Source organism: Narcine bancroftii, chromosome 8 (genome assembly GCF_036971445.1).
Source record: "Narcine bancroftii isolate sNarBan1 chromosome 8, sNarBan1.hap1, whole genome shotgun sequence".
Lineage (NCBI taxonomy): Eukaryota > Metazoa > Chordata > Chondrichthyes > Torpediniformes > Narcinidae > Narcine > Narcine bancroftii.
The window spans coordinates 173,303,261-173,568,260 of record NC_091476.1 but is presented as its reverse complement, the minus strand read 5'-3'; the positions used below and the strand labels follow the sequence as shown (position 1 = coordinate 173,568,260).

The window sequence follows — 265,000 nt, the reverse complement described above, 5'->3', positions numbered from 1 at the left end:
TTGTATATCATTTTGTATTGTTTTTATTACATTGTATTGTTAGATGAAGATTTATATTTATGTATTAATGTAAATGAAAAATAAAATTTTCCAAAAAAATCTGTTCTTAAATCGAGAGGTGCTTGTCTGCAGATGTCTGTACCTTCTCTCTGAAGGTAGTAATGAGAAGAGAGCATGCCAGTGGTGGAGTTTTTTTTGTGTGATGTTGGCTGCCTTCTTGACCAGGTCCAGCTGAAGTAGATGTCTTCAGTGGATGGGAGGCTGGACCTGCGATGGATATTTGGACACAGTCTTACACACTGGGTAAGGCACTACATACTGACCGGGGGCCCCCCGCTCCACACCAGGGTCCGCCGACTCCCTCCCAAAAAGCTCAGCCTGGCAAAGGAGGAGTTTAAGAAAATGGAGGAGCTGGGGCTTATGCAGTGCTCTGACGGTGTCCGGGCCTCTCCCCTCCACATGTTGCCCAAATCAGCAAGGGGTTAGAGACCATGCAGTGACTACTGGTACGTCATTGAGGCCACCACACCCGACAGAAATCCTGTGTCCCACATCCAATACTTTGCCGCTAACCTGCATGGGTATGGGTGTTTTCCAAGGTGGACCTCATCCAGGGTACCACCAAATCCCAGTACCCCCCCCCCCCCCACCCCAGGACATTCCGAAGACTGCAATCATAACCCCCTTTGGCTTGTTTGAATTTCTCCACATGCCCTTCGGTCTAAAAAAAGATGGCACAAACTTTCCAACGTCTGATGGACGCAGTGGCCCAGGACCTCTCATTTGCGTTCATCTATTTGGACGATATCCTCATCGCCAGCCGCAGCTGCAAAGATCATGCTGCTAACCTGAGACTACCATGCACCCGTCTGAGTGAGTTTAGGCTGACCATCAACCCCGCTAAGGGCCAGTTCAGTCTGGACACCATCGATTTCCTGGGACACAGGATTAACAGGCACGGGTCCACGTCCCTCCTCGAGAAGGTTGAGGCAGTCTGGCATGTTGCTAAACTATGCACGATGAAAGGACTGCAGGAATTTGCTGGTATGATAAACTTTTACCACAGGTTCATACCAGCATCATGTGCCCCCCTCTTCATGCTGAAAAAGACATGAACTGGGACAATGAATCTTCCGGGGTTTTCCAGAATGCCAAAGACGTGCTGGCCAACACCACCCTCCTGGTCCACCCGAGACTGGAGGTACCTACTGCTCTCTCTGTCGGTGCCTCCAGCACGGCAGTAGGGGGCATGCTAGAACAACTCATCGAGGGCCAGTGGCAACTCCTGGCCTTTTCCAGCAGGAACCTCTACCCCCCCCCAGAGCTCAAATAGAGCTCTTTTGGCCAGCAGCTGTTAGCGCTCTACCTGGTGGTAAGACATTTCCATTACTTTTTGGAAGGCCAGCAATTCAGGATCTTCACCAATCACAAGCCGCTGACTTTCACTTTCCATAAGGTATCGGACCCATGGTCGGCCTGACAACAGAGTCATTTGTCCTACGTGTCCGAGTTTACTACTGACACTCAGTATATCACGAGGAAAAACAACATGGTAGCCAATGCTCTGTCCCGCCCCATGATCGAGTTGATACACGGCCTGTCCGAAGGGGTCAATTGCGTGTCCCACACTGAAGCACAACAGCAAGATCCTGAGATCCCCGCTTATAGGACAGCTGTCTCCAGTCTCAGGGAGGAGGATGTCCTGGTCGGCCGAGGTAACCTGACACTGTGTGTGACATTTCTACCAGCAGCCCCCGCCCTATCTTCTTGGCTGCATGGAGGCACCAGGTTTTTGAAGCCATCCACAACCTGGCGCACCCTGCCATCCATGCCACAGTTTCCATAAACAGGTCAGCCAGTGGGCTGAGACCTGCACAAACTGTCAGTCTTCCAAAGTGCAGGTTCATACCAGAGCACCCACACAGACATTTGAGCTGGTGCAGCGCAGGTTCAGCCACGTGCACATTGACTAAGTGGGGCTATTACCATTTTCCCGTGGGGCGAGACACCTCTTTACCATGGTGGACCGCTCCATGAGGTGGCTGGAGGTGGTCCCACTGGCTGATACCACCACAGAAACCTGCACTAGTGGACTCAGTGACACATGGGTGACCTGATTTGGGGTCCAAGAGCACCTCACCTCGGACAGGGGGGCATAATTCACCACTGGACTCTGGGCAGCACTGGCTAACTTTCTGGGGACACAGGCCCAATATACCACAGCGTATCACCCACAGGCCAACAGGTTGGTGGAGTGCTTCCACAGGTACCTTAAGGCAGCCTTGGTAGCCCAGCTCAAGGGTCCCAACTGGGTGGACAAACTGCCTTGGGTCCCGTTGGGAATTCGTACCACTCCGAAAGAGGTCTTCAATGCCTCGGTGGTGGAGATGGTCCCAGGGAGTTTTTGGCCCCCAATAAACACCCGGAAGACCACGTGGTGACCCTCGAGAACTAGGGTCCTTGGTCCCATGGCAACCCCCACCACATGGCCAGCCAAAGCATAGCATCCCAGAGGACCTAAAGACTTGTCAGAACGTGTTTGTGAGAAGGGACATACATAAACCACCCTTACAATGATCCAACAAGATCGTTAGGGACAATGGTTCCACCTTCATCCTCAACGTCGGCGGTAAAGAGAAGACTTTTACGAACGACTGACTGAAACTGGCATCTCTGGTCTGTAACAAGTCAGTCTCCACTCCTCCCCCGTGATGGAGGGGCAGGCCACCACAGGTTATGGGGCCCTGACATCAGCCCCAGGGGCCCACATAAGCGCGACGGCCAGAGTAATAAATCAGTTTTCTTTTCAAAGGCTTTGGTGTGCCTGTCATTCTTCTCCAAGCTCATGTAGCGTGAACACTACACTATTACTATTTTTGGACTGTGACCAGACTGATGAGATGAAAATTTCCATTAGTTCAACATCACTTGGAATGTTTGAGGAGGTTAAGTCATTTCCCAAAGGGCATAGCTCCAGAGTAGTGGTTCCCAACCTTTTTCTTTCCCCCCCACATCCCACTTTAAGTAATCCCTCTGCCATCAGTGCTCTGTGATTAGTGATTATAAGGGATTGCTTAAGGAGGTATGTGAGTGGAAATGGAAGATAGAGAGCCACTGTTTTAATTGTACCTCATTGACTCGTTATGTGCACGGTTTCAGAACTCCAAAGGAAATGGGCCAATGACAATTTTTCTCAAGCAAAATATTTCAGTAACAATTGGGTCTAGAGCAGTGGTTCTCAACCTTCCCTTCCCACTTACAATGAGCATGATGGCATAGGGATTACTTAAAGTGGGATGTGAGTGGAAAAAGGTTGAGAACCACTGTTTTAATCTGAGAACACAGTACATGAAATTTGTCACAACAGGAAAATGAAAGCTGTGCACCTTAATGGCTGTATGGACTGTACATGGTATCAGACACGATATATTCCATAGAGGAAATCTAGGCCAAGAGATTGGATAACATCTCGTTTTGAGGGGCACCAACAGTGTCAGACATAGTGAGGGATAATTTTACTCTGGGGAAATCTTGTACAAAACTCAATACATTTGATCATTGCAGTTCAGTAAAATTCCTCAAATCATTTTTTTTTCCATCACAAAGGGTGGCACGGTGGGTGAAAGGTGGCACAGTTGGCGTAATGGTTAGCACAATGCCTTTACAGCACCAGTGATCAGGACTGGATGGGGGTTCGAATCCCACGCTGTCTGTAAGGAGTTTGTACGTTTTCCTCGTGTCTAGATGGGTTTTCTCCAGGGGCTCCGGTTTCCTAGCACTGTTCAAAATGAACCAGGGGTGTAGGTTAATGGAGTGTAAATTTGGCAGCACAGACTCATGGGCCAAAATGGCCTGTTACCATGCTGTATGTCATAATTTTTAAAATTGAAAATTGAACTTTTACAAAATTTAAGCCATTTCCAAGTTATCTGTTGAACAGTGATTTCAGCCCCTGAGCCTGAGATTTATGATCTTCTCTGAAAGCTTCAATAAGAGTTTGGAAGTTTGACTATTTGACTTCTTGGTCCTTTCAATCGGAAAGATTTGGATTTCATGCACACTTCCACCTCAATATTTACGTATCAAAGTGAAAAATCTCAGAAATAATTTGGTGAAAGGTCAGTTCTGCTCAAAAAGACAAATCCGTTCCTCTTGAGTACCTTCCTACACCAGGCCCCCAGCGTTTCTTAATCCTGACCACTGCAGTTCTCTTTGATAAGAATCAGCTTCACTCAGCTTGTCTCTCTTCTTATGAGGGTGTATTCCAGCACATGTGAAGCCAGAGGCACATCTTATCATGAGATCGATGGTAAAATCCTTACAGCAGCTTTAAAAATCAGAACCACAAATTAGTAACTCAGTAAGAAGACGAAATAACTATTGCTGAATGACAATCTTTCGTTCTTTGGCTTGGCTTCGCGGACGAAGATTTATGGAGGGGGTAAAAAGTCCACGTCAGCTGCAGGCTCGTTTGTGGCTGACAAGTCCGATGCGGGACAGGCAGACACGATTGCAGCGGTTGCAGGGGAAAATTGGTTGGTTGGGGTTGGGTGTTGGGTTTTTCCTCCTTTGCCTTTTGTCAGTGAGGTGGGCTCTGAGGTCTTCTTCAAAGGAGGTTGCTGCCCGCCAAACTGTGAGGCGCCAAGATGCACGGTTTGAGGCGTTATCAGCCCACTGGCGGTGGTCAATGTGGCAGGCACCAAGAGATTTCTTTAGGCAGTCCTTGTACCTTTTCTTTGGTGCACCTCTGTCACGATGGCCAGTGGAGAGCTCGCCATATAACACGATCTTGGGAAGGCGATGGTCCTCCATTCTGGAGACGTGACCCATCCAGCGCAGCTGGATCTTCAGCAGCGTGGACTCGATGCTGTCGACCTCTGCCATCTCAAGTACTTCGACGTTAGGGATGTAAGCGCTCCAATGGATGTTGAGGATGGAGCGGAGACAACGCTGGTGGAAGCGTTCTAGGAGCCGTAGGTGGTGCCGGTAGAGGACCCATGATTCGGAGCCGAACAGGAGTGTGGGTATGACAACGGCTCTGTATACGCTTATCTTTGTGAGGTTTTTCAGTTGGTTGTTTTTCCAGACTCTTTTGTGTAGTCTTCCAAAGGCGCTATTTGCCTTGGCGAGTCTGTTGTCTATCTCATTGTCGATCCTTGCATCTGATGAAATGGTGCAGCCGAGATAGGTAAACTGGTTGACCGTTTTGAGTTTTGTGTGCCCGATGGAGATGTGGGGGGGCTGGTAGTCATGGTGGGGAGCTGGCTGATGGAGGACCTCAGTTTTCTTCTGGCTGACTTCCAGGCCAAACATTTTGGCAGTTTCCGCAAAGCAGGACGTCAAGCGCTGAAGAGCTGGCTCTGAATGGGCAACTAAAGCAGCATCGTCTGCAAAGAGTAGTTCACGGACAAGTTTCTCTTGTGTCTTGGTGTGAGCTTGCAGGCGCCTCAGATTGAAGAGACTGCCATCCGTGCGGTACCGGATGTAAACAGCGTCTTCATTGTTGGGGTCTTTCATGGCTTGGTTCAGCATCATGCTGAAGAAGATTGAAAAGAGGGTTGGTGCGAGAACACAGCCTTGCTTCACGCCATTGTTAATGGAGAAGGGTTCAGAGAGCTCATTGCTGTATCTGACCCGACCTTGTTGGTTTTCGTGCAGTTGGATAATCATGTTGAGGAACTTTGGGGGACATCTGATGCGCTCTAGTATTTGCCAAAGCCCTTTACTAAATTCTACTAAATAGAATAATACCTAGTGTCGCCGAGAATATTCTCCCAGAATCACAGTGCGGCTTTCGCGCAAACAGTGGAACCACTGACATGGTCTTTGCCCTCAGACAGCTCCAAGAAAAGTGCAGAGAACAAAACAAAGGACTCTACATCACCTTTGTTGACCTCACCAAAGCCTTCGACTGAATGACATTATGGTTTTAAATAAACAACATGAACAGAATGCTCCATCCTAATACACTTTATTGAACAGTACAAGTGTGGGATGCACCCGAGATACTTTGTGCACCCACCACCGTTTATTCTAACATAAATGGCTCATCAACCACACTTCAGTTTTCATTTAGTTATCATGAACTTACAAATTAGAGCAAACCATGTCGTCTCTGTACTGCCCTAGCACTTGATACAATTGTGGCTGCTCTTGTACTAACCTCAACTCTGCATTGCTTCCCATCTCTGGTTACCTCCCACACCATGCTCATCAAGTAACTGCCAAACTCTGATCATGTTGAATGTTTCTAACTGCTCTACAATAACTTCTTTGGTCATAGTTTCCGACACATTTTTCCAATAAAGATATTAAGCCAACTGGCCAATAATTTCCTGCTTTCTGTCTCTCTCTGCTTTTGAACATTTGCTATTTTCAAATTGAATGGAGTGAAACACGAACATCTGCGGACATTGAGATTGTGGTAAAAACACAGAAATGCTGGAGGTCTCTCTTCATCCATAGGAAGTAAAGGCCAAAACGTCGGTACCTCCGATGGATGGTGCAAGTTCCTCCAGCATTTCTGTGTTTTTACTGCAGTCAAATGGTACCTTCCTTGGATCTCAGGGTTTTGAAAAATTAAACCACAGCTCCTTGATTAAGAAAGTTAAGAGAGAAAATCCTTAGAATTATAGACTAGTGAGTCTTGTGTCAAAGGTGAGGATTCTTAGGGTCAGGATGTTTAGCATTTAGAGAAGTATAGATTTCTCAGGAATGGTCAACATGGCTTTGTAAGGGGAAGGTCCAGCCTCTAGAGCCTAAATTAGTTTTTTTGAAGATGTGTCAAAAGAAATTGACGAAGGTAGCACAGAGGATGTCACGAACGTGAATTTTAGTAAGGAGTTTGACAATGGCAGGCTCATTCAGAGACATGGAATCCAAGGACCTATGCCCGAAGGATCCTCGACACAGAGCCTTCCGTTGGCCACATCAAGCCTCAGTGTGTCTCAGCACATAACCCTGCAGCCGAGAAGGTGCCAGTTAGCAGCATTCCATCACTGATATCTCACTGTGCTGGAAGACCAACAAGCCTCAAGCAGACCAAAAAGCATCTTTCACTGAGTTGATGGTCTTTCAGCATCTCCTGGAACAGCCCATAGCTCAGAGAGTCCTCTGCAGCTGGGGATGAAGTGCGACAAAGACCTTTGCATCCTTCTCCACACGTTCTCAGCAAACCCACAGCCTGTGTCAACTAGTTGTCTGAAGTTCAGAACATTGTGTCCTGGACTCCCAAAGCAAAACCCAAATATGTGAAAGTGAATTGGTAATCTAGTTTAATTTGGTGCTGACAGAGACATCCTCAATTTATGAAATACTACCCCTGGGATCTTTATTTGCCACGCAGATCAAATGGCCTCTCTCATGAGCTCCCACTTGATGTCTCTCCCTCACATTGTTTGGCCACCATAGCAGAGATTTCTCTGTAGTCACAAGCTCAATGGCCAGCAGCCACCGATGAGAGTTGTTTAACCATGTTGATGTCTCCAGACCATCTCATCCAAAAGAAGGAGGGGGGAATGACTGCAGGGCTGAGACACTCCCATACTCACGGTGCCAGTGAATGATCCACACTGATCCCCCAGCAATCGTGGGCAGCCTCTCCATGCCCACCCCAGGGTAATTCACTGCTGCAGGATCACCCACTGAAGGCAGGGGTTTGCACAACTCCCGGCGGGAATGTGGGATAGTCATTGACATGAAGAGCATTGAACCCCAACAGATCAAAACCATTCTAATGAATCCTCATTTTGCAGGAGACCACGAAGTGAGATGCTCAGGGAACAGAAAACGAGTGACAGGGAATATTGTGGAAACTGTAATGATGCCATGTAACTTTGAAAAGCTTAGAGAAAACAAAAAGTCAATATAAGTTTATGAAAAGTCAATTGTCTTTGATTGTTCTGTTCAAATTCTTTGAGGGCGTAATAGTAGAATAGATAATAGGGAACCAGCAGATGTTAAGCATTCGGATTTCTGAAAGGATTTCAATGAGGACTCACATGAGGTGAGACGACATGGAATTCAGGGTAATATACTGACTTGACTCAAGAACTGGTTGTGACAAGTGGGGCTGTGATGAGCCCAACTATTCACTATCCCTGCCCTTGATGCAGCACCCCTTGACTGCATTCACTGCCTATATGAAACTAGGTAGGATTGAGAGTATGGAGAATGTGAAAAGGCCTCATGCAAGGAGGACAAGCTGGGAGGGCAAGGACATGGGGAAGCCTGGGCTCCATCCAGACTGGTACACGTGAAATTGGAGGGGCTGTTAAATGGTGAGAGATTGGTGTTGTGGGTGTCAGGTAGGGAAGGATTAGATTGATGTGGAATTGTGCACTGAAGGGCATGTCTTGGGCTGTGACTGGTACGCTGCTACATATCACGGAAGGCCCACACGCAAGAGGTGTCACAAATTATTGTAGCTGCACTGATTTACCCAGTTTACACACAATTAAAGAATACTCTCCCTCGTTTCTGTCTACACAAAATGGAGTCGACTCTCTTTATTCCACAGAAACAATTCTTCGTCCCACCAAACAGCACCCAGCCAAACACTTCTGACCTTCTCATTGGCTCTCTGCCACACAGATGATCCTGACGCTCTCACTCTCCTCCTCCTCCTCCTCCTCCTGCATCTGAGATCCATCACAACGTATACAGCCTTCTGAACTAACCCGTGCATGCACGCGATTACTGTCGCGCATCACCTCGGTTATGCCATCAGCGGCATCCGGCACCTTTCCTGACGCACGCAAGCACATGACCACGACAACCGCCACCCCAACCATGCAAGGCAACAACTGAATGAATCTGTCCCACTGCATAACAGTCTGGAGGGCTGACTGGACCAGGAGGCAGCACCAAATCTCCGATGCTTCCAACAAAAACACCGTCCGTCCTTCAACCAGTTGATGGAAGGGATTCTGTTGCATGCCCAAAGTCAGGACCTGCGTAGTCAGTGCTGCTCCAGCTCAGTTATCTCCGATTGATACCTGGCGCCATCTTCCATTGATGAGGTGCTGGTGCTACCCTCGATTGATAAGGTGCTGGCATTTCACAAGGTGCAGTAAGCACTTTCTCCAACTCGTTTGCTCCTGTTGACTAGGGGAAGTAACCAATCCTTCTATCTTCATTGTGGAGGTCCTGGACATAATGAGGTCGGCCAACTCTTCGAGGGTAGAAGCTCAAAAAATAAACTCACCAACTTGACGAGGTAAATACTGAAGGAACTTCTGCTTCCAAAAATCCCCTGCACCACTGTCCCAGCTGGTCTGTGCCATCTCTTTAGCCTCTGTGATGGTTGCCTATTACCTAGGCTGGCATCAGCCAGTAACTCGGCAATACGAGTCTCCCTAGATGGCTGAGTACGCCTCAGAATAGTACGTCGTATGGGAGATAACCATCCAGATTCACTCAAACATCCTCCACTTCGCAGGTAATCTGCTCTGGAGGATGAGCCACACGTAAACCATACTTCATCTTCTGACTTGTCACACTGAAGGTGGAGAAATGTGCCTTGAAGATTGTGAACCACGCTGGTCCATTATTAATAAAGGGGGGGGGGGATGTCCAGTTTGACCTTCCCAACTGCTCCCTGTAAGGGGTTTCTCCTCATCATTCTCCATTTTAAACTAGAAGCTGCTGAGAACCTCACAGGGTCACCACTTGTAACATTGATTTGCCCAGTTTTCACACAGTTAAAGAATACACTCACTTGATTCTTTCAGCACAAAGTGGAGTTGACTTTCTTTGTTCCTCCCAGAGACAACACTACATTTTTCATCTCTCCAAACATCACCCAATCAAACCCCTCTGACCTTCTCATTGGCTGATCCTGACACTCTCCTCCTGCTATGTCCAAGACCCATCCCACATAAGCCTAACACAACCATGCATGTGCCCTACTCCTCCTGCGTGGCACCTCAGCAGTGATCGGCTCCGCTCCCGTCGCAGGTAAGCCCATGACCACGACAAGATAAAGAGTGTAAATTGTATGTTAGCCTTCATTACAGGAGGTCTAATTACAGGAGTAACTGAAGTCTTATCTTAGGGACTAGGTGAGACAGTGCCTGTGTTACTGTGCACAGTTATGGACTTCTTACCTCACAGAAGGAGGCTATTTGGCCATCAAGTCGATGCCAACTCTCAGAACATTCCCATTAGTCCCATTCCCCTCCTGATTTCTCTACAGCCTATTCTCTCGTCTAAACACAGGCATACTTGCAATTTTCATTTTGAATTTCAGATTATTGATTCTCCTGGGGAGAGATTCACCTTCCTGACACATGCAAAATCAATTTACAACTATCACGGACTCTTTGAAGGATCACGCGAGTCAGCCAGGAACAAGCGCACACACACAAAAGTTGGGCCCGTGCCCTGCACTCTCAAAGCAACTTCAGCAGCTCCGATTTAAGGCACATTTAAACACATGCTTGAGCTGTAAACTATAATAAGTAAACTGGCTTCACAGGAATTTCCTTCCCCTTGGGTTATTATGTTTGTGAGCAGATGGAGATAGCTCAACTTCAAACACCTTCGAATACTGCGATCTTATTTCTTAAATTCTAGGTTATTTTTTCCAATGGAATACATTCATTTCTATGTACCATTGCTGTATTCTCAGGCTATCGAACAAATTTGGGAACCGTACATGGAACACAACAGAGAAGTCCTACCGTGGACCCCCACCCCCTAAAATGACAGAAGAAGAAGACGAAATGAACCGACCCAGTGTGTAAAAGTAGAGGACACCATTTTCTTGTTTATTTTCATTGTGTGATGTCATGGTTTAATGGGTTTAATGTATCATCTAGGTTGAACGTTGAGTGGGTGGGTGGGAAGGAGGGAGGGAAGGGAGGGGGGAAAAGGGGAGAAAATGACACTGTGTATATTCAAGAGGGAAAAGTTTATGTGTATTTTGGTCAATATGGTTCATAGTGTGAAAAATAATTTTTTAAAAAAAAACACTACACCTTGAGAGGGAAGGAAAGTGAGAGCCAGTGAGAACTGAATTCCTTTCATGGAGAATATTTCATACAGTGCCTTTGATGCGTGATGCATGTGGATTATAAAGGGACTGCAGAAGAGTATGCACACATGGAGAGACAATGGGATAAGTGAAGTGTGTCGGGTTCCATCACTGTAAAACATCCGAGCTGAAAGAAATGCACCAAAATGCTGGAGGAACTCAGCAGGTCAACCAGGAAACATTGTTTCAGGCCTGATCCCTTCATTAAGGATTGAGCAAAAAGCAGGCAAGTGCCTGAGTAAAGAGAGAGGAGAGGACAGGAGGGAGGAAGGGTGGTGGGGAAGGACCACAGGTAGAAATGGGTGGGACGGCAGAGTGAAAAAAGCTGAGAACTGATAGCAGTGGGGAGGGGGGGGTGGTTCTCTGAACAGAGGTGGGGAATTGGAGGAAAAGAGAGATGGGGAGGAGCTGAATGGAAAATGGAGAAGTGAATGTGAAAGTCATCTGGTGGGAGAGTGCCAAAACAGAATATTAGGCATTCCTCCAATTTGAGAGTAGCCTCGGTTTGACAATGCATGAGACCATGGACAGACATGTCAGTGTGGGTTGAAAAATCAGTAAGAAATTCAAATTACTTTCACCCAAGTGTGTATCAAGCCCAGGATTTCATGCACAGATATGTAGAATACAAAATGAATTCGTACATTCTCCCTGTGTCTGCATGGGTTTTCCCTGGGAGCTCTGGTTTTCTCCCACTGTTTGAAACGTACCAGGGGTTGTTGGTCAATTGGGTGTAATTGGGCAGCATGAGTTCATGGGCCAAAATATTTTTAAAAATTTTAATTTAAAAGCAAGGAAGTTCGGTCCACAGGATTGAGATAACAAATTAATGCATAAAGAGTTCATAAAAGTTGTAATAAAGATATTTTCTGGCTGTTGGACTGTTCCAAGTGGCATGCTGTAAGGATCACTACAGGTCTATTAACGATTTAGAATTAATCAAAGGTCAGAGTGGCCTGGATGTTGTAGTTTCCTGGTGCAGCTGCACCACGTGGGCACACAGCATCAGTGGTGCATAGGCATATCTAGGGTAAGGCAGCCAGGGCACATGCCCTGGGTGACACTAGAAGGGGGAGTGGGGTGCCACTGCCGACATAGCCTGGAAATGATTCACCCCCTCACCCCGCCCCAAGCCTCTTGTCTGATTTATTTCAAACCAGCCTCTGAATTATTCAGACCAGTGAGAGAATAATTGGCATTAGAACTTTGACTATAACTGCCGAGGGAAGGTGACCGGAACTTCTGACGCCCGACTCTGAACCCTCCCCTTCCCCTATTGGAGCCAGGGCCGAGGAGGGTACATGCTGAAGGAAGAGTTCGAACATGGGCTTCGGCATCTTTCTACTTTCTACTTCTCTCCCACTGGGTGCTTGGCTCCAAGAGTCACCTTTCCACTGAAGGGAAGAGAGGGCACCCACGGAGACGGCGACAGCCATTCAACACCTTTAACTTTGACCACTCTGTTCCAGCCCAGGGAATGCTGCTTTCTACTTTCATTCAGTGAATGGTGGGCTTTGAAGTAGGCAGAGGGTTTTTTTTTCCATTGAAATGATTGCCATGCTTTTAAAGGTGTAGATTATTTTCCAATATCTCAATATATCCAACATAAAGTTGGATATAACTATTAGGGTTCTACAGCGGTGAAGACAGGTAAGGAAGGGAAAATGAATGGCAGCAGTGAGGGATAGTTATAGGGTGAAGGGTTGAAGTAAGTTTTAACGAGGGGGCACTATTTTCACTAGATATGTCACTGCAGGGGTGGGCTCACCGACAAACCTTGTCAGTGGACTTCATTACAGGACCTGCCTATTGGCGGGTCTTAAAGGGTTGCTCCTTGCCAGACCGACACGTGATATGCTCCAGTCTTCTAGTTAATAAAAGCCTTGGTTTGGATCAACAAGCCTTTGATTCTTTCGACACGCTCTACAATACCAAACCTCCGCAAACTCCTGAGGAATTAGAGGTGCTGTCGTGCTTTCTTCTCGATGCCATGAGTGTGTTGGGTCCAGGAAAGATCATCCAAGATGGTGACTCCCAAGAACCCAAATTTGTTCACCTTCTCCAACTCTGATCCCCCAATGATCACTGGATTGTCCACCTCTGGCTTTCCCTTCCAGTCCCCCCCCTCCCCCCGTCACCTTTCCCTCAGATCTCTCTCTCTCTCTCTCTCTCTGTCTTTTCCATTTCCCTTTGTCTCCTTTCAGAGCCAAAATCAATTCTCACCTCTCCTCTTATCATTTCTAATGAACACCTTTTGCTGGTCTGGACTCAGTACCCCTCTCCCTCCCTCCCACCCCCAACTAGTATTCAGTATTTATTTTTACACCTTCCTGCTTTTTTGCTTATTCCTTGAAGAAGGGCTCATACCGACACATCGGTAATCTAGCGTTGCCTCCTATGGACGCTGTAAGTTTTTATTACAACTGCACCGTCCACAGACTTTGGTGTTTCATTAAATTAGAATATGATGAAGGAGCTGGGGATAGATTCTTATCCAACACCTTCCACAATAACTATTAAACAAAGTCTCAAGGCTATTTAACAGAAATGTTTAAAGTCACACAATTCTGATTTTATAGCTGCACTCCCAGAACATTATAATCAGACACGTGATGCATAGTTAGGCCATGCAGAACAGTTTGAAGACTGCCAGGCCCAGGTTATATTTACCAGTGCAGGATCTTGCTGCACCATGGTCCTGATGCCCATCACAGATTCTGGGACAAATGCAACCCTGGCGCAGAGGGGCACTTGATACCCTCGTACTTTGGTTCCACATACAGCCACACCCAAAAGTGGTCATCAGGATGAGGACAGTATTGAGTACAGGTGCTCCTCAACTTACGCCCGTTCTGACCAACCGGTCGTATCTCAAAGTGGATGTATGTTGGAAATGCACTGTATCACGTGTTATCATTTGTCAAATAAAACATGGCATAGGGAGTACTTAAAGTGGTATAACCATATAACCGTTTTCTTTTCTTTGGCTTGGCTTCGCGGACGAAGATTTATGGAGGGGGTAAATGTCCACGTCAGCTGCAGGCTCGTTTGTGGCTGACAAGTCCGATGCGGGACAGGCAGACACGGTTGCAGTGGTTGCAGGGGAAAATTGGTTGGTTGGGGTTGGGTGTTGGGTTTTTCCTCCTTTGTCTTTTGTCAGTGAGGTGGGCTCTGCGGTCTTCTTCAAAGGAGGTTGCTGCCCGCCAAACTGTGAGGCGCCAAGATGCACGGTTTGAGGCAATATCAGCCCACTGGCAGTGGTCAATGTGGCAGGCACCAAGAGATTTCTTTAGGCAGTCCTTGTACCTTTTCTTTGGTGCACCTCTGTCACGGTGGCCAGTGGAGAGCTCGCCATATAACACGATCTTGGGAAGGCGATGGTCCTCCATTCTGGAGACGTGACCCACCCAGCGCAGCTGGATCTTCAGCAGCGTGGACTCGATGCTGTCGACCTCTGCCATCTCGAGTACTTCGACGTTAGGGATGAAAGCGCTCCAATGAATGTTGAGGATGGAGCGGAGACAACGCTGGTGGAAGCGTCCTAGGAGCCGTAGGTGATGCCGGTAAAGGACCCATGATTCGGAGCCGAACAGGAGTGTGGGTCTGACAACGGCTCTGTCTACGCTTATCTTTGTGAGGTTTTTCAGTTGGTTGTTTTTCCAGACTGTTTTGTGTAGTCTTCCAAAGGCGCTATTTGCCTTGGCGAGTCTGTTGTCTATCTCATTGTCGATCCTTGCATCTGATGAAATGGTGCAGCCGAGATAGGTAAACTGGTTGACCGTTTTGAGTTTTGTGTGCCCGATGGAGATGTGGGGGGGCTGGTAGTCATGGTGGGGAGCTGGCTGTTTACAGCGTAGAAAAAGGGCATGTCGGCTCTTCGAGTGGAATGATAAAGGTTGAGACCCACTGTACCAGTGTGAAGATCTATCAGCATTGCTTAATAGCCAATCCCTAAAACTATTTTAGAACTGGCCTCTTTGGGGGATACAGGCATTTCAGATGGAAGAACTTTAAATCCATAATGTTGTACAAACAAAAGTCAATGTTTTATAAAGGTGTCCTTTCTAGATTTACATCTAGAAGTGTTTATTGCTCATTACCAAGTGGTGAACCAACTTGGAGGGGAACGTGAGATTGTGGTGTTTCTGTGCCCATGCTGGCTTGTCCTCCTTGATGGTCATTGTCACAGGTCTGAGAGATTGGCAGAATAGTCCAGGCAAGTCGTTGTGGGTCGTAAATCTACATTTCAGCCACAGTGTGCCAGTGGTGTTCAGAACGAAAATTCAGCAACTGATGGGGTACCAAGCATCCATCTGGCATGTTATTGGAGCTGCACCCGTCCATTCAAGTGGAGAGCATTCCATCATGTTTCTGTCATCCCACGGAGATACTGGAAAAGCCTTGGGGAGTGGAGGAATGAAGCAGTCGCCATGGGATAGCCAGCCCATTAGCCGTCACGTATTTCTGCAGCCGGACCAGATGAGTTTCTGGTCACTGATGAACCTCAGGATGTTGATGGTGAGTCGGTGATGGTAATGCAAGGATAGGTGGCTGGATACTCTGACTGGAAAATCTCATCGCACGAGAGTTCTGCGGCAGGAATCATACTTGCCATTCATCAGCTCATGTTCAAATATTGTGAGTCCAGAGTCATGAAGCAGAGAAACAAGGCCTTCAGCCCATCAAGTCCGTGCCAATCATGAAACACCATTTACACTCATCCCAACTGATTTCACATTTATTGTCACTTACAACCCTGAGATTTTTTTTTCCTGTGGGCCAGGCAGAATTAACACTAATTAAACCTTCCTCAATGTACACATGTAAACAAATAAAGAGATGTAAATAAACTGACTGTGCAATACAGAGAGAGAAAAAAATTGATAAAGTGCAAAAATAAGAGTCCTTAAATGAATCTCTGATTGAGTTTGTTGTTGAGGATATTGCAATTACCCTCCCCCAGAATATTTTACTCACCTACACAACTTAGGGCAATTTACAGCAAGCAATTAACCTACCAGCCCAGTCATCTCTGGGAAGAGAACACAATGCTTTGAGGAGATTCAGGCACTCACGGGGAAAATGGCTTAACTTCACACAGGCAGCACGCGGGGTTAATATTGACCATGAGTCACTGGAGCTATGAGGCATCCTTTCCGCTCGATGTGGCACTGTGCCCATTTTGTTCAATGCTGGCTTGCTGAGAAACCGAGGAATTTGTGCCATCATCGTGAACGTTCCCAACTTCTGACCATGGATGAGCCGATGATTCTGTCCTGAGGAACCCCTGCAGTGATGTCCCAGGGCTGGGGTGATTGACCTCCAACAACCACAACCATCTCTGGAGGTGTCAGGTGTGTAAATGCCACAATAGCATGGTTACCAATCTTCCATCATTATACACTGATGACAGAGTAAACTGATCGAATGTCAAGTTGGTCCTAATTTAGCAACGGCAAAGAACAAACTACAGAAAGTTTTAAAACTCTGTTGAGTTGATTGCTCTTTAAAAATGCATCAGCCTTGTTTCTTCTCAAAAGATTGACCAGAAGTCACTCCAGGAATCTTCATCCATGTGGGATCTTTGACAGATGAACCTATTCACAGACCAGCCTCTTGATTTATGTTACAGAAGAAGCATCTGCCAAATGTAAATGGCTGGCGCCAAGGGGGAGGGTGGATTCGTGGGCATTGCCCCTTGAAATGTGTTACTGTGCCCCCCACACCTGCAGAACTAGTGTCACTAACGCCCACGTGATAGAAATGTGTCAGAGGGAAGTGTGACGGCGGCACGGGGAGGAGGTTCATGTTACGTACGGCACCCGCCTCCACCCCCACTGCTGAGTGAGCTTTTGAATGCCAGTTTGTGCCCCCCTGCACTTACCCTAATTTTCCCCCTCCCCCCAATCAGACTTGTTCAGATGCCGATTCTGCATATGATAGACAGTCACCACAAACCAGTATCGGGACTGGTGAGGGTGCCGATGGTGAACAAGGCTCCCAAAGAACTTTGGGCTTTAACAGTTTCCTAATCATATCAGGGGTTCAGAACCAGGAGCTGAGGAGGGTGACTCAGATGCCTGGAGTTCCATTTCACCACTGGACTGGACAGGAGGCAGTGCCAGCGGAGGAGGTGACACTGGACACTCGATGGCTCTGAAGGGACTCTCTTTTGCTTCTCCTTCTCTTTCTCATAGGGTGCTGGGCTAGTGGTGCCACTTTATGTGCCTTCCCGGGCAAGGAAAAGTCAACAAAGTTTGTACATTTATCTACATGACAATAAAGGAAACTCTAATCTTACCTGAATACTTCTCTCAATTGTTTTCTCCAAAGAACAAGACTGGGGTCAGCCAATAGTTTGTGGCACTAAACCCAGGCCCAGTGAGAGGTGGCACTGGTAGAGGAGGAGAGAACAGGGGCAGTGAGGTAGAGAAACACCAGTACTGTAGATCCTGGAGCAACACACAAAAGTGCTGGAGAACTTCTGTGGGCCAGGCAGCGTCCTTGCAAAGCAATATATGGTCAACGTTTCAAGCTGGACCCCTTCATCAGGAATATATTCTTCATATTCCAGTTCCTGTCTGAGCGGCGACATGGATCCATTCAAATTTTCCTATTGTAGTAATAGGTCCACAGTAGATGCCATCTCATTAGCTCCAAACTAACCTAGAACACCTGGACAGCAAAGATGCACACCTCAGGATGTTCTTTATCGACAACAGTTCACCATTCAACACCATCATCCCCTCAAAACTGATCATCTCCACGGCCTGAGCCTCAACAGCCCACTATGCAAATGGATCAACGTGGATTGGCAAGAACATCTCCTCTGCAATCTCCATCTGCTCTGGAGCACTGCTTGCTCTACTCGCTTTACACCCATTGCTTAGTACGACAGCACCATTTACAAATTTGCTGATGGTACCACCATTGTGGGCTGTTTAAGAAGGGGTGTTGAGTCAGAATACAGGAGGGAGACTGAAAACTTGGCTGAATGGTGGACTGACAACAACCTTGCACTCAATGTCACCAAGACCAAGGAGATGATTGTGAACATTTGGGGGGGAAATCAGAGGTAGAGAGGGTGAGCAAATTTAAATTCCTGGGAGTCACTATCTTGGAGTGCCTTTCCTGGCCCAACATACTAATGTTGTCGTGAAGAAAGCACGTAGTGCCTCAGGAGTTTGCAGAGGTTCAGTATGTCATCGGAAACTTTGCCAGACAAATGTGTAGTGGCAATTGAGCTAACCAGGTGCATCACGGCCTGGTATGGAGGCACCAATAATTCTGAGCAGAAAGCCTTGCAACGGGTAATGGACACAGCCTAGGAAATTAGAGGCAAAATTCTCCCCAACATTGAAAACTTCTACATGGAACGCTGCCATCAGAGAGCAGCAGTAATCAGCAAAGATTTACATTATCTGTATTGTCAAAACAACAGCTGACAACCATTGGGACAGCAGAAAGTATTCACCAATTTCACCTGAAAATCAGGTTTGGTGGGGGGAGGAAATTAAAGCAACAATCTAATTTGGTTTAAGTATTCTCACAAGTTAAAATCAAGGAATATTCTCTGTTGCAACTTGAAACTGAGATTGCTCGTTAATATTGCTGGAAGCACAGAATCTCATAACTTTAAAGTTATATTATAACCATAGTTTACAAGTTCCCCAAGCCCCTCACTGATTCACAGCTGCCAAATTACCATGTTCCTCGCTGACACTTTCCAACACCACTGCTTTCTCTCTCTCTCTACCTTCCCACATCCCTTCCTGTTATTTACCATCATATACATCACCTGGCCCAGTCCATCAGACGTCCTCTCCTCCCTTCCCTCCCCTCCTCTCACCAGACATTCACCTGGCTGCTTTCTGCTCTCTCTTCAAGTTGCGTCTTGCAGTAGCTGAAACGTGCTTTGTGAGCCGATCGACTCTGTACACTGAAGGTTTAACTGCTGTACCCGAGGCTCTCTGCTGCTCCACCTCCTACCTCACGCGAGATGCCACCTTGTTTGAAAGTGCAAAGATTATAGCAGTGGTCTTGCTGTCAGGATATCAATGAGGGCCCTGTCCTCACCATAATTGACCAGAAGAGCGTACATCTGACCACCTCAACCTCAGAAGCCTTGCTATTATTGCCAGCATCATATCAAATTTCTGGTAAATGATTAATCAAACTCAGAGCCTCACATTCCCCAACACAAGTTCAATGCTTTTTGTTTTCAAAATGAGATGTTGACAATGGCTCAATCCTATCGACAGCACACTTGCCTGCAGGTAGTACCTGCTCGACTCAAGGCAAAGAATGTACTCTGTTAACAGGAAACAAAGAATCACTGAAACCCACACAAGAGGAATTCACTCCAAATACTATGTCAGGGGACCACCTCATGTGATTTGCATGCATGTGATTTTGTAAACGTTCTCAGGTGGAGGACACGGTGCAATCATGAAAGTGCCTTGTGCAAGTGACCATCTATTTGGGGTATTTAGATCAAATGTGGTCTGTGCTTAAATGGAGTGCACTGTTGTTCATGAAGTTATTCTTTCTATGAAGATGATGTGGTCTTAAAAACTTCCAAGCAGTATTTTGTCCAGTTCTGTAACTAGTAACCGCTTAATTTAGCCAGAGAGATCACCACATGTTCCTGAGCCAATTAAGTTTGTTGATGATTCAAGCATCGGTGGAGTAATGGATAGTGGAGAAATATGACAGCAGATCATAGATTAGCTGGAAAGTTCAGTAGCGAAATGAAAGTTCAATTTCAAGTGTATCATCACGTTATACCTGGTTCAGTGAGGATTTGTTTTGCGAGCAGTCCAGCAAGTCAAATGAAGCATGTGAACTGCAGTACAAAGTAGAAGAGCAAGAATATACAGTTCAACAATCTGTAGTTTAACAGCAAAAGATCAATGAGCATCGAGCAAGGGCAGCATGAAAGCATCTCTGTGAGGTCCATTCAGGAGCCTCATGAGCGCAGGAAGAAACTGTCCTTGAACCTGCTGGAGTGCGATGTCAGTCTGGAATCTTCTAACCGGTATGAGGATGTGAGAGGAGTGGGATGGATCCTTCAGTATGTTGGCTCATGGAGGGGAGAGAGGTTTGTGTGACGCTCTGAGCTTCGTTCAACATCTTCCACAGCTTCTTCTGATCTTGGGCAGAGCAGATCCTGTGCCATCCTGCGATGCATCCAGCAGGAAGCCTTTTGATGGTGCACCAGTAGAGGATGTTAGGAGACACAAGGGACACACTGAACCCGTAGCCTTTTAAGTAGAGGTGTTGGAAATGCTATCTACTGTCTCCGCTTCAGTGTCCTTGATGAGGATGGGAGAGTGGACTCCACCCTGAAGTCTACGATCAGATCAAACACAGACACAGAAAATACATGGCTAGAGGAACTCAGGGGGTGGGGCTGTATCTAGGGTGAGAAAGGAATTGTCAGCACTTTGGATGGAGTCCCTGCATCCAGATTGCAACATCTGCAGCCTCCTGTGTCTCCAGACACAAATCATTATGTAACCACACGAATCATTACGTAACCACACAAAAGTGCTCAGATGTGCTGATGGACAAGTATTTACAGATAGGCACTTGTTTAACATGTCCATATGCTCTTTTTATAGTCTTCTCTCAACTTACTTTTGGATAAATTGAGGGACTGGGCAGATACATGGCAAATGCACTACAATGTGGATAAATGTGAGGTTCTCCACTTTGGTCATACAAACTGGAGGGCAGATTACTATTTTAATGGCAATAGATTAAGAGATGGGGAAGTGCAGAGAGACCTAGGGGTACTTGTACACCAGTCTCTGAAGGCGAGCATGCAGGTACAGAAGGCGGTTAAAAAGGCAAATGGTATGTTGGCCTTCATATCAAGAGGGTTTGAGTCTAGGAACAAGGATACCTTACTGCAGCTGTACAGGGCCTCGGTGAGACCCCACCTGGAGTATTGTGTGCAGTTTTGGTCACCTTATCTAAGGAAGGATGTTCTTGCAATGGAGGGAGGGCAGAGGCGATTCACCAGGCTGATACCTGGAATGGCAGGAATGACTTAGGAGGAAAGATTGCGCAAATTGGGATTGTACTGGCTGGAGTTTAGAAGATTGAGAGGGGATCTCATAGAGACCTATAAAATTCTGGCAGGACTGGACAGAATGGATGGAGATGGGATGTTTCCAAGGATGGGAAAATCCAGAACCCGGGGCCATGGTTTGAGGATAATAGGCAAACCATTTAGGACCGAGATGAGGAGGAATTTCTTGACCCAGAGGGTGGTGAATCTGTGGAATTCATTGCCACAGAGGACAGTAGAGGCAGGTTCATTAAATCTATTTAAGAGGGAATTAGATCTCTTTCTTCAGTATAAGGGTATTAAAGGTTACGGAGAGAAGGCGGGGACGGGGTACTGAACTTTAAGATCAGCCATGATCTCGTTGAATGGCGGAGCAGGCTCGAAGGGTCGAATGACCTACTCCTGCTCCTATCTTCTATGTTTCTATGTTTTTTTACTTTCTTTCCTTCCTTTTTCCATCAGCAAATTGGCAATCATAACTTTGGTGCTTTCACCTGTGTCATTTATAGAAATTGTTAAAATTTGGGGGCCCAGGACTGATCACAGAGGCTCACCACTTGTTTGCCAAGTGGACACATTTATGCCTGTGTGAAACACGAAAGCTGCAGACACTGTCATCTTGAGGATACAAAGAATTGCTGGAGAAACTCAGCAGGTTAGGCAGGCAGCATCCGTAGGTAAAAATGGTCAGTCAACATTTGAGGTCTTGATAAGAGGTTCAGACGTGACATGTTAATAGACCATTTCCACCCATGGATATAAACAAGGGAGACTCCAGGTGCTGGAAAACTGGAGCAAAACGCAAGATGCTGAAGGAACTCGGCAGGCCAGGCAACAGCCATTGTTGCCGATGGACAGTCGACATTTCAGGCCAAAACATTCCCAATCTATTACCTTCCATGAATCCTGTCTAACCCACTGAGTTCCTCCAGCAGTTCTTTATGCCTGTCCTCTGTTTCCAGTTAGCCAACCAATCATCTGTGCCAATATGCCATCTCCTACACAATAAGATTTTATTTTCAAACATTATTTCTTTCACAAAAGCATGTATGCTTTGCCTTATTACTTTAAAATCTCTAAGTTTGTCCTGCTACAACAATTTTAACGATAGCTTCTCCATGTTGGACCTACCTACCTACCTACATTTTCTTGCTGTCAAAACACAGAAATGTTGAAGGAATCAGTCAGTCTCTCAGCATTGAAAGGAGGTAAAGATATAAGATTGAATTTTCAGGCCTGAGCCCTTTCTCAAGGCTGGACTCTCCTATGGATGCTGCGAGACCAGTTGAATTCTCCCAGTATTTCTGTGTTTTGACTACAATCACAGCGTCTGCAGACTTTTGTGTTTCACCCACTAATTTTCCTTGCTTTCTGGTTCTCTCCTTTTTTGAATGAAAGAACTTCTCTTGATCATTTCCAAGCGAATGGAACCTTCCCTGAATCTAGAAATTTGACAAATTAAAACTATTTCTCATTGGAGAATTAATGAAGAATTTTCCATCACGTTCCTGATTTGAACCTTTTAGATGGTGGATGAAACTTTGGGAAGTCCAAAGGTGAGTCATTGGCCCCAGCACGCTCCGCCTTTGACTCAGATATGGGAAGGTGATTGATTGACAAAGGTATGTGACCAGACTCTCTATGGTTCGAGATAGTCATCGCCTGGCACCTTGCTGGATTGGATGGTGCCTGTCATTTATCAGCCCTGGCCTGGATGACGTCAAGGTTCTGCTGCTACAATTAGTGGACCATTTCATTTGCTGATTAGTTAAGTTTGGAATTGGCTGTTGTGACATCATCAGTGGAGATCCCCACTTCTCAACTCAAGAAGGAAGGAAGACCATTGATGAAGCAGAAGGAAGACCATTGATGAAGCAGCTAACTAATGCTGAATTGAAAATTAATCTGAGGGACTCATGCAGCGATATCCTGGAACTGGAATGGTTGAACTCCAGCAACTACAGCCATCTTCCCACCTGCTATGACTCCTAACGTAGGAATACTTTCCCCCTGATGCCACATTGACCTCGATATGACTGTATGAATGATGACTTTCTGTTCCTATGTAGCCAGGTAATGCAGATATTTCAGGTTGACATTTTGATAAAGGGTCCTGACCTGCGTCAGCGACCGAGTTCCCCCCAGCAAAACTTTGACTGACCCTGTCTACCCATGGACGCTGGCAGTCCCGCTCAGTTCCTCCACCAGCTCCATTGTTTGCTCACGTTTATGTTTTGCCTGCTTTGTATTTTTTCGTAATGGAGGGGTGGGTTTCTACGACAACCTACTTGAGTTGCTCCATTCGAATGTTCATCTGATGATCTGTGCGGGACAATGTGCATCCTTCCCAGAAAGGAAAAGAAGCAAAGAAATCTGAGGGAAGTCAGTCATTGGATTCAAGGCAAGTTTGGCCTTTTAGTGTGTTAAAAATGTATGAATTTAAGAGTGAAGTTGAGGAAAGAATAAATTGGAATGGGTAGTTATCAGATGAACTTTGATCAAAATAAGTTTGAGAGACCAACATTTTGAAATCATGATGTCTTCACCATTGTCTCTGAATGAAATGCCTTTAGCAACCAGGGCACACGTGACTTAATCTCTCTGTATCACTCCAACTTAAAAGATTTGAAATATATAAAGACATTTGGTTCTGGCTGTGCTGACAATAACCATAACTGCAGTGCGAGTATAAGTCAGCTTTAATAAACTAATATGTACACTAAGAGGCCTTGTCTCTCTGCAAGACGAACCTGGAAGGCTAGACTGTAGCTCTGGACTGCTTTATAGACAAGGTCACTGGGATGACCCATGGTGACCTAGTGGTGCAATTACATATCACCACACTGGCATCCCTGTTACAGAAACCACATCAATAGCTCTTTAGATTCTCCAAAACTGTTTTCCTTTCTGCAAAATCTCCCAATCAACCATCCTGCATTAGTGAAATATCCCACAAGCAATTGATGCATGGATACCCGCCCGCTCAACCATCCCAGCTCAGCTCAACTGTCGAGGGAGGAATGCCTCAGGATTTGTGAGCCTTCCGTCTGGTCAAGTCAGAGCTAGCCGACAAACAATTCCAATTAAGAGTAACGGGAATTCCTGAAATTCTTCGGAGTCACGAGGTTAAGTACTCTATTCACTTCAAGTGGTAAATCAAAGAATGTGGCTGAGGGTAAACAAAACGTGAAGCAAGATGTGGCTCTGAGATTAAACCAGGAGGTGGCTGTGGTGTCAACGTGCCCGAAGAGCTAACAGTGGTAGGCACAAGTTAAAACGAGAACCTGATATTACAGTATCAAGATCAGGCCAGCTGCAATACAACAGCACATGTGAACCATAAACTAAATGTATTTTTCTTACAAAATGGGTCAGCAGACATTCTCCGCTCACTTTGCAAAAGTCAGCCCAGTTAAAATTCTGGGTGTTCTCCCGTGGTGGGGACTAGAAGGTGTCAGTGGCCAAACAGATCACTTCCTTGTTGCCTCAACAACAACAAAAAACAAACTGCTGGAGGAACTTAGCAGGTCGAACAGCTTCAGTGGGAGAAAAAGAATGGGTTGGAGCCCCTCATCGAGATTGAGTGAGGGGCAGAGAGCCAGTATAATGAGAACGGGCTGGAAAGGGGCCAGTTGGGTGAACCAGGGAGGGCTTGTGGATGATGGATGGATGCAGTTAATTGGCAGGTGCCAGACAAATGGAGAGAGAAGCAAGGGAATGAAAAGGGGTTTAAGTGGACACAGATGAGCCATGCAGGGTGAAGCTGAAGATGACCAGACAGCATGGTGGAGTTGAGTTGAAACAAAGGCAATCAGTGCTGGAATCTGATGTAGAGAAGGTGATTATAATGGAAGCCATCAAGGAAGTGGTAAAGGACACATTGGACGTGGATGGAACTGAAGGGTTGGGGGGGGGGGGGGGGGAGTTGCTGGAACCTCTGTTGGTGAAATGTGGGTGGAAGAGGATGGAAACAGGAGGGGGGGGGTGAGAACATATGTTGGCCGGGGGAGGGGCATGTGAAAAAGTGGACAAAAGTGAAGGAGGGAAAAGGGAAAGATCAGAGGAGCTCATTCCCTGATAGAGGAAAATTCAATGTTCATACCATTGGCTGTACACTTCCCAGGTAGAAGATGTGTTGCTGGCCCTCTAGTTTGTGTTGGGCCTCACTCTGGCAGTGGAGACAGCCAAGGTTGAACATGTTTTTGTGGGAATGGGAACTGAAATGACAGCAACTGGGAGCTCAGGATGGCCACTGTGGACAGAGCATAGAAGCTTTGCAAAATGGTCCCAGAATCTGCACTTGGTCTCATCAACAAGGAAGAGGCCACATTGGGAGCACTTCAATGAGGTTGAAGGAGATACACTGAATCTTTGCCTCACTTGGAAGGCTGTTTATGTCCCTGGATGGCGGTGAGAGAGGCGTAAGAGAAGGGTTACAGGGGAAAGTACCAAGGTCACAGAGAGGTGGATAGCGAGGAATCAAATCCTTCAGGAAGCAAAAGCAGAAAGGAGTAGGGAGAGGTAGATGTGTCTAATGGTGGCATCAAGTTGCAACTGGTGGAAATGATGGAGGATGATGTGCTGAATGCAGCGGCTGGTTGGGTGAAAGGTGTGGACAAGAGGAACCCTATCCCTGTTCTCTGTGGACGGGTGGATAGTGAGAGCGGAACTTCAAGAAACAGGGGAAAAGTGGGAGATGGCTCTATTGACCACAGTAATGTCAGTAGATAGCTCCTGAGATGGAGAAAGAAAGATCTAGAAAGGGGAGAATAGTGTCAGAAAATGCCCAGGTAAATTGGAGGGCAGTAGCGAGGGCACTAGATTATCGCTCCTGATTTCAGCATCTGCAGTCTCACGTTTCCCTTCTTTCATCTGCTTTCTCTTCTCAATGCTTTCTCTTTATCTTTGTGGAGCCGGAGTGACTGAGGGGTTCTCTGCATCTCTGTGGAGAGTGAGAGGCATCATGAATTTCCAAGGAATCCTGACATTCCTGTTTGGTCGGCAACAGAATATGTGGTCCATCAAAGCTCTGGTCCACTTTTGTAAACAGACAGCTCTCAATATTGGGATGATCCATCTTTCACAATGTTTATACCTTCCTTTCAGTGAAACATGCAGTTGAACATGGAACAGGATTGTATGGCATCCGCTGAGAGGTGTTAAGGAATTTCTTTAGCCAGAGGGTAGTTGTGGAGGCCAGATCGTTTCAGGCAGAGACTTATAGATGTTTTTACTTCAACAACGATGTCTGAAGACTTTCATGGTTTACTTCTTAATAGGTTCTTCATTTTCATCAAAGGTTATGGGGAGAAGACCGGGGAGGTGGGATGAGCGGGAAAATGGAGTAGCTCATGATTAAATGGCAGTCAGACTCGATGGGCTGAATGGCCAATTTCCGCTCCTTTGTCCTATGGAAAAGTAAGTTAGTATGTTTTGGATCTTCACATGAAATTACTCCAGTTCTCTTCACAGGTGATACCAGCAGGCAACTTTGTGATGTGGAAAAATCAGTTCCACATGCCCACAAAGAATTGAAAAGTTTACTCCTGCTTGATCCGCCATTTCCACCAACTGTAATTCAACACCAACCACCAGACACATCTACTCCTTCCCTCCCACTTCCAACTGTAACTCAACCCCACCACCAGACACATCTACCCCATCCCACCCACCAGCATCTGTAACTCAACCCCACCACCAGAAACATCTACCCCATCCAACCCACCAGCATCTGTAACTCAACCCCACCACCAGAAACATCTACCCTTCACTCCCACCAGCAACTGTAATTCAACCCCACCACCAGACACATCTATCCCTTCCCTCCCACCAGCAACTGTAACTCAACCCCACCACCAGAAACATCTACCCCTTCCCTCCAACCAGCAACTGTAACTCAACACCCGCCACCAGAAACATCTACCCTTTCCCTCCCAGCAGCAACTGTAACTCAACACCAACCACCAGACATATATACCCCTTCTCTCCCACTTCCAACTGTAACTCACCCACCACCAGACACAACTACCCCTTCTCTCCCACCAGCAACTGTAACTCAACCCCACCACCAGACAGAACTACCCCTTCCCTCCCACCAGCAACTGTACCTCAACCCCACCACCAGAAACATCTACCTCTTCCCTCTCACTGACAACCACTAACTGTAACTCAACACCATCTCCAGAATCATCTACCCCTTACCTGCCACCACCAACTGTAACTCAACACCCACCACCAGACACATTGATCCCTCATCAATTTGTTGCCAAACTCTCTTCTCTCCTTGCTGTCTTTTTATTCATTTTTGTCCCATGGGCATCGATGGCAAGGCTGACACTTATAACCCAGTCTTATGTACACTGCTATGTTCCAATAGCAAGCTCTAGGCTTTTGACCAAGTGATAGGGAAGAAAGAGAGGAGTTCCACAATACTCCTTGTGAGATCTCAGTTGGGCTTCAATTGACGACAACACAACATACAGTATATCCCTTTGTATTCAAGTCTACTATATATAATGGTCACAGTTCTATTAACATTATCATTTACCTTCTGCATCCATTCTTTCTAGCTGTTTATAAATTCTAGTGATGCATTTTGATCCAAACTGGATGATCTCACTCATATTTACAGTAAAAACCATAGACTATAGTTATAACATCTTTTGGATCACCACCTTCTTCATGGATCAATTGAACTATAAAGGGAGGCATTGTTCTACATATATGTGATCTTCGAATGGAACCAACTCTTGCGACGTTATCCATGTGGCACTGCATTTTTTTCACCTGAGGTGCATATTTCGATCTTTTCGAAAATAGCTACTTTATTTTGCACAGTTGTAGAACACTGTGCATGTTGCAATGCTCTTTCTTAGAATAGGACCACTTTTATGGGAAAAGGAGCTAGTCCAGAAAAAGTTAGACTTGGTGACTAGCTAAATGGAATGGAGCTCCCTCTGATACCTTTCTCCCCTGCAGGAGATACACTTTTCTCAGATGCTTTCTTCACAATGTAGAAATATCTCTCAGAGGTGACACATGAAGATCAGTATAGATACTGTGGTTGAAGTAAAAACCAATGCTGGAGAAACTTAGCAGGTACTTTGTTCTTCTTTGGCTTGGGTTCACGGATGAAGATTTATGGAGGGGTATATGTCCACGTCTGCTGCAGGCTCGTTGATGACTGACAAGTCTGATGTGGGACAGGCAGGCACGGTTGCAAGGGAAAATCGGTTGGTTGGGGTTGGGTGTTGGGTTTTTCCTCCTTTGTCTTTTGTCAGTGAGGTGGGCTCTGCAGTCTTCTTCTTCACAGTCTTCTTCAGCCTGTTCGGCTGCCCGCCGAACTGTGAGGCGCCAAGATGCACGGTTGGAGGCGATATCAGCACACTGGCGTTGGTCAATGTGGCAGGCACCAAGAGATTTCTTTAAACAGTCCTTGTTCCTCTTCTTTGGTGCACCTCTGTCTCAGTGGCCAGGGTGGAGAGCTCGCCATATAACACGATCTTGGGAAGGCGATGGTCCTCCATTCTGGAGACGTGACCAACCCAGCGCAGTTGGGTCTTCAGCAGCGTGGATTCGATGCTTGCAGACCCTGCCAGCTCGAGTACTTCGATGTTGGTGATGAAGTCACTCCAATGAATGCACACAGAACTCAAAACGGTCAACCAGTTTACCTACCTCAGCTGCACCATTTCATCTGATGCAAGGATCGACAACGAGATAGACAACAGACTCGCCAAGGCAAATAGCACCTTTGGAAGACTACACAAAAGAGTCTGGAAAAACAACCACCTGAAGAAACACACAAAGATCAGCGTGTACAGAGCCGTTGTCATACCCACGCTCCTGTTCGGCTCCGAATCATGGGTTCTCTACCGGCATCACCTACGGCTCCTAGAACGCTTCCATCAGCGCTGTCTCCACTCCATCCTCAAGATTCATTGGTACTTTATGTAGCAAAGGTAAAAATACATTACCGACGTATCGGGTTTGAGCCTTTCATCGAGGTATGGAAAAATGTTGGCAGACATCCAAACAAAAGAGTAGGGGAATGGGTGGGGTGGGGGAGGCAGGAGGTGATGAGTGGAGAAAGAAGGGAGGGGACAGCAGTGATCAAGGGTAGGTAGGAAGTCTAGGTGAATAGAGAGGGAAGGGAGGAGGAAAAGTGGAAAGAGGAAGGGAAGGGGGATGGGGAAGAGGAGGGCAGGTCAACAGAAATCAGAAAAGTCAATGTTAATGCCAACTGGCTAGAAAGTGCCCAGATGGAAAATCAGGTATTGTTTCTCCAATTTACGGGCGGTCTTGGTGGGACAGTACAACATAGAGTACCACATTGAGTACAACATAGAGTACTACATAGAGTACTACATGGAGTACAACATAGAGCACGACACAGAGCACATGTGAATGTGGATGTGCGATACAGACTGAAATGGCTGCCTACTGGGAGGTCTCTGTAACTGGTGCAGATGGAGCGAAGGTATTGGCCAAGTGATCTGCCAGTCTGCGCCCAGTCTCTCCAATGTAGAGAAGGCCACGAAGGGAGAACTGGATACAGTAAATCAGTCCTGCGGATACACAAATGGAGTGTTGCTTCACTTGAAAGGCCTGTTTGGGGGCCTGGACTGTGGTGAGAAAGGAGGTGTGGATGCAAGTGTTGCATCTCGTGTGGATACAGAGGGAGCGGTCCGTTTGGAAGGCAGAGAGGGCAGATGAGTGGGAGATGGAGGAGATGCAGGTGAGGACTGAATTGATTGTGGTGGAGGGGAAGCTATGTTTATGAAAGAAGGCAGACATTTCAGAAGATCTAGACTGGAGAACCTCAAATTGGGAACAGATGCGGCAGAGATGGAGAAATTGAGAGAAGGGGATAGAATCATTGCAGGGAACAGGGTGTGAGGACATGTAGTCAAGGTAGTTGTGGGGGTTATTGGGTTTGTAATATATATCGATGGAAACCTTATCTCCCGTAATGGAGACAGAGAGATCCAGGAAGGGGAGAGAGTTGTTGGAGATGGACCAGGTGAGTTTGAAATCAGGGTGGAAATTGGCCACAAGGTGAATGAAGTTAACAAGCTCACCATGAGTCCATGAGGCAGCCCTGATGTCATCAATATATCAGAGGAAGAGTTGGGTGGCCTTGCCTGTGTCGGCTTGCAGGTTGGATTGCTCCACAAAGCTCATAAACAGGTAGGCATAGCTGGGACCCATGTCTTCTTCTTTGATTTGGAGGAAGTGAGACAAGTTAAAGGAGAAGTTGTTTAAAGTGAGGATAAGTTCTGCAAGGCAGAGGAGGGTGGTGGTAGCAGTCCAAGCACTGGTGACCTTTTGCCTTCTTCAGTAACCATCTCTGAACACCAGAGCTCAAATACAGCGCATTAGACCGTGAACTGCTGGGCTTGTACCTGGCTATGGCACTTCCACTTCGTGCTAGAGGGGAGTGAGTTCACTGTCTATACAGACCAAAAATCATTGACCTATGTGCCAAGCAAGTCTCGGACCTGTGATCAGCAAGACAACAACAGCACCTCTCCTTCGTATCGGATTTCACCACAGATATCCACCATGTCACCGGCAAGGCCAACATAGCAGCCAACACACTGTCCCGACCTTCTGTCACTGCAACCCGCAGTGGCCTCAACGTCGCCCAGCTCGCCAAGAACCAGAGGGAGGACGCAGATGTCCATGCGTATCGGACAACTATCACCAGCCTGAAGGTCAGAGATTTCTACCCTGCACACGGAGAACCGACCCTGCGGCCCGACATCTCTACCGGGTCTCCGAGGAAGAACCTGCCCACGACCTGGCAATGGCAGCTTTTTGACCAGATACTCCTCCATAAGATCCACGGTCTGCCTGCTCTTAGATAAGTTTGTGTGGCATTGGCTCCACCGAGACATTACCCTGTGGGCTCGAACCTGCTTACAGTGCCACCGGTCCAAGGTGCACTGGCACACCAAAGGCCCTCTACAGACTTTTGAGCCGGTTTAACGCAGGTTTGAACATGTTCACATCGACATCGTCAGCCCCCTCCCAGTGAGCCAAGGTATGAGATATCTGTTCACGACCATTGACAGATTCACCCGCTGGCCAGAGGCAATACCCATGGCTGCATGCGACACAGAGACGTGCACCGGGGCTTTCCACGCCATCTGGGTCACATGTTTCGGAGTCCAGACCCACATCACATTGGATTGAGGAGTGCAGTTCACCTCCTCCCTCCAGACCAACCTCGCAAAATTCTGCAGCGCCAAGTCCACCATACGATGGCCAACCATCCCCAAGCAAATGGACTGGTCGAATGGTTTCACCGTCACCTGAAGGCCACATTAAAAGCCTGACTTACCGGGCCGAACAGGATGGACGAGCTCCCATGGGTACTGCTTGGGGTCCGCACGGAACAGGAGGACCTGCCAGCATTGTCCGCAGAGATGGTGTACGACGCAGCGCTCTCCATTCCAGGGAACCTACATTTCAATAACCCCCGGCCCACAGACCAGCACATTAGATGTCCTGCACAGGCTGAGAGAGCAAGCAGGTGGACGACCACCCCCTCCCCCAGCCACTGTCCAGACACGGCTCGCCACCCAGCCACATTCCAGAGGATCTGCAGTTCACCCACTACGTTTTTGTACGCAGAGGAAAGCAAGGGAACCCCCTACAGTGCCCGTACAAAGGCCCCTTCAAGGTAGTACAGAGAGACGGTGTCGTGTTCACATTGGACATTGGAAGCTGACAGGACAGATTCACAGTCGACCACCTCAAAGTTGCGCACCTGGACTCCGACCTGCTGGCCCCAGACCCCCGGGTGAAGCACAGAGGTAGACTGCCCAGTGACTGTAAGTCAGACTGCTCATAGCACGGTGGCCATTCTGGGGAGGAGTGGGGCTGGTGTAGCAGGCCGAGCGACTGCACGAGTAAACGGGCCAAATCACCACAACACGTGGTCGGTCGAAGATGGCGCGGGTTCCCCTTCACTGCTGATGAGCCTGTGCCTAGTGCCACGTGCAGGCTAAGGAGCCTTCCACTTCTGTGATGTGAAAACATCACTTCTGGAAGCCGGAGGGTACTTCACCAGTAATGGACGGGCCAGCGCGGAGACGTGATGAATTCAAATCAATAAAGCCATTCTTTGGTTCACCCTCACTCTGTGCGGACGTCTCTTTACTTGGTAGCAGTCGCTACAGAGGCAAAAAGGGATTGGACATCCCTCGTGAAGATTTAGATGTTTACAAGATTCTGAGAGGAATAGACAGAGTGGATGCAAGTAGGTTTTTTTCCACTTAGATTGGGGGAGATAAATGCGTGAGGTCATAGCTTCATGCTGAAAGGGGAAAGGTTTAGGGGGAACATTAGGGAGAAGTTCTTCACTCCGAGAGTGGTGGGAGTGTGGAATGAGCTGTCATCTGGTGTGGTGAATGTGGCTCCATCTTGTGTTTTAAGAATAAATTGGATAAATACATGGATGGGAGTGGTCTTCAGGGTTATGTAATGGGAGCAGGTCAGTGGGGCAAGTGAAACGATGGTCAGCACAGATGAGAAGGGCCAAATGGCCTGTTTTCTGTGCTGTAGTGTTCTATGCTTCAAGATGAGGTGGTCCAATTCAGGAAATTTATTGAAGTTATTGAGGAGATTGAGGGCATGTGAGGTGGGAGGGATTGGACCATGGGAGAAAAGATAGAGTCAAGGTAAGATGAAACTAGTTTGGTGAAGCAAAAGCAAGCAGAAACAATGGATCTATCTGGATGGTTGGCTTTGTGTGTCTTGGGGAGAAGGTAGAAACAAGCAGGGCAGGGCTGATGTTGGCGGCTGTGGTGGGGAGGTGACCAGAGGTGATGAGGTTGGAGATAACGTTAGAGACCTGAGTGAATACAGACTAGCCGCGTTAGTCAGATGAATCAGAATGTACACGAGCCTGGCACCAAACACAGCTCTATTTTGACTTCAGTCTGGGAATCCACCCCATTCCAGAAAGGATCAGGCATCAAGCCAAATAGACAGCCCTGCTAATTACATTGAGCCAGTCAAATTTTCAAGATTCATGGAATAAACACGGAGATAGCTCAGTACATGCCTAAGCAACCTTATCTTTAATTCTTTCACATCTCTCTGATGTTTAAATTAGTAAGCACCCTTATTGGTATTTTAACATAAGCGACTCAAGCATACAGATTACGCTCATTTGATCCAACTAAAGTGTATCTGGTTATGCTCCATATTAAAAAGCCTACGCTCTGTCCTGTCTTCCTATTGGTTAATCTTCCTGGTCATTTCAGGTCTCCTGGATTTAATAAACATTTGTCAGAAAATCCAAGAAGCATCAGTCTAAGTTTCTCCCGTTGCAGGGCGTTGAGGAGCTGAGACCAAGAAAAGCCCCTTCAAACCACAGGAGGTGGGGGGGAAGTAACAACAAGGTCCCACGGGGGAGGTAATGGTGTAAATAGAAACTAATGTAACAACGAACAGAGAAGGAAATGTACAGGCATAACACTAAAGGGTGGGAAAAGACTTTCTACAGTTTCCTTGGGTAAATAATTTATCACAAATAAAGTCTATCTTTGTATTAAAATGATTCTCACTTGGCCTGGGGTAAAGAATTAAATCCTGAAACAAGGTGAAGAAGTGATAACTCAGCGCAACTACCAACTCACCTCCTATTACATTTCAAAGTTACAATATTATCAATCAATAAAACCAGTGTCATCACATGTCGAAAATGAAGAGCTCACGGTGGGGGAAAACGCTGTATAAAACAAACTCTGACTTACTTGGCACCTCCCCTCACAACCAATGGCACAGCTCGAAAACCACTCGCTCACAGACCTGGTGACCTGGACTGCCTATATTTTGATCATGCCTGGATGAAGGGCTCAGACCTGAAACATTGGTTATGTATCTTTATCTTTGCTGTATAAAGTACGCTCTGTGGTCTGTTGAATTTCCCCAGCATTATATTTTTATTTCTCTGCACATGAACTGTGCTTGCACCAGAAACCAGAATAAAGTTCTAGCCCAAACTTTGGTTGGCAGGGCAGGGTGGGATGCAAGAGAGTTCCAGCAGTTACACTCACCCAACAACCTTACCAAACCCAGCTCGTGCAAAGGGTGACACTGGCAAATTTAACCCCAACCACATATCAAACACGACAGGAACTGAGGTGTCAAGTTTTCATCCAGGCTGAGGATACTGGAGAACCTTCACAAGTTCAATTCCTCCCAAGGGAATTAGCTGAAGACCAAATAGGGGACGAGAAGTCAGTAGCCTCTTTTAAACTGCAGCACCTGGGTGGTTCTCCTAGGACCCAGGTGCAATTACTGAGTCAAAGGAGCTGGAAGCACCTTTTAAATTGCTGGGTGATGGACCCATTAAATCGCCAACCCAGCATTTAAGGGAGATTCCACCCCTGCAATGATGTGTCATGCATTCACTGTAAGTACCGCCGGATGTTCGGATGCTGGCTGCCCGGTGATGCATGCATGCAAGCGCTGATGTCACCAGAATAAGCGAGTCGGCCATTTTAATTTTCAAATCGCCTGTGGATATGACCGAGGTAAATATAACTGGGTTCTCTGACTACCTCTGAGGGAGGTCAGGGACCCGGTTGGCTTCCGACAGGGCTGACCGGATCAGACCCTTTCTAACTGCCGCGTAACTGGGCACTAACCAGGCAGTTAACTCCATTTGAAAGAGCCTATTGGCTCACCTTGATGTTAATAGGGATAAGTTTCCCCTTCACATCCAGATGAGGTGGAATTGAAGAATGGTGGATGGGGAAGGGTCGGAGATAGAATGCATGCCCCACATCCCATGATCTATGCTGGGTCATCAATAAGGAAGTAGGTATACCCACATTGGTGCCTCTCTCATTCCTGCTCACATTATATTCCTCCAATAATTTCACCTTCCCGTTCTTACTTGATGTGCCCTTGTATGGAAACTTCAGCTGAGGAGAACATTTTTTTAAAAAAATCTGTAAATAGTTTAATGCAAAAATCCTTGGCTCTGTGCTGGGAATCTTGTTTCCCATCAAACTTCTTTCAGTCTGGCTGCATTTCGGAGATGTGAACCAGATGTTCAATCCCCCCGAGCAACTGCTGTTCCTCTTCACAGCCTCTCTAAGGTTAATGGCAAAGTGCACAGCTTGGATTTACAGCAGGAAAAGGGTCAGAGACTATTTCTGGAATAGGAGGAACATATTCCTCCCTCTTGGCACGCACACTGATCACAGCTGATGAATGCAGTGTTTTTATAAACTCTTGCCCATTTCCTGCAATATTGCTTCTAACAAGCTTCCTGCATTTGAACTGCCTTACCAAGGTTATTAAGAGATTTACAAGAACTTCTTTTCACCAAAGGTGATTAGAATCATAGAAATTCCCCCAAGGAGAATTTACCCAATGAAAAATAAACGATTGTAGAACAGTGAGCAGAAGGCCTGCATTGGTTTGTGCAGGACACAGAGCTTGAGTCCATGTCTCCACCACGAAGTTGAGGCTGTCCCAAGCAGTAGTAAATACAGGCACGGTGGTTATAAACATCACCAGGCAATCCCAGATCTCCGGCTGGACAATAGCCTCCAATTCTGGCCATTGACCACCCATTTATTTAAAAAAATATAGACTTTATTCACAATAAATTATTTATAAAAAGAAAATCATTCAAAGTCTCTTTCTTCCCTTAGTTTTGCATCCACACATTTTACATCAGATTTCACCTGAATCAAATTATTTTATTTCCACCCATCATATTCTTATCAATTTCTCCAGATTCTACTACTTACCTATAGATCAGGGTAATTTACAACAGTCAATTAATCTATGTCAGTGGTTCTCAACCTTTTTCTTTCCACTCACATCCCACTTTAAGTAATCCCTATGCCATCGGTGCTCTGTGATTAGTAAGGGATGCGACTGGGAAGAAAAGGTTTGAAAAACCACCATTTTAATTGTACCTCATTGACTCGTTATGTGCATGGTTTCATAACTCAAAGGAAATGGGCCAATGAGAATTTTTCTCAAGCCAAATATTTCAGTAACAATTGGGTCTCGAGCAGTGTTTCTCAACCTTCCCTTCCCATAGATAACAGCACACACTCTCGACTGGAGGGAGAAGTAACGCTTTTACTAGCTTACAACACAGGTAGGGATCAGGTCCAGGCTTCAGAGGGGGTTCTGGGTTTAGGCGGGAAACCAGGGTTATATACAGGGTCCCAGGGACGGAACCGAGAGGTGGGACCAGTTGTTAGTCTAGTACACCTCTAGTGAATCCCAGTTCACTACACCTATGTCCTTGGGATAAAATCTAAGCACCCAGGGGAAACACACACAGCCACAGGAAGAACCTGCAAACTCCACACAGGTGGCAGCTGAGGTCAGGATTGAACTGGAGTCTCTGGAGATTTCAGACTGTGGCTTTACCAGCTACGCTACTGTGTCACTCCGTGGGAAAGACATTTACCTTTGTTCAGCTGTTTACTCTGGGTGCTTGAGGCTTCAGATAAATTGAGAATGAGGAATTAATCAAATGAGGTGAATGTTGGATTAGTCCACAAGGGTGGCTAATGAACAGCATGACGGGCCAAAGGGCCTGATTCATGCTTCCACCTTGTCGTCAGCTAAGAATTCTCCCCATTTGCTCAGCTGAGATCTGTTACCTTCTCCTCCCAGCACCTACAACATGTGGTGGATAGTCTAAAGGTGACATCTCCGAGACTCCAAATACACTCCAAAACCCAGGACAACTCTCAGCGTGTATTCATAGATGATGGAATTTCCTTACAGAAAAACTTTTTTTTTCCTCTGTAGCGCATTCCATAATTGTACTGTACAAACTTTTTTTAAAAAGTTAAAAATAAAGATGATCTTTCCTCACACAGTAATAGATCTTCCCACCTGCAAGTTGATGATGGTTGATCATTTTGGAATGCTGCAATATCAGAGAGTCCCCTGCAGCACGGTCAAGTTGACTGTTTGAAAGCTCTAGTTTGAACATGTCACCAGCTAAAGAAATGACACAACAAGCAGGCTGGGAACACCCTAAACCAAACACCCATCGACCAGACTCGTCCTACTCTTTGGTCTGACTGATCTGCCATCCCCTTCACAGACAGATCTGATGGCCTGAAGGTGTTGGGGATCTGGATTGGAGGGGCCGAGGCATGCATCAAAAATTGTTTGGAGTGGATTGCAAAGATCCACCAGAAAATGGGTCTGTGGGTGCGGCGCTCCCTTTCAATAACAGGGAAGAACCTGGTCATCAGGTGCGAGATCTGATGGGTGCTGCTGTACATGGCACATGCATGGCCTATGCCCCGCACCCCCACTCTGGGGGTCACTAGAGGAGTCTTCCGGTTCACATGGGGATCCAAAATGGAAAGGATCTGAAGGGTCACCACGTACAAGGTGCCAGGCAATGGGAGCAAGGGCGTAACCAGCGTGGCCCTCATCCTGATGACTACCTTCATGTGTGGCCGCATCAGGCTGTGCATGGATCCAAAGTACGAGGGCACCAAGTGCTGCTATGTGCTGAGGTTGTGAAGGATGGGCTGACATCGTTGCCGCGCAATGTCCCAGATAGTTGAACTTGGACACACTACCCATCCTTTGTCAAAAGGTCTTTCCAGACATACACCTTTGGCCAGAGGTCCATCAGGCAGTGGCCAACATTTTGCAGACACTGAAGGGCAATGATTCAATAGATATTGGGGGGATCGTTCCCTGTCCAGACCGTCTTGGTCTTCTACCACAGCCAGTCTCAACCTTTTCTCGGCTGTGGCTCCCCAAGGACTCTGCTTACAGTTTATGGGCCCTCTTCCCAACGAAGCAGTCAAATTTTGGTTTCTTCCCTACTTCTACAAACTACATAAAAAACATTAAAAATATTTATGTTATGTGAAGTGAAAAGAAAACAAGGTTTTTACTTAAATGTACTGTAGTCCCCACTGGGAGTGGGGAGATAGACCTCTCATTGAGAATGGCCAGGCATTGAGAGGCTGAGACTGAGCGGTACTCCCTCAAACCGAGGTGAAAGTAACTACCAGGTGCCAATGGATTCAAGATTCATTGTGCTAAATAGAGAAGGAGTGCAGGGTCGGCACCAAGGGGTCGTCCATGGGCACTGCCTCCCCAATCAAGGTGCTGTGCTCTGGGGGGCGTGGCAAGATGGCATAAGGATCAGACGTGCCTTCCAGTTCTCTCCTGACTCTATCTTATTGTTTTGTCTAGAAATGCCCGTTAAAATTCTTTAAAAGTTTAGATAATTTCAGTGCCGTTAATTTAACTTATGATGGTACAATTGGTGGAAAAGAGCAAAATAAAACGACAACAGATCATCAAAAAACTACATTTTCCAAAAGTTCAAGTTTTGGAGCCTACCTACAGGAAAGACACCGGGACTCAGCGTGAAATGGATCCCAGAAGAGAGGTACAGTGTTCGGATGTAGAGCTCTATGTTACATCGGTAGAGCCCCCTAAAGAGGGCGCCAAACAGCCTTTAGAACAAAGAGTTACTTGAGATACAAGAACCTATACAACTTGATGTACTGGGAGAACTTAATACATTATGGACTGGGGAAAACCCCGGCCAGCGTCCTCCAGTCATTGCTGGAGAGGCTGTGGCTGGGGTTTCCACACGCAGTCATACTACAAGGAAGGCAACCAAAATGAAGGAAGGAAGATCCTTTGGTTATGCAGAAGAAGCAGGAATCTGTTGAGCCAAAATCTCTTCCAATTGAAAAGATTTTTGTGAATCTTGAATCTAAATTATCTTATACAATGCAGGGATTATCCAAGATTATGACTGAACTTGGTACTAGGTTTAATACTCTGGTGAAAATACATTCTCAACAGATGGCTGAGTTTGGAGCTTTTAAGCTTGAAGTGAGAGATAAATTTAATTCGTGTGAAGAAGATATAGACGAAATACGGGATCAAGTTTTTGATGTGACCAAAATGGTCGAAGACTTACAAACTCAAAATAAAAATTTGGTGAAAAAGATTGATTATTTGGAAAACCAATCCAGACGGAACAATATAAAGATTATTGGTTTGCCGGAAGGTATGGAGAGACCAGACCCAAGAAAATTTTTTACTGAATGGATTCCGCAGGTGCTGGGTCAAGAACATTTCCTGGAAGGTATAATACTGGAACGTGCTCACAGAGCCTTGCGTAGAAGACCTATTTCAGGTCAAAGTCCAAGACCTGTTTTGGTTCGTTGCTTGAATTATTATGATAGAGAAATAATTTTACGAGTGGCTATTAGAAATGCACAACAGAGAAAATCACCTTTGATGATTCAAAATAATCGCGTTTTCTTCTATGCGGATTTGAGTCAAGAAGTTATGTTCCAACGACGGGAATTCAATCCTGCTAAAGAGTTGTTGTGGAAGAAAGGTTACAAGGCAACCTTTAGATATCCAGCTGTTTTGAAGGTTTTTCAAGATGGTTGCCAACCAAAGTTCTTTGATTCTCCAAAGGAAGCTATAACATTTGCTCAAGAGCTGCCAATTACTCAGTTTCAACAGAGACATAGTCCGCCGCGATCTCTAAGGAGACAAGAGATGGAAGAAAAGAGTCGTGTTCCAAGAAGGAATGGTTGTAATGGTGACTTGGCAGTTGGAGCTGATTAAAAGAAGAGTTGTCCCTTTTTTTTTGAAAAAAAAAGGGATATTAAATAATGATGATGTTAGTTTAAGATGAAGTGAGAGTTGGGGGAGAGAACTGGATAGGCACTATTTCCTGAAAGTCATCTGCTACGTGTGAGTTATCTCACACCCATTTTTTTTTGGGAGTTACCGCATTGCGCGGTTTAGACGGGAGGGGGTATTTTTAACCTCCTACCCGTTTTTTTTTTTCCTTTTTTTTGTATTATTAGATTAAAGAGTGAAGGGGTTTTTTTTTTGTTTATTAAAAAAAAGCATAAGAAAGTATTTGATTGTTTAAAAAACTAAAAAATTTATGTGGTTTTTTTTGTAAAGTTTATTCAGTAGATAAGGAATATCTGAAATTTAAATATGAATGGGATGGATAAGTTTTTTTTATATTTTTTCTTTAACTTTAAGGTGAAAGGAGTGGTAATTCTGGTGTATATTATTTTGCTATTTTAGTTATAGAACGAAGGGAATAATGGTGAAAGTTATAAATTGAATTGTACAATTCTTAATGAGGCTTGAATTTTGTTTGTGGTTTATGCTCCATTTGTTGAAGATATAGATTTCGTTGTAGATTTGTTTTTATTATTTGGATATCTGAATTTTAACGTAATGATTGGGGAGATTTAAATGTGGTATTGGAGCTTTTATTGGATAACTATTCAAGAGTAAAAGGGAAAAATGGTGGAAGAGTACTAAAATTGAATTGTACAATGCTTAATGAGGTTTGAATTTTGTTTTAAGATGGTGGTTTATGTGACTAATATGATGATAGATGTGAAGTTAGTTGATATTTGGTGAAGGTTTATCTCTATAGAGAAAGTTTTTTTTCATGCTACAATTTTTTTTAAGATTTGATTATTGTTTAAGAATTTTTGATAATGTTACTAACTTTACTAATTTTTTATATTAAGTTTGAGTTAAATATGTTTCATCTTAACTCCGTTTGTTAAATATATGCATTTAAGTTTGATTTAAATATGTTTTTTAAGTCTGATATCTTAGTATTAATTACTTTTCTTTTTGTTAGTATTTTAATTGGTTATGTTTTTGTTTTTTTTTTGTAAGTGGGTTTTTTTTCTCATATATTATTAACTTTATTAATTCTTCACTCTTTATTTGGGAGGAAAGAGGGGGTTGGACTAATTTGAGTTGGGTTATTAATGTGTAATAATTATTGGGGAGGGTATAGTTTATTTAGATTACTGATACTATATTGTAATTTTATTATTTTATTCTTAATTTTTTTAAATGTAATTCTATATGTTATTCATGTTATAAAATCTTAAATAAAGTTAAAAAAAAAGGTGCTGTGCTCTCCCATACAGTCATGGCCATTGCTCGCCATCAGACCCACCCCCACCTACATCGGAGGGTTGGCGGACTGTAACAGCAACCCCACCCTGTACCCTCCTCTAACATTTGTTCTGGCATCGAAGCTAAAGAAATGTAATGATGTACTTTGATGGAAGTGATGGATATGACTCTAGGATGTGAAAAGACTTTGAGTGAACAAATGAGTCACCATGACCCACCAATTAGTGAGTCCAAATCTCCCAGTGTGGTTGGACTCTGAAGTGGTTGACCCAACCAACCATTCTGTTCAAGGCCGCCAAGGATGGTCAGTGAATTCTGACCCAGATCCTGAAAAACAGATAGAATGAATAAATAGTTAGTTTGAGAGATGAACAAATATCAAGATAAATAGATATTTACAGATTACAAGATTAGATAGAAATTAAATACATCGATAGCTACATAGATAAATAAGTAGGTAGATGTAGACTGATAGCTCAATGGGCAAAGACAGATAGAATGAATAAGTAGTTGGTGAGATAAATAAACAACTTGATAAATAGATAGTTACAGATAGTGAGATTAGATAGTGAATAAATAAATTGCTAGCCAGATAAATAAATTCATAAAGGCAACCGAGATAACAATCCAGGTAGCTCGATGGATAGAAATATGGACGGATAGATAAATATCAATACACAAGAACATAAGAAATAGGAGCAGGAGCTCGCTCCACCATTCAAGGAGATCATGGCTGATCTGATCATTGACTCAACTCCACTCACCTGCCTTTTCCCCATATCCCTTAATTCCTTTTTTTATGTAAAATTCTATCTAACTGAACCTTAAATATGTTTAATGAAGTCACTTAACCGCGTCCCTGGGAAGAGAATTCCACGGATTCACCACTCTCTGGGAAAAGCAGTCTTCCCTCATTGCCATCTTGAATCTACTCCCCTAAATCTTGAGGCTGTGTCCCCCAATTCTGGTCTCACCTACCAGCCAAAATAATTTTCCTGCCTTTACCTTATCCATCCCTTTCATTTTATAAAGATCTATAAGATCTCCTCTCATTCTTCTGAATTTGAGGTTGACAAAATGGTTTCAAGCTGCTTTGCCTGTTTCTGTGCACTGGTATGTTTTAAAATTGTCCCACACAGAGGACAGCTTTTCCAACCATCTTCTTCAATCATTTTGTGTATCTCAGTTGGTTCTTTAATTTCTCCACTCAAGCCAGTGCGTGTCAGCCATGCAACTTTCTATCACAATTTAATTCTTCTGCTCCCATGCCCAGAACCGAGAGCAGGGTGTGAATCTGTGGAGTTAAAACAGATTTCATTCCCTTGAGCTTTGGGAGATCCGAAAGGTCCGAAAGGTCCGAAAGGTCAACGGGTTTAAAAATCGATCTTATCATGAAATTAAAAACAATAAATGCTGCAAATACTCAGCAAGCCAGACTGCATCTGTGGAGAGAGAAACAAAATCTTTGCTGCCTTTTCCTCTCTCCACAGGTGCGGTCTGATCCCTCCTGAGTGTGGTGCACTGTTAACACTGAGTATTTCCAGCATTTCCTGGTTTTGGTTTGTATTCCCAGTGCCTTTATTTTGCTTTGCAGAAGTCAGCCTGGCCTGCGATTGGTCACTGATTTCAGTCACGGTGGGGTTAGACCAGCCACTCTCAATGGGAACCATACACCCCTCCCCACACCCTGGGGTCCATAACACATTTAAGGGGGGGCCACAGTGTGAAATCATAACATGTTTTTTTTGTCATTGGTAAGACAGATGTAAAGAAGAAACCAAATGAATGTGACTGCTTCACAGGGAAAGGGGCCCAAATTTTGAATAGAGTCCTAAGGGGGAGGGGGGAAAGGCTATGAATGGCTGGGGTACCCCGATGTGAACTTCAGCCAACAGGATCATCAGGCCACTTCATCTGGAACACCATCATTGCATCAGCCTGTGGCATAACTAGGCAGGAGGCACTTGTGTCCAGGGTGGGCACTGAGGTAGCCACGGTTGGACCAGCAAGCGGCAGTTCTGGACAAGGTGGGCCCCATCTTAAACTCTGAGACCGAGGGTCCACCGCCAGGATGCAGGCACCGATAGTTTCTGGGCATCGGGACCAGGAGCCCTGGAGATGTTAGAGGCAGATGGACTCGGGGACTTGATCGGGCTACATTGGAGAAAGCGGCAAGATCCCCAATCACTTCCTGCTTCTGCGGTCATTTCCTATTTTTTTCTTCTTGTCATTTATTTTTCTTGCTAAACAGCCCTAGAGAGTTGTGACTCTTTGCCAACCTTTGAATGGCAAGGAGAAAAAAGCTTTTCACTGCATCTCCATCCACGGTACAGTAATAATAATAAATCTAATCAAAATCTAAGAAAGGATATACCCCAGCGTATAAATGGAAGGTCACAAATATACTAATACATCTAAATCTTATCCAAATCTAAGAAAAGAGTAATGAAATACCCCAACAGGTAAAAGGGAGAGACGATGCAATTAAAAAATCTGCTGATAAAGTTGGTTCAAAGGAGTGAGGGCAATTAAAAGAAACTCTTTCACAAGAAACTAACCTCACAAGTCCGGGAAATGATAATCTGTGCCCCAAGTTCTTTAAGGCTTCACAGAAGGTTGTATTGGTTGAATGCTACCACAGATGATGCAGCACAACACCTAGGAGAGCAGCTGCCTCACGACATGGGACACACGTGCTCAATCGTAGCCTTGGGTGTTGTCTCAGTGGTATTTTAAGATTCTTCCTGTGTACTCCCGCAGCCCAAATACAAGCAAGCTTGGTTGATGAATTGGCCACTATAAGTGTGCAGGTGAGTGGTAGAACCTGGGGGAGTTGATGAGAATGTGGGGAGAAAGCAAAACTGTATGATTGGAAGATTTGTGTAAATGGTGTTTAATAATTAGTACAGACTTGATGAGCCGAAGGGCCTATTCTGTCTCTTGAGTTATTTGGGAGGTTTCTTAAATAACTTAGAGATGCAAGATTAAAATAACAGAAGAAACTTTATTTACAGATGCCTTCCATCATCTCAGGAAACTGTTCACATACACTCATATACATACACCCCACACTACAGTGAGAAGGGTGTACTCTTGCGCATTTACAAAATAGCTCAATTTATCCTGACTCTATAACAGGGCCTATATCTTGTCAATATTCCCTAGAATTTGAAGAGGTCCCAGAGGGGTGGAAACCAAAATTAAACATGCTTATTCAAGAAATGAGGGAGTCATAAAGCAAGAAAGTACAACAATCATTGAGAAAACATTGGAAAGTATTATTAAGAGTTAATGCTGAAAATTAAAAGACAGAGAGGGAAATGGTGTCTGACAAATGGTGTCTTTCAGGGTAAGAAAAGAATGAGGAGCTGCAGTGTATTTGGAGTTCCACAAAGCATTCCATTCAGTGCCACGTGTAAATGTTATTGAACAGGACACAGCCTGGAAAGATTAAAAAAAAGGCTTGTGATAAATGGGTTATCTTTTGGATTTCAGGGCAAAGATCCAACATCACAACCGTGGACAAAGTGTTTGACGTGAAATGCGAGCTCTGAGTTTCTCTCCACGAGTACTGTCTAACCTGCTGATCTACAGGATCGTAAGAATGGCAGAGAGGATCACTGGATTCACGCCCCAACCCCATCAACGTGATCTTCCCAGGATAGTTGCCTGAAGAGGACCCTTTCCACCCTGCACACAGCATCTTTCAGCTGCTCCCATTGGGAAGGAGATACAAGAGTATCAGAGCCTGCACCACCAGGCTGAGGAACAGCTTCTTCCCTCGGGCAGTGAGAATGCTGAACGAACAAAAGGACTGCTCACACTAACCATAGAGCCATAGAACATTACAGCGCAGGAACAGGCCCCTTCAGCCCTTCCAATCTGTGCCGACCATTTTTTTTTGCCTAGTACCACTGACCCGTACCCAGTCCATACCTCTCCCATCCATGTACCTGTCCAAATTCTTCTTAAACGTTAAAATTGAGCCCGCAATCACCAATTCAGCTGGCAGCTTGTTCCACATTCCCACCACTCTCTGTGTGAAGAAGTTCACCCTCATGTTCCCCTTTTACTCTTAACCCATGTCTTCTGGTTTGTATCTCACCTCCTCTCAGGGAAAAGTCTAGCTACATTTACTCTGTCATCATTTTAAATACCTCTATCAAATCTCCCCTCATTCTTCTATGCACCAGGGAATAATGTGCTAACCTGTAACTCAGTTCCTGAAGTCTGGGCAACATCCGAGTAAATCTTCTCTGCACTCTTTCAAACGCATTGATATCTTTCCTGCAGTTAGGTGACCAAAACTGCACACAATGCTCCAAATTTGCCTCACCAATGTCTTATACAACTTTACCATAAAATCCTAACTCCTATAATCAGTACTTTGATTTATGAAGACAAATATGCCAAAACCTCTCTCTACAACTCTACCCACCTGTGACGCCAATTTCAGGGAATTATGTATCTGTATTCCCAGATCCCTCTGTTCTACCACACTCCTCAGTGCCTGACCATTTACCATGTACGCCCTTTCTCGGTTTGTCCTTCCAAAATGCAACACCTCAGACTTGTCTGCATTAAATTCCATCTGCCATTTTTCAGCCCATTTTTCCTGCTGGTCCAGATCCCTCTGCAAGCTTTGAAAATCTTCTTCACTGTTCACAATGCCTCTAATCATTGTGTCATTTGCAAACTTGCTGATCCAATTTACCACATGATCTAGATGAGAAAGTCCATGTCAACAATATCCACAGCCTTTCCTTCATCAAATATCCTGGTAACCTCCTTTTAAAAACTCTACAAGATGGATTAAACCTGACCTATCATGCACAAAGCCATGTTGACGATCCCTAATTAGTATCTGGCTATCCAAATAATTGTATATCCAATCTCTTAGAACACCTTACAATAATTTACCTACCACTGATGAAGGGCTCACTGGCCTATAATTTCCAGGATTATTTTTGGAGCCTTTTTTAAACAACAAAACAATGTGAGTCACTCTCCAGAGCCCCTGAAATTTCTACATGAGCCTTCCTCAAGGCCCGAGGGAATATCTTGTCAGGTCCTGGGGATTTATCCACCTTTATTTGCTTTAAGACAGCAAGCACTTCCTCCTCTTTAATCTCTAGCAGTTCCATGACCTCAATGCTTGTTTTCCTTACTTCCCATGACTCTGTACCCATTTCCTGAGTGAATACTGATGAAAAAAATTAAGATCTTCCCCATCTTTTTTGACTCCGTACAAAGCCGACCACTCTGACCTTCAAAGGGACCAATTTTCTGTGATGAACAATGCCACTCCCCACCACATCTCATTCTATCACATCTAAAGCAACAGAAGCCTGGAACATTGACCTGCCAGTCCTGTAAACAGTTCATTCATGGCCACAATGTCATAATTCCACGTGCCAATCCATGATCTAAGCTTATCTGCCTTTCCTACAACACTCCTTCCATTGAAATAGACACACCTGAGAACATTTCCACCACGTACAACCTGTTGACTTCTAACTGTGCACGTAATTTTCACATCATCTTTTCCCTCCTCCACTCCTCTCTCTGTTCTGGTTCCCATCCCCCTGCAAGTCTAGTTTGAACCCACCAGAGCAGCTCTAGCAAACCTTCCCACAAGGATCTTAGTCCCCCTCCAGTCCAGGTGCAAAACACCCTGTAGGGACAGGTCCCACCTTCCCTGGAAGAGCCCAATGATCCAGAAACCTGAAGCCCTCCCTCCTGCACCATGTCTTTAGCCACATATTAAGCTGCATTATCGTCCTATTTCCAACCTCACTAGCACATGGCATGGGTAGCAATCCTGAGATCACAACCCTGGAGGTCCTGTCCTTCAACCTACCGCCTTTCCCTCTGATCTCTCCTCGTAGAGCTTCCTCACAACCTACCTCTATGGACCACGACATCTGGCTGTTCACCCTCCCTCCTGAGAATGCCGTGAACTCAACCTGAGTTATCTCAGCCCCTGGCACCAGGGAGGTAATAGACGTTCCAGGATAGTCGATCTCTTACCTATCCCCTAACTATGGAATCCCCTGTCGCTACAGCTCACCTCTTCTCCTCCCTTCCCTTCTAAGCCACAGGATCAGACTCTGTGCCAGAGACCTGATTGCCATGGCTTGTTCGTGGTAGGTTGTTCCCCCAAACAGTAACCAAAATGGTACACTTGTTAGATTCCAGATCTCAGATTTATTGTCAAAGTACATACATGACATCACATACAACCCTGAGATTCTTTTTTCTGCAGGCAAGGCAGAATTACCACTTATTGGTAGGGCAAAAAAAAAACTGTACATAGTTTACATATGTAAACAATAAACTGCAAAAAGATAACAAATGTAAAGAAAATGACTGTGCAAGACAGAGAGAATTTTTAAAAAAGTGCACAGGTAAGAGTCCTTAAACGAGTCCCTGATTGAGTTTGTCATTGAGGAAGGAGTCTGGTGGTGGAGGGGTAGCAGCTGTTCCTGAACCTGATGGTGTGAGTCTTGTGACACTTGCACCTTTTTCCTGATGGCAGCAGTGAGTACGGAGTGTGTGCTGGGTGGTGAGGGTCTTTGATTGCTGTTGCTCTCCAACGGCAGTATTCCCTGCAGATGTCTCATTTGTGGGTGGGTTTTGCTTGTGATATCCAGCGCTGTGTCGACTACCTTTTGAAGGGCTTTACACTCAGGGGTATTGATGTCCTTGTACCAGAACCATGATGCAGCCGGTCAGCACACTTTCCACCATACCTCTGTAGAAATTCGCTAGGGTTTCTGGTGTCATACCGAACCTCCGCAAACTCCTGAGGAAGTAGAGGCACTGATCTGTTTTCTTCACGATGTCATTAGTGCATTGGATCCAGCAAAGATCTTCCAAAATAGTGACTCCCAAGAACTTAAATTTACTCACCCTCTCCACCTCTGATCCACAAATGATGAGTGGATTTTAAACCTCTGGGTTTCCCTTCCTGAAGTCAACAATCAGCTCTTTAGTTTTGGTGACATTGAGTGCAAGTTTGTGGATGTACCATTCAGTTAAGTTTTCAATCTCCTTCCTATATACTGACTTATCACCTTTCTTTACACCACCCACTACCGGGGTATTGTCGGCCAGTTTGTAGATGGAGTTATTGTCGTACTGAGACATACAGTCATAGGTGTAGAGTGAGTACGGAGGGGAACAACCACAGGGGTGCCCTTTCCTGCCTGCCTCTTTCCCTCTCCTGACTGTCACCCATCCATCCTCCTCCTGCCTCCTAGGTTTGATAGTATCCCTGTATCACCTCCTCTGCATCCTGAATGATCCGGAGTTCATCCAACCCCAGCTCAATTCCCTTAACTCGGCTTGTTAGGAGCTGAAGCTGGATCCACTTCTCACAGATGAAGTCAATCGGGGATCCTGCGGGCTTCCCTGACAACCCACGTTCTGCAAGAGGAGCATTCCCCTGCCTTGGCTGCCATTCCCATTGTTTATAATTAGAGGAAAAACATATATCTAAAACCTGTCCTTACCTATCCCTACTGGCTGAATCCTTTTGGTGCCTCGAAAAGGGTAGACCTTTCTTACCTCCACTACTGCACCACCACCTCAGACCCTTGGGCCAAAGCCTTTCCACTCTGACTCAGCCCACACCGATGATCGCCACGCACTCCCTCACGTTTGTAGTGATGTTTGGGTCACCTGACCTCGATTGCCCAATCAACGGCTCCTCTGTCTTCAACCATCCAAGACCCTCATATTTACAAAACAATATTTCTTTATTTATTTGGATAGATGAACACATGTCATGCATGAGTATTGTTTGCCTGTATGTGTGTTAGGTCTTGCTGAGGACTGGAGAACATGGTTTCTCCGGATCGTACTTGTGTAATCAGATGCCAATAAACTTGACTTGATTGTTTCCATCATGTTGCGTTGTTGTATCAGATTTCCAGCATCTGCAGTGTTTTTAAATGTTTGGTTATAGCTTTGGACAACCAAGGTCAGAAGTTCAGCGACTCTGAAAGATCCGCGGGGAGCACTGTAGCAGGGTGACAACATTGATGCGTGCTTGAACTGTGTGTTGAGCAACATGTTTGTGTGTTCATTTATAAATGAGCATATCTGGATCAGTGCTGCTATAAGATCTTGTGCTCATATCGAACAGACTTTGGACATTGGTTATTACAAGGGTTTTGCAATCATCAGGACACCACTGGAATAAGTTTCCTATTCTCCCTCTTTATCTGCCATACCATTCCAGAGGAATGTGTCCATTCCAACTCTGGCACTGGTATTACTAATGAGGATCACTTTGTCTCTAGCGCACGGGCCAACGTTTCCTCGTTTGGGACAGAAATCTATCTCAACCTCACCTTTTGGTTCCAGAGTTGGGGCATGTGTATGGATGTGTTAGTTCTGTCAGGAGACTTTAGTTTATTTCATCCAGGAGCATAGTGCTGTATACTTCCTGCAGGTCCGGGCCCACCCAGCTGGTAGGCATTGCTTCCAGGAGTCTTACTCAACCCAAAGACATGGATGGAGTCCATCAGCTTCCCCAGAGGCTGATCCAGACATTCTCTCTTGCTGTTAGCGGAGACTTCCGTGATGGAGGACAGAAAGTTTTGGGAGGCCATTCTGTCTGTAGCCTTTTTTCATAGAGAAGCCACCTTATTGCCCAACTCATGGTGGAAATCAGAAAGGTGGATTCAATGTTCACACTGAAAGTGGATCACAGAATCCTTTTACATCGCATGCCAGCTTCCCAGGGCAAAAGGAGTGGGCTGTGAAACACAGGAGCACTGCTCTCTGCTGTGATGTAAGCGCAATAAGCGCAAGGAAGGGAATCACTTTTGGTATGATTTGGACCGAGTCCACGATCATTTCCAATGATATGTGATAGGATCGGCTGAATAAAAAAACACTTGCATTTATAAAACATTTTGCTTGACTTCATAACATCCACTGCTTATTTTCGCTAATTGGCAGAACCATCCACCTTATTGTTTATTTTCTCTACCAACTTGATTTCACTTCTCTTTGGGGGCCCAGAGTGCAATATTTACATTCACTCAGTAATGCACCGGTTTTAATTGGGCCACAAGTCCAGAACCTCACTGGAACCATAGGACATTTACCTTGAAGTTTGTGTTACCCAGATATCTGTCCCTGAAAACCCATGGGTTAAAAACTCAGTGCTTCTCTCTGCTGGGGCGCAATGAAAGACCGTGAGGGGCGATATGGTGCGCTTTCCCCGGGTGCATTGGGAGAACAACACGACATGTTAATAGTACAAGTGAAACACACAGAACTTCTTGCGAGGTTGGAACCATCCCAAGCAACGGACTGAAGGACGTTGGCTGAGAGCCACCCAGGAGGCAAGAAGCTGCTATTTTAACTGATTAAATGTATTTAGTTATTCTCAATTAGGAGGTACCTGATTATTTATAATATAAAAAAACAAGTGCCAGATTATGGAGGCGAAAAGTAAGCTTGTCTGTCGACAAATCCCAAGGGTGTAACCACCATCGTGGAGACTCCTCCCCCCCCTCCCCACATCCTTGGTTAGTTTAAGGCAGCTGCCATCGCATCCCCCCCATCCCCATCCCCACGACACTGCAGGAAGGGGGTCCGTGGGCTGAGAGGTAAGGCGCTCTGAACTGAGGCAGGGCACATTCAGTCTCGATAGACCAACCCAAGAAGTTGCCCAAGGATTCATGCTGGCTCGGCTGGACGCGGCTTCCTCCCAGAGGGGGAAACATTCCCTTTCCTTCACTAAAAGAATGTTTTAAAGCAAAGGTTAACGCACTCCTGTAGGCAGGACAAGGGATATCCTGGTTAAGTGCTGAGCTCTGGCTCCAGCACCCAGAGGTGCAGCTAGGTGGGGCGGGGGGGGGGGGGGGGGGGAGGGGTCCGCAGGCTGAGGTCAACATCATGACGAATGGGTTTCAGTGCTCGTCTGTTTAGACAGGAGACGGTGCAACTTCACTCCACCGCTGAGAGTAGGACTTTGGCAGAGGAAACACGGAGTGAAATGGACTCGCTGATACACCTTTTCTGTGTTCATACAGGTAAGTAAAGCGAATAAAAGCTAGAGATAAGCTGTCTTGAAGGGTTTATGTAAAAGGGGCTTTAGTGTCATACAGACTGGCATAGAAAGACCTGCCAATCCTCTGAATTCCCGTCTGCAAGGACGTGACTGAGCCATCCTCTTCCTGAAGGCTGTAGATCACAGAGCTCCCTCTGCGAACCTTTGGGAAGAACAAATATGAGCACCTCACATCCTGCTCCACTGTGCGGACTCTGGATCTGAAGATGGTCTTGGAGGACAAGGCTTGCTGGCTCTTAAGAGTTTCTCCTTCACATCCACCCCCCTTGACTGCAGAAAGAGGAGTTGTTGGAGGTCATTCTTAATTTGGCTCAGTTTCCACTGTGTTGATCTTGCGCTCTGAAGACCTTTGAAGATAACGAACCTCGATGTTCTCCTTGGTTCCTTCCCACCAGGGAGTCACAGCAAACTCCTTCAATACCTCAACATTCCCTGGGGTCAGCAAGTCACGTTCACCTTTCACATTCTCCAGTCTGACTTCTGACCCTCCAGTAAAGTTCCTCCAATTTACAGGTGGTCTTAGTGGGAGGGTCTCAACTCACTTCTGCTGCTTCACAGCTACACAATTTCAACTTACAGTGGGACAGCATGACCTCCTTAGCTATTCACAATGTACAAGGAAAAACTGGATGAAAGAACTAGTAATAACTTCCCTTCATTTCTTAAATTACTAATTGGGCAGAAAACATTGTTTGACTTTTACTGACGCTACCCAGAAGGCACAAATATTTGCATAGATTAGCAACCAGACTCCAACTATTGGTTGCTCAATGCAAAATTATTTGGGAAATTTTCCAGTTCTAGTCTAAATGTTTCAGATCCAAAAAGGAGATGCATTTCTGTTACACTGCTCCCTCTAAGCTGTGTGCGCACGCACAACATTTTGTAACCAACGCACAAAGGAAATTAATGTACGCACAAACTGAACAAAGTAGTTCAAAGTATAGAATAAAATTTTAACTTTGTAGAATGCAGTCATACTTGTATTAGATTGAAAGATGCCAATACAGTTCTAGTAGCCTTGAGAGATAGACTGTGCCAAAATGATCTTGAAACAATGTCAAGTTTATATTTGCACAAGCATTCCGTTTGCACATTCCTTTCACAGGGAAAAAAAATTGCACAACCTAAGATTTTTGTGCACACTGACTACTAAAAATTAGAGGGAACATTGCCTTTCACTGTATGTACAGCCACTTGAAGAGAAATTGATTGCCCTGTCGATTTCTCATCTAATCGGTCTTTACCCTTCAAGCAGATCATGACCCAACGTCTTCCGTCCTAGCTTCTCAGACCATTCTCTTCACTAAATTCCCCAATCCTTGGAATCATTTCCAGATGCCTTCCAAGCATCCTTATCTGGGCACAGTACTCCAGCTGTGGCTGAATGAGTCCTTTGCAGCCACTTACACGTAGCTTCACCTTCAAGAAGGTTCCCTCTGTTTGTACAAGGTGAGGAACGATCGGTCAGGAAGCATGTGGAAGGAGCAGACTTTGGTGAAGCTCATAAATTTGTCGTGGAAGGTCATCATCTGGGTGCAAATTGTTTCTTATCTCAATCTCTCCTCAAGGCTAGGTGTCCAACAAGGATCAGCTGCCATTCAGCTATCAAATCCCACAGCCTGCCCTGTCATTTTCAATGAAATATTCACAAGCACCCCAGATCACTCTGCTCTCACGCCCCTTTTAAAATCGGGCCTGTTGTCTTGTGTTGTCTTTTTTGTATTCTTCCCACCATTTCCCAGAACCGAATTTCATCTGCAATCTGCCTGATCATTCCACCAACTTGTCCCTGTCTCCTTGAAATCTATTGTGCAAAAAAAAGTATCATCTGAAGAGTGAGGGGGAAAAAAACCTGCCTGTCAGTGCTTTGCACGGAAAGATTTCTTGCTTGCCCCAGTAGATGCAGGAGCATGAAATGGGCCTACAAAGAATATCAAGCAGAGAAGGAAAAGGAAGAAGCTGCAATAGAGAAAAAAAAAGCCCCCAAATTCAACTCCCACCTCTGAAGTCCAAACCAAGAAGGACTTGTTATCAGTAGTAGCCAAAGCAAAAGACAAGCACACCATGAAGGTAACAAAAAGGCATGGAGAAGGAAAAGAATAAATCGACAAATCAATCTAAGTATACAGATTTTCAAAGTCAATAATAATGTTATTAGCATATAGTGACGTACTCACATTATTTTGTAATGTCCATTTTTAACTTTGAAATGCACCAAAAGATGCTCGAAACTGGAAATTTTATGTGAAAAATTTTCCAATGGGGCGGGGGGGGGGGCAGCGCCCCCAACCTCCCACAAGGGGCACTGCACCCCTTTGACTCCCTCTGAACGCCTCGCACAAGCACTCAGCTCTTTTCCTCTTTTGACCTCACTCGCAAGCCTGGTTTAGAGTCGGAGGTTTGAAAAATGTAAATATAATACGTCCATTCTCTATTATGGTTGTGCTTTGGGAATTTAATGTATGATTATTCTCGTAGTGTTTACTTTTTTTATAGTACATTCCATAATTGTACTGTACAATCTTATTATTACTGAAAATAACTATGTTTTAAAAAGAAAAACATACAGCACAGTATTCGAACCCTGATCCCAATTGCTGGCGCTGTAAAGGTGGTGTGCTAGCCACTACGCCAACCGTGCCACCCCATTTACCGGGATAATTGTCTGAAGCGGCCACACAAAATTATTGAGGATCCCTGCCACCCTGCACACAGCATCTATCAGCTACTCCTATAGGGAAAAAGATACTCCTGTCAGGAATAGCCAGCGCCTTCCCATGGGCAGTAAAAATGCTGAACGTCCAAAGGAGCTGCTAACACTTGCCATCCGAGGCTCTCATGTTATGAATGTGTTTATTTATGAATACTTGTCCTGATATGTATTGTTTGTTTGTCTGTTCAATCTGCATGTTTTGCTCTGAGGACCGGAGAATGTTGTTTTGTCGGGTTGAACTTGTGCAATCAGATGATAATAAATTTGACTTGAGTTGCTAAAAAAAATCTATTGTGCAACTCACTGCACCTCCAAGATTTGTGGGGTCTGCACATTTGGAATTGTGACTGGCGCAGCCAAGTCAGTTTTAAGGACAGCACAGTTGCCACAGCAGTTAGTGCAATGCCCTTACAGCGCCAGCAATCGGGACTGGACCGGGGTTCGAATCCCACTCTGTCAGTAGGATTTTGTACCTTCTCCTTACGATGGTTTTCTCCAGGGACTCCGTGTTTCCTCCCACCGTTCAAATCGTACCATGGGTGTAGGTTAACGGGATGCAAATTGGGCGGCACGGGCTTGTTGGCCAAAATAGCCTGTTACCGTGCTGTATGTCCAAATTAAAAATTTAGTACAGATTAAGAAAGCAATGGTCTCAGGACCAATCTCTGGAAAATTTCACTAATTCCTTTGAGAACAAAAAGAAGCACGATTAATTTGTACGATCAGTGGCAATCAATCTCTTTAAAGGTGTGTCATGCGACTCTACACATCCTCCCTGTGACCACAAGAGTTTCCACTGGATATCCTGGTTTCTTCCCATTGTTCCAACATGTGCTAGTCATTTCTACATTTTACAGGTGCCCAATTGTGGCCTGTCTGCTGAATCATTGTGTGGTATAGTTGCTGCCAACCATTGGACTGGAAGCCAATGCAGAAGATCATTAAACTGGCTGAGAGGATCACTGGGGTCTCCTATTCTTCTATTAGAGGCATTCATTGATCCATAAATAGGGGTCAAGGTATTATCGAGGATCCCTACCATCCAGCACATAGGATCTTTAACCCACTACCATCAGAAAGGTGGCACAGGAGCATCAAAATCAGGACTGCCAGGCTGGGAAATAGCTTCTTCCCACAGATAGATTGATGACGAAGCATCCATAAAGGGTAACAGAGGTTTTGGACTTTGGCCCATCGTCAGGTACAAGCAAAAACAGGCAGGTTCATGAATAGAAAGGTATGGGGATGAGGGGGCAGAGGAGCACAGACTAACAAGCAAGAAGTCTCAGGTGGAAGGAGAGAAGAGTAAAAAGCTTAGGTGATGGAGAGTCGATAGGAAAGGGATGGTTTTGGAGGAAAGGAAACAGAAGGAATTAACAGAAATAGGAGAAATAGAGGTTGATGCCACCTGGTTGGGAGGGCCCAGGGAGAATCTTCATTTTACAGAATCAACCACTCTTCTGTCATATCACTGGATAGGTTTGACTCGAATGTTTGAATGGCTGACCAGAGCCCTTTGCAGTCAGTCTGCCACTGAGGTCCCACTTGCTTTAAGGCTCGATTTAAACTCATTTGATGATTGGCTGTGAGGCAAATTTAAAATTACATTCGAACCTACATCCAGGACCTGATTGACCGCTTGGAGATGGGGAGGGTAGTGGACACCTGTCAGTTGACTGATGAGCCTAAAGCCAGTTCCATTATTACAGCTTTTCCTGTCCCATCAATCCCAAATCAGATCCACAAAAGCAATGACATGGTCCAGGATAAACTGAGCTTGCTTCTGGGTGAGATAACAATTGTGGGGAAAACTGCAAGAAGGCAAACGAGCCAGAGAGCACAGGAGGGAATAATAACTCAAAACACTGCTGAGGGAGTTGCCTTTGAAGGTCAAGGGCTCTTCTTTACAGGCAAGATTTACAGCAATAAGTTTGCTTCAGCTAAATAAAACTCCAAAGCAGAGAGCCGCTGATCGCTGCCTGACCGCATCAAAGTCAATTATTTGTGTTCAGTGGAGTGTTTACGGAGTACAAAATGTTCAGGGAGTTTCTCCCAAGTCCACGAGGTGGAAAAGTTGGATTAACACCAGAAAAAGTTGTCATCAGGAAATTACCCTACGCCTCGATACCAGCAGAGAAATGCTTTCAGACATTCGAGCTTGACATACTATCCCAATTCTAATTGTAAACGAAGTGACCAACAGAACTGTCCGCAACTCTGAAACATCACTTTTTCTTGTACCAAGTATAAATGTGAACTTTTATCTATCTTGTCATCGATGACCTCTTTTTCTGTCTTGGTGTATTGTCGAAATTTAATCAACACTTTTTGTTGGTGCATCTTGTGTATCTGAGTGGCCGCAGCAAGGAAGAATATCTACACTTGCCTTCAAGACAATAAACACCCCTTTCCCCCCAAAATAGATGTTATTCACACTATTTACAAAAAAGAAAACCTTTCAAGTCTTTTCATACCCATTCATAGTGTCAAATACATTCCCAACAATGTCATGATTACATTTGTTCTCTAAATACACCACTACCACTCCTCCGGTATCTTGTCACTTCCCCCCCCCCCCCACCACCACTGTTGTTTGAGGGACTTCCCCTCAATCACAGTCCTCAGTGCCCCGGAATGGGAGGACTTGAGTCTCGTCCCCAGTGAAGGCTGCACCAAGCCTCAGTGTGTCCCTTGGCATGTACTCCTGCAATGTTCCAGATGGCAGCATTCCCTCAGCATTCCTCTCAGTGGGCTGAAAGGCTAACAGGTTTTGAGCAGACCAAAATGTGACTTTCACCAAGTTGATGGTCTTCTGGAGTTCTGGACATTGGACTCCGAGGATGTCCCCGGGAACAGCCCATAGATCAGAGCTGCCACTGGGGATGAACCATGACAAGGGCCCCTTGCATCCTTCTCCATACACTTTGCAAATCTGCATTCAGCAAAGAGGTGGGCGACAGTCTCCACTCCACCACAGTCATCTCGAGGATAACATGTGTTGAGGGTGATGTTCTGGTTGAACAAGAAGGATCTCACTGGGAGGGCTCCTCTCACCGCCACCCAGGCCAAGTTCTGGTGCTTGCTTCTGAGCCCTGGAAATGAGGCATTCCACCAGATGACCTGGATGGTCTGCTCAGGGAACCATCCCACCGGATCCATCAAGTCCTCATCTCTCAGTTTCTGCAGGACATTCGGTGTTGACCATTGCCTTGTGGTCGAAGGTTCTGGAAAAACATTTCCACAAAGGATAGGTGTGGCAAAGTCCAGCTAATTGGGTCATTACATGACACCAGGGCCAGGCCCATCCTTTGTAACACCTGGGGAACCTCAGCACCACACCCCTCGTACTTTGGTTCACACGTAGAGATGTCGGCATCATTGTTGAGCACAGATCAGGTCCCAGAAGACTGGAGGGTGGCTAACATTCTGCTTTTATTTAAAACAGCTCCATAAATCAGCCAGGGCATTTGACTGGAGAAAGTTTTGAGGAACAAGATCCACTTGCACATGGAAAGGCGATGACTTCTTAGCGGCAGTTAACATGGCTTTGTGCATGGGAAACTGATTTTCAAAGAGGTAACCAAGATTCTTGAGGACAGAGTGGTAGATGTGTCATTTCAGCAAGGTCCTACAGTGTAGGCTGGTCCAGAAGGCTAGACCACGTGGAAGCTAGAGTGTGCAGGCCAATTGGAGAGAATTGGCAGAGAGTAGTAGTAGGAGGGTTGTAACTCAGACTGGAGGTCTGTAACCAGCGATATGCCATTGGGATCGGTGCTGGGTGCATCTACATTAATGACTTGGATGACTATGTATTTAGCACAGCAAGTTTGGGATGATCCCAAACTTGGTGCAGTGAAGAGTGAAAAAGAAGGAAATCAGATTACAACAGCATCTAATGAAATGGGAAAGTTGGCCAAGCAATGGCAGATTGATTAACTGAGGAATTGCATCTTAGTGGGTTAAACCAGGGCAGGACGAACTCAGAGAATGGTCAGGGCCTAGAGAGTATTGTAGAATAGAGAGACCGAGGTGTATAGCTAAACTGTACGATGGAAGTGAAGTCACAGATTGATGGCGTACTGAAGGCATGGAGCGAAACAGACTATCAGACAGGTTCTGGAAATCCATCTAAATAAGTCACACAAAATGGTATACATGCTTCGACCCAACTCATCCACGCCACCCATGGACATTCTGGGCTCATCCCATTTGCCCCCATATTCTTCTAAACATCTCCTGTCCATAAATTTGCCCAAATGTCTTTTGAACATTGAAATGCTACATCTGGCAGTTCCTTTCAGATTCAGACCATCCTCTGAGTGAAAAGGTACCCCCCACCCCTAGGTCCTTTTTATATCTCTCTCTTCTCACCTTATACCTGCGCCCTCCCTTACACTGGGAAAAGTTTTACACCATTCGCGTGACTTATGCCCTTCATAATTATATATACATCTATAAGGACACACCTCAGCTCCAACACATCGAAGAATAAACACCAAGCCCCATCTTAGTGAATCTACAGACATTCCCTTGTCTATCACTTTAATCACCACTTCAAAGAAATCCAGTGATGTCTGATAAGGCACGTTAGACCAAGAGCAGCTGAAATGGTTCCTGTTATCTGTACTTCCAAACACCAGCAATTTATCCTGAACAAACTTTATGCTAAATAACTCAACAATTTCCTGTTTGAGGCCTTTCACCTTTCTACCATCTCAGTGTTGCCCACTATTTCCTATCTCAAGCAGTAATTCAACAATGTTATCATGTTCTTCCTTTTAAACTATGGGATGAAAACTATCCCCCACCCGGGCTGCGTGCTTAGTCCGCTTCTGTTCATTCTGTCGACCCACAACTGTGCAGATAAACACAGCTCAAACCACATCATCGTTCACTGACGACACAACCGTGTAGGCCTGATCAGTAAGAATGACGAGTCAGTGTACAAAGACAAGGAGCAGTCACTAACAGACTGGTGAAGAGCCAACAACCTGTAAAAAAACAAAAGGTTGTCAACTTCAGGAGGGTCCGGGGGAACCACCCTCCACTGACAGCTCCAGCATTGAGATCAGAGTATCAAATTCCTTGGCGTGCACTTGATGGAGAATCCCTCCTCGTCCTTTAACACCTGCTCCTGAGCCAGGAAAGTCAGCAGAGCCTTTACTTTCTGTGAAGGCTGAGGAAAGTCCATCTTTCACCCTCCATCCTCACTACATTCTACAGAGGTTCTATCAAGAGCATCCTGTACAACTGCCTCACCGCCTGGTTTGGAAGCTGTATCTCCTCAGACCACAAGACCCTGCAGAGGATAGTAAAGTCAGTGGAGAAGATCATTGGGGACTCTCTTCCTACCATGAAGGACATCGACAATACTCGATGCAGGTGAAAGGCAATAAACATTGTGAAGGACTCCACACACCCCTCATGAAACTGTTCTCCCTTCTGCCATCTGGTAGGAGGTACCATAGCACTTGGGCCCTTACATCCAGATTGGGCAACAGATTTTACCCCCCCCCCACCACCAAGCCATCAGACTCCTGAATTCCTAGAACATTTGTGGACAAGGTACTGTAGACTCTTACTGTATACATTTTAATATTTAATATTTTATGTGTTTAACTTCTAACTTGTATTTATGGAAATGTGCTCTGCGGTCCTGAAGAAACTCTATCTCGTCTTCACCATGCGAGCATGGTATGAATGATAAATAAAGGTGTCTTGACTTGAAATCTGCTCCACTACCAGGGGCACTGCTGAACATGGCAACTACTTTAAGCCCAACAGTGCCACTGCCTGGTAAGTTGTGGTAGGACTAATGCTAGCTTTTAAAACCTCTCGCCTCAAAACAATATTAAATTGGAGTAAGGATGACGAGGGGACACTTTCCCTCAAACCATTCATCAAAACCACAGCTGATGTGATACTGAATTCACATATTACTATGCAAATTTTGGTAAATGGATTTCAGTGGCGGCTAATCCATGGGCACACATTTCAGACCTGGATAGTAATGACTACTTCTCAAGCGTTGCAAAACAAGGAATATTGGTGATTCAGAATGATTTCAGAAGTCTACATTCATGAGCATCATATCATTTACATGTGTGGCATACACTCAACGATGCAAATCTGGTGACCCTTTCTCTTATTGATATTATTTTGTTTGATAAAGGATTGAACAAACTCCTGAATTCATGAGTTAACTGGCAACAGTTTAGTTTAAAGGATGGGTTACAGGTCAGTGTTCAGGTTGAGTTAGATTCATAGGTTATTCCCCCAAGTCAAACAAGAGAATCGGGTCTTATTTCACGCATAAGTGTGCTACATTTGGTTTATATATTGGATTAAAAATGGAAGTGCACAGGAATGTAGACGGCTGCAAAAAGTGGCAACCAGCCAACTCCATCAGAGACACTGTCCTCCCACCCAATGCAGACATCTCTATGAGGTGCTGCCTCACCCTGCTTCTACCTCCAGGCAGAAGGTTCAAGAACCTGAAGTCCAGGCAGTTTGCTTCCCCCCCCCCCCCCCCCCCCCCCCCCGGCAACACAACTCCAGGACCATCAAAAGATCTGCCTGCACTATTGAAGCTTCACTTTTATTTGCAGTAACTGCAACTGTGAATATTTATCTATCATTTCATACCCTCTCTTCTGGTCTCATGATGCATTATAGTCATTTATACCATTATAGCTGGTGTCCTTGTGTAGCTAAAGCAAATCAGAATTTTGGTGCATCTGTACATTGTGCCTTTGTTTCTGACAAAACTTCTATCACATTGAGGCTGTGGAAAGGTTAAGCTGCTCAACTGTTTTCTGTTAGCTTTTAAATAATACTTGTAATGTTTTTTCCACCTATTGCAGTGAAGGGGGTGACGGTTTATAACCCTCCCCCCCCCACCCCCACACGTGATTTTGTATTTTCAGTGTAATTGCCTTTTCTTCACTGTACTATATTTCTTATAAAAACCAATAATAAGTTGTGAAAGGTACAAAGGGAAGTTTATTTTACCTTCGAAGGATGCCCATAACAAGTCTTTTACCCTGAAAAGACCCCTCCACCCCCAACCTCTCAGTTGTGATATCACGCATCAGCTTCAAGGGCACTTTCTTACCTGCTGTTAGACTCCTGTACAAGATCGAAGTCTGGAAAGCATTTTGTAGACAATAAGTCATTTTGAAATAGACCAGTTGTAGTACATGAGCCAAACAATTTGGGAGTTCTAGTGTTTCACATTTTCTGATCACTCGATTTTTTTTAAGCCATGCTATTGATACGAAATGTATGTGGGAATAAACTGTCATGAGTATAATGTGCAAGTGGACCAAACATCAACTACATTTGGAATATTGTGGTAATTTAATTTAAAACAGAAAAGAGATGATAAATAAAGTTAAATATTCAGTTGCAGTTGGTGGAAAAGTAAAGTTTTCAATAGTGCAGACAGATTTTTTGGTGGTCCTGGAAATAGTTTATGGCTTGGGTGGTACAGGGAGATTCAAGAACCAGGTAATTGTGGGAAAAATCTGTTCTTGGTGCCAGATTTCAGGCTTCTGTACTTTCTGCCAGGCATCAGCAAGAGACTATGACCTGGGCAATGGCGATCCTCAATGGCGACAGCTGCCTTCTTGAGGCAGCATCCCAGTTCGAGGTCTTCAGTGGACAGGAAGTCACTGCCTGAGATGGACTTAGCTAGGTTTGCCATTTTCTACAATCTTGTGTGTAATTGGGCACTCAGGTTTCCAAACCTGGCCGTTGTGCAACCAGTCACTCTGCGTTCCATAGCGTATTCAACATCTCCTCATATTCTAACAAAGTAGAGGCATTGATATGTTTTCTTCATGGTTGGCTCAATTTGCTGGGGAATGTCCTTCGATATATAGACACCCAGGAATATGAAGATGCATGAAGGTACTAATCCTCTCCACCTTCGTCCTGCCAATGAAAAGGTTTCCGTGAACCCTCAGCCTCCCCTTCCTGAGGACCACAATTTGCTCTTTGGTCTTGCTGATATTGAGAACAAAATTATTCTTGCACCACATAACCAGAGTATTCATCTCCATCTGCAATTCTGACTTATAACTGCTCATTACCCAGTCAACAACGGTGGTGACATCAGTAAATTTATAGATTGCATTGCAGTCGAACGTGGCTGTATAATTGAGGATATGGAGCACAAACTTTGAGGTGCCCATGTTTAGTCAGCGAGATGTTGCTAATCTACACTGCTTGGGGACTGGGAATGGAGTCTCAGATCTCAGAGTTTGAATAGTTTGAAGAGAACACCATAGTAAAAGAGAAGTCTATAGATATTTTACAAATATGGAGTCCAGATTAATTGAGGACTCTCATTGTCGACCTGGAGACATTATGGAAAAAATCCTGATCGTTGGAAGATCTGGGACAATATATATTAGCACTTGGAAGGGCTTAAAAGAGATTTACAAGGATATTGGCAAACCTGGCTGAAGAAACAAATTAAACATGGAGAACTGGCTAGGATGTTCTTGGTGATGGTTGAATATGCATGGAGCTTGCATAAAATTGAGACTTCAGGTTTGTTCTCACTCCTTTCTCATGAGATAGAAGGCAAACTCTCAGCCCATCAAATCTATGCAACCTCTCAAAGCATTCCTTTGCTTATTTGTCATCCATCAAACAGCCTTCAATCTCCCAGTTTTTCCACTGACACCAAAGGGCAGCCAATTAACCTTGCAGAGCATCTTTTGATCTGGAAAGATCCTCATGCATTCTTTGGGAGAACAGCAAACACCACACAGGTAGCACTGGAGCAAACACAATGAGGCTGCTCCATGAATTAGGTGGTGTGGGACTGAAGGATGCAAGCCCTGATGAAGTACTTCGGCTCAAAAATTGCTTCCTTTCTTTTTCTCCCTTGACCCATTATTCCTTCAGCAAATTGTGCTTGCTTCAGATTCCAGCATCTGCAGTCGGCTGTGTTATCTGTCAAGTGAACTCAGAAGGACCCACTTTTCTTCACAGAAAGGAGAGCAATAGACGGATGTGCATTTCAGGAACTGAAAGGGTTTTTTCTGCATCTAATGAAAAGTTGTCTATAACTCACAGCAAGGACCATGAGAGCAGAAATTCTCATCACACAAATCTACAGATCAAACTAGAAAGTATAATGGAGGTAAACGAGTCTGGAGATGCAAGAAAACTGGACGTTAAGTGCTGGAGAAACTCAATGGATCAGGCAGCATCAGTGGAAAGCAATAGACAGTCAATGTCATGGCCAAAAACCATCAGGAATAGCAGCTGTTCCTAATTAACAATTTTTAGTCCGAAATATTGACCGTCTCTTGCTTTCCTTGGATGCTGCCTGATTCGCTGAGCTCCTCCAACACTTCTTGCACTGCTGCAAAGTTCAACGGCACAGGCACAACTTGCTGAACAGGCTACTGCATGATGAATTTCTGTGATTCTATCAACACATCATACGAGGCGATCGATTCCACTCGCACTTCAGGATCAACAGGACTTCAGTTCAATCTCTCTGCTGAAAGAAGACACCTCCAACAATGCTACACTCCCAAGTCCTTTCGAATAACGCCACATAAGTATGCCCATGTGATCCATACGTGGTCCTGACAGAGCAATCAGTCCAATCTCCTCTTTACCTGTAGTCCTCCAACATTTCTTCACATGGTCCTTTTGTTCTTTGTCCCAATATAAAGTTTGTTTCATGTAGTGAGGCACAGTGTAAAGGCTTGTTTTTCAGATCTATCCAGCAAGTTAGCGGATGCACAAGAACAGCAAATAAAACATTAAAGAATGTCAACGAATAGAGAGAGATCATTTAGAATGGAGCAAAGGCAACATTATTTTACTAATCTGAATTCCCCTCAGGAATTTGATAATTGATGGATTGAAACTGTTCTTCAATCTGGTGACACCCAATTTCACACTTGCTTATAGTCTTCCTGACAGGATGGGGCAAAGAGAGGGTGGCCTGGGGTGTTGGGGGGTGGGAAGAAGGAGTCATTTAATATGTTGGCTGCTACAGAAGGAGCAGGAAGTGTAGACAGATGGAGTCGATGGAGGGGAGGGAAGTTTGTGTGATGCCACTCACAATTCTGCACTGTTGAGCAATAGACAGGAGCCCGTTAAAACTGGATTAACCAAATGAAACAATAGAAAAACTCCGAAGAACTCAGCTCAAAGAACTCATCTTGTGCAGCATCCATGGAAAGTAATAGGTAGTCAATGTTTCATGTCAGAACCTTTCAAGGCTGAGAGGACAGGGGGACATGATCATGCAAAGAACCCAGACAGACGTGCTTTGGTTGAGCTCTCCGTGAAGGGTGCTAAATAGATGATTAAAAACTTGAAAAATCAAATATTTCTTCATCAAAAATGGATAAAGGAACAAAAATTGAAGATGCTTCCTCTTCAACCAGGAACTTCAGGTCAAAGTCCAAAGGGAGTGGGGCAAAAATGGCAACGGAACCAGGTAAAACCGAGGAGTCGGGAAGAGCCGAGCATCAACCTGGGAGAAAAATGGAGAATTCGGGTGTTGAAATGGTGATGAGAGAATGACGGAAAAAAAGAATGAAATAACACATCATTAAAGACCTGATGGAGAGAATGGGTCGAGCAGAAGTTGAATTGACGGAACAACGGAAGTGAACAAGTCTTCAGATGCTGGGGAACTGGATCAACACACAAAAGTGCTGGAGAAGCTCAGCAGGTCACGCAGCATCCATGGAAAACAGTTGAGTGAATATTTCTGGCCCGAGTCCTTCATCAGGAATGTCAAAATTCCTCACCAACCTTGATTTTACAACCCAAGGACTCTGAAGTGAAATCCAAAGGCCCCATCTTTGGGCACAAAAGCAAGGTTACAAGTGAGAACTGCCCAACATTTTAAATGTTTTCTCCAGCTTCCTACCATATCTATTTAAGGTGGCACGGTTGGCGTCGTGTTTAGCGCAACACCTTTACAGTGCCAGCAATCTGGACCTGGGTTCAAATCCCACGCTGCCTGTAACAAGTTTGCATGTTGTGCGTAGGTTTTCCCCGGTTTCCTCCCACTGTTCAAAATGTACCAGGGCGTGGGATATTTGGTGTAATTGGGCGGCACAGGCTCATGGGCCAAAATGGTCTGTTACCGTGCTGTATGTTGACATTAAATAAAAACTTTTTAAAGAAGACTCAGAAGGCTGTAAGTTCCTGCAAGGAGTAATAGAACGAAGTGGAGAAAATATATTCTCAGCATTTGTATATTTGCCAGACTTCCTGTTTCAGTATCAGTTATAATACTCATCACTGGCAAATAATCAGGGCCATCTTACAGTAGCAGAATCCTTTATGAACTCATTTACCAGAGAGAAAAAAACTGCATGAACACCATATTAACAATGGTATGATAGTTTTCATTGAATGTCAGGGTACCAGACATAAACCCATTCAACCACACATCAGAATGAGCTTTATCTACAGTATGAAATTTATTGCTGACATGCAGATTTAATGAAGTACAAAAATATGTCATCTTTATTTTATATAAATTTGTATACAATGATCACAATTCCTTCTACTGACATCTCAAACAACCTACTTCAATCGGTACAGCCCGAGGCAGCTTCGACACAGGCTGCTGCATTGTTCCAGTCTGATTAGACCAGCCATTCTCAACCTTTTGTTTGGCTATGGCCCCCTGAGGACTCTGCTCAAAGTTTATGGGCCTTCTTTCCTGTGAAGCCGTCAACTGTAGTTGGCTTCTTCTGTAATTCTCCCCGTCTACATAAAAAAAATTAAATATTTTATGATTTAAGTCAGTGGCCCTCCTTAAATGTGCTGTGGCCCCCAGGGTGAGCTGTACATGCCCCATTGAGAATGGCTGGATTAGACAGTTAATTATACCATAAACACAATTAAAGGGAATAAAGAAAACTTGCTCAACAATTTAGATTCCCCAGGATGAACTACAAATCTGTGGTTTTAATTGTGACAGGTGGTAATACTCAAGTGTCTTCAGAAAATTAGTTTTTTAAAAAATATATACAAGTTACAACAAAAAAAAAACTGGAGCAACCAAACTAGAGTAAGGCTCAGAAAACTCTATGAAGAATGAGAAATTTTGTAAAGCACATTATGTTTTGTTGTGCTTCCCCAACTATTCAATGGATATGAATGGAGCAGGTTGAGAGATTCAATCTCTATCCAAAACATCTATGAAGATGTTGGGAGAGGAGAGGTTGAGGAGGGTGGAGAGAAAACAGGTCAGGACCACAATGGGTCTTAGTGGTCCATGAAGCTGTTATCTTCCAATGAGCAAGGCCCATGAGAAACAGTCAGCCTGCTTTTTATACCAGGGTCTTCAGCAAGTCCCGCCATCGATTACAGCAGGTTCATGCTTTATTTAGACCAAAATATTCTTCATTGGAGCAATTGTGCTCTTACCATTGCCACCACCCATTACAAAGTGTAATTCCAAACAGCTGACATGCTCAGAATCAAATTGTTCTAAATCCTGAGAATGAAAATGGCTCCAACCAGCCCAAAACAGTGACATATTACATAATGGAAAAAAGACAAAGCTCAATAGTCATACCTTTGTTTTAGCACCTATAATCAGACCATCTTTAGATGCAGTGTTAACAGGGCAGCAAATGTCCAGAGCATTATTTCAACAAACCTCATGTTCACCATTTATAAAGCTACTTTGGTCTTGGAAGACCATTTCTTTTTAAATATGCAAAAGACATTCTACACTTCAACCTACCCATTCTTGCTTTTCAACAATAATTGCTACTTTTATGTTCATTAAATGCATTAGGTCACACCATGTAACGAAGGCTTTGTCACTACAATAAATTGGGAAAATTGCATTTTTAGACCACGTGGGAGATGTCCACTCAGCTAAGTGGACCCCTGTACAAATAGGAATGGGACTGACAAAATCTTCATGAGATTATAGGACAGGTATGATTTCATTGAAAACTTTTCTTACTGATACAAAAACACCTCTGCACAACAGGGTTAAGAATTTCCAACCCTCGAAATATCACGTGTGCCACATGATAGGGCATCATAAAGCATCTAGACAGCACACCAATTCCACACTAATCCCAGAGGCCACAAAAAAATCTTCAGGAAGTTACAAACCTTCAATCTAAACTTGTCAGCATAACCCCATATCATGCTTTATCAATCCAAGCGTCAATGGACTGGTTTAGCCAATCACAAATGGTACAAACATTCAAAGGGGAACTTTTGATTGCATCACTTTTCTTTACAAGACATCAATCACAAGAGCACATTAGGCCAATGCTCACTTGTGCATGCCCTCAAACGGTGGCAAATTCCTCGTACAACATCATGCAAAGAATGCACATTTCCATAATACGTGATAAATAGAAATTAAAAGCATTTTAATCCACTTGATTCCTTCAATGCAGTTCTCACCCAGTAAGCATCCATTTAAACTTTGGTATAAAAAAGGGATCTGAACTTATCGCCAAATTAATGAAGGCTTTGTTCACTCCAACAAATGGGGAGAAAATGAATTTTTAGACATTTTTTTTTAAAGGTAGGTCTCAGAGAAGTGGAAACATTTAAGTCTTTATACCGTCAACAAAAGAAATCTTTAAAATAATGAAGTTAGTAAAAATTGGGGGGGAAAATCTCAAAAACCGATGCTTTTCCTCTAACAACACAATGGATAAATTACTCGTACGCTTCAGTTTCACAAAACAAATAAACTTTGCTTTGATTTGTGGAAAAATACAGGATAACGAGCTTTTAACTTTCTTCATCCATGCAAACTCACGGTATCTTCCGCAATACAAATTTTGCAGTCGAAGGTTAACTGGCAATAAAGCTGTATTTTCACAGGTTTAGTACATTTAGGCAAGAGAGACATTTAAGGTATTAATACCAAATGAAGTCCAAAAAAAGCCCAAAACCGACCACAAAAAAATGTCCATGAGCTCCACATCATTGGTGACTACATCAGAGTCATTTCACTGACGCTAACGAGGCCCAAGATAAATTAAAGCCATATTGAAGTCACCGAGGCAATATCTGTCTAACATGATTGTGCTACAGTTAAACATCTCTCCGAAGACCTTTAAAATAAAACCAAGGATGTCAGACAGCATCCAAAATTTAGGCCTTGGTAGGATGAACAATATTTAACAGTCTCAGGTATTTTTCAAAAATGGCAGAGATCCCTTGCAGGACGTAATATATTGCCTGTTTTAAAGTCAATAGATATTTTTCACTGAAAATGATTCGGAATCTAGCAGGCTAAGCTTAAAACCTGATGATGCTCACCCAACATGTTACCAGATCGCAGCCGAGTTTGTTACACCAACAACTACCCAAGGAGGAAGTACTTCATTTAAACTAGACCAACAAGGGAGTTAATTTGCTATAGGAACTCAGCAGGCTGAGTAGCATCAATGGAAGAAAAAGAATTTTGCACCAGAAATCTTCATCAAGACTGAGTGAAGAGGGGAAAACAGCCAATATAATGAGGACATTGAGAGGGGAGAGTAGGGTACTGGTCAACTAGGGGTGAAGGCTGACAGCGGCCAGATGAAAGAGTTTTGCATCTCCCCAACTTTCCATCCTCCTTCACCCCTCTCTTGTTCTCCAATAATTGTCTGGACCCTGCTTAAACCCTCCCACCCTGTCCTCAGCTTACTGGTTATTTCCAATTTGCACTCTCAGTCTTGAAATGTTGACCATCCTTTTTCTCCCACTGATGTTGCTCAACCTGATGAATTTCTTAAGCAGATTGGTTTTTTTTTGCTCCAGATTCCATTAATCACCAATGGACGTTCCTCAAAGGGATGTTATGACAGATTTGGTGGACTATGGTTATAGCCAGCATTAAGTCATCATCTTTAAATTTCTAGATTAACAAATCTACTGCTACAGGGAAAAAAACATCCTGCCCCAAAGGAAAAGGTACAAATTGACGTAGGCAGCAACACATAATCTGCACAACAAATCGTAGCCAGATAAGACTCCCTGCCATCCATGTTCCAGCTCATTGCCCTGTTAATCCATTTGACTGAAGAACATTGACGTTGCTTACTTGCTTAGCTTCACAAAAGCTAAACTGAAGGGACTGAGGGACTCACTGAAGAGAATGCAGCAAGATTGTTGTTGGCACAGGATCTTCCAGTACCAAATCAACCAAGTGCTACACCAGAATATTAGAAGTCAATATGGCCATTGCACCTCAAATTTCAGCCAGCATCAAAATGGGGAGGCTTCAAACACCATTGCTGGATAATTCAAACAACTCCTTCCAAATACAAGTGAAGATATTAAATGTTCTCCCTGAGCTTATTTAAAAATATAGAAATGACACTAGTGTTCTGCAGCTCAGTGAACTTAAAATTCTAGTGGCCATGGAATACAAACCACTGTTTGAAATATTGTAGTTTTTTTTAAAAAAATCTCCAAGTTGAAAGTTTTAAATCCCAAAATAAAAACAACAAAAAAACTGAGAAAGGTTCTCTAAACCAATCATTGCAGATGCACATCACATGAACAATGTTTCTTGGAATCACATTGGTTTTCTTTCCTTCACATTTTCTCTTGATGGGTATTTTGCACCAAATTGAATTTGGTAAAAAAAAATTCACAAATGGGGAGATAACAAAAAAAAAGACAACACCTACATGTTATACAATTAGTTGATGGATAATGCAGGCAAATTGGAAACTCCACAGCGATGCTCTTAAAATCCCTTGCAGTACAACTTCTTTCCAGAATCAAAACATAGGATGAATACCTCAGCCGTCTCTCAATGTACAGTTTTGAGAAGTGTCTTGATTAAATGAATAAAGAGGTAGATTATATAAAGTAAAACTAAACATCTACTACTATCCCAGAAGATGCTGCAATATTGTCCTTTTTAAAGAGCCATCTTCAGTTGTCCCAAAACTACAGCTATCCTGATGAGATTCCGTCCAATGCTACATATCTGTCACAGAATATTGTATTGCTCAGGATTGGTAGTACGTGGCATGATGAGGAAAACGGTGCTGTGAACTTGGCACGCGGAGGTTCCTGTACTGTCCCTGCCCATCATTTCCGCAAGTAGCGCTGAGCAAGGATTGCTGCATCCAGAGGATTTATGGGCTGGGCATCATGGCCCAGGCGTCTCACGGGTGGGATGTTGCTGAACTGTCTCTTCTGTGCAAAACTCTTCACCTCATGCATAGTGTTTCCCTCAGCCAGCATCAACTGCTGCCGCATGTAGTTTTCAAATTCATACTGTGACGATTCTTCTGTGACTTTTGCCTGGGTAGAGTGAGAGCATAGTTAACTTTAGACATACAGTACGGTTTTGACCCATGATACATTTCAGTGGGAAGAAACTGGAGTCCCTGGGGCAAGCCCATGCAGACAAGGGGAGAACAAACAAATTCCTGACGGATAGTGCGGGATTTGAACCCTGGTCCCTACCGCAGCCACTGTAAAGGCGTTGTGCTGCTACCCCATGATAATGTTAAATAATGTTAACGTTAATGTTAAAAATGTCACTTTCTCTGACTTTCACTTCTTTTGAAGTAATTTCACTGTATTTCCAAGTAATTCTAAATTAATGGGCCAAATTAAATATATCCAGACAACACATTTTTGCCCAGTGTTTTAAGGGTGAAGATGTCCACTTTCACACTTTAAATTGCTGCACATAACAACCATTCCACGGCCATCTTATCACAAGACAGAACTCAGGAAACCCCATTTCAAACTAAACAGTCTGAATTGGCTTGCTGCTCACTTGTTCAAATGAACAGAAACACGCAACTGAAATAACCTTCCTCCAGGGGGCACTTTTCAAACTCAATTGCTGGGCCACAACCTCAGCTCTTCACAGCAACAGTCAGTTAAGCAAAAGCACTGGTCAAAATTTAGACAACAGCCGTAGCCTTTTCGATGAGAGCAAAGTAGGGCTTATAATCAGATGACGAAGACAGCGAGGAGGGCCTGGGGAGGGTCTTCTGATCCAAGCACCAAGCCAGGACAGGGCGGGAGCTGGTAGCAGCAGTGAAGGTTCTGTCAGTGGCCACAGGCAAGCCCTGATCACATCAGATGGAGAATCAGCACCTGGCAATACAGAGGTTAGACCACTCCATACCCCTGCCTCCGCTCCCCACCTCCTGCCAGCGACTGGGAAGAAGAGTTCGGCAAGTGGGATGAGGTGGAGCAGAGCTGCCAGCTCCTGACCTCACCCTGCTGCAAAAGGTAGCTTTGCATTGTGCACTCAGCAGCGTGCGCTGCTATGGAGCAGTGTTTCCAAAGCGAACGATCAGAAGCAGGAGTCATCAATCCGGCCCATCGAGCCTGCTCCCACCTTCGGTGAGATCATAGCTGATCTGGCTGTGGACCCAGTTCCACCTTTCCCCCATGATGCAAACATCTATCTTATTGTATTTTAATATATTTAATGAGCCAACCTCTACTGCTACCCTGGGCAGAGAAAAATCAGTCAGGATTTTGAAACTATTTGGAATGTGTATGTGTCCTTTTTGATTATTGAAAACTAATGCAAATCAGTTCAAAAACTACATACATGAATAAATATGACATACATGTACTTCCTAATATTTATACATTTTTGTAACAAAATATGCAAGAGTAAAAAACATGAATAATATTTCTTTGCGTCTTGCAGCTCTCAAACATTTGAAGCTTATTGTATGTGGCTCGAGTTTAGCATGTTTGGTCGCCTCTGGTCTAGGACAAGGCAGCACAACTTAAGGATTGAAGGGCATCCACTTAGAACAGAGATGTAAAGAAATGTCTTTAGCCAGAGGGTATTAAATCTTTGGAATTTGTTGCCACAGGCAGATGTGGAGGCCAGGTCATTGGGTGTATTTGAAGCAGAGATAGGTTCTTGATTAGCCAAGTGAGGAATTCAAAGGTTACGAAAAGAAGTCTGGGCAATGGGGCTGAGTTGTAAAATGGATCAGCTCATGGTGAGGCAGACGATGGGCTGAATAGCCTATTTCTGCTCCTTTGTCTCATGGTCTTAAATGCATCCCAGGGCACTGAAAGAAATGGTGGATCTTACAGCAGATGAGTTTATGGTAATTTACCAAAATTCCTGACATACTGGAAGACAGCAAATGTCTCCCCACTGTTTAAAAAGAGGATCTAGGCAAAAGGCACGCAACTATAGGCCAGTTAGCTTAACGTCTGTAGTCTGGAAAATAGTTGAAGCTTTTAAGGAAGGAATAGCAAGATATCTGGATACAAAATCTTCCATCAGTCAGATGGTGCATTTATTCAGGAAAGGCAGATTGTGTTTGACAAATTTATTGTAGCTATTTGAGCATTTCATTCGTGCAGTTGTTAGAGGGGAACAGGTAGATGTCGTATTTGTGTATTTCCAGAAGGCACTCAAAAAATTACCACACAAAGGACCTATCCATGAGAAAAAGATGCATGGAGTTGGGGGGGGGGAAATATATTAGCACGAATAAGAGGCACAGAGTTGCAATAAATGAAGGTTTTGCTGAATGGCAAACAGTGGTGAGCAGAGTGGTGCAGGGGTCGGTGCTGGGCCCACAACTGTTCAAAGTGTGCGAGGTGTGAAGAATTTAAAGGGATTAATGTGGGATCCATGGACATGAACTGAGTATAGCAAATTTGACACCAAATTTGAGTCCAAAAGCAAACTATGCAGAGGATCAGCTAAGTGAGTAGCAGGAGTCTGGCAGATGTCATCGACTTTGGATTTAAAAAAATTATTTAAATGGTGAAATGGAAAATAGAATCTCATTATTGGAACTATACAACTCAAAAGTGTTACCACAAAGGAGTTTCTCCACAAAAACAGTGGAGATGTGCAGCAAACTCAAAATTATTGTGGATTTCCTCAGATGAAGATAAGAATCACAAGGTAAGATAAGGAAAATAAGGTGCAGAATCAACAAAATCTGACTGAGCAGTCAAAGAGTTATGTGCAGTTTGTTCCTATCTTATTATTTTTAATTCCCTTCACTAAAAGGTTGACGCTACCTCACAGTAGCCAGGATTTAATCCCAACTTTGAGCAGTCTGGACAGCTTGCATGTTCCTCTTGTAACTGCATGGGTTTCTTCTGGGTGCTCTGGTTTCCTCCAACATCCCAGAAGCACACAGACTGGTAGCTAAATTGGCTACTGTAAATTATCCCTTGTATAAAGATGAAGGGGTAGAAACATGGGGCATGGAGAGGAAGTTGACGGCCACGTGTGGAGAATTAAAAGGGATTGATGTGGAATCCATGTGATGGTTGATTGTTAGCAAAGAATGTGAGCCCAAGGGCCTGCTTCCATGCTGTATTGCTCAATAACTTGTAGGAGTTTCTTGAATGACTTGAAAAGTTTACAGAACAAGAGTCAGGAAATCATAAACTGGGGGAAAGATGATAGCCAGTCATGCCAAACAAAGCAGGTGTTCTCTTTGGTCACTGATGAATCTGAAGCGAGGTGCCATCAGTGGCCTGACCACCTGATGTAGAAAGGAAGGAAAAGACTCCTATATATGAAAGCTTGTTGAATGTGCTGTCAAGTAGATTTGCTAGAGCTGTGGGGGAAGGTTTAAACTAGTTTGGCAGGGGGGTGGGGAACAGAGGGTGAGAGCAGTGTCAAGGAAGTATGGCCACCTAGCTAGGAATCAAAAAGATAAGAAAGGTAGGATGGAGATTAGGGTAGAAGGTAAAAAAAGAGAATATATGTGAGGGTCATTCTCTGAGATGCATATATTTTAATGCAAGAAGCATAGTGAACAAGGTAGATGAGCTGAGAGCATGGATAGATACTTGGGGTCACGATATTGTGGCAATTAGTGAGACCTGGCTACAGGAGGGGCAGGACTGGCAACTTAATGTTCCGGGATACATTTGTTTTGGTGTGATAGATCAGGGGGTAAAAAAGGAGGAGTTGCTCTGCTTGTTAGGGAGGACATTACTGCCGTGAGGTGGCAGGATGGTATGGAGGGATCGACCAGTGAGGTTGTTTGGGTGGAATTGAGGGGTGGAGGAGGCAAGAGGGTGCTAATAGGGGTGTATTACAGACCACCAAATGGGCCAAGGGAATTAGAGGAACAAATTTGTAGGGAGATAACGTATATGTGTGAAAATCATAGGGTAGTGATCATGGGAGATTTTAACTTCCCACACATTGATTGGGATACCCATACGGTTAGAGGGCTGGATGGGCTGGAGTTCGTTAAATGTGTTCAGGATTGTTTTCTAAATCAGTTAGTAGAAGAACCGACTCGGGATGGTGTAAAACTGGATCTCCTGTTAGGGAACGAGCTAGGTCAGGTAGCAGACATTAATGTTGGAGAACCAATTGGGTCTAGTGACCATAATTCTGTTAGTTTTAGGGTAGTTTTAAGGAAGAGCAAGGAGGGGCCTAAAGTTGAGGTTCTGGATTGGAAAAGAGCAAATTTCGAAGGAATAAGAAGGGATTTGGGGAGTATTGAGTGGGACAGGATATTTTCAGGTAAGGATGTTAATGAAAAATGGAGGATATTCAAACAAGAAATTTTGAGGGTACAGAGTAGTTATGTCCCAGTGTGGATCAAAGGAAAGGCTGGAAGTCATAGGGAGGCTTGGTTTTCGAGGAATATTGGAAATTTGGTTAGGAGAAAAAGGGAGGTGTACAAGAGGTATAAAGAGCAGGGAGCTGAGAAGTTGAAGGAGGACTACAAGGAGAGTAGAAGGAATCTTAAGAAAGAAATTAGAAAGGCCAAAAAAAGGCATGAAGAGGCTTTGGCTGACAGAGTAAAAATAAATCCAAAGGGTTTCTATAAGTACATTAAAAGTAAAAGATTAGTGAGAGATAAAATTGGACCCCTTGTAGATAGCGAGGGTAGGCTGAGTGAGGTCTGAGGAAATGGGGGAAATTTTGAATGATTTCTTTGCCTCGGTATTCACTAGGGAAAAAAAAGGTTGAACCAGTTGAAGTAAAGAAAAATAGTGGGGAGGTCATGAAGCATATAAGGATAACCGAGGAGGTAGTGATGGCTGTGTTAAAAAAGATAAAGGTGGATAAATCTCCCGGACCGGACAAAATATTCCCTAGGACACTCAGGGAGGCTAGTGGACAGTTAGTGGGGCCATTAACAGAGATATTTAGGATGTCACTGGCCACGGGGGTGGTACCAAAGGATTGGAGGGTGGCGCATGTGGTTCCTCTGTTTAAGAAAGGGTCCAAATGCAAACATGGGAATTATAGGCCTGCAAGTCTGATGTCTGTGGTGGGCAAGTTGATGGAAAGTGTTCTGAGGGATGCTATTTACAAATTTTTGGAGGTACAGGAATTGATAGGGAGTAATCAGCATGATTTTGTCAGGGGAAGATCATGCTTGACAAACCTGATTGAGTTCTTCAAGGGGGTTACAAAAAAGGTTGATGAAGGGAAAGCTGTGGATGTTGTCTATTTGGACTTTAGTAAAGCTTTTGACAAAGTTCCCCACAGGAGGTTAGGAAAAAAGGTGGAGGCATTAGGTATAAATAAGGAGGTAGTGAAATGGATTCAGCAGTGGTTGGATGGAAGGTGTCAGAGAGTAGTGGTAGAAAATTGTTTGTCCAATTGGAGGCCGGTGACTAGTGGAGTTCCTCAGCATTCGGTCCTGGGTCCACTATTATTTGTTATATATATTAACGATCTGGATGTAGGGGTAGAGAATTGGATAAGCAAGTTTGCGGATAACACAAAGATTGGTGGTGTTGTGGACAGTGAGGTAGATTACCGTAGATTAAAAGGTGATTTAGGAAGGCTGGAGGTGTGGGCTGAGAAATGGCTGTTGGAATTTAATACAGATAAATGTGAGGTGCTACATTTTGGAAAGGCAAATTTAAATAGGTCATATACATTGAATGGTAGACAATTGAGGAGTGCAGAGCAACAAAGGGATTTAGGAGTTGTGGTAAATAGTACCCTCAAGGCTGATACTCAGGTAGATGGTGTGGTGAAGAAGGCATTTGGAATGTTGGCCTTCATAAATCGGAGTATTGAATTCAAGAGTAGGGAGGTTATGATGAAATTGTACAAGGCATTGGTGAGGCCAAATTTGGAGTACTGTGTACAGTTTTGGTCACCAAATTATAGGAAAGATATAAACAAAATAGAGAGAGTGCAGAGAAGGTTCACGAGAATGTTGACAGGATTTCAGGGTCTGAGTTACAGGGAAAGGTTGTGCAGACTGGGGCTTTTTTCTCTGGAGCGTAGAAGATTGAGGGGGGACTTGATAGAGGTGTTTAAGATTTTAAAAGGGACAGACAGAGTCAATGTGGATAGGCTTTTTCAATTAAGAAAGGGGGAGATTCAAACTAGAGGACATGGTTTAAGATTGAAGGGGGAAAATTATAAGGGGAACATGAGGGGAAATTTCTTGACGCAGAGGGTGGTGGGGATGTGGAATGAGCTTCCGGCAGACGTGGTCGAGGCGGGATCATTGGTTACATTTAAGGAAAGACTGGATAGTTACATGGATAGGAGGGGACTAGAGGGGTATGGACCGGGTGCTGGTCAGTAGGACTAGGAGGGTGGGGATTTATTACGGCATGGACTAGTAGGGCCGAACTGGCCTGTTCTGTGCTGTAAGTGGTTATATGGCTATATCTGGTTATATGAAAAATGTAAGTGCGTGAAAAGGAGATATCAGAATTGGCATGAAAGTAATTCACACCCTGTTGATATTATAAACCCAAGAACAATAATATTTGGAACAGGTTGTTGAAGAATAAAGCATTTCAAGAAGGTGCAGGTAAAAGTCAGCCGCCAATTGGAGTGAAGTGACAACGACTCCTAGCCGAAGCTGTTGCCCAAAGCTTGGCTCCACAGACGGCCAATTCCCAATGATCCTTGCATCAGGATAATTTGTGGAAGGCTCACGAGTGATGCACACAAGTCACTTTTCCGCACTGCTGCTTCATTAAGCTTGGAGCTTGCAAGTTCCATTTGGTTAACAAATCCAAGCAAAACCAAATTAGACTACGTGCTGCACAAATATAGTGCGGGTGCTCTGTGCTGAATTGGGAAAATGATGTTGCTTTATGTTTATACAACATAACTAATCCATAATTGACAACTCTGTTATGGAATTAAACTCTACACACCAAAATTATTGGATTCATGCAACATAATTTCTAATTCTCAATTATAAACTGAATGAGCTTTCGTACCTCCTGTAAGATTTCTGGATTGTTGACTTGGTCATCGATATCTGGCACCACCTGCAAAGGACCATTAAGTGACGAAAGAGACTGCCTGTAAAAAGATCATCAAATATTTTGCAAAAATACTTGTATTTCACACAAATATTCTCAACAAAAAAGCATTGTAATTTAGCGGATATAGTTGCACATATTTGGAAACACATTTTGAAACTCGGGCCTCAACAAGATTTTAAAAATGAATTTACTTCTTATCTTGCTGGTATCAGAACTACCCATCTCTGGTGCCATAACCATCTGTAATGTTTACTCAGTTTGCTTTGCATCCATTGACGTTGTCTAATCTGTTGAGCATTTCCTGCAGCCCTAACTTGTATTTCACAACTTTTAGTGTTTTTTTAAAACTCTCAAACACTCCCTAAACAACTAGATAGCTTTATCAACAGTTTATCACAATGGCAATCCTAGATGTTCCCTTTGCCCCATCAATCCCTTCTCATTCTCCCAAAACTTGAAACCAATTTATTACTTCCCTCTTTCCAAGATCTGATAAAGCATGTTTAACCCGATACATTAATTATTTCTTTCTTCACAGATGCTGCCGGACATCTGCTAAGTGTTTCCAGCATGTTCTGTTTTAATTTTCCAGTGTTTGTAGTTAGTTGATTTCCAGGATTTCAAATGATATAAAGCCAGGGGCAAGAGGTAGGGCAGAATATTTTCTTCTCATTGAGTCAGCATGGAAAACTATGAATCATGCACAATAAATAGATTGCCACAGCAACAAGATGGCTTTGGAGAGTAATGTAACTAAGCAATCAATACTCTGCAAAAGGGAATTGAAAAGTCAAAGTGTTGTTTGGCTCAGATGATGACAGCTTGATTCTAAAACTGCAGGTATTGTTCAACTTAATAAATAAACACCAAATTTGCTGGAGTTACAAAGGATTCTTAAAAATGTTCATCAGGATATTTAAGTATAGAAGTTAATAAGGGACAGAAGGAGTGGAATTTTTTGAAATGAACGAGAACTTAAGTTTTAAGATCAGTTTGTAACATAGCTAACCAAAAGGGTGGGAAAATCCAGCTTTTCAGAGATGAGGGATGATACCGACATTGATATTCAGGAAGAATGTGGAAGTGATGAACTTCAGCATTTTAAAAAGTGGATGAAAACAGGAAACAACTAATTTAGATGAATGTTTTCAATCTTGTTCAACTCTGGCAATTGTTGGGGGAAGGCAGCTAATAGGCACCATTTGTGAAACAGAAGCAGACCAGCGAAGTAACTGCAGCGAAGACTCCACAAAATGAATGGTGAACAAAATACTGGAAGACATGTTGAGGCATAGAAATGACAATGTAGCAAGTACAGTGAAGCTAATCACCATGGACTTGATGAGATCAAGTTTGATTAATGGCTCCCTCAGAGTTTAATGAGGAGTTGATGAGGATTACATAATTTATGTGATTTAATTGGATTTTGCCAAGACATTTAACAGGGTCCATCTTGGACATGAAAGTTTATAGGCCATGGGAGCCAAGGAAAAGTTCAAACGGAAAAATTGGTATCAGTTTCTGGAGGGTTTTGAACTGAAAATCCCCATGCCTGTCTAAGGTCCTGCACTTTCATATTATTGATTACTGACTTGGGTCCAAGAAAACAGTCTTGGGATGCTTGAAGGACATAGTACAGGCAGAAAGATGATCAAGACAGCACAAATGCCTTATAAAAATTAATAGAGGTATGCCCTGCTGCAGAGATGCAGTTACCACACAAGAGAGAGATGGATGCACTGGAAAGGGTACATGGGAGAATTGAGAATGTTCCTCATCTGGAGAACTAAGCAGGGAAAGGCACTACAAGCCTGTACCCTTCAGTGCCATTGTCCAGTTCAAACCCAGTTACTTCCAAATCCTTTCAGGATCAAAAGTGATTGACCTCATGTTTGAATGAACAACTGAACTGTTCGAGGAACAGAATTCTGAAGTTCGCCATCCTCTGAGGGAAGAAACTTTTGCACATCTCCATTTTATGCAGCTTCACCCCTTATACTCTGACTGTACCCCCCCGGATTCCCTGATTCTAGACTGCTCAATCTGATGCAACTTCCTCCCTGCATTATCTCTGCCAAATACTTCAAGAACTTCTTTTTAGATTAGGAGTCACGTGATGGAGTAGTGGCCGGACGGTGAACTCCAGCCCTCTCCAGAAAAGTCGGGAAAAACAAGAGAAAATACAAAGGCACAGAAATACAAGTTAAAGAAAAGTGAGTATAAAGGTGGAAAGAAGATGGAGACAAAAGGAGAAAAATCAAAATCAACGGAAAGAAGAGAGGAAGAGAAGACAACGGAGGAAAAAGGTGAAGGCCTTACCTGTCCGAAGAAGCCCGCTGTGGAGAGAAGACCCCACTACCTCAGGTCGGTAGAAAGAGAACTACAACAATGGCTCACAGAGCCGAGTAAAAATGCGCAACCGCGCATACAAAACAACACACCGACGGGAGGGGGGACCAGCTGGGGAGTCGATCTCCACAGCCGGCAACGACAGCTGCAGAACACCTGCAGCAAGAAGAGACCACAGAAGACAATAGAAACAAGAAAGAAGAGGAGGAAAGGGCAGCAAAGAAACAACAGATGGTCAACCTAGAGGAAGAAGAAGAGGAAGAGGAAGAGTACAGGGAAATAGAAGAAGAAAAGATAGGCAAGGTAAAGGAGGTACTTGCTCTTGTTAGAGGATACATGGAGTCATTTAAAGAATGGCAAACACAGGAATTCAATGATTTAAGAAGAAGAATAAACAACACAGAAAAGAAAATAAATAAAATGGATATGACCTTAACAGAAATGGGGAAAAAAATGGACAAGATGGAAGAACGGGCAATAGCAGCAGAAATGGAGGTAGAAGACTTAAAAAAGAAATTGGAGGAATCTAATAAAAAAACTAAAGAGACACAAGAATTACTAGCCCAAAAAATAGATATAATGGAAAATTATAACAGAAGAAATAACATAAAGATAGTGGGCCTCAAGGAAGATGTAGAAGGCAAGAATATGAGGGAGTTTATAAAAGAATGGATCCCTAAGGCCCTAGGATGTCCAGAACTACAGCAAGAAATGGAAATAGAAAGGGCACATAGAGCATTGGCCCCTAAACCACAACCACAACAAAAACCAAGATCTATTGTAGTAAAATTCCTAAGATATACTACAAGAGAAAAGGTACTGGAGAAGACAATGGAAAAAGTAAGAGAGGGCAACAAACCACTGGAGTATAAAGGGCAAAAAATCTTCATTTATCCAGATATAAGCTTTGAACTCCTAAAGAAGAGAAAAGAGTTCAATGCAGCAAAAGCGATTTTATGGAAGAAAGGATATAAATTTACACTGAAGCATCCTGCGGTATTGAAAATATTTATCCCAGGACAACAAAACAGACTATTCTCGGATCCAGAAGAAGCACGAAAATTTGCAGAACAATTACAAAAATAGACTGAGGGATGAAGACGGGTAATGAGAGCAAAAATTATCACGATTGATATGTATGTGGGTAAAGACAAAAATAGACTGAGGGATGAAGACGGGTAAGGAGGGTAAAAATGACCACGATTGATATGTATGCGGGTAAAGAGGTATAAGAGTGAATAGAGACAATGGGCATATGTGAAAGTATCTGTAATTAGAGGAAAACATAGAAAGTATAGACAAGAATTAACAAGGGAAGGTAATGGAATAGAGAGAATAAGGAGGGAACTAAAAGAGTGACCTTTGTGACATATAAAAAACGAAATCTTTTCTGGGGGGGGCTGGGTGGGGGGAAAAGAGCGGTCACTGCAAAATCAGTTGACGCTTGCGAGTGGATTCGCAAATCCAAATGGAGAGGGGAGATGTGGTTGTCCGACAAGGGATAAAGGGCAACTCAGGAGGGGAAGGGGAGATTGGGGATAAAGAAGATAGAAATAGGAGAATAAGGAAAATGTTGGATGTTGTAGGAATGTTGTCTGGTAAAGAGTTGAAAATAAGAAAACAGAAATGGAAAAGGAGGAAAGGTAATGATGGAAAAACGGAAAGAGAAGATAAACAAAATATAAAATGGCTACGCTGAACTATATGACTCTAAATATTAATGGAATACATAACCAAATTAAAAGGAAGAAACTACTAAATTTACTGAAAAAGGAAAAAATAGATATAGCATTTGTCCAAGAAACACATTTAACTGAATTGGAGCACAAGAAATTAAAGAGAGATTGGGTAGGACATGTAACAGCAGCATCGTATAATTCAAAAGCAAGAGGAGTGGCTATATTAATTAGCAAAAATGTGCCATTTAAAATAGAAGAGGAAATAATAGATCCAGCAGGGAGATATGTTATGATAAAATGTCAGATATATTCAGAGCTTTGGAATCTACTTAATATATATTCACCTAACGAAGAAGATCAAAAGTTTATGCAAGATATCTTTTTGAAGGTAGCTAATACGCAAGGGAACATACTAATAGGAGGGGATTTCAATCTGAATTTGGATCCAAATATGGATAAAACGGGGAAAAAAATTAACAGGAAGAACAAAGTAACCAAATTTATAAATAAATCAATGCAAGAAATGAAACTTGTGGACATATGGAGGAAACAAAACCCAAAAGAAAAGGAATACTCATACTACTCGACTAGACATAAAACATACTCAAGGATAGACCTATTCCTGTTATCAGCCCACATACAAGGGAGAGTTAGGAAAACGGAATATAAAGCTAGACTATTATCGGACCACTCACCCCTGTTATTGGCAATAGAGCTAGAAGACATCCCTCCAAGAATGTATAGATGGAGATTAAACCCCATGCTACTTAAAAGACAGGATTTTAGAGAATTTATTGAAAAACAATTAAAAATGTACTTTGAAGTAAATACGGAATCAGTGGAAGATAAGTTTATACTATGGGACGCAATGAAAGCATTCATTAGAGGGCAAATAATAAGTTATGCAACCAAGATGAAGAAGGACTATAATCAGGAAACAGAGCAGTTGGAAAGGGAAATAATAAACATAGAAAAAAAATTAGCAATAAAGGAAGATACAACCAAAAGAAGAGAATTGGCGGATAAAAAAATAAAATATGAAACATTACAAACATATAAGGTGGAGAAGAATATAATGAAGACAAAACAGAAATATTATGAACTAGGGGAAAAAACACACAAAATCCTAGCATGGCAGCTTAAGACAGAGCAAACTAAGAAAATGGTATTGGCAACAAGGAAAAAAGACAAACAAATTACATATAATCCAAAAGAAATTAAGGAAAACTTTAGAGAATTCTATGAACAATTATACCGAACCGAAAACGAAGGGAAAGAAGGGAAAATAGATGAATTTTTGACTAAAATTGAACTACCAAAACTACAAATAGAGGAACAAAATAAATTAACAGAACCATTTGGAACAGTAGAAATACAAGAGATAATAAAAAATTTACCAAATAATAAGACACCAGGAGAGGATGGACTCCCAATAGAATTCTACAAAACATTTAAAGACCTAATAATACCGCCCCTCCTGGATGTAATCAACCAGATTGATGAGACACAAAACTTACCAGATTCATGTAAAACAGCAATAATTACAGTGATACTAAAACAAGGGAAAGATCCACTCTCACCAGCGTCATATAGACCAATATCTTTGCTAAACACAGATTATAAGATAATAGCTAAACTATTAGCGAACAGATTAGCAGAACAGGTACCGAAAATGGTAAATTTAGACCAAACTGGATTTATCAAAAAAAGACGCACAACAGACAATATTTGTAAATTTATTAACTTAATTCATGCAGTAGAAGGAAATAAAGCACCGGCAGTAGCAGTTGCTTTAGACGCAGAGAAGGCCTTCGACAGAGTAGAATGGAATTACTTGTTCAAAGTATTGCAAAAATTCAGTTTACCGGAGAAGTATATTAATTGGATTAAAGCATTATATAAGGGACCGTTAGCGAAAGTGACAGTAAATGGACATGTATCAAAGCAATTTAACTTAAGCAGGTCAACGCGGCAGGGATGCCCACTATCACCATTATTGTTTGCGCTAGCTATAGAACCACTAGCAGAATCGATAAGAAGAGATAATAATATAAAAGGAATAAAAATAAAAGACAGGGAATATAAAATCAGTCTGTTTGCGGATGATGTGATAGTGTACTTAACAGAACCAGAACTATCAATAAAAGAACTATATAAGAAATTGAAGGAATATGGAGAAGTGTCGGGATACAAGATAAACGTAAATAAAAGTGAAGCAATGCCTATGAATAACGCGGATTTCTCAAAATTTAAGGAGGAATCCCCATTCAGATGGCAAACGCAGGCAATAAGATACCTAGGTGTGCAAATAAACAAAAATCTAGGCCAATTATATAAACTCAATTACAATCCACTAATGAAAAAATTACAGGACGATTTAGAGCATTGGAAAGAGCTACCACTAACACTGATAGGAAGGATAAACTGTATTAAAATGAACATTTTTCCAAGGATACTATACTTATTTCAGGCATTGCCAATACAACTGACAGAAAAATTCTTCAAAGAGTTAAAGAAAATAATAAGGAGATTTTTATGGAGAGGGGGGAAACCGAGGATAGCACTAGACAAATTAACAGAATGGTATAAACAAGGAGGCTTACAATTGCCAAACTTCAAAAATTATTATAGAGCCGCACAATTAAGGTACCTATCAGATTTTTATCAAACAAGGGAAAAACCAGACTGGACGAGACTAGAATTAGATAAAATAGGGGAAAAGATACCTGAACACATATTATATAAATGGGACGAAAAATTGGTACAACATAGAACTTCTCCAGTATTACACCATCTCCTCAATATATGGAAGAAGATTCATGTAGAAAGAAATAAAATAAATTACCAAATACCAAAACTAATATTGACGCAAAATAAGCTACTCCCTTTTACAATAGACAACCTTGCCTTTAGAAAATGGGAAAAAAAAGGGATTAAAAGAATAGAAAATTGTTTTTCAGGAAGTAGATTCTTATCCTTTGAACAAATGAGAGATAAGTACAATATAACGGGAGATACAGCGCTGGCATATTACCAACTGAGATCCTACTTGAAAGATAAATTAGGAAGCAACTTGAGTTTACCAGAGGGAAGTAACCTTGAATATGTGATTACAGATACAATGTTAATCAAAAGATTTATAAAAAATATGTATATTAAACTGCAAGAAAAGGAAAATGAGGAAACAAATGGTAAAACTAAACAAAAATGGGAACAAGATTTAAATATAAAGATAAAAAAGGAAACATGGGAGAAGTTATGCTCTGGAACGATGAGAAATACAATAAATACGAGGCTGCGTATGATACAATATAATTGGTTACACAGACTATACATTACACCGCAAAAGTTAAATAAATGGGACCCAACAGTATCTGATAGATGTTTTCGATGTAAAAAAGAAAGGGGAACAACAATTCATGCAATCTGGACATGTGAGAGAGTAGAAAAATTTTGGGATGATCTCAATCAGATATTAAATAAAATAACAGAAAACAATATACCAAAGAATCCAGAGATCTTTCTCCTAAGTAACATAAAAAATAAAGAATTTGGAATTGACTTGGAGGATGCACAAAAAAGATTTGTTAAGATAGCCCTAGCTGTAGCAAAAAAATGTATTATGTCAACCTGGAAATTGGAAGATAATTTGAAAATACAACAATGGTATATAGAAATGAATAAATGTATTCCATTAGAAAAAATAACATATAGTTTAAGAAATAATATTGAAATATTCGAACAAGTATGGGAGCCTTACATTAAATACAATAGCGAAAACCTACCGGGAACAAACATTACCTAAGTTGATGGAAGGAGAAGAGAAGAAAAGAATGGACTCAGTAGAATTTCTGGTGTATTTTTGTTGAATGACAACATTGTCTAACTGAATTAATGCAACCTAGATTGTATAACTAAAATGGATGAGAGGGGGGGGGGGATGGGGGGGTGGCTTGGGAGGAGGGAGGGGGGAGGGAGAAAAAGTCACTGTAAATGTGTGGAAAAGAAAAAGTGTATATCATGGCTATTGTGATTTATGGTGTGAAAAATAAAAAATTTAAAAAAAAAAAAAAAAAGAACTTCTTTTTAAAGTTTTGATTCAGTCATGGTCTAATTCAGCTGTTCTTAATAGGAGGCACTGCACATTTAAGTAGTGGAGCCATGGACTAAAATCCTTAATAAGAATTTAAGTGCACCCAAGCTGAGGTGGATTTGGTGGTTTTGGGGGGAGGGGGGGGCAAAAACAGAAATTGAATGGATTAATTTGGTGGGGGGTGGGGGGGGAGGGAAGCAAATGACTTTTTTTTGCCAGACTTTGCTGTATAATTGCCAGACAACACAAGATTTTTTTTCAAGGTTGGCAGCTTTTGAAGACAGCCTACAACAGTGGTTTTCAAACCTTTTTCCACCACTCATATCACCTTAAGTAATCCATATGCCATAGGTGCTCTGTGCTTAGAAAAACCCAATTGTTACAGAAACATTTTGCTTGAGGAAAATGGTCATTGGCCCATTTCCTTTGGAGTTTGGAAACCATGTACCTGATGAGTCAATTAGGTACGATTAAAATAGAATGTCATAGGTACTCTGTGATTCATAAGGGATGACTTAAGGTGGTATGTGAATGGAAAGAAAAAAATTTGAAAACCACTGGCCTAGAATGACCTAGATAATTGTGAAAAATTAATGTTATCAGTGCATTCCTTGCTTCGACACGATTGTGTTTGACTGACATTGAACAAGCTTTGCTTATGAATTGTCTTCCATCATGGTTTTCCTCTTTTGCCTTCAATTCTGGGAAATGAGCGTGCAAGCTGAAAACTTTTGGTTGATAATTCTCATGTTCAAGTTTTTGCGACGGGTAGTGAATGCTTAGAGTATCTCCTTCTGCTAGCTTTTATTGAAGGTAATGTTTTTCTCATTATTTTACATAAAAATTTAAGGTGACTTTTGAGCTAAGAAGCACTTTTGTTCTGTAATAGTTCAATTTTGTTACTTTCAGAAATAATTTTATCTACGAGTCCTTCAGCAAAAAAGTGCTGGCAATATTCAGTGAAATACATTTCTTATGGTTTCATTACATCTCTGTAAACTCTTCTCTGCCGTATGTTGATTTCTTTGAATACATTTTCAAACAAAAGCATGAAGCCCAGCAAGCTGAAACAACATTGAGAGACCAAACATAAAGATAAACCCTGGGATGACTTCAAAACTCTGAGAAGGCCAACTCTCAAACAGATGGTGACTCAAACATCACACAAATGAGAAAGGATCTTCTTTTATCATTCAAGATAACCATGGAAAACTATGAATCAGAGTGAGAGTGGAAATGTTCACCTATTTTGCCTTCAGTGTCCATAATAATATCTGATGTCATGAATTTAAATGCCAAACTGTTCAGGTAATTTCTTTGAGTAATTCCACTGTTTCTAGTGGAATTGATGAGATGCCAAGGGGCATTGAAAAACAATTAGTCGAGGAGTCACGTGATGGAGTAGTGGCCGTTCGGGTAAAACCAACCCTCTCCAGAAAAAAAGAAAAAAGTCAAGAAAAGACAAAGTTCATCAAAAATAAAATATAAGAACTAGAAGATAAAGTTGCAGAGAAGAGAAAGAAGATGGCACCCAAGAAGGAAAAAGTAAAAACAATGGGAAAATAAAAGTCACCGGAAAAGAAAGAAGAAGGCCTTACCTGCATGAAGGAACAGGGAGCCGTGGTGGCAAAGAACGTCCATTAACCCAGGTTGGTGCCGGCCCTGCAGAGTCGCGACCCCCCGACCGGTGGACTGCAAAAATGGCTCTCTGAGCCAAAAAGTGTGCAACTGCGTATGCGCGAGGAGTCGCACATGAGCAGTGCGAAATCAAAGGTAAAAGAAAACACCGATGGAAGGGGGGCTCAGCTGAGAAGCAGGCAACCACGGCGCAACCAGCTGAGGGATGCCCGAAACCAGAGCTCTCAGCTGGAAGATGAGGAAGGCGGCAGGAGAGGGAGTGAGGTACCAGGTGAGGAAGAAAGCCGACGGGGTGAACGGCAAGAGAAGCAGCAGCAGGCAGCCCAGAAGGGGAGGCCCAGCAAGAAGAGGCCTGACAAAGTGATACAAGCAACATCAGGAAAATCAGAAGAGGTACAGATACAAAGAAAAGACACAAACACAGGTACAGACACAGAAGATGAGGAAGACGACGACCAAGATCTTCACAGAAATAGAAGGTAAAACAGATGGACAGAATATAGATAAAGCTTTTGAGAGCATTAAAAGAATGGTTGTCATTAGAATTTAGTGGAATTAAAAGAAAAATGAAAAGAACAGAAGATAAAATGCAAAAATTAGAACTAGTCATGACAGAAATAGGGAAAAGAGTAGACAATGTGGAAGAACGAGAAATGGCTGTAGAAATGGGAGTAAACGACAAGAGGAAAATTGGAAGAAAGTGACAAAAAAAATTAAAGATACACAAGAGTTGTTATCTCAGAATATTGATATGTTGGAAAATTACAGTAGGTGGAGGAGTCACGTGATGGAGTAGTGGCCGGACGGTGAACTCCAGCCCTCTCCAGAAAAGTCGGGAAAAACAAGAGAAAATACAAAGGCACAGAAATACAAGTTAAAGAAAAGTGAGTATAAAGGTGGAAAGAAGATGGAGACAAAAGGAGAAAAATCAAAATCAACGGAAAGAAGAGAGGAAGAGAAGACAACGGAGGAAAAAGGTGAAGGCCTTACCTGTCCGAAGAGGCCCGCTGTGGAGAGAGGGCCCCACTACCTCAGGTCGGTAGAAAAAGAACTACAACAATGGCTCACAGAGCCGAGTAAAAGTGCGCAACCGCGCATGCGCGACTCCTCGCGCATGCGCGATGCGCATGCAAAAAAACACACCGACGGGAGGGGGGACCAGCTGGGGAGTCGATCTCCACAGCCGGCAACGACAGCTGCAGAACACCTGCAGCAAGAAGAGACCACAGAAGACAATAGAAACAAGAAAGAAGAGGAGGAAAGGGCAGCAAAAAAACAACAGATGGTCAACCCAGAGGAAGAAGAAGAGGAAGAGTACAGTGAAATAGATAAAGGGAAAGGCAAGGTAAAGGATATACTTGCTCTTGTTAGAGGATACATGGAGTCATTTAAAGAATGGCAAACACAGGAATTCAATGATTTAAGAAGAAGAATAAACAACACAGAAGAGAAAATAAATAAAATGGATATGACCTTAACAGAAATGGGGAAAAAAATGGACAAGATGGAAGAACGGGCAATAGCAGCAGAAATGGAGGTAGAAGACTTAAAAAAGAAATTGGAGGAATCTAATAAAAAAACTAAAGAGACACAAGAATTACTAGCCCAAAAAATAGATATAATGGAAAATTATAACAGAAGAAATAACATAAAGATAGTGGGCCTTAAGGAAGATGAAGAAGGCAAGAATATGAGGGAGTTTATAAAAGAATGGATCCCTAAGGCCCTAGGATGTCCAGAACTACAGCAAGAAATGGAAATAGAAAGGGCACATAGAGCATTGGCCCCTAAACCACAACCACAACAAAAACCAAGATCTATTGTAGTAAAATTCCTAAGATATACTACAAGAGAAAAGGTACTGGAGAAGACAATGGAAAAAGTAAGAGAGGGCAACAAACCACTGGAGTATAAAGGGCAAAAAATCTTCATTTATCCAGATATAAGCTTTGAACTCCTAAAGAAGAGAAAAGAGTTCAATACAGCAAAAGCGATTTTATGGAAGAAAGGATATAAATTTACACTGAAGCATCCTGCGGTATTGAAAATATTTATTCCAGGACAACAAAACAGACTATTCTCGGATCCAGAAGAAGCACGAAAATTTGCAGAACAATTACAAAAATAGACTGAGGGATGAAGACGGGTAATGAGAGCAAAAATTATCACGATTGATATGTATGTGGGTAAAGACAAAAATAGACTGAGGGATGAAGAAGGGTAAGGAGGGTAAAAATGACCACGATTGATATGTATGCGGGTAAAGAGGTATAAGAGTGAATAGAGACAATGGGCATATGTGAAAGTATCTGTAATTAGAGGAAAACATAGAGAGTATAGACAAGAATTAATAAGAGAAGGTAATGGAATAGAGTGAATAAGGAGGGAATTAAAAGAGTGACCTTTGTGACATATAAAAAGCGAAATCTTTTCTGGGGGGGGCTGGGTGGGGGAAAAGAGCGGTCACTGCAAAATCAGTTGACGCTTGCGAGTGGATTCGCAAATCCAAATGGAGAGGGGAGATGTGGTTGTCCGACAAGGGATAAAGGGCAACTCAGGAGGGGAAGGGGAGATTGGGGATAAAGAAGATAGAAATAGGAGAATAAGGAAAATGTTGGATGTTGTAGGAATGTTGTCTGGTAAAGAGTTGAAAATAAGAAAACAGAAATGGAAAAGGAGGAAAGGTAATGATGGAAAAACGGAAAGAGAAGATAAACAAAATATAAAATGGCTACGCTGAACTATATGACTCTAAATATTAATGGAATACATAACCAAATTAAAAGGAAGAAACTACTAAATTTACTGAAAAAGGAAAAAATAGATATAGCATTTGTCCAAGAAACACACTTAACTGAATTGGAGCACAAGAAATTAAAGAGAGATTGGGTAGGACATGTAACAGCAGCATCGTATAATTCAAAAGCAAGAGGAGTGGCTATATTAATTAGCAAAAATGTGCCATTTAAAATAGAAGAGGAAATAATAGATCCAGCAGGGAGATATGTTATGATAAAATGTCAGATATATTCAGAGCTTTGGAATCTACTTAATATATATTCACCTAACGAAGAAGATCAAAAGTTTATGCAAGATATCTTTTTGAAGGTAGCTAATACGCAAGGGAACATACTAATAGGAGGGGATTTCAATCTGAATTTGGATCCAAATATGGATAAAACGGGGAAAAAAATTAACAGGAAGAACAAAGTAACCAAATTTATAATTAAATCAATGCAAGAAATGAAACTTGTGGACATATGGAGGAAACAAAACCCAAAAGAAAAGGAATACTCATACTACTCGACTAGACATAAAACATACTCAAGGATAGACCTATTCCTGTTATCAGCCCACATTCAAGGGAGAGTTAGGAAAACGGAATATAAAGCTAGACTATTATCGGACCACTCACCCCTGTTATTGGCAATAGAGCTAGAGGACATCCCTCCAAGAATGTATAGATGGAGATTAAACCCCATGCTACTTAAAAGACAGGATTTTAGAGAATTTATTGAAAAACAATTAAAAATGTACTTTGAAGTAAATAAGGAATCAGTGGAAGATAAGTTTATACTATGGGACGCAATGAAAGCATTCATTAGAGGGCAAATAATAAGTTATGCAACCAAGATGAAGAAGGACTATAACCAGGAAACAGAGCAGTTGGAAAGGGAAATAATAAACATAGAAAAAAAATTAGCAATAAAGGAAGATACAACCAAAAGAAGAGAATTGGCGGATAAAAAAATAAAATATGAAACATTACAAACATATAAGGTGGAGAAGAATATAATGAAGACAAAACAGAAATATTATGAACTAGGTGAAAAAACACACAAAATCTTAGCATGGCAGCTTAAGACAGAGCAAACTAAGAAAATGGTATTGGCAACAAGGAAAAAAGACAAACAAATTACATATAATCCAAAAGAAATTAAGGAAAACTTCAGAGAATTCTATGAACAATTATACCGAACCGAAAACGAAGGGAAAGAAGGGAAAATAGATGAATTTTTGACTAAAATTGAACTACCAAAACTACAAATAGAGGAACAAAATAAATTAACAGAACCATTTGGAACAGTAGAAATACAAGAGATAATAAAAAATTTACCAAATAATAAGACACCAGGAGAGGATGGACTCCCAATAGAATTCTACAAAACATTTAAAGACCTAATAATACCGCCCCTCCTGGATGTAATCAACCAGATTGATGAGACACAAAACTTACCAGATTCATGTAAAACAGCAATAATTACAGTGATACTAAAACAAGGGAAAGATCCACTCTCACCAGCGTCATATAGACCAATATCACTGCTAAACACAGATTATAAGATAATAGCTAAACTATTAGCGAACAGATTAGCAGAACAGGTACCGAAAATGGTAAATTTAGACCAAACTGGATTTATCAAAAAAAGACGCACAACAGACAATATTTGTAAATTTATTAACTTAATTCATGCAGTAGAAGGAAATAAAGCACCGGCAGTAGCAGTTGCTTTAGACGCAGAGAAGGCCTTCGACAGAGTAGAATGGAATTACTTGTTCAAAGTATTGCAAAAATTCAGTTTACCGGAGAAGTATATTAATTGGATTAAAGCATTATATAAGGGACCGTTAGCAAAAGTGACAGTAAATGGACATGTATCAAAGCAATTTAACTTAAGCAGGTCAACGCGGCAGGGATGCCCACTATCACCATTATTGTTTGCGCTAGCTATAGAACCACTAGCAGAATAAAAGATAAAAATAATTAGAATTAAAAATAAAAGACAGGGAATATAAAATCAGTCTGTTTGCGGATGATGTGATAGTGTACTTAACAGAACCAGAACTATCAATAAAAGAACTATATAAGAAATTGAAGGAATATGGAGAAGTGTCGGCATACAAGATAAACGTAAATAAAAGTGAAGCAATGCCTATGAATAACGCGGATTTCTCAAAATTTAAGGAGGAATCCCCATTCAGATGGCAAACGCAGGCAATAAGATACCTAGGTGTGCAAATAAACAAAAATCTAGGCCAATTATATAAACTCAATTACAATCCACTAATGAAAAAATTACAGGACGATTTAGAGCATTGGAAAGAGCTACCACTAACACTGATAGGAAGGATAAACTGTATTAAAATGAACATTTTTCCAAGGATACTATACTTATTTCAGGCATTGCCAATACAACTGACAGAAAAATTCTTCAAAGAGTTAAAGAAAATAATAAGGAGATTTTTATGGAGGGGGGGAAACCGAGGATAGCACTAGATAAATTAACAGAATGGTATAAACAAGGAGGCTTACAATTGCCAAACTTCAAAAATTATTATAGAGCCGCACAATTAAGGTACCTATCAGATTTTTATCAAACAAGGGAAAAACCAGACTGGACGAGACTAGAATTAGATAAAATAGGGGAAAAGATACCTGAACACATATTATATAAATGGGACGAAAAATTGGTACAACATAGAACTTCTCCAGTATTACACCATCTCCTCAATATATGGAAGAAGATTCATGTAGAAAGAAATAAAATAAATTACCAAATACCAAAACTAATATTGACGCAAAATAAGCTACTCCCTTTTACAATAGACAACCTTGCCTTTAGAAAATGGGAAAAAAAAGGGATTAAAAGAATAGAAAATTGTTTTTCAGGAAGTAGATTCTTATCCTTTGAACAAATGAGAGATAAGTACAATATAACTGGAGATACAGCGCTGGCATATTACCAACTGAGATCCTACTTGAAAGATAAATTAGGAAACAACTTGAGTTTACCAGAGGGAAGTAACCTTGAATATGTGATTACAGATACAATGTTAATCAAAAGATTTATAAAAAATATGTATATTAAACTGCAAGAAAAGGAGAATGAGGAAACAAATGGTAAAACTAAACAAAAATGGGAACAAGATTTAAATATAAAGATAAAAAAGGAAACATGGGAGAAGTTATGCTCTGGAACGATGAGAAATACAATAAATACGAGGCTGCGTATGATACAATATAATTGGTTACACAGACTAAACATTACACCGCAAAAGTTAAATAAATGGGACCCAACAGTATCTGATAGATGTTTTCGATGTAAAAAAGAAAGGGGAACAACAATTCATGCAATCTGGACATGTGAGAGAGTAGAAAAATTTTGGGATGATCTCAATCAGATATTAAATAAAATAACAGAAAACAATATACCAAAGAATCCAGAGATCTTTCTCCTAAGTAACATAAAAAATAAAGAATTTGGAATTGACTTGGAAGATGCACAAAAAAGATTTGTCAAGATAGCCCTAGCCGTAGCAAAAAAATGTATTATGTCAACCTGGAAATTGGAAGATAATTTGAAAATACAACAATGGTATATAGAAATGAATAAATGTATTCCATTAGAAAAAATAACATAGTTTAAGAAATAATATTGAAATATTCGAACAAGTATGGGAGCCTTACATTAAATACAATAGCGAAAACCTACCGGGAACAAACATTACCTAAGTTGATGGAAGGAGAAGAAAAGAAAAGAATGGACTCAGTAGAATTTCCGGTGTATTTCTGTTGAATGACAACATTGTCTAACTGAATTAATGCAACCTAGATTGTATACCTAAAATGGATGAGGGGGGGGGGTGGGGGGGTGGCTTGGGAGGAGGGAGGGGGGAGGGAGAAAAAGTCACTGTAAATGTGTGGAAAAGAAAAAGTGTATATCATGGCTATTGTGATTTATGGTGTGAAAAATAAAAAATTAAAAAAAAAAAAAAATTACAGTAGGTGAAACAACAAAAATAGTGGGCCTGAAGGAGTGTGAAGAAGGCACAGATATGAAGGAATTTATAAAAGGATGGATCCCGAGGGTCCTGGGAACAACAGAAATGCAGGAAGAAATGGAAATAGAAAGGGCATACAGAACATTAGCTCCGAAACCACAGTCACAGCAAAAACCAAGATCTGTTTTAGTTAAATTTTTGAGATATTTGACGAGAAAATATACTGGAGCGGCCAAGAAATAAAATTAGAGAAGATAATAAACCATTGGAATACAACAGTCAAAAATATTTTTTTACCCAGACATAAGTTTAAAGAAGAGGAAGGAGTTTAATACAGCGAAATCGATCCTATGGAAAAAAGGTTATAAATTCATGTTAAGACATCCAGGCGTGCTTAAAATATTTATACCCGAGGAGCAAAAGATCTGGAGGATCTGGAGGAAGCACAAGAATTCGCAGAACGTTTGCAGGACAGAAGGAGAGATGAAGTGATGTAATAAGAATAAAAAACGGCGATAAAGTATATATAAAGATGTAAAAACAATGTATATGTAAAGAACTAAAGAGGGAAAAGAAAAGGGAAGGAAGGAAGGAAGGGGAAAAAAGGGAGAGCTTTGTTATATGTATAAAAAAAAGTGTTTTTGGGGTGTTGGAGGGAGGAGGAGAGAGAATGACTGTCACTGTGAAATCAGTTGAAGCTTGCGAGCAAGATCACAATCCAAATGGAATGGGGAGTTGTGATTGTCCAGCAAGGGATAAGGGGCAACTCAGAGGGGGAGGGGGGGGCGCATTGGGGTTAAGGTAATATTGGGTTTGGGAATTGTTGGAGTATTTTATGTTTTAAATGTGTTGTCATACATTGAGTTTAAAAAGGGAAAACAGAGATGAAAATGGGGAAAAGGGATTGGATGGAGGTAGTGAGGAAGCACAAATGAGGTGTAAACAAGATAAAAGATGGCCACGTTAAACTTAATGACTATAAAATGGAATACATAGCCAAATTAAAAGGAAGAGGCTATTAAATTTCCTGAAATTAAAAAAAAATAGATATAGCATTTGTGCAGGAAACGCATCTAATTGAAGTGAAATATAACAAATTAAAGAGACTGGGTAGGACACCTAGCGGCAGGATCATATAATTCAAAATCTAGAGGTGTAGCACATTAATTAATAAAAATGTACCAATCAAAATAGAGGAAGAAATAATAGATCCAGCAGGAAGGAAATGTAATGATAAAGTGTCAGATATACTCAGAATTTTGGAATTTGCTCAATATATATGCACCTAATGAGGAGGATCAAAAGTTTATGCAAGATATTTTTTTGAAGATTGTAGATGTGCAGGGGAATATATTGATAGGAGGGGATTTTAACCTTAATTTGGATCCAATGTTGGACAAAACTGGACAAAAAACAAGCAAAATGAATAAAGTAGCGAAATTTATGGTTAAATCAATGCAGGAAATGAAACTTATGGATATATGGAGGAGGCAACACACAAGAGAGAAGGAATATTTATATTATTCGAGTAGGCACAAAACTTACTCAAGGATTTTTATGTTTTTGTTGTCAGCCCATATTCAAGGGAGAGTTAGGAAAACTGAATCTAAAGCTAGATTGTTATCTGATCATTCACCCCTGTTATTAGCAATAGAACTGGAGGACATCCCACCAAGAACATATAGATGGAGGTTAAACTCCATGCTAATTAAAAGGCAATAATTTAGGGAGTTCATTGAACACCAAATTAAAACATATTTTGAAATAAGCACTGAATCAGTGAAAGACAAATTTATATCATGGGATGCAATAAAGCCTCCATTAGAGGATAGATAATAAGTTATGTAACTAAGTTGAAAAAGGACTACAATAGAGCAGTTAGAAAGGGAGATAGTAAGTACAGAAAAGGAACTAGTAAAAAGGGATGAGGTAACGAAAAAGAGAATTGGCAGACAAAAAAATAAAATAAGAAACATAACAAACATACAAGGTGGAGAAGAACAATGAAAATAAGCCAAAAGTATTACGAACTGGGAGAAAAAACACAAAATATTAGCCTGGGAACTTAAAACAGAACAAGCTAAAAGAACTGTATTGGCATCAAGGAAAAAGGACAAACAAATTACATATAACCAAATAGAGATTAATGAAAACTTTACAGAATTTTATGAACAATTTATATCAAACTGAGAACAAGGGGAAAGATGATAAAATAGAAGAGATTTTAGCTAAAATTGAACTGCCGAAATTGTAAAAGAGGAAAACAAACTGATAAAACCACTTGAAATAGATGAAGAAGAGGATGTATTAAAAAAGCTGCCAAACAATAAAACACCAGGAGAGGATGGATTTCCAATAGAATTCTATAAAACATTTCTTTGGCTTGGCTTCGCGGACGAAGATTTATGGAGGGGGTAAATGTCCACGTCAGCTGCAGGCTCGTTGGTGACTGACAAGTCCGATGCGGGACAGGCAGGCACGGTTGCAGCGGTTGCAAGGGAAAATTGGTGGGTTGGGGTTGGGTGTTGGGTTTTTCCTCCTTTGTCTTTTGTCAGTGAGGTGGGCTCTGCGGTCTTCTTCGAAGGAGGTTGCTGCCCACCGAACTGTGAGGCGCCAAGATGCATGGTTGGAGGTGATATCAGCCCACTGGCGGTGGTCAATGTGGCAGGCACCAACAGATTTCTTTAGGCAGTCCTTGTACTTCTTCTTTGGTGCACCTCTGTCTCGGTGGCCAGTGGAGAGCTCGCCATATAACACAATCTTGGGAAGGCGATGGTCCTCCATTCTGGAGACGTGACCTACCCAGCGTAACTGGATCTTCAGCAGCGTGGATTCGATGCTGTCGGCATCTGCCACCTCGAGTACTTCGATGTTGGAGATGAAGTCGCTCCAATGAATGTTGAGGATGGAGCGGAGACAACGCTGGTGGTGCCGGTAGAGGACCCATGATTCGGAGCCGAACAGTAGTGTGGGTATGACAACGGCACTGTATACGCCAATCTTTGAGGTTTTTCAGTTGGTTGTTTTTCCAGACTCTTTTTTGTTGTCTTCCAAAGGCACTATTTGCCTTGGTGAGTCTGTTGTCTATCTCGTTGTCGATCCTTGCATCCGATGAAATGGGTGCAGCCGAGATAGGTAAACTGGTTGACCGTTTTGAGTTTTGTGTGCCCGATGGAGATGTGGGGGGGCTGGTAGTCATGGTGGGGAGCTGGCTGATGGAGGACCTCAATTTTCTTCAGGCTGACTTCCAGGCTAAACATTTTGGCAGTTTCCGCAAAACAGGACGTCAAGCGCTGAAGAGCTGGCTCTGAATGGGCATCTAAAGCGGCATCGTCTGCAAAGAGTAGTTCACGGACAAGTTGCTCTTGTGTCTTGGTGTGAGCTTGCAGGCGCCTCAGATTGAAGAGACTGCCATCCGTGCGGTACCAGATGTAAACAGCGTCTTCATTGTTGAGGTCTTTCATGGCTTGTTTCAGCATCATGCTGAAGAAGATTGAAAAGAGGGTTGGTGCGAGAAAGCAGCCTTGCTTCACGCCATTGTTAATGGACAAGGGTTCAGAGAGCTCATTGCTGTATCTGACCCGACCGTGTTGGTTTTCGTGCAGTTGGATAACCATGTTGAGGTACTTTGGGGGGCATCCGAGGCGCTCTAGTATTTGCCAAAGCCCTTTCCTGCTCACGGTGTCGAAGGCTATGGTGAGGTCAACAAAGGTGATGTAGAGTCCTTTGTTTTGTTCTCTGCACTTTTCTTGGAGCTGTCTGAGGGTAAAGACCATGTCAGTAGTTCCTCGGTTTGCGCGAAACCCGCACTGTGATTCTGGGAGAACATTTTCGGCGACACTAGGTATTATTCTATTTAGGAAAATCCTAGCGAAGATTTTGCTTGCAATAGAGAGCAGCATGATTCCCCTGTAGTTTGAGCAGTCTGATTTCTCGCCTTTGTTTTTGTACAGGGTGATGATTATGGCATCACGAAGGTCCTGAGGCAGCTTTCCTTGGTCCCAGCAGAGCTTGAAAAACTCATGCAGTTTGGCATGCAGAGTTTTGCCGCCAGCCTTCCAGACCACTGGGGGGATTCCATCCATACCTGCTGCTTTGCCACTTTTCAGTTGTTCAATTTCCTTATGTCTCTTCCCGGGTGAGGACCTCATCCAGCTCTAACCTTAAGGACTGTTGAGGGAGCTGGAGCAGGGCGGATTCTTGGACTGAGCAGTTGGCACTGAAAAGTGATTGGAAGTGTTCTGACCATCGGTTGAGGATGGAGATCTTGTCGCTGAGGACTTTGCCGTCTGAGCTGCGCAGCGGGCTTTGGACTTGGGGTGAGGGGCCGTACACAGCCTTTAGAGCCTCGTAAAAGCCCCTGAAGTTGCCAATGTCCGCGCTGAGCTGGGTTCGTTTGGCGAGGCAAGTCCACCACTCATTTTGGATCTCCCGGAGTTTGCACTGAAGATGGCTACAAGCGTGACGGAAGGCTCGTTTCTTCTCTGGCCAGGACGGCTTTGCAAGGTGAGCCTGGTGGGCAGATCGCTTCTTTGCCAGCAGCTCCTGGATTTCCTGGTTGTTTTTGTCAAACCAGTCCTTGTTTTTCCTGGAGGAGAAGCCCAGTACCTCTTCAGTGGATTGCAATATGGCAGTCTTCAGCTGATCCCAGAGGGTTTCAGGGAATGAGTCCATGAGGCGGATTGCATCCTCGATCTTTGCTTTGAGATTTGCTTGTAAGTTTCCTCTCACTTCGTCTGACTGCAAGTTTTCAACATTGTACCTCTTTCTGGGGGCTTTCCTGTTCCTGGACTTTGGCTTTAAGTGAAGGTTGAGCTTGCAGCGAACCAGCCGGTGGTCAGTGTGGCACTCCGCGCTGGGCATGACCCTGGTATGGAGCACATCTCATTTGTCACTTTCTCGCACCAGGACGTAGTCCAGGAGGTGCCAGTGTTTGGATCGGGGATGCATCCAGGTGGTCTTAAGGCTGTCCCTCTGCTGAAAAAGGGTGTTTGTAATGACAAGCCGCTGTTCTGCGCAGAGCTCCAACAGGAGGCGCCCGTTGTCATTGTACTTGCCGACACCATGCTTGCCCAGGATTCCTGGCCAGGTTTCTGAGTCTTTGCCAACACGAGCGTTGAAGTCACCAAGGATGACAACCTTGTCGGCTGTAGGGGGTGCGTTGAATGAGGTTGCGCAGATCAGTGTAGAACTTGTCCTTTTCTGCTAGTTCCGCCTGGAGGGTTGGAGCATAGACATTGATGAGGGTGATGTGACGCTTGTTTTGAAGGGGGAGTCGCATGGACATGATCCGGTCTGAGTGGCCTGTCGGGAGGTTTTCGAGTTTGGAGGCAATGGAGTTCTTGACCATGAAGCCTACACCAGATAGGCGTCGTTCATCCATAGGCTTGCCAGACCAGTAGAGTGTGTAGCCCGTGCCACGTTCTTTGAGGCTGCCTACATCTGCAAGGCGGACTTCACTGAGAGCGGCTAAGTCGATGTCAAGTCTGAGGAGTTCTTGTGCGATGAGGGCAGACCGACGTTCAGGTCGGTGGCTGTCAGTCTTGTCTAGCATGGTTATGATGTTCCAGCATGCTATCTTGAGTTTGTGAGCATCTTTTGAGGGGGAGGACGTGGAGGGGGAATGGACATGTCTTCGGGCCTGCACAAAGGAGCTTTTAGGTGGAGTGCACTGTGCGCAGTTCTGGCCCCACCCTTTACACCCATGGTTCGTGTGCCGTGGCCAAGCAAGCTGGGACGTGGCACCGAGGTCCTTGGGTCGTAGGTTTTATATCAGAGTGGCCTTCTCCTATGCAGGTTTCTTACCCGGGCTGGAGGGGCCTGCCTCCCCTCCTAGGTCGGAAATCACCAGTGGACATGGCCTAAGTAAGTTTAATTGGGTTCTCTAACTCCCTCAAAGGTAGGTCAGGGACCCGGTTGGATTCTGACGGGGTTGACCGAGTCACACCCTTTCTCACTGCTGTGTAAATGGGGTGTAAAATGTAAAAAGTGAGGGGGAGGCGGCGGCCTCGGTAGAGTGAGGCAGGTGGAGGCCCCGGTCCGGGCAGAGGGTAAGCCTCTCTGAGCCTCTTTCAAACAGTTCTGGGCATGTAATGCTGTAATAATATTGCGCTAACCACTACACTAATCCTGCTGCCCCAAAATGAAATGTCCTATCACAAAACATGTAAAGAGTTATTAATTCTTCCTCTCCTGGAAGTAATGAACCAGATAGATGAAGCACAAAACTCGCCAGATTCATGTAAGACAGCAATAATTACAGTAATACCAAAGACGGTGAAGGATCCATTAACACCAGCATCATATAGACCAATATCTCTACTTAACTCAGATTATAAGATAATAGCGAAATTATTAGCAAAGATTGGCCGATTGTGTACCAAAAATAGTCAAACAAGATCAAACTGGATTTATTAACAAAAGATGGACAGCGGATAATGTCTGTAAACTTATTAATCTAATTCATGCAGTTCAAGGAAATAAGAAGCCAAGAGTGGCTGTTGCTTTACACGCAGAAAAAGTGTTTGTCAGAGTAGAGTGGAACTATTTATTTAAAGTTTACAGAGGTTCAATCTACCAGAAAAATATATTAATTGGATTAAAGCATTGGCGAAGGTAACAGTAAATGGATATGCATCGAGCTAATTTAAATTAAGTAGGTCAACTAAACAGGGATGTCCATTATCCCCCTCATTGTTCGCCTTAGCAATAGAACCATTGGCAGAACTGATAAGAACAGAAAATAAAATAAAAGGGATAAAATTAAAGGAGAAGGAGCTTAATTGCAGATGACATCATAGTATACCTAACAGAACCAGAAATATCAATAAAAGAATTACATAAGAAATTGAAGGAACATGGAGAAATATCGGGGTACAAGATCAATGCAAATAAAAGTGAAGTGATGCCAAGTGATGCGGATTATACAGAATTTAAAAAAGAATCACCATTTAAATGGCAAACACAAGCAATCCAATACCTAGGTATAGATTAGATAATAATTTAAGCAACTCGTAAAAATTAAATTATCAACCACTAATGAAGAAATTGCAGGAAGACTTAGAACATTGGAAAGAATTACCACTAACATTGATAGGGAGGGTAAATTGCATTAAAATGTATGTTTTCCCAAGGATACAATATTTATTTCAATCATTACCAATTCCCTTAACAGAGAAATTCTTTGATGAACTAAAGAGAATAATAAGGAAATCCTTGTGGAAAGGGGAGAAACTGAGGGTAGCGTTAGATAAATTAACAGAGAGGAATTACCAAGGTGGTTTGCAGTTACCAAACTTCAGAAATTATTAGAGCCGTACAATTAAGTTATTTATCAGATTTTTACCAGACAAGGGAAAAACCAGACTGGACTAAGATAGAACTAGATAAAGCTACCGGAATGTATACTTTATAAGTGGGTTGAGAAGTTGGTGCAATAGAAAAGTTCACCAGTATTGCATCATTTACTTAATATATGGAATTAGATCTGCTTAGAAAGGAAAAAGACAAATTACCAAATCCCAAAATTGTTATTGACACAAAACCCACTAATCCCTTTTACAATAGATAACCTTTCCTTTAGAAAATGGGAGAGAAAAGGAATCAAAAGAATAGAAAATTGTTTTTTGGGAAATAATTTATTAACATTTGAACAGTTGAAGTACAAATATGGAATAACACGGTACAATGTTTGCATATCATCAATTGAAAGCATATTTAAAGGATAAATTGGGAAACAGCTTGAGATTACCAGAAGGAAGCAGCTTCGAATATGTGATTACAGACACAATGATAATTAAAAGATTTATAACGAATATGTACATTAAGCTGCAAGATAAGGAAAATTATGAAATAAGCTATAAACCTAAACAAAAGTGGGGAAAGGATTTAAACAAAGACAAAAAATGAAGTATGGGAAAAGTTATGTTCTGGAACTACGAAGAATATAATAAACACAAGATTACGCATGATACAGTATAAATGGTTACACAGGGTATATATCACGCCTCAAAAGTTAAAAGAATGGGATCCAACATTATCAGATAGATGTTTTCACTATAAGGAGGAAACAGGAACAACAATACATGCAATTTGGGCATGTACAAAAGTGAATATGTTTTGGGAAGAACTAAATCAGATATTAAATAAAATCACAAAAAATAACATACCAAAAAATCCAGAGATCTTTCTTCTAAGAAACAAATTGGATAAAGCGCAAAAAAGATTTATTATGATAGCCTTAGCAGTAGCAAAAAAAATATAATGTCAACTTGGAAAATGGAAGAGAGCCTGAGAATACAGCAATGGTACATGGAAATGAATAAATGTATTCCATTGGAAAAAATAACATAATTTAAAAAATAAAGTCCCATTATTTGAACAAATTTGGGAACATACATGGAACATGACAGAGAGGGCTTGCCTCGGACCTCCACCCCCTAAAATGATAAGACAAAACAACTTGATTCAGTGTGTAAAAGTAGATGACGCATTTTTCTTGTTTATTTTTCATTGTGTGAAGATTGTTTTATGGTTTTATTGTATTGTATATGTTGAATAATTATTGGTTTTGGAGGGGGGAGGAAGGGAAAAAAAGGAGAAAATGCCACTGTGTATATTTAATGTATATATTTTGGTCGACATGGTTCACAGAGTGAAAAATAAAAAAAATTAAAAAAAGAAAAACAATTAGTAGAGAAATTTTAACTTTCCACATACTGACTGGGACTCCCATACTGTAAAAGAGCTGGATGGCTAGGAGTTTGTCAAATGTGTTCAGGAAAGTTTTCTAAATCAATATATGGAGGTACTAACGAGAGAGGATGCAATACTTGATCTCCTATTAGGGAACCAGACAGATCAGGTGACAGGTGTATAGGTGAATATTTTGGGTCCAGTGACCATAATGTCATTCGTTTCAAGTTAATTATGGATAAGGATAGGTCTGGTCCTCAAGTTGAGATTCTAAATTGGAGAAAGGCCAATTTTGTGGAAATGTGAAAGGATCCAGGAAGAGTGGATTGGGATAAGTTGTTTTCTGGCAAGGAGGGGTTCAGTAAGTGGAAGAGCTTCAAAGGCAACATTTTGAGAGTGCAGAGTTTGCACGTTCCTGACAGGATTAAAGGCAAAGTTAACAAAGATAGGGAACCTTTGTTTTCAAGGGATATTGACGATCTGGTTAAGAAGAGATAGATGTATAGCTGGGCCACAAGGAGAAAAGTATAGAAAATGTAAGAAAATACTTAAGTAAAACAGGAAGGAAAAAAACATGAGGATGCTTTGGCAGATAATGTGAAGGTAAACACTAAGGATTTCTACTAGTATGTTAAGAGTAAAAGGATAATAAGGGACAAAATTGATCTCCTAGAAGAGTGGTTGTCTATGGAGTCTCAAGATGGGGGAGATATTAATTTTTTTTGCATCAGTAGTTACTCATGTAAAGTATACAAGGAAGAAAGGGAAACAAGCTGAAGTGGCATGGAACATGAGGTGGCGCCTGCTCCCTTACAGTGTTATGGACCATGGAATGACCTTTTGGACTGTGGACAGACATTTTAAAGAATGGATTTCTACTAAGAACTGTGCAAGTCCAGGCTGGCTCGCCATTTGTAACACCCCAAACCAGCAACAATAGAGAACACATACAAAAGGGTTAAATTCTAACTATATTTATTATTAACTATTAACAATATGATATCTTACCCAAATTAACCCCATGATATGCCTCCTAATAATAACTAGACAGAGATTATTTACAAAAAGTATATTTGTGAAAAAAACCCAATCTTTTCAGTCTGTGCCCATGAGTCAAAAACAAAAGGAGGAAAAAAATCCCCCAAACCCCAGGTCAGTCCAGTTAACTAAGTCAGTCAGTCCAAAAACAGTCCACAGAATTCACTTTCAAAATTTAATGTCCAAATTCAGTTCTTCAACTGATTACAAAAGAACTCCACATGAATGTTGGATAGAGAGATGACTGATGTTGCTTGGCAGTAAATTTATGCATCCTTTGGAGATTTCTTTACCATGGACTTTCCTTGCTTCTTCAAGGTTGGTTTGTTTTAATCACCTCACTTATGAACACAGCTTCTTCACAATTTCCTTCTTAAGCAGTGGACTCAAAGTGATCTTTTTGTCACACTCTAATTCGGTCAACCAGAACTGTTCTCAACAGAGTGGGATCTCTGCGTATCCTTCTGGCTTCTCCTCCAAACTATCTCTGCCTCAGCCAGCTGGAATCTCTCACATTCTCATCTGCCAAGCTTGACCTTGGCAAACCACCAATGAGTTACATTTCTCAGTAGAAATGCATTCTTTAAAGTGACAGTCCACAATCCAAAAGGTCAGTCCATGGTCCATAACAGAAGCGAATAAAGATAGATAAATTCCCTGGGCCTGACATGATATTCCCTCATATCTTGAGGGAGACCAGTGTAGAAATTGCAGGGATCCTGACAGAAATATTTAAAATATCCTTAGAGCTCTAACAATCTGTTTTTTTTTAAATAAAATGCATGTTCATGTTTTCTTCTTTTCTCCATGTTCAAGAATAACTTACTATTTGTCCATTTGTTTTGGAATCACAAGCCACACTTGTTACACTCAGAGTAAAAGTCTTGATTCCTCATCACCTCACATTAAATAAAAGACAAAAAATATTTATGTTATCGGTAGGAGAGAAGTACAGAAGAAACCAACTAATTTGACTTTCACAGGGAAGGTGGCCAATAAACTTTGAGCAAAGATGGACATAGCCAAAGAAAGATTGGGAATAGTTAGACTAATCAATTTTCCCTCATATGATAAATGCAATCCTTAGAACTAGTCCAGAAAATCTTCATGGGACTCTCTCTGGCAAGTACTGCATATAGGACCCCACATTCCTTCCTCTGTCCCCCTCCCCCCCAAAGAAAAACCTCAAAAAATCACCCCTGCTCTTATATGTGAAGGTAACATTTTGGGGACTGTGCCTTTCATCCACAAAATGGTGACAAGATTACTATTTCTCAATCCATCATTACATGCAAGGCAAGACTTGAGTTGTTCACACTTTAAAAAAAAATCTCTTTTCTAGTTCCTTTAAATGACAAAAAATCTGGACTCGGTGAAAAGGAATGACCCAATTTCTCCAGCAGGTTGATAACCAGAAGCATACATGTAAGCTGACTGATAAAAAGGATTTGAGGAGAGTTGATTAAAATAAATTCACAAAAAAATACTGGGGCCTAGAAATATCTGCTTGAAAAGATGACACAAGCTGATAGTAGAGCAACACATTTGAAAATATACCTTCGTGAACACCTGCAGAACCTGAACCTCCAAGTCCATGGTCAGAGAGCTGGTCAATGGAAGTAACCTTTTTACTCTTTGCTCATTTTCTACTCCTAAACACGCTTAGGGTAATACAGTGAAACCTCGTTAGAACAGGATTCATTAACCTGCAGAATCACGGTGTCTGTGGACCCCAAATCTTGATTTTAAGAGGCCAGGCTAACGGCCACAAACTCAAAAATGGGCTCTTGTGACTCATTTACAAGATGTGTACGTTGATATGTGGAGTTTAAAAGTCTTAAAGGTCTTATTATAGGGTTTGAGTCCAAGTATTCTGTTATCCTGAATTATGACATATATGCATCTGTTGCGCGACTCGACTATAATACGGTATTACTGTATTTGTGTCAAAGTACAAAAAGGTTTCTATGAAATTTTACAGAATTCAGTTCCAAAAGGCATATGTAGTTTTGTACAAGGTAGAGGAAAATAGTTGAAACAAATGCTCTTCAAACATGTTACATCTCTTACTGATAGTCTGCAAACATCTTTTCAATCATCTTTACAATAGAGGCAGGCAAGAGAGGTGCTCAAGCAGAACTCTATCCAAAGATCTCTCTGATGATGGCTTAAGGAAGGAACAGGAAATTTGAAACTTTATTGATATGACTTTAGAGTGGTAAGCAAAGTAGAACCAATGCTACGTTGCCCAGTAAACTTACCAAGTGGCTATGATGGAGCTCAATGAATCTAGCACTTCAGCTGCTGTCAGCCTTTGCTGGGGGTCAAGAAGCAGCAACTTCTGAATCAAGCAAACTGTGTTTTCCGAGACACGGCAATCTCTGGCAGATAGGGAAGAAATGAACTGATTTATACCTTAACGTAAAAATGCACTGAACCACAATATTATACCAGCTGAACAACAAAAATCTTGAATCTATTTATCACAAAGCAAACTCGTGAGTCATAAAGCAGCACACCCAATACCTTAGGCTTAAGGCATGGAACAAGAAACCAGTGAGTAATGCTGAGATGAAATCCACTGTCCCAAACAAAACAAATCTTCCAGATTTGTGCAGCATTAGGACTTAAAAAGCAAACATTGGAAAGCTAATGCTGATGGAAAATAATTCTTCAAAACCAAGATGTTTCTTTGCAAATCTTCGTTAAGTGGGCAGGAAAGCAACTCAATCATCAATCATAGATTTTACATTCCTTATCAAGAACGATGCTTTAGATCATATCGTGGACTAGGAGTGACCCATACCGTACCACACTCTCCAGTGTCAGCTGCAAAAATAATGGTGAATAATATCATGCAAAAACACTTGTTATGTCTTGAAACAAGAAGGCCAATGCAATATCCAATCACTAAGTTTTACACTTCCACTCTCAACGTTGGTCAACTGAAAAATTGCTTTAATTGTACCAGAGTCAAACTCTCAATCCAAGTGGAAACTAACAAGCTCACCCTCCCTTTATTTTTTTAATGAATCCTGATGGCAACAACATGCTACCAAAGACAATGATCAGCTGTGTGAGAAAGCTGAATCACCCTGCAAGGGTCACACTCAGTTATCCAGCTTATGCTTAATATTAATGTTTATTCCCCATTCTCATACAAAACATTTCACAGGGACTCACAATTCTCATCTTACAAATTTTGCATTCATATTAACATAATCTTATTGGACTCAGACTACAATTGTAGGTTCAGTAAAATCCCCATTATCTGGAATTCAATTCACCAGAAACTCAAACAACCGGCAAAAAAAAAGGAAATAAATGAACGAATAAATAAAAAAATGTCACTAAGTCTGGGTGGATGGACCCTGTGGGGGGAGCAGTGAGACTTCGCTGGATGTGCTCAGGTTTGCCCTGCTGAACAGGCAATGCCTCTCAATGCACACAGATTTTTTTTGCTGTCGCCACTTGTGTGGAGTCAGGTTGTGCGGAGGGTCTGACCAAGACACCAGAATGAAGATAAAGTTGATGCTGCTGGCTGCTGGGGTGACTTTCTCAAAGTGTCTCTCTATCCTTGCCTTGTACGTCTTTATTTTTTATGGGTATTAGGTATATTAGTAAGGCTTTATCTGTAAAATTTGGGGAGGGGGTTAATTATGGTTACGATTACTGTGCCAGCAACCGTGGTTGGAATTTAAATTTTGTAAGTTATGGGAATCACTTGATTAAAGTGAACTTCACATAATTAAAACTAATAATTTTGAATTGTGACATTTTGGAGTGCCCTTTGTCTTTTAAATGGTGTATTCTTAATGCAAGTGTGTTAGTTAGGTATTGGAAAAGTGAATCTCAGTCAACAAGAAAGTCGTCCCTATTGGTGCCAGATAATGGGGATTTTACCATATTAATACTGAAGGCTCTCGATGACTTTGTGTCTTCTAAAACTTTTCATTGTTGGACATGTCTTCGTTATTTTCTCTTTCTCCCCTAGATCAGACTGCATGGTTCTACAGGAGGAAAAACTAAAGTGCACACAGACGAGAACCCAGTAAACACAAAGTTGTCTCAATAAACCAAATAGTTTTAAATCCAAGTGTGTCTAACCTACTAGGAAAAATCTAATCTCCTCAGTTCCAAATGATCCATCCCTCACTTTGAGGCTGCATCGCTTGAGAAACAAACTCTGTCCATCAAGTTTTAAGCAATGGAAGACATGCTGACAAAAATAGTCACCACTCATTCTTTCAAACACTAAAAAATAAAGAAGCCTTAGCTTACTTAATCTTTCCTTACATGACAGACCTCCCTCCCCAGAAACCAGTCTGGTCAGTGTTTGGTGCACTCCCTGGATTACAAATATACCATTTTTGGCTTAGATCATGAAAACTCCATAAAATGCTCTATCCATAAGCACAGTAAGGTGCTTATTCCCCCCACCCCCAACCACAAAGTACCTGTTTAGCTGCAGCAAGAAATTGTGCATATGTATACTGTATTTTATATAATATAAAATAAACTCATTATCTTAACTATAGGAAATTTTCTTTCATACCATACTCAAATCATCTTACAATAATGCTCAACATATCATTTGCATGCCTGACTTGTTTGTGACATCTGCCTGCAAGCTTTCAGTGGCTAAGTATAAGAGCACCTGGGTCCCTTTGACATCAGCTTTTCCAGGTTCATTACCATTTAAAAATTACTCTGTTTCCATTTCTACTGGTGGAGATCACCACATTTTTCCACCCTACTCAATTTGCCACTTTCCTGTCCATTCACTTCGTTCTTCTTTGCATTGTCAACACTACTCTCATTACCACAGTTTTGCCTCATTAGCAAATTTGTTATATTTGGTCCCATGAATCATATTTATGAATACCTCAAGGAGGATATTGAATTGTGCAGGGTAAATGAAGCAAAAAGGGTAATTATGGAGACTATAGTCATTAAGAAAGAGGAAGTCCTGGAGCTTTTGAAACATAAAGATGGATAAGACTCCCAGTCCCAACAGGAGTTTCTAAAGGACCTTGAGAGAAGTTAGTGAAGAAATAGCAGAGGGTCTGACAGTGATTTTTCAAATCTCATTAGAGACGGGTATAGTGCCGGAGGATTGGCATATTGCACATATGGTCCTGTTGTTTAAAAAGGGCTTGAGGAGCAAGCCTAGCAATTATCGGCCTGTAAGTTTGACGTCTGTGGTAGGTAAATTAATGGAAAGGGTTCTTAGAGATAGTATATTTAAATATCTGGAGAGGCAAAAATATGGATTTTTGCGTGGAAGGTCTTGTTGAATTTTTTTTGAAGAGGTGACTAGGAATGTTGATGAAGGTTGAGCAGTGGATATTGTCTATATGGACTTCAGTAAGATCTTTTTTTAAATTTTTTATTTTTCACACCATAAACCACATTGACCATGATACATACATTTTCCTTTTCAAATATATACAGTGTCATTTTCTACACCCCCCTCCCTTTCCACCCTCCCTACCTCCCCCCCCATCCATTTAAAGTACAAAATCTAAGATACATAAGATTCCGCATGGAAGGTTAGTTAGGAAGGTTCAGTCATTGGGTATTAAAAAATGGATATCGCAAAATGGATATCGGTCAGAAATTCACTGTATCCGTTTTATCGTTCATTAACTACAACATGGCAGCCAGCTCTTGTGAAAGGTTGGCCACCCCTGACGCTAATTTCCATAGATAGCTCCCTACTTTCACCCCAAAAAACATATAACCATAACATGGAAACAGGCCATTTCAGCCCTTCAAGTCCACACTGGTTCACTCAAACAACTCCGCTAGATCCCTCCACCTATTCTCTGCCCATAACCCTCCAACCCTCTCCTATCCATGTGTACATCCAGCCTCCTCTTAAATGTAAGAATTGACTCTGCCTCAACTATTTCCTCTGGAAGATTATTCCATTCAGCCACCACTCTCTGAGTGAAGAAACATTCTCTAATGTTTCTCCTAAAATTTTGCCCCCTTCCCTCAACTTGTGTCCTCTTGTTTCAACCTCCCCTGCTCTCAGGGGGAAGAGTCTACTTGCATCTAGTCCATCTATTCCCTTCATAACTTTAAAGACCTCTATCAAATCACCTCTCAACCGTCTATGTTCCAATGAATAAAGTCCTAACCTCTTCAATCTTTCTCTGTACTCTAGGTATTTTAAGCCAGGCAACATCCTGGTAAATCTTCTCTACACCTTATCTATATCCTTCCTAATATATATATATTTATTATACACACACACACACACACACACACGGCCATAAGTCGCATAGGTTGTAAGTTGGGGTCTACTTGTATGTCGTGTTCAAACTGAGTAACTACTCCCCTTTCTGTGAAGAGGATTGCTGTAATTACACCAATTCACCTAGCACAAACTTCACCGATAGGTTTCTCGACACTGGAGAGGACAAGGATTTGGAAGATCATAAAAGGTTATAGGAGATTACCACAGGTTCTATATACACTGGGAAAATGAATCAAGTAACGGCAGGTGAAATTTAACTCAGACAAGTGCATGGTGTTGCATTTAGGAAAGTTAAACTCAGGCAGGAATTGTAAAGTTGCTCCAAAACTCAGAGCTCCAAAATTTTAATTCATTTTTCAATCTTAATTTAATTCCAAAATACAGCCAGGTAACAGGCCTGTGCAGCCTCCAAGCCCATTCTGCCCAAATAACCCAGTGGTTCTCAACCTTATTCTTTCCACTCACATACCACTAAGTTATCACTACGCCATCAGTGCTCTGTGATTAATAAGGGATTGCTTAAGGTGGGATGTGAGTGGGAGGGGAAGGTTGAGAATCACTGCTCTAGACCCAATTGTAACTGAAATATTTTACTTGAGAAAAATTGTCATTGGCCCATTTCCTTTGGAGTTATGAAACCCTGCACATAACGAGTCAATGAGGTACAATTAAAACAGTGGTTCTCAACCTTTTTCTTTTCACCCACATCATGATGATGATGTTCATCCTTCGTAGTCGAAGATGACCAACTAACTCAGTGGTTCTCAACTTTTTTCTTTGCACCCACATAACCACCTTAAGCAATCCCTTCTGGCTTAGGGAATACTTAAAGTGGGATGTGAGTGGAAAAAGGTTGAGAACCACTATACTAACCTGTACATCTTTGAAACATGGAAGGAAACCAAAGTACCCATGGAACAAAGGGAGAACACACAAATTCCTTAAAGACAACAGTAGATTCAAACACAGGTCGTTGACACTGTAATAGCAGGACATTAATCATTATGCTACCCATTATAAAAAGCAATTCCTCATTTTAATTTGTAGAACAGACTTGGGTGTACAAGTAGATAGTGGATAAGTAGTGAGAGTGATGCTTGGCACACTTGCCTTCATTAGTTAGGACACTGAACAAAAATTGAGACATATTATAGCTGTCCAAGACATCAGAGACCACATTTGGAGAACTGTGTGCAGTTCACTTAGTTATAGCAAAGGCGACATTAAATTGGAAAAAGTGCAGAAAATGTGTGCAAGGATATTGCTGAGAATGGAGGGCTTGGGTTTCAGGGGGAGACAGGATAGGTTGGATTTTTTTTTTTTAAATCTGGTTGTGAGAATGTTGGGCAGTGGAGCTGAGTGGAAAAATAGATCGGCACATTATTAAAAAGCAGGGCAGGCTCTTCGGCCCATCGAATATTTCTGCTCCTGTATCCTATGGTTAGGGGAATGAGCTGCAAGACAGAGGCAGGACAATTACATTTATTCAGATTCATGAACTGGAAAGGCTGAGAGGGATACAGGCTAAACAGGCAAATTGAACTAGGTCAGGTAAGCCACTTGGTTGGCATGGACAAGTTTGACCAAAGGGCTGGTTTGTGCACTAAATATGACAGGAACAACTTGAGAACCTGGAGATAGAAACCAAGGGCAAGAGATGTCACTTCCACCTTCAGCCATTATCAGTTAGAAACTGGCAATTCTGTGAGATACCCAGGTAAGTTCCAACACAAAAACTAGCATTCAGTTTCTCCTGAGTGAAACATTCATCATCCTGCAGAACAGAAGTGTGGTTGCCAATCATTCCCAACTGCAACTTCTAAGAGAGACCAACATTTTCATCATCATTCAAGGACGAAGAATTTCAAACCTGATCAGCTCTCTTTGCACTCATCTTCATTTATGCTGGTTTAAATGATGAATTATCAACCAGAAGCTAACAAGAGCCCATCCCATGTGAGCCACTAATTCACCAGGTCAGCCAGTCGCAACCCAACTTCCAGATATTCAGTAACTTGGCTGATTTCAGCTGCCTCAAAATATCATGTTCAACAATGTCCATATTACTAATTAATTTCATTTGCAAAATTTAGAGAACCATGAATACATTTGATAAAAGTGAACATTCAAAAGGAAAGAGCAGTACTAAGGTTTTGAACTCAATGAACATTTTGTGCTGAACACACGAGTGAAATGGCAATGGACTGAATCACCAAAGATGCTTGGTCTTGTCAGACATCCAATTTAGAAAATTCAAATTCAACAAAATCAAACAAATCCCATACTCTGATTAGAGTTTCTAACCAGACCATACCTCGTATAGCACATTCAGATCTGTATTTAAATCATGGACAGGTCACATTTCTCCAGTTAAAAATCTGCCTCATCTCCAGGTTTGATGCCCACAAAACAAAAATTGTTCTTGTGCCTTCATATGGCCCTCATATTGGCTTTCAAATCCAAGGTACACAATTATGTTATGCCAAACTTGATTACTCATTCACCACCTGATTTGGCGAGAACACTATTGGTTCTGCTCCTGTCTGCTGAAATAACTAGATCAGGAATTTTCCATGAACAAATACCCAGCTTTTTCTCTATTGCTTAAAATCTCACTCTCTGGGGTTCACCACACAATTTTGAGCTCAAACTGGGCCAAGATAGAATCAACACAGTACATCATTTCCTGAATCAAAAGGCAAAATGTCAAAGTTCACCCATTAGCTCTATCCCTTCCCCAATTCATCTGTGTTGCCCAGCCCCCTCCCTATAATCTTGCAAAAACAATAGGCTGGTCCATCACCTTCATAACTATTTAACTGGTTAGCTTCCAACTTTTCTGATCCCAAGTTAAATGATATTATTGATATTATAGAACCACACCATCAGAAAAAAAAATCTGATTCTGCTCCCACAGCAACCAACCACCTTGCCTCACAGTCTTAGTGATTCTGTTCAATTCAAACCTCTAGTGCGATGTCTGGAGTTTGTAGATTCTCTGTGACCATGCTGGGTTCACTTGGGTGCCATTTGGTATTGCCCCACATTCCAAATGTGCTGCACACTAGGTGATCGAGCCACCATAAATTTACCCAAATGGAGGTGGGTGGCAGGACAATATTGGGAGGTGAGAGAGTAGGTAGCGGAAAAAAGTCAAGGAACAAGAATGCTGGGACTGCTCAAAGAGTTGATAGAGACCCCTCCCCATCATTCTTGAGCAAAGTACTGACCCAAAAGATCCTGGATCAATCCAATCAACTTTCATCTTCTTCCTGAATTTAAGCAATTTAAAGCAAGTTTGTAATTGAGGTCAAAAATCACCACTGACGTTCTGAGGAAATTTGTCTTTGAGCTCCTTGCATGCATTATCCGCTCTCTGCCTCCCAATATCTTCCACCAAACACAGTGGCATGTTCCACAAGCAAACCCATGACACTGATAAGGGTCTGAGCAACACCTCCCTCAAGATTCTCCATACTCCTCCCTCTGACTGTTTCTGAAATGTCACATTACTCATCTGACTCCAAGTAATGGATGAGCAGAAATTTCCTCCAAGTGAATATAGGAAAGAGATTTCAAATAAAAATTCTAGGCAGCTAAATACTGAAGACTAAAAAGCTCCATTGTTTTCAGTTCTCACCACAAACTATTTTTCCTAGCCACGAGCACTAACTCTCTCCCTAACAACTGGCAGAAACAAAACATTCAGATGCCAAAGCTCTCTGCTATGGAATTTCTTCCCCAAATCTCTCGACTTCTCTTTCCACTGAAAAAGACACTCTTAAAATACTACCAATTTGAGCAAGATGGTAATCTGCTTTAATAAGACAGATCTTCTGTTGAGATCCACAACTATCTGTGGACAGACACGCCCAAAACTCTAAAATTTCAGTGAACAAACTACATAGAATGCCAGCCATCCACTTTTGTTGATGCTACCATTTAGACTCATGGAGAACCATTAATTGGTGCAACTTCTGCAGATTTCCCAACCCTTAAGGTGAGAAATCCCCAGACTGAACTTTTGCCAGGTTGGCAACATTTCTTGGAGTTAGAGGGAGAAATAAGTTTCCACGAGCAAGGCAGATGAACATTTCCATATAATTCAGGTTAAATGCTTAATTTTTTGTGGGTTTGTACATGAGTGCACATTTTTTTTAAACTTTAAAAAAATTTAGATGGGTCCCAAGTCAAAGAGATTTGCACATTTTTAAATGGTAATTTTGACCAAGAAAGCTGAAGTCTGAGATCTCAAAATAGCAACCCCATTCTTGCCACTAAAAACACCCACATGGTCTCACTAATGTTCTTTATCAAGTTTAAGTGTCCACATGAAATATGGTGTGGTGAGAAAGATGGCTTTGTGAGCAGTCCAATTCATCAACCCATACACAGTACAACAGTAAAATCAGGGTAGAGTTATAGAGAGAGATTGGAACAGAGCAAAAGGAAACATGATTTTACTCTTGCAAGGTTCATTCAGGTGTCTGATCACAGCAGGAAAGAAGCAATTCTTAAATCTGGTGGTGTGTAATCTCACGCTAAAATTTTCTTCCCACAGGAAAAGGGTGAAGCATGTAGCTAGGGTGAGATTAGTCTTTTAATATGTAATCACCTTTTCCACGGCAGTGGGAAAATTAGATGGAGTCTATGGGGAGGAAGAGAATTTATGCGATGGTCTGAGTCGCGTTCACAACTGTTTCTTGCCATCATAGGCAAGGCAGTTTTCATACCATGCAGTGATGCATCCTGACAAGATGCTTTCAACAATGCATCTGTGGGGAAATAGAGGACATCATGTTGAAGTGGTTGGATGAGAACTGGTCATTGGATGCATTTACACAAACACAAAAATGTTGGGCGCTGTAAGATACTGCAAGTTGGAAGACAGCATGAAACTGCAAAAGAAGTTCTCAAACTTACTCAGGGATGGTGTATTCTGCTGCTTTTATTTTCCTGAAAAGCTCCTGAGGTATGCTGTCATAAAATGGGAATTGCCCATAAAGCATTGTGAAGAGCACCACACCTAGTGCCCACATGTCACTGGGTTTGCCCCTATATGGTCGGCCTGGAAAACAAAAGCAATTTTAAGTGAATCCATTGTGTCAAATCTTTAAAAAGCTAAATGATCATACAATACTAACATATTAAAATAAATGCTGCATAAAACCTGGGGTCTCCAATTGTCAAATAATCTGCTCAAGTTTCTGCCATTGTAATACTACAGGGGGTTAAAAGGGCAGAGAATATTTGTAGTAGCTTCACTTTTTTTTTAAAGCACTTTCAATTCTCCCTCATCTCAGCCCAATCCCATAAAAACCAATGCAGCCATAAACATCTCATTAACTCATGGTTAAAAGTTCAACACAATTCACTGCAGGTTTTCAGGTTTAAACATTTAAAATGCATGTCCAATGCAAACAGAGCTTCAGCTTCTAACTGCAGCAAGTTCCAGAACCTCTGAGCTGTAAAGTTTCAAAGCAAACTTCCCACATGTCATTTTAAAACTATGCCTGATTATGGACCGCACAGTGCTCCAATAACTCTAATTCAACCTCTCAAGTTTATAAATCTCCCTCTGTGTCTTTGGTTTCAAAAAATTACAAGCTCTTGGAATTCTCCAATCCCACCAATATCCTCAGAAATTTGTACTCTTACAGAAACACATCCTTCCTGTGATTAAAAAAGCATATTACAGCCATTATCCAGAGATCAAAATATTTAACCTCTGATTTTAAATATAATGTCTCAATTAAGTCTCCGAAACATCTTGTTAACAGTTTTATCTACCTGTATTGTTTCCTTTAGTGTTCTGCGGACATGTAACCAAGGCTCCTTCCAATCCCCAGCATTTGGTTTACTACCATTTACTTAATGTTGCATTATAGCACGGATTTATGGGAGGAAGATCAATAAAAGATGTAAAAAATCAAAATGTGATTTTTGGTAATCCTAAGATTTGAGAACTTGTCCTTTTCTGCTGGTTCCGCCTGGAAGGTTGGAGCATAGACACTGATGAGGGTGATGCGACGCTTGTTTTGAAGGGGGAGTCGCATGGACATGATCCGGTCCGAGTAGCCAGTCGGGAGGTTTGAGTTTGGGGGCAATGGAGTTTTTGACCATGAAGCCCACGCCAGATAGGCGTCGTTCATCCATAGGCTTGCCAGACCAGTAGAGTGTGTAGCCCGCGCCGCGTTCTTGGAGGCTGCCTACATCTGCAAGGCGGATTTCACTGAGAGCGTCTATGTAAATGTCAAGTCTGAGGAGTTCATGTGCAGTGAGGGCAGACCGACGTTCAGGTCGGTGGCAGTCAGCCTTGTCTAGCATGGTTCTGATGTTCCAGCATGCTAGCTTGAGTTTGTGAGCATCTTTTGAGGGGGAGGACGTGGAGGGGGAGGATGTGGACATGTCCTCGGGCCTGCGCAAAGGAGGCTTTCGCGCAAACAGACGAACTACTGGCATGGTCTTTGCCCTCAGACAGCTCCAAGAAAAGTGCAGAGAACAGAACAAAGGACTCTACATCACCTTTGTTGACCTCACCAAAGCCTTCGACACCATGAGTAGGAAAGGGCTTTTGCAAATACTAGAGCGCCTCGGATGCCCCCAAAAGTTCCTCAACATGGTTATCCAACTGCACGAAAACCAACAAGGTCGGGTCAGATACAGCAACGAGCTCTCCGAACCCTTCTCCATTGACAACGGCGTGAAGCAAGGCTGCGTCCTCGCACCAACCCTCTTTTCAATCTTTTTCAGCATGATGCTGAAACAAGCCATGAAAGACCTCAACAATGAAGACGCTGTTTACATCCGGTACCGCACGGATGGCAGTCTCTTCAATCTGAGGCACCTGCAAGCTTACACCAAGACACAAGAGCAACTTGTCCGTGAACTACTCTTTGCAGATGATGCCGTTTTAGATGCCCATTCAGATCCAGCTCTTCAGCGCTTGACGTCCTGTTTTGCGGAAACTGGCAAAATGTTTGGCCTGGAAGTCAGCCTGAAAAAAATTGAGGTCCTCCATCAGCCAGCTCCCCACCATGACTACCAGCCCCCCTACATCTCCATCGGGCACACAAAACTCAAAACGGTCAACCAGTTTACCTATCTCGGCTGCACCATTTCATCAGATGCAAGGATCGACAATGAGATAGACAACAGACTCGCCAAGGCAAATAGCGCCTTTGGAAGACTACACAAAAGAGTCTGGAAAAACAACCAACTGAAAAACCTCACAAAGATAAGCGTATACAGAGCCGTTGTCATACCCACACTCCTGTTCGGCTCCGAATCATGGGTCCTCTACCGGCATCACCTACGGCTCCTAGAACGCTTCCACCAGCGTTGTCTCTGCTCCATCCTCAACATTCATTGGAGCAACTTCATCAACTTCGAAGTACTCGAGATGGCAGAGGCCGACAGCATCGAATCCACGCTGCTGAAGATCCATCTGCGCTGGGTAGGTCACGTCTCCAGAATGGAGGACCATCGCCTTCCCAAGATCGTGTTATATGGCGGGCTCTCCACTGGCCACCAAGACAGAGGTGCACCAAAGAAGAGGTACAAGGACTGCCTAAAGAAATCTCTTGGTGCCTGCCCCATTAACCACCGCCAGTGGGCTGATATTGCCTCAAACCGTGCATCTTTGCGCCTCACAGTTCGGCGAGCAGCAACCTCCTTTGAAGAAGACCGCAGAGCCCACCTCACTGACAAAAGACAAAGGAGGAAAAACCCAACACCCAACCCCAACCAACCAATTTTCCCTTGCAACCGCTGCAACCATGTCTGCCTGTTCCACATCGGACTTGTCAGCCACAAACGAGCCTGCAGCTGACGTGGACATTACCCCTTCATTAATCTTCGTCAGCGAAGCCAAGCCAAAGAAGAAGAAGATTTGAGCGACGTCTCTTCTTGTGCAGTACCGAATCTCCTATTAGAGAAATAGGACAGGACAGGTGACAGAAGCGTGTAGGGGAACATTTTGGATCCAGTGATCATCATACCATTAGATTCAAGTTAATTATGGAGAAGGATCGGTTTGGTCCTCGGACTGAGATTCTCAATTGGAGAAAGGCAATTTTGAGGAAATGAGAAAGGATCTAGAATGTGTGGATTGGAATAAATTTTTTTCAGCAAGGATGTGAGGTAAGTGGAAGACCTTCAACGGTGAAATTTTGAGTGGACAGAGTTCCTGTCAGGATTAATAGGCAAAGTTAACAGGCAGAGGGATCCTTAGTTTTTGAGAGGTATTTGGGATCTGGTTTGTAAGAGAGGTGAGAAACAGGTACAGGCAACATGGAGCAAATGAGATTCTTGAGGAGAATGCAAGAAAAAAAAACTCAAGAAATCAGGAAGGCGAAAAAGACTCAAGGTTGCTTTGGCAGACATCATTAAGAGGAAATTAGCCCTTTAAAGATCAGAGTGGTTGACTATGTATGGAGCTAAAAGAGATGGGCGAGATTTTAAATGATTTTTTGCATCAGTATTTCGTAAGGAAACTGGCAGTGCCAAGGGAAGCTATGAAAACAAGCAGTGAGATCAGTGAACATACAATTTAAAGAGAAGTGGTGCTTGCTGTTTTAAAAGCAAATAAGGGTCGATAAATCCCCATGGCCTGACAAGATATTCCGTCATCCTCAGTTTCCGTGAGGATGAGCAATTGTCCACTCTAGAGGGCCTTGCACGCGGAGGCCATTATGAATCTATGTTCTAAAGAACCAAGATGGCTAATCATGAGGAAACCTGGGAGTGCCAGGGGTTCTGGCAGAAATATTTAAAATGACCTTAGCACAGGTGTGGTGCCAGAGGATTAGAGATAACTCTCATGCTGTTCCGTTGTTTTAAAAAGGGTGCCAAAGTAACCCTGGAAATTCTCGGCCAGAGAGCACAATGTCAGTAATAGATTAATTATTGGAAGGTGTTCTAAGAGAGCAGATGTACAAGTATTTAGACAGCCAAGGACTGATTAGGGATAGTCAACAAGGGTTTGTGTGTGGTAGGTCGTGTTTAACCACTCAGAGTTTTTTTGAGGAGGTACCAGGAAGGTTGATAAAGGAAAGGCTATGAATATTGTCTACATGGACTTTAGAAAGGCCTTTGACAAGATCCCATATGAGAGGGCTATGGCCAGGAAGGTTCATTTGCTCCAATATTCATGGTGAGTTAGTAAACTGGATTTGACAATTAGATTCAAGTTAATTATAGAGAAGGATAGGTCTGGTCCTCGGGCTGAGATTCTCATCTGGAGAATCCAGAGAGTAGTCTTCTCAGACTGGAGGCCTATGACAAGTGGTGGGCCTCAGGGATCGGTGTTGGGACCACTGTTCTTTGTCCTCTATATCAATGATCTGGATAATAATGTTAAATTGGATCAGCAAGTTTGCAGATAACATTAAGATTGGAGGGATTGTGGACAGCAAAGAAAGTTTTCAAAGCTTGTAGATGGATCTGGATGAGCTGGTAAAATGGACTGGAAAAAAATGGCAGGCAAAATTTAATGCAGACAAGTTTGAGGTGTTGCATTTTAGCAGGAAAACCAAGAAAGGACATACATAGTAAATGATTAAAAAAAAGAGGAAGTGTGATAAAACAGCGGGATCTGGGAATACAGATACATAATTCCCTGAAAATGGTGTCACAGATGGATAGGGCTGTAAGGAGAGCTTTTGGCATATTGGCCTTCATAAATCAATGTATTGAGATGTTATAGTAAAGTTGTAAAGACATGGGTGAGGCCAAATTTGGAATATTGTACATAGTTTTGGTAGCTAACTACAGGAAAGATTTCAATATGTTTGAAACAGTGCAGATAGGATTTACTAAGTTGTTGCCCAGACAGACTTACAGGGAAAGGTTCAACAGGTTAGGATTTTCCCCCCCACCTAGAGCATAGATGAGGGGATAATTGATAGAGGTACTTCAAATTTTGAGGAGTATAGAGTATAAATGTAGGTAGAATTTTTCCCACTGAGGGCAAGTGACATAAAAACCAGAAGACATGAGTTAAAGGCAAGGTGGGAAAAATTTAGGGGGAACATTAGAGGGAACTTCACGTGGCATGGTAAGAGTGTGAAACAAGCTGCCAGTTGAAATGGTGAATGCAGGCTCAATTTTCACATTTAAGAAATTTGGACAGATCCATGGATGGGAGGGGAATGGAGGGCTACGGGCTGGGTGCAGGTCAGTGGAACAAGGTAGAAGAATAGTTTGGCACAGACTCAAAGAGCCAAAAGCCCCATTTCTGTGCTGTAATGTTCTATGCTTTCTTCAGCTTTTGCTTGTTTTTTCAGCTTCAATGACTTGACTTACATTGGCATAACTCTGGTCCTTATGTGGAAAAATAGCATCTACAGACTCCAAAGATAATTAAAATCATAGAAGCCAACCTCATTCTCTTATACCTGCACAAATGAAGCAATAACAAACACCTGTGAACCCAAATGACGCCAACATTTTGGTGCCCTAAAATGGGGGAACTTTTTATACAAAGTGCTGGAATTTCTACATTCTCTAACTATAATGTATACAAATAACCCTCAATAAAATCTGGAATGTACATTTTAAATCATGTGAATTGTTTGATTACAAATTTAAAACTGGAGCAAATAAAGGAATAACTGTCTATCCCAAACATTATGTAGAAGTGATCTTTTATTCACTGTTTACTGTCAAGAGGAAATTTCCATATTAAAACATTATAAATGAGAAAAGCCAACATCTCCCAAGGCTTATACCCATTTTGAAATTTGTGGCTTATCACCATCGTGAATACCAGGTTTCTGTCTTGTCCACACAAGTTATATAGAGTGCACCTGCGATCTTTTTAAAGCAAACTGTCACAATCAAAACTTTACCAATGACTGCACATTTCCCAAATACCACTTTGCATGATTCTCCAGGCACCATCACACACTGTGAAGTTGATGTAATAGAAGCAGCCCCCTCCCAATTCCGTGAAGCTCAGACAGGCTTCCAGCATTATACTTTGCAACAACACTTTGGGCTGCCTTAGTTCAGCCATGCAGAAAGACCTTTGTGATGCCACAATCGAATAAAGAAACGCTTGGCTCGATCTTATTCAGGGGCTGATACTCTTTTGCCCTGGTCAAATTGGCTTGTCGGACACAATTTGCAGCCAAAACCCAATTACAATGCCTGACATGCAAAGGAAAAATCTGCCTATTTTTGGGAGGGGCGCAGGGGGTTTAGATTTTCAGATGCCCCAGAGTTCCTGATGACTGCTTAGTTGTACCAATTACAAGTGTGGCTCAAAGTAAGTGACATGAAGCTGTTTTAACTGGTAGCTTTAAAAAAAAAATGGTCATCAGTATGGTGCTCCCGATCCCAAGCACATACTGTGCCATGCAAGAGGGGTTTGAGGACTGAAGGACAAAATCATCTTTTAGGGTACATTTGATTATTTTAGGGTACATAAGATTTTCATTGGTAGCCAACTATTTAACTCAACAATCACAATTCAGAGATTGAGTGCCAGCCCTTCTGCATCCAAGTCAATGTGGTTTCCAGTTCCCCCTCAGTAGCTTGACCTTAAAAATCTAAGCTAATACTTCACAGAGCAATACTGTAGAGTTGGAAACCATCTTTTCAATGAGACCTCAGAGGCTCGATTTGCCCCACAAAGGAATTTATGGTCCTGGTAATTTACTCAGTCCCCATTCCATATCAAATAGAGGAATGAGGCAGGCTAACTGCAAGTATCCAGGTCCAGAGGGGATGCAGTGTAAAGGTTGAAATTGTGAAGTGTAGGTTTTATTGCGAAGTACAGGTTGTCTTTTTAATTCCCTTTGGATGTCAAGTACAGGAGGCCAGGACCATGGCAAATGCTCCTTTTAAAAAAAAAGCTTAAGATCTACCAAATTCAGGCCTGGAGAATAATCTAGAAACTTGGATAAAATCATATAGATAAGAATGGGTTAATACAGGAAAGCCACATTTAATAATGTTCAGGGATTTAGGGGGAAATAGCAGGATTAATCTAACAAAAAACTGGCAGACCTCAATAATCAAATGGTCTTCTGTGCTGTAACTATTTTCTAATGGTGGAATGCTCTGAAAATTTACTCAATTTTATAATCCTTTCTTCTGAAATCATGGCAGATTGGTTACTTTTTTGCTCTTCCTACTCAAACAGTTGACTGCACAAGATACATATTCAAATGATCTTTGTCAAGACAATCTCTAATGAGAGGGTCAATTTATTTCTAGTGCAGATTCATCAATAATATTTCTTCAGGAACAGGTTTCATCATGCAAAGATTAAATAGCTTTCAAAGATCCAAAAGCATGCCAAAACTTCTTCCAGTTTTCATCTAACCCAATTAATCTTTTTTTTTGCCATCACTTTAAATCACATTTTAAAATGCAGGTTTCTGTTCAATTTCCCTCTGGATTAAACTAAAGAATGTCCAAATTATCTTAATATTTCAGTGATTATCATATCTATGGCCATCAACTTTGGTCTTCTCTACAAATCAGTATTAGAAGGAAACTTGGAGGCACAAGGAAAATAACGAACCATGAGGAAAAGAGCTGGGGATTGTCCATGAACGATTTGTCAATCATGATTTGTCTCCTGGAATTTCATGATTCTCCGAGCTAATCTTTTCAAATCCTTTCATAATCTATTCCCAAAACATGTCTCATCCAATCTTTCTCAAGTCTAATCTACCGATTCTAACATAATTTTTCTTGTGAAGATACAGAACTATGTACTCTTGGCATTAACATCCATGGGCCGTAATCACAATAAAGCCAATGACCCAAATGCTTCAAAGTTCAGTGCAAAGTTTGAAATATGGCCTGTTGAGAATTGGGTTAGAAAAACTCAGAAAACAATGGATAATGTTTCTTGGGAGGGATGGAGAAAGTAAAATTGGGAAGACAAGTAGGGGAAAGTAATAAAATTATCAGAACTATTGAATTATAATAACATCAAGCCGTAATATACTCCAATTTGCAGGTGAGAAATGAGTTTGGGGAGGGGTTCAGAGGCAACTTGTTCAAAAGCTCTCAACACAGGAGATTGGGAAAAGATGAACAAAGCAACTTAGAGATGACTGACTGCAATTTAATACCAATGATATATTGTGATACAAAACAGTTCAGAAGATTCTGGGACTGCTGGGGGTTTGTGCTTTGTGTGGACCCAATTCAGCATTATGAGATGGCATTTGAATCACCAGCTGATTTCAGGGGAGACAATCAGGAATAAAACAGGAACTACAAAACCAGTAACAATTCTTTGAAATTTAATATGCATTTTACAATTTGAAATTTCAGTGAATGGAAAGGCAGCACCCCTCGATATGGGTGAAGACCACCCTTTATCAGATGTTAGTTTCAGTTCAAAGTAACCAGTCAAGAAAACAATAACAATTGCTGTCTTTGTTGTAGTAGGGGAAGATGGGACACCTTGTGCTCTCACACATCTAGCAGAAGGTGCAGAATACTTATTTCCCAAAGTTAATTCAATTCCCACATGTTGGAGGTAAATCAAAGTTGAAAATAACATTTTATTTTTCCCCAGGGAGGCTAGCCGTTAACACAATGGGAGATAAAATCAGAGAGGACAATGTTCAATGTTCACATAGAACATAAAATAATGCTGTCCATTTCGGTCAAAAAGACCCGTTCCAGCACAACCTCCCCTTCTCCTCTCTAGCTTTAAAATGAACCCAGGAGTGGCTGCATTCCGTAGTAATTTGCTCATAGGCGCCCTTTTATTATGCAACAGAACCAAAACAGGAAGCAGCATTTTTAAACACAAGGAGCAGAAGTTGATCATATCCTTACCAACAACATTCAAAAGTAGGACTAGCTCATTTTACTTCACTCCAAACCACAAGTGTAACATTCAAACTTGCACCCTTGGTGTATGAATTGAACGCACCACAGATCAACACTGAATCAAGAGCTAACAGGATTAATTGAAAGTACTTATACGCCAAGGAGAACTTGCACATGAAATTAGCAAAATACCTACTGACCTACTTGGTGCCTGCCACATTGACCACCGCCAGTGGGCTGATATCGCCTCAAACCGTGCATCTTGGCGCCTCACAGTTCGGCGGGCAGCAACCTCCTTTGAAGAAGACCGCAGAGCCCACCTCACTGACAAAAGACAAAGGAGGAAAAACCCAACACCCAACCCCAACCCACCAATTTTCCCTTGCAACCACTGCAACCGTGTCTGACTGTCCCGCATCGGACTTGTCAGCCACAAATCGTCGTCTGCGAAGCCAAGCCAAAGAAGAAGACTGACCATAATAAAAATGTGCTCATTCAATATTTTGTTAAAATGCTGGCAGCAGAAGGATGGAAAGGGCGAGGATGTTCAGTGGATTTGTCAGAAATGGGCCTTATTCATATAACTGCAAAAGAGCGTTTTCTCCTATATTTTCCCCTCTGGAAATCCCTGCTCAGATATCATTTGGTTAAGTCCCAAAATGAAATGTCCAGAAGCAAAACAGTGTACAGTAAAATATCCATTGTCCGGCACCTGCAGATGCTGGAAATTCAAATTTTCCAGTTGACTGAGACTCACTCTTATAATGCTCAACACACCAGCACTAAGAATATACCATTTAAAAGACAAAAAACAGTGAAAAATGTTAATTCAGAAAAAAAAATCAGTATTGTAATCTTTATGTAAACTTTAATCAAGTAATTCCCATAACAAAAACTTAACTTCAAGCAAGCCCTGGTTGCTAGCGCTGTAACAGTGTTGCAATGCTAACTATACCACCACCATAATTAACCCACCCTCCCCAAAGTTTATAGATCAAACCTTAGTAATATACCTCATACTAATAGAGATACAAGTTTAATAGGCAAGGATAGAGAGACATTTTGGGATAATCACCCCAACAGTACTGACCACCTCTTCATCCTGGTGTCCCAGTCAATCCTTTGGCACAACCCAACTCACCTCCATGCAAGTGTCCCAGTCGGACCCTCGGCACAACCCAACTCACCTCCACGTCAGTGTCTCAGGCAGACCCTTGGCGTACCTTCCTATAAATTCGAACCCTGGTTACAGAATTGTGCTAGCCACTACACTAACAATGCCACCATCATAATTAAATCCCACTCTTGCCTCAGGTTTATAGATAAAGCCTTACTAACATGCTTAATACTAAAAAAGATAAAATCTTACCAGGCAGGAATAGAAAGACACTTTGGGAGAGTCGCCCGAGCGGCATAGGCCGGCTCTTCATCCTGGGCACTGCCATTTTATTCAAACAAAACTTTATTCAAACAGCAGCCGTGGGCGGGGCACAACCAGGTTGCTCCGCTGACTGAATATTTGCTCCCATGGGGCTGTGCGCTGCTTCGGAGAACATTTACAATTTTAATCTTTTATTTAAAACTTGATTTATTCTTCAAAAAATTTCCTTGTATTTTTCCTGGTTGAGTGCTGGATAATAGGGATTTTACTGGTTTTTTGTTTTAGTTCTGATGAAAATATCATCAACTCAAATTGTAAACAGTTTCTCACCATAGATGTTAACTAACCTGTTGAATATTACTGATTTCACAAAGAACCATGATACATGGATGATTAAATGGGTAAATGATTTCCACATACTTTAAACACCATCGAATCTAGACCATGATCATTCTGATTTTCCATGACAAACTTGAAATCAAAATGTCCAGGTTGAGAAGCAGATCCATTTTGCAACCAGTTTCTGTCATGTAAATGAACAGAAAAACTGACCACTTGAGAAAAAGAACTAATGAGTGCAAAGTGCTCATGTTGCACTTTTTCGTTACAGGGAGAGTTCCAACACTTGCAATCAAGAACAAAGATCAGGAACTAAGACAAAATAAGAGCATAAACAGGACATTTCCACAAGTCACTTCAGTTGAGAGAGGCAGCTGAGTTTTTTTTTTAAAAAAAGCTTCTTCAAACAAAGCATTTTAATTGAGGGTTCAAATTTGAAAACAAAAAATCCAAAGTAATCAACCCCTCATTTGATGTTTCTCAGGCTGGCTCAGCCAGGCCAAACAATAGAGACCCTCAAGATTGTACAAAGTCAGTAACTCTATCCTGCTGTCACTGAAGTGACAGGAGTTTCGTTGTTAGTGATTGGCTCTTTGGCTTGCTTCTGCTTCTTTTCCTGCACAAGTCAGCAGGGTGATTTCAAAATATGAACTTAAATGCTTCAATGAGTCATCACACATCAATGCACAGTTACACAGAGAAGCCTGCACATTGCATCTCCGCCAGCTCTCTACCAAAATAACTCATCAATTCCATCCCCTGGCCTCTATTGCCTGACAATAGTTTCCTCATCATACAGAATACTTAACCAATTCCCTCACAAATACCAGGATGGAATCTCTCTCCACCGGTGCAGCAGGCAGTGTCTTCTGTATATCAAATGTATTGCGTAAGAATAGGTAATTATCATTCACTTTGTTTTGTATCTGTGGCATTCTTTGTTCAACTCCTCCAGTGAAGGAAACTGCATCCAAACATTATTTTCCCACTCATTTTGCACACATCTATGAAATCTGAATCATTCCAATCTTGCTAGTTTACTATTTTAATTGAAGTTTCTTACCACAGGAATCATTCTCAAAATTCCTCAATCCTTTCTTTCTAAGGCCCTTTCATCCTTTATATAACCTCCTATTATTCCCTCAAGCTGTCGTTCACAAAATCCAATCACCATTGAAGTAGCATTTCCAACACTGAAGCGGTTTCTGTTTATCTCAACAATCTCAGCGTTTATCGGGACCACTTTCAGAATCTGATGGCAGAGGGGAAGCAGCTGTCATTGTGCCCACTGAGTGCTCGCCTTCAGGCTCCTTACTTTCCCCCCACCGGTAGTGATGTGAAGAGGGCATGGCCTGAATGGTGGAGGATAGAGGCTGCTTTCTTATAGATGTTCTTGATGGACTGAAGTATGGTGCCAGTGATGCAGGTCAAGTTCACAAACCTCAAGTTTTTCTTGTCCTGAGTGCTGGTACTTCCATACTAAACACTGATGCAACCAGCCAGAATGCTCTTTACGGTACACCTGTAGAAGTTTCCGAGAGTCTTCCGTGACAGACCGAGTCCCTTCAAACTCCTTACAAAGTATAGCAATTGGTGAGCCTTTGTGATTGCATCAACACAGAGGATCCAGGACAGATGTTATGAGATGGCTTTGGCAGTCAGTGAAAGAGAAAATCCGAAACAATTTTGTCTATTAAGAACAAGAGAGTCACAAGGGAAAGAACAGGTTCCCTGAAGGATCAGGCGGGGCATCTCCCTTACCACTGTCCCAAGTCTGTTACATAACTTCTTACATCAGCTACATTAAATATGGTCAAGATCCTGAAAGATTTCACAGCGAACTGAATGAAATGGATAATACAAGGACAATTAACAGTGGAGAAATCAGAAAGCTTTTTAGTTTCACATTAATGATCTCAGCAAGATCACATAACCCTAAGTAGTGATTTAGTCTTCAATAATGGGAACTCACCACTCAGTACATCTGGGCTGATGTAGGCAGGGCTCCCTCGCTGATCTTTGAGTAAATCATCCTCACTCACTAGATGCTTTCCAAGGCAGAAGTTAGTGATGGTGATTCGATGGGTCCTGAAAGCAATGAGAAGAAAAAAAAAATCACAAATGAGTGTGTACCACAATATTTATTTGGTTCTAATGGTAGAAAGGGGCGCAGTAAATAAATATATTCATCCATTCATTGGAGGATTCATGTTAAAAGAAACTACCTTTAAACAATCTGTACAATTAACCCATGCATTTCAGATTAGATTATTTCAGAAACTTGGGTTATTAAACAAAACAATACAAATTGTACAATGCACAATCCGAATTATCTTTATTGTTGGACCACACAAGTTAGAAATTGAACAGGCTGGTATGGTGCACAAACCATACCACGGAGTCTGAAATTAAGAACACTGCATTCTATTAGAGCTATCCCAGCAAATATTGTATTCAAAAGCACAACTATGCAAATAATTATCAGAAGTTTTTTTTTAAAAATCACACAAATAGAATAAAATGCCAGCATAATTTGATAATAACCTGATCTTACTGTGTATATTCCACGTACACCCTGTAAAATGTTTTGCTAATTCAAGTCATGCAAAACATTTTGAACTAATCACTGATGATCAAAATGCAAACATCCATGTTGGAGTCCATCAACAAAAGGGATGAGTTTGCAGTCAGCACTTCAAGGAATTCTGCAAGTGATTACCAGATCAATAGGACAATGGACAGTTACCCTTGGATGAGTGATAGCAGGTGACATCAGTTGAAGCATTAATGAAAATCAATTTACCTCAATTGGAACAACGTATAAGTGAGAAAGTTTTGTCAAAATGAAAATTTCAAAATCACAGGCCTTTTAAAGGCAAAAGTTCTGATTGTACTCTAACACCCACAACTTTATGAATACAACCAAAATAAATACAGGTCAAAATATTAGAATTTTAAAACAAGATCATAAAAAAGTAACCTTGCAGGATGGTCACCAAGTGATACGAGATCCTGAAGGGTTTGGGGATGATCGATGTGGAGAGGATGCATCCTCATTGAGGGAATCTTGAACGGGGTAGGGGTGACTGCTTCGGAATATGAATTATCCATTGAAGATAGATATGCAATTTTTCTTTCAAAAGAGTTAATGATCTTTGGAAAACCTTAAATCAAAAATTGGTCTTTAAATAGCTTAAGGCAGTTGAAATTATATTGACAAGGGGGTTAAAAGGTTACAACAGGAAGATGGGAATGAGTTAAGGTTGCAATCAGCTGTTTCACTGAATACCAGAGCAAGCTGAAGGAGTCAAAGGGCAAACTCCTGTTCCAAATTCACATATTCAAATTCAATTTTCCATGAGAAAGACAGTATTCAGAAGATGGAGATGGTGACTGAGCTTGAGGGAACTTGCAATGTTGATGGCAAGACTTCTTTCTGGCTGGCTGAACAAGACTTAAAGAAGATGTTGTTGGAAGCATGTACTGCTCTCTCATCCAATGATTCCTCATGGCCAAGCACAGCACTTTCAATCGTTCAAACTCCATTCCATATTGGAATTCCCTTCTTAAATAAAAACCAAGTCTGGTAACACTCAGCAACGAAAACAAAAGATCTTTGATTTGAAACATTAACTCTGGGTATCTTTCTAGAGATGTTGCTTTATCTGCCAAGCAATTTCAGCATTTCCTATGCACGTCCAGGTCTGTCAATCTTTGAACCCAAAGAACTTGTTCTACCACCACAAATAGAGATTAACAACATACAATCTTGGGCAAACTGCAAAAAAAAACCCAGAGATTTTTTGTTAGATTACCACAATGCTTGAATAATAGAATCCTAAAATTCCACATTCTCCAAATTCATCCACCCAAGAACCTGTACTTTCCGTCTCCATGCAAGATATTACACAGGAAATAATTAAAATGAGCCTCAGCTGGTGTTGAACATTCCAGGATGTGCAGAAGACTCATCACCCTCTTCGCATTCTTCTTAAGTCTTGCCAAAATAAGTTATTTTCCTGGATGATCCACAGCATGTGCTCCTGATCTTCTTATGTCACAATTAACCCCTTTCCCATCTCTTCCATTATAAAAATGGTGCCCTAACACATAAACCACCTCGAGTGGTAATTTTACTTTGGCGAACGATGGTTCACACTCTTGACATTGCAAAATTCAATAAATGGCCAGTGTGCACACATTCACATTGATAATTTCCGTGAATTACCTTCATAGCATTAATAGTCATGTTTTCTTGGCAGGCTTGTCTTCAATTCTGCTGAAAAGTTTTGAAGTCATTTTGCACAATAGTCTAACATCACAACAAGCTCAGTGATCTAAATGAAGATAAATGACTTGGAGGTCCAAGTTGAATTGTGCAGAGAGAATTGGGCGATGTTTAATCATGTTGCAAAATAGCTTTATAAATTGAGGTCACATATACAAATATTCAATTCACAAATCTTAACTGTAAGTGAAGGAATGCATTGATGAGAACCCTTCAACAAATTAAATTTAGTTTCTAAAATGGCATATGAGCAAATTTAAGTGTTCATACTCTGTCTTGAAATTCCTCGATGGGCTCATTTGCCCCACCTGTAATCTATTCTAGAGTTGCTATCTTCATGTCCCTACTCTCCTTTCTTTCTGATACTCTTAATTCTGGCCTCTGACACATCTGCAATTATATTTGCTAAAGTGGGAGTCTTAACCATCTAACCATAATATGTCAAAACACCATTTCAATACACATTGTTTTGAGGACTGCATTTAAAAAGGAATAGATTAGCAGAGTAGAAAACTTGAGCAGAAATCTCCCTTGTGCAAGAGGTAGCAGAAATTTCAGCTTCTCCCTGTGGGAACTGAGCACAATACCAAAATTAGTCAACAAAGATCACTTGATGGTGAGAAAAAAAAAAGACTGATCCCTGGATGAGTTCCTCCAGCAATTCTTTGTTTATTTGATAGTGAAAACTGTGTTTAATCTCTTCAGGAGAGGGAAGCAATGAAAGGAAAATGTCTAAATGAGGAGGATAATGATCCTGAAAATCAACAGATGGAGTGCAGGGTCTTTTCCTGCTTCGGCATTCCCTCAGGATTAAATGATTAGTTACAAATGTTCTGAGATCTGATGTAAATAACAAGGTCAATGTGCAAACCACACATGGGACAGACAAATGTGATAAAAATGCAATCATGTTTTAAGTTTCAGAAAAGGATTGTGAGGACAAAGGAAATGTCTGCAATAGGGAGAAGAGCCAGTGAGACCAAATGGTGACAAAACCTGCTGGGAGAGGCAAGAAAATAATGATGAGAACAGAAGGGGTAATAGAGATGGAATATTTTGGATACATAATTCTGCATCTGCTGGAAATCTAAAGCAAAAGAAATAGGCAACATCTATAGAGACAAAAAAGAATTCATACTCCAGGTCAAATTGTGTAAACTGATAGCCTGAATATTTTCTGCCACCTTTATGTAGTTATTGAATTAGCATTAATTAAGCAGCATTAAAGAAAACCAGAATTAAGATATTCTGAGACAGGAATTGGAGCTGTGACAGCTGATGGACTATACAAATAGGGGGAAAAGGAAAAGCAATGCATGGACCACATCATAGAAGGGAAACAAAAATGAACTCAACACATTCTGCTCTGAGGTCCAAAACTCGGCTCCTAAGTGACATGCACGATTTCATTACTATACACGGCATAAAAATTAAACTGCAAGAACTCGAGGTGATCATAGAAATTGGTGACAAAAGCACATTTTAAAATCACAGTAATGGCTATTCATTGAAAAATATCTCAAATTTTGGTAAGAATGCAATAACAGGACTGACATTCATCCAGAGTAGTCAACAATCAAGCAGTAACCAGCAACTTGAGGAAACAAAAACTTGTGTTTGAATAGAACATACTTTTCCATTGCTTGGTTTCTGAAAATCAGCCCCTTGCTTCTAAATACATTAACTAAGTTAATAAACACAGGTTGATGTTTGTTTGAAATAGAAGACCAAATCAGGAACTCATCTTTATTTTAGCTGCAATTTCTGATGAATACAGCAGTCAATTTGATTTTAACTGTACAAAACTGTTTCCTTGCAACAATAAAGGTTTTCAATTACAAATCAACAAAAAACAGATTAGAATTTGTATTCTTGCAAATTTTCTTTGCTGTAAAAAACAAGAGAATGTAAATTTAAGCAATTTTTCATGTTTTTTTTAAATCTCTCAATTTCTCAACTGGGGAGGCAAGGTTGGCATAGCAGTTAGCGCAAAGCCAGCGACCGGGTTTGAATCCCACACTGTCTGTAAGGTGTTAGTACACTCTCCCTGTGTCTGCATGGGCTTCTTCAAGGGACTCTGGATTCCTCCCACTGTTCCAAACGTTTCGGGGGTTGTAATTAATTGGGTGACATGGGCTCATGGGGCAAAATAGCCAGTTACCATGCTGTATGCCAGAATTTAAATTTAAAATGTAAAAATGACATACTGCAAATGAAATATCTGACTACACTTGCACACCCGGTTATGTTATACATTTATAACCACATTCATAAGATGAAAACAGTAAAAGATGGGAATTAACTGGAACAAAATAACAGTGCAAGTCTGGTTCCTGCTTTCCTGGCACTTTACTAACCAAGACAAGTGGGGCAAGACCAACACCAAGTTAATTTATTTTTGACTTGACAATTGTCACATTGGTATGAGCAATTTTTTTTTTTAAAAAACACATCATTAAAAATTGCAGCATTTGCTCAGATTCTACATTAAACCCGTTTTCCTCTTTTGAATCAAGCTTGTCCCTAAACTCTATTAAATATGTTTACCTTTTCTATCCACAAGATAAATTTGAGGAAAATATTGTTTACTGGACCTGATAAAATACAAATTTGAAAACAGTGCAATATAATTTGACAGATTTGTATTCATGCCTGAAATTTTACAACTGCTTCAATTAGAAAATGTCAAGAACATTTTCCAAAAAATGTAGATCTCTGGAAAGTGCTTGCATAACGATATGCTTTTGGGGTGGATCCAAATTCAAAAATTTAAATCACCAAGGTAGTTAAGGAATTTAAATCAGTTAAATATGGAGTAAAAATGTTAATGATAATCCTGAAACTTTTTCGAATTTCTTTTAAACATTTGGCATCTTAAACAATTAAGAAACAATTAAGAATGGCAACAAATACACACGCTGTATCTCAAAGTGATAAACTTAGTCCATTCAAGTGAAACACGAAAGTCTGCAGATGCATTGAATATAACAAAAACCCAAAAATTCTGGAGGAACTCAGCAGGTCACACAAAGGAGGCAAAGATATAAAGCCAATATTTTGGACCTGCACCCTTCTTCAAGGAATGAGCAAAATTCAGGCAGGCAGCCTTATTAAAATGGCTGGGGGGGGACAGGGGGTAGGTTGGAGGCCATAATTGGTATGGCTAGAAAGGCAGGAGAAGAAAGATGAAAATCGATCATGGAGGGGAATGGCTGTATGAATGCAGAGCAGGAGGAAAAGAGATCGAGGGAAAGGGAGAGAAAGACTGAGCTCCATTCAAGCAAGGTTGTAACCATAGAGTTATTCTGGGTCATCCAATGCTGGAGCACTAGAGATTACAGAGCCTCCAAGTGAAGGAGAATCAAATAAAATAGACTGGATGATTTTTCATCCTTCTTCTGTACATCAATGACCATACTTACACAAGTTTTATACTGCACATTAAAAAAATAATGCTGTTAGATGCTCTAGTTGAATGACAAACTTTCCACAACATTTCCACTGTCAAATAGGAGGCCATCAAAAATAAACCTTATCAACTTCAATGTAAACAAGTACTTGGGGAACACAGCATAATGGAGGGGTTGCATTCGTGTATTGTGATTTTCCATTCACTAATCAAACCCTGTCTGCATTATTACAAATCATTTTTTTGCTTGAGAATTACTCAGAATATTTATTACCCACCTTATGTATTTATGGTCTTTATAAATTTCATTCAAAAAGTTTGCATCACAGCTTTACCTGTTTGGCTGCAGCAAGAACTTCAGTGCTTATGTTCAATGACAATAAACTCATCATCACCAAACCTTGATTCTCCTTGAATTTGGAGATACATCTCTCAACAATAATGAGGAGGAATGCAGATGCTGGTTTACAGTGGGAGGCCACTGAAGAGATTGTTCTGTCAGTTTCCAAAGCAAATCTCAAGTGGTCAGCCACTCCATTTGCAGAAAGCAAGTGAAGATGAATACCACCTACCAGCCTTCAATTTGAATGGAGACACTTTAAACTATCTTGCCCATGTTTGATATAATTCACAATAATAATTTATAACTCGAACTTGCTAGTCTTTTCAGGCATCTTGAGAGGGACCTGCTGGCAGCAAAGTGAACCTATCAGGCTTAATAAAAACACTACATTTTTGGGTACTGATTCATGAATTCTGTCAAGGCACATTTCCATAACCCAAAGAGTCATAACACAGGGGTTGTCTGTATTTTTATTTAAGCAGTATGCCCGGAAGACCAGCTTATTATAACTTTTTTTAAAAAAATGAGACAAGAAATGCTAAACTATTGTACACAAGTATTTCCAAATACAGGCAGTCCCCGGGTTACGAACATACGACTTGCGGACGACTTGTACTCATCAACTGACTATGCATGACTTCAAAAGTTTGTCAGCTCGAGGAAGGAAAACGCTGCTGGTGCCTGACGATTCATATTTAAAGAGTTTCCCAAAACAAATTATCAGAGAAAGATTTCAGAGCACAGAGAATGATGAGGCTTCGTCGTAAGTGAAGAGAAAGGAAGCAGCGTGGATCGTGGAGCAGCTAGCGGGAGCATTTAGCCTGCCTGGGATTGACAGCAGCGTCTGGCCGCAACCACTGGACATGAATAAACCAGTCTCCATTAAAGTGCAGCCTCATTCAACATCAGCTGGATGCCAGCATTTGGCATCCTGTCTGATTCTGTCTGCCTTAGAAGTGGAGCTGAAATTATGCAGTACTTCTCCCACTGCAGAACACTCCATTGGTGTGCTGTTTAAAGTTGGTGCAGCCTGCATGATGTCATCAGCCTGCATGATGTCATCGTACCCATCTCAATTGTAGAAGGGCCATGAATATGGTGTGCAAGGTAGGGAGAATACATACACACTAACAGTACTGGCATTAGATAAAGATTAGTGAATTCCTCTTGGGTGAGAGAGGAGAAATCAGTTTAATAAAGAAGGAACCAATAAGATCACATTTTAGCCAACACAATTTTTAGGTTCAAAAGTAACAGGAAATGAGTCAGAATGCAAGATGGAAATGGAGTTGTGGTTTAGTGGTGCCAGAACAACAATCTTCTTCTCAACATTAGCAAGACCAAGAAGTTTGCTGTGGACTTTTTGAAGGGAAAGCACAGGGATCACACACCCATCTTCATTGACGGGATAGAAGTGGAAAGCATCAGTACCTTCTGGTTCCTAGATGTCCACATATCGAAGGAGTAGTCCTGGATACACCACTGAGGCAACCATGAAGGCACAACGTCTACTTCCTAAGAAGTCTCAAGCAATTTTGCATGTCAAAAAGGACATTATTAATCTTCAAGCATAATGACTGCTTGCCTCACAACCTGGTTTGGAAAGTGTGCAGAAGGCCATTCAAAATGGCAAATCTTGGTCACCAAATCCATTGCTGGTACTAACACCACCCCTTCCCCCCCCCATCCCCAAAGCACTCAAGGTAGCCACAAAGGACCTCCATCATCCTGGTTACAATCTCTTCTTGCTACGACCTCTTCACACTATTCTAATCCTAACCACAAACCACTCCAGTACAACAAAAAAAATCTGTCTGAACTGAAACTTCTCTTTTTTCTTGCATTAAATGAAACTGTTAATTTTTATTTATCTGTCCTGATATTATCTCTTCTTGTCTTGCACTTTGGTCATTTATATTTTTGTGACTGCAGTTGCTGTATTTTCTTAGCTACTTAGCAGGAATGAGAGTGCAGCACGAAACAGTGCCATAGATTCTTGGTTTGATCAATAGCTATTGCAGTTTGAGCATTTATCAGTCAAGCAATGCGCTATTAAAATTGGTCCATTTTCCAAGATTAAATTACAGCATTGCCATGGGGGTTTAGTCCATTCACTGGATTATTACTGCAGACAACTAAGTAAAAAAACTTCAGCCTGAAATTGCATGTGTTTATTACAGGTGAGAGACTGGAATGAAAAATTTGAGCAAAGCTGCATCTAGCTCCAAGAATGGGCATGCAGCTTAATTCATCAAGAACACTACCCACCCTCTGCTTTCTAGCCCAACCCCACTTTAGCCCATGAAATAAAAAGGATGTTTAAAAAAAAATCAGAAATTATTCATTAACACTGAAAACTTAAGTTTTATACTTTATACATTTTATAGCACAATTACAGTGTTATATTAAAATAATTTTCAACTATGAATAACTAAATCACAAACTGCTTTCTTTGAAGTGCAAGTATATTCTGAGAATTTAAATTTCAAGTTTTGTAGTTTAATATCTCCTGATCTCCTTCATGAGAAATGCTTCTATATTGCAAAATAGATTACAGATTATTACTCTTTCATATGTATTCTACCCACTTAAAAAATTTCCAACCGTAAAAGTGGAACTTTGGGGAAAATCCAAGAAATGTTAAGAAGCCAGGGATCAGCGAGTGAGCAAAGAAAGTAAAATAGCAACATTTTCCACCAAAGTGTTCAGCCTGAAGATATTATTTGTCCACAAAGTCACAGTCAAATTCAGTGCGTGAAATAATAAAAATTTCAACAAAGCTTTGTCAGGAAGCTTTAAGTTCACGAGCCGACCCCAAAAAAAACCAAACAACGGCAGGATTAGGTTTCTGATGAAAATTACTGTGTCAAGAAGAAAAAAAATTAATATGTTACTGGGGGAAGAATAGGTAAATCATTTATGGAAACAGGACCCTTTGTACTTCTGAACCTGCACTTGAATCCATGCCAAAGACTCTCTCACATCTTTAATGGAAATAAATTGAGGTCTTTTAATCACTGGCCATAAATTATGGCGCAGGTCATTAACAAAAGGTTCCTGACTGTAGCCAGTGACTCACTTTTAAGCTCAACTAATTGTGACAGGAATTTGTAAGTGAAGAGTGAAAAATTATTGCTGGGATTATTCCTCATGGAATATCCTTCATCTTCACCCCAAGAACACCATGGCCACTTCCAACTTCAAAAGCAACTGAATTTAATTTACTCAGTGCAATCAAATTCTTTACTCAATTAAAAACTTCTTCTGGTTGGTTTGGAAGATACAATGGAGTTCAGCTGAGTTAAGAAGAGTGGGGAGAGACATGACTGCAACTTGAAATCCCAAAGAATCTTGGTAGGGTGCACATGGGGAAAATGCTTCCTCTTCTAGAAGAAGCAAAATAGAGAAGTCATTGTTTAAAACTAAAAGTGTCTCTCATTCACACAGAGGTGAGATAAATTTTATTTTCTCTTCAAGGGCCATAGGTCTTTGGAACTCTTCCTGAAAGGACATGGAAGTCAACTGTTGAAATATTTTCCAAAAGAGTTACAAGCAATGGAAAAATGTAGACAGATTCAAATTCTCAAACTGATGACACAATGTAAACTTGTGCCCTCTGGATGATTAGATCAGGGACAATTACTCCAAAAGGAAAATGTGTGCATCTCAGCAGGTTCCAGACATAAATACGACAATTTTGCAAATAATCATCATCTATTAATTAAAAATCGTAAATGAACTACTGTACTGATGTTACATATCAAACTACATCTGTGTAGATTAGGAAAGACCAAAGAGTATGTATAAGCACTGTATAAATGAGTAACATATCAGATTTTTCTTCAGAGAGGAAGTTGGATTTTACAAAACAAAAGGTGCCAGTACTAATAATCTTGCAGGTTCAAGTCTGTGCAATGATTTGAGGAACAGAAATCGCATTTGTGCAGGGGAGATTGCAGATTGCCAAAGTAGGCATAAAAATATCACTGAAAATTCTCAGTTAATTTTCCAATGAGATCACCTACATGGCACGTTGTCAAGATGAGGCCACAAACTAATACTGTCGAAGATATTGTTGGTATCTCAAAGATATCAGATAAGCTTATTTCAATAACATGGAGAAACTTACAAAATTCCCAATTAGAGATGAAATATTGGAGAAATACATTGAGGTGGTGGGGTGCGGTTTAAAGTGGACAAGTCACCAGAGCACACTGCACATTGAAAGGAAGTGGTTCCACACAATAGACCCATTGGCTGAAAACTTTCAAAATTTACTGAACTCAGAAGGTAGCTGAGATTGGAAAACAGCTAACATTCAAGGCAGAAGTAAGGGAATTACAGGCCACTTAGAATAACAGCTATTATTGACACCATACGACAAAAATAGATAACTTAATAAAGGGGAATATAGTTTCAGGAGCGTAGGAGAAAAATCCATGGACTATCTCTGAAGGGTCTTTCTTTGATAGGCATTGCAGACGAGTGGTTCTTCTTAGTGTGTCTTTACGTGAAAAAGTTAACAAGTCTTGAATTAAACAAATTCTGAGTATGTAATGGGCAGAGTTGAAAGGAGAACTACAGTCAGAATTCAAAAAGGTATTCGACAAAGCAACATATTGGAGGTACAGGCTCAGGTGGTTAAGGTAGTAACCTGCCTTAAAGACTATCGATCAGTACCACTTACATCAACAGTGATGAAGTGTCTGGAAAGGCTGGTGTTGAAGCAGGTCAGTTCCTGTCTGAGCAGTGACATGGATCCATTCCAGTTCACCTATCGTGTCAACAGCGGATGCCATCTCACTGGCTCTATACACAAAACCCTGAAAGACCTGGACAGCAAAGATGCCTACATCAGGAGGCTCTTTATCAACTACAGTTCAACATTTAACACCATCATCCCCTCAAAACTGATCAGCAATCTCCAATACCTAGGAGTTAACACCTCACTATGTAATTGGATCATGATTTCCTCAACTCCAGACCACAATCGGTGAAGATTGGTAAGAACTTCTCCTCCACAATCTCCATAAGTACCAGAGCACCACAGGGCTGTGTTCTTAGCCCCCTGCTCCACTCACTTTAGACCTACAACTGTGTAGCTTGGTACAACAATAATACCATCTACAAATTTACTGACAATACTACAGCAGTGGGTTGTATAAAGGAAGGGGATGAGTCGGCATACAGGATGGAGATTGAAAACTTGGATGAATGGTGCACCCACAGCAACCTTGTGCTCAAGGTCACCAAAACTAAGGAGCTGATAGTTGTCTTCAGGAAACCAGTGATCATTGAGGGATCAGAGGTAGAGACAGTGAGCAAATTTAGGTTCTTGGGAATCACCATCTCAGAGGATCTTTCCTAGACACAACACTCCAATGGCATACTGAAGAAAGCTTGTTAGTGCCTCTACTTCCTCAGGAGTTTGAGGAAGTTTGCTATGACACCAGAAACCCTGGCAAATTTCGTCTGAGGTGTGGTGGAAAGTGAGCTGACCAGCTACATCACAGTCTGGCATGAGAACACCAATAGCCCTGAGCATAAAGCCCTCCAAAAGGTAGTGGACAGAGCCCAAGACTTCACAGGCAAAAACCTCCCCACTATTGTACTATTGAGTAACATCTACAGGGAACGCTGCCATCAGCGAGTAGCAACAGTCATCAAAGACTCACATCACCAGCACACACTCTGTTCTCACTGCTGCCATCAGGAAAGAGGTGTAGGTGCCACAAGACTAGCACCACCAGGTTCAGGAACAGCGGCTACCCCTCCACCATCAGACTCCTCAACAACCAACTCAGACTCATTTAAGGACTCTTACTTGTGCACTTTATTCCCTCTGTATTGCACACTTTGTTTACATTTGTTATTATTTATTTATTTTATTGGGGTACATGTTTACATTGTGTCGTTTTTTTTGCACGACTAATTAGTGGGGATTCTGCTATGCCCACAGGCAAAAGGAATCTTGTATGTGATGTCATGTATTTTCTCTGACAACTGAGGCCCAAAACTTCAGTAATATATCTCTACCTCCTATGGATACTGGGAGACCAACCGAGTTCCAGCAGGATTTGTGTGTTTTGAGCAGAAAACCCCCATGGATCAAGGGAACTGAAAACTGGTTGTCAGGTATAACAGTTAGAATAGGTTCTTTAAAAACTGGAAGGAGGCGACTCCTGGATTACTCCAGCTTTGACTCCAGGGATCAGTTCTTATGCTGAAAATATTCCCTACTGACATGATAGGCCTGAAAGAATAGTATGCACGGTTTCCAAATTGGTCATTGATAGAAAACGAGGAGGGAGATCACATTGTGATAAAGAATATTGATTCTAGATCTTGACAGAGATGGAATGAACAGGCAAAAAGACTGGCAAATGGATTGGGAAAGAATTGGATCACGCACTTCCATGAACATCAATTGAAAGACCAATGACCAAAATGGAAAGAGGCCTCCAGCTGTTCAAGACCATGAGTCACAAACAGGTTGCAGTCAGGTCCAAGAGATAGTTAAGAGAGCAAATTGCATTTTAATCTTAATTGCAAAGGGATTGGAGTTTTAAAATAGGGAATTTTTTTTGGATTTGTCCAGGCTGCTCTTGAGGGAAAACTACAGATAGTTTTGGTGCCTTGACCCAAGGACAGTCTTGCATTCATAGAAAATGATACATATTGCTATTTTCTGCAATATGAAACTGCATCAGTTTACATCAAGAAACACAAGTTGAAATAATAAATTCTATTCACTCACAACACCATACAAATCCTATAGAGTGAATTTTATTGTGCAACCTAAGTTTTTGGATGCTGAGATGTGCATTTCTACGACCTCATTGACCATTACAAGGTCAACGGGAGTAATACTGGAGTTTGATTCACAAAGCTAATTCCCAGGTTGCACTTCATAGTTCTGCGTGCTTGAAGCATGTTAAAAATATGACAGGCCAATAGTGAGGTGGCTGCGGGTGTGGACCATGGGGGTGAGGGGGCGTCCTGGATTGCAGTCACTCCATTGGTACTCTTTCATGTCATCTGTAATTGCTCTGGTGAGCATATTGACAACTTTTGCTGCATCAGTCTTCATCTTTTTTGCCTTGGGGACAGCATTCACAAGCGACATATGTAGCTCACTACTATTTCATACTCTTTCAGCTACTTTCTTTCATCTCGCTGCTGACTGCGGCCCTGCTCTGTGTTTTTGTTCCCCATCTCATAAAGGATTATCAAAGGGCTTGAATTTTTATTGAGGAAAGCAATGATCATTTATATTCTCTTCCTTGACTTGCAACCAGAAACCGATCCAAAGATCATTTTTGATCAAGAGGAATCCCATTTTTTTTCTTGTGCATGGGGGCTTGTAAATCGGCAATGCCGATTTACAAAGGGCACAAGAGCCTTAAAGTATGCAAGTATCCCCTGAGAGAATCTTCAGGAACCACTGCTAGGGTGGGCTATGCATTTTCTTCAGGGATAACATTTATCATATTTGCCAAATACATGAAGTCGTGGACTAAGGTTTTCAGATTCAGCAGATTTGTCCATCACAATGAATTCTTGTGCTTTCAGCTGTGTGCTGATGAGAGGTAAATACAGGAAGAGAGGCAGCATTTGACCTGGTCTGAGAATACAGGGGCAAAGTTTAACAATATGAATCTGAGCTGCTTACATTAACTGCAGAATCACAATAAACATTTAGGGTTTGGGCTAAAAAAAATGATAGGAAAACCCAAAAATATCTATAAAAAAAAAAATCCCTAAGATAATAAGCAGCCCAAAATCCCTGAAACGACACCCAAAAATGCTCAGGAAGCAAAATCTTCGTTGTCCAGTGTTATCACAACAATTAAATTTCCCATCATTCCCACTTTGACATTGAGAACCCAAATTACTTCTCCTCTCCTGACCCAAAACACAGTAATCACAACTGAAAGTGACATTTACATTATGGAAAATAAATGCGCACAAAAAAAAAAGAACCATTAGGACACTGCTGCTTTGATTGCTCCCAATGCTACATAATCTGGAATTATAAACAAACAGGCCTCAACATGTAGCACCATTTTATTCTCCGAGTCATCCAAATATGGTTTCTTCTATTATCTGTTTATCATGAACACTTCTGCTGGAGGCATCAACTTCAACCTTACAACCTTCTACTTCAAAGAAAAATTCTCCAGCAACTTGTGTTGGAAAGGTTGCAATGCAAGAGCAAACCACAGCCATGCAATTTCGAAGATCAATGAGTAGTCAATTCGTAAATTTTGTGATTGTATGTTGTTGATGTTAAGAATTTTAAATGAAATGGGCTGCACAAAACCATTCAGATTTCTGTTTAAAATCAGAATAACACTAATTTCAATTTTTATGAATAAAACAGTTCTCCTGTGAGACTGTGGGGTTCACAGCAAGCAAATACAAGCCACCCACAGTTTAATGAACAGGTTTAAGTCTGCAAATTGAAAAATACCCCAAAATCATTTGAAATAACCACAACTCTATACCATTGTGATAAATGACATCAAAAGCGCACAAGACTCGTAACAATTACTTAAAGAGGAGAGAGAAGAAATTAGTTCTGCTTTTCATAGGAACAAACAAATGCATATATGTTGGACTTCGTGATGTAATATCCTGCGAGCTCGCATGTAGGACCGTCAATAAGATGCCACATATATACAGATGAGAATACCAACTGTTAAAAAGCATCACTATTAATCAAAATGAAGACTTAATAAAAGAAACAGATGCGCAAAATGAGAAAAGTTGTTTTCATTTTAAGCTTAACAAACTTGCACCTTTTGAATCGCACCAAAAAAAATCCTTCAGCTCAATTCGTCCATACTGCCCAAAAATACTTTGAGCTAGCCTCATTTGTCTGCATGAGGTCCATATCTTCCAAACAGTTAAATGTTCAAATACTCAAAAACAAAGTCAATAATAAAGGAAATTTTTCAGTTTACCTTTTATTTAGCACCATGTTCCCCAGCTTCAGATCCCTATGCACAATGTTCTTCTACAGAAGAAAAAGGAAAAAAAAAACGTATTGAGCTTCTAACTCAAGGGCAGAGAGAAACTGAATCAACTAAAGAAAACTGACAATAGGTTAGTTTTGCACGGTACAGAATAAAAATCATTTGGAAAAATAGATTTTCATAAAGGCTCGTTATAATCAAAAGGACACGAGATAACATGATTATTTTTCATATTAGTTTATCAGAATAGTCCAAGCAACTTTGAGGCATGCTTTCATGGCTTCCTTTCACTACACAGCTTGGAGCTGGAGATGGGGGTCATGTTCAGGGGCAGGTGGACACAATGAGAAGCAAATATTGAAAACAATACAAATTGGTCAAAAATCAAATACCAAACATCATCGACAGTGAAAATGTAAGCTATATATTATGTTTTACAACTCTAGAAAATTAGTGTTTCTTAAAATAATCATATCTGACAATAACCTCCACGTTGCAATTGCCTACTCAGTCTGTACAGATGCCTTTAGTAAACCAGTTTCATCAAAGTCAATGTAATTTCTGAAAAGAGAAGGCCAGCAGGGATCCATTTGCCACCCTCCTGGACATAACCCATTTCTTTCATCTAACATGAAGCAATAAGCAGATGAATAGTTTAAAACACCATGTATGGTATTAACCAAATTATTACTGATCCTTTCTCAGTCTGGAGAAGAGAAGCCAACAAATTAGTTTAACTTATCCACTTATCTGCCCTGATTATTTTTTTGGAATAATTCAAAAGGTACAAATTTGTTACACTTAGAATAAAAACAACTTTCCTCAATGGTTTGTATTAGAAGCTCTCCGCCTGAAGAAAGAGATCAAACTTTGACATTTCTGCAAATTGTTATAAAAATCAAGCTTTTTATGGCAAATATTATTTTTTTATTTTAAAAGGTTGTTTCACTGATATTTTTCCAAGCCACAGATGATGAGTAAATGAAGCTTGGCCATCAACTACTGGAAATGACAACTAGACTGTGCACTTTTCAGATAAATACCCTCCTCTCACAATGTTATTCTGTAAAAATAAGTTTGCTTTCCAGGTATACACCTCACCTGCTTCAACACATTGGTTGACACTGTTTGAGTCATCACATGTATTAATATATTTTGGAACTAATTCACATGACCAAGAAACTAACTACATGCATATAGATAATACTGAGGAACATTTCACATAGTTCGAACATTTTTCATTATTATAATAATAAAAAGTTCCCAATAACCCTATTTTCAACTGCAATATCAGCATATCAGGGATTTCTTAATGAACAATGTACAAAAATCTGTTCCAAAAGGTATGGGCAGCACAGTTAACATAGCGGACAGCACCAAAGGATTGTAGACCCGGTAATCCAGACTCAAATTCAGCGCTGTAAGGATTCTGTGTGGGTTTCCTACAAGTGCTCCAATTTCCTCCCACCCTTTAAATGTTAGGGATTGTAGGTTCATTGGGATATTTGGTTGCCATGTGCTCGTGGGGCGGAAGGGCCTGTGCTGTGTCTCTAAATTTAAAGTTAAAAATATATTAAATTTAAAGACACTGTGTGCTCATACTAGTTTATAAAATATTATGTCCTCACTGACATCCAAATCAGTTGAGGTAAACAGAAGCATCTATGAAATCACATAACTTTGGACTGCAGCAATGACTGCCTAAAATCACTGATTACAGAACTGTGTACTTGTCGTTGCAAGGTAACTGTTCCCTTTCTACTTGCAGATGCTCAAATTACTTTCATTCAAATAACAGTGAGTAATTAGAAGATAACAACATCTTCCCCCAACAGACCAATTTGTTTTTCTTTCCTCTCTCCCCCTTAGTCTTGCATACGCCAGTCCTCTGCTCATCATGTTTCACCTTTGCTTGATTTGCCAGGCCTGTGTGGGGCCACAATTCCACCCTATCCTTTTGTACATCGGCTTCTGTGCTAACTTTCCTTCATCCCAACGACCATTCTTTCTCTCCAACTGATGCAGCTTGCCCCATTGAGATCCTGCGGCAGATTGTGCTTGGCTTTTCATTCCAGCATCTGCAGTCTCTCCGAATGTCTCCATCCTGAATTTCCTCAATTAAATTACAATTTTCAAAATAATCTTTGAGATTGGTTACTTTTGCCCACGGCTAATATCAAGTGTCCTCCATGAAATTACTCTTGACTATCCTCTCCAGCTTTTGAAAGAAAGTGCAAGGAATTAGCAACCCGGCAACGCCATTCCCACAACTAAGGAGGACCAGAAACCTGCTTGGATCACTTTTATAAAAAGGATGGGCTGGGGGGCGTGGCAAGATGGCGTAGAGGCTAGTCATGTAATCCCTGTCCTCTCTGGTCAGACTTTTAAGTACCCGTTTTTTAACCCTTTATTTTTAATTTAAAAATTTTAATTTGATATTTTGGTGAGCCATTATGGCTACTAATGTAAAAAAAACTAAGTCAGTTACAAAAGAAAATACAGTTTTGAAGTGCAGAAGAATTGGGACCTAAATGACTTGAAACAGTCATTCGATTTCAGTGATCCCCAACCCTCAACGATCGCCAAGCCTCAACGATCGCCGGTGGGGACAAAAGTTAAAGTAACAGCCACTCGCCAGTCTCAAGATGGAACTGGTTCGACCCGTTTTGCGGAGGAAGGAGAGCGCTCCCGAGAAGTTGGGCACGAGCCTGGAGGCTTGTTACAAAGAATAACCCCGTTGGAAGAGATGGGAGCGCGAACTGTGATGCTAGACACGCAGTCTATAGCGACTGGGGGCTTGAGTAGCGCTGCTAATTACGGAGGATTCAGTAATTTTATTAAAAAATGGTCTGCGGGGGGAGGAGAGCGACGACCCCCTGAGGAAGTCGGGGGGTCATCGTTGGGTGTCCAAACTCGCAGCAAAACGACTAGAATGCTGCCTTTTGAAGTACAAGAGGACTTACCTTACTCTACCACTGCACAGGAAATGGAAGAAGAGCTGGAAGAAAGTGAGTTACAAATTACGGAACCGGATTCTGCATTCCAAATTGCATCTCAACCTGTTTATACGATGTTTGAAGGTATTGCTTCTTATTTGGATATCATTACTGGTCAATTGAACCAGCTGGTTCAAATGAATACAGATATGAGCTCAGACCTAACTGTGGTTAAGGCAGAAGCTAAAGAAAATTGGAAAAACTTAAAAATTTGAAGCTTCCTTTTCTGAATGTAAACAACAGGTACAATCCAATACAGAATCAATAATAAAGGTGGAAAAATCAGTTAAAGATTTAGGAGCCCGGGAAAGAGAATTAACAAAAAAAGACTATTTGGAAAATCAAAGCAGACAAAATAATGGAAAAATTGTGCGTTTGCCAGAAGGTATAGAAGGTCAAGATCCTGTCAAATTTTTTAAAAATTGGATTCCCCAGATGTTAGGGGAAAGAGTCTTTTCCTGATGGATTGATATTGGAAAGAGCACAGAGAGCTTTAAGAAGAACACCTTTACCTGGTCAACCCCCAAGAGCTGTGATAGTTTGTTGTTTGAACTGTTTGGATAGAGACAATTCTTCGACTTGCAGTTCAAAATGCAAGACAAAGGCAAGCTCCAATGATGGTTCAGAATAGTAGTTTTCTTCTACCCTGATTTGAGTCAAGATGTCATCAGACGCCAATGTGAATTTAATCTAGTTAAAGATGTTTTATGGTGTAAAGGTTACAAATTTGCTTTTCGTTATCCTGCGGTGTTGAAAGTGTTTTATGGAAACTATCCGTCTCAATTCTTTGAGAGTGAGCATGAAGCAATGGTTTTTGCCAATTCGCTACCAGATGTCAGAGGACAAAGAAGTCGTCCACCATTATCTCCTAAAAGAAAATCTGACGGTCTTAGAAATGGGAAAAATGGCAGAAGTGGAAAGAACGGGAATGGAAAGAGTTCATCTACTCTTGAAATGAGTTCACCATCTGGACTGGAATCTCAAAGATGAATTTTTTTTGTAATATGTTAATATTTTTGATTGGCTGTCTGGGGAGGGGGGGGAATTGCACTAACTTCTTTGTTAGTCATCAGTCACGAGTGGGTAATCCACACCCAGTTTTTTTAGGGAGTTATTACCTTTTGGTAGTTTTTTTGGTGGGCTTTTTTTGTTGGTTTTTCTTATTAACGAATATGATTTCTATTTGGAGGGCCTATATATTTTAATTTGGGGGTCCTATATATAATTTTTTTTCCTTCCTTTGTTATTATCAATTTTGTGATTATTTTTGGTATTTAGTAATTGTATTAGATTGTCAAATTTGAAATTTGCTACTTTTAATGTTCAGGAATTAAACAACCCGATCAAGCATAAGAGAGTTTTGGCATATATTAAAAAGATGAACATTGAAAAAGGATGGGCTGCACCTGAACTGGAAGAGAACCAATATCCTGGCAGGAGGGTTTACTAGAGCTGTTGTAAACTAGTTTGGCAGGGGCAGGGAAATGAGAATGAGAATGAAGAGAATAGGATAGTAGGGAGACGGAGTTACGTCAGAGAAAGAAATAAATAGTAGAGTAGTCAATAATGACAAAGGAAAGGCAGGTGAGCAGACAGGAGAGCTGTTCAACAGGAATACAGCACAAACTATATCAGTATCTGGACCAAGGGCACTCTACTTAAATGCACGTAGCATTAGAAACAAAGTAGATGACCTGGTTGCTCAGATTCAACTGAAAAGATATGACATTATGGCCATTACTGAAACATGGCTCAATGAGACATGTGATTGGGAGCTCAAAATCCAAGGATACACAGTCTATAGGAAAGATAGGCAGGTTGGTAGAGGTGGAAGGGTGGCTCTGATGGCAAGTCATGACATTAAATCAATAGAGAGAAAGGACATAGGGTCTAAAGTGGTAGAATCATTATGGGTTGAATTAAGAAGAGTCAAGGGTAAAAAGACCATATTAGCAGTTATATACAGGCCCCCGAACAGTAGCTGGGAAGTGGACTATGAGCTACAGCTGGAAATACAAAGGGCATGTCACAAAGATACAAAGATAATATCAAAATAATTATGGAGGATTTTAGGAACATAGGAAGTATGAACAGGAGTAGGCCAAAAATGGCCCATCGAGCCTGCTCCGCCATTCAATACGATCATGGCTGATCTAATTTATGATCTAACTCCACCTACCTGCCTTCTCCCCATATCCCCTAATTCCTCTATCATGTAAAAATTTATCTAACCGAATTTTAAATATGTTTAATGAGGCAGCCTCAGCCACTTCCCTGGTTAGAGAATTCCAAACATTCACTACTCTCTGGGAAAAACTATTTTTCCTCATCTCTGTCCTAAATCTACTCCCCCGAATCTTGAGACTGTGTCCTCTCGTTTTAGTTTCCCCGGCCAGCTCAAAAAACCTTCCTACATCTATCCTATCCATACCCTTCATAATCCTATATGTGAACTCCAGCAGAGTTTGTAGAAAACCTAAGAGATGGCTTTTTTGAACAGCTTGTTGAGAAACCCAAAGTTTTGGATTGGGTCATGTGCAATGAACCAGAGGTCATTAGGGAGCATGGTTCCTCTAGGAAGCATGGTTGAAAGTCCGGTGGTATGAGAAAGGAATTGGCTCAAGTCAACTGAAAAAGCAAACTAGTTAGAGGAACAGAGCAGGATTGAAAGATATTTTTGCAAGAAATAAGCAGCATGAAGGGTTGATATATTCCAAAGAAAAGGAAATTTGTCAAAGGAAAGATGGTACCAATGAGGCTAACAAAAAAGGTGAATGCCAAGATAAAAGCAAAGGGGAGGACATACAAGGAAGCTAAAATTAGTGGGAAATTAGAGGGCTGCGAATCCTTTAAAAACTTAAAGAGACAAAGAAAGTCATTGGGAAAGAAAAGATGAGTTATGAAAGGAGATTGACAAACAATATTAAAAAATATACTAAATTTTTTTTAATGTATATATAAAGAATAAGAGACACGCTGACATAGGACTGATAGAAAACGATGCTGGGGAAATTATAATGGGTTATAAAGAGATTGCAGAAGAATTAAATCAATATCTTACATCAGCCTTCACTGTGGAAGACGTTAGTAATATCCCTGACAGACCGAGGCTTCAGGGAGTAGAGTTAGATACAGTTAAGACTACTAGAAAAATTGTCCGAGTCAAACTGAATGGATTAAAGATTGATAAATCTCCCGGACCGGATGAGAAGCACCTGCGGGTTCTGAAAGAGGTGGCTTTAGAGGTTGTGATCTCATAGGCAATGATCTTCCAAAAATCAATGGACTCTGGCCTGGTTCCAGGGGATTGGAAGGTTGTAAGGTTACGCCGTTTAATAAAGGTGGGATACAAAACAAAAGGAAATTATAGGCCCTATTACTCTGCCATCGATGGTTGGGAACGATGAGGTTATGAAATACCTGGAGAAGCATGACAGGATAGGTCCAAGTCAGCATGGTTTTTTCCACCAGGGTAGATCCTGCCTGACCAACCTATTAAAGTTTTTTGAAGAAATCTCAAGTCGGACAGACAAAGAGGAGGCTGTGGATCTTGTTTATTTGGATTTTTAAAAGGATATCAATAAGGTGCCGCATGTTAGGCTGCTAAATAAGATGAGGGCTCATGGAATTACAGGGACAATATTAGACAGGATAGAAAATTGGCTGATCGGCAGAAGCAAAGGATTGAAATTAAGGGATCCTGTTCAGGATGGCTGCCTGCAACAAGAGGTGTTCCACAGGGGACGGTCTTGGGACTGTTGCGGTTATTGCCAAGATAGGTGGCGGAGCAGGAAGTGGTGACATCAAGATAGGTGGCGGAGCAGGAAGTGGTGACGCCAAGATCGGTGGCGGAGCAGGAAGTGGTGACGCCAAGATAGGTGGCGGAGCAGGAAGTGGTGACGCCAAGATAGGTGGCGGAGCAGGAAGTGGTGACACCAAGATAGGTGGCGGAGCAGGAAGTGGTGACACCAAGATAGGTGGCGGAGCAGGAAGTGGTGACGCCAAGATAGGTGGCGGAGCAGGCAGTGGTGACGCCAAGATAGGTGGCGGAGCAGGAACTGGTGACACCAAGATCGGTGGCGGAGCAGGAAGTGGTGAAGAAACCATAAAATTGCAGAAGGATTATAGACAGATTAGGAGACTGGGCAAAAATATGGTAAATGAGATACGTTGAGAAACGTGTGGCTCTACATTTTAGCAGTGGAAATAAACAGGCAGAGTACAATTTGGATGGGGAGAAAATACAAACCTTGGAAATGCAAAGGGACCTAGGCTTCCTCATGCAGGGAAACCTAAAAGTTAATGACCAGGTGGGATTGGTAGTGAAGAAAACAAATGCTATTTTGGCATTCATTTCAAGAGGAATAGTGTACAAGACTAAAGAGGTATTGATGAGGGCACTGGTGAGAACTCATTTGGAGTTCTGTGTGCAGTTTTGGGCCCCCCATCTTACAAAGGATGTAATGTTGTTGAAGAGGGTGCAGAGGAGATTACTAGGATGATTCCTGGGATGCAAGGGCTAACGTATGAGGAATGTTTGGCAGCTCTTGGATTGTATTCATTGGAGTATAGAAGAATGAGAGGGGATTTCAAAGACATTTCGAATTTTGAAAGGTTTTCACAGAGTGGATGTAGATGTTTCCCTTGGTGGGTGAATCAAGGACAAGGGGTCACAGTCTTAAAATTTGAAGTTATCCATTTAAAAAAGAGAGGAGGAAGAACTTCTTTAGTCAGAGGGTCGTGGATCTGTGCAACTCATTGCCGCATCCAGCAGTGGAGGCCAGATAAATGGGAGAATTTAAACAGGAAATTGATAAGTATCTAATAAGTAAGGGTATCAAGGGATATAGGGAAAAAGTTGGAAATTGGAACAGGGTGTGAGCATAGTTCAGCTTAGTGTAGTCACAGAACAGATTTGATGGGCCTAATGGCCTGCTTCTGTTCCTTTATCTTGTGAATTTCCTTAACAAGCCAGATACAATAGCAAGGTGAAAATGGCTTTAGCATACACCTATCAAAGCAAAGAGAATTTGCACTGCCCATGGGCACTAACAGCACCACCTCAAAAAGTAATTATACATCCCCTTACCTTGTGCAAAGCTTCCACTACCCGTACCACATCATAAAATATTGCAATTGTTTCACGCTCACTAAGCCTCTTCTCTTTTATGACATAATGTTGTAAATTGATGAGATCAGCAGTTTTGTCACTGAAGTCATGGGCACAGAGGCAGTCTAGAACCAAACAGATTCTTTTCTTCATCCTTCGCACAAGCTTATTCGATTCAAACTCTTCTACAACAGCTCTATCCTGTAAAAGAGTAGATCCAATCAGAATTGAGATGCAGCATATATAATCCCATTTATTCTGAGAAAATGGGACCCTGCTTATTTCTTGCTAACACTGAATTTGAAATACGCTTTACAAATGCAAACTGATACAGAACACCTTTTACTTGAAAAACACTAACATTTTTCTTCCATACTTGTCTTTGACACAGTGTCTTTCCCATATTACAAACTAGGATACTTATGTCCAGGTTGTTAACACAGACATTTAAAAATATGCTGCCCTTCCAGTCAACAGCATTGTTTTATGAATGAAGTAACATATATAGAACTTTACAGTGCAGGAACAGGCTCATCCATACTGAACAAAATGCCAAATTAAATCTCTTCTGCCTACACATGATCCACATCCCTCTATTTCCTGCTTATTTGTGCATCTATCCAAAAGCCTCCTAAACGCTACCATTGTATCTGCTTCAACCACCACCTTGAGCAGCCTGCTCCATGCACTTACCACGATGTTCAGAACTTGCCATGCTCATGTCCTTTGAACTTTTCCCCTCTCACCTTAAATGCATGCCCTCTGGTATTTGACATTCTTACCCGAGGGAAAAAAATAATCTGGCTACCCTATCAGTGGCTATCATAAATGTATAAACTTCTATAGGTCTCCCCTCAGCCTCTTACAGTCTAAAGAGAACCCAAATTTGTCCAACCTCTCACACAACTCAGACCTAATTCAGGCAGCATTCCAGTAAATCTCTTCTGTACCTTTTCCAATGCCTCCATATGCTTCCTGTAATGGGGCAATCAGAACTTTTCCTGCAAAATTATCCTTATACTCAATACCTCAACCAATGAAGCCAAGCATGCCATATGCCTTCTTTAACATTCTATCCACTTGCATGGCCTCTTTGAATGAACTTGGATGCCAAGATCCCCTCTGCACATTAATCCTTTAAGGGTCTGCCACTTTGTAATTTCCCCCTTACATTTGACCTCCCAAAGCACAGCATTTCATACTTGATTTGATTAAATTCCACATCCCATTTCTCTACCCATATCTGTAACTGATCAATATCTTGCTGTGTCCTTTGATAACTCTTGACTTCATCTACAATACCACCAATCTTTGTAACCTGCAAACTTACACAGATATGCATCGACATTTTCATGTATATCACAAATGACAGGGGTCCCAGAACCAATCCTCAAGAAACACTGCTAATCATGGACCTCTTGCTAGAATAACACTCTTCCATTACTGCCCTGTGTCTTCCAGGATAAAGCCAATCCCGAACCCCGCCTCCCAATCCCAAACCCCGCCTCCCAATCCCAAACCCCGCCTCCCAATCCCAAACCCCGCCTCCCAATCCCAAACCCCGCCTCCCAATCCCGAACCCCGCCTCCCAATCCCGAACCCCGCCTCCCAATCCCGAACCCCGCCTCCCAATCCCGAACCCCGCCTCCCAATCCCGAACCACGCCTCCCAATCCCGAACCCCGCCTCCCAATCCCGAACCCCGCCTCCCAATCCCGAACCCCGCCTCCCAATCCCGAACCCCGCCTCCCAATCCCGAACCCCGCCTCCCAATCCCGAACCCCGCCTCCCAATCCCGAACCCCGCCTCCCAATCCCGAACCCCGCCTCCCAATCCCGAACCCCGCCTCCCAATCCCGAACCCCGCCTCCCAATCCCGAACCCCGCCTCCCAATCCCGAACCCCGCCTCCCAATCCCGAACCCCGCCTCCCAATCCCGAACCCCGCCTCCCAATCCCGAACCCCGCCTCCCAATCCCGAACCCCGCCTCCCAATCCCGAACCCCGCCTCCCAATCCCGAACCCCGCCTCCCAATCCCGAACCCCGCCTCCCAATCCCGAACCCCGCCTCCCAATCCCGAACCCCGCCTCCCAATCCCGAACCCCGCCTCCCAATCCCGAACCCAACCTACCACAAGAGAGCTTGACAAACATTATGCGTACCACATCCACTGCCCCAACCTCATGAACCAACTTTGTCACATCCTCAAAAAATTAATCAAGTTTATAAGACACGTTCTGCCCTGCACAAACCCAAGCTGACGTTACCCATTCAGGCCTTTCCAAATGTGTGTAAATCATCAATTCTCAAAGCTTCTCCTAATGATTTGAGGTTTACCAGACTCTAAATTTCCTTGAACAAAAACAATATTGGCTATTCTCCAGTCCTCTATGACCTCATCTATTGCTAGTGAGGATACAACACCCTTTGTCAGAGCCCTAGCAATATCCTCTCTTGCCTCTTTCAATAACTGGAATATATTTTGTCAGGCCCTAGGAACTTATCCACTGTAATGCTCTTCACAAAAGACCCACTACCACCTCTTTCTCGATTAGCAAGAATGTATTGATTAAAAAACTGAAAATTCAACAAATGTACCTGGTTTTAATTCCATTCCTTCACCTTCCCAATTTTTATCTTCAATTAACGCAAATTAAAAGCACTTTTCCAGTTGGTGTATGGAAATTATTATCTTTGCTTTCAATGTACAGTAGAAGATATTAAACCACCAATGACAATTTAACTTTTAAAGTAGGTCGACATTGGCATTTATGAGCATAACCTTGCATTGTTCATGTAGGAGCTTCCAAGTGATTAACAAAAACCGGGGAGGATGCACAACTGAATGTTAACTGCATCTGTTCCCTGGCCCCCTCTCTGACTAGCCAGCATCCGGTGGGTACCTGCCTCATCCAGGAAATACCTAAAAGGAAGAAACTTCAATTTGATTCCAAAGGAAATGAGCCCTTTGGTATTTCAAATGGTTAATACAAATTAAAGTACAACATATTTGCTTTCCTTGCAAATTCCAATTATATTTTGTGCCCCGGTGGACTGCATTATACTTTTAAGTATTTTACTGAATTATGAAACTTTGTCACATTGCTAATGGTGTAAGATTATTTTCTAAAGCAACAGACACTATGACCAGAAGCATGTGGGCGATTAACTCGCCTACTGAGAGTACTTGCACATTGTGCTTTACCTGAAATAGACCATGGTGGTGCACCACTCCATCTTGACTGTAAAGCAAGGACAGAAGGGAGTATTCTGTATGTAAAAGCATCTTTCCTTGTCTTTCTTCCTGAGTTTCCATTCCTTCACCTCTATCTTCAAGGGTCAGAATCTGAAGCAAGTGCAAGGGTTGGATAAAGTGGTGTTGAAGTTTCAATTCAAACAATTCATGTTAATAAGCCTGCATTAATTTGCAATACATCGGGACATCTTGCAAACTAACTGAAAAGACTCGACCAAATTTATCCATCAAATTCATACTGAGCCATTAACAAACAGCAAATAAACTGTGACACCAACTTTTCTTACATTTGCTCCACGTTTATTAAAGCGATCACAAATTCAGCACATGTAACCTTTCGAATCAAAGTTGTCTTTGGCTTGGCTTCGCGGACGAAGATTTATGGAGGGGGTAAAAAGTCCACGTCAGCTGCAGGCTCGTTTGTGGCTGACCAGTCCGATGCGGGACAGGCAGACACGATTGCAGCGGTTGCAAGGGAAAATTGGTTGGTTGGGGTTGGGTGTTGGGTTTTTCCTCCTTTGCCTTTTGTCAGTGAGGTGGGCTCTGCGGTCTTCTTCAAAGGAGGCTGCTGCCCGCCAAACTGTGAGGCGCCAAGATGCACGGTTTGAGGCGTTATCAGCCCACTGGCGGTGGTCAATGTGGCAGGCACCAAGAGATTTCTTTAGGCAGTCCTTGTACCTTTTCTTTGGTGCACCTCTGTCACGGTGGCCAGTGGAGAGCTCGCCATATAATACGATCTTGGGAAGGCGATGGTCCTCCATTCTGGAGACGTGACCCATCCAGCGCAGCTGGATCTTCAGCAGCGTGGAAAAACAACCAACTGAAAAACCTCACAAAGATAAGCGTATACAGAGCCGTTGTCATACCCACACTCCTGTTCGGCTCCGAATCATGGGTCCTCTACCGGCACCACCTACGGCTCCTAGAACGCTTCCACCAGCGTTGTCTCCGCTCCATCCTCAACATCCATTGGAGCGCTCACACCCCTAACGTCGAGGTACTCGAGATGGCAGAGGTCGACAGCATTGAGTCCACGCTGCTGAAGATCCAGCTGCGCTGGATGGGTCACGTCTCCAGAATGGAGGACCATCGCCTTCCCAAGATCGTATTATATGGCGAGCTCTCCACTGGCCACCGTGACAGAGGTGCACCAAAGAAAAGGTACAAGGACTGCCTAAAGAAATCTCTTGGTGCCTGCCACATTGACCACCGCCAGTGGGCTGATAACGCCTCAAACCGTGCATCTTGGCGCCTCACAGTTTGGCGGGCAGCAGCCTCCTTTGAAGAAGACCGCAGAGCCCACCTCACTGACAAAAGGCAAAGGAGGAAAAACCCAACACCCAACCCCAACCAACCAATTTTCCCTTGCAACCGCTGCAATCGTGTCTGCCTGTCCCGCATCGGACTGGTCAGCCACAAACGAGCCTGCAGCTGACGTGGACTTTTTTACCCCCTCCATAAATCTTCGTCCGCGAAGCCCAGCATTGAAACTCAAGCTCTTTCTCCATATACTATCCCTTAAACAATTAGTGAACCCAAAATCAAAAAAACTCTAACCACTTTTGTTTGCTTCTATCAGTGACAAGCACGCATTTAGGGGGCATTTGAGCGCACTCTTTTCAAGAAAATCATGGCTGATTCACATTCTCAAACCACCTCATCCATCTGATTTCAACATTTACTTGAGTGCTTATTATCTGAAATGTTCTTTACGGTTTTGCAAACTCATTGATTAAAGGAAACTAAAGCGATCATCTGAGAAGATACCTTGGTGCATACTGCTGTGGAAAACTAGAGCTTTGCAGCTTTTTAGAAGATAGAAGGTCAAAGCTAAGTGTAAAACAATATAATGCTTTTAAAATTGCAGTCATATTCAGTGATTTCCCACATGATTGTATATTCTTGTGCTTTAAAGGACCTTTTATCTCAGCTAGTCATCTCACAGGACCTGGACGAGTGCATCAGCACATGATTGCTGGCATCACCAGAGAAAGTTCTTTCATCTTCAGCCATGTATAGTTTCAATTTGTGGTGGGGGCAAATGAGGTAGAGTAGGGAGGAGTTAGAAGAAAGCAGTATTACAGTTAATAAATGCAGGCTTATTGACTGCATTCAATAGAATGACAATTAATGAAGCCTCCCCCCACTATTTTTTCTGGATAGGGATTCATTAAGTTGAGCTGATAATTCTTTAACCTCACTTGACACATTTAGAAAATTCAGACCACATTGCTGAGAAAAAAAAACCAACAAATATGCTTTTAATTTAATTGACAAACTTGTAATACCTGATTCCTAAAACATCTTTTAGGATGCATTAGAAAGTCTTTAAACTCTAGTTGTGCAATTATTTTCACATTTCATAGGAATGAAATTTAAAAATTCACTACGAACATGCAAAACAATTCTGATTGAAAATACTTTGGCCCATTTTTAAATGCAAGTATATTCATACAAATAGTTTGTGTGATATTCTACAAGATACTACCTGGAACCTTTACTCACTTTTAACTGATAGAAGTCATCGGTTCCATCTTTCCTCGCCAAACATTGAACAATGCTCTGAACAGGTGAATTTCCTAAACGAGGACCTATCCAAGAAAATAGATTGCTTTAAGTATACCATTGAGATTCCTTCCAATTTAGTGGAAGACCCATGACTAACAAACGCACAAAAGATTTCCCTCGTCTATAGTCCTTCTTACTCCTTTTTTTTTAATAAATCAAGGCTATTTTATATATAAAGTGCCTGCTCGGAAAGCTCAGTATGACTAATCGCCTGAGTCACTAAAAAAAACAAGAACATGCAGCTGTCAAGTCCTAGTAGAGACACCAAAGCCCAATTTCCAATTGTTGAGAATCTGCTAAGCGATCATGTCATCTATTTCAAATGTTGTTGGAAAAATATCAGAACCCTGTTTAAACAAATTAATCAGGATAAATTTTCTTTCTTCTATTCTTTTCAATGCAAATGGTCACTTAGATATTAGGCTGATTTGCAAATTTGAGAACTCGCGCTTTGCTGTTGCTCTACTATTTTTGATATTCAACCTCAATACTGTGCTCACCAAGATCTTCCAGCAGGGCAGAAGCTGATGTTGAGATAATGTTTTGCCTCCCTATCCAGAAGTTATAGCTGGTTTATACAACTATTCAAGCAAGATTCTGCTAAATCCCACAATTTGAGATTTACATTCAGGTGTTTCCTGCTAAAATGAGTATTCCCACAAGCATCACTGGTCATCATTTTTAATTAGTTAGGAGATGCAGTAAAGACAAGTAATTGCCACACACCAGACATGCCCTTCAGAAGGTGCCATCACCAGAAATCACGAGTCCTACTGGTGATCGTGCTCACAAGTAGTAATGGCATCGATTTACCAGAGCTTACAAACAAATAAAGAATACACTGACTCATTGCTTTTAACAGAGCATGGTCAACTTTTTTTTTAATTCACTCGACAACTCCCCAAACCGCCCAGCTAAACTCCCCTGACCTTATTGGCTCACTGCCACACAGATGATCCTGATTCTCAGACTCTCCTCCTCCTGCATCTGAGATTCAACACCAGTATACTGACGCTCAACATATCCACACATGCCACCATGATCCCCATGCATTGCACAAGTCATCAGCGGTGGCCGGCACCATTCCTGACTAAGTACACGACCACAACAACATCCCTCAATCAGGAGTCACAAAACAAAAAAATAAGCTGCATCTTCTGAATTAAACTAAGCACAAGTTCAGAATGAGAGAAATATCAAAGAAAAATACTTGACAGACATTGGCTAAACAGCAATTCGTGCTTGTGGAAGCTACTTGAGTGAAGAAACTCACCGAGGATGAATGGTCCAGCCCTTTTACTGTTGCTCCCAGAGATCCCTGTACAGAGAGCTTTGGATTGAGTTGAGGATTCACCAGCTCCCCTGTCTAGTGCTCTTCTCTTCATCTTCCTTCTCCAATTCTAAAGAAACCAGACGTTTGTAAACATCTGATTCAACTGACAAATTAATCACCATTTTTTTTAAAGCTTCCAACTAACCATTTTAGTTCCCCAAGAGTTAATGTAGACATTGTTCAATTATTCACCACTAGACAGGACTGTTACCAGCTTCTGAAAGACGAGGCAATGTGAGAAGTTATGGTAATAGGAATGATGCAAACGCCAATCCCCAGTTATGAAAAACAAGTGAGTAATCAGCGTAGAATCTCAAACTTTCAAGTGCACAAAGCACTAACAAAGAATAAAAAAGGCCCTGAGGAATAAATTATGTGTCACTCCAAATTAAGTGGGAGGGAGATGCTGGTTTAACTTCCATAAAAATGTAGTTTTTTTTGGAAAGGAGCCTTTTACCATACTTTTTCATGTTCCATTTTCCAATCTTTCTGAACAAAGATTTTTTTCATTCAGTGGAAGTTTTAATCATTTATACTTCAAAATTCATAAAATTATTCTACTTCATAATAACTCTGAGGGGGAAGAGAGAGAGAGAGATGAAGGCAAATAAACGAGATGGGGAAGACGTAGAAAGCAACCTGGCAGTGCATTATTTCCACCTCCTCCTCAAAGGTGGGTTATGGTATCCTTTCTGCCATTTTAATGACACCGCAGAAATTGGGAAAGTGCAATTGAAACAAGTCTTGTAACATGGATGCCATTTCAAGATTTCATTGGGCAAGACAACAATCTATCATTGATGCCAGTGCAGAAACAAAATACTGAAAACACTAACAGGTCAGGCAGCATCTTTGGCAAAATAAACAACTGATAGTTTCAGTCAAAGAGCTTTTGTTGTTAACCTGAAACAATTGCTCCCTGATCTGTTGGGTTTCCCGCATCTTCTGTTTTTCAGGTTTCCAATATCTCCAGCTGTTTGATTTACATTCGATATTTTTGCACAATCCACTTTTAATTAAAATATTCCCGATGTTGGACAGCTAATCATAGAAGCAACATGTTGAGCGGCATGGGGAGACAGTTAACATTTTAGCATAATGGCCTCCCACCAAATCTCAAAAGTTACAAATTTTAAATTACAAAGATGAGGGAAGCATCGGAAAGAACAAGAAGTCAGGGATAAAGTGGACATCAGTTTAAACTGAATGACAAAGGATACTGGCCCAAAGAAATGCAAAACCAGCTGCAGAAGGAACTCAAAAGGCCAAACAATATCTGCAGAAAGAAAGTGTGAACATTTCTTGCTATGTCAAAAAGGTCCACCTATCAACTACACTTCAGGGCAGCTACCTTCCCTCTCCACTCCATCTTAATGCAGGGTCTCAACATGAACCACAAATGATGCTTGACCAGCGATCCCCTAGCAGTTAGAGTATTTTTGCTCCAGATTATAGCATCTCCAGCTGAAAATTGCTGCTTATGTTTCAAAAAGTTGTAAATTTGAAGAGATGAAATCTTCGATACAAAAGGAGTTTTTAAAAAAATGAACATCCAAAAGTGGGAGATGAAAGAGTCGACTGAATGATGATCTGAAACTCTCCCAATTCAATGTTGAATCGGTAATGTGCCAAATTTGAAGATGAGGCATTCTACCACATGCACATTGGAGCAGTGTTGGTGGCCAGAGACAGAAGTCAGTGGGAATGAGATGGAAAATTCAAGTGGTAAACAGCAAATGCACCTTGTGAATTGAATGGAGATGTTCTGCTAAGTGGTCATCCGATCTGTACTTAGTCTCTACTATATTGAGATAACCACATTGAGAGAACCAAATGCAGCAGATAAATCAAATGAAGGGAGTAGAAGAGTGTGAATAACATGGGAAGTGCCCTTTAACATTATCTGGTTTCCCCAAGCATTGGGAAGTGAAGATCAAGTCAATGGAGAGAGGCTAATTGGTGAATAATTTGTGTTGTTATTTGTAAATTATTTTTACTTCATCTAAAATTAAGGTTTGTGAGCTTGGACAATGGGAAAAAGTGTTTAAAAGGTTGCATGGAAAATACTGGCCCAAGAGGGGCTGAAGGTAAGGGCAAGGGAGTAGCTTCGTGGTGGAAGGAGAGGGGGACAAGAGTAGAACTTCACAAAATGGAAGTGCCATGGTTGAGGGTCCTAAGACTATGGAGAGGGAATTAAGTGAGGGAAAAAAAACCTTTCAGATTAATGAGTGTGAAAATGGAACTGTCAGGACAGATTCAAGAGAATGGGAAAATGAAGAATGAAATAACAAGCAGCTGGGAGGAAGTATAGACATGGGAGGCAGCAATGGATCAGATGACACAAGAGCAACGAGAAAACTGACAGCAAAACAATGATTTTTTTTAAAAAGTCCATTACAAGAGCAGGAAGCAGTACTGATACATTCATCAACATACCAGTACTGAAGAGAGCTGAGCAAAAAGAAGCCTGTGCAGGAATGAACCAGAGGGCGCAATACATGGCAAAGAGACAGGAATCTCATGGATCAGTTTGGGAGGAAAAACTCCACCCACCCCACCCCCCCCCTCATTTCCCCACAGTTTTAAATCTGTAATCAAAATTAACAATTAAAGTGCATATTTAGGTTTTTTTTTCTAAATCTAAGCACTTTTTATACAGAGTCCCTTCATTTCAGGGCACCACAATATTTGGTACATAGCAATGGTATGTATAAAGTAGTCATGTTCAGAACTTTGTTGCATATCCCCTGTATGCAATGACTGCTTGAAGTCTGTGATTCATAGACGTCACAAGGTGCCGAGTATCTTCACTGATGATGCTCTACCAGATCTTGACTGCAGCCATTTTCTGTTCCTGCTTGTTTTGGGGGCTTGTCCCCTTGAGTTTTCTCTTCAGCATATGGAAGAAGGCATGCTCAATTGAATTTAGATTGGGGAACTGATTTAGCCATTCAAATATTTTCCAGTTTTTATTTTGGAAAAACTCCTTGCTTTAGCAGTGTGTTTGGGATCCTTGTCTTCTTGCAAGATAAAGCGCCATTTGGAGGCATTTGCTCCTACTTGAACAGATACGTTTCTGTACACCTCAAAATTCATTTTACTTCTGCCATCAGTAGTTACAACAAATGAAGGCAAGTGCATCAGTTCCTGTGGCAGCCGATACATGCCCAGGCCATAATACCCTCACCACATTTCATTGCTTTGGATCTCGGGCAGTTCCTTTATGCCTCCACTCTGCTCTTGCCATCACACGGATACAGATTAATCTTGGTCTCATTTGTCCACATGATTTTTTTTTAGGATATTTTTTTTAACATACTTCTTGGCAAACTGTAGTATGGCCATCCTGTTTTCATGACTAACAAGTAGGTGTCATCTTACAGCTTAGCCTCTGCATTTCTGTTCATAAAGTCTTTTAAGGACAGTAATCATGGATACATCCACACTTCCCTCCTGAAGTTCGTTTGCATCAGTTAGGAGTTTGGCCCTTTTCCATTCATCAGCAGTGGAGGTCCTCCTCGGCCTACGAGACACTTTGCGATCAGTGACCTCACCAGTATACTCTTTCTAAACTGAATGATCGAAAGGTGCTGCTCTTCAGAGATTCATTGTGTGAAACAATGTTGATTTGTGTTTTCAGAAAAACAATGCATTGGACTTTATTCTTGTACAGTACTTGAATTATCTTGCAAGTCTTATTAGAATTTCTAAGCAATTTCCAAGGCAAACCGTTTGACTCATTCACCTGTACTTCTGCAACCTACTCCCTCACATCTATGCAACCCAGTTCCCTCTTTATTCTTTTATTTTGACAATTAATCTACATTAATGGGTCTTAATGGCTCATTAACTCCCAATACATCTTTGGAATATGTAGAAAAACACTAACACCCAGAGAAACCGTCAGAAAATATGCAAACTCCACAAAGAAACCACCAAGGTTCGTTCCCTGTTACCAAGAGAGAACAGCACTGACTGCAGTACCACCCTCAGCCTGCTTATATCCCCCTGAAATTTCTCTGGATCTTTCTCATAATCCACAGTGCAACCTAGCTTTCCATCACCTGAAAACATGAATATACTTGGTCCTCTCATCCAAATTTTGGCTCTTGAACAAATTCCACTAGTATGTGACCAGTCATAGCTTCTCAACTTGAACACGATCCATTGATATCTACTGTTATCTCTGCAAACCAACCCTCATTTCATCAAGTGGGTTTGCACCTTGACCTGGGCTCAAAGTTGTTGTTTGATTACTACCCTTTTAAATATTTGATTTTTTTCCCCATAAATATGCATAGAAAAACTCTCCAATATATTACACACACTATAACAATAAAGATCAAGTTACAAATGCACCTGATGAAATGAGGGGTGGGTGTGTGTGTGTGTATATATATATATATATATATATATACATACACACACACATATGTATATATGTATACACACACATATATAGATATATACACACACACACATATGTATATATGTATACACACACATATATAGATATATACACACACACACATATATATGTATATGTATGTTGACCATCAAAAATTCTATATAGGGAAGTCATTATTGAAGCATTTATTATTATCCTTTTTATTATTGTATTTATAATTACAATTTGGCCCAAAATGATCCAAATAGGGCTGCCTTATCTTAATAAATATGCCATATTTGTTCAAGTTGGATGCAATTTTTTTCAACATATACAATTATTCATCTCAGCAGTCCATCGTGCTATATGTCGAGGGGAGTTGGATTTCCAAGTAATTGCAATAGATTTCTTCGCCACTGCCAAGGCTATTTTAACAAATGAAATTTAGAATTTAGTTAGTTTATTGTCTATTTCAATGAAGTTGCCCAAAAGATAAAGCTCCATATCATCCATGAAGGTCACCCCATTATCTTTGTTAATATTTCAGTAATATCCTGCCAGAAAGGTCTCACCTTCACACACGACCACATAGTATGTAAGAACATTCCTATTTCTATCCCGCTCCTAAAACACATTTCCAATGTTTCAGATTTTGATTTATGCAACTTCTGTGGAGAGATAATAATTGGTGTAGGAAATTATATTGCACTAATCCGTATCTTGCTACATACCCTCAACTCTACCCAAAACATTATTGGATGTAGCAACTTATTCAAATCCACACAAAAGCAATCATCATTAAACTATTTTTAAAAATTTTAACATAAAAATATGCAATTTCAAATGCAAGGACATATTGATGTCATGCTATCCAAACACCAATCAGACCAGCATCTTTCCATAATTTCAACACCTTGATCCAACTCCCATCTCTCTCTCGATCTCTGTAAACCTGGTTTCACACTTTCATTCTGGAGAGCATAGTACCTCTTGCTTACAAGTTCGGGTGTATTCCCCAGCCAAATAATTCGTTCCATTTCACTAATTTCAAGTGGGGTCAGACTTGACCCTTATTTTTTTTTCCTTAGGAACGATCTTAGCTGGAGAAAAAAGTCCTGTTGGGCACTCTGTATTTATTACTTAATTGTTCAAAAGACACAAGAGATCTCTCCATATAACAATCAATATATATTACTTTATCGTACCATAAATTCAATATTTTGTTACTCAGATTCATAATGATATACCTTTTTTTTCTAATATGCTCATTTATTTCTTGCCATATTCTAATCATATAAATTAATATTGGGTTATCTGTCTTTTTTTTGTAATTAACAGCATTTTAAGGCCTTTGCAGTTTCTTCTTCTATTGAGTTCATTCCCATTTGCTTCCAAGAAAGGGGACTGTCTTCTTCAAAAAAGGATGATGAAAATCTTGTTTGTACGAATAAATATTGATTTTTTAAATCTGGAAGACCACGTCCTCCCAACTTATAATCCCACGTTAGCTTTTCCAATTAAATTCTTGGCACTTTATTATTCCATTGGAATTGCTTTGTAATAATTCAATAATTTAAAGACACTTATAAGTAGTGCAATAGGCAACAATTGAAAAAGATACTGTAATCTTGGCATCATCTCCATTTTAATACAATTTGCTCTCCCCACTAGAGTAATCAGCCCATCTTCCCCTTTCTATAAATGTTTCTACTTTTTCTATGAGTGTAATTAAATTTATACAAGCTCTGTAAATTATTATGTCATTATTCCAAAATATTTGATTCCATTTAAATCTATCTTTTTGATATCTTTCATAATCAAATTTTTTTCAATGACATTAATGACTCTTGTCCATATTTATTTTATAACTTGATATGCTTCCATTTTTCTCTAATTTTGTTTGTAATTTTATCAAAGATTCAGCCAGGTCAGACATATATAATAGCACATTATCAGCAAATAATTTTATGTTCTTCCTGTCCAACTCTGAAGCCCTCAATGTCCAGATCTTTCCTTATACTGTCTGTCATGGTTCAAATTCGATTCCTACTCTTTAAACTTATTATTATTGCTATATAAATGATACAAAAGAGAAATAAAAGTGTGTTAGAAGGAGTAATATCCAATAGTATGAAAAGTCCCAAGAGTACTGGATTATTGTAGTTTTGCTTTACTAAATTGGGAGTTGATGTAATTCAGTCAGTTTGAGCATCCCCATTAGTGTGAATACTGTATATATTACTTTCCCAGTTGACCACTTCTCAAATTCAGGTAAAGAAAGCAACCAAATGGCTATTCACTCAAAGACAATTCACTATTCTGATCAACTTCCACACAAAATGGATACAATGAACTCAACCAAAATAAACCAAATTGATCAAACTCAACAGGAAATTGTAATTTAGTTTGTTTGGTTCACTGTACCAGTAACAACTAAACATTGTTTTATATTTCAACAGCCCGAAGCATTGTCAACATAATGCAAGAGGAAGTCCTTACCACACTGGTCAAGCATACTGCAAATGAAGTATCAGCACCATTCAGTTACCAAGTAGAATTTAAAGGAACCAGTAATTCGCGAAGTGAAAAAGAAAACAAGAATCTTGAAAAATACCCTGCAGTTAACAATGTCATTTTCACAGGTATTAACAGGCTTTATCACATTTTTTGTCTGGTTAAATTGACCAATAAGGTTCTCACTTCTCTAAAACGACTGGTGACTTTGTCAAGGCAAAAAGAATAGCCTTACCAAACAAGCCCTGATTTAGAAGGAATAAATTTGAACAAGTTTAGATGAGTGAAAATTATATGTTGAACAGTTACATTGGCTGTGTCAAACACTTTGTAAGGATGTGTACACAATCCTATTAAAAAAAAAAGCTCAATGCTGGCTGGAGACAATTATCTATTAGAGATCATTCAAATCTTCAGAAGAAGTTGAGCAGTATGACATAGCTGCAAATTAATGCAACCAGAATCGAGATTCGTAAAATAGTATGAAGGTAATGCTACAAACCCTCAACTCTACCCAAAACATTATTGGACGTAGCAACTTATTCAAATCCACACAAAAGCAATCATCATTAAACTATTTTTAAAAATTTTAACATAAAAATATGCAATTTCAAATGCAAGGACAAGCAACCTTACTACCTCATCCAAAGCTCTGAATGACAAGTTTTGTATATTGTTACACAATTTCAATTCACTGTGTCATTTTAATCAAAGAAAGAAATACTTCACTCCCTTCCACCACCCCACCAAAATAAACAAGAACCTCGAAAAAGGAATTTATTATTCAGATTTGTAACAGATTATTAATAATGTTATAATTATGAATTAACAGAATGTTGCTTTGTGATAAATGCACCAATATAAACATTGAACAAATCAGAATTCGGGGAATGGGAGTTCATTGATCCCAGACAGGGTTGCCTGTACTTGCTTACAAACAATACAAACTTTTCCTTCAAACATTTTCAATTTAAATCAACTACCACTCAACCAGAGAAACAAAAGGAAAATAAACATTTACTTCCACTAATTTATCCTGGTCATTTCCTGTTTTTTTTTTCAGATTACAGGTACAGGAAAGGGTAAAGATGAATATTCACCCCCCCCCCAAATTGATCTCTCCTGTTTTCATTTTGGGAAACCAAAAACAGCCAATTCAGTCTCTCTTATTTTTATGGTCTTGAATTTTTCAGGAACATATTCATTTCTCAAATTATCAGAACTTCGACTTAGCGCTATTTCTGTGACTTTGCTCTATGAAAATATATTGGACCAAGACTTCTGTACTCCAGTTCTCCAATCGACTGGTAAACGAGACCAACATGCTGTGTACTTTCCCAATAGGTTAAACCTGCAGACTAATTTTGAATGATTCTTTGACAAGGCCAAAGGTCCTGCAGAGGAGATTCTTCAAAAAGGTTCAGTTACGTAGCATCCAAGATTAAGATGCAAATTGGATTAGACATCGACTTTGTGGAAGCAGGAGAGTGGTAGTACAGAATTCTCTCTGACTGGAGGTCAGACTGTGACAGGTGGTGCATCTCAAAGATCAGTGGTTTGTCATCTACCATCAATAATCCTGATGAAAATGTGGAACACTTTATAACCAAATTTAGAGATTGAAGGTGTACTGGACAGTGAGGAAGGCTTTCAAAGCTTGCAGTGTCATTTGGACGAGCTGGAAAATAGTAGATGGAATTTAATGCAAACAAGTGAAGAGTTGCACTTTGAGAGTAGAAACTTGCACTGTAAACAGTTGGAATCTTTGGAGTGCAGCAAAAGAGAGGGATCTCAGAACATAGATACACATTTCTTCGAAAGGAGTAGATATGGTTATAAACAAAGCTTCTGAAACTTTGGCCTTTATAAATCAAAGTATTGATTGCATGAGTTGGGATATTGAGATGAGGTTTTACAAGACATTGGTGAGGCCAAATATAGTGTATTGCATGCAGCTTTGGTCACCAACCCGCAGGAAAGATATTAATAAGATTGAGAGAATGCAAAGAAAATTTACAAGGATATTGCTAGGACTTGAACAGTTGAGTTTTAGGGAAAGGTTGAATGTTCGGACTTTGTTTCCAGATGTTTTGGAGAATGATGGGAGATTTCATGGAGATATTCAGAATCATGAGGGTATTGCAAACATATTTTTCCACTGAGATTGGGTCAAACAGGAACTCAAGGACATGAAATGAGAGTGAGTTTAATATAACCATTAAGGAGAACTTTTTCACTCAGAGAGTGGAAACAAGTTGCCAAAATAGGATCTGGATTTGACAGTAATGGGAAATTTTGAAAGGTACATGAATGGAAGGAGTACGGAGGCCTATGATCATGTTTGATGGAACTAGGCAGCATAGACCAGATGGGCCAAAAGGCCAACCTCTGTGCTATTGTGTTCTTTGGTTCAAAGTTTGGTATCTAGTTCTCCAGTATTTTTCATTCTTTCTTCATTTAAAAGCTTTGTTTTAAATGAACAGCCTGTCATTTTTCCATTTTTCATGTCATGTCAATAAACTGAATGGAAATATGGGATAAAGAGGAGAATGAATTATATTGGGGAGATATGGATAGTTTAAGTCCATGGGCAAAGAATTGACATGGAAAAAATGGAATAAAAAATGTTAAACTCGATATGTTCTTATCTGGCATATCTTTGCACTTTCACTGAACCTATCTATATCCCCTCTGAAGCCTCCTTACATATCACCAACTTTTATCAAAAACCTGCATACATCAGACATGACTGAAAAACAGGGAACCCCATCACCAAACCCAGAGGTTGCAACCTCCTAACCTGAAAACTGCCCATTTACGATAAAATTTCGCAAAACTAATGAACAATTTTTGAAACCGTAACCGCTTAGTATCAGGACCTGGTTGTTGAACTCCCTTCAATTTCACTACTGTCTTAGTTCCTGCAACCCTTGTAATTCACCTATATTCTGTTTTTCATGCTTACTGAAAACAGTAAAATTTATTATACAATTGTGTTCAGGCTAAAATAATTAAAACTATGCAGGAATATTAATCAGAATTTATTGTATGAACAACCTCATGAAATTGGGAGTTTTGTGGCAGCATCAGAATATTATTATAACCATCTTAAGACATTACAAATTGATTATATTAAATGTCGATGCCAGCTCTTTTCCCTTTCTACTTCTCCCCCACAGTCTACTGTTTCTCTTCCTTTCTCTTAAAGCATGGAGGGGTTATTTCTAGACTTTATGTGCATTTTAAGGATATATATATATTTTTTTTTTAAACACACATCTATTCATGATAGACAATCATTGAGTTGTGCATGTGCACACATTTTACATCTATATTCTTAAAAATTAAATATATTTAGTGAGGAGCAGATGTTTTTTCCCCAATTCATACTGACTGTGGTCTTCCAATGAGGAAGTCAAGGATCCAGTTACGGGGGAAGAGGTACAGAGGCCTATAGTTTGGAGCTTCTCAACCAGTACGACGGGAATAATGGTATTGAAGATCGAGCTGCTGTCAATGAGGAGCAGCCATATTTGGAATCACAATCAATAGTCCAAGAGTTCTGCCAGTTCACCACCGAAGTCCAAACATCCAGATTAATGGAGAACCTGTGCAAGTAATTTATTCATTATACCACAACTCTCTGACTTGCATTATTTTTTGTGGCATCGCAAAACACTCAAGTTCCAAATATATAACAATTAGTTGTGGTAACTTGCCAGGGTAAAGAACTTCAGGACACTGAAGGAAAAAAAAACATGCACATAGCTTTATGAATTAAGCTTGGAGAGAATAATTCCTAACACTAACCAACTTACCCAAAACAATTGGTACCACCTTCCATCTCAACAAGCCAAACAGCACTATGGTCGGCCAAGCGCCCATGATCCAACACCAAAAATATTCTGGCATTATTCTCATCACTGCACTGACTCTACAAGTAGTATCTGCAGAACAGCGAGATTCATTATTGCCCTCAGTACCACTTTGGGCAGCAGAATGAAAGGACTATACACTTCTCTTGCATTGATTCATCCAAGAGCTGCTCAATCTGCCTCAACAACTCCACACAATCAAAGTAATGATCCACCTCCAGGATCATCACTGAAGCCAAAGAGCCACCAGTTTGAGTTACCTTTATGCTTGACCTGAAGTCTGCAAGGTAAACATCTTCCAATGGTGAAGAACACTGCTGGGTGACGGTCTCAATTAAACAATTGCACTGACCAAGGATACTGGGAAACCCCACTCCTTTCTGAAATTCCTCAGCCCCCAATGAGTCTACTTTTGCAAACTGATAACAATCACATCTCTCATGACATATTTCTTGACAAACCACAAACATCAACCACAAGTGATAACTGATCCAAGCAAACATTTGAGGACCTTCCTGAGTCACCTGCTCCACAACTAGGGCATGAAGAAATTATAACTGGCCATTTACAAACTAAACTCTTGCCCAAAAACATCCCCTTCTGGAAACATCACATTGAAGCTGGTGAATGGACTGCTCAGCTTGACATTGAACTGGGCCAGTTTCTCTCATCATAAATGGAAAAGGTTTGCAGGCATTTTACACCAAAGGTATTTCAGCATCTGGAGTCTCTAGTGTATTGCCCGTCTTTCCTTTGGTTGTACTCCACAGCACAAGTCATAGATTTTAATGGCAAAGGAAAACCTATTTTTCCTCTGGATCCTGGCTGCTAAATTCTGCACAGAATTTTATGTTTATATCTAAAAATGAACAATGAAATGTGAACACTCCTTAAAGCAGTATAATTTGCAACCTAAAAGCAACTCAAATGTTAGCAGATTGCATGATGCCAACTTTCGAACTGACAGACATTTATTGTTCATTGATCTGAAACAGCTGCTTCTTTTTCAGTGGATCCTGCCTCACCTGCAAAGTGCTTCCAGCATTTTGTTTTTATTTCAGACTTCCAGGCATCAGCCATCTTTTTTCCATTTACTTTTAGACACAACAGTGTTATTATCCATTAATTCACAATTACTGTTAAAATGCCAATGAGGCAATGGACAGGGGAAGAGAGGAGAAAACAGAAAAATGCACTTCAAGAGATGAAACCTTTTCCACAAGATAACTATAGTTTCTTCATTTTCATCACCAAGGTATTCATTTTAAAAAGGTGTCCAAAAAAACTTCAGATCAAGTTTAATTTCACGTCATCCAACCTCCCAAAAATGCCATAATAACATTGTTATGAATTATGATTCTAACTGAATCAGCTCTTCGCCACGAACTAACACTGTTCTGGTCCCAAAGGTTACTTTCACAAAAATTCAGAAAATTATCAATTTGAATCTAGGAAGTTGCTGTGAAATACCAACAGACTGAATCATGACCTTTTCTTTCCACAGATGCTGCTGGATTGGCTGACAATTACAGTTTTTTTTAAATTTCAGACATGGCATCAGCAATAATTTTGTTTTCTCAACTGCATTATACAAATATCTTTCTTCATTTTCCCCTGACCAATCCCCGTTGACCAGAGCTGCTGTAGCTCTCACAGAGCACGGAGATCATTGAGCTCTTAAAAGTTTAAATTCTTGCAAGCCACCTGTAACCTGGTAAAGGCAATAAACAAATCTTGTGTTGAATATGTGAAAATCGTGAAAGAAATGGCAGTGATCAGCTAACATCACCCCCCACCTAAATCCACACTTTTTCCATAGCTCTGAAACAATGAACCAAGAGAAATTGTTCATCAAGTCAAAGACCTTGTTTGCCTGAGTTGCCAATGCAGGCTATGTTGACAATGCTAGCTTTGATCTTCATTGATCAAGTTGATGTCATACTGAATTAAAGCACATTTACTTTGCCTCTCTACGGCAGCTTCATTATAGAATGTACAAATAGTTGATGCAAGATGGAGTAGCAACCTAGCATGAAGGTGGCTTCAGCTGTCACTTGGTTGGCTTTTAGAAATAGCCACACTTTCATTTCAGCCAACAGAAAAAAAAAGCAGGAAAGTTATTCCCAGCAGGCTGAACTATATAGTGTTTAAACCATAAATACTGATTATGCAAAACCAAAATACTCGACATCTAAAAACACAAAACATTAGTTACTCAGCTGGTCAGGCAACACGATGCATTGCAGAACAACCGCTAAAACTGATCATCCTTTTGTAAGATCATAAGACAGGAGCAAAACTAAGCTCAATGAGCCTTCTCTGCCCAACAATTCATGGCTGATGTTTTTTTTTCTTTCAACACCATTCTCTTGCCTTTGCCCCATAACTTTTGACAGCCTTACTCATCAAGAGCTGTCAACTTCTGCTTTAAATCTACCCAATGACAGTTTTTAATCATGTTTTTGTTTGCAAATGCTACAGGCAAAAAAAATTATGAGGGGCTTCTAATATGCAATGTTTCTTGCATGCAAACACAAGGAAAAAGGAGCTGCTTCAACCTACCCCGTCATCCTCTCATGATCATGGTTGACATATCCCAAACAAATTCCTCCTTTGTAGCTGTGGCCAAAGGCCTCAATCCACTGAACCTTCAAAAATTTGTTAACCTCAACTGTAAATAGTTCAATAATTCAGCCTTTATTACTCTGAGCAGAGAATTCTACAGATTTACCACCTTCTCAAAGAAATTTCCACGCAGCTTCATTTTAAAAGGTAAGCACCTTGTGTAAACTATGTCCTCTGGTTCGAGATTCTCCTACTGGTGAAAACATCTTGATATCTACTTTATTTCCCTTTGGGATCAGACAGACGTTATACCACAAATCATCAAATGCAAAAAACACTGTAATTAAGTGCCCACCTAGTTAAGCGTAAAGGACACCTTCAGGAGAGCAAAACAACCCTCAGACATGGGATGGGTCACTTCAGAGCAAAGTTATTTTAAAATCTGTGAACCAAGATGAGGAAACTTCCAATCAACAGCCCTGAAGTATTGTGGGGATAGTTGTGAGAAGCATCCAATCCAGTTATCTATACATTAAATTTGTAATGACTTGTCTAATTAGCCTTACCATTAAACAACAGGCATCTTTACAAGTGGTGCAATTCACTGCATTGACTCCAGCTACATCACAAAAAACCAAATAGAATAGGTTTAGTAAAGACAATGTAAAAATAGAATACAAAGCTCCACAGAGACAAGAATTTTGAAAGAGGGCTCTCAATATGAAACAATGTTGATGAAGGGTCCCAACCCAAGACATTGATTGTTTTTTTCCCAATGTTCTGAAGCTGTTCAAACCAGGGTTTCTCCACAGATGGTTTTTCTGGTCTTTGGGTTAAGATTCTACTCCAAATAAATTGAAAAATGATTGCAAATGTAAACAAAAAATACTGGAAGCTTTCAGCAGGTCAGCAGCATCCGAAGGATGAGAGTGAATATTTCAAGTTTTAAAAAAAACTTTGGTGGTTCAAGCATCTTGATTTTTTTTGGCTCAAAATGTCAACCAGTCTGCTTCTCCTATTGATGTCGCTTCACCTGCTGAGTTCCTCCTCCTCCAGCAGATAATGTTTGGCTTCAAATTCCAGCACCCGCAGTCGCCCGCGTCTTTGGGCTTCTCCTCATTAGTTGACGCCACGTCGTGGACACGTTCCAGCACCACACACGAAACGCCGGAGAAACTCAACGGGTCATGCAGCATCCACAGAGGGCAATAGATAATTTCAGTAAGGCCAGATTGAAGAACTGGAGTTCTGACCAATATATGTTTTTTTTTAAAACTTCAATCAACAATGTCAACTTTTTTTTGTCCCTTATTAAACGATGCAAAATAATACCTTCACCTGCAGCTTCAAGAGATAAGGAAAATAAATGCAGGTCTTTTTATTTTCAATTTCAAATCACTGCTGAATATGGGAGCATCCAAGTTGTGAGGAGAGTTGAAGAGTCAATAGACATAAAAGCATCCACACCATCAGCTGACAGGTGGAATAAAATAACAACTGGTGGGGGGGGGGGGCAGAAACCACAGCCACCCTGGGAGGGGGACGGCGGCAGCAGCAACGCCCGGGGAGGGGGGGAAAGGAGAGAGGGTGCTGGAGGACTGACTTTCCTGAGGCAATACCCGCACACCCCCCACCCTCCCCCCCACCCCATCTCCTCCCCCTCCCCTCCCCCCCACCCCCATCTCCTCCCCCCCACCCCCATCTCCTCCCCCCCACCCCCATCTCCTCCCCCCCACCCCCATCTCCTCCCCCCCACCCCCATCTCCTCCCCCCCACCCCCATCTCCTCCCCCCCACCCCCATCTCCTCCCCCCCACCCCCATCTCCTCCCCCCCACCCCCATCTCCTCCCCCCCACCCCCATCTCCTCCCCTCCCCATCTCCCCCCCACCCCCATCTCCCCCCCCTCCCCATCTCCTCCCCCCCACCCCCATCTCCTCCCCCCCACCCCCATCTCCTCCCCTCCCCCATCTCCTCCCCTCCCCATCTCCCCCCCACCCCCATCTCCCCCCCTCCCCATCTCCTCCCCCCCACCCCCATCTCCCCCCCCACCCCCATCTCCTCCCCCCCACCCCCATCTCCTCCCCTCCCCCATCTCCTCCAACCCACCCCCACCCCCATCTACCCCCCCCGCCTGTCCCTGTTCCCGCCCCCGCCCCCTCCCAATCCCCCTCCCCCCCCACCCATGCCCCGCCCCCGCCGCCGCCGGCTCACCTCGGCTTGCAAGGCCGGCCCCGTCCTACCGCCACTCCCCGCCTCTCATTGCAGGCCCGCGGGTTCAGCTATTTAATGCGCTCCGGGTGTCAGGGCCCCTCTCTCCCTCTCCCTCTCTCAACTGCTCTGCAAATTAGATCCCCGGGAACTCAACCGACGACAGAGGCCGCCCCGAAGCTGCACGAAGCCGAGGGAACAAGGCGGCCGCCGGCGAGGCCACAGCCAACTCCATCGCGTCCTGCACCGAGCCGACGGAGCCCCCCGACCTGAGCACGGAAGTGACGCACGGAGCCCGGGCAGACCCGCCTCCCCGCCCCGCCCCGCGCTTGATGGACGTGAGCGGCGCCCCGCCCCGCCCCGCCCCGCGCTTGATGGACGTGAGCGGCGCCCCGCCCCGCCCCGCGCTTGATGGACGTGAGCGGCGCCCCGCTCCGCCCCGCGCTTGATGGACGTGAGCGGCGCCCCGCCCCGCCCCGCGCTTGATGGACGTGAGCGGCGCCCCGCCCCGCCCCGCGCTTGATGGACGTGAGCGGCACACGAGGGAGGCGTGAGCGGGCTCTCCTGGTGATTGACAGGTCGCTGAACCAATCGCCAGCAGATCCCGGCCCCAGGGAGGAGGAGGAGGAGGAGGACACGTGCGGACAGTCCACGATGCCCCCTCCCCACACATTCCCCCTATGGCATCGGGGCCCTGTGATGGCTGAAGGTGGGACGTGGGTGGGAAGACAAAGGTTGAAACCCACTGTTTTAATCGTCCCTCGTGGACTCCTTATGTGCACGGTTTCACAGCTCCAAAGGAAATGGGCCAATGGCCATTTTTCTCCAGCCAAATATGTCAGTCACCATTGGGTCTGGAGCAGAGATTCCCAACCTTCCCGTCCCACCCACATCCCACCTTCAGCCATCCCTGACTCATCCCAGAGCACTGGTGGCAGAGGGATAATTACTGACAGTGAGATGTGAGTTTAGGGGGCAATTTGAAAACCACTGGTTGAAATCAACTGGTGCACGTGCTAATTGTATCTGTTTGAAATGATATTTTAAGGTTCAAGGCCCTTAAATCATTGTATCGACTCATGGTTCAAGGAGGTCCCTTTGTTGTCTTATAGCTGTAAGTGATGCAGGCCATTAAACAGCCGTGTCCTGGAAGTGAGTGTGAATTTAACCCTTTTAATCAGGGAGTCCGCATTTTACAGTGACTGTCAGGGAAGATTTCATACACTCAGATAAGTTAGAGAGTCTCAAGATATTTCAACCCATTGCGGTTCCGTTTAACATGAATGAGGATATGAATTGGGAATCCAACCCCCAGGATTTTGTCCTCTGTCTCATTTCAAGGTTTGATCATCTATCCTTGCAAACGCTATTGAATATGGGTTGATTGTAATAAATTAACGAACCGGTCATCATGAGCTCGTTGTCTCTCCGTGAAACATCTTAACCACGTCGATCTCTGCAAACTTCCATTCCACAGAAACAGAAGCATTTTCCCGTATCTTTGTCCCGTTCGGATTCAGGTCTGGATTCCACGTGTCTCCAAGTCCTTTTGCAAACTGTCATTTTCACCATGAGGCTCAACTGTTTTAGATATTTTGTGAAAGTTGCACGATTTGAGCCAGACGTGATATTTGCAGAGTAGTCAAATTCCCCCTCCCACACACACACACACACACACACACACACAAGGTAAATGGTTCCTTCTCCCTCCCACCGCAACTCCCCTCTCGCAATGTTTGCACGAGTCTAGACAGAGAGATATGACTGTCTTTCCATTTTCATTCCCTCAAAGTCTGCTGAGGCTAAAAAAGGACGCAGATTCTCCTCCTTGTGTGTGTGTGTGTGTGTGTGTGTGTGTGTGCATGCTCCACCGCCCAATAAATCGCCTCACCTTTCTTTCCTTGGGCCAGGTGGTTACAGATCCACAGTCCAGACAGACGACACGCAGACCTGACGATGTCTGCCAACTCTGTGATGGTGCCAGCCAATCCAGTCAGCTTCGTTATTCCAATATTCAACACTCCTGACTATCCCCAAGAAGCAGGTATATTAGTTCACCATTGGATAAATACTTTTAAAAAGGAAACGTTTGTAGTGTAAGACAGACTAACCTAGAACTGTGAATGTGTGCCAATCCATTTTAAAATGTAGAGTAGATAGAATATGATTCAAATATTAGGTATCAATCATCTTCCCACCTCTGTTTGGATTTATGAAAGTCTTTTCTTAATTCCTCTTAAAAGTAAAAGATACATAACTAAAATAAATTGTTTAAGGTTTGAATTCGTTATAATAGTTTCAATTTCATTTTATGGTAATAAATATAATGAGGTCAAATTTTCCCTTAAAAAAGCCTTTAATTGATTATTATTTTGTATTTCATAAGTAATTTTTAATGGATCAAACATCATTAAACGTCTACCTTGATAACAATCTTTAATAAACTTTATTCCTTTCTTTGATCAATCAATAAAATTCTTTTTGTTCAACATAAAAGGCATCAGTCTATTTTGTACCAATGGCATATTTGCTAATCTATATCCTTGCATTCCCCATTAATCTAAAACCGTAAGCCACACCCAAATGTCTCAATATTGGTGTAACCACTTCCCCAGTTAATAACACTTTGTTCCATGTATATATCTCTTCAGACTGTTCACCATGTTATTCATTTCAGCATTGATCCATGTTACTTTATCCCCTTTCTCAAAAAAAAGAAAGAAATCATAATTGTGCTGCTTTATAATAATATTCAAAGTTAGGGAGTTGTAGACCACCCAATTCTATGATGTAATATGTTTATATTATATTATATTTAATATTAGGTATAACTGCATTTAATATAATTCTTGAAATTGTTATATACACTATATCCTTATTGTTAAATTGTTATAGTGCCTTCCAGATTGACCACCGCCAGGGGGCTGATCTCGCCTCCAACCGTGCATCTTGGCGCCTCACAGTTCGGCGGGCAGCCACCTCCTTTGAAGGAGACCGCAGAGCCCACCTCACTGACAAAAGACAAAGGAGGAAAACCCCAACACCCAACCCCAACCCACCAATTTTGCCTTGCAACCGCTGCAACCGTGTCTGCCTGTCCTGCATCGGACTTGTCAGCCACAAACGAGCCTGCAGCTGACGTGGACATTACCCCTCCATAAATCTTCGTCCGCGAAGCCAAGCCAAAGAAGAATGATATCCAGTAATATTGTTAAATTAGTTTAGTTCTTTTTTTCTCTCTTTTTGTTTTCCTTCTTTGGGGTATTTCTGTGGGAGGAAGTGGGTGGGGGGAGAAAAATGAAAAAAAGCATGTATATTTTTGACTAGAATAAGTTATGACTATGTGTGTAATTTGAATACATGTGTCAATAAAATAAAATTAGATATAAAAATGTGTTTTTCCCAGCCTATCAAATATTTTTAAATCAGTGTTTTCTTTGATTCAGCTGTGGGCTGCTGGTGTCTTGTGGCCAAAGGGCTCACACCAGACTGCAAGCTGCTGGAGACTGACTGGTGGGAATCAGGTATTGGAACCAGGATTTGAGAGGGTGCTGGGGAAAGAAGGGCTCCCGAATGGCCTCAAGCACTGAAGGCTTCCTAATCTTCGTATGGGAGGATGGATCAAATATGACTTTGTGAACTGCAGAGGGAGTGCTGGAGGTGATCCACAGATTTACTTTGATGAAGAGCTCAAGCCCGAAACGTCGGTTATATATATCTCTGCCTTTGCTACATAAAGAATACTGTTTGACCTGCTGAGTTTCTCCAGAATTTTGTGTTTTTACTTAACCATGGCGTCTCCAGATCTTTCTGATTTACCACAGATACTCAATGTCTCGAAATGGATTATCTTCTCCTTCTCTCATTATCGAGGTTGCCAGATAATGCTAGTAATGACTCTGTTTGCCTTTATAGCGGTCAAAAATTGACATACAGCACGGTAACAGGCCTTTTCGGCCCATGAGCCTGTGGCGCCCAATTACACCCAATTGACCTACAACATCCAGTACATTTTGAACAGTGGGAATAAACTGGAGCATCCAGAGGAAACCCACACAGGCACGGGGAGAACGTACAAATTTCTTACAGACCGTATGGGATTCGAGTCTCAGCCCTGATCAATGGCGCTGTAACACTGTTACTTTAGTGTGGCTTGTGGAGGGTCATACGGGCTCTCTGTCTGAAACCAGGTGGATATATGGTTTGTGGGAGTTCATGTGTCCTCTTCATTTGAAACCTAGTCGGAAGTTGCATCACCTGCCAATGAAGGTTGGACTCTGCCCATCCATTAGTGCACACCTGAGCATTGGCTCCTTTAATCATTTTCTAATTACCTGGGCCAGACTCCCCAGTTACTGCACTTTAAAAGCCCACCAGATGAAGTTTAGATGAAGATAAGGAAAGTTTCTATGAGGATCTGGACATTTGGACAACCCCTGCCAGTGACAAACTTGCCATCTTTGGTGACTTCAATGCAAGGTTGGGATAGATAACAACTGGGATGGAGTCCTTGGGAGACATAAAGTGGGAAATTCAAACAGTGATGGCCTGCTGCTTCTGATTAAGTGTGCCAAGCACAACCTGTGCATCACTAACACGATGTTCAGATTGGTAAACAAGTACAAAACAACCTGATGCATCCTAAGTGTAAACACTGGTATCTACTTGACCATGTCATAGTAAGCCAGCGTGACCGTCAAGATGTCACCATTAACTGGGTGATGCGAGGTGCTGAGTGTTGGTCAGATCACAGGCTGGTTCCGTTGGTCCTCAACCTGCACATAACGCCTTTGCGTTGTAAACAATCAAAGACTGTAGAGTATCATTCAACATCAGCAGAATGAGATCCAGGACAAGCCCAATGTTTTCAAGATGCGCTTTAATGAAAAATTCTCCAGCAATTTACCGCTTGTGGGAACCTGTTCTGAAAAGTGGAAGCAGTTTGGAGATGACGTCATGCAGACTGCAACAACTATACTTGGAATGAAAACCCGAGTGCCTCAAGATTGGTTTGATGGAAACCACAAGACCATTTCAGCAACTCTTAGAGGCAGGAACAAGGCCAATGCAGACTGGCAAAATGACCCATCATGTGTCTCAAAGAAAGACAACTTGAAACATCTACAGTCCAAAGTACAGGTGGAACTGCGAGAAATGAGGGACAAGTGGTGGCAGAGAAACGTTATGCAGATTTCCAAGCCACCAGAGAGTTTTTCAGCATCATAAAGGTAGTTTATTGTCCTAAATCAAGATGCTCCCCCGAGCTGTCATCTGATGGGTTGAGTCTGATCAAAGACCAGGAAGGTCTGAAAAACCACTGGACTGAATACTTTTCCAACCTGCTCAATAGAATGTCCACAGTTGATCCTAATGTCTTGCAGTAGATCCCTCAACAGCCTGTCCTGGATGACCTAGACCTGTAACCCTCTACTGATGAGATCAGTAAAGTGATTCACAGATAAAGCAACAGGGCAGGATGGAATTCCTGCCGAGATTGACAAAGCTCTCAGCCTAAACGCACTACAGGGGTTCCAAGAAATCCTGGAAGACATCTGGATTACCGAGGAGATGTTTGACTACTTCCACGATGCCCTCATCATGGCTCTCTACAAAAATAAGGGAAGCAAATCAAACCACAGAAACTACAGTGGGGGGGGTGGGGGGGGGGGGGGGGGGGGAGGATCTTACTACTGTCCAGCATCCTCCTGAACAGACTTGTTGCTGTCTTGGAAAGGAATCTCCCGGAGGTGCAGTGCAGCTTTCAGCCGGAATAATAGTACAATGGACTTGATATTGGCCACAAGAGGACAGATCCTTTGCAGTGGTGATACATCAGCTACATTTGCCCTTTCTAATGGGGTGAAGCAGGGCTGTGTGCGAGCCCCAGTCTCGTTCAATCTGTTCTTCACTTGGATGTTGTCACGTGTTGTCCAAGGTCTGGAGGAGGGAGTGTACATCAGGTACCGACTGGATGGCTCTCTCTTTGACCTTTGCTGCTTGAACGCACAGATGACATGCTCGACACAGTTATTCAAGAAATCCTTTTTGCAGATGACTGTGCACTTTTGGTGCACAAAGATAGTGATCTACAGTTAATACTGAACAAATTCTCAGACGCTGATACACTCTTTGGCCTGACCATAAACCTGAACAAGACTGAAGTACTCCATCAGTCTGTGCCTATCACCAACACCATAGAACCGAAAATCACTGGTTTTTTTTTTTTTTTTTTTTTAAATTTTTTTATTTTTCACACCATAAATCACATTAGCCATGATATACACTATTTCTTTTTCACACATATACAGTGACTTTTTCTCCCCCCCCCCCTTTCCTCCCAAACCACCCCCCCACCCCCCCTCTCATCCATTTTAGGTATACAATCTAGGTTGCATTAAGCCAGTCAGACAATGTTGTCATTCAACAAAATTACACCAGAAATTCTACTGAGTCCATTCTTTTCTTTCCTTCTCCTTCCATCAACTTAGGTACTGTTTGTCCCCGGTAGGTTTTCGCTATTGTATTTAATGTAAGGCTCCTATACTTGTTCGAATATTTCAATCTTATTTCTTAACCAATATGTTATTTTTTTTTAATGGAATACATTTATTCATTTAAATTTGGTAGTTTCTTCCTTTTAATTTGGTTATGTATTCCATTAATATTTAAAGACATATAGTTCAGCGTAGCCCTTTTATATTTTGTTTATCTTCTCTTTCCGTTTTTCCATCATTACCTTTCCTCCTTTTCCATTTCTGTTTTCTTATTTTCAACTCTTTATAAGACAACATTCCTACAACATCTAACATTTTCCTTATTCTCCTATTTCTATCTTATTTATCCCCAATCTCCCCTTCCCCTCCTGAGTTGTCCTTTATCCCTTGTCGGACAACCACATCTCCCCTCTCCATTTGGATTTGTGAATCCACTCGCAAGCGTCAACTGATTTTGCAGTGGAACCGAAAATCACTGTTGACAACACCCAGCTGACAAACGTAAACAGCTTCAAATACATGAGGAACATCATCTCGAGTGATGGGTCTTTGGACAAAGAAATTGACTTCAGGATCAGCAAGGCCACCCAGGCTCTGGGGAGGCTGCGTACCAGAGCACTCAATCAGCACAATGTGCATATCTCCACAAAGCTGAAATTCTACAGACCTGTGGTCATCCCTTCTCTCTTATATGGATGTGAGACCTGAACTCTGTACCTCAAACAACTGGAGAAGTTCCACATGAACACCCTCCGTTCCATCCTTGGCATCCATTGGCAAGACCGTGTCTCCAACCTGGAGGTCTTAAGTCATGCGAAGTCCACCAGCATTGAGTCCCTGATCATCAGAGCCCAGATGTGGAGAGTGGGACACCTCATCAGAATAGACTACCACAGTAACCTTCGCCAACTGCTGTATAGTGAAGACGGGAAGGAGACCTCAAGGTTGTCCACACAAGCGCTATAAAGACGCTGTGAAGGAAACCCTATACTACTGTGGCATCCAGCCAAGAGAACTAGAAGCTGCAGCTGATGACAGGTCCCATTGGCAAGCCCTGTGCAATGAAGCCTCCACCATTTTTGAAGACAGGCACTTCCAAAATCTGGTGGAAGGCCGTGAACGGCGTTACAGAGCAGCAGCCGCAGTTATTACAGCAATGGTCTTCCAGTTCCCCCATTGTGCTAGATTTTGCGCTTCCAGACTGGGACTGAAAAGTCATCTTTGTGTTCACAACAATGTGTCTTCTTTGAACCGAAGGATGACCAATAATATAACACAGAGTAGGACTGTTGTATTATGTGGGAATACTTAGCCCTGAGCCGTATCCCATTGGAACAGGGACCTGGGAGTAGGTGTTGAAGCCCCTGTATAGTAAGAGTGTGCTAGTTACTGAATATTAATTACTATAGAAGTGAGAGAGAGGGAATAAACAGCCACTGGTATTGGAGATCACTGTGTCTGATGTGTCTGCTTATATTGTTTAAAGTGAAAACTTAGCATGGAGCAATACCCTGTTGGAACAGGGTATTGAAGTCCCTCTATAGTAAGTTACTGAATATCACTGCATGTGTGTTAAAGAGAGAGTAAGCAACAACTGGTATCGGACACCGCTGCGTCAATGTGACTGTTTACAGTGTTTAATGTACTGAGTGTTGTTTTGCACCTTCCCTGTTGCCATCCTTTGTTTGTTTAGCCTGTGTCTGGATTCATTTCTCTGTGAACCCACCGAACCTGATTTGATCACATGTAACAGTTGTTTTAACCCTACACTAACTGTGCCGCCCCGATGCTAACCACACCACCAATGTATAAAGTTTATTACTTTTTTTGTATTATCACACGACAATAAAAGGACATTTGAATAAAAAAGGAACATTTCGCTAAGCTTATTCATATCGTTATCATACACAGGTCACACAGCATCCATAGGAGGTAAAGGGTAACCATCATTTTGGGCCAGAGCCCTTCATCAAGACATTCCTCCTCAACTTTTATCATTGTCCATTTTTTTTGAAGAGATGCATTTCCTTGAGCCTGAAATAAATTGTGCGTGGCAGAGGAATGATGCTCGGTCAAAGTGCCCAAAAGCTTGGCCAATAAGGTGGCCTTCGACAGGATGAACGGCAAGAGGGCAGAGAGCGTGATGGATGAAATTCGGGATCATAGGGATGAATAGCAGAAGGTATCAGGAAGATAATGCAAATGATGGATGAGCAAGAATAATCATAGAATAATAAGAAAAGGTTAAAGCCATTTTTTAAAGAGCAAACCTATTTTGTTCATTGAAACATAACATAATAACAAAACAATTACAGCACGGAAACAGGCCATTAGGCCCTTCTAGTCCGCACCGATCCAAACACCCCTTTCTAGTCCCACCTCCCTGCACAATGCCCATAACCCTCCATCTTCTTCTCATCCATATACCTGTCCAACCTTTTCTTAAATAATACAATTGACTCCGCCGCCACTATTTCTCCCGGAAGATGATTCCACACAGCTACCACTCTCTGAGCAATTTATTTTTTTCTTCAGGTGTCATCCAATTCTTATTAAAGCCACATTGAAGCTTTTTCCACCACCCAGTTCAGCAGTGTGTTCCAGATTGTTATGGCAAGAGCATTGATTTTTCTCATTTTTGGTAACCTCCCACCCCATCATATTCCACTGTTTCCACCTCTTCTTTACTTACTCCTATATTCATTTTTTTCTCTCTGAATATCCCTTCCAACTCCCACCTCTAACCCAATGGTTTCATCCTCTACCTACCTCTCCACTTCTTTTACCTTCTGTCCTATCATCTCTGGGACCCCTCTTTATAGATGAAATTTCATATTTTCATACTTGATAAAGGGTTTCAAGACAAAGTATTGACTGAACATTTCTACCCATGGATGCTGTCTAACCTCCTGAGTTCTTCCTGCAAACCTTTGCTTAACAATCCAGCATCTGCATGTTTTGTGCTTCTCAATTGTTATGGACTGAATTCAATGTTCCTTACATCAACTTTGTTCTTTTATTCATTAAATTTAATTAATACCATCTGGTTGATGAGTCATCTGAAACTGCAAATAATCTGCTCATACTTATTTGTCAAAACCCTTCACAATCTCCAACCCCTGTCAAATCTCCTTCCACCCTGTTCTGTCCAAATAAACAACTCCAGCTTTTCTCGTCCATAATACTGGGGTATCCCTTTCCACCATTTATGACCTTCACGGAAGCGTTGATTAAATAGGGCTCAAAGAATTACTGAGGATCCCTGAAATCCATCACAGAATATCTTTGACCTACTGCCATCAGGAAGGAGGTACAGGCTGACTGGCTCCATCAGAGTCTGGTATGGGGGCACCAATACCCATGACTTTAAATCCTTGCAAAAGGTAGTGGGCACAACTTAAGATATCACAGACAAAACCCTCCCGACATTAAGAACATTTACAACAGTGGTTCCCAACCTTTTACTTTCCACTCACATACCACTTTAAGTATTCCCTATGCCATAAGTGTTCTGTCATTAATAAGGGATTGCTTAAGGTGGTATGTGGGTGGAAAGAAAAAGTTTGAAAACCACTATTTTAATCGTACTGAATTGATTCATTATGAGCACAGTTTCAGAACTCCAAAGGAAATGGGCCAAGGACAATTTTTCTCAAGCAAAATATTTCAGTAATAATTGGGTCTAGAGCAGTGATTCTCAACCTTCCCTTCCCACTCACATCCCACCTTAAACAATCCCTTACTAATCAAAGAACAATTATGGCATAGGGATTACTTAAAGTGGGATGTGAGTGGAAAGTAAAAGGTTGGGAACCACTGATCTACAAGGAACATTGCCGACAGAGAGCAAGGATCCACACCACCCAGCACATGCTCTGTTCTCAAACAGCTGCTACCCTTCCCCCATCTGATTCCTCAATCAGTGACTCAGAATAAGCATCAGAATTTATTGCCGTGAACAAGTCACAGAATTTGTTGTTTTGTGGCAGCATCATTAATATAAACCAACTTACAGAAATAAATAAAAATAATGCAAGAAAAGACAAAGTAAGGCAGAGTCTTTAGTTCATTAATCATTCAGGAAACTGAGTTGTCCTTGTGCCACTGAGTGTTCATCTTTAGGGTCCTGTTTCTTTTTCCCGATGGTAGCAGAGTGAAGAGGGCACAGCCTGGGTGGTGGGGGTCTTTGAGGATAGAGGCTGCTTTCTTAAGACACTGCCTCTTGTAAGTATCCTTGATGAAGTGAAGTCTAGTGCCTGTAATGTCGCAGGCCGAGTTAACAACCCTCTGGAGTTTTTTCTTGTCCTGAGAGTTGGCGCCTCCATACCAGGCAGTGATGCAACCAGTGAGAATGCTCTCCACAGTAGATCTGTAGAAATTTTCAAGAGACTTCCATGACATAGAGAATCTCCTCAGACACCTCACAAAGTATAGCTGCTGTTCAGCCTTCTTGGTGATCGTATCGACATGGAGGCTCCAGGATAGATCCTCGGAGATGTTGACAACCAGGAATTTGAAGTTCTTGACCTGCTCCACTATTGAGCCCTTGATGAGGACTGGATCATGTTCCCCTGACTTCCTCCTGAAGTCCACAATCATTTCCTTGATTTTGCTGACATTGAGCACAAGCTTGTTGTTGTTACACCATTCAACGAGCTGACCTATCTCCCTCCTGGACGCTTCCTCATTCCCATTTGTGATTCTGCTGACAACCATAGTATCATCAACAAATTTTTAGATAGCAGTGGAATTGTGCCTGGCCACACAGTCATAGGTGTATGGTGAGTAGAACACATCGTTGATGTCCACTTGTGTTGATCGTTAGTGAGCAGGATTCGTTGTTCCAATTCATACTGACTGTCGCCTTCCAATGAAGAAGTCAAGGATCCAGTTGCAGAGGCCCAGGTTTTGGAGCTTCTTGACCGGCACTGAGGGAATAATGGTGTTGAAGACTGAGCTGTAGTCAATGAACATCAGCCATATGTATGAGTTGCTGTTTTGGAGATGATCCACAGCTGAGTGGAGAGCCCCTGATATTGCATCTGCTGTGGAGCGATTGTAATGATGGGTGAATTGCAGAAGGTCCAGATCTTTGCTTGGGTACATGTCATTTCTGGACATGGCCAACCTCAAAGCATTTCATCACAGTAGATGTTAGTGCTACGAAGTGATAGTCATTGAGGCAGCTCACCCTGATCTTCTTGGGTACCGGGATGATTGATGCCCTTTTGAAGCAGGTGGAAACCTCTGACTGCAGCAATAATAGGTTGAAAATATCTATGAACATGCCGGCTAGTGGGTTGGCAGATTTTCAGTACCCTGCCAAATACACCATCAGGGCCTGATGCCTTGCAGGGGTTCACCTCATGAAAGATGTTCTGATGTCACCCTCAGAAACAAATATCACAGGGTCCTCAGGCTTTGCAGGGATTCTTATAGGAACTGTTGGGTCTCCTTCTCAAAGCTGCTTAGAAGGTGTTCAGCTCATTTAAGGGCTCCTTCTTTTGCATTTTTATTTTCCTTTGTATTCCACAGTCAGTTTTTTTGACATTTCTTTACTTACTTACATATGTAAACTGTGTACAGTTTATTTTTTGCACGACCAATAAGTGGTAATTCTGCCTGGCCCGCAGAAAAATGAATCTCAGGGTTGTAGGTGATGTCATGTATGTTCTCTGACAATAAATCTGACATCTGAATCTGAGGAGCATCAGGCTGGGAAATAGCTTCTTCCTGTGATAGATGAACAGAATTCTGTAACCTTGGGTCTCTTAATTATGAAATTGAGTAAATTATTCCAGAATATTGATACATATTTATTTTTCTGATTTTATATGACTGTAAGAGAAACATGTTATATTTTGATGTGTGTGGACTGTGGTCCTGAAAAGCACTATTTTGTCTGGTTGTACAGACAGGTGATAATTAATTTTAAAATGAATGTTTACAGATATCGCTCATCCCTAAATCATTCTAGTGAATCTTTTCTGTCGGTCTTTTCACAACCAACCTAAAGTGTGATGCCTGGAAGTGGACCCAAAACCCATTTTGCAGTTTCCAGAATTTCTAAATAATTTTCTTGCATTTTGCTCTTTTAATGCAAATTAAAGGACTATGTTCTCAACGACTTCAGAGATTGTGCATAAATATTCCCAAATGTCTCTCTGATCTGGTAAATTAAAAGGCAGAACTGGAGAACACAGATCTCAGAAGGGCAAAAGACTGGGATAGAAGATAACGAAAGCTGCATATAAATAAAAACATGATGGGAATGGCAAACAAAAGAGTAGGCCCCCACTCAATTGAGTATGGAGTTCAATGTGTATTTTAAACCCATTGATTCTAAGTACCTTATTAACCATAATTAATAATGTTTCTATCTGAGCTTTGACTTATAATGACTGTTAACTACAATTGCTTTTTGGAGAAAGAGAAAGTCGGGCTCAAGCAGATTTTCATTACTTTTTAATAAGCTAAATGCTTCGTAAAATCGCCACTGAATCTCAAGATCCCTCTCCTTTAATCTATATTTCCCATCAAGGAAATCACTTCTCTCTATTTTCTTAGATTATTTCATTGGTTTGAACACTTCCATTAGATCACAATGGTCACCTTCAATGACTAGATCTCCATGAATGGATAATTAAAAAGAACTCTTTCCCTGGACTCCTCATTTCTTGCAGTCTTTACCTTAAATATTCCCTTTAAGGCAGATAACTTTAATCAAATTTCTTTTTGCACGATTGGTGCACGAGGGAGGTCAGTGGGGGAGGGAGGAGGGGAAGGTGGGGGGTAGGTAAGGTCAGAGGTGGGAGGGGAAGTGTAGGGGAGGTGGAGGGTAGGAGTGTCACTAAAGAGGGAAGAAGATGAGAGGATCTGAGGGTTGAGTTGAGGAGGTGTAGGGGACAGGGAAGGGTAAGGAGTGGTGGTTGAGGGGATGAGCTAGTGGGATCCAGCAGAGAGGTCAGGACTGCGGTGAGCGCCTGTGTCATCAGGAACCATGTGGTGAGATTCGACATTGGAAGTTGTGGTCTGAAGGAGGTAGGGGTCAAGGTGAGAGTCAGTGTGAGAGTAGCAGGGAGCTCAGGTTAGTGAGCAGGCGGGGCCTAGGCAGTGGATGGCAGCCATGCCTTTGGGAGCTCCGGTAAGCAGACGACCTAGGCTGTAGTTGACCACCGGGGTGTCGGGATCTCTGATAAGCAGGTGGCCGGGGCCTAGGTTGTAGTCAGTGGCTGTGGCTTCGGAAGCTCTGTTAAGTGGGAGGCTGGGCCTAGGCTGGAGTTGGCAACCAAAGCTGCAGGAGGTCAGATTGGCGGGCGGCCAGGGCATTGGCTGGAGTTCACGGCACTGGAGTAGGGAGCTCTAGAGGGCAGGTGGCTGGGGCTGAGATGGGAACCCGGGTAGAGGGTTGCAGAGGCTGCACCATCAGGGACAAGAATCTCCAAGTGGCCAACCATTTTAATTTTGCAACCCGCTCCCATACTGACATGTCTATCCATGGCCACATGAACTATCCCACCAGGATCACCAGTAAATTGAAGGAACAACACTTAATTGTCTGACTAGGCACTCTCCAGCTGGATAGCATTAACATTGACCTCTCTGGTTTCTGCTAACCTATTCTCCACTCTTCCTCCCTTTCCTTCCCCTTGTCTTCCTTCCCTTAGCTCTCTACCCCTTCCCTCACATTTCACCTCACCATCCCTCCTCACTACTTGCAGTAGTGCCCTCCCTCCTTTTTCCACCTATTACCTCCTGCCTTTTGGATTGTGGTCATTCCCCCACCCCCCCCCCCCCCACCTGTTTGTTTGGACACCTGCCGACATTTTTCCATTCCTTGATGAAGGGCTCAAGCCCAAAACATTGGTTTTGTATCTTTATCTTTGCCATTTAAAGTACTCTGTTTGACCTGCTGCGTTTGTCCAGCCTTGTGTTTTTACGTCAACCACTTGGTCTGCAGACTTTGGTGTTTTACTTCATTGGTTTCTTGCAGTCTAATGTCAATAAAACCATTTTCTGTATTTCTTAATGGTACTCATTCACATAATTCAAGAAATAACTCAAGTGGACACATGAAATTGCTTGATAAAATTTCAGTTTTGTTCCAGAAGCAGATGTGGAGAGTTTATGGGAGGGAAGCTCCATGCAAATACTTTTCTTATGGGGTCTGGAAGAGCAACGCCTTCTGCAGAAATCAGATGGAAATTACATTAAACCGACTTGTTTGGCGAGGAACGATCTCTGAGTACTCTTTGTCGGGTGAGATAGGTGGAGAGGTTTTTAGCTCCATCTGCCCAGCTAAAATACCCGAGGGGCAGTGTGGATGCAGAAAGCAAGGTAGTGATAAGTTAACTTTGAATGGATATTGGAAGAACAGATGCTGCTAAACCTGGCCCCACTCAACGGAGAATTAAATAGTACAGATGCAACAAATTATTGCTTCAATCTATGATTTGTGCTGGATTATTTGATCATAGTGGATTGTTGGTCAGCAAATCATCTCAAATTCTGAGGGAGACAATGTAAAAATTGGCAAGAATACCTCCCACTTCAGAGTCTAGCTGATATTGTATACCATCTTTGGTATCTGCAGGATATCACCAAGACACTTTTACACCAGTGGAGTGGAATCAGCTTTAGAAAGTGATTTCTATTCAGCAAGGGCTTCCAGTATAATAATGAGTTTATGTTCATTGATGGATAACTGTTGGCCAGAACACAGGGAGATATTTCAGGCTCTTGCATAAATCATACCTTGGAACCTTCTACATTTTACTGATATGCCAAATGCAGCCTTGGCAGAGGTCCTCAACCTTTTTCTTTCCATTCACATCCCACTTTAAGTATTCCCTGCGCCATAGGTGCTCTGTGATTAGTAAGGGATTGCTTAAGGTAGTAAGTGGGTGGAATGAAAAAGTTTGAAAACCACTGTTTTAATTGTATCCAATTGACTCGTTATGTGCACAGTTTCATAACTCCAAAGGAAGTGGGCCAAAATTACAATTTTTCAGTAACAATTGGGTCTAGAGCAGTGGTTCTCAACCTTCCCTTCCCACCCACATAGCACCTTAAGCAATCCCTTACTAATCAGAGCACTTTTGGCAGAGAGATTACTTAAAGTGTTACGTGAGTGGAAAGAAAAAGGTTGAGAACCCACTGGTTTACAGCTTTTAAAAAAAAGCCATGTCTCCGACACCACAGAACTCTTCAGTACTTCAGTGAAAAGCCACCATCAGTTTCGTGCTCAAGTCTTCAGAGTGAGACCTGCTGACTTAGAGAACCTCGTCAATTAACCAATTATGCAGCTGATATATCAAAAAAAAGGCAAAAAATGGTTTTTCACTTCCTTGACTAGATTTCCATTTGTAATCCAGTGACTCTCACCATAAAGTTTATGTATCTGCGTTTGCTGAGTGAAGAAGTTGAATGAATAAATTCCATGATTGGGAAAACTGTTCACTGGCTGAAAATGGTGCAAGTCTTATGGTCCAAATAGTCCTCTTTCTTGGCTTGCAGTTAAGAAAAACTTTATATACACAGATAACCAAAATACAGCCTCAGGAATTTAGAACTGATAAGGTATCAAACCACATAGAGCTAAGTAGGTGGCAACAGCTAATTACCATTACAAATTTAGGCAGTGATAAACCTTGACTCCAACTGGATTATTTTCACGTCAAAGCAGACTGATTTGACAATAGTGAAAAAAACCACACAAATACTGGAGAAACTCAATAGGTCAAACAGTGCCTTTATGTAGCAAACCTTTCGGGCTTGAGCCTTTCATCAAGGTGTGGGGGAACAAGAGAGATGTCCAAACAAAAGGGGGAAGAGGCAGTGGTGAGGGTGGGAGATGCTAGGTGGAGGGGGAGGGGGAAGTGATGAGAAGTTGGGGGGGGGGGAGGAAGAAAGTGAGCTAACCACACATTGTCTGTACTCTCTGATAATGGGAGTTGAGACATATTCAGGATCTAAACATAGTCTAGCACCCAAACGAATAACTAAATTAGCCCAATTGTGCTCTGCAGCTTGGCATATTTTGGACGTGGGAGAGTTTCAGCCACATCTAAAAGCATCCGAATATGCACAGTGACCTTTAAGCCCATCAAGTTAGAGCAAAGTGTTCTGTAGCAAGCCTGTTATCACATGTTATAGCTCAACCACAAACTAATCACTGGGAAACATGAATCGTTAGCAAGATTATTTTATTGCTCCAAAAATACATCAAGTTACGTTCATACTGTCTTGCATTTCTCTGCTTTCCCCCTCTTTTGTATGAAGTATTATTCAGCTAAATGAGGATGGTGAGAGGCCTTTGCTTGTCTCTCTGGAACAAAGTTGTTTGAAAGAAATATATTCCTGTGAAGACATTCCTGTGATCAAAATGCCCTGGTGGCTTTATCTGTCTAGAAGGCTTGTCCAAATAACCCCCTCAAATTATTTCCCTTTGGAGAGATTGCTTTGGCTTCATGGGTTGGTAGTAGACATGGATTGTGATGCAAAACAGCCTGTCTGGCCTATGTTTTAATTACTTCCATTAATTTAAAGATTGGAACTGTTATGCAACTGTTGGGATTTCATTTGTTTTGTGGCAACGTCCTTTGTATCTCCTTGATATTTCGTCTTAAAGGAAAGCCAGTGGACAATATCTGGCCAAAGCTGGAAGGAATGTGAAACTCTTATCGTGAGCCATATAGATGTTCAGTTGAGTTGTCCTTGAAGTTTACCATAGAACCACCCTGTGGTTTAAGAATATGCTCATCTTCCCCCACCATGCTGCAAAGAAGACAGCCTCGTTGTTTGGAGCTCTTCTGGCTATTTGGAATCTGCCAACATTCTCCCTCTTTTTGCTATTTTCACCATGACTTTGAAAATGTGGTCTTTGCCATCCCTCTGAACATCTCAGCTTCAGACTGAAGGGACCATAGCAGTCAAAAATTAATTTTGCAATATTTGTAATTTCAATTCTAATAGACTTTCTGCTTTCTTATATTTTTCATCATCTAGATGTAGCTCGGAGGGCCAATATTTATTGCCCATCCTCAAATGCCCTAAGAAAGTGGTAGTGAACTGTAGTCTTGAATTACTCTATTCTTTCTGTTGAAGGTACTCTCCTGGTGCTGTTGGAGAGGAAGGAGAAAGTTCCAGGATTAAGGACCAGCACATAGAAAGATAGATTTCCAAGTCTAAAAGATGTGAGACTTGCAAGGGCGATTCACAACCATTGCTGTCCTTGAAAGTACAACTATATTCAAGAAATGGACTATCTCTCCCTTGGAAAGCAGCATTTCTTTCCATTTATATCTTATTTCTCTTTTTTTTCAGCCCAGGATCCATCTGAGATTCCCTTTGGTTTCCCAAGGGCTATGGGGCTTTCTGGGTAGTAGTTCAGTCTTCTGAATGTTCCTGCAATCAATCAAGTGGTCCCTTTATGTCTCACCACCCTGTTCATCCAACTGGGAACCAGGCACGAGAAAACCAACAGATTTTGACTTTATGACATTGGGTGAAAGTGAATAATGAGCATACTTGATTGCCTGCACTTCTCCCCTGCCCCTTTGTCTCCTATTCTCCCCCTTCCCCACCCCCTACATTTTTATTCAGTACATGTCTACTTATTTGCCTTGGTTACACTTTGCTTCCTTTAGATGCGGCGAGACCTGTTGAGTTTCACCAGCACTTTTGTGTATTTCATGGGAATAAAAAACTCATGACGATTACCTCTTCTGATTTTTATTTTCCACGATGATGTAGTGGTAGTTATAGAGAGGGAGCCAAAGAACGAGACTACACAGTGTGAGTCAGTTTCGCTTCCAACGGTTTTAATTTGAAAAGCCCGCGCTGCGCCTTATAAGGCGGCCAGCAAGTCCCACCTCTGCGTGGGCAGTGACATGATGACGCAGCCGAGTGCACGTGCGCACTCATGAGGGAAGCAAAACCCGGCGGCGCCATCTTGATGCGGCGAGCAGCCGCAGCCGTGACAAATGCAGAGGTGGTTCGTCTGCATCACGATATGCGGCGCCACAATGAAAAAATTTATTTCTGTGCACCATATCAAATATTGAGATCATCAATTAATGTTCCATATGCACATAGAACATAGATCAGTATAGCACAGAAACAAGCCTTTCAGCCACCATGTCTGTGCTGAGCATAATGCCAATCTAATTAATTCCATCTGGCAGCTCATGGCCTGCATATTTCTATTACCTGCTTGTTCATGTGTTTGTCTAAATGCCTCTTAATTTTTGCTAATGCATATGCATCTAACCCCTTCCCTGGCAACATGTTCTAGTCACCTACCACTCTGTGAAAAAAAACTTGCATTGCAAATCTCCACCCTGAGAAAAAGGGTCTGTCAATCCAACCTATCTGCTTACATAACCATCCATCAGGTTGTCCTTTCAGCCTCCAACACTCAGAAGAAAACAATCCAAGTTTGGCCAACCTTTCCTTTTCGATACTACTCTCTAATCCGGGCAACATCTCAGTGAACCTCTTCTGCACCTTCTCCAAAGACTCCATATCGTGGTGATCAAAACTGGACGCCATTTTCTGAAATGGCTTAAGAGAAGTTTGAAAAAGCTACAACATGGCTTGCCAACTTTTTTTTAACTCAATACCCATTATTTTCTTTGTATGCACTTAAATGGTGATTTGTAATTTCCTCAAATTGGGAAACTTCTTGCCTTATGACAAGTTTTCCCATTAAAATCCACAAGGAAAACTCCATTATGAATTGTGCTCTGTAAAGGTCAATTTACCAGTGTCAAGTGAGGTGCCTGCTTGTGTGTTAAGAAGGAATTGCAGTGAAGTAGCTGGTGTCTTTTGCACAAGGTCATTCATGTGTTTGTTCCTTTAAAGTACGAGTATGAATGTCTTTGCAGATGGTAATTATGGTGTCATTGTTAAAGTAGGTTCCTCACGCCATTTCATTAAATATTTTAACATGGTGGAAAAGGGAACAAACGTTTGCTTGGAAATAGTAAGATGGAGGGAAATCCATGAGGTTTACAGTAAACTGTAATGGGGAAGTAAATTAAACAATATAGCTTTTTTTAAATATTCGTTTCTAAAGGGACAGGTTAGGGAAGAAACTTCAATTATCACACTGTCTCGGGTTTGTAGGCTGAGACCTGCTAGGAAGTCCGTGTGCTGAGGGAAAGTAGCCTCTGGTCAAATGATGAGTCCTTCAGCCTCCAATACCAAAGTCCAATCACTTTACTCCATGGCATGGAAGTTTTGCTCCTCTTCCTCCAGCAATTACCCCAGAACTCAGTTACTTCCACACCAACTTGGGAGACCTCAAATTTCCCAGCCCTCCTTACAGATGAACCTTGCATTTGGGAAGATAGAGACCGATACCGTAACTAATTCTTGATGTCTGAAAATGTTTTCAGCAAAACTCCATGATGTACAGATCTCTTTGAGCAGTCACAAGCCTTCCTTTCAAGTCTTCTGCACCCTTGTTATTTTCCCCTGATCATTCAAAACCCCCACCTCTCTGACATCTTTCTGACTCTAAAAAGATCAAGGGACCTTATACAACTGCTGAACACATTAAGAATGGCTGATTAGCTTTATGCAAATTTCCCCTTGCATCCAAGATGAATTTATTCTCCTCTGAGTCACAATAAAGATCACAGGTTGAACATAATAATATTTGCATTAATAGAGAGGTGTAATGTTCACAGTAAATTACATTGGATGTGTGATGATTGGGGTTTAACCATTTCCACTGTTGGATGCCATTTACTGGGAGGTCACTGGATGTTAAATTTTGCTTCAGCTTTGCAGATAAATGACTGCAAGGCTTGTCCGAAATGAAGGCCACAGTCCATGCAGCAGAATATATCATCCACAGCTCTCTCTTCCTTGGAAAGGCAGCCATCATTCTGAGAGACCCATCACACCCAGGGCACACTCTCTTCTCCTTCCTCTCATCAGGGAAAAGGCATGTGCAGGCCTAAAGACAGTTTCTTCCCTGCAGGCATCAAGCTCCTGAATGAACCCCAAGCCACTGTTATGCCATGATTGGCTGCTGGCGGCTGGACACACCTTCTGAGACCAATCCTAACCCATTGCCCCGGTGCGCTCCCCTTTCTTTTTGCTTTGAGGTTGATGGTAGTTCCAGCCTTTAGTTAATCAAAACCTGATCATTTCACAACATGAGTCTTTTGTGATTATTGATGGTGCATCACCCTACAACAGTCCTATCAGGGCTGGCCTTGCTTGGTGTCAATTGATCTTCCTTTTCATTGGAATCCTATACTCTGTAAATTGTGCTCTTTTCCCCAGCTGTATGAATGTTAAAAATGTCCTGTTAGTCTGCTCACAGATGAACCTTTCTTACAATTCAAGATATTTTGTGAAAACTAAACTTAAACTTGAACTTCTGGCCCAAAGAGAGCAACTCCCAACTTAATTCAAAACAGAGACTGGACAAATCAGATGCTGGAAACGAGGGGGGAAAATAATCAAAATGCTGGAGGATCTCCACAGGTCAGGCAGCATGCATGCAGGGAAATGGTAAGTCAACTTTCTTACCCTCTGACACCTTCCCATCAATACTGAGGGCAATCCCTTTGCCTCGATGTTGTTGGAAATTCCTCCATCTGATCATTGAATCACTGAAAGGTCTCTCTGCCCCTTCAATGAGAATCATCTTAATCCCTCATCCAGTTCCCCTCATCCCCAAGACACAGCTCAATTTCCTCACCTCATCATTGAGACTTAACTCGCTCCAGCATGGAGACAGAGGAACTCATCACTGAGCTCAATCACTCTGCCTCATCCCTGAGGAAAATTCTTCTGCCTCAAATCTGGAGAATCATTTCAATTCCTCATTGAGTTCAATCCTCATCTGTGAGGCGAGGCTCAAATTCACCCACTTCATCTCTGAAATTCTGGAATGTCTCTCTGCTTCATCACCAAGACTGAAGTCAATTCCTCCATTTCAACACTGTTGTAGGTCAATCCCCTCACTTCATCTCTGAGAGTTCACTTCTGCATCATCACTGAGGATCCCTCGGCCTCATCACTGAAGCTTAGTTCAATCCCTCTGGCTCATTAGTAATAATTCTGAGGTAAAGCTGGTTTAAGCTTTTGAGACAAGTGAGTTCAAATTCTATACAATAAAAAATATCCAGCTCAGTGCATTTGCCTTCATGCATTTTTACATCAGAACTAATATTTCATGAATATACCTTCTGAGTTGATCTAACTCTGGAAACTATAACAGTGAGAAACTGCATCTTCAGCCTGTGGCTACGACATAGGAGCAAGTGTTTTCAGGTGTAGAAAGGCCATGGGCACACCAGCCTGTTTAAGCATTTGGTGAAGTTAATTTCCAGCTCCAAAAGTAATCAGATTTAAATTCCTGTCTACACTCCTGTATGTAGGAGACATTTCAGTCCTGCATCAGTCAGAATCAAAATCAGAATTTATTGTCATAAACAAGTCACGAAATCCAGTGCTTTGCATCAGCGTCATCGAGCAAACATTCATCTAAACCACCTTACAACAATAAATTTTTAAAAAATACTGCACGAAAAGGAAGGCAGTGTCTTTGGTTCATTGATTATTCAGGAATCTGATGGCAGCAGGGAAGAAGCTGTCCTTGTGCCACTGAGGGCTCGTCTTTAGGCACCTGGACCTTTTTCTCAATGGTGGCAGAGTGAAGAGGGCGTGGCTGGGTTGTGGGGGTCTTTGAGGATAGAGGCTGCTTTCTTAATTAACCGTCTTTTATAGATGTCCTCGATGGAGCCTTCCCATCTACCTAATCTCCAGGCACATGTGCTTGAACCTCTTGAAACCCACAATTGGTCCTCTCAGATTATATGGAAACTGTTATTTTTCAGAGCTCCTTCAGTCCAAACGTGTCAAATCCTGTTATGTTATCTGGCTTTGTATAAAATCTGGGTCACAACAGGAGGAAGGAACAAAGGACCAGATATTCAGTTAGTGACAGGTGTGAGGGCATACACCAAGGAGAAGTACAGGGACAAGGACATGAAGGTTTGCGTAGGATCTGGCTACTATTATATCTATTTATTATTTTCCCTAACCCAAGGACACTAAGATACAGTGAAACGAGTCGCCACAGTCCAGAAAAAAAGAAAGGAGAATAAAATGGAAATAAAAAAAATCCCTTCAAAGACAGCAAACTTGCGGAGTTGAAGATCATGTTACTTCCTCTGATGCGGCCGACTCTACCAGCATATTACTGCCCCTGTGACCACTATAACTACCATGCAGGTTCCTGTTGTTCCACATGTTGTCCAGCGGCAGTGGGGAGGGGGATGGGGGGGGAGGGTTGCTGGGACAATGAGCCCGAGATTGAGTCTCCATATCCAGCTGCTTGGGGTTGAGGTGGGGGCTAGAGGATGGAGCCTTCGAAGAGTGGCTGCTGTGCCACCAACGGCAGCTCTGAAAAGGGGCCAAGTTTCATCAATTTTGCCCCGGCAAAACAAACATGCAGGAAGTGTCTGCCAAGCAACTGACGTGATGAACAGAAAAGCCTCAATGTCTCAGTCATCGCTGAGCTAAAAGAAAATGCACAATACATTTATGTTTCAGATATCAGTGGTTAACTGAAGACCTTATTCATCGTATGATTAGTAGTAATTAGATCATGATTCAGAAAGTAACTTGGAGCAAGTGTGTCATAAATGGGCACCCTACATTCCTTAATTCCCAGGAAGGTTATTATCTACTGGTCTTGCAAAATGCTGGAAGTTTCCAAACTTGTTTCCTGGAGAAGCGGGCCAGGTTTCCATCTCTCAGCCCTACACTGGGTGCAGTAAAGTCTGAGTGAACAGATGCTGGATGAGAACAGAATCAAATTTGGCAACATAGAGGCCTTCAGACCCAAGCTCCCTGCACATCCTGTCCAGGCCCCCAAATAAAGAATGGAGATTTGGTGAGGACATCCACACCAATACCTGCAGGGGGATGAGGTTGATACATGCATCTGGGTATGTCTATTCTATCAGGTGCTACAGGTGAGTATTTGTTTCAACATGTTATCTGCATTTGTCTTTGCGCTTCAGACTACCCCATTGGTTTGGCTTGCAATCCTGCAATAATATCCACACCTCTTCTCCCCACAAAGAAATAAGCAGCTGATCTGTGCAATACTAATAGAATCCAGGTCTGTCAATCTGGATATAAACAATGCAGTCAACACATGCATTCAATAAGAACAAAAAATTATTGGTGAGATTTCTCATGCCACAATTTTAATGGATTGTCTTATCATTTCTGTATAGATTGATTTCCATTGAACATTCTTTGAGTCAACAATGTTTGGCGTCCTGTAAGGTAAAACATCATGAGATGGGAATGTGTAGGGAGTTACCCTGTACAGGGCAGTAACAAGAAGGGGAGGTGTCCTTGTACTCCTGTTAGGTAAAACATCATGAGATGGGACCGGAGAAGGAGTCACCCAGTACTAAGGAGTAACAGAATGCATCCTTGTACTTACAAGATAAGAGAGACATTGATGGATTGAGAGGCAGGAAGCTAGCAGGGAAAGGATAGCAACAGTTTTAGTCATTGGACAAGTAATGATATGATGATGTTCTAAGCATGTATCCAAGGGTATAAAAAATCACCATTTTGCTGATAACGGCAGAATGCATTCTCCGACTAACTTTGTTAGTCCAATCCGGTAATAAAGAACAAAGAACCCTGATTTCGACTCAGCCTGGTGTTTGTCTCACTCATTCATGAACAAAGCAGACCTAACAGTCCCTGGGCATGTTTTTCAGTCCTTAAGTCCACAGGAAGTGACGAGGCACGAATTGGTAGGGTTTATTTTAAATTAAAGGTTTTGATGCTCTCACCCATTTTATGGGTTAAAACTTGATAAAATCCCTCTTATCAAAATGTCTCCATTCTGCCTTTGGAGCCCAATCTTCCATTTATGTTGGAGATTTCAGGATTATATGGGCACCCAGGGGCTCTGCAAGCCACACGAGTCCTAATTCTGATGTCTCAGTTCACTATGGATAAATCCACCAACCATACATCGAACAAATGCCACACTGACTCTTCACCACCCTGATCTAATAAAACAGAGCAACAGCATAAAATAAAAGTCCTAAAATCCAGACTGCTCGGGAATTGGGTCAGTTTCGATATTTGGATTTTCCCGTTTCTCAGGCAGTATTTTTAAGATTCAAATTTAAGGAATGAATAAAGAAGAGATGAACAGGTAAATTTTGATAGTTTATTCAAATGGACAGTCTGCAGGATCTCCACAATAACCTTTGCCACCCCGGAGTTACTTGGTTTTTTCATTTTATCAAACCTCGGAATCCACCATACTCCATTGAAAATGCCTCACTTATCAAAATGAGCAGTTTTAAAGAAAAATAACGTCAAAACTTCACAAAAATGTAAAACATAATTTTGTTCACTATTGCTGTACCATCAATTATCACACAAAAGGCTGGAGTTGTGAAACCATCAGGCTCTTATTAACTAAAGACAGGAACTACCATCAACCTCAATTACAGATCGAAGCAAAGAGAAAGGGGAACATGCAAGGGGCTATGGGTAGGATAGATCTCGGGAGACGAGCCCAGCCGGCAGCAGCCAATCATGGTATAACAGTGGTTTACCACATTCACCCCTCCTTTTTAAGAAGAGTCCTGTGGCGTGAGAACAAAAGGAGAAGGTGAAACAACTATAATGTATACATTTTACAGGTTAAGTCTCCTCTGCCACAGTAAGTGATGTGGCGATGGTTGGGGCGCTGCCGTACCTTCCTGGGCAGCTCGCGAAGTTGGCCTGTTAACAGTTTGTCAAGGGGTGGGGGACAGGTGGGGTGGTGGGGGAGTGTGGAGCTGGTACATCGTTGATGACAACAGTGGTCAGGGGTAGGGGGTATTCATCTGCTGGTCCTTAAGGTTGAATTGGGAGAGAGTGTCTTTTGAAAGTAACTGGTGGTCAGGGAGGACTCTGATGGAGCAAGGTCCCGGATTGAATCTATGTCTTTGAAACCCGTCAGGGAAGGCAACGTAGGCATACTGGAGGTTCATGTGGAGAAGGCGGACCATCTCGACCAGCCAGTCAGTCTTAGATTGGCTGACATGCTTTCGGAGCAGGACTGGTCCAGGGGAGGTAAGCCAGGTGGGTGGTGTATTTCCTGATACAGACTTCCTAGGAAAAGCAAACATTCGTTTATGAGGCGTGTTGTTGGTGGTCGTACATAAAAGTGACCGGAGGGAGTGGAGTGCATCTAGGAGGACTTGCCATTGGGAGATGGGGAGACCCCATGACCTCGGTGCCTGGAGGATGGATGGTCTTCCAGACCGCAGCATTTTCCCTTTCCATTTGCCCGTTAACCCTAGGATTCTGCTCATTGTGATGCCCTTGGCTAACAAGTCCTGCTGGAACTCATCACTCATGAATGATGTCCCCCAGTCGCTGTGGATGACTGTGGATACCCAAAGAGAGTGAAGATATTACAGAGGGCCTTGATAACTGTAGCCGTGGTCATGTCTGGGCAAGGCCTGGCAAAGTGGAATGGGAGTATTCATCGATGATTGTAAGGAAGCAGACATTCTGGTTGGAGGAGGGAAGGGGACCCTTGAAATCAATTCTGAGGCACTCAAAGGGCCGGGTAGCTTTGATTAGATGTACTTTGTCTGGCCTTTAGGTTTGTATTCGGCACAGACCTAACATTTTTAGTCATAGTCCGGACTTCTTCAATGAAGTATGGTAGATTCCAAGATTTGATAAAATGGAAAATCCGAGTAACTCCAGGGTGGCAAAGGTTATTGTGGAGATCCTGCAGTCTGTCCATTTGAATATTAGTGCAAGTTCCTTGGGAAAGAGCGTCCAGAAGGTCGTTAAGTTTGCTGGGCTGGTAGAGAATGTCATAATTTTAAATGGACAGTTTCATTCTCCACCTGAGGATTTTATCATTCTTGATTTTGCCTCTTTGCTTATTATTAATCATGAATCCCACTGCTCGTTGATCTGTGAGGAGGGTGAACCATTTCCCGGCGAGATAGTGCATCCAGTGGCGTACAGCTTCCACGATGGCCTGGGCCTCCTTCTTAATAGAGGAGTGGCAAATTTCAGGGCCTTGGAGGGTTTGTGAGAAGGTGACGGTCTGCCTGCTTGATTGAATGTGGCAGCTAGGCAAAGTCAGGCACATTGCTCTCCATTTGGAATGGTGTGGACTCGTCTATTGGATACATGGTTGCCTTGGTGATGTTTTTGATACTGTTGAATGCAGCTTGGGCTTCTGCTGCAGGGGAAATTTGGTGGCCTTGACCAATACGCGAATCTTGTCGGCAAAGTTGGGGACCCATTGAGCATAGTATGAGAAGAACCTGAAGCATCTCTTCAGAGCTTTGAGGGTATGTGGGAGGGGGTAGCTCAATCAGTGGATACACATGGTCGGGGCCAATGACACTGTTCTTGTCCTCACAGCCAAGTGCTGTCCAGAACCCACATTTATTCTCGTTATAAGTAAGGTTCATGCATTTTGCTGCCTGGCGGAACTTGCTGATTTTCACATCGGAGCAGATACTGGCCACGTACGCATCTCTGATGGGGTCCTCTGCATTCTGGGTAGCCTTCAGGGCCTTACAGTCACACACTCTGCACAGGATCTGGAGGGCCCTCAGGTACTCGGCACTCAACTCACCAGGTCACTGTTTTCTGGTGGCCAGGAGATGCCTCATTAACCTTCCTGTGATACTGGGCCTTGAGGGTCTCCATAGCTGCTTGGTACAAGCTGGCATCACTTATCATCAGGAAAACTTGGGGTCTGACACATGAAAAGAGTAGTTTCAGTCAGTTAGCATCCATGATGATGGCATCTCCAGCTGCCTCCAGGAAGTTTTCGAAGCAGTGTAGCCAAAGTTTGAATGTGTTCGGGGCATCCAGCGACCAAGGGTCGAATCCAAGCTTCTCAGGTTTCAAGTGCTGTTCCATGCTTTTTGGAAACTTTTCATTAATAAAACTGCCGCACCATCAATAATCACAAAAGGCTGGAGTTGTGAAACTATCAGACTTTTATCACTAAAGACTGGAACAACTATCAACCTCATTGACTGATCGAAGCAAAGAGAAAGGGGAACATGCAAGGGGTTATGGGTAGGATCATTCTCAGGAGGCGAGTCCAGCCGGTAGCAACAAATCATGGCAGAACAGAGGTTTACCACAACAACAAAAACAGACTATGTAATACTTGATATTATGTTTAAAAATGAACATTGTAAAAGAAGAATACAGTATACAAGTGAATTTCTTTGTGATAAGATTACCTCTATTAAGTGTGTTTGCTTGTTGCCGCAGTACATCTGTGGTGCTTATGCAGACAAAAGCCTGTTAAATTTTAAAAGTTTGAGATTCTGGATTCTCAAATGGTCCGGATTTATGTCATCCAGATTTTTGGACTTCCACTGTCCGATTATCTATACTGCTCTGGGGGAAGCTCACTGTACTCAGCAGTACACTCCCACCCGTATCAACCTATTATCTGTCAGCCTGTGCTCCACCCCCTCCCTTCCTCCCTCCTCCCCCTTCCTCCTCCCCTTTCCTCCTCCCCCATTCCACCCAACTCCCCACTTTTTTATTCAGACATCTGCCAGTTTTTGCTTCAGTTTTGCCTTATTATCTTCGCTCCACTCTCTTCCCGATGGAACCATTGATGTCTAATAGAGAATGGTCGACCTTTGTCCTCCTGAAGTCCACAGCCATCTCATTTGTCTAGTCCACATTGTCAGGTTGTTGCTTTTTCCCTCTTTTACAAGCCGACCAGCCTGCTTTCTATAAGCCAACTCATCATTGATGATCCAGTTTGAACAGAATCCGGCAGTGCAGTCAATAGAACCAGTGCTCAGTGTGATAGGCCTTGAGATATTTTGACTTATCCAGACTGCATGTGACCTTTCCGTCAACCAGTCCAGAATCCAGCCACAGAGAGGGGTTTGAGTCCCAGTGAGGACAGTTTATTCATCAGCCTCTGTTGATCGTCGACCTGAAGTTAATGATCCGAAAACACTTCAATTCCCTGTCTCATTTCCTTGCTGAGATCTCTGTCCATGGTCTCAGTCACTGCCCAACTGGGGTCGTCCGCACATTGGAGAAACAACACCTCATCTTCCGTCTGGGCTCCCTCCAACTGATTGGCATTAAGAGCGACTTCTCCAATTTCCATTAAACCACCTCCCTCATCTTCTTCCACTTGTTGGCTTTTCCCTCAGGTCTCTCCCTGTCTCCTGACATAGAGCCAAAGTTAATTCTCACCTCTCCTCTTATCTTATCCCATGAACACATTTTATTGGTTTGAACTCCTCCCCCAGCCAGTCTTCTCTCTTTATTCTTACATCTTATTCCTCGAAGAAGGGCTCAGGCCTGAAGGGCCGGATTAACCTAGTAATGAGAGTAGCATATGCTACAGGCCCTGGATTTTCAAGGGTTGATAAGAAACATTTCCATCTTTGTGCAGAGAGCACAGTGGTCGCCTGTGTTGATAACCCCGATTAAAGGTGATAACAGACTAAAATCACTAAACTTAAAGGGGGGGGGGCAGGCACTGTCTTCACCTCGTCCGGCTGCCTTGCTCCCCCCACCCCCCCCCCCCATATAACTCCCGACACTGCAGCAGGGGTGCAGAACTTTCGGAGTTTATTGGAGTGCTGCTCCAGATTCTGATCGGGCCGCTTCAGGGCCGCCCCGGCAGCTCATGGTGATGGCTCAGTGCGGGGGCAATGGCTGTCTTCGTTCCCAGCACCAGGGAAATGCAGAGCGGTTCCAGCAGCGAGGTAGGTTATAGGTAACAAAGATGGCAGTTGATCCCGCGTTGAGCCAGCCACTGCCATCACCGTAAGTAATTTTTGTTTGGGGAGGGGAGGGGGAAGGGTTGGGGAAGGGAGGGGAGGGGTGGGGAGGGCAGGGAGAAGGGGTGGGAAAGGGAGGGGAGGGGTGGGGAGGGCAGGGGGAAGGGGTGGGTAGGGGTGGGGAGGGGGAGGGGAGGGGTTGGGGAGGGCAGGGGAAGGGGAGGAGAGGGGTGGGGAGGGGGAAGGGGAGGGGGAAGGGAGGGGGAAGGGGAGGGGGAGGGGAGGTGAGGGGAGGGGGAAGGAATGGGAGGGGGAAATGGGGCACAATGTCAGTGTTTGCCATAGGCTCTGTGTTCCCTGGATATGCCACTGGTAATCACTGAATATAAAGTGAAGCTCGCATCAATTTGTTAAGAATAATTAAGACTATTTCAAACTTACCAAAACAGACAAGCAGGATTAGAGTCAGTAACTCTCTCACGGAGGGGGAGAGGGGGAGGGGGGGGAGTTGGTGGTGGGCGCTGCAGTCACATGGTGCATGAGCCAGCTAATACAATTTAGGGCCCCTTTAAAATAAATGCTACAGGACCTGCAATACCTTAATCCAGCACTGATCGAACTGGCTGAGTTTCTCCAGCATTTTGGTCTGTTTTTACTGAAGTCAATGAACAACAGCCTAGTATATGAGGCATTGTTCTCTAGGTGGAAGTCTCAGTCCCAAAACATTGGTTATTCTTTACTTCCTATAGGTTCTGTGTGACCTGCTGAATTTCTCCAGTACGTTTCTTTATTGCATTCAGTGGACTGGCAGCATCTGTGTCACAACCCTGCATTGGGACTAAGAATGTGCAGGGAAGACACCCAGGAAAAAGAAGAGGGAGTGGTGAGGTTGAGCCTTGTAGGTGATAGGGTGGAACCAGATAAGGAGGGGTGGGATGATGGCAATTGGAACTGGATGGGAAAGTTGGGTGAAGGGATAGATGTAGGTGATGCTTAGATCGCGGCAGACTAAGTGCCAGTAAACAAAATTAGTATTGGTGGGCAGAAGGGCCTGCTTCTGTGCTATATTATGATTCTGACATTGCAAGAATACCTGGACTAGAATGACTGCGGCAATTCAAGACAGCACACCAAGGGATTTTGGATGGGCAATAAATGTGGCATTGTCTGGATCTTGAACATTAATAAATAGGGAGAAAAAAACAAGGCATATGGCTGTTTATCAAAGAGCAATGTAATTATTTGCAAAGCTTTGGGATGGAATGATCAGGTCAATGTTTCTGGCAGGGCTGTGTTGAATGCCCTGGCATACTTTCCTGATTTACTGTTCAGCTGACATGTTCTGGCTGCTGTTATCAGGAGGTGACTCATTTCTCCAAGAACCTTCCCTCATTTTCCTGGCTCCCTGAGCAGTCAGATTTAGCATCTCACTGCAAACATAAATTGCATTTTCTATCCATTTGCAGTGCCTCAGCAATGTCTTTTTGATGTCAGCATTAACATGGCACTTCTGATGAAGTTTGGCCTCCAGGAAACCCTCCGGGGATCTGAGTCTGCATTTCTAGGTTGTTTGCTTTTCTTTTTTCATAATTACTAAGGCACACATCACCCCAACAATTGGAAGCCCTCCTAAGGGGATGGTCTTGCAGTGATTCTGCAGTTTTCACAACTTTAGGTCATTCCAAAATGCATCACCATCCATGAAGTACTTTCAAAAGGCAGTTGCATAGAACATAGAGCACTACATCACTGTACAAGCCCTTTAGCCCTCAGCATTGCGCCAACCCATATATAACCATATTAACCATATAACCATTTACGGAGCGAAAACAGGCCATTTTGGCCTTTTGAGTCCGCACCGGTTTACTAGAACAACTCCACTAGCTCAACCCTCCCACTCACCGCCAATAACCCTCCAACCCCCTCACCTCCATGTACACATCCAACCTTCTCTTAAATGACATAAGGGACCCTGACACACTATCTCATTCGGAAGTTCATTCCATTCTGCCACCACTCGCTGAGTGAAAAAGCCACCTCTAATATTTCTCCTAATGTGTTGCCCCCTTACCCTTAACTCATGGCCTCTTGTTCCAACCTCCCCTGCCCTCAGGGGAAAGAGTCTGTTTATGTCTAGTCTATCTATTCCTTTCATAATTTTAAATACCTCTATCAAGTCCCCTCTCAGTTGTCTACATTCCAATGAATAAAGTCCCAGTCTCCTTAATCTCTCCCTGTAATCCAGATGCTGCAAGCCAGGCAACATCTTTGTATAACTAGTTATTAATTTTTCGGCATGCCTACTTCACCGGCAAGCCCTGAATTTACTGCCCTATCCTCATCACCATAGTCAAGGCGATACTAAGCTCTAGTCTTGAATCACTGCAATTCATCTGGTGACGTTAGTCCCACACTGCTTTTGATCAGAAATTCCAGGATTTAGACATCTTAGGAGAAATATATGCAGTTCTGGTCACCAACCACTGCACAGGAAGAACGCGACTGCAAGAGAGACAGTCCCGAGAAGACACCCCGGGAAACCCCCTGGACTGGAGGACCACAGCCACAAGGAGAGATTGGATTGGACGGCCTCCCTACCCCATAACCCTCTATTTTTCTTTCATCCATGTGTCTGACTAAGAGATTCTTAAATGCCCCCAATGTTTCAGCCTCCATCACCGTTCCCAGCAAGGCATTCTAGGCACCCACAACTCTCTGTGTAAAAAAAAACTTACCCTTGATGTCTCCCCTAAACTTCCCTCCATTGACTTTGTACATATGTCCTCAGGTATTTGCTGATACTGCCCTAGGAAACAGATGGTGGCTGTCCACCCTGTCTATGACTCTCATAATCTTGCAGACTAGAGGTTCTCAACCTTTTTCTTTCCACTCACATACCATTTTAAGTATTCCCTATGCCATAGGTGATCTGTGATTAGTAAGGGATTGCTTAGGGTGGGATGTGGGTGGAAAGAAAAAGTTTGAAAACCACTTTTAATTGTACCTAATTGATTTGTTATGTGCATGGTTTCTAACTCCAAAGGAAATGGGCCAAGGACAATTTTTCTCAAGCAAAGTATTTCTAAAGCAGTTGTTTTCAACCTTCCCTTCCCATTAACATACCACCTTAAGCAATCCGTTACTAATCACAGAGCACCGATGGCATAGGGATTACTTACAGTGGGATGTGAGTGGAAAGAAAAAAGTTGAGAACCACTGTTGTAGACTTCTGTAAAATCTCCTCTCATCCTTGTATGCTCCAAAGTGAAAATGTCCAGCTCTGCTAACTTTGCCACTTAAGACTTGTTTCCCAATCCAGGCAACATCCTGGTAAATCTCCTCTGCACCCTCACCATAGCTTCCACATCCTTCCTATAAAGAGGTGACCAGAATTGAACACAATCCTCTAGAGTGGTCTCACCGGAGATTTATAGAGTTGCAACATGACCCCTCTACTCCTGAATGTCAGACACACGGCAATGTCACAAACTCCCACAACCAGCAATGTGATAATATCTTCAGGGGATGATGTTGGCTTTGTATTGGCAGCAGGAGAACTACCCTGCTCTTTTCTGAAATAATTCCCTGGCCTCTATGTCCACAGTGAGGTGATCAGATTCAATGCTTCAGTAACCATGGCATCTCCAGCAGTTTAGCCACCCTGAGAAGAGCAATGATCCTGCAGAGACAAAATATATTCATTTCACTCACCTCTCCTTGGGGGTATATTTACTGGCCTCTTGCTTCCTGCTAGCACGATAGAGCGAGATTAGTTATTTTTAAATGAGGTATCAATACAGTTCCCTGTGAGCAGTGACAAGCTACTAGCTAGTTCTTGCCTGTCAGCAGACACACATTGATGAAGTAGTTTCAAAATGTCAACTATGATATTAATACACGGGGAGAAGGAACATGTTCACTGTTTGTATTTTGGGAGATTGTAACTTGGAAACTCTTCCATTGTAAGGTTGCAACAAACATTGTTCACATTTTCTTCCATTTTTGTTTTTTTTTAACATTTAGAGATACAGCATGGCAACAGACCCTTCCGGTCCACAGGCCCATGCCACCCAAATATACTTATTAGCCTAGGAAGCCCGCATGATTTTTTTTTTTACCTTTCCACTGAGGAGTACAACTTTTGGATAGGTGGTAAGTGGTGTGGAAAATCTACAAGTACTGGGGTAGTCCTCTTCAAGTATTGCATGTATTGCGTTAGACATATAGGGTGATTAACTTGCATCTTGCGTTGGGTGTATGGTTAACCACACTCGGGGACTGTATTATCTACAGGGTTTGATACACTTTGGGATGAAGTGTGGTGTTAGACACAGGGTGAGTATTGTAGACAGAATGAAGTGTGGTGTTAGACACAGGATGGAGGTGGTGTTAGACACAGGATTCGTACACAGGATGGAGAGTGGTGTTAGAGCATATATTATAAATCTATTGTATTGCAATGAAACTCCTAAAATTTGAATTTTAAATTTAGACATACAACATATTAACAGCCCATGACCCTTTTCCGCCCAATTACACCCAATTGACCCTCGGTACATTGTGAAGAAACCGAAGCTTCCGGGGAAAACCAATGCAGACACAGAGAGAACGAACAAACTCCTTACAGACAGCGTAGGATTTGAACCCCAGTCCCAATCACAGAAGCTGTAACAGTGTCATACTAACCACTATGCCGCCTGTAATGTCAAGGAAACACGAAGAAGCTTTTTAATCAGCAGACATGTTGTCTAAAGGCATTTAGGTCTCACCGGCTGAATAGATGACAGAAGCAAATATTTGGATAATAATCCCTGAATAAATAGTTTCACAATAGGGACTGAGCCTATGAGAAGTTGGTTCATCAAATGAAACCACATTAGGGCAATGGAAGTTACTGAGTGAGATGCCAGTGGACAGTTCCCCATACAACTGACCAGGAGGTCAGGGCTTCAAGAGCAGAGGAACACCAAGATTTCATTTTCTTGAGCAGAAGGGTCTGGGAGCTCCTCCAGCAGTTTGATTTTTGCTCCAGATTCCAGTGGCTGCAATCTCTCGCATTTCCTTTCTCTTTCTTGAATTGACTAAGGGCTTTCTTTTTCATCTCTTGGGGCTTTTGTATCCTCCACCGCATTTTCTATATCAGAGAATTCACTGAAAGAATTCTTTGCTCCATATTGAGAAAAGAGACTTTTGGGAGCTTATATATAAATAAGTTTCACCCATTGCTAAGTCAAGTGGATCAGAGGCATCTGGCCAACCTCTGCTGAGGAAATCCTCTGGAGGAAAATTTGTCATCACAGTGTAAAATACACAATTGCATCATCCCTTCAGATTACTAGATTTTCTCCATCAAACTCATGAAAGATCCTTGAAATTACATTCACTTTCCTTTCAATGGTGCTGTGCGGACATCACCTTCCTGATTGACCGTCATGGCAGCTTGGTGAATAATCTCAATGTTGTTCACCTTTGGCATTCTTGAATTCATCCGAAGCTCTGCCACCATTAACATCCAACGCCATCTGATAAAGTCCTTAAAATAATGAGGCACAGCTAGGGGTAGACAGTCATAATCTTTATCTCAGGGTAAAAATGTCACACATGAGAGGACATGTGTTTAAGTAGAGGGGAACATTTTAAAGAAGATGTGTGGGACAAGACTTTAAGGCAGATATTGGTCAGTGTTTGGGATTGGCTGCCAGAGGTAGTGACGGAAGCAGATCTGACAGCAGCATTTAAGAGGCTTCCAGATGGATGCATGGATATGTTTCATGTGCAAACAGCAGAGCTTGAGTTTGATTTGGGCATCATGTTTGACTCAGACATTGGGGGCCAAAGGGGCAGTCTCTGCACTGTTCTTTATTTAATGATACCACCTGTGAGCACATGGCCATTCTTGAATAAAAACACTCAGCATAGTCTTTAACATATTCCAGTGCTCCTCCCAATAATTTCTCCATATAATTTGGGGCCACACTTTAAAACTGCAAGGAAAATATCCCAACATTTTTCTCCAGTAAAGGGCACTATAAAAATGCAGCTTGTGGTTGGGGTAAATTGAATCAGGTCTCATATACTAGCACAGTCATGAATGGACAACCATCAGGAGCAAATTCCTATCTTCCTCCTCACCTGATTGGTTTCAGTCACCCTCCTGCAGACACAATCTTCTGCACCAGCGACAGAACCCCTAGCTGATATCCAGTTGTCATGCTGGAGATGAGTTTTCAATGACTGGTAAATATTTGGCATGAAAGGGAGATCCCACAGTATCCTGCACCCACCCACACTCAGAGGGAAAACATGAGAAAGATGTCATCACCGCCTCTGTTCAAGTACTCGTTTCACACCAGACACAGTCCCCAGTGTGGGCGTTCTCATCACACTGTGACTCATTCTGCAAATCAGCTCCGAAAGCAAAGCCCAACCGCTCAGAAAAGGAGACTCAGCAGTGTGCAAGAGGAGAGGGAGGGTCGTGGAGATGTTGGCAGATTCTGTTGATGCCTGCATGTGGTTGGTTACTTAGTGGCTACTCCTGTTGATGTGACCCTGGAGACTGAGTGCTGAGATGGATCAGTTTTCAGAGATCACTATTAACTGACAGCCCACAAAGATGAAGGTGCTGTTGTGGTGTCAATGGTGGGAACAGAAATCCTGTCATCCTGAGAGGAGGCAACTGATTCTCCCTCTGGAGATCTGCTGAGCCCTCCCTCACCTCCAAACCGGAGGTTGGTCTCGAAATCTGGATTGCTGGACGTCATTGAAATCCTAGGTCAGATTTGAATCCTACACCAGGCAGCCAGCACTCTAAGCTTGGATAGCAGAGTCAGACTTACCTCTGCAATACTCCCATATTGGCAGATTCTTTTCTGAATCATTGTCAGGTCCATGGTCATACACAGAGAAATAGTTGTATTCCCACACTCTGGATCAGTATCTCTGAACTAGTAGACCATGCATCGAAATTCAAGGTTCCATTTGTTGACATGCACACAAAATACACAAAAATCATTCACCTTTAAAGGTCCACAAAGAGGGTCCACAAGTCCAGGGTCACTATCCAGACAAGCAAAGAGAGTCCCTTCAGAGACACTGAGTGTCCAAGAATCCCATGTCTACCTCCGATGCTTTCACCTCATGTGCTCCTGTAACCTCCATGGGCACATGGCCTCCTGCCTGTTTCAGTGGCGAATCTGAGTACAAGATGTCTAAGTCTCTATCCTTGGACCCTGAAGGAATCAGGAAGATGTTAATGCCCAAGGCCCTTAGGGACCCCTGCTCACCATTGGCACCCTCATGAATCCTGGTCCCAGCGGCCTGGTGTGAGGCCTTTAGCCACCAAGCCTGGCCCTGACACAATGCTGAGGTCTTTTCCCTTATTGGGTCATCTCCCAGGCTTCTCCTCAACTGGGGGACTTCTACTCTGGTGCCCAGCACGCTGATCCGTTGCTCCCCCCAAAATACATGACCTTCAAAGTCTGGACTGCTGAGCATGGGCCCAGCATCTTGGCCACTGAACTTTCCCCTACAAGCTAGGGAGTGGGGAAGTGCAAATGGATCTGGGTGTACTTGTTCACCGGTCACTGAAGGCTAGCATGCAGGTTCAGAAAGCTGTGAAGAAGGCAAATGGAATGTTGGCTTTCATAAAGAGGGGATTGGAGTATAGGAACAGAGACGCCCTTCTGCAGTTATACAGGGCCCTGGTGAGACCCCACCTGGAGTATTGCGTCCAGTTCTGGTCTCCAAACTTGAGGAAGGACATACTAGCTATAGAGGGTGTGCAGCGCAGATTTACAAGGTTAGTTCCAGGGATGGCGGGGTTGTCATATGCAGCAAGGCTAGAAAAACTGGACTTGTATCCATTGGAGTTTAGAAGGATGAGGGGGGACATGATTGAGGTATACAAAATCATCAGGGGGATAGACAAGGTGAAGTCTGATTACTTGTTCCCAATGATGGGGGAGACGAGGACTCGAGGGCATAGTTTAAGAATACAGGGTAGGCCCTTTAGGACGGAGATGAGAAAGCATTTTTTTACCCAGAGAAGTGTGAATCTGTGGAATGCTCTGCCACAGAGGGTGGTAGAGGCGGATTCGCTGACTATGTTCAAAAGAGAGTTAGATAAGACTCTTGTGGGTAACGGAGTTAAGGGTTATGGGGATAAGGCTGGAAAGGGGTACTGATGGTAATGATCAGCCATGATCTAAAATGGCGGTGCTGGCCCGACGGGCCAAATGGCCTACTCCAGCTCCTATTGTCTATTGTCTATTGTCTAATCTATAAGTTGCTGGTTTGGTCCACGTAGTCTGTGGTAGGTGGAGGAATACCTCAAGAAGTCTGTGGATGAAAAAAGGTTGAGAACCACTGCACCTCAGGATGGGCTCCAAGTTCTCCAGTGAAGCCAACTGAGCTACGCCAAGCAGGTATTCAGGCAACTGGGTGATTCCCCCAGCATCAGCAGCTCTGCAGTTGTCCTTGGAAAGTCCCGTTGTAGGATTGATCAGGGTCCTTCAGAGTACAACCGAATGTATGACCACTCACTTTGAACAGCAGATGCAGAAGAAACCCTTTCCTTTGATGTGATTTCATTCCACTTACTGGGGGATACTCCACTTACAAATCCCACCTCCAACTTGCCCTGTAAGGTCTGCAGAGTAGCACAGTCTGAGCTGGTTGATGATGTCAGATGCACAGACACTATGGATACACATTTAGTTTGCAGCGACTTGCTGTCATGATGTTAGTGCCTGGTCAGTGTAAAATCCTGGGTATGGCAAACAAGAAGGCCAGAGAGGACTAAAAACACACAGCTGGAGAAACTCAGCAGGTCAAATAGTGTACTTTATGTAGCAAAGATAAAGATACAACATCAGTGTTTCATGCTCGAGCCCTTCATCAAGGTATGAATAAAATGTAGGCAGGGAACTGAACAAAATGTTGAGGGGCAGGAGGAAAAGCACGGTCCCATAGGCAGGAGGTAATAGATGGATAAGGGAGGGAGACTCACCAGCAAACAGGAGGAAGGGGATGGCTCTAAAAATAAAGAGGGAAGGAAGTGGAGAGCTGAAGGAAAGAAGACAGAGGGATTGGGATGGGAGGGAGAACGAGGAGTGGGCTAGCAGAAACTGGAGAATTCGATATAATGCCATCCAGTTGGAGAGGGCTGAGGTTGAAAATTAGGTGTTTCTCCTCCAATTTCTGGTTTGACAGTACATGAGGCCAGGGATAGACATGTCAGCGTGGGAGTGGGGCGCAGAACTGAAATGGTTGGACACAGAGAGATTCCTGTCATTGATGCGGACATTGCGAAGTTGCTCAACAAAGTGATCTCTGTAGAATAGAGCTGGTCATGACAGAAATAGGGAAAAGGTTAGAAAATGTGGAAGAACGAGAAACGGCTGTAGAAATGGAAGTAATGACTGAAGAAGAAAATTGGAAGAAAGTGACAAAAAAGTTAAAGAGTCACAAGAGTTGTTAGCTCAGAAAATTGATATCATGGAAAACTATAGTAGGCGAAACAACATAAAGATAGTGGGCCTAAAGGAAGAAGAAGGCACAAATATGAAAGAATTTATAAAAGAATGGATCCCAAATGTCCTGGGAATGCCAGAAATACAGGAAGGAATGGAAATAGAAGGGGCTCACAGAACATTGGCCCGAAACCACAGACACAGCAAAAACCAAGATCCGTTTTAGTAAAATTTCTGAGATACACGTCAAGAGAAAATATACTGGAGCGGGCAAGGAATAAAATTAGAGAAGACAAAAAACCATTGGAACACAAGAGTCAAAAAATATTTTTTTACCCAAACATAAGTTTTGAACTCTTAAAGAAGAGGAAGGAGTTTAATACAGCAAAATCGATCCTATGGATAAAAGGTTATAAATTTATGTTAAGATATCCAGCTGTGCTTAAAATATTTATGCCGGGGCAGAAAAACAGACTGTTCTCGGATCCGGAGGAAGCATGATAATTTGCAGAACGCCTACAGGACAGAAGGAGAGATGAAGAGATGTAACAAGAACAAAGAACGACGACAAAATACATATAAAGATGTAAAAATAATGTATAAGTAAGAATTAAAGAAGGGAAAGAAAAGGGAAGAAAGGAAGTAAGGGGGGGAAAAAGAGGATGAGCTTTGTTATATGTGAAGATAAAAGTCTTTTCTGGAGGGGGTTGGGTGAGAATAACAGTCACTGCGAAATCAGTTGACACTTGCGAGCAGGTTCGCAATCCAAATGGAGAGGGGAGTTGTGGTTTCCCGGCAAGGGACAAGGGGCAACTTAGAGAGGGGGGCATTTGGGGTTAAGGGAATTTTAGATCTGGGAGTTAAAGTATTTTATGTTTTAAAAGTGTTGTCATATATTGAGTTCAAAAAGGGAAAAAGGGAAAACCGAGAGATGAAAATGGGGAAAAGAGGGATAATGGTGGTGAGGAAGCAGAAATGAGGTGTATACAGAATATGAGATGGCCATGTTGAACTATATGACTATAAATATTAATGGAATACATAACCAAATTAAATGAAAAAGGCTATTAAATTTCCTGAAAAAACAAAAAATATACATAGCATTTATGCAGGAAACGCATCTAACTGAAGTGGAACATAATAAATGTAGTGGCAGCATCATATAATTCAAAAGCCTGAGGTGTAGCTAGGGCTTTAATAAATAAAAATGTACCGATCAAAATAGAGGAGGAAATAATAAATCCAGCTGGGAGGTATGTAATAATAAAGTATCAGACATATTCAGAATTCTGGAATTTGGTCACTATATATGCACCTCCATAAATCTTCGTCCGCGAAGCCAAGCCAAAGATGCACCTAATGAAGGGGATCAAAAGTTTATGCAAGATATTTTTTTGAAGATTGTAGATGCGCAAGGGAATATATTGATAGGAGGGGATTTTAACCTTAATTTAGACCCAATGTAGGATAAAACTGGTCAAAAGACTAGCAAAAAGAATAAAGTGGCCAAATTTATGGTTAAATCAATGCAGGAAATGAAACTTATGGATTTATGGAGGAGGCAGCACCCAAGAGAGAAGGAATATTCATATTATTTGAGTAGGCATAAAACATACTCAAGGACTGATATGTTTTTGTTGTCAGCCCATATTCAAAGGAGAGTTAGGAAAACTGAATATAAAGCTAGATTGCTATCTGATCACTCACCCCTGTTAATAGCAATAGAACTGGAGGACATCCCACCATGAACATATTGATGGAGATTATGCTCCATGCTATTTAAAAGATAGGAATTAAGAGAATTTATTGAACGCTAAATTAAAATGTACTTTGAAATAAATACAGAATCTGTGAAAGACAATTTTATATTATGGGATGCAATGAAAGCCTTCATTAGAGGGCAGATAATAAGTTATGTAACTAAGATGAAAAAGGATTACAATTGGGAAATAGAACAGTTGGAAAGGGAGAGAGTAAGTACAGAAAAAGAACTAGCAACAAGGGATGATATAACAAAAAGAAGATAATTGGCGGACATAAAATAAAATACAAAACATTACAAACGTACAAGGTGGAGAACAACATAATGAAAATAAAGCAAAAGTATTATGAGCTAGGAGAAAAAACTCACAAAATATTAGCCTGGCAACTTAAAACAGAACAAGCTAAAAGAATTGTATTGGCATTAAGGAAAAAGGACAAACAAATTACATATAATCCAATGGAGATTAATGAGAACTTTAACGAACTTTATGAACAATTATACCAAGCTGAGAACGAGGGGAAAGATGACAAAAATAGAAGAGTTTTTAGCTAAAATTGAACTGCCGAAATTGCAAAAAGAGGACCAAAACAAGTTGATAAAACCATTTGAAAAAGAGGAAGTACAGGATATATTAAAAAAGCTGCCGAACAATAAAACGCCTGGAGAAGATAGATTCCCAATAGAATTCTATAAAACATTTAAAGAGTTATTAATTCCTCCTCTCCTGGAAGTAATGAATCAGATAGAAGAAACACAAAACATGCCAGATTCATGTAAGACAGCAATAATTACAGTAATACCAAAGACGGAGAAGGATCCACTAACAATCATATAGACCAATATCTCTACTTAATTCAGATCATATAATAGCAAAATTATTAGCAAACTGATTGGCTGACTGTGTACCAAAAATAGTAAAACAAGATCAAACTGGATTTATTAAGAAAAGACGAACAGCGGATAATGTCTGTAAATTTATTAATTTAATTCATACTGTTCAAGGAAATAAGATGCCAACAGTGGTGGTTGCTTTAGATGCAGAGAAAGCCTTTGACAGGGTAGAATGGAATTATTTATTCAAAGAAGTTCAATCTACCAGAAAAATATATTAATTGGATTAAAGCATTGTATAATGGACCATTGGCGAAGGTAGCAGTAAATGGACATGTATCGAACCAATTTAAATTAAGTAGGTCAACTAGGCAGGGATGTCCACTATCTCCCTCACTGTTCGCTTTACTAATAGAACCATTGGCAGAACTGATAAGAACAGAAAATAAAATAAAAGGGATAAAAATACAGGAGAAGGAGTATAAAATCAGTTTATTTGCAGATGACATCATAGTATACTTAACAGAACCAGAAATATCAATGAATGAACTACATAAGAAATTGAAGGATATGAAGAAATATCGGGGTTCAAGATCAACGCAAATAAAAGTGAAGTGATGCCAATGAGTAATGCGGATTATCCAGAATTTTAAAAAGAATCACCGTTTAAATGGCAAACACAAACAATCTGATACCTAGGTATTAGATTAGATAATAATTTAAGCCACATGTACAAATTAAATTATCAGCCATTAATAAAGAAATCGCAGGAAGACTTAGAACATTGGAAAGAATTACCACCAACGTTGAGAGGGTGGGCAAATTGCATTAAAATGAATGTCTTCCCAAGGGTACAATACTTATTTCAATTGTTACCAATTCCCTTAACAGAGAAATTCTTTAATGAACTAAAGAGAATAATAAGGAAATTTTTATGGAAAGGGGAGAAACCAAGGATAGAGTTAGATAAATTAACAAAGAGGTACAACCAAAGTTTGCAGTTTGCAGTTACCAAACTTTAAAAATTATTATAGAGCAGCACAATTAAGGTATTTATCAGATTTTTATCAGACAAGGGAAAAACCAGACTGGACTAAGATAGAGCTAGATAAAATAGGAGAGAAGGTACCGGAACATATACTTTATAAGTGGGATGAAAAGCTGGTGCAATATAAAAGCTTACCAGTACTGCATCATTTACTCAATATATGGAAGAAGATCCACTTAGAAAGGAAAAAAACAAATTACCAAATACCAAAATTATTATTGACACAAAAATCAGCTAATCCCTTTTACAATAGATAACCTTTCCTTTAGAGAATGTGAGAGAAACAGAATTAAAAGAATAGAAAATTGTTTTTTGGGAAATAATTTATTAACATTTGAACAAATGAAGTACAAATATGGAATAACTCATGGTACAATGTTTGCATACCATCAACTGAAAGCTTATTTAAAGGACAAATTGGGAAACAGACTGAGATTACCTGAAGGAAGCAGCTTTGAATATGTGATTACAGAAACAATGATAATAAAAAGATTGAAAACGAACATGTACATCAAGCTGCAAGAGAAGGAAAATGATGAAATAAGCTATAAACCCAAAGAATATAATAAACGCAAGGTTACGTATGATACAGTATAATTGGTTACACAGGTTATATATCACACCTCAAAAGTTAAAAGAATGGGATCCAACATTATCAGATAGATATTTTCTCTATAAGAAGGAAATGGGAACAACAGTACATGCAATTTGGGCATGTGAGAAAGTGAAAAAGTTTTGGGAAGATCTAAATCAGGTATTAAATAAAATCACAAAAAACAACATATCAAAAACTCCAGAGATCTTTCTTCTAAGTAATATAAGAAGTAAAGAATTAGGCCTCAAACTGAATGAAGCGCAAAAAAAGATTTATTATGATAGCCTTAGCTGTAGCAAAAAAATGTATAATGTCAACCTGGAAATCAGAAGAGAGCCTGAGAATACAGCAATGGTACATAGAAATGAATAAATGTTTTCCATTGGAAAAAATAACATATAATTTAAAAAATAAAGTCACATTATTTGAACAAATTTGGGAACCGTACATGGAACATAACAGAGAGGGCTTGCCTCGGATCTCCATCCCCCTAAAATGACAGAATGAGAAGACGACGAAATGACCTGATCCAGTGTGTAAAAGTAGAGGACACAATTTTCTTGTTTATTTTCATTGTGTGATGACATTGTTTAATGAGTTTATTGTATTGTATATGTTGAACGTTTAATGGGTTTGGAGGGGATGGGAAGGGGGGAGGGAAGGTAGGGGGAAAAAAGGGAGAAAATGCCACTTTTTGTATATTTAAGAGGGAAATGTTTGTATGTATTTTGATTGATATGGTTCACAGTGTGAAATTTTAAAAAAAACAAAGCGATCTCCCAGTCTGTGTCCAGTTTCTCCCATGTAAAGAAGGCCACAACGGGAGCCCTGGATGCAGTAGATGCACTGAATGGCTAATGAACAGTGCAAGAGGCCCCTAACATGGCAAAAGCTTATTGACATAAGCTTATGAGAAAACAACAGGGTTATTCACCAAGTGCACAAGTCCTTGCATGAAACGTGAGCAAGGGAATCATGCAGGTGTGGCACCAGGAAGATTGAATACGAGCCCCATACACAGCATCCAGATGTTTGTGTTCAAGTTTGTAATGCAGGCATGCCCATGAAGAATTTGCACACTATTCATAACAAAGCAAATTAAATCTCATGCTAAATTCATATAAGGCCCTGCATTTCTGCTGAACCCTATATTTCTTGGATTTATGCCAGTATTGTTCCCAATACCACTGATAATCTTGACGTCTCCTCGCTGGTCTGGTGATGTTTGTTTTTTGTAAACCTATTCCTACCTCTGAGGAGCCTGAAGGTGTTCTTTAATTTTCTTTCTGAACAGGAGCAGCTGGTACACCCACACACGTATATTTCTGTACTTGTTCTGTACAAGAGGAGCCCTGAGTGAGTTTGCCAAGGGTTATATAAGCAAACATTCCTTGAAGACAACATAAGGTGTTTGAGCCTTGAGCATCTGACACCCCGTGTACTCCCGTATAATCCCAGTGGTAGGAGTGCATTCTATTTTGCCGGACAATAATTATTGCTCAAGAAATATAAAATTAGATGGACATTTATGTCATTGTGGGTGTTTGCAATATGAAATTTGCTCTTCACACTTCCTTCAATGCAACGCGAGCAACTTTTCAACTGCACCTCAAAGAGAAATGCCTTGGTTGACCAAGAACATGGAGTTTGTTCTTTCCTTGAGGCCATGGACTTCTCAGGGATTTCATAATCGCAAAATGGTTTCAGTTAGCAATATGATGGAATCGATAAAGTAAGGAATGCTTCCTGTCCGTGGGTTTATGACTTCGCCGGGTATCATTGGGAGAATTCTGTAAATGCTGTGGAATTCATTGAATGGTGACACATCAAATGGTGGAGGAACTTAGCAGACCTGAACAGAAGGCAATAGGTACCATATATGCGCGTGTAATAGTCGAGTTTTGTAGAATAATTTTTAGTGTAAAATTTAGGGGGTCACCTATAACATGCATACTACTTTTGACTGCGATAAGTATCTGCGTCACTCAGGGCATCAGGAGCTCAGATGGTCGGGACCGAGTGGTCAGTCCATATCTGGGGCATCAGGAGCTTGGATGAGTGGGTGGCCAGGGCCTGGGTGAGAGTCTGTAGTCATAGCGTCTGGTGCTCCGGTGGGTAAGCTGCCTGGGCATAGGTAAGAATTTGTGATCGAGGCATCAGGAGCTCCCAAGGGCAGGCAGCTGGGGTCCAGGCGATAGTGTGCATTCAGGGTGTTGGCAGCTTCAGAAAGTGGGTGACGGGTGCCAGTGTAAGAGACGGCCGGCGGTTGGTGCACTGGGAGCTCCAGTGGGTGTATGACCATGGTCAAAAATAGGGGAAGAGGCCAACTTTATATGGAAAATACCTGATTTTTGGGCCAATAGGGTGCTGACTTTAACATGGTATTGACTATACAGTGGTCATACTTGAAACATTGGCTATCTATTGCCTTTCATGGATGCTACTTGACCCCCTGAGTTCCTCCAGCATTTTGTCTGCTGCTCCAGTTTTCCAACACGTGTAGCCTCTCTTGTTTACCTCACTGACTATGATATTCTCAGCAAGTATGATGAAGGAGAATCCCAAGAAATTCTATCAGTATATCAAGAGCAAAAAGGTGGTTAGGGGAAGAATGCATGACCTTCAGACAAAAGGAGTAATTGCTGTGGGGAGTCAGTTGACATGAGAGAGGTCCAAAATGAATACTTCAGCAAGAGCATGGAAGGTCGTGAGTTCAATGAGGATATGGATAATATAAGAAGGAAAAGGTGTTAGATAACACGAGACTCATCGTGCTGATCAGTCACCAGGGCCAGATGGGATCTATACCAAGCAACCATAAGAAGCAAGGGAGATTACTGGGTCTTGGAGGAGATTTTGCACCTTTATCAGCCACAGTTGAGGTAGTAGAAGACTGCAGGTTAGATAATGTTGTTCCTCTATCTGATAGGGGTAGCAGGGATAGACAAGAAATTACAGGCCAGTGAGCATGGGATCATGGAAATTATTTGGGACCATGCAAAGAGATAGAACTTTTGTGCATTTAGAATGGCAGGGGCCGATCATAATGATCAACATTTCTTTGCTGGGGGATATCCTGCCTCACCAAACTTTTTGAGGCGGGAACAAAGAATATTGTTGAAAGCAGGGTGGGAGGCATCTTCTATTTGAACTTTAGTTAGGGATATGGCAAGATGCTGTCTGGTAGGCTGATCCACCAAGTTAAGGCACATGGAATTCGAGGCAAGCTGGCTGATTAAAATTGTCTCATTTGTAGGAGGCAGAGAGTAATGGTGGAAGATTGGATGTCTATGACCAGAAGTGTGCTCCAGCTATCAGTGCCGGAACTCCTGTTTGTGATGTACATCTACACCTTGGCTTGGAATATAAGAGGCATGATTGGTAAGTTTGGATATGAGATTCTTCACCCCTTCAAATTTATAGATATCCATTCTCTTGCAAGGCAACCAGAACTGAGAGTACCCTACATGTAGTCTCACCAACGGCTTGTATAGCAGAATCATGACGTCTCCATTTTTGTTCCCCATTCCCTGTCCAATGAAGCCCAGCATGCTGAACACCTTCTTTATCACCTTGTTCACGTGAGTTGCCAACTTTCAAGTAACTGGACAACAAGGGCAAAGTTTTATAGTGTGTCCTCTTGAATTGTAAGTAAAAGGTTATCAAGGCTCTTTGCTTTGAAGAGACTGAGAAAATGTAATGAATTTTACCACAAGTGGTCTGTCATTGTTTCTTGGAGTAAATTCAGAGTTCTGTTCAACTAAATATTGGACTTTTTAATGCAATGAATCACAATGTGGGCATTTCATTGGGGTTTAATCAGATACAAGTAAACAAGAGTTAGGGAAGTTGTAGACTGAGGGGTGTCCTCATAGAGATACTGTATGTAAAATCAAAGGAGACATGGTTCAGGTAAATGGTCACTGTTTTTTCCCCAGGGCAGAGGAGACAAAAACTAGAGGGCAAAGATTTAAGTTGAGAGGAACGATTTAAAAAGGGTCCTGATGAGCAACTTTTTCGACACATAGAATGGGCTGCCAGAGGAAGTAGCAGAGGAAGGATGCAATGTTTAAAAATAATTTAGACAGGCACATGGAGAGAAAAAGTTCAGAGGCAAATGTTCTGTTGGGCAGAACATTTATTCCATATGGACAATTTGGGCCAAACCGACCAAAAAATGGTTATCAATGAGTATAACATTGGCTTTAAGATAGATGGCATTCTGGACTGGAAGTCTTTATCGAGAAGGTGGTGAAGGTTTGAACACTAGGTTGTGAATTTGAAATGTCTGGGTTCAAGTGTGAGAATGTGTCAGGTATTACTTTTACACAGAATCTACCACTTTGTGTATGAGGCAGGTGCTTTGAGCTCCCGTCATCTTGATGTGGGACGCAAGTGAACCAAGTTTGAGATTTTGCGCCACCAAGTGGTTTATCAGACTAGATTTATCAGTCAGAAGGATGAAACACAATTAAAGGACAAAACATTCAATCTTCTACCAGTCAAATAGTTATTTTTTCAAATTCAGACATTTCTCACAGAAATACATCAGGATCCTTCAATAAGATGTAGACAAGTATTTTGGTCCTAAACCTCAAGCATTCTGATCAATTATTTTGCAAAATAAAGAAATTAAACAATAATTTTTTTTCTCTGTCTTGGCCCAGATCATTCATTACACTTCCCCAATCTACCCACAGCTTACTCATGTCCCTCCATTTCCTTTATACTGCTCCAGATTTGTCCCTCTCCCATTCTCTCTCTGGCTATCAGCTTCCTTCCCCATCAATATATTATTCTGGGATGATCCCACCTTTTGCTTTAAATCCAACCCATTCAGACCAAATTAATTCTCTCCTGTCTTTTTCCCATTTGGCTCACCACCCTTCCCAGATCCCAGTCACTGCCCCAGCCAGATCCCAGGCACTTCCCATTCTAATTCCATTTCCATTCATTGTCCTTCTAGCCCATGACCTGCTCTCCCATTTCCTACTTCCAGTCGCTTCCTACTCCAACCTTATCCTATGCCTTCTCCCTTTCAGGACCTATCCACAAGACTGCAAAAAACTGAAGAGGGTGGTGGATATGGCTCAGGCCATCACGTATACCTCCCTTTTCTCCATCGACTATTTTTAACTCCTGCTGCCTTGGAAAAGCAACTAACATATTACAAGTTTCATTCCACCCCAGCTTCCTCCTTCCCATCAGGAGATTCATGAGTGTGATATCATGCACCATGAGATTCAAAGCCGGTTACAATCCCACCATTATGACTCCAAAATGAATGCCAAAACCATAAAATCTTGCCTTTTCTCCGTACCCAACTGACCTCTCCCTGTAACCGTACTTTTGCAGTGTCTTACTTGTATGATGTATGATATGGCAAAAGGGTTTGCTCACAAAACAACATCCATCACAGAATTTGGGTAGATATGACATTCGCAATCATTGCTCAACCCTGATACCTTCTCCTGTCATTCCTCAAGATGTAAATTTTCAAGTTGAAGCTTTCATGGACTGGGAGCCTGCATGGGTCAGAGATTACCATTGATTACTGCTGGATGCAGGACAAGTTTAATGGATGGCCTGGGCTTGACAGTTGGTGGAGGATGGATGGGACAAGGACTACTGAACTGAGAGAGGCATAGAGATACAAAAATAGTGGAGAGAGATGTAGGTGGTCTTAGTGAAGGGGTGTGAGGTCAAAAGGCTCACTTTGGGATGAAATGGGACAATAATGTAAAAGTTCTGATTGTGGTTGATAACAGCTTTAATCTCTGAACAATATTGGGAGATTCTCAGCTAACTTGAGGAAATACAGGAAGACAATACCTGGAAGTGGAGGTGGCCTCTTATCATGATGAGTCTGTCACCACTTGGATCAGGAAAAGAATTCATGATGAACTCTGAACTGAGTCTGAAGGGGGTGAAGAGAAAGCATCCTTCAGTTGGTATAATTATGATTGGTTAAGAAGTGATGTTGGTATTATCAGGGAAAATAGAGAGAAACATTGGACTAAAAAATTCAAAGGACCACCAGGGATGAAGTAAGATATCAGGAACATTTTGCTCTTGCAGTAATACTGAATAGCATTTTTTTAAAAAAAGGGTTGCTTCCTGAATTGGGGAATATGATAGTCAACTTCAAGCTGAACACAAAGATAATTTCAGATTTGCTGTATCACGTAGGAAGTTGGAGAAACATTAAATTAACTTTATTGAATTTATCCTGGTTAATCACATAATGATATTGACCCATTGAGTTAGTTCAACTGATCTAAAAACACTTTGCCGCTGCTTTTCATTTGTACTCAGCATCTGATGCCTCTTGCGTCAGTGTCCAATGATAGTCGGCCAGCATTGATGGATTCCAGTTGCCCTGATACTATTTTTCCATGGTCGCAATGTCCTGGTGAACTCTTTCACCATGTTAGTCACAAACTGCACCAAGATCAGCAGGGAAGAAGTCGAAGTGTGAATACATAAAATTAATTTCTAGTGACATGTTGCACTTCATGGATTTGTCTGCTTGAAGTAAACTTCAAATATGACAGGAAATCACAAAAATAAGTCATATCTAAAAAAAAGTACATGATAGAAATATTTTGGTTATTTTTGTGATCAGCAACCGAAATTCCATAAAAAAACACCCTAAGTGTTCAGAGAGCAGGATCTTATTGTCCAGTATAATTTAGCTAATTAGGCAATCCCAGATGGTCTCATCAATAATTTCTTTTTTTAATCTTTCTTCTTTGGCTTGGCTTCGCGGACGAAGATTTATGGAGGGGGTAAAATGTCCACGTCAGCTGCAGGCTCGTTTGAGGCTGACCAGTCCGATGCGGGACAGGCAGACACGGTTGCAGCGGTTGCAGGGGAAAATTGGTTGGTTGGGGTTGGGTGTTGGGTTTTTCCTCCTTTGCCTTTTGTCAGTGAGGTGGGCTCTGCGGTCTTCTTCAAAGGAGGTTGCTGCCCGCCAAACTGTGAGGCGCCAAGATGCACGGTTTGAGGCGTTATCAGCCCACTGGCGGTGGTCAATGGGGCAGGCACCAAGAGATTTCTTTAGGCAGTCCTTGTACCTTTTCTTTGGTGCACCTCTGTCACGGTGGCCAGTGGAGAGCTCGCCATATAATACGATCTTGGGAAGGCGATGGTCCTCCATTCTGGAGACGTGACCCATCCAGCGCAGATGGATCTTCAGCAGCGTGGACTCGATATAATATAACACATCTAAACACCCCTGTGGGCTAAATTCACAATGTAATGAAAAGCACTATAGGCTGATCCCCAGCCTGATAGAAATGAAGTGGAGGGTCCCAGTGGGCCGAGCCTGATGGAAATGAAGTGGAGGGTCCCAGTGGGCCGAGCCTGATAGAAATGAAGTGGAGGGTCCAAGTGGGCCGAGCCTGATGGAAATGAAGTGGAGGATCCCAGTGGGCCGAGCCTGATAGAAATGAAGTGGAGGGTCCCAGTGGGCCGAGCCTGATAGAAATGAAGTGGAGGGTCCCAGTGGAGCGAGCCTGATAGAAATGAAGTGGAGGGTCCCAGTGGGCCTAGCCTGATGGAAATGAAGTGGAGGGTCCCAGTGGGCCGAGCCTGATAGAAATGAAGTGGAGGGTCCCAGTGGGCCGAGCCTGATAGAAATGAAGTGGAGGGTCCCAGTGGAGCGAGCCTGATAGAAATGAAGTGGAGGGTCCCAGTGGGCCGAGCCTGATAGAAATGAAGTGGAGGGTCCCAGTGGGCCGAGCCTGATAGAAATGAAGTGGAGGGTCCCAGTGGAGCGAGCCTGATAGAAATGAAGTGGAGGGTCCCAGTGGGCCGAGCCTGATGGAAATGAAGTGGAGGGTCCCAGTGGGCCGAGCCTGATAGAAATGAAGTGGAGGGTCCCAGTGGGCCGAGCCTGATAGAAATGAAGTGGACGGTCCCAGTGGAGCGAGCCTAATAGAAATGAAGTGGAGGGTCCCAGTGGGCCGAGCCTGATGGAAATGAAGTGGAGGGTCCCAGTGGGCCGAGCCTGATAGAAATGAAGTGGAGGGTCCCAGTGGGCCGAGCCTGATAGAAATGAAGTGGAGGGTCCCAGTGGGCCGAGCCTGATGGAAATGAAGTGGAGGGTCCCAGTGCGCTGAGCCTGATAGAAATGAAGTGGAGGGTCCCAGTGGGCCGAGCCTGATAGAAATGAAGTGGAGGGTCCCAGTGGGCCGAGCCTGATAGAAATGAAGTGGAGGGTCCCAGTGGAGCGAGCCTGATAGAAATGAAGTGGAGGGTCCCAGTGGGCGGAGCCTGATAGAAATGAAGTGGAGGGTCCCAGTGGAGCGAGCCTGATAGAAATGAAGTGGAGGGTCCCAGTGGGCCGAGCCTGATAGAAATGAAGTGGAGGGTCCCAGTGGAGCGAGCCTGATGGAAATGAAGTGGAGGGTCCCAGTGGAGCGAGCCTGATGGAAATGAATTGGAGGGTCCCAGTGGAGCGAGCCTGATGGAAATGAAGTGGAGGGTCCCAGTGGGCCGAGCCTGATAGAAATGAAGTGGAGGGTCCCAGTGGAGCGAGCCTGATAGAAATGAAGTGGAGGGTCCCAGTGGAGCGAGCCTGATGGAAATGAAGTGGAGGGTCCCAGTGGAGCGAGCCTGATGGAAATGAAGTGGAGGGTCCCAGTGGAGCGAGCCTGATGGAAATGAAGTGGAGGGTCCCAGTGGGCCGAGCCTGATAGAAATGAAGTGGAGGGTCCCAGTGGGCCGAGCCTGATAGAAATGAAGTGGAGGGTCCCAGTGGGCCGAGCCTGATGGAAATGAAGTGGAGGGTCCCAGTGGGCTGAGCCTGATAGAAATGAAGTGGAGGGTCCCAGTGGGCCGAGCCTGATAGAAATGAAGTGGAGGGTCCCAGTGGGCCGAGCCTGATAGAAATGAAGTGGAGGGTCCCAGTGGGCCGAGCCTGATAGAAATGAAGTGGAGGGTCCCAGTGGAGCGAGCCTGATGGAAATGAAGTGGAGGGTCCCAGTGGAGCGAGCCTGATGGAAATGAAGTGGAGGGTCCCAGTGGGCGAGCCTGATGGAAATGAAGTGGAGGGTCCCAGTGGGCCGAGCCTGATAGAAATGAAGTGGAGGGTCCCAGTGGGCCGAGCCTGATGGAAATGAAGTGGAGGGTCCCAGTGGGCCGAGCCTGATAGAAATGAAGTGGAGGGTCCCAGTGGGCCGAGCCTGATAGAAATGAAGTGGAGGGTCCCAGTGGAGCGAGCCTGATAGAAATGAAGTGGAGGGTCCCAGTGGGCCGAGCCTGATGGAAATGAAGTGGAGGGTCCCAGTGGGCCGAGCCTGATAGAAATGAAGTGGAGGGTCCCAGTGGGCCGAGCCTGATAGAAATGAAGTGGAGGGTCCCAGTGGAGCGAGCCTGATAGAAATGAAGTGGAGGGTCCCAGTGGAGCGAGCCTGATGGAAATGAAGTGGAGGGTCCCAGTGGGCCGAGCCTGATAGAAATGAAGTGGAGGGTCCCAGTGGAGCGAGCCTGATAGAAATGAAGTGGAGGGTCCCAGTGGGCCGAGCCTGATGGAAATGAAGTGGAGGGTCCCAGTGGGCCGAGCCTGATAGAAATGAAGTGGAGTGTCCCAGTGGGCCGAGCCTGATAGAAATGAAGTGGAGGGTCCCAGTGGGCCGAGCCTGATAGAAATGAAGTGGAGGGTCCCAGTGGAGCGAGCCTGATAGAAATGAAGTGGAGGGTCCCAGTGGGCCGAGCCTGATGGAAATGAAGTGGAGGGTCCCAGTGGGCCGAGCCTGATAGAAATGAAGTGGAGGGTCCCAGTGGGCCGAGCCTGATGGAAATGAAGTGGAGGGTCCCAGTGGGCCGAGCCTGATAGATATGAAGTGGAGGGTCCCAGTGGGCCGAGCCTGATAGAAATGAAGTGGAGGGTCCCAGTGGAGCGAGCCTGATAGAAATGAAGTGGAGGGTCCCAGTGGAGCGAGCCTGATAGAAATGAAGTGGAGGGTCCCAGTGGGTCGAGCCTGATAGAAATGAAGTGGAGGGTCCCAGTGGGCCGAGCCTGATAGAAATGAAGTGGAGGGTCCCAGTGGAGCGAGCCTGATAGAAATGAAGTGGAGGGTCCCAGTGGGCCGAGCCTGATGGAAATGAAGTGGAGGGTCCCAGTGGGCCGAGCCTGATAGAAATGAAGTGGAGGGTCCCAGTGGGCCGAGCCTGATGGAAATGAAGTGGAGGGTCCCAGTGGGCTGAGCCTGATAGAAATGAAGTGGAGGGTCCCAGTGGGCCGAGCCTGATAGAAATGAAGTGGAGGGTCCCAGTGGGCCGAGCCTGATAGAAATGAAGTGGAGGGTCCCAGTGGGCCGAGCCTGATAGAAATGAAGTGGAGGGTCCCAGTGGAGCGAGCCTGATAGAAATGAAGTGGAGGGTCCCAGTGGAGCGAGCCTGATAGAAATGAAGTGGAGGGTCCCAGTGGAGCGAGCCTGATAGAAATGAAGTGGAGGGTCCCAGTGGAGCAAGCCTGATGGAAATGAAGTGGAGGGTCCCAGTGGAGCGAGCCTGATGGAAATGAAGTGGAGGGTCCCAGTGGAGCGAGCCTGATGGAAATGAAGTGGAGGGTCCCAGTGGAGCGAGCCTGATGGAAATGAAGTGGAGGGTCCCACTGGGCCGAGCCTGATAGAAATGAAGTGGAGGGTCCCAGTGGAGCGAGCCTGATAGAAATGAAGTGGAGGGTCCCAGTGGAGCGAGCCTGATGGAAATGAAGTGGAGGGTCCCAGTGGAGCGAGCCTGATGGAAATGAAGTGGAGGGTCCCAGTGGAGCGAGCCTGATGGAAATGAAGTGGAGGGTCCCAGTCGGCCGAGCCTGATAGAAATGAAGTGGAGGGTCCCAGTGGGCCCAGCCTGATAGAAATGAAGTGGAGGGTCCCAGTGGGCCGTGCCTGATGGAAATGAAGTGGAGGGTCCCAGTGGGCCGAGCCTGATAGAAATGAAGTGGAGGGTCCCAGTGGGCCGAGCCTGATAGAAATGAAGTGGAGGGTCCCAGTGGGCCGAGCCTGATAGAAATGAAGTGGAGGGTCCCAGTGGGCCGAGCCTGATAGAAATGAAGTGGAGGGTCCCAGTGGAGCGAGCCTGATAGAAATGAAGTGGAGGGTCCCAGTGGAGCGAGCCTGATAGAAATGAAGTGGAGGGTCCCAGTGGAGCGAGCCTGATAGAAATGAAGTGGAGGGTCCCAGTGGAGCGAGCCTGATAGAAATGAAGTGGAGGGTCCCAGTGGAGCGAGCCTGATAGAAATGAAGTGGAGGGTCCCAGTGGGCCGAGCCTGATAGAAATGAAGTGGAGGGTCCCAGTGGAGCGAGCCTGATGGAAATGAAGTGGAGGGTCCCAGTGGAGCGAGCCTGATAGAAATGAAGTGGAGGGTCCCAGTGGAGCGAGCCTGATAGAAATGAAGTGGAGGGTCCCAGTGGGCCGAGCCTGATAGAAATGAAGTGGAGGGTCCCAGTGGGCCGAGCCTGATAGAAATGAAGTGGAGGGTCCCAGTGGAGCGAGCCTGATAGAAATGAAGTGGAGGGTCCCAGTGGGCCGAGCCTGTTGGAAATGAAGTGGAGGGTCCCAGTGGGCCGAGCCTGATAGAAATGAAGTGGAGGGTCCCAGTGGGCCGAGCCTGATGGAAATGAAGTGGAGGGTCCCAGTGGGCCGAGCCTGATAGAAATGAAGTGGAGGGTCCCAGTGGGCCGAGCCTGATAGAAATGAAGTGGAGGGTCCCAGTGGGCCGAGCCTGATAGAAATGAAGTGGAGGGTCCCAGTGGGCCGAGCCTGATAGAAATGAAGTGGAGGGTCCCAGTGGAGCGAGCCTGATAGAAATGAAGTGGAGGGTCCCAGTGGAGCGAGCCTGATAGAAATGAAGTGGAGGGTCCCAGTGGAGCGAGCCTGATAGAAATGAAGTGGAGGGTCCCAGTGGGCCGAGCCTGATAGAAATGAAGTGGAGGGTCCCAGTGGGCCGAGCCTGATAGAAATGAAGTGGAGGGTCCCAGTGGAGCGAGCCTGATAGAAATGAAGTGGAGGGTCCCAGTGGAGCGAGCCTGATAGAAATGAAGTGGAGGGTCCCAGTGGAGCGAGCCTGATAGAAATGAAGTGGAGGGTCCCAGTGGAGCGAGCCTGAAAGAAATGAAGTGGAGGGTCCCAGTGGAGCGAGCCTGATAGAAATGAAGTGGAGGGTCCCAGTGGGCCGAGCCTGATAGAAATGAAGTGGAGGGTCCCAGTGGAGCGAGCCTGATGGAAATGAAGTGGAGGGTCCCAGTGGAGCGAGCCTGATAGAAATGAAGTGGAGGGTCCCAGTGGAGCGAGCCTGATAGAAATGAAGTGGAGGGTCCCAGTGGGCCGAGCCTGATAGAAATGAAGTGGAGGGTCCCAGTGGGCCGAGCCTGATAGAAATGAAGTGGAGGGTCCCTGTGGAGCGAGCCTGATAGAAATGAAGTGGAGGGTCCCAGTGGGCCGAGCCTGATGGAAATGAAGTGGAGGGTCCCAGTGGGCCGAGCCTGATAGAAATGAAGTGGAGGGTCCCAGTGGGCCGAGCCTGATGGAAATGAAGTGGAGGGTCCCAGTGGGCTGAGCCTGATAGAAATGAAGAGGAGGGTCCCAGTGGGCCGAGCCTGATAGAAATGAAGTGGAGGGTGCCAGTGGGCCGAGCCTGATAGAAATGAAGTGGAAGGTCCCAGTGGGCCGAGCCTGATAGAAATGAAGTGGAGGGTCCCAGTGGAGCGAGCCTGATAGAAATGAAGTGGAGGGTCCCAGTGGAGCGAGCCTGATAGAAATGAAGTGGAGGGTCCCAGTGGAGCGAGCCTGATAGAAATGAAGTGGAGGGTCCCAGTGGGCCGAGCCTGATAGAAATGAAGTGGAGGGTCCCAGTGGAGCGAGCCTGATGGAAATGAAGTGGAGGGTCCCAGTGGAGCGAGCCTGATGGAAATGAAGTGGAGGGTCCCAGTGGAGCGAGCCTGATGGAAATGAAGTGGAGGGTCCCAGTGGAGCGAGCCTGATGGAAATGAAGTGGAGGGTCCCTGTGGGCCGAGCCTGATAGAAATGAAGTGGAGGGTCCCAGTGGAGCGAGCCTGATAGAAATGAAGTGGAGGGTCCCAGTGGAGCGAGCCTGATGGAAATGAAGTGGAGGGTCCCAGTGGAGCGAGCCTGATGGAAATGAAGTGGAGGGTCCCAGTGGAGCGAGCCTGATGGAAATGAAGTGGAGGGTCCCAGTGGGCCGAGCCTGATAGAAATGAAGTGGAGGGTCCCAGTGGGCCGAGCCTGATAGAAATGAAGTGGAGGGTCCCAGTGGGCCGAGCCTGATGGAAATGAAGTGGAGGGTCCGAGTGGGCCGAGCCTGATAGAAATGAAGTGGAGGGTCCCAGTGGGCCGAGCCTGATAGAAATGAAGTGGAGGGTCCCAGTGGGCCGAGCCTGATAGAAATGAAGTGGAGGGTCCCAGTGGGCCGAGCCTGATAGAAATGAAGTGGAGGGTCCCAGTGGAGCGAGCCTGATAGAAATGAAGTGGAGGGTCCCAGTGGTGCGAGCCTGATGGAAATGAAGTGGAGGGTCCCAGTGGAGCGAGCCTGATGGAAATGAAGTGGAGGGTCCCAGTGGGCCGAGCCTGATGGAAATGAAGTGGAGGGTCCCAGTGGGCCGAGCCTGATAGAAATGAAGTGGAGGGTCGCAGTGGGCCGAGCCTGATGGAAATGAAGTGGAGGGTCCCAGTGGGCCGAGCCTGATAGAAATGAAGTGGAGGGTCCCAGTGGGCCGAGCCTGATAGAAATGAAGTGGAGGGTCCCAGTGGAGCGAGCCTGATAGAAATGAAGTGGAGGGTCCCAGTGGGCCGAGCCTGATGGAAATGAAGTGGAGGGTCCCAGTGGGCCGAGCCTGATAGAAATGAAGTGGAGGGTCCCAGTGGGACGAGCCTGATAGAAATGAAGTGGAGGGTCCCAGTGGAGCGAGCCTGATAGAAATGAAGTGGAGGGTCCCAGTGGAGCGAGCCTGATGGAAATGAAGTGGAGGGTCCCAGTGGGCCGAGCCTGATAGAAATGAAGTGGAGGGTCCCAGTGGGCCGAGCCTGATAGAAATGAAGTGGAGGGTCCCAGTGGAGCGAGCCTGATAGAAATGAAGTGGAGGGTCCCAGTGGGCCGAGCCTGATGGAAATGAAGTGGAGGGTCCCAGTGGGCCGAGCCTGATAGAAATGAAGTGGAGTGTCCCAGTGGGCCGAGCCTGATAGAAATGAAGTGGAGGGTCCCAGTGGGCCGAGCCTGATAGAAATGAAGTGGAGGGTCCCAGTGGAGCGAGCCTGATAGAAATGAAGTGGAGGGTCCCAGTGGGCCGAGCCTGATGGAAATGAAGTGGAGGGTCCCAGTGGGCCGAGCCTGATAGAAATGAAGTGGAGGGTCCCAGTGGGCCGAGCCTGATAGAAATGAAGTGGAGGGTCCCAGTGGTGCGAGCCTGATAGAAATGAAGTGGAGGGTCCCAGTGGAGCGAGCCTGATAGAAATGAAGTGGAGGGTCCCAGTGGAGCGAGCCTGATAGAAATGAAGTGGAGTGTCCCAGTGGAGCGAGCCTGATAGAAATGAAGTGGAGGGTCCCAGTGGAGCGAGCCTGATAGAAATGAAGTGGAGGGTCCCAGTGGGCCGAGCCTGATGGAAATGAAGTGGAGGGTCCCAGTGGGCCGAGCCTGATAGAAATGGAGGGTCCCAGTGGGCCGAGCCTGATGGAAATGAAGTGGAGGGTCCCAGTGGGCCGAGCCTGATAGAAATGAAGTGGAGGGTCCCAGTGGGCCGAGCCTGATAGAAATGAAGTGGAGGGTCTCAGTGGAGCGAGCCTGATAGAAATGAAGTGGAGGGTCCCAGTGGGCCGAGCCTGATGGAAATGAAGTGGAGGGTCCCAGTGGGCCGAGCCTGATAGAAATGAAGTGGAGGGTCCCAGTGGGCCGAGCCTGATAGAAATGAAGTGGAGGGTCCCAGTGGGCCGAGCCTGATAGAAATGAAGTGGAGGGTCCCAGTGGGCCGAGCCTGATAGAAATGAAGTGGAGGGTCCCAGTGGAGCGAGCTTGATAGAAATGAAGTGGAGGGTCCCAGTGGAGCGAGCCTGATAGAAATGAAGTGGAGGGTCCCAGTGGGCCGAGCCTGATAGAAATGAAGTGGAGGGTCCCAGTGGGCCGAGCCTGATAGAAATGAAGTGGAGGGACCCAGTGGGCCGAGCCTGATAGAAATGAAGTGGACGGTCCCAGTGGAGCGAGCCTAATAGAAATGAAGTGGAGGGTCCCAGTGGGCCGAGCCTGATGGAAATGAAGTGGAGGGTCCCAGTGGGCCGAGCCTGATAGAAATGAAGAGGAGGGTCCCAGTGGGCCGAGCCTGATAGAAATGAAGTGGAGGGTCCCAGTGGTGCGAGCCTGATAGAAATGAAGTGGAGGGTCCCAGTGGAGCGAGCCTGATAGAAATGAAGTGGAGGGTCCCAGTGGAGCGAGCCTGATAGAAATGAAGTGGAGTGTCCCAGTGGAGCGAGCCTGATAGAAATGAAGTGGAGGGTCCCAGTGGAGCGAGCCTGATAGAAATGAAGTGGAGGGTCCCAGTGGGCCGAGCCTGATGGAAATGAAGTGGAGGGTCCCAGTGGGCCGAGCCTGATAGAAATGGAGGGTCCCAGTGGGCCGAGCCTGATGGAAATGAAGTGGAGGGTCCCAGTGGGCCGAGCCTGATAGAAATGAAGTGGAGGGTCCCAGTGGGCCGAGCCTGATAGAAATGAAGTGGAGGGTCTCAGTGGAGCGAGCCTGATAGAAATGAAGTGGAGGGTCCCAGTGGGCCGAGCCTGATGGAAATGAAGTGGAGGGTCCCATTGGGCCGAGCCTGATAGAAATGAAGTGGAGGGTCCCAGTGGGCCGAGCCTGATAGAAATGAAGTGGAGGGTCCCAGTGGGCCGAGCCTGATAGAAATGAAGTGGAGGGTCCCAGTGGGCCGAGCCTGATAGAAATGAAGTGGAGGGTCCAAGTGGAGCGAGCTTGATAGAAATGAAGTGGAGGGTCCCAGTGGAGCGAGCCTGATAGAAATGAAGTGGAGGGTCCCAGTGGGCCGAGCCTGATAGAAATGAAGTGGAGGGTCCCAGTGGGCCGAGCCTGATAGAAATGAAGTGGAGGGACCCAGTGGGCCGAGCCTGATAGAAATGAAGTGGACGGTCCCAGTGGAGCGAGCCTAATAGAAATGAAGTGGAGGGTCCCAGTGGGCCGAGCCTGATGGAAATGAAGTGGAGGGTCCCAGTGGGCCGAGCCTGATAGAAATGAAGTGGAGGGTCCCAGTGGGCCGAGCCTGATAGAAATGAAGTGGAGGGTCCCAGTGGGCCGAGCCTGATGGAAATGAAGTGGAGGGTCCCAGTGGGCTGAGCCTGATAGAAATGAAGTGGAGGGTCCCAGTGGGCCGAGCCTGATAGAATTGAAGTGGAGGGTCCCAGTGGGCCGAGCCTGATAGAAATGAAGTGGAGGGTCCCAGTGGGCCGAGCCTGATAGAAATGAAGTGGAGGGTCCCAGTGGAGCGAGCGTGATAGAAATGAAGTGGAGGGTCCCAGTGGAGCGAGCCTGATAGAAATGAAGTGGAGGGTCCCAGTGGAGCGAGCCTGATAGAAATGAAGTGGAGGGTCCCAGTGGGCCGAGCCTGATAGAAATGAAGTGGAGGGTCCCAGTGGAGCGAGCCTGATGGAAATGAAGTGGAGGGTCCCAGTGGAGCGAGCCTGATGGAAATGAAGTGGAGGGTCCCAGTGGAGCGAGCCTGATGGAAATGAAGTGGAGGGTCCCAGTGGAGCGAGCCTGATGGAAATGAAGTGGAGGGTCCCAGTGGGCCGAGCCTGATAGAAATGAAGTGGAGGGTCCCAGTGGAGCGAGCCTGATAGAAATGAAGTGGAGGGTCCCAGTGGAGCGAGCCTGATGGAAATGAAGTGGAGGGTCCCAGTGGAGCGAGCCTGATGGAAATGAAGTGGAGGGTCCCAGTGGAGCGAGCCTGATGGAAATGAAGTGGAGGGTCCCAGTGGGCCGAGCCTGATGGAAATGAAGTGGAGGGTCCCAGTGGGCCGAGCCTGATAGAAATGAAGTGGAGGGTCCCAGTGGGCCGAGCCTGATGGAAATGAAGTGGAGGGTCCCAGTGGGCTGAGCCTGATAGAAATGAAGTGGAGGGTCCCAGTGGGCCAAGCCTGATAGAAATGAAGTGGAGGGTCCCAGTGGGCCGAGCCTGATAGAAATGAAGTGGAGGGTCCCAGTGGGCCGAGCCTGATAGAAATGAAGTGGAGGGTCCCAGTGGAGCGAGCCTGATAGAAATGAAGTGGAGGGTCCCAGTGGAGCGAGCCTGATAGAAATGAAGTGGAGGGTCCCAGTGGAGCGAGCCTGATAGAAATGAAGTGGAGGGTCCCAGTGGGCCGAGCCTGATAGAAATGAAGTGGAGGGTCCCAGTGGAGCGAGCCTGATAGAAATGAAGTGGAGGGTCCCAGTGGAGCGAGCCTGATAGAAATGAAGTGGAGGGTCCCAGTGGAGCGAGCCTGATAGAAATGAATTGGAGGGACCCAGTGGAGCGAGCCTGATAGAAATGAAGTGGAGGGTCCCAGTGGAGCGAGCCTGATAGAAAATGAAGTGGAGGATCCCAGTGGAGCGAGCCTGATAGAAATGAAGTGGAGGGTCCCAGTGGAGCGAGCCTGATAGAAATGAAGTGGAGGGTCCCAGTGGAGCGAGCCTGATAGAAATGAAGTGGAGGGTCCCAGTGGAGCGAGCCTGATAGAAATGAAGTGGAGGGTCCCAGTGGAGCGAGCCTGATAGTAATGAAGTGGAGGGTCCCAGTGGGCCGAGCCTGATAGAAATGAAGTGGAGGGTCCCAGTGGAGCGAGCCTGATGGAAATGAAGTGGAGGGTCCCAGTGGAGCGAGCCTGATGGAAATGAAGTGGAGGGTCCCAGTGGAGCGAGCCTGATGGAAATGAAGTGGAGGGTCCCAGTGGAGCGAGCCTGATGGAAATGAAGTGGAGGGTCCCAGTGGGCCGAGCCTGATAGAAATGAAGTGGAGGGTCCCAGTGGAGCGAGCCTGATAGAAATGAAGTGGAGGGTCCCAGTGGAGCGAGCCTGATGGAAATGAAGTGGAGGGTCCCAGTGGAGCGAGCCTGATGGAAATGAAGTGGAGGGTCCCAGTGGAGCGAGCCTGATAGAAATGAAGTGGAGGGTCCCAGTGGGCCGAGCCTGATAGAAATGAAGTGGAGGGTCCCAGTGGAGCGAGCCTGATGGAAATGAAGTGGAGGGTCCCAGTGGAGCGAGCCTGATAGAAATGAAGTGGAGGGTCCCAGTGGAGCGAGCCTGATAGAAATGAAGTGGAGGGTCCCAGTGGAGCGAGCCTGATGGAAATGAAGTGGAGGGTCCCAGTGGAGCGAGCCTGATGGAAATGAAGTGGAGGGTCCCAGTGGAGCGAGCCTGATGGAAATGAAGTGGAGGGTCCCAGTGGAGCGAGCCTGATAGAAATGAAGTGGAGGGTCCCAGTGGGCCGAGCCTGATAGAAATGAAGTGGAGGGTCCCAGTGGAGCGAGCCTGATGGAAATGAAGTGGAGGGTCCCAGTGGAGCGAGCCTGATAGAAATGAAGTGGAGGGTCCCAGTGGAGCGAGCCTGATGGAAATGAAGTGGAGGGTCCCAGTGGAGCGAGCCTGATGGAAATGAAGTGGAGGGTCCCAGTGGAGCGAGCCTGATAGAAATGAAGTGGAGGGTCCCAGTGGGCCGAGCCTGATAGAAATGAAGTGGAGGGTCCCAGTGGAGCGAGCCTGATGGAAATGAAGTGGAGGGTCCCAGTGGAGCGAGCCTGATAGAAATGAAGTGGAGGGTCCCAGTGGAGCGAGCCTGATAGAAATGAAGTGGAGGGTCCCAGTGGAGCGAGCCTGATGGAAATGAAGTGGAGGGTCCCAGTGGGCCGAGCCTGATGGAAATGAAGTGGAGGGTCCCAGTGGAGCGAGCCTGATGGAAATGAAGTGGAGGGTCCCAGTGGAGCGAGCCTGATGGAAATGAAGTGGAGGGTCCCAGTGGGCCGAGCCTGATAGAAATGAAGTGGAGGGTCCCAGTGGGCCGAGCCTGATAGAAATGAAGTGGAGGGTCCCAGTGGGCCGAGCCTGATGGAAATGAAGTGGAGGGTCCCAGTGGAGCGAGCCTGATGGAAATGAAGTGGAGGGTCCCAGTGGAGCGAGCCTGATGGAAATGAAGTGGAGGGTCGCAGTGGAGCGAGCCTGATAGAAATGAAGTGGAGGGTCGCAGTGGAGCGAGCCTGATGGAAATGAAGTGGAGGGTCCCAGTGGAGCGAGCCTGATGGAAATGAAGTGGAGGGTCCCAGTGGAGCGAGCCTGATGGAAATGAAGTGGAGGGTCCCAGTGGAGCGAGCCTGATGGAAATGAAGTGGAGGGTCCCAGTGGAGCGAGCCTGATGGAAATGAAGTGGAGGGTCGCAGTGGAGCGAGCCTGATAGAAATGAAGTGGAGGGTCGCAGTGGAGCGAGCCTGATAGAAATGAAGTGGAGGGTCGCAGTGGAGCGAGCCTGATAGAAATGAAGTGGAGGGTCGCAGTGGAGCGAGCCTGATAGAAATGAAGTGGAGGGTCGCAGTGGAGCGAGCCTGATAGAAATGAAGTGGAGGGTCCCAGTGGAGCGAGCCTGATAGAAATGAAGTGGAGGGTCCCAGTGGAGCGAGCCTGATAGAAATGAAGTGGAGGGTCCCAGTGGAGCGAGCCTGATAGAAATGAAGTGGAGGGTCCCAGTGGAGCGAGCCTGATAGAAATGAAGTGGAGGGTCCCAGTGGAGCGAGCCTGATAGAAATGAAGTGGAGGGTCCCAGTGGAGCGAGCCTGATAGAAATGAAGTGGAGGGTCCCAGTGGAGCGAGCCTGATAGAAATGGAGGGTCCCAGTGGAGCGAGCCTGATAGAAATGAAGTGGAGGGTCCCAGTGGAGCGAGCCTGATAGAAATGAAGTGTAGGGTCCCAGTGGAGCGAGCCTGATAGAAATGAAGTGGAGGGTCCCAGTGGAGCGAGCCTGATAGAAATGAAGTGGAGGGTCCCAGTGGAGCGAGCCTGATAGAAATGAAGTGGAGGGTCCCAGTGGAGCGAGCCTGATAGAAATGAAGTGGAGGGTCCCAGTGGGCCGAGCCTGATAGAAATGAAGTGGAGGGTCCCAGTGGAGCGAGCCTGATGGAAATGAAGTGGAGGGTCCCAGTGGAGCGAGCCTGATGGAAATGAAGTGGAGGGTCCCAGTGGAGCGAGCCTGATGGAAATGAAGTGGAGGGTCCCAGTGGAGCGAGCCTGATGGAAATGAAGTGGAGGGTCCCAGTGGGCCGAGCCTGATAGAAATGAAGTGGAGGGTCCCAGTGGGCCGAGCCTGATAGAAATGAAGTGGAGGGTCCCAGTGGGCCGAGCCTGATGGAAATGAAGTGGAGGGTCCGAGTGGGCCGAGCCTGATAGAAATGAAGTGGAGGGTCCCAGTGGGCCGAGCCTGATAGAAATGAAGTGGAGGGTCCCAGTGGGCCGAGCCTGATAGAAATGAAGTGGAGGGTCCCAGTGGGCCGAGCCTGATAGAAATGAAGTGGAGGGTCCCAGTGGAGCGAGCCTGATAGAAATGAAGTGGAGGGTCCCAGTGGTGCGAGCCTGATGGAAATGAAGTGGAGGGTCCCAGTGGAGCGAGCCTGATGGAAATGAAGTGGAGGGTCCCAGTGGGCCGAGCCTGATGGAAATGAAGTGGAGGGTCCCAGTGGGCCGAGCCTGATAGAAATGAAGTGGAGGGTCGCAGTGGGCCGAGCCTGATGGAAATGAAGTGGAGGGTCCCAGTGGGCCGAGCCTGATAGAAATGAAGTGGAGGGTCCCAGTGGGCCGAGCCTGATAGAAATGAAGTGGAGGGTCCCAGTGGAGCGAGCCTGATAGAAATGAAGTGGAGGGTCCCAGTGGGCCGAGCCTGATGGAAATGAAGTGGAGGGTCCCAGTGGGCCGAGCCTGATAGAAATGAAGTGGAGGGTCCCAGTGGGACGAGCCTGATAGAAATGAAGTGGAGGGTCCCAGTGGAGCGAGCCTGATAGAAATGAAGTGGAGGGTCCCAGTGGAGCGAGCCTGATGGAAATGAAGTGGAGGGTCCCAGTGGGCCGAGCCTGATAGAAATGAAGTGGAGGGTCCCAGTGGGCCGAGCCTGATAGAAATGAAGTGGAGGGTCCCAGTGGAGCGAGCCTGATAGAAATGAAGTGGAGGGTCCCAGTGGGCCGAGCCTGATGGAAATGAAGTGGAGGGTCCCAGTGGGCCGAGCCTGATAGAAATGAAGTGGAGTGTCCCAGTGGGCCGAGCCTGATAGAAATGAAGTGGAGGGTCCCAGTGGGCCGAGCCTGATAGAAATGAAGTGGAGGGTCCCAGTGGAGCGAGCCTGATAGAAATGAAGTGGAGGGTCCCAGTGGGCCGAGCCTGATGGAAATGAAGTGGAGGGTCCCAGTGGGCCGAGCCTGATAGAAATGAAGTGGAGGGTCCCAGTGGGCCGAGCCTGATAGAAATGAAGTGGAGGGTCCCAGTGGTGCGAGCCTGATAGAAATGAAGTGGAGGGTCCCAGTGGAGCGAGCCTGATAGAAATGAAGTGGAGGGTCCCAGTGGAGCGAGCCTGATAGAAATGAAGTGGAGTGTCCCAGTGGAGCGAGCCTGATAGAAATGAAGTGGAGGGTCCCAGTGGAGCGAGCCTGATAGAAATGAAGTGGAGGGTCCCAGTGGGCCGAGCCTGATGGAAATGAAGTGGAGGGTCCCAGTGGGCCGAGCCTGATAGAAATGGAGGGTCCCAGTGGGCCGAGCCTGATGGAAATGAAGTGGAGGGTCCCAGTGGGCCGAGCCTGATAGAAATGAAGTGGAGGGTCCCAGTGGGCCGAGCCTGATAGAAATGAAGTGGAGGGTCTCAGTGGAGCGAGCCTGATAGAAATGAAGTGGAGGGTCCCAGTGGGCCGAGCCTGATGGAAATGAAGTGGAGGGTCCCAGTGGGCCGAGCCTGATAGAAATGAAGTGGAGGGTCCCAGTGGGCCGAGCCTGATAGAAATGAAGTGGAGGGTCCCAGTGGGCCGAGCCTGATAGAAATGAAGTGGAGGGTCCCAGTGGGCCGAGCCTGATAGAAATGAAGTGGAGGGTCCCAGTGGAGCGAGCTTGATAGAAATGAAGTGGAGGGTCCCAGTGGAGCGAGCCTGATAGAAATGAAGTGGAGGGTCCCAGTGGGCCGAGCCTGATAGAAATGAAGTGGAGGGTCCCAGTGGGCCGAGCCTGATAGAAATGAAGTGGAGGGACCCAGTGGGCCGAGCCTGATAGAAATGAAGTGGACGGTCCCAGTGGAGCGAGCCTAATAGAAATGAAGTGGAGGGTCCCAGTGGGCCGAGCCTGATGGAAATGAAGTGGAGGGTCCCAGTGGGCCGAGCCTGATAGAAATGAAGAGGAGGGTCCCAGTGGGCCGAGCCTGATAGAAATGAAGTGGAGGGTCCCAGTGGTGCGAGCCTGATAGAAATGAAGTGGAGGGTCCCAGTGGAGCGAGCCTGATAGAAATGAAGTGGAGGGTCCCAGTGGAGCGAGCCTGATAGAAATGAAGTGGAGTGTCCCAGTGGAGCGAGCCTGATAGAAATGAAGTGGAGGGTCCCAGTGGAGCGAGCCTGATAGAAATGAAGTGGAGGGTCCCAGTGGGCCGAGCCTGATGGAAATGAAGTGGAGGGTCCCAGTGGGCCGAGCCTGATAGAAATGGAGGGTCCCAGTGGGCCGAGCCTGATGGAAATGAAGTGAAGGGTCCCAGTGGGCCGAGCCTGATAGAAATGAAGTGGAGGGTCCCAGTGGGCCGAGCCTGATAGAAATGAAGTGGAGGGTCTCAGTGGAGCGAGCCTGATAGAAATGAAGTGGAGGGTCCCAGTGGGCCGAGCCTGATGGAAATGAAGTGGAGGGTCCCAGTGGGCCGAGCCTGATAGAAATGAAGTGGAGGGTCCCAGTGGGCCGAGCCTGATAGAAATGAAGTGGAGGGTCCCAGTGGGCCGAGCCTGATAGAAATGAAGTGGAGGGTCCCAGTGGGCCGAGCCTGATAGAAATGAAGTGGAGGGTCCAAGTGGAGCGAGCTTGATAGAAATGAAGTGGAGGGTCCCAGTGGAGCGAGCCTGATAGAAATGAAGTGGAGGGTCCCAGTGGGCCGAGCCTGATAGAAATGAAGTGGAGGGTCCCAGTGGGCCGAGCCTGATAGAAATGAAGTGGAGGGACCCAGTGGGCCGAGCCTGATAGAAATGAAGTGGACGGTCCCAGTGGAGCGAGCCTAATAGAAATGAAGTGGAGGGTCCCAGTGGGCCGAGCCTGATGGAAATGAAGTGGAGGGTCCCAGTGGGCCGAGCCTGATAGAAATGAAGTGGAGGGTCCCAGTGGGCCGAGCCTGATAGAAATGAAGTGGAGGGTCCCAGTGGGCCGAGCCTGATGGAAATGAAGTGGAGGGTCCCAGTGGGCTGAGCCTGATAGAAATGAAGTGGAGGGTCCCAGTGGGCCGAGCCTGATAGAATTGAAGTGGAGGGTCCCAGTGGGCCGAGCCTGATAGAAATGAAGTGGAGGGTCCCAGTGGGCCGAGCCTGATAGAAATGAAGTGGAGGGTCCCAGTGGAGCGAGCGTGATAGAAATGAAGTGGAGGGTCCCAGTGGAGCGAGCCTGATAGAAATGAAGTGGAGGGTCCCAGTGGAGCGAGCCTGATAGAAATGAAGTGGAGGGTCCCAGTGGGCCGAGCCCGATAGAAATGAAGTGGAGGGTCCCAGTGGAGCGAGCTGAAGTGGAGGGTCCCAGTGGAGCGAGCCTGATGGAAATGAAGTGGAGGGTCCCAGTGGAGCGAGCCTGATGGAAATGAAGTGGAGGGTCCCCAGTGGAGCGAGCCTGATGGAAATGAAGTGGAGGGTCCCAGTGGGCCGAGCCTGATAGAAATGAAGTGGAGGGTCCCAGTGGAGCGAGCCTGATAGAAATGAAGTGGAGGGTCCCAGTGGAGCGAGCCTGATGGAAATGAAGTGGAGGGTCCCAGTGGAGCGAGCCTGATGGAAATGAAGTGGAGGGTCCCAGTGGAGCGAGCCTGATGGAAATGAAGTGGAGGGTCCCAGTGGGCCGAGCCTGATGGAAATGAAGTGGAGGGTCCCAGTGGGCCGAGCCTGATAGAAATGAAGTGGAGGGTCCCAGTGGGCCGAGCCTGATGGAAATGAAGTGGAGGGTCCAGTGGGCTGAGCCTGATAGAAATGAAGTGGAGGGTCCAGTGGGCCAAGCCTGATAGAAATGAAGTGGAGGGTCCCAGTGGGCCGAGCCTGATAGAAATGAAGTGGAGGGTCCCAGTGGGCCGAGCCTGATAGAAATGAAGTGGAGGGTCCCAGTGGAGCGAGCCTGATAGAAATGAAGTGGAGGGTCCCAGTGGAGCGAGCCTGATAGAAATGAAGTGGAGGGTCCCAGTGGAGCGAGCCTGATAGAAATGAAGTGGAGGGTCCCAGTGGGCCGAGCCTGATAGAAATGAAGTGGAGGGTCCCAGTGGAGCGAGCCTGATAGAAATGAAGTGGAGGGTCCCAGTGGAGCGAGCCTGATAGAAATGAAGTGGAGGGTCCCAGTGGAGCGAGCCTGATAGAAATGAATTGGAGGGTCCCAGTGGAGCGAGCCTGATAGAAATGAAGTGGAGGGTCCCAGTGGAGCGAGCCTGATAGAAAATGAAGTGGAGGATCCCAGTGGAGCGAGCCTGATAGAAATGAAGTGGAGGGTCCCAGTGGAGCGAGCCTGATAGAAATGAAGTGGAGGGTCCCAGTGGAGCGAGCCTGATAGAAATGAAGTGGAGGGTCCAGTGGAGCGAGCCTGATAGAAATGAAGTGGAGGGTCCAGTGGAGCGAGCCTGATAGTAATGAAGTGGAGGGTCCCAGTGGGCCGAGCCTGATAGAAATGAAGTGGAGGGTCCCAGTGGAGCGAGCCTGATGGAAATGAAGTGGAGGGTCCCAGTGGAGCGAGCCTGATAGAATTGGAGGTGGAAATGAAGTGGAGGGTCCCAGTGGAGCGAGCCTGATGGAAATGAAGTGGAGGGTCCCAGTGGAGCGAGCCTGATGGAAATGAAGTGGAGGGTCCCAGTGGGCCGAGCCTGATAGAAATGAAGTGGAGGGTCCCCAGTGGAGCGAGCCTGATAGAAATGAAGTGGAGGGTCCCAGTGGAGCGAGCCTGATGGAAATGAAGTGGAGGGTCCCAGTGGAGCAAGCCTGATGGAAATGAAGTGGAGGGTCCCAGTGGAGCGAGCCTGATAGAAATGAAGTGGAGGGTCCCAGTGGGCCGAGCCTGATAGAAATGAAGTGGAGGGTCCCAGTGGAGCGAGCCTGATGGAAATGAAGTGGAGGGTCCCAGTGGAGCGAGCCTGATAGAAATGAAGTGGAGGGTCCCAGTGGAGCGAGCCTGATAGAAATGAAGTGGAGGGTCCCAGTGGAGCGAGCTGATGGAAATGAAGTGGAGGGTCCCAGTGGAGCGAGCCTGATGGAAATGAAGTGGAGGGTCCCAGTGGAGCGAGCCTGATGGAAATGAAGTGGAGGGTCCCAGTGGAGCGAGCCTGATAGAAATGAAGTGGAGGGTCCCAGTGGGCCGAGCCTGATAGAAATGAAGTGGAGGGTCCCAGTGGAGCGAGCCTGATGGAAATGAAGTGGAGGGTCCCAGTGGAGCGAGCCTGATAGAAATGAAGTGGAGGGTCCCAGTGGAGCGAGCCTGATGGAAATGAAGTGGAGGGTCCCAGTGGAGCGAGCCTGATGGAAATGAAGTGGAGGGTCCCAGTGGAGCGAGCCTGATAGAAATGAAGTGGAGGGTCCCAGTGGGCCGAGCCTGATAGAAATGAAGTGTGAGGGTCCCAGTGGAGCGAGCCTGATGGAAATGAAGTGGAGGGTCCCAGTGGAGCGAGCCTGATAGAAATGAAGTGGAGGGTCCCAGTGGAGCGAGCCTGATAGAAATGAAGTGGAGGGTCCCAGTGGAGCGAGCCTGATGGAAATGAAGTGGAGGGTCCCAGTGGGCCGAGCCTGATGGAAATGAAGTGGAGGGTCCCAGTGGAGCGAGCCTGATGGAAATGAAGTGGAGGGTCCCAGTGGAGCGAGCCTGATGGAAATGAAGTGGAGGGTCCCAGTGGGCCGAGCCTGATAGAAATGAAGTGGAGGGTCCCAGTGGGCCGAGCCTGATAGAAATGAAGTGGAGGGTCCCAGTGGGCCGAGCCTGATGGAAATGAAGTGGAGGGTCCCAGTGGAGCGAGCCTGATGGAAATGAAGTGGAGGGTCCCAGTGGAGCGAGCCTGATGGAAATGAAGTGGAGGGTCGCAGTGGAGCGAGCCTGATAGAAATGAAGTGGAGGGTCGCAGTGGAGCGAGCCTGATGGAAATGAAGTGGAGGGTCCCAGTGGAGCGAGCCTGATGGAAATGAAGTGGAGGGTCCCAGTGGAGCGAGCCTGATGGAAATGAAGTGGAGGGTCCCAGTGGAGCGAGCCTGATGGAAATGAAGTGGAGGGTCCCAGTGGAGCGAGCCTGATGGAAATGAAGTGGAGGGTCGCAGTGGAGCGATCCTGATAGAAATGAAGTGGAGGGTCGCAGTGGAGCGAGCCTGATAGAAATGAAGTGGAGGGTCGCAGTGGAGCGAGCCTGATAGAAATGAAGTGGAGGGTCGCAGTGGAGCGAGCCTGATAGAAATGAAGTGGAGGGTCGCAGTGGAGCGAGCCTGATAGAAATGAAGTGGAGGGTCCCAGTGGAGCGAGCCTGATAGAAATGAAGTGGAGGGTCCCAGTGGAGCGAGCCTGATAGAAATGAAGTGGAGGGTCCCAGTGGAGCGAGCCTGATAGAAATGAAGTGGAGGGTCCCAGTGGAGCGAGCCTGATAGAAATGAAGTGGAGGGTCCCAGTGGAGCGAGCCTGATAGAAATGAAGTGGAGGGTCCCAGTGGAGCGAGCCTGATAGAAATGAAGTGGAGGGTCCCAGTGGAGCGAGCCTGATAGAAATGGAGGGTCCCAGTGGAGCGAGCCTGATAGAAATGAAGTGGAGGGTCCCAGTGGAGCGAGCCTGATAGAAATGAAGTGGAGGGTCCCAGTGGAGCGAGCCTGATAGAAATGAAGTGGAGGGTCCCAGTGGAGCGAGCCTGATAGAAATGAAGTGGAGGGTCCCAGTGGAGCGAGCCTGATAGAAATGAAGTGGAGGGTCCCAGTGGAGCGAGCCTGATAGAAATGAAGTGGAGGGTCCCAGTGGGCCGAGCCTGATAGAAATGAAGTGGAGGGTCCCAGTGGAGCGAGCCTGATGGAAATGAAGTGGAGGGTCCCAGTGGAGCGAGCCTGATGGAAATGAAGTGGAGGGTCCCAGTGGAGCGAGCCTGATGGAAATGAAGTGGAGGGTCCCAGTGGAGCGAGCCTGATGGAAATGAAGTGGAGGGTCCCAGTGGAGCGAGCCTGATAGAAATGAAGTGGAGGGTCCCAGTGGAGCGAGCCTGATAGAAATGAAGTGGAGGGTCCCAGTGGAGCGAGCCTGATAGAAATGAAGTGGAGGGTCCCAGTGGAGCGAGCCTGATAGAAATGAAGTGGAGGGTCCCAGTGGAGCGAGCCTGATAGAAATGAAGTGGAGGGTCCCAGTGGAGCGAGCCTGATAGAAATGAAGTGGAGGGTCCCAGTGGAGCGAGCCTGATAGAAATGAAGTGGAGGGTCCCAGTGGAGCGAGCCTGATAGAAATGAAGTGGAGGGTCCCAGTGGAGCGAGCCTGATAGAAATGAAGTGGAGGGTCCCAGTGGAGCGAGCCTGATAGAAATGGAGGGTCCCAGTGGAGCGAGCCTGATAGAAATGAAGTGGAGGGTCCCAGTGGAGCGAGCCTGATAGAAATGAAGTGGAGGGTCCCAGTGGAGCGAGCCTGATAGAAATGAAGTGGAGGGTCCCAGTGGAGCGAGCCTGATAGAAATGAAGTGGAGGGTCCCAGTGGAGCGAGCCTGATAGAAATGAAGTGGAGGGTCCCAGTGGGCCGAGCCTGATAGAAATGAAGTGGAGGGTCCCAGTGGAGCGAGCCTGATGGAAATGAAGTGGAGGGTCCCAGTGGAGCGAGCCTGATGGAAATGAAGTGGAGGGTCCCAGTGGAGCGAGCCTGATGGAAATGAAGTGGAGGGTCCCAGTGGAGCGAGCCTGATGGAAATGAAGTGGAGGGTCCCAGTGGAGCGAGCCTGATAGAAATGAAGTGGAGGGTCCCAGTGGAGCGAGCCTGATAGAAATGAAGTGGAGGGTCCCAGTGGAGCGAGACTGATGGAAATGAAGTGGAGGGTCCCAGTGGAGCGAGCCTGATGGAAATGAAGTGGAGGGTCCCAGTGGAGCGAGCCTGATAGAAATGAAGTGGAGGGTCCCAGTGGGCCGAGCCTGATAGAAATGAAGTGGAGGGTCCCAGTGGAGCGAGCCTGATGGAAATGAAGTGGAGGGTCCCAGTGGAGCGAGCCTGATGGAAATGAAGTGGAGGGTCCCAGTGGAGCGAGCCTGATGGAAATGAAGTGGAGGGTCCCAGTGGAGCGAGCCTGATAGAAATGAAGTGGAGGGTCCCAGTGGGCCGAGCCTGATGGAAATGAAGTGGAGGGTCCCAGTGGAGCGAGCCTGATGGAAATGAAGTGGAGGGTCCCAGTGGAGCGAGCCTGATAGAAATGAAGTGGAGGGTCCCAGTGGAGCGAGCCTGATGGAAATGAAGTGGAGGGTCCCAGTGGAGCGAGCCTGATGGAAATGAAGTGGAGGGTCCCAGTGGAGCGAGCCTGATAGAAATGAAGTGGTGGGTCCCAGTGGGCCGAGCCTGATAGAAATGAAGTGGAGGGTCCCAGTGGAGCGAGCCTGATGGAAATGAAGTGGAGGGTCCCAGTGGAGCGAGCCTGATAGAAATAAAGTGGAGGGTCCCAGTGGAGCGAGCCTGATAGAAATGAAGTGGAGGGTCCCAGTGGAGCGAGCCTGATAGAAATGAAGTGGAGGGTCCCAGTGGGCCGAGCCTGATAGAAATGAAGTGGAGGGTCCCAGTGGAGCGAGCCTGATGGAAATGAAGTGGAGGGTCCCAGTGGAGCGAGCCTGATGGAAATGAAGTGGAGGGTCCCAGTGGAGCGAGCCTGATGGAAATGAAGTGGAGGGTCCCAGTGGAGCGAGCCTGATGGAAATGAAGTGGAGGGTCCCAGTGGAGCGAGCCTGATAGAAATGAAGTGGAGGGTCCCAGTGGAGCGAGCCTGATAGAAATGAAGTGGAGGGTCCCAGTGGAGCGAGCCTGATGGAAATGAAGTGGAGGGTCCCAGTGGAGCGAGCCTGATGGAAATGAAGTGGAGGGTCCCAGTGGAGCGAGCCTGATAGAAATGAAGTGGAGGGTCCCAGTGGGCCGAGCCTGATAGAAATGAAGTGGAGGGTCCCAGTGGTGCGAGCCTGATAGAAATGAAGTGGAGGGTCCCAGTGGAGCGAGCCTGATAGAAATGAAGTGGAGGGTCCCAGTGGAGCGAGCCTGATAGAAATGAAGTGGAGGGTCCCAGTGGAGCGAGCCTGATAGAAATGAAGTGGAGGGTCCCAGTGGAGCGAGCCTGATAGAAATGAAGTGGAGGGTCCCAGTGGAGCGAGCCTGATAGAAATGAAGTGGAGGGTCCCAGTGGAGCGAGCCTGATAGAAATGAAGTGGAGGGTCCCAGTGAGCGAGCCTGATAGAAATGAAGTGGAGGGTCCCAGTGGAGCGAGCCTGATAGAAATGAAGTGGAGGGTCCCAGTGGAGCGAGCCTGATAGAAATGAAGTGGAGGGTCCCTGATCTAGTATGGAGCGAGCCTGATAGAAATGAAGTGGAGGGTGGCCCAGTGGAGCGAGCCTGATAGAAATGAAGTGGAGGGTCCCAGTGGAGCGAGCCTGATAGAAATGAAGTGGAGGGTCCCAGTGGAGCGAGCCTGATAGAAATGAAGTGGAGGGTCCCAGTGGAGCGAGCCTGATAGAAATGAAGTGGAGGGTCCCAGTGGAGCGAGCCTGATAGAAATGAAGTGGAGGGTCCCAGTGGAGCGAGCCTGATAGAAATGAAGTGGAGGGTCCCAGTGAGCGAGCCTGATAGAAATGAAGTGGAGGGTCCCAGTGGAGCGAGCCTGATAGAAATGAAGTGGAGGGTCCCAGTGGAGCGAGCCTGATAGAAATGAAGTGGAGGGTCCCAGTGGAGCGAGCCTGATAGAAATGAAGTGGAGGGTCCCAGTGGAGCGAGCCTGATAGAAATGAAGTGGAGGGTCCCAGTGGAGCGAGCCTGATAGAAATGAAGTGGAGGGTCCCAGTGGAGCGAGCCTGATAGAAATGAAGTGGAGGGTCCCAGTGGAGCGAGCCTGATAGAAATGAAGTGGAGGGTCCCAGTGGAGCGAGCCTGATAGAAATGAAGTGGAGGGTCCCAGTGGAGCGAGCCTGATAGAAATGAAGTGGAGGGTCCCAGTGGAGCGAGCCTGATAGAAATGAAGTGGAGGGTCCCAGTGGAGCGAGCCTGATAGAAATGAAGTGGAGGGTCCCAGTGGAGCGAGCCTGATAGAAATGAAGTGGAGGGTCCCAGTGGAGCGAGCCTGATAGAAATGAAGTGGAGGGTCCCAGTGGAGCGAGCCTGATAGAAATGAAGTGGAGGGTCCCAGTGGAGCGAGCCTGATAGAAATGAAGTGGAGGGTCCCAGTGGAGCGAGCCTGATAGAAATGAAGTGGAGGGTCCCCAGTGGAGCGAGCCTGATAGAAATGAAGTGGAGGGTCCCAGTGGAGCGAGCCTGATAGAAATGAAGTGGAGGGTCCCAGTGGAGCGAGCCTGATAGAAATGAAGTGGAGGGTCCCAGTGGAGCGAGCCTGATAGAAATGAAGTGGAGGGTCCCAGTGGAGCGAGCCTGATAGAAATGAAGTGGAGGGTCCCAGTGGAGCGAGCCTGATAGAAATGAAGTGGAGGGTCCCAGTGGAGCGAGCCTGATAGAAATGAAGTGGAGGGTCCCAGTGGAGCGAGCCTGATAGAAATGAAGTGGAGGGTCCCAGTGGAGCGAGCCTGATAGAAATGAAGTGGAGGGTCCCAGTGGAGCGAGCCTGATAGAAATGAAGTGGAGGGTCCCAGTGGAGCGAGCCTGATAGAAATGAAGTGGAGGGTCCCAGTGGAGCGAGCCTGATAGAAATGAAGTGGAGGGTCCCAGTGGAGCGAGCCTGATAGAAATGAAGTGGAGGGTCCCAGTGGAGCGAGCCTGATAGAAATGAAGTGGAGGGTCCCAGTGGAGCGAGCCTGATAGAAATGAAGTGGAGGGTCCCAGTGGAGCGAGCCTGATAGAAATGAAGTGGAGGGTCCCAGTGGAGCGAGCCTGATAGAAATGAAGTGGAGGGTCCCAGTGGAGCGAGCCTGATAGAAATGAAGTGGAGGGTCCCAGTGGAGCGAGCCTGATAGAAATGAAGTGGAGGGTCCCCAGTGGAGCGAGCCTGATAGAAATGAAGTGGAGGGTCCCAGTGGAGCGAGCCTGATAGAAATGAAGTGGAGGGTCCCAGTGGAGCGAGCCTGATAGAAATGAAGTGGAGGGTCCCAGTGGAGCGAGCCTGATAGAAATGAAGTGGAGGGTCCCAGTGGAGCGAGCCTGATAGAAATGAAGTGGAGGGTCCCAGTGGAGCGAGCCTGATAGAAATGAAGTGGAGGGTCCCAGTGGAGCGAGCCTGATAGAAATGAAGTGGAGGGTCCCAGTGGAGCGAGCCTGATAGAAATGAAGTGGAGGGTCCCAGTGGAGCGAGCCTGATAGAAATGAAGTGGAGGGTCCCAGTGGAGCGAGCCTGATAGAAATGAAGTGGAGGGTCCCAGTGGAGCGAGCCTGATAGAAATGAAGTGGAGGGTCCCAGTGGAGCGAGCCTGATAGAAATGAAGTGGAGGGTCCCAGTGGAGCGAGCCTGATAGAAATGAAGTGGAGGGTCCCAGTGGAGCGAGCCTGATAGAAATGAAGTGGAGGGTCCCAGTGGAGCGAGCCTGATAGAAATGAAGTGGAGGGTCCCAGTGGAGCGAGCCTGATAGAAATGAAGTGGAGGGTCCCAGTGGAGCGAGCCTGATAGAAATGAAGAGGAGGGTCCCAGTGGAGCGAGCCTGATAGAAATGAAGTGGAGGGTCCCAGTGGAGCGAGCCTGATAGAAATGAAGTGGAGGGTCCCAGTGGAGCGAGCCTGATAGAAATGAAGTGGAGGGTCCCAGTGGAGCGAGCCTGATAGAAATGAAGTGGAGGGTCCAAGTGGAGCGAGCCTGATAGAAATGAAGTGGAGGGTCCCAGTGGAGCGAGCCTGATAGAAATGAAGTGGAGGGTCCCAGTGGAGCGAGCCTGATAGAAATGAAGTGGAGGGTCCAGTGGAGCGAGCCTGATGGAAATTTTTTGTTTGTAAATATGAAAGTGGAGGGTCCCAGTGGAGCGAGCCTGATGGAAATGAAGTGGAGGGTCCCAGTGGAGCGAGCCTGATAGAAATGAAGTGGAGGGTCCAGTGGAGCGAGCCTGATAGAAATGAAGTGGAGGGTCCCAGTGGAGCGAGCCTGATAGAAATGAAGTGGAGGGTCCCAGTGGAGCGAGCCTGATGGAAATGAAGTGGAGGGTCCCAGTGGAGCGAGCCTGATGGAAATGAAGTGGAGGGTCCCAGTGGAGCGAGCCTGATAGAAATGAAGTGGAGGGTCCCAGTGGAGCGAGCCTGATAGAAATGAAGTGGAGGGTCCCAGTGGAGCGAGCCTGATAGAAATGAAGTGGAGGGTCCCAGTGGAGCGAGCCTGATAGAAATGAAGTGGAGTGTCCCAGTGGAGCGAGCCTGATAGAAATGAAGTGGAGGGTCCCAGTGGAGCGAGCCTGATAGAAATGAAGTGGAGGGTCCCAGTGGGCCGAGCCTGATGGAAATGAAGTGGAGGGTCCCAGTGGAGCGAGCCTGATGGAAATGAAGTGGAGGGTCCCAGTGGAGCGAGCCTGATAGAAATGAAGTGGAGGGTCCCAGTGGAGCGAGCCTGATAGAAATGAAGTGGAGGGTCCCAGTGGAGCGAGCCTGATAGAAATGAAGTGGAGGGTCCCAGTGGAGCGAGCCTGATAGAAATGGAGGGTCCCAGTGGAGCGAGCCTGATAGAAATGAAGTGGAGGGTCCCAGTGGGCCGAGCCTGATGGAAATGAAGTGGAGGGTCCCAGTGGAGCGAGCCTGATGGAAATGAAGTGGAGGGTCCCAGTGGAGCGAGCCTGATAGAAATGAAGTGGAGGGTCCCAGTGGAGCGAGCCTGATAGAAATGAAGTGGAGGGTCCCAGTGGAGCGAGCCTGATAGAAATGAAGTGGAGGGTCCCAGTGGAGCGAGCCTGATAGAAATGAAGTGGAGGGTCCCAGTGGAGCGAGCCTGATAGAAATGAAGTGGAGGGTCCCAGTGGAGCGAGCCTGATAGAAATGAAGTGGAGGGTCCCAGTGGAGCGAGCCTGATAGAAATGAAGTGGAGGGTCCCAGTGGAGCGAGCCTGATAGAAATGAAGTGGAGGGTCCCAGTGGAGCGAGCCTGATAGAAATGAAGTGGAGGGTCCCAGTGGAGCGAGCCTGATAGAAATGAAGTGGAGGGTCCCAGTGGAGCGAGCCTGATAGAAATGAAGAGGAGGGGTCCCAGTGGAGCGAGCCTGATAGAAATGAAGTGGAGGGTCCCAGTGGAGCGAGCCTGATAGAAATGAAGTGGAGGGTCCCAGTGGAGCGAGCCTGATAGAAATGAAGTGGAGGGTCCCAGTGGAGCGAGCCTGATAGAAATGAAGTGGAGGGTCCCAGTGGTGCGAGCCTGATAGAAATGAAGTGGAGGGTCCCAGTGGAGCGAGCCTGATAGAAATGAAGTGGAGGGTCGCAGTGGAGCGAGCCTGATAGAAATGAAGTGGAGGGTCGCAGTGGAGCGAACCTGATGGAAATGAAGTGGAGGGTGCCAGTGGAGCGAGCCTGATGGAAATGAAGTGGAGGGTCCCAGTGGAGCGAGCCTGATGGAAATGAAGTGGAGGGTCGCAGTGGAGCGAGCCTGATGGAAATGAAGTGGAGGGTCCCAGTGGAGCGAGCCTGATAGAAATGAAGTGGAGGGTCCCAGTGGAGCGAGCCTGATGGAAATGAAGTGGAGGGTCCCAGTGGAGCGAGCCTGATGGAAATGAAGTGGAGGGTCCCAGTGGAGCGAGCCTGATGGAAATGAAGTGGAGGGTCCCAGTGGAGCGAGCCTGATGGAAATGAAGTGGAGGGTCCCAGTGGAGCGAGCCTGATAGAAATGAAGTGGAGGGTCCCAGTGGAGCGAGCCTGATGGAAATGAAGTGGAGGGTCCCAGTGGAGCGAGCCTGATAGAAATGAAGTCGAGGGTCCCAGTGGAGCGAGCCTGATAGAAATGAAGTGGAGGGTCCCAGTGGAGCGAGCCTGATAGAAATGAAGTGGAGGGTCCCAGTGGAGCGAGCCTGATAGAAATGAGGTGGAGGGTCCCAGTGGAGCGAGCCTGATAGAAATGAGGTGGAGGGTCCCAGTGGAGCGAGCCTGATAGAAATGAAGTGGAGGGTCCCAGTGGAGCGAGCCTGATAGAAATGAAGTGGAGGGTCCCAGTGGAGCGAGCCTGATAGAAATGAAGTGGAGGGTCCCAGTGGAGCGAGCCTGATAGAAATGAAGTGGAGGGTCCCAGTGGAGCGAGCCTGATAGAAATGAAGTGGAGGGTCCCAGTGGAGCGAGCCTGATAGAAATGAAGTGGAGGGTCCCAGTGGAGCGAGCCTGATAGAAATGAAGTGGAGGGTCCCAGTGGAGCGAGCCTGATAGAAATGAAGTGGAGGGTCCCAGTGGAGCGAGCCTGATAGAAATGAAGTGGAGGGTCCCAGTGGAGCGAGCCTGATAGAAATGAAGTGGAGGGTCCCAGTGGAGCGAGCCTGATAGAAATGAAGTGGAGGGTCCCAGTGGAGCGAGCCTGATAGAAATGAAGTGGAGGGTCCAGTGGAGCGAGCCTGATAGAAATGAAGTGGAGGGTCCCAGTGGAGCGAGCCTGATAGAAATGAGGTGGAGGGTCCCAGTGGAGCGAGCCTGATAGAAATGAAGTGGAGGGTCCCAGTGGAGCGAGCCTGATAGAAATGAGGTGGAGGGTCCCAGTGGAGCGAGCCTGATAGAAATGAAGTGGAGGGTCCCAGTGGAGCGAGCCTGATAGAAATGAAGTGGAGGGTCCCAGTGGAGCGAGCCTGATAGAAATGAAGTGGAGGGTCCCAGTGGAGCGAGCCTGATAGAAATGAAGTGGAGGGTCCCAGTGGAGCGAGCCTGATAGAAATGAAGTGGAGGGTCCCAGTGGAGCGAGCCTGATAGAAATGAAGTGGAGGGTCCCAGTGGAGCGAGCCTGATAGAAATGAAGTGGAGGGTCCCAGTGGAGCGAGCCTGATAGAAATGAAGTGGAGGGTCCCAGTGGAGCGAGCCTGATAGAAATGAAGTGGAGGGTCCCAGTGGAGCGAGCCTGATAGAAATGAAGTGGAGGGTCCCAGTGGAGCGAGCCTGATAGAAATGAAGTGGAGGGTCCCAGTGGAGCGAGCCTGATAGAAATGAAGTGGAGGGTCCCAGTGGAGCGAGCCTGATAGAAATGAAGTGGAGGGTCCCAGTGGAGCGAGCCTGATAGAAATGAAGTGGAGGGTCCCAGTGGAGCGAGCCTGATAGAAATGAAGTGGAGGGTCCCAGTGGAGCGAGCCTGATAGAAATGAAGTGGAGGGTCCCAGTGGAGCGAGCCTGATAGAAATGAAGTGGAGGGTCCCAGTGGAGCGAGCCTGATAGAAATGAAGTGGAGGGTCCCAGTGGAGCGAGCCTGATAGAAATGAAGTGGAGGGTCCCAGTGGAGCGAGCCTGATAGAAATGAAGTGGAGGGTCCCAGTGGAGCGAGCCTGATGGAAATGAAGTGGAGGGTCCCAGTGGAGCGAGCCTGATAGAAATGAAGTGGAGGGTCCCAGTGGAGCGAGCCTGATGGAAATGAAGTGGAGGGTCCCAGTGGAGCGAGCCTGATAGAAATGAAGTGGAGGGTCCCAGTGGAGCGAGCCTGATAGAAATGAAGTGGAGGGTCCCAGTGGAGCGAGCCTGATAGAATGAAGTGGAGGGTCCCAGTGGAGCGAGCCTGATAGAAATGAAGTGGAGGGTCCCAGTGGAGCGAGCCTGATAGAAATGAAGTGGAGGGTCCCAGTGGAGCGAGCCTGATAGAAATGAAGTGGAGGGTCCCAGTGGAGCGAGCCTGATAGAAATGAAGTGGAGGGTCCCCAGTGGAGCGAGCCTGATAGAAATGAAGTGGAGGGTCCCAGTGGAGCGAGCCTGATAGAAATGAAGTGGAGGGTCCCAGTGGAGCGAGCCTGATAGAAATGAAGTGGAGGGTCCCAGTGGAGCGAGCCTGATAGAAATGAAGTGGAGGGTCCCAGTGGAGCGAGCCTGATGGAAATGAAGTGGAGGGTCCCAGTGGAGCGAGCCTGATGGAAATGAAGTGGAGGGTCCCAGTGGAGCGAGCCTGATGGAAATGAAGTGGAGGGTCCCAGTGGAGCGAGCCTGATGGAAATGAAGTGGAGGGTCCCAGTGGAGCGAGCCTGATGGAAATGAAGTGGAGGGTCCCAGTGGAGCGAGCCTGATGGAAATGAAGTGGAGGGTCCCAGTGGAGCGAGCCTGATGGAAATGAAGTGGAGGGTCCCAGTGGAGCGAGCCTGATGGAAATGAAGTGGAGGGTCCCAGTGGAGCGAGCCTGATGGAAATGAAGTGGAGGGTCCCAGTGGAGCGAGCCTGATGGAAATGAAGTGGAGGGTCCCAGTGGAGCGAGCCTGATGGAAATGAAGTGGAGGGTCCCAGTGGAGCGAGCCTGATGGAAATGAAGTGGAGGGTCCCAGTGGAGCGAGCCTGATAGAAATGAAGTGGAGGGTCCCAGTGGGAGCGAGCCTGATAGAAATGAAGTGGAGGGTCCCAGTGGAGCGAGCCTGATAGAAATGAAGTGGAGGGTCCCAGTGGAGCGAGCCTGATAGAAATGAAGTGGAGGGTCCCCAGTGGAGCGAGCCTGATAGAAATGAAGTGGAGGGTCCCAGTGGAGCGAGCCTGATAGAAATGAAGTGGAGGGTCCCAGTGGAGCGAGCCTGATAGAAATGAAGTGGAGGGTCCCAGTGGAGCGAGCCTGATAGAAATGAAGTGGAGGGTCCCAGTGGAGCGAGCCTGATAGAAATGAAGTGGAGGGTCCCAGTGGAGCGAGCCTGATAGAAATGAAGTGGAGGGTCCCAGTGGAGCGAGCCTGATAGAAATGAAGTGGAGGGTCCCAGTGGAGCGAGCCTGATGGAAATGAAGTGGAGGGTCCCAGTGGAGCGAGCCTGATGGAAATGAAGTGGAGGGTCCCAGTGGAGCGAGCCTGATGGAAATGAAGTGGAGGGTCCCAGTGGAGCGAGCCTGATGGAAATGAAGTGGAGGGTCCCAGTGGAGCGAGCCTGATGGAAATGAAGTGGAGGGTCCCAGTGGAGCGAGCCTGATGGAAATGAAGTGGAGGGTCCCAGTGGAGCGAGCCTGATGGAAATGAAGTGGAGGGTCCCAGTGGAGCGAGCCTGATGGAAATGAAGTGGAGGGTCCCAGTGGAGCGAGCCTGATGGAAATGAAGTGGAGGGTCCCAGTGGAGCGAGCCTGATGGAAATGAAGTGGAGGGTCCCAGTGGAGCGAGCCTGATGGAAATGAAGTGGAGGGTCCCAGTGGAGCGAGCCTGATGGAAATGAAGTGGAGGGTCCCAGTGGAGCGAGCCTGATAGAAATGAAGTGGAGGGTCCCAGTGGAGCGAGCCTGATGGAAATGAAGTGGAGGGTCCCAGTGGAGCGAGCCTGATAGAAATGAAGTGGAGGGTCCCAGTGGAGCGAGCCTGATAGAAATGAAGTGGAGGGTCCCAGTGGAGCGAGCCTGATAGAAATGAAGTGGAGGGTCCCAGTGGAGCGAGCCTGATAGAAATGAAGTGGAGGGTCCCAGTGGAGCGAGCCTGATAGAAATGAAGTGGAGGGTCCCAGTGGAGCGAGCCTGATAGAAATGAAGTGGAGGGTCCCAGTGGAGCGAGCCTGATAGAAATGAAGTGGAGGGTCCCAGTGGAGCGAGCCTGATAGAAATGAAGTGGAGGGTCCCAGTGGAGCGAGCCTGATAGAAATGAAGTGGAGGGTCCCAGTGGAGCGAGCCTGATAGAAATGAAGTGGAGGGTCCCAGTGGAGCGAGCCTGATAGAAATGAAGTGGAGGGTCCCAGTGGAGCGAGCCTGATAGAAATGAAGTGGAGGGTCCCAGTGGAGCGAGCCTGATAGAAATGAAGTGGAGGGTCCCAGTGGAGCGAGCCTGATAGAAATGAAGTGGAGGGTCCCAGTGGAGCGAGCCTGATAGAAATGAAGTGGAGGGTCCCAGTGGAGCGAGCCTGATAGAAATGAAGTGGAGGGTCCAGTGGAGCGAGCCTGATAGAAATGAAGTGGAGGGTCCCAGTGGAGCGAGCCTGATAGAAATGAAGTGGAGGGTCCCAGTGGAGCGAGCCTGATGGAAATGAAGTGGAGGGTCCCAGTGGAGCGAGCCTGATAGAAATGAAGTGGAGGGTCCCAGTGGAGCGAGCCTGATGGAAATGAAGTGGAGGGTCCCAGTGGAGCGAGCCTGATAGAAATGAAGTGGAGGGTCCCAGTGGAGCGAGCCTGATAGAAATGAAGTGGAGGGTCCCCAGTGGAGCGAGCCTGATAGAAATGAAGTGGAGGGTCCCAGTGGAGCGAGCCTGATAGAAATGAAGTGGAGGGTCCCAGTGGAGCGAGCCTGATAGAAATGAAGTGGAGGGTCCCAGTGGAGCGAGCCTGATAGAAATGAAGTGGAGGGTCCCAGTGGAGCGAGCCTGATAGAAATGAAGTGGAGGGTCCCAGTGGAGCGAGCCTGATAGAAATGAAGTGGAGGGTCCCAGTGGAGCGAGCCTGATAGAAATGAAGTGGAGGGTCCCAGTGGAGCGAGCCTGATAGAAATGAAGTGGAGGGTCCCAGTGGAGCGAGCCTGATAGAAATGAAGTGGAGGGTCCCAGTGGAGCGAGCCTGATGGAAATGAAGTGGAGGGTCCCAGTGGAGCGAGCCTGATGGAAATGAAGTGGAGGGTCCCAGTGGAGCGAGCCTGATGGAAATGAAGTGGAGGGTCCCAGTGGAGCGAGCCTGATGGAAATGAAGTGGAGGGTCCCAGTGGAGCGAGCCTGATGGAAATGAAGTGGAGGGTCCCAGTGGAGCGAGCCTGATAGAAATGAAGTGGAGGGTCCCAGTGGAGCGAGCCTGATGGAAATGAAGTGGAGGGTCCCAGTGGAGCGAGCCTGATGGAAATGAAGTGGAGGGTCCCAGTGGAGCGAGCCTGATGGAAATGAAGTGGAGGGTCCCAGTGGAGCGAGCCTGATGGAAATGAAGTGGAGGGTCCCAGTGGAGCGAGCCTGATGGAAATGAAGTGGAGGGTCCCAGTGGAGCGAGCCTGATGGAAATGAAGTGGAGGGTCCCAGTGGAGCGAGCCTGATGGAAATGAAGTGGAGGGTCCCAGTGGAGCGAGCCTGATGGAAATGAAGTGGAGGGTCCCAGTGGAGCGAGCCTGATGGAAATGAAGTGGAGGGTCCCAGTGGAGCGAGCCTGATGGAAATGAAGTGGAGGGTCCCAGTGGAGCGAGCCTGATGGAAATGAAGTGGAGGGTCCCAGTGGAGCGAGCCTGATGGAAATGAAGTGGAGGGTCCCAGTGGAGCGAGCCTGATGGAAATGAAGTGGAGGGTCCCAGTGGAGCGAGCCTGATGGAAATGAAGTGGAGGGTCCCAGTGGAGCGAGCCTGATGGAAATGAAGTGGAGGGTCCCAGTGGAGCGAGCCTGATGGAAATGAAGTGGAGGGTCCCAGTGGAGCGAGCCTGATGGAAATGAAGTGGAGGGTCCCAGTGGAGCGAGCCTGCACTGTTGTCCATCCCCCAAGGTTTGGCACGGAAAGTGAAACGTGGCAGCCGAACCCTTGCACCAGCGCCTCGTCACTGACACTCGGAGGAAATCCCTTTCGAGGACCACGCAGAAGGAAAGGGACTGTCAGCAGAAAGAGGATCGCGGCGCGAATTAAAGAGCCGGGCGGCCACGAGGATCTGGCCAAGGACCGGGGAGAGGGGGAAGCCCTGGGGTGGGGGTTGGGGGGTGGGGGGTGGGGGGGGGGGTCGCGTGCCTGCTGCCATTGCCAGGCAGCCTGAGGAGGGTCCGGGCCGCCATGGATCGGTCGGGAGTTGTGCAAGCGACGCTGGCGCCGGGCCACGAGTGCCGGGCAGTATCCTTGTGACGGAGCGGGGCCGCGCCTTCGACGGGGCGGGGGGTGAGAGGTGGGAGTGAGGGGGGGGGTGTGGTGGGGAGTGTGAGGGGGTGGGGAGTGTGAGGGGGTGGGGAGGTGAGGGGGTGGGGAGGTGAGGGGGTGGGGAGGTGAGGGGGTGGGGAGGTGAGGGGGTGGGGAGGTGAGGGGGTGGGGAGGTGAGGGGGTGGGGAGGTGGGGAGTGTGAGGGGGTGGGGAGGTGAGGGGGTGGGGAGGTGGGGAGTGTGAGGGGGTGGGGAGGTGAGGGGGTGGGGAGGTGAGGGGGTGGGGAGGTGGGGAGTGTGAGGGGGTGGGGAGGTGAGGGGGGTGGGGAGGTGAGGGGGTGGGGAGGTGGGGAGTGTGAGGGGGTGGGGAGGTGAGGGGGTGGGGAGGTGGGGAGTGTGAGGGGGTGGGGAGTGTGAGGGGGTGGGGAGGTGAGGGGGTGGGGAGGTGGGGAGTGTGAGGGGGTGGGGAGGTGAGGGGGTGGGGAGGTGAGGGGGTGGGGAGGTGAGGGGGTGGGGAGGTGAGGGGGTGGGGAGGTGGGGAGTGTGAGGGGGTGGGGAGTGTGAGGGGGTGGGGAGGTGAGGGGGTGGGGAGGTGGGGAGTGTGAGGGGGTGGGGAGTGTGAGGGGGTGGGGAGGTGAGGGGGTGGGGAGGTGGGGAGTGTGAGGGGGTGGGGAGGTGAGGGGGTGGGGAGGTGAGGGGGTGGGGAGGTGAGGGGGTGGGGAGGTGAGGGGGTGGGGAGGTGAGGGGGTGGGGAGGTGGGGAGTGTGAGGGGGTGGGGAGTGTGAGGGGGTGGGGAGGTGAAGGGGTGGGGAGGTGGGGAGTGTGAGGGGGTGGGGAGGTGAGGGGGTGGGGAGGTGGGGAGTGTGAGGGGGTGGGGAGGTGAGGGGGTGGGGAGGTGGGGAGTGTGAGGGGGTGGGGAGTGTGAGGGGGTGGGGAGGTGAGGGGGTGGGGAGGTGGGGAGTGTGAGGGGGTGGGGAGGTGAGGGGGTGGGGAGGTGAGGGGGTGGGGAGGTGAGGGGGTGGGGAGGTGAGGGGGTGGGGAGGTGGGGAGTGTGAGGGGGTGGGGAGTGTGAGGGGGTGGGGAGGTGAGGGGGTGGGGAGGTGGGGAGTGTGAGGGGGTGGGGAGGTGAGGGGGTGGGGATGTGAGGGGGTGGGGAGGTGAGGGGGTGGGGAGGTGGGGAGTGTGAGGGGGTGGGGAGGTGAGGGGGTGGGGAGGTGGGGAGTGTGAGGGGGTGGGGAGTGTGAGGGGGTGGGGAGGTGAGGGGGTGGGGAGGTGGGGAGTGTGAGGGGGTGGGGAGTGTGAGGGGGTGGGGAGGTGAGGGGGTGGGGAGGTGAGGGGGTGGGGAGGTGAGGGGGTGGGGAGGTGAGGGGGTGGGGAGGTGGGGAGTGTGAGGGGGTGGGGAGGTGATGGGGTGGGGTGGGGAGGTGGGGAGTGTGAGGGGGTGGGGAGTGTGAGGGGGTGGGGAGGTGGGGAGTGTGAGGGGGTGGGGAGGTGGGGAGTGTGAGGGGGTGGGGAGGTGAGGGGTGGTGAGGTGGGGTGGGTGGGGAGGTGGGGAGTGTGAGGGGTGGTGAGGAGGGGTGGGTGGGGAGGTGGGGAGTGTGGGGGGTGGGGAGTGGTGAGGTGGGGAGGTGAGGGGTGGGGAGGTGGGGAGTGTGAGGGGGTGGGGAGGTGGGGAGTGTGAGGGGGTGGGGAGGTGAGGGGTGGTGAGGTGGGGAGTGTGATGGGGTGAGAAGTGTGGGGGAGGGTGAGGTGTGGAGACCAAAACATGAGGTTGTAATGTGATGGCTGGTTGTTTGTTGGAGAATTATTCAATCCTGTGTTCGAATGTTTTGGAGTGTTTTAATGTTTGGAAGTACATCAAGGTCTGGACTTCTTGTAAGCCTCAATCAGGTGCCCAGAGCGCCCCCCCCCTGAGGTGCCCAGAGCGCCCCCCCCCTGAGGTGCCCAGAGCGGCCTCCCAAGGTGCCCAGAGCGGCCCTCTGGTTGCAGTGCATTCCTGGATTTGGGAGAGAATGAAGATTTGTATTTTCCATATAACCAGTGAATAAACAACCAGGAAGAGTATCTGGAAATTTTGAAACAGAAAATTTCCATGATTACTCCCTCAAAGAATGTGATTCTTTAATTCATAGCTTGTAAAAGTCTGTCAGAGTAAAACGAAACAAATGATCTTTGCTGGCTCTAGTATTACTTAAGTAGCCATTATGTCTCTTGAGTTACTTGGGAGGCTTCTCAAATAACAAAAGAGACTTTACTTACTTACTGATGTCTTCCACCATCTCAGGAAACTGTTCACACCCACGAATCTATACATATACATACGCCCCACAGTGGTGCACTACAGTTACTACAGTGAGAAGGGTGTATTCTTACACGGTGACCAAATAGTTCCCATTATCCTGACTTTCTAACACCATGAAATAAATGGTCATTTAATTCTAACATTAAATTGGAGCACCTGAAAGTCACTTGGAGAATGTAGATACTCCACGCAGACATGAGGAGAGGTTAGGCTTGAACCTGGGTCTCTTGCACTGTAAATCCACATGTGTACCAAGTCTGCTCATCAAACTGAATCACAGATATGACCAATTTCTAGTGGTAAATAGGAAACATTTTTCTGGCTATTGACAGGACTCAAATTTGAAAATGTACCCTATTTCATGAATACAAATTACAATGAGATTTTTTTTCCCTTAACAATTTTTTTGTATGCGGTACAAGGCACTGTACTAGTTGGAGAATCAAATGAAAGTCGTATTTTCGGACTCGTAGAATGTGGGAATGAATTTGCGTAAGTTCTTTATTTTTAAAGTTCATATCTGTCGTGCTCTATATCAATATTGTCTGCATTGCAGTCACTCTTCAGTGTTAGTGTGACAGTGTTATTGTTTGGGAGATCAATTGGGAAAGATTTGTTAGAGCAGGTCACACACAAACAATTTAAAACAGAATTTTTTTGCAGGAGTTTTTCAGAATGCTTAGACTTCTATGATGGAGTGCTATTTTGCAAAAGGCAACAAAGTAGCACATACAGTGGCAGGAAGACTGTTTGCTGTCTGGAAGAGCATGTGATCTATGCAGACAGGGGCAGAACAAGCTTTGATCTCAGAGTGGGAGGGAGTGAGAAGCCCTTTTCAGGTGGCCACAAAGCCTGACTGTAAAGCCGCACAGAATACCCCCGCGTGGCTGTCGGGTGGCCACCTGAAACCGGAAAAGCCGGCCAGGAGGGTTACTCACCTAACCCTTCTCCTCGAGGTATAACTAGCCTGCTTGGAGTATCGATTGTGGCAGCTGAAAGCGGCCAGGGCTGACAGAGGGCGCCTGTTGACATCACAGTGACGTCATCAGCCATCGACTCCGAGACAAGGAAGCCAGTCTCCTCAAAAATTTTTTCGAACCCTCTCCCACTGCCGGTCTTGCCTGCCCGACTCCCACTGCTGGTTCCCTCCCACCCGACTCCCGCTGCCGGTCTTCCCCGCCTTCGGCCAGCTAACTCCCGCTGATGGTCTCTTCCTCCCACTCCCGCCCGCCTGACTCCCACTGCCAGTCTCCCCCCCCTTCGCCTGCCGCCGCTGGCAGTCTCCCCTCCCCGACCCTCGGCTGCCCAACTCCCACTGCAGGAATTGGGCGGGCAAGGGTGGGTATGTAGGAGACCGGCAGCGGGTGAGGATGGGGGGGAGACCGGCAGCGGGAGTCGGGTGGGGAGGGGGGAGAGACCGGCAGTGGGAGTTGGGCAGGTGAGGGTGGGGGGGGGGGGAGATAGGCAGCGGCAATGGGAGTCGGGCAGGTTGGGGAGGGGAGACCGGCACTGGGAGTCAGGTCATGCCTGAATTGTTTGTCAGACATGCCTTGACACGTTGCTATGATGTGAGGTCAGCGTGGGCGGGACTAGGCACCTGTTCAGAGTAGTCGGCTTTTGCTGCTAGGCGGCTAGCAATCAGCTGGTACCACAAAGCTGTCTATTTCATGGCCACCTGAATGAGCCAGCTGGACTCTGCTAGCCGCGCCTGCAAGTGGGTAATCTTCAGCGGAACATCTGAAAGCGTCTAGAGGGAGGAGAGAGACAGACTTCGGTTCCAGGGGAACAAATTGGTAAGCTTTGGAAGACGGCCTAGTCAAAGGAGAGGACTGGTTGTTTGCTGTTTTCCTGTGATGACCTGAAAGAAAGAGGTTATCATCTGGAGGATCCTGAAGGGGGCAAGTTTCGTCAGCAAGACACTGGAGTGGCTGTCCTGGAATGAGAAAGCTCCCTCTCTGAAAACCAACAAGAACCCTCCTGAGTGGTAACCATTTACCTGTTAAGCAGCAAAGCCTGGATAACTTTATTAATGCTAACTTCTGTGCACAGTACAAGAATTCCCTACAACCAGTGAGATTGGACTGTGAACCAAAGAACTTTTCTAAACTTACACACACATTATACACACCTGTGCTTAGAATAAGAGGGGGATTAAGTTAGTCAACAGAGATAAGTTAAAGTTTGAATCTGTTTTCATGTTCAAAGATAATTAAAAGCAACTTTTGTTTAAGTAACCCTTTGTCGTGGTGCAGATCTATTGCTGCTGGGTTTTGGGGTCCTCTGGACTTGTAACATTTTCTTTTAGAATTAACACGAGCAGCAAAGTTAGCCTTTCAGAAATAAACTCAAAGGAAACAAGTAAAAGCACAACGCTGGAGAAACTCAGCAGGCCAAACAGTGTACTTTATTTAGCAAAGATAAAGATACGTAACCATATTTCATGCTGGAGTTTCTCCAGCATTGTGTTTTTACTTCAATCGTGTGTCTGCAGACTTTCATGTTTTACCTCAAAGAAGGCATTGCGGTTTTAAGTTGCAGCGAATTAGACCACTCGTGCTCTCAGAATAATTCTCAACCTTTTGATCATTGCTTCTTTGGGATTTTAATATCTATATATTGTATGGTGACTTGATAAAATCTGGACGATTCTGTTAATTAGGGATTGATGCACAATTATTCTGCAGCCTAGTATAATTTTATGTCCTCAAATTGAATTACTGTACTTCCATTTGGTTTAATGGGACTTTTATTTATGCCAAACTCTTATTTCTACTGGATCAGCTATTTCAGTAACTGTAAGAGATTCAGGTATTGTCTGACTAAGATAAATTCAACTAGATGGAATAAAAATCAAATGGTACAATTTTTGAACAGCCCTATTTTAAGAAGCAACTAATTATAAATTACCCAGTAATAGCTTCACAAAGTGTGCCTTTAATTTAACACCAAATTATAAAGTTGTATTTTAAAAGAAATCTTTGAAATAGATTTAGGTGAACGGAAATAGAAATCCCTTCAAGAGGAGCTGTTATTTTTCATGTTCAACACATGAATTAAATTTAATTACAGTAGTTTTTGGGTCAAAACATTCTACTTTCTGTACTTCCTGTCACAAATCTCTACATCCTTGATGTGTTTCTACATTGCATGAGCTCCATGCATCAGTGCTCATTTAGAGTGGTGCTAGGAGAAATTAATTGTCAAGATTCCAAACTATTCCTAACATCAGTCTGAGCACTATCCAACTAAATGGCATTATCATCAACTTCTCCGGTTTCTAGGAGTCACGTGATGGAGTAGTGGCCGGTAGGAGAATTCCAGCCCTCTCCAGAAAAGAAGGAATAAAGTGAAGAAAAAGCAATGCCCCAGACACACAAATCACAACAAATTAAAGATAAAGGTGTGGAGAAAATGGCACCCAAGAAAGAAAAACCAAAAACAACGGGAAGAAAAGAAGAAAGAAAGATGCTAGAAGAGAAAGGTGAAGGCCTTACCTGCACGAAAAAGCAGGGACCCGCCGTGGAAAGAGGAGCCCACTCCCCGAGGTTAGTGGAGACCCCGCAGGGTCACGACCCATTAACTGCAGGACTGCAAAGATGGCTCACGGAGCCAAACAGGGGGGGTGCAACTTCGCATGCGCGAGGAATCATGACAAGGACAAAACCGATGGGAGGAGGGACCAGCTGTGGAGTGAAACTCCAGCCACGAACAGCTAAGAGATGCCCGACAGCAGGGCTCCCAGCTCGAAGATAAAGAAAACAACGGGAATGGGAGGGGTGAGAAAGAAAAAAGGAAACTAGAGATACAACAGATAACCAGCCCAGAAGAAGAGGACCAACATCAAGACACCATAGAAAAAAAAATACCCAACAAACTGAGACAAGCAACTCAACAAGAAAGTCAGAAGAGACACAGATACAAGGAAGAGAAGTAGAAGACACAAACCCAAGAACAGACACAGAAGAAGAAGAAGACCAAGCTCTGCACAGAGAAATAGGAGGTAAAATGAATGGACAATACATAGATTTAAAAAAATTTCAAGAACAAATGAAAGCATCAAAAGAATGGCTGACACTAGAATTTAGTGAAATGAAAAGTACAGAAGAAAAAGTGAGTAGAATAGAGCTGGTCATAACAGATGTAGGGAAAGGATTAGAAAATGTGGAAGAAAGTGTAATGACGGTAGAAATAGAAGTGAACAACTTAAAAAGAAAATTGGAAGAAAGTGACAAAAAAGTTAAAGAAACACAGGAATTGTTAGCTCAGAAGATGGATATAATGGAAAACTATAGTAGGCAAAACAATATAAAGATAGTGGGCCTTAAGGAAGATGAAGAAGGCAAAGATATGAAAGAATTTATAAAAGAATGGACCCCAAAGATCCTGGGAATGCCAGAAATGCAGGAAGGAATGGAAATAGAAAGGGCACACAGAACATTAACCCCAAAACCACAGTCACAACAAAAACCAAGATCCGTTTTAGTAAAATTCCTGAGATACACAAGAGAAAATATATTGGAGAAGGCAATGAATAAAATGAGAGAAGACAAAAAAACCACTGGATTACAAAGGTCAAAAAAATTTTTCTACCCAGACATAAGTTTTGAGCTCCTGAAGAAGAGGAAGGAGTTTAACGCAGCAAAATTGATCCTATGGAAGAAAGGCTACAAATTTATGTTAAGACATCCAGTTGTGCTTAAAATAGTTATCCCGGGGCAGCAAAACAGACTGTTCTCGGATCCGGAGAAAGCATGAGAATTTGCAGAATGCCTGCAAGACAGAAAGAGAGATGAAGAGATGTAACAAGAACAAAGAACAATGACAAACTACATATAAAGAAGTAAAAATAATGTATAAGTAAGAACTAAAGGAAGGAAGAAAAGGGAAGTAAGGGAGAAGGGGGGGGGAAAGAGGAGGGGGTTAAAAAAATTAATAATAAATAAATAAAACATAAAAAGAAAAAGAAGAAACGAGGGGGAGTTTTGTTGTAATGAGAAGATGAAAGTCTTTTCTGGAGACGGTTGGGTGGGAGAGAATAACAGTCACTGCGAAATCAGTTGACGCTTGCGACAGGTTCGCAATCCAAATGGAGAGTGGAATTGTGGTTTCCCGGCAAGGGACAAGGGGCAACTCAGAGAGGGGGGGAAGAACACTTGGGGTTAAGGGAATTTTAGATGTGGGAATGGTTGAAATAGTTTATGTTTTAGAAGTGTTGTCATACAGTGCATTCAAGAAAAGAGAACTGAGAAATGGAAATGGGAAAAAGGGGAAAGGTTGTAGTGAGGAAGCGGAAATGAGATGTAACAAAGTATGAAATGGCCATGTTGAGCTATATGACTATAAATATTAACAGAATACATAACCAAATCAAAAGGAAGGGGCTGTTAAATTTACTGAAAAAAGAAAAAATAGATATAGCATTTGTGCAGGAAACGCATCTAACTGAAGTGGAACATAATAAATTAAAGAGAGACTGGGTAGGGCACGTAACGGCAGCGTCATATAATTCAAAGGCCAGAGGAGTAGCTATATTAATCAATAAAAATGTACCAATCAAAATAGAGGAGGAAATAATAGATCCAGCAGGGAGGTACGTAATGATAAAGTGTCAGATATATTCAGAATTTTGGAATTTTATGCACCTAATGAAGAGGATCAAAAGTTTATGCAAGATATTTTTTTATGTTTTTAGTTGGTTGTTTATATTTTTCTCCTTTTGTTTTTTTGATATTTTTAGTAAGACTAATATCTTTAATATCTGTAAGTAATAATGTGTGATTTGTACGCAGGGGAATATATTGATAGGAGGAGACTTTAACCTTAATTTGGATTCAAAGATGGATAAAACTGGACAAAAGACTACCAGAAAGAACAAAGTAACCAAATTTATGGTTAAATCGATGCAGGAAATGAAACTTTTGGATATATGGAGGAGACAACACCCAAAGGAGAAGGAATACTCATATTATTCAGGTAGACATAAAACATACTCAAGGATAGACCTGTTCCTGTTGTCAGCCCATATCCAAGGGAGAGTTAAGAAAATGGAATATAAAGCTAGTTTGTTATCAGATCACTCACCCCTGTTATTAGCAATAGAGCTGGAGGACATCCCACCAAGAACGCATAGATGAATATTAAACTCCATGCTACTTAAAAGACAGGATTTTAGAGAATTCATTGAGCGCCAAATTAAAATGTACTTTGAAATAAATACGGAATCAGTGAAAGACAAATTTATATTATGGGATGCAATGAAAGCCTTCATCAGAGGGCAGATAATAAGTTATGTAACTAAGATGAAGAAGGACTACAATCAGGAAATAGAACAGCTGGAAAGGGAAATAGCAAGTACAGAAAAAGAACTAGCAACAAGGGAAGATACAACAAAAAGACAAAAAAAAATACGAAACACAACAAGCGTATAAGGTGGAGAAGAACATAATGAAGATAAAGCAGAAGTATTATGAG

The 265,000-nt window shown here is 44.0% G+C and overlaps 2 protein-coding genes and 1 long non-coding RNA gene across 9 annotated transcripts in view; 1 reads left to right on the top strand and 2 right to left on the bottom strand.

Moving 5' to 3' along the window:
• eva1ba (eva-1 homolog Ba (C. elegans)) overlaps nt 1–19,112 on the bottom strand; it is a 78,604-nt gene extending 59,492 nt beyond the window's left edge. Inside the window, exon 1 of the mRNA XM_069895859.1 lies at nt 18,896–19,112. The gene's annotated coding sequence lies outside the window, so the exon portion shown is untranslated. The remainder of the gene's footprint in view (nt 1–18,895) is intronic.
• A 46,216-nt stretch (nt 19,113–65,328) lies between these two features.
• On the bottom strand, nt 65,329–173,292 carry stk40 (serine/threonine kinase 40). 7 transcript variants are annotated; one of them, XM_069895853.1, is made up of 13 exons: nt 172,996–173,292; nt 171,350–171,402; nt 157,588–157,659; nt 157,383–157,509; nt 156,047–156,132; nt 153,491–153,631; nt 150,267–150,488; nt 142,170–142,222; nt 127,136–127,251; nt 114,564–114,708; nt 105,637–105,756; nt 77,054–77,138; nt 65,329–70,168 (listed from the first exon to the last, which is right to left on the bottom strand). In XM_069895853.1, exons 3-13 carry the CDS (start codon nt 157,588–157,590, stop codon nt 69,953–69,955), a joined length of 1,314 nt encoding a protein of 437 aa, XP_069751954.1. In that variant the 5' UTR covers nt 157,591–157,659; nt 171,350–171,402; nt 172,996–173,292; the 3' UTR covers nt 65,329–69,952. The 7 variants fall into 7 exon arrangements, with proteins under 7 accessions (XP_069751954.1, XP_069751956.1, XP_069751953.1 ...); XM_069895855.1 differs by lacking the exon at nt 172,996–173,292 and adding an exon at nt 172,116–172,312; XM_069895852.1 differs by lacking the exon at nt 157,588–157,659.
• LOC138741951 (uncharacterized) lies at nt 120,729–125,523 on the top strand. The gene is made up of 2 exons (XR_011343919.1): nt 120,729–120,909; nt 125,435–125,523. It is a non-coding gene; the product is annotated as an uncharacterized lncRNA (long non-coding RNA).
• Nucleotides 173,293–265,000: the final 91,708 nt, after the last annotated feature.

Bases quoted from the DNA above. Each gene is read 5' to 3' on its own strand.
- stk40 (XM_069895853.1), bottom strand. The intron at 156,133-157,382 runs GTGAGTTTCTTC...TTTCTTGGATAG, and splicing joins GGCTGGACCATTCATCCTCG to GTCCTCGTTTAGGAAATTCA. The intron at 70,169-77,053 runs GTACGAAAGCTC...CACTCTACCCAG, and splicing joins ATCCAGAAATCTTACAGGAG to GCAAAAGTCACAGAAGAATC.